Consider the following 288,358-nt stretch of genomic DNA (forward strand, 5'->3'; position numbering starts at 1 on the left):
ACTGTTAATACAAAATTACTGTTCTAAGTTACCAGCATGCTATCACTTTTTTAATTTGGTTTTGGATGGAAAAAATGAAACAAGCAATGAACAAACTCACAACTGAGCTCAAATGTGGGGAATACCAGTTTGCAGCTGGACTGCAAAGCAACTTTTGCTCTCCTTCAAGTGTTGAGGTCTTAAAACCAGTAAAATCAGATCCTACAAAAAGTTGTAATAATAGTAAAAATAGTAGCAATGATAATAATACAACAAAAAAACATTAATATTAATAATGATACGAGAGAAATGATAATAACAACAATAACAAATAATGAATAATAATAAAAAAATAGCTAAGCAAAAGAATGTATTCTATGTTTTATAAATTTTTACAGCAGTTTTGAAAACTCCAGAAGCTGGGCTTATAATGGAAATGCTGGCAGACCTGTAACTGTACTGGTGTGAATGGGGCTGCTATAATGAGAGACACTATTGCTTGGAACGAGGACAAGTATATTCTTCTCTGAGCTTCTACAGTCCCTACACCCCTGGAGTACCATTCCAGACAATGATGAACTGTGGTCTCAATTCCCTTATTAGCTGTAAGACCTAAAAATTATATGTGCAATTAAAAGGCAAAATGCTGATATTACTCATAAGCAGCACTTTGTACATTAGCAAGGTACAAAAGTCTGCTGACACTTTGCAACAGAGAGAGTCAGCAGGGCAGAAGATTAATAGAGCCTCATAAATTTGCAGGGTGAAAACAGTAGATGGGGCAGAATAAGCATGTTGTGTTAGAGATAAATAAAGGGCATGGTCATCATGACAAAACATTTAACAAGGAATACATTTCTTTCTTTTAGACAATTTGCTGGGCTAGCATTAGGCTGCTTTGTGTAACTACATATAATTGCCTCACATCAGTTCCAGCTAGTATTATAAAGACTTTCTAGCATTTCAGGCAGAATAGTGTCATGAAGAAACCTTTTAAAACAGAATGGGCTGTCTCGATTTTTCTTTTCCACAAAACATCCCTCCCATCTTTTTCTGGCCACAGGATTGTCCAAGGAACTGCCAGTTATTCCAGGTCTTTCTTACTGTTTCAAACTGTGGTGGGTTGAAATAATACCCCTGGCTAATTTGAAGAACTGCCCCCTAAAATAAAATTGCCAGACCAGGTCAGTTTGGGAAGGAAGCAAATGAAGCTGTATTTACAAGCTAATTAAAATCTAGAAATATGAAACGCAATGAATATTTACAAAATATACAATATTTATATATATTTATAAACAACACAAGGTCTTCCCTGGACAAAACCAGGAGGCTACCAAGAGCTGTTCCCTCTCCACCCCTTTCCCCCCTGTACAAGGGAAAAGAGAAAAAGAGAAGAGAAAAGTAGAGAGTAGTTTGCTAGTTACTTAGCCACAACAAGAATGCCACCAAGGTCAGCAACAGCCAAGCAGAAGCCACCAGCTAGTATCAGCTGGAGCGAGGGAACAAGAAAGAAAACCCACAAAAATAGTTTATACAACTAACTTTTTGTTAGTTATCAGACCAATGGGATTATTTAGAGCCTTATAATTATTTTTCTGTTGCATCCAATGGCAATTTGTTTACATTCTACCATTTTCTGTTCAAGATCTGTGGAAAATGGTCTCTTCCAACCTTGGTGATACTGTCATACTGTGGCATCAGCCTATAACGGCCACATGAACTAAGAGTCTTCTTGGGTTTTCACGTGCAAAATGAGAAAACAAGCAGCTCCTATTAATTAGAGTGCAGACTGTATTTCTCCTTGAGTCTCAGAAGGGCTCTTAATTTTATTTTGAGGAAACATCAGACTTAGAAATCTGTTACATAAATTTATCTTGAGCTGCCCTGCTTTCCTACACAGAAATAGAGGGATGGTGTTATTTTAGGAAACCATAAACTTTCAGAAATGAATTAAATAGGAATTAAAAAATGAACTATGAACCTAGTGTGAGTAGTCTGCAAACTCTGTTTTGTCAAAAATATCAGCTGTGCTCTGGTGTTGGCTCAAGCTGAAAGTGTTCAGAAGTATGTGGAATATCTGAAATATGATATTTTTGGTGCTTTTTGTTTTCAGATCGACTGAACTCCAGAGTTGAATATATGCATAATAATGAGATAACAACAAGGGAGAAGTGTTAGAAAAAGCAGATTAAAAATAAAAACATAGGCAAATATAATAATAAATAAAAATTGTGTTGCTGTGACGGGTGCATCCCCAAAGTGTTGGAGGGCTGGTGTTTGGAAGAGGAAGACGTGTGCAGCTGGTGTGACTGTGAACTTGCCTGTTTTTCTGCAACAGATATTATTCCCTGTCTAATAGGGAAGGAAAGCAAGTATCCCTCTGTCCTTTTGGTAGATTATTGTAAGTGGGTGACCTGGTTTTGCTGGGATGGAATCACAGGCCAGTCATGGGCTGAAGGCCATTAACAGTTCTCAGTAAGCCAGGACAGTTGGCTTAATCTGGATCACAGGTGTATCCCATACCATGAGCATGATGTTCAGTCTAAAGGATGAATTTTGCTAAGGGATGAATTTTGTTTGCTTGGGTTCCTCTTTATTGTGATCCTCTCTCCTCCTCTTGAGAACTGCATTCCTGGCTGTTTTGACTACTGGCACTGGACTGAGTTTAACTTTGTATATCTTGTATTGTCATTGATACCTATTGGATTATTTTATGAAATTTGTTTTAATTTCAAGATGTGAGTCTTCTTTTCCTGATTCTTTTCCTCTCTGCTGGGGAGGGGTCAACAGGTCATAGAGTAACTGCTAGAGTTTAGCATAGAGTGGTGTAATAATGGCAATTTAATCCTCACAGAGGGGAGCCTACTTGTAATCAGTAAGATAAGTTTGTTTAGATTTCATCTAAACAGTAGGATAGAGTAGAACTTGACCTCAGAAAAGCACATTGAGATTCTTAAGGGAATCTGCAGCCTCAGGAAGAATTTGCAAAACCCTCCCAAACAAGGAATATAATAAGTAGAGTTCATTGTAAAAAAAAAAACCAACCCAAAACCCCAAAAAGCCAACTAACCGCTTTTGGAAAGCTTAAAGAAATTAAAAGCTCTCTTTTAAAACAAGAGAGTTTGGCACATTTTTTTGGTTATTGTAAAAGAACTTTAGTTCCTTAGTGATGCTGTCTTTCTGAAGATTTTGAACAAGCAGCCAAAATATTCTAGAATTCCCCTTTTAGTGAGATTTTGCCTTAAGAGACATTTAATATTATGTGTCCCTCTACTAGAGCATTGTATTCTACTGCATTATCAGATTACATGTGTATTGAATTCACTGACACTGCCACCTGCTAAATGCACAGAGAGAGGAGAGCTTCTGTGACATGGTGATGTCTGTTTGGGATCACAGTATCACAGTATCACCAAGGTTGGAAGAGACTTCAAAGATCATCAAGTCCAACCTGTCACCACAGGCCTCATGACTAGACCATGGCACCAAGTGCCGCATCCAATCCCCTCTTGAACACCTCCAGGGATGCTGACTCCACCACCTCCCTGGGCAGCCCATTCCAATGACGAATGACTCGCTTAGTGAAGAACTTTCTCCTCACCTCCAGCCTAAACCTTCCCTGGCGCAGCTTGAGACTGTGTCCCCTTGTTCTGGTGCTGGTTGCCTGGCAGAAGAGACCAACCCCTTCCTGGTTACAACCACCTTTCAGGTAGTTGTAGAGAGCAATGAGGTCTCCCCTGAGCCTCCTCTTCTCCAGGCTAAACAACCTCAGCTCCCTCAGCCTCTCCTCATAGGACTTGTGCTCAAGGCCTCTCCCCAGCCGTGTTGCCCTTCTCTGGACACATTCAAGTGTCTCAATGTCCTTCCTAAACTGAGGGGCCCAGAACTGGACACAGTACTCAAGGTGTGGCCTAACAAATGCAGAGTACAGGGGCACAATGCCTTCCCTGCTCCTGCTGGCCACACTGTTCTTAATGTAGGCCAGGATGCCATTGGCCTTCTTGGCCACCTGGGCACACTGCTGGCTCATGTTTAGGCAGCTGTCAGTCAGCACCCCCAGGTCCCTCTCTGTTTGGCAGCTCTCCAGCCACTCTGACCCCAGCCTGTAGCTCTGCATGGGGTTGCTGTGGCCAAAGTGTAGCACCTGGCATTTGTTGAATGCCATCCCACTGGACTCCGCCCATCTGTCCAGTTGGTTGAGGTCCCTCTGCAGAGCCCTTTGACCCTCTAACTGACCAACATCTGCCTCCAACTTGGTGTCATCTGCAAATTTGTTGATGACTGTCTCAATCCCCTCATCCAGAACATCAATGAAGATATTAAAGAGGGTGGGTCCCAGCACTTATTCCTGGTCTGAGGCCTTTGATGTGATCTCTTGAAAAGAGGGAAAATAAGCAAAACGCTTGAAAGAAATTTTGAAATCACCAAAACAAAAAAAACCCCACCATTCTAGCCAGGAAACAAAAACAAAAGTCCCTGTTTGTAACTTTGCTTTGAACCTGTATTTACTATTTGCAAACAGTAAACAATTTAAATTATTTTTTAATATTTTTTTTTAAATTTATGAACTAAATAAGGCACCCGTGCTTGGGGCATTAATGCGCTGTAGATTTATTACCAGTGACATTAAAGAACAACTATAACCATTTACATTTTAAATAAGGTTGTTATGCTAAATATAATTAGTGCATACGTGGATCTACTTGTTCTAAATACTGCTGGCAAAAAGCCCCTCGAAAAAAATAATATGACGTTCCATTTGTAGACAACTGAAGGCTTTCTTTTCAGAGAGCAGATGCTATTCAGGCAAAAAGTCCAGCACTAGGTCTCCTGAGATGCTTCAACTGTAATTATTTTGATAAAGCAGGTGATTTTTTTTTTTTTTTTTTTGGAATTTTACAGCTAGGAAACATTGCTTGGAAACTTCCTGGCCTGGTAAGGCCCTCAGTCTAGTACCCACTATTGCTCTTCTATGTGGGTGGTGATAAAGCTGCAACGCATAGTCCAAGGGCAATAAAAAGACATTTCAGGGCCTGGCTGTGGTTGGTGAGGGAATCTGGAACAGAGGTCACTTTTTCATCCACTCCTGGTTGCAGGCAGTGACATTGCAAGAAATAGATGCACTCAGTGGCTCTGTGGCTGGTGTCACTGTCACAATTGTGGTTTATTTGATAATGGGATGGCTGATGTGGTACCAGGCGTGCTGGTGTCATATGGGACTTGCCTTTCCCAAAGGGGAAGAGAGTCTTTGTTCATGAGCTTATGAGGCTGTTCAGCAGAGCTTTAAACTAGGCTTGAACTGGGAGGTGGTTTGCCTGTGACAAGCTCTGGGATTAAAATGCCTGTGTTAGAATGACAGGGTGCTAGAGCACAAAAGAAGTCTTGAAGACATGAGGTAATAGAAACCAATAGGAAAAAAACACTAGTGGAATATCTCGAAGGAATTAAGCAGCATTCCTCTAATGGCTGACAGCCCAGCAGAAGTGTCTCTACACCAGTGCATGCAGCATGGGCAACAAACAGGAGGAGCTGGGACCTATTGTGCTGCTAGACATCCATGACCTGGTTGCCATTATTGAAACTTAGTGGGATGAATCTCATGCCTGAAATACAGCAATTGATGGTTGCAGGCTGTTCAGAAGGGACTGGTGAGGAAGAAGGGGCAGAGGTGCTGCCATCTAAATCAAGAAATGGATAAATTGTGGTGAGTTGCCTGAATAACAGCCATGAGCAGGTTGAAAGCTTATAGGTTAGAATTAAGAGTCCAAGGTGAAAAAAGGAACCTTGTGGCTGGTGTCAGCTACAGGCAACACAATGAAGTGGAGCCTATTGATGAAGAATGAGGACTACAGAATCACAGAATCAAACAGGTTGGAAGAGACCTCCAAGATCATGAAGTCAAACCAATCATCCAGCCTTTAATCTACTAGCGGGTTATGATCCCTAATGGTAAACGACTCAGTGATTTCCACTAGATACTCAAAGGCTGCCAAATCGGTTCCAAATAAATTAATAGCCAGTCTTCATCAGAAAAGGATTTTCTTTCCTGCGTTTCATGTTCTCTGTTGCAAATCATAGAATTGTTAGGGTTGGAAAGGACCTCAAGGATCATCTAATTCCAACACCCCTACCATGGGCCCTACTAGATCAGGTTGCTCAGAGCCACATCCAGCCTGGCCTTAAAAACCACCAGGCATAGGCTTTCTACCACCTCCCTGGGCAACCTGTTCCAGTGTCTCACCACCCTCATGGTGAAGAACTTCTTCCTAACATCCAATCTGAATCTACCCATTCCTATTTTTTTTCCATTCCATTCCAATAACTTGGCTGAATAAGTAAATGGGAAAAACATAAAGAATGTATACATTAAAAGATCTGAATATCTGCCCCCCCAGGTCTATTTTGAATTTCTCTCTTTTTTTTTTTTTTTTTTTTTTTTTTTTTTTTTTTATTTTCTTTTAAGAAGTAAGTGATTGCAGTTAGTAGGAAGCAACTTTTCTCAACCTGTGAATTTTAGCAAGTCATTAGGTAGTGATATTTGCATTACGGGTTTTCTAGAACATGCTGATTGAGAGTAGAGTAAATGTGAATAAAATTCAGGATATAGTTGTATTATGGCTGTACTAAGTAACTGTTTCCACAGCTCTCTTCTGTCTGATTGTCGTAGGGTTGGAAGGGTAAGGCCAAAAAGCCTCCTCCCTCCCCCCTGTAAAGTAAAGGGAAGGAAAATTGAAGGGAAAGGAAAAAAAACCTCACAGCTGAATTAGCAAAGCAGTGGAGCTGTATATTTACAAAGCAGGGAAACGCAGGGAAATATATACGAGATTTACAATATTTACAGTATATACAGAAATATACAACAAAGTAGCAGACAAATGAGAGTTCCCCCCTCTGCTGAGGGGGTTCCCCACCTCCACTTCTCCCCTCTCTCCCCCTTTCCCCAGAGGGGGTTAGAAAGAGAGAGAAAAGAGGAAAAAAGTTAGAAGCAGTTATGTGTTAATTGGAAAGCAGTTAATACAGGCCTTGCAGTTTATCAGTTTTGTCAAGGTCAAACCTTGGCCGAAAGCCCAGCACAGAGAGAGCTGCTGCTCGGCAGAGGAGCGGAAGAAAGACTGAAGATAAAAGTGCCGGAATGCCCAGGATACCCTCCTGCACTCCCAGTTCAGAAGGTGCTTCCTCCCACTCTACCAATGAAATTAGTTTAGATCCTTCTTTTCGGTTACCAACTTCCATCCACCATATTCCCTTTCTTAAAGGCACAGCCTCAACCAGTCACAGTGATTGTGGTTCTAAATAGCAAGCTATGGCTTTCTACAGCTGCATCCTTAAAAACGAATCAGGTGTGCAAAGCTGGTAGTTCTTGTTGATAAGAGCGCATGGACAAATCTTTTTTGAACAAACTCTTTTGTTTGTCTGTCTGTGGTGGGTTGAGAGAGAAGGCCTAGCTTTCTCTCCCCCACAAAGAGGAAAAAAAAGCACAACTAACTCAGCCGGAGAAGCGGAAGGAATGCTGTCTTTTACAAGCAATGTGGAAAATGCAAGATATGTACACAATATACAGTATTTACAATATATGTACAGAAATATGCAGCAAAGTAAAAAAAGCAAGAATACAGAAATGAAATTCCCTCCTCCGGACAGAGGAGGTTCCACCCCCTGTACCCCCTTCTCTCCCCCTACCTCCCTTTTTCCCAAAGAGGGTTAGAAAGAGAGAAAAAGGCAGTTATTAAGAAAGCAGAATCTTAGTAGACCTCATGCGAATTAGGTGCTTATCTGTTCAAGGTCGCTCTGGCAAGGAGCCCAGAAGCAGTCAAGCTGGAAATGAGAAGGAAAGGAGTGAACTGAGAAAAAACTCCAGCTGCACTAAAACTTAAATCTGCATTCTACCAATCTACCAATGAAATTAGTTTAGAATATCGATGTTTTCATTGTCTTCACCAAAACATTCAGCCAGAGTGTCCCAGCACTGTCCCTTTCTTAAGGGCACAGCCTCAAACGGCCACACTGTCCTACAAAACTGAAACCTAAATTTCCTTTAGGCCTGGTATCCAGGCCTAAAGCAGGCATAATGTATTGATGGCTAGAAATGAGAGAAAGAAAATGTATATCGAAGGTTAGGATTGAAAGTAAGAAAGATGGCAAAATACGTTTGTGAACATGGAGTTATTTATTTATCTTTTTATCATTTGCTTCTTAAGTTTTGCAGATGGTCAATGCAAAGAATTTTCACAATGGCAAAAGATAAAGAGCACAGGTCTGATTATGGTGATGAGCTTATTTCTAAGGGAAAGCAGCAACAAAAGTGCACTGGTGTTTCATGAGACTACTGGCTTTGGAGAGGGTGACAAAAATTAAACTCTGGCTGCTTGGGGATACTTTTGTCTATGTTTTCATCAAGGTGACCTGAGGTAGCAAACCTGGAATCAACATAACTTTTTAAAAATCAAAGTTTGATACAATTTCTCATGACTGTATGTGCTGTTTAAGATGGCAACACATATATGGGAATGAGTTTTTATTCTTTTGTGGGCTGTATGTTTAGTTCTACTGTTTAAATGGTTGAGAGTGGAGTGGACTTGGCCTAAACCATAGCAAATGAAAGGGTATCCGTGGCCAGTGAGGCACCCCTCCTCCTGCTCATTTCCTAGACCATCAGTTGGGTGCCAAGAGCTCTACCACACACAGGCCTAGCAGTACCAGTCATGTCTTTTATGTTGTCTAGGCAGGTGGCTTATAGCACTGAAGCTGTAAAATAAACATTATAAACCAATAAAAGACACTTGTACATCTATAAATGCCAGCAGGTAGCTCCAGGCATGAATACAAAAACCAGCAAAGTGCCAGGATTAGATGAGATGAAAGCCCTTATTGTCCGGTTCCTGGTTCCCAATTATGTTCCTTAAGACAGAGCATGTAAACAGCATGAGCAAGTACCTGCACCTTGTACAGGATGTGATCTCAGCATTCAGTAAAGGTTCTTCATGGCAGCTATATGAGTACTAAACTTTTTTGGTTTTTTTTGGCGAGACAACCCACTAACCTGATTAACTTGCAGTCTCTACCCAAGTTTGGGAGAGTGCGCTCACTGCCAGAACCCAAACTACAAACCCCAGAGTATGTATTTAATAGAGATCCATGCTCTGTGATGAAACTGTTGGTCCTGATTCACGATTCATCAAAATTAGACTGCTGTGTGGAACATACTGCCTCTTCGATCCAGTGTTATTCCTCTGGAACCTGCCAATTTGGAGACATTGTCATGACCACTATACTGAACTTGGTCATAGGCATTGGGATTTCCATCCTCATAGTTTGAGAAAGAGATTTGATTTCACTTCTTACAGGACCTTCTTTAGTCTATGCCTATGGGGGTGACCCAAAGCTCAATGAATCGGGGGAAGGAACCCACCTTTTTGTAAAACTACAGAAGCTGACATCTACTCATATACATGGCACCTTTTCAAAGTGACAGCCAGATGAGATTGTGTTTACTAGAGCTAGAAATTACTGGTAAGAGCCAGAGGCAAACCCCAGAAACTTCTGAATGCACTCAAAAAAAATAACAGCTTTCATAGTTTCTAATAAAGTTTTGAAAAGCAGGGAATGAATATCAAAAAGGAGCCAGCTATTCTTGCATGCAGAAAAGCTTGCAGAAAAGAGTGTATGATTTAAGACTGTAGAAGTAGCTAAAGCACCTCCCAACTGTGGGAAGAGGATAAGAAACCCACATCACAAGGAATCAACCCAGAGAATCTTTGTCACTAAGATTTTGGCTCTTCTAAAGTACGACTTGCTAATCTCCTTTGATGAAGTTGTTCTGCTTTGTAAAACTAATGAACTGTTTGTTAAAGCAGAGGCTTCAGTGTTGGTATCCCATATCCCAAATGAGTTCTGTAAATGCTGGGTTACAGAGTCAATTTCTCCCTCATGCTTTGGCTCGATTAATTTTTAATTATTTTTTAAACAAAACAAACCATTTTGCAACAAATGATCAAACTGAGTATCTGAAATACTTTCATACAAATTTTCACGTTGTTTTACTGATCCGAGTCATTTAGAGAACAAGTCTCATTTTTTGGTTGTTTTGGGGAGGATTCTAAGTAAAGAAACTCAAGTTTTTAATAAGCTTCTTTTAGAAGGGCATTTATACCTAGTGAAATGCTGCTAATAATATTTAGGCTTCAATCCTGCAAAGACTTGGCTCTTTGCCAAGACCTGAAGACATGAAACGGGGCTGGTGTGCAAGAAAGTCTGTCTGTTTTTTCCAATTATATCTGCAGATATAATGAAAGATATGACTTCTCATTACAAACTTTTCCTTGTCTAACTCTAGGCTTTGAAAGTAGTCTCCTTGGGTTTAATTACAGCATGTAAATTTGAGCACACATATTGCTCTTCACAGGATCAGGGCCTTACCAGTTATTAGGGCAGGTCAGTTACTAAGAATTGTTGTAATTCCTTAGCACAGCTCTGAAAATGGGTTGATCTACTGTGCTGTATTTTCATGTACAGATACCCCACATCTTGCAAGAAAAGGAAGTATTTTTCTTAGGTGGATTAATGGAGAGGCAAGGAAATGACGACCAGGCTCACACAGTACACAGTGGAGTATAGGTGCTGGATTCCCAGTCCTGAGCTCTATCCATTGTGGGTGGATGTTGCTTTTTCAGATGCATCCTCTGGTCTTCTGATCTTCACTTGGAAACATTGGCAGTTCTCAGAGCCAGCCTCAAACATAGGCTTTCAACAGCTGGCACTTCTCCAGGTTAGCACTCTTTTTCACACAACAGCTCTCATTTTTTAAGTATTGATGTGAAGAGTTAGCCTCTCTGGTGCCAGCTCAATTCTTAGTCAATTTCTGCTCTTGTATTTAAAGCTTTGATTATTGTCAAGTGCTATTGAGGGTTTCCGGTGAACCTGTAAAAATCCTCTTAATCAATGTGTTCCAGCTGTACATTGTTCACAGCTCTGATTAAATATATTACATGAGTACTGTATGAGTATGCAACTACCAATTCATTTTTCTCTGCATAGTGTATACCTGTAAGCATATTTTTACATCCATACTTGGAGATACACAACAAGCAAAGAATATATATAAATGCATGTTTATGACTTCACAGCACATCATCATATAGAAAAAGGAGTAATAGCACTTAACTCCTTGTGTTAAAATAGCCATAACCATTCTGTTTAGTCATCAGAATTAACTTGATTGTTCCATTTTATTTCTGCTGAATAATTGTCTATTAATAGGATGCATCCAAATAATATATCAGACCACTGGCCCAATTCCAGTGCTACTAGCAGCCATCATTTTGTGTTAGGATACATTCAAATCAGTTTGCAGACAGTCAATACTTTCTTTATATGATTTTAAATTGTGATAATTTCATTTTGGACTCGCTTGTAGATCTTGCAGTGCAGATCAATATATTTGACCATTATTTCTCATCAAAGCACTCTAATTCCTTTCTACCTTGGAGAGACTAAGATGAACAATTAGCAAAAGATAGTCCAGCTAATATTACATGTACTATTTTGAGGTTAAGGTTGTTCTATATTGAAGAGTTCAGACAGTTTAGGCCAGGAAGAGTGCAAAACCCCTGAAATTAGAGCTTCTAGTTTCTCAGTTGCACCTCAGGTAAATCCATTTGACCAAGTTTCTTTTATATTGTGGATGCTACTTTCACAGAAAGATAGGGAGGACATAATGTGTTTTATACTGGTATTTACTAGAATAATATGGCAGAATTTAAGTGCCTTGGAATCACAGAAGAATAATGTCAACTCTATTTATTCTCTGTGGATGTCTCCATTTTTATCTCCCTGTCTTCTTGTTTCCCTACTCTGTGTGGAAATGGATCAGAGACTGTTAGACTGGAACCTGCTGGAGGAGATCACCAGTAAAACTGATTGCTTTCAGCCATGCAAGGCTGATTGTGATATATCATCTACTGATAACATTTTAGGAAGCCCTCTGAAAATCTGACTTATAGCATCTCTCACAATTATTTAACAACACACAGAAAACATTCATACAGTATCATAGTATCAGTCAGGGTTGGAAGGGACCACAAGGATCATCTAGTTCCAACCCCCCTGCCATGGGCAGGGACACCCCACACTAGATCAGGCTGGACAGAGCCTCATCCAGCCTGGTCTTAAACACCTCCAGGGACAGGGCCTCCACCACCTCCCTGGACAACCCATTCCAAGGCTTCACCACTCTCATGGGGAAGAACTTCTTCCTCACGTCTAGCCTGAATCTCCCCACCCCCAGCTTCATTCCATTCCCTCTAGTCCTATCACTACCTGAGATCCTGAGAAGTCCCTCCCCAGCCTTCTTGTAGGCCCCCTTCAGATACTGGAAGGCCACAATTAGGTCACCTGGGAGCCTTCTCTTCTGCAGACTGAACAGCCCCAACTCCTTCAGTCTGTCCTCATAGGAGAGGTGCTCCAACCTTCTGATCATCCTCGTGGCCCTCCTCTGGACCCGTTCCAGCACCTCCACATCCCTCTTGTAATAGGGGCTCCAGAACTGGATGCATATTCAGAAGTGTATTTTGGTAACCAACCAAAATTCTATTAGAGATATTTTTTTGCTTTTACGTTTTGCTGCTACAATTATTATGGCTGTATAAAATAGTATATTTATAGTAAATGCACACATGTTAGAAATGCTTATTGTATTATTATTGTTTATTTTATAAACCATAAATTTAAATATATATTTTTGTATTACAGAAGATGTATTGTGGCCAATATAGTATAATGAGAATAGATTAAAAATACATTATGGAACCCTATTTGAGATTGTACAAGGCACATTTTTCCTGGGAGTTGATGGGTTGGAGATTTTAAGTATTTTCTGATTATTGGTCTTTATTGATAACAGGACTCAGTAGGATTTTTCACTGAATAAGGAGTACAGGACAGGGCCTTTTACAAACTGTGTAACTCACACTCTGCCACCACAGAAAATCTTTGCATAAAAATGGCTATATGAACTGTTGCATTTTGACGGCATAGTTGTGTGCATATGTAGGAAAGCACCATCTTCAGCTGAAGAATTTGCAGTTCATTACTTGGATGGTCATATTAGAGTGATGCAAAGTATCTCAATTTCACATTAGGCTGCTGTTATTGAACCATTATTTGGCATGATGTTAATAGCTTCCATTTTCTTAATAGCTTTTAGCAAACCAGCAAGCTCTTAGTGGCAATATTTCGTCCTTCAGTTTGCAGCCCTATGGTTTTTGCTGTCATCGTGAAAATATGAAAGATTAAATTTGAGAGGTATCCTTCTTGTTCTTTTAAATGTCTGTTTCTTCCTGCTGTTTGTTGTCCCTTCTTCCCTGTCTGTTGCTGTGCTGCCTGCAGGTGATTGTGTTCGGTACATCAGGGCAATCTGCTGCTGCGCTGCTGGTGCTAGTGCTTGCAGCTCTGGAGCAGGCTGTAAGGTACCACCATCCCCTTCCCATTTGAAGTCAAAAGGTTTGCACTGTCTTCACACCACAAGGCCTTCTATACCCAGCGGCACACTCATTTCAGCTGCCTCACAGGCCTATATATTGATTAGGTAAATTGTTCCTTGGGAGAACTTACATCACTTCACTGGTAGGATGACAGGCTTGCCTGTGACATTGACCTCTAAGATGCCTAGGTTCAGTTAACCAAATCCTACTATCAACACTTAAAATTTCACTGGAATTATCACTGAAATATCAATGAATCATAGAATCATAAAATCATAGAATGCATTGGGATCTAAGGGACCTTTAAAGGTCATCTAGTCCAAACTCTCTGCAAAAAGCAGAGCCATCTTTAACTAGATCAAGTTGCTCAGACTATTAGTAATTTTATGAAAAATGAAGATGTAGGCCTTACTCTATACTGAAAAAAAACCCCAAAACCCCAAAAGATCAAATTCCCCTTCTTCAAAGTAAAGGGCTCATGTGGGTTGATACTGTATTTATAAATTTTTATATTTAAGACATATAAAACTTCATTATGTATTATATTATATTATCCATGAGTCACACTTACCTAGAAAATTGTTTGTTCAATAGATCCATTTATGTGAGATTTATTCAGAACTAATTGATTTTTGATGCAAAGAAAAGTTCTCTAAAGATACCTGAGATACTGGGATTGGAGGATCTCTTTTTTCATATACCATATCAAAAAAGAAGGCATTCAGAATTTAAGACTGCCACAAGATCTTTGTTTGACTAAGCCTATCAACTGAAGACTCATGTATGCAAGATATAAAAACCAAAATGCTGGAAGAGCTGCACAATTTTCTTCATTACTCCCCAGTTTCCCCGTTTTATTATTCATCAGCAAGTTTGCAGATGACACCAAGTTAGGGGCAGATGTTAGTCAGTTAGAGGGTGGAAAGGCTCTGCAGAGGGACCTCGACCGACTGGACAGATGGGCAGAGTCCAATGGGATGGCATTCAACAAGTCCAAGCGCCGAGTGCTGGACTTTGGCTACGGCAATCCCATGCAGAGCTACAGGCTGGGGTCGGAGTGGCTGGAGAGCTCCCAAACAGAGAGGGACCTGGGGGTGCTGATCGACAGCCACCTGAATATGAGCCAGCAGTGTGGCCAGGTGGCCAAGAGGGCCAATGGCATCCTGGCCTGCATTAGGAATAGTGTGGCCAGCAGGAGCAGGGAAGTCATTGTGCCCCTGTACTCTGCTTTGGTTAGGCTGCACCTTGAGTACTGTGTCCAGTTCTGGGCCCCTCAGTTTAAGAAGGACATCAAAACACTTGAACGTGTCCAGAGAAGGGCAACAAGGCTGGTGAGAGGCCTTGAACACAAGCCCTATGAGGAGAGGCTGAGGGAGCTGGGATTGTTTAGCCTGGAGAAGAGGAGGCTCAGGGGTGACCTCATTGCCCTCTACAGCTACCTGAAAGGTGGTTGTGGCCGGGAAGGGGTTGGTCTCTTCTGCCAGGCAACCAGCACCAGAACAAGGGGACACAGTCTCAAGCTGCGCCAGAGAGGTTTAGACTCGAGGTGAGGAGGAAATTCTTCACCGAGCGAGTCGTTCGTCATTGGAACGGGTTGCCCAGGGAGGTGGTTGAGTCGTTGTCCCTGGAGGTGTTCAGGAGGGGATTGGACGTGGCGCTTGGTGCCATGGTCTAGTCATGAGGTCTGTGTTGATAGGTTGGACTCGATGATCCTCGAGGTCCTTTCCAACCTAAGTTATACTGTGATACTGTGATTTATATAAAAGGCAAGCTAAACATCCATTCCTCTTAAATATTGCCTTTAAGTCAAGTGCATCTTGGTGAAAATTCCACAGATATTGTTAAGCCAAGTTAATTAGGTCTGATAAAATTTTCTGATAATAATTTCTGGTCTAAAATTAAGTGTAAGGTTGATTATTAAATGAGAAATTCCCTGTTGAATTACAGTCTTCAACTCTCTCTTTCTTGAAGTCAGTCATATGTCCCTATACATACGCTAGTGCTACACAAAAGAGGCTGCAGTAAAAATTCAGATTAATCATGGTTTTTCAACAAGGTTGAAGAAGATATAATTATGTAGGAACACCCTCACCCCAGGTTCATTTATCATTGGTGTATGTCCAGGTGCTCTGTTTCATAACTGTACTATCAATGAACAACTGTTATTCATGCATATTTGCAGTAAATGTGTTTTGTATCTTGGCAAAAAAAGCTTGGGTTTTGGTTGTTTTGGGGTAGGTTTTTGTTGTTGTTCTTTGGGTTTGCTTGGTTGGTTTTTATTTTGGTTTTTGTTTGGTTTTAATATTCTGTGTAAAGTTTAGTTCTATATTTTTCTTTTTCTTTTATCTCTCTATTACCAGAATTTATATTCTGGGGGGCAGGGGGAAATTGGAATGTTAAATAGTTAGAACTGAGGACCCAAGAGATAAAGCAGTGGCTTTTACTTTGGTTAATTATTTTCCAATTAAAAAAAGGAAGGAAAATGTAAGTTACGTAGGAATAGGAACAGGACTTAATTTGTCATTATTTTATGAGTGAAGATCTTGGAATCAGATTAGAATAGAAAAAAAAAAAATCATCACCAGTTCTGGAATGACTGCATCCCAATGCCACTGAAACTAGGAGTGAATAGAATAGAATAGAATAGAATAGAATAGAATAGAATAGAATAGAATAGAATAGAATAGAATAGAATAGAATAGAATAGAATAGAATAGAATAGAATAGAATAGAATAGAATAGGACAAGGTTGGATGAGACCTTCAAGATCATCGTATCCAACCTATTATCCAACACCACCTAATCAACTAAACCATGCAGCCAAGCACCCTATCAAGTCTCCTCATAAACACTGCCAATGATGGTGACTCCACCACCTCCCTTGGCATCCCATTCCAATGGGCAATCACTCTCTCTGTGTAGAATTTCTTCCTAAACTCCAGCCTAAACCTCCCCTGGCGCAGCCTGAGACTGTGTCCTCTTGTTCTGGTGTTGGTTGCCTGGGAGAAGAGACCAACCTCCACCTGTCTACAACCTCCCTTAAGGTTGTTGTAGAGAGCAATAAGGTCTCCCCTGAGTCTCCTCTTCTCCAGGCTAAGCAACCCCAGCTCCCTCAGCCTCTCCTCATAGGGCTTGTGTTCCAAACCCCTCCCCAACTTTGTTGCCCTTCTCTGGACACGTTCCAGCAAGTCAACATCCTTCCTAAACTGAGGGGCCCAGTGTGTGTTAATTTTTTCTTTCCCTATATTTTAACCGCTCTTAAAGCAAAGACAAGTACTTAGGCACAGATCATCCTCAGGTGAAATTTGAATGCATGAGACATGGCGAGAATATTAAGATTTTTTTCAAGGTTACAGTTCCTGAAACTGCCTGCGTAGTTGTGGTATTTTCTCAGTAGAGTCTTGCAGTCTGTGTAGTCTCAAAGATGTATTAGCTTAATTCACTGAATAAAAATATTTTAAACAGGCTTTTTTCCCCCCTCCCTCCCTGTTAGCAATTCAGATTCAAAATCCCAAGGATCCCATTTTAACTTGCAGATTCCAGATTAAACATACATGTTTGTCTGCCCCAAAATTATCTTTACTTATAGAAGGAACAAGATTTATTTGTCTAGGAACACCAGAAATGAATAGTAATTTCTTTTTCATTTACTTTTCAAGCTAACATGGACCTGTTGTGGGATATAATCTTCAGCACAGTATTCTATTTTCTGTTACTTTCATTGTTAAGATTATCAATTGGAACTCAAAATATGTCCTTTAATATTTTGATTTTGCTTTCTACTTTAAGATAACAGTGGGAGATAAAGGAATTCTTTCTGCATTTAGGCAAGGACATCTAGCAGAGCATGAATTTCTTATGAAACTAAGAAATTTTTGCTATCTTCCACGGTTGTAGGTGCTGACTTTTTCTAGGCTGGGGTTGTGTTTCTTCAATTAAAATATCAGCGGAGTGAAATTTCAGAAGTGCTGCACTGGAGGTGCATGTTACACTTATCTGCCATTTCTACTTGTGCTTTAAAAAAAGCAATAGAAAATTGTGGTTAGAAAGATTGATTAATTCTCCCTCTTTCTTTTTGTTCTTTTTCTTTGGTCTTTTTTTCTTCGGTCTTTTTTTCTTCTTTTTTTTGTAAGAGGTAATTCCTGTACAATGACTTACCTGCTAAACACCATGGAGCTTAATCAGTTGAATTTCTGCAGAGCATCAAAATCCAGGACATAAGCTTTAAGGGCTGTACTAATCACCTTCATTTTTTAAGGCTGTTGCACCCTATGGCATGGGTTCACAGCGTGCTTTTTAAAACTCCTAATAATCTAAAATCCTAATACTTTGTACTGCTCCCTTTTTCCTGTGATCTTAGGTTGGGCACCCAAATACTGTGTGGCTGAATATTCAAATTGCAGTAGATCATCCAGATTGGCCACAACAACCCCATGCAGTGCTACAGGCTGGGGTCAGAGTGGCTGGAGAGCAGCCAGGCAGAGAGGGACCTGGGGTGCTGGTCGATGGTAGGCTGAACATGAGCCTGCAGTGTGCCCAGGCAGCCAGGAGGGCCAATGGCATCCTGGCCTGCATCAGGAACAGTGTGGCCAGCAGGAGCAGGGAGGTCATTCTGCCCCTGTACACTGCACTGGTTAGGCCATACCTTGAGTCCTCTGTCCAGTTCTGGGCCCCTTAGTTTAGGAAGGATGTTGACTTGCTGGAGTGTGTCCAGAGAAGGGCAACAAAGCTGGTGAAGGGTTTGAAATACAAGCCCTATGAGGAGAGACTGAGGGAGCTGGGGTTGCTCAGCCTGGGGAAGAGGAGACTCAGGGGAGACCTTATTGCTCTCTACAACAACCTGAAGGGAGGTTGTAGAAAGGTGGAGGATGGTCTCTTCTCCCAGGCAACCAGTACCAGAACAAGAGGACAGAGTTTCAAGCTGCACCAGGGGAGGTTTAGGCTGGATGTTAGGAAGACGTTCTATACAGAGAGAGTGATTGCCCATTGGAATGGGCTGCCAAGGGAGGTGGTGGAGTCACCGTCATTGGAGGTGTTCAGGAGGAGACTTGATAGGGTGCTTGGTTGCATGGTTTAGTTGATTAGGTGGTGTGGGATGATGGGTTGGACATGATGATCTTGATGGTCTCTTCCAACCTGGTCTATTCTATTCTAGTCTAGTCTAGTCTAGTCTATCCTTCGAAAACTGACTCTTAGCAGGTTCTTCTTACATAGTTCTCAAATCATTACAGCAACTTGCCATAGCTAGTTTTCTATCTCCTGAGAGCTGATGTATAGGAGAAAAGTGTATTATTGTAACGAGAACCATTTTCCTATATCCATGCCACCTGTGTTAACAGCAAGGATGAGCCCATTGGAATGGGCTGCCCGAGGAGGTGGTGGAGTCCTCATCACTGGAGGTGTTCAGGAGGAGACTTGATAGGGTGCTTGGTTGCATGGTTTAGTTGATTAGGTGGTGTGGGATGATGGGTAGGATGGAATGATCTTGAGGGTTTCTTCCAGCCTGGTCTATTCTATTCTATTCTATTCTATTCTATTCTATTCTATTCTATTCTATTCTATTCTATTCTATTCTAATATCTTTCACTTTATGAAAACATGGAAGGGTCAGTGCAAACCCCCCATGGCAGGGGGGTTGGAACTACATAACCTTTGTGGTCCCTTCCAACCCTGAATGATACTATGAAATGACTGCCCATATCAAGGCTCCCTGTTCTGTGCTTTGAAGACTGAGGTAAAAAAGTCATTGAGTGCTAGCCCCCCTCTTTCATTCCATAGAGGTTCCACATCTTCCCTAGTACTTCTTTTATCACTAACACCTATAGAAGCTTTTTTTGTTGCCCTTGATATTCCTGACCACATTTAATTCTATCTGGACTTTAACCTTCCCGATCTGATCTCTGGATACTCAGTTAATTTCTCTGTATTCCTCCCAGGATACCTGTCCTTGCTTCCACACTCTCTAGGCCTCCTTTTTGTGTCAGTGTCCCAAAGTGCCTTTTTCATTCATGCAGGCCACCTGATGTTTCTGCCTGCCTTCCTTTTTGTTGGGACACATTACTCCTGGGCTTAGAGGAGGTAATCCTTGAATATTAGCCAGCTTTCTTGGGTCTCTATCCACTCTAGGATTTTACCCCATGGTATTCCTCCTCGCAGATCTCTGAAGAGCCCAATGCCCGTTTCTCTGAAGTCCAGGGAAGTGAGCTGAATGCTCGCCTTCCTTGTAGCCCTAAAGATACTGAACTCCACCATTTTGTGGTCACCGCAGCCAGTGCTGCCTCTGAGTTTCGTATTTCTCCCCAGGCCCTGCTTGCTGATGAGAACAAAGTCCAACGTACCACCTCATTGGCTCATCAATCACATGGAGAAAGAAATTCAACACATTGCAGGAACACCTTGGATTGCTTGGGCTCAGCTGTGCTGTCCCTTCAACTGATTCTGGGATGGTCAAAGTGCCCCATGGGGACCATGTGGACACAAGGCCACTCCTGTTTGTCTGTAGAGGGGCTCATTTTATTGCTCTTCCTGATCAGGTAGCCTGTAGCAGACCCCAACTACAACATCACCTGTCCCCACTCTGCCATTAATTCTGACCCACAAGTCCTCCTCATCCATCCGCAGGTGGAGCTCCATGGTCTCCAGCTGGTCATTGTCCTCCATCCTACCACTCCAGTTATAACAACCATGCCACCATTTAAGTTGGGCCCCTGTTGAAACCAACATATTGGCTGGAATTACTTTGTGCTGTACTTCAGGTCCTCTCCTGATGGCCTACAATCTTTCTCCAGGCTTTAGCTATCTGTTGCTGGCCTCAAAGTAGCAGAACAGATTGAGAATCCCACTCCCCTGACACATTAAGTTTAAAGTTCTCTTCAGTAATTTGGCAAGCTTTTGGCTGAAGATGTTCTTCCCCTTCTCATAAAGCTGGACTCCATCCCCCCAGGAGACCAGGTTGTTCAAAGTGATTCCCATGGTCTAAGTAGTCTAAGCCCTGGCTGTGACATCACTCCTGTTTGATTTGACTGATTAGACTGACTCAATCAATCCTTTTAATTTTGACTGGGAAGATTGATGAAAACACCACCTGTGCAGTTCTTTGCTGCAACTCCCAGAGCCTTGTAGTCCTTCTTGATGGTCCTCAGATTATTCCTGGCTCTAGTAGTGGATAATAGTCAGTGGGATGTACAAGGTTTGGTAATCTCCAGGTGATGTCCCTGATGTGAGCCCCTGGTAAACAGCAAACTACTCTAGAGAGTGGGTCAGGTCAGCAAATGGGTGCCACCATGTTTCTCAGAAGAGAGTCACCTGCTACTAACCACAATTTGCTTTTATTCACTTGCTCCGGTTGTTATACAGGGAGCAGACAGGGCTACTTTTATCAGCTCCAGTCTCTTAGCAGATGCAACATGTGTCTCCCCTTCAGCCTGCAGAGCAGTAAAGCAGTTCTGAAAGGATACCTCAGGTTTTGAGGGAATTTGCTTCCTCCTGCTGATTCTTGCAGTTGTAAGCTTCCACTCCTCTGCATTGTTGGCTCCCCTCCTTTGTGTGTGTGCTGAGGGGGGCAGTGTTTGACTGTATGGCTGTGGTTTCTCTGTAGACTCTGCTTGGGTCAAGCAATCTAACTCCTTTTCTGTATTCCTGATGCCATACAGCCTTCTCACAACCTCCTGTAGCTCAGCAACGTGCTGCACACCTCCACCTGGGCACAAGTTTTGCAAGCAAGTTTACCACCTACCCCTGTTCCAGCCAAAATGCCTAGGCACTTTTCACAGCCTAAGGCTTGCATGGAAGCCTCTCTCATCTGCAGCTCCATTTGGGTGGATGCACAGGGTGGATAGTGCAGACTGGAGCTGCAATCTTTGCTCTTTTCAAGTACTCACCTGTAACAGAATGTATATTTTTATATATTCTACAATTTAATATTTTGAGCAGTGATATCTTCAAACACCACCATAACTTATTTACAAAGGATATTTACAGATTCTGTAATTTGATTGTGAGTGATACATTTCACTTATGAAGACAGTTAAATGATTTAAGCACAAATCTGAGACTTTCCAATTCGGTGATTCAAACAGGAAATAAAGGTGCTGTGATCTCCGGTTTCTCACAAGGGGAACTCTGTAGCAGATTAGCCAGGGACTTATGGTTTGCTCCTCTGTCTGGTATCTTCCCAGATGCTGTGACTATAATTCAAGTGTCTCTTGGCTTGGTGAGGTCAAGGAGCCTCTCTCCTCTTGTGCCTAGTTCACAGTCTGGAGCTTGCCATTGGCTTGGAGAAGTCTAGGGGGGCCTCTCTCTCTTGTGGTCTCTGTTGTCGGGCTGTAGCCTTTCCATGGTTCTTCTGGGATTCAGTTCTCTTGGAGCTTTTTCCCTCTCTGCCTTGGTCCAGATGAAAGGCCCAGGTATAGTTGGTCTGCTAGGGCAAGTTCCTCAGCTGCAACTCCAGCAGCATTTTGCTGCTGTTGCTGTCTAGGTGAGAACAAGCCAAGTTGCCTACCTTTTCAGCTGGCTTAAATACTGTCCAAAGACAATTAATGTCCTTTGGTAATAGAGAAACCTGATAGCTGAACCTATAGGATGGGGCATATCCAAACATGGCCAGGGGCACACACAGTTCACAGGTGTGTTACATGTTTACCTGGACCATCTGGACCCCAGGAAGTGTCCAGGTTCACATATTCGCAGATGCTTAGCCCATTGTCTGGGTTAGAGCATATTTTGGGGTTTGACCTTTCAGGATATCACCATTCTGTCTTGAAGGTTAAGTGGAATGAACAACCTTGACCTGCTCAGCTGGTCACAAACTGGTGCCCTCTTGCTAGGTTACGTGTCTTTTTTTGCGTGTGTTTGGTTTTGCTGGTCTCTACTCCTCCTATACTGGCCAGGCCAGTTCTGAAGCAGCTGCTTGTCCAAACTGAGCAAGGTTCAACACTCTCTATGTGCAACCTTCTGCACAAATGCTAAATGTTCAAGCTTTTGTTTTGCATTTTCAAAGTTTGTAATGCTGACTACAAATGTTTCATGATTGAACCACAGTGCTTGGCACATTGGGATTGTCTGCAAACTATTGTATCATAGTGTCATAGTATCAGTCAGGATTGGAAGGGACCACAAGGATCATCTAGTTCCAACCCCCCTAACATGGGCAGGGACACCCCACACTAGATCAGGCTGCCCAGAGCCTCATCCAGCCTGCTCTTAAACACCTCCAGGAACAGCACCCCAACCACCTCCCTGGACAACCCATTCCAGGGCCTCACCACTCTCACGGTGAAGAACTTCCTCCTCACATCCAGCCTGAATCTCCCCACCCCCAGTTTCATTCCATTCCCCCTAGTCCTATCACTACCTGAGATCCTGAGAAGTCCTTCCCCAACCCTCCTGTAGGCCCCCTTCAGATACTGGAAGGCCACAATTAGGTCACCTGGGAGCCTTCTCTTCTGCAGACTGAACACCCCCAACTCCTTCAGTCTGTCCTCATAGGAGAGGTGCTCCAGCCCTCTGATCATCCTCGTGGCCTTTCTCTGGACACGCTCCAGCACCTCCATATCCCTCTTGTAATAGGGGCTCCAGAACTGGAGGCAGTACTCCAGGTAGGGTCTCACCAGAGCTGAGTAGAGGGGGAGGATCACCTCCCTTGACCTGCTGGCCACACTTCTCCTGATGCAGCCCAGGACCTGATTGGCTTTCTGGGCTGCAAGTGCACATTGAGTTGTGTAAAAGTCTAAGATTTTTCATTTTCTTACTTTCAGTTCCAAATACAATGAATATATATTTAATCTGACTTTATATAATAAGCTCACGCAGACCATCATATTTACCTAGGAATGCCATATATCCTTGTACGGAATCTTCAGAGCAGGAAATAGATACCTTGCTGAAAAATAAGCTACAGTTTAGCTTGCCAGGTTTTATAAGAGATCACTGTGTTATGCAAAGAGGTTACACTAGATGATTATAAAAGTCCCTTGTGTACTTACAAATCTATAAGTCTAAAAATAGCAAGCAATATGCACATATATGTATGTAAATAATTTTCAATATTTTTTCCACTGTGGGAAGGAATAAAGAAACAATTACACAAAAGTGATACCTGTGATATGTAACAGATCACCAAGATACTGTGGCATTCATAAACTGTAGTGAGGATTGTGCCATATGTTCTCAGCATGGCAGTAATCAACGACTATTGTAATTATAAAACAGATAAAATGAAAAGAACAAATCAAAAGGTCTTTGAAATAACTAGTGCTTCTTTCTCATGTTAAAAGACAAATTTTATCTGAGGATATCATACAGGGTTGTTTTGTTGGGGGTTTTTTTTGTGTGCAATGAGCTTGGAACATACTATGGAAATATTTGTTGCAACAATTTCACTGTGGGGAAACTCCAGGATACAAGACTTGTGGACTAAGTTAGTATTGCAAATCCTGAGCTCCTGAAGGGAGACAGAAACCCAGACAGGAGTAGACCCTGAAATGAAGTTTTTCATGCCCCTATATGTGTATTTGAGATTTTGGATTCTTCAGCGCATTCACAGGAGAGATATTAGTAACAAAAATGATCTTCAGCATTCATTTTTGCTTCAGAATTTTCACACATGGATACATTATAGCTATTCTTGTAAATATAAATAATTTAGTATCTTTACCTTATCTATGGGTATTAACAGAACACAAGTTACTGTTTCCATCAGAGTATTTCCAGGGAAGATTTTCCCTTTTAAATTTCAGAGGTATGAAGTTGCTGTTGCTAGTGTTCAGTGACCTTGTGCAGCAGTGACCCTGATTTTTTGGAGAGTGCAATGGATTTTCCTAATAGTGGCATATGGAGCTCCCATGACACATTGTCTGGTAACTTGATACTGTGTAGAGGCACCAAAGAATGCTGAACCTACATCAAGAGCCTCAGAATAAGCAGGCTGGAAGTGAGGAACTGAGTACCTATCCTGTGAAACAAAACTTTGCCATTTACAGATGTGGTTGGACTGAGAGGCTCAAACCAGAGGAAGGGGCTGGGTGCAAAATGGTGTGATATTTTCCTAATAGATCCCCCCCCAAATAGGAAGCTTACCAATGTCTTTAGCTCTCCATTATAGCTGAAGTCAGACACTAGTACTACTATACCTATCTCCACTTTATTTGCTGAGACTACTAGTAGTAGTATTTTTTTTACCAGAAAGAATGTTGTCCTTAAAATAAATAACTTAATCCCTTACTAAACCTCAAAAGAAATGGCACAAGTGAAAATAAACTTTGAAAAGAATCTATTACAAGTAGTTTATAATCACTGTCAATGAGATTTCTAAAACTGAAGTAATAAATCTTTTCAGAAGTTCCTCAGTGGCTTAGGATCTTGGATGGTGCCTACAACATTGAGTTAGGAGCTGGGGTTCCTGTGCTTGAAGATGCTCAGGAGTTTCTCAAATTTAATGGCAGCCAGTCAGATACTGTGGATTTGACATAAAATCAATTGTGTTTGGGTCTCATAATCACGGGCAATACACTTTCCCAAATATTCATGTGAAGTAGCTAGGATGCGTAATCAAGTTTCTCTGTAAATGATTGTCTCATTCTTCATGTCTGTGATGGCAGGAGACACAGTCTAACCTAAAACTGGTGACTTCTGGAGGGCTGAATTTAGGTCAAGGTGAACACTACCCTGCCAGCATCTGTTCCTATGACTAAACCAATTCCGAAGCAGCACACTTAGCTCCCCCGGACTGACCAATAGTTACTGATATTTGCCTACAGACGAAACATATGTACCCTATGCCTATCACACTGTCTTAGAGGAAATTCCTAGGCTTTCTCCTCAATACATAATAGATCTATGTCTCACTTTGAGCTCCCCCAGATCCTGCACAACTTTCAGTTTATGGTTTGATGATTTTTCTCACTAAGACTTTCCCTCTGACTTTCAAGTTGTTAATCATTTTCTTTTTTAATGTGTATTCGCACTTAATTCTCTGATTTGTTCTACTTGTTTAGGCTTCTAAGTCTCTCTTTCTTGACCATTCAAAGAGTCTGGTGTTTTAGGTTGTTTTCTTTTGTTTCATTTCAAGCAATTTTGCTTCATTAAAGCAGAAGGTTGAATTTTTCAAAAGGATCAGCCTGACCTTAATTGCCATTCCTATTTCAAATAATGTATTAGATCAAAGATTGAGGTTCATCTTGCCTATCTTGTCTGTCCCCAAGTTACTCATGAAGGTCTATACTAATTGGATATACTCCTTTTATAATCAGTAAAGAAAGATGTGAACTTCTAGACAATCTAAAGATAGGTGGAATGAGTCATAAAACATTAAACACTATCTATCTTAAACACTTATTTCAGTCTGGAAAGACTGAGAATTGTTTCTCCATTGGTTATAGAAGCAGCCTAGAAACTCAGCTAGGATAACATGAATAGATTTGAAGTGGCTAAAATTAGATGAGATGAATCACACAACATATTTGAGATCTGATTGGAAATGTGCTGTGAAACCAACAATAGAAACTTTTCCTCAATAATTTTGTTTTCGTTCATTTAACTTTATATTATAGCTCTTCAAGTTGCAGGAGTCTTTGGTCTTACTCTATTACATTAAGAGGCACACAAATCACCTCATTTACTGAATAAATGCATGCCTCTGGAACTTTCTAGAGGACAATTATTAAGACTCTTTGTTATTGTTTAGACTCTTGACATCTGAAGAAATGAGTATAAACATTAGGCCAAATGGTAGAAAAATGGCTGAGTGCAACATTGTGCTTGAGTTTAGAGGATAGAATTCTAAATTATGACTTTAAGAGTAAAGAGATTTGGTTATTTTTCATTATGAAAGCCAATATCTGAGTACCCAGAAATTGGCAGGCTTCTTATGAGATGAGTTCTTAGAAGTTCCTGCTGAATTAAATGTGGATTTTAATGCATGTCCTGAAACATGCAGTTGTAAAATGTTGGATTAAAGTTTCAGAGTTTATCAGTTCAATGGAGTAAAATTGAATGATGTGTGTGGGCATGATAAGAACTTCAGCTACAAGCTGTGAATTCACCCCGTGTGAGAGTCTGACAATAAAGATGCATGTGTGCTGAGCGATCCCTCAATGTTTGTAAGTCACCAGATGGCCCTAGCTGGGGCAAAGCCAAACAAGTATGTGTTTCCCACAGGGAAAAGAACTAGTGGGGTGTCTGCATGAGGTACTCATAAGAGAAATGGAATATTAAGGGCAATTCTGGTTCCCCTTGTTTTAAGAAGGAAGCCAATCAGATACAGGTGCAAAGGAGTCTGTTAGTATTATCAGGGAAACAAAGAAGCCAAATATGAGCAAAGATTAGGATTTGGCTTTGGTGTATCAGGAGGAGTAGTGTGCATTGGAGTTTCTGAGACTGAACTTGGATGAAAATCACACATTAAATCAGGACACGGTCACAGCTTTTCATCACAAATGCTGGTGAGAAAGCGCCGTATATTTAAAATAGCAATCTGATCCATTTATCAAAGTGTTCATATCACTCAAGCATCTGTGCTGACTCAGGAAGTCTCTTCTTTTCCTACCTGTTTCCTACATCCCTCTCAACTGAGCTTACATATGTGTCAGCTGTTTACCCTGCTGGCCTTTTATGGTTAGCTTCCATGATTTTCTTCTCTGCCTTTCTTTTTTTGCTTGTTTGTTGCTGTTTGTTTTGTTTGCTTGTTTTTAGTTTTGTTTCCCTTAGTCTAACTTTAGTTTTGGAAAGCTGATCCTGTATGACTCGGGCCATATAGATGTATTTGAATTGTATAAACATTTTTGTAGACTTCTTAGTTTTATTATTTTTCCTTGTAGTTAATTTCCTTCATAACTAATAATGGTTTTAAACCCAAGTCTTAAAAATGGTGAGAAACACTTTCCATCCCAGAGAAAAGGCTAAACTGCAGTTTATGAAAAGTCTGAATAGTGGGGTGAAGACAGAAATCTACAGAAACTGTCTCAGCTAGGAGCTGTTAAAAGACTTTTTATCACCATGCATGCATATCTTTTGTTTCTAGAAAGTGCTACATTATATCCTAACAGAACAACCATTATTTGTCAAGAATTTAGATGAGGTATCAAATAACATGTGTTACATGACTGTGACCTCTAATTTGGATTAGTATAATTTTAGTGGTAATTAAACCGTGATAAATTAATGTAACTTGAAGAACTGAATTAGCTCTCTAGAAAATAGCTAATTTGTCTGTATTGAAAGATTTGTCATTGCATTTGCAATAATGGCTAACCCTCAAGGGTTGTTGAAGCTCTAGGGACAAATGCCACCTTTAGATGAGTGTTTCTCAGCAAAGCCTTTTCTCTCACCAAGACAAAACTGCTGTATTGCTGCATGTCTCTCTCTCTCCCAAATAATATTTTCAAGAATGTGAATGATATCAAATGAATGTATTAAATACTTTTTGGCAGACTAACAGCAGGCCGCTTGTTGACCTTTCACCTCATATTGATTTACCCCTCAGTCATTCTTTTTGGTGCTTTCTACTTTTCCTTCATGTCTTTTAGTTAGGAATAGAGACACTGTCATCCCTGCTGAAAAGCACATTATTTGTACTCAGCGGTAGTGAATGTCATGTGAGATATTTCATTCCCTTTCAGGACTTTGCTGGTTCAGTATTCTCCCATGGAACAGAAACTTCTCTCTGTTCCCCACAGACACATATACTCCTCAGTTCCTCCTTCCTCTGATAGAGAAGTTCCTAGGAGGATATCTTTAACCCAAAGAAACACAAAATTATGCTCCCAAGATGTTAAACATGCCAGAATGCTTCTTGACTTGATAGCAAGGATTTCCCCATCTAATCAGCTGGAAGGGCTCAGCATAAAAAGAAGCATCTTGCCATATTATCTAAATATCTTAATAGGATTTGCACTTAAGTGGGTCTCTGGAGAGGGCAGGTTCCTGATATGTGAGAGTGGTGGCAATGAGATCGCCCAGCCTCCAGTCCTCACAGACAGCCTCCCACAGAAGTGATGTGACCAACCTACCCTACGGCAGTGGGGATCCACACCTTTCCAGTGGAACACTGTCATGGGCTGGACCAGAGATAGAACCTTTTCCTTGCCTGTTCAAAGCACCAGAGAATCTGGGGATAAGAACACAAAGTCCTGTCTTACCTGTTAAATTAGCAGCCTCTCTGTTCTCTTCCTTGCAGTAGTAAGATTTATTAAACAAGTAAAAATAACTGTTGTGATAATAAAAAATCCTCCATAGTCACCCTACAAAAGCCCTTTGAAAATGTACTTTAGTTGGCTGCCCAACTCTGCCTTTTAACTGCTGGTATATGTAAAGTACGTACTGATCAAAGGGGACTTGTCTTTTTATCATCATTGCTAGCTCCAATGTCCTACTGGCATTCCGCTTTGGACAGTGATATTTTGAACAGATCAAACCAATCTCTGGTTTCATAACACAGGAAAAACTCCACTCTCAAACGTATTCAATTATATTCCTATCTGCTCTCTATCCTCAGATACACTCTGCAAAAACAATTGCCTGTCTAGAATGAGTGGCCTGTTTGCATAGTCAGGAGCGTGCAGGAAAGGTGTTGATGTACCGCTGAAGGAAAAGTTATGCATTGACCAGAATAGACAAAAATAAATGTAGAAGAAGGTGTTAAACTTTAAACATGATTTTATATGGATATCACAAAACTGAGGTGTATAAAGAAATTCAAATTGCAGTCCTTTTTTATTTGAAATGTACATATTGAGACCTGAGGTGATTTTGTTTTAAAGCTGTCATAATTATGCTTTGTTTGACAAACCCAAGCTGATTAAGATTTATAAACTTGAGAAATTTGGACTAACACATTTCTGAAAGCTCTCATTTATTAGAGAGGAGGAACACTGGAAACCCCGGAGTGAATGAATCCACCCTGCTGGCCATGCTTTCTTTTCAGAGAGCTAAAAGTCTTAAGGCTTGTATTATTTTACAAAATTGTGCCAAACAAACCAATTTAATAACAGTGTACTTGCACTTAGCAAATGCCCATCTGAGAGAGTGAATCCAGGTGGCTGTGTCTAGATTCATACTAGTATAATCAGAGTACAGCAGAATCTATGAACAAGCCCTAGGGGGTTTGTTGAGCTGGTGCTACAGCTGATATCTCAGGCCATTTTTTAATTAAGCCTGCTAATTATGCAGAATAATGATCTCTCCTTCCCATGCTTTTTTTTCTTTCTTTCTCTTTTTTTAGTTCATAATGCAAACTGCACGAGGCCAGTCTGAGCCCCCTATCTCATGACCCATCATAGATTGTGTCTCAGAGCCTGCTAATGTGTACAGAAATCATTACTTTCAAATTAGTGTTATAGTAATTACATTGTGATTTCCTTAAAAGCCAAAACAAAAACAAGAGAAAGAAAAATGATCAAGCAAGCAAAGGATGGTACATTGTGAAGGTAATTACTCAAGTCAGCTACGTCAAGTGGTGCAGGGCACGTTAGTTATTTTATTTTGCATGCCCTCTGATTTGCATCCAATTCATCAAAACACAGGAAATATTGCTTTTGTTTAAGCATTCTGTGGTGCTAGAGTGAGCCCTGTCCTACTGCCCTTCTCTGCTGGAAGACAAAAACCTCTGATTAATAATGACAGACACTTCCAGTGAAGCAGTTTTTAAAATAGCTCTCTTCCCTCAGTTGGAGCTGGTGTAATTTCAGGGTATTTTATTTCTCCATTCACAGAGTCAGTAAGAACAGGAAGAAATATCAAGTTACACAGCAGCCAAAGGGACAGATCTGTTTACTTCACAGAGCTAATTGATTATGCTGAGTTCACTCCAATACAGGAGCTGAATAGTTCTCATATGGATGAAATGATACTGTCTACTGAGGATATTAACCTTTTTAGCTTTCTGGATCAGTGTTGTTGTAAGGTCTTGCTTCAATGTACTATAAATTCTTTTTGCTAAAGAGGAATGCAACAAAAACAATTGTATTTTTATATATATGGCTAGATCTTCATACAGGAGTATTGATGTGTATATATATAGATAGATATCTATATCCAGAAAATGCTATTCAATATTAGTAGATGAATTACTTGGACCAAAAGGCTTAACGCAGTCTACAGAGTTAAAATTTCAGTATCGTGTATCCTGTAAACTTTAAAAGTAATAATTTAATAAGTAATATAATATACTTGTGAAAAAAAACCAAAAAGGACAAAATTATTTTTAATGCCAGTCTTATCTTAATTATTGGGAAGTTCGTAAGAAAGCTTAAGTTAATTTTCAGAGCAGTTTAATTGTCTTTAATTTTGCAATTAGAAAGAAATTACCTTTCAAATAAAAATACAGGAGATAAATTTAAAAATGGAGCAAGATCAAACTATTCCACCTCTTTTGAAATAAAGTATTTACATTTGTGCCCATTAAATCACTAGGATGAAAAGACCCCATCTGACTTCAGTCTTTAACGGTTCCAGTCTATGTTAGTCACTGAATTTCCTGCTGTAGGGGATAGAAGAACATGGGTGCCACCAAAGGCAATTCAATATAATATGTGGTCTGAATTGCCCTCTGACACAGGCCACAGTCTCAGGTGGGATAAATCTCTCTCAGAAGGTGCTGGTGTCTCTCAGTTTTCTAAGGGATGGCAGATAATTTAGCACTAAGATCCATGAGGCAGATGTATTCATAGTAAGAGTCAGAGCAGTATACTCTGAATTCACATCTTTCTGTATTGAGCTTTATTCCCATGTTGAGATGCTTTGAGCCTGACACAGAGCAATGAACAAATACTCATAGAGCATGTGGTTCATTTGGAATACTGATTCAGGCTGTTTGTTGTGATAATGAAAGTCAGGAAAGTGTATGAATGGGGAAAAGACACTTGTTTTGTTGTTTATTCCAGTTTTAAAGTTTTCAACAACTATAGCAGTTATTCCTGAAAGACACCTCAGAAAATTCCTATAATTGTGGAATTCCTCCTAGGCTTCTGAAAAGTGCAACCAGGGCATTGACTTTGTTTTTTATCTTTTTGTTTTTCTTCTCTTTTGTTTTTTTCCTCATCTGTCTTTACTTAGAGAATTATGTAATGCCATTCCAGTAATTATATATTTAAAGTTTATAATTTCATTTCTATGTACTCCTCTGTATGCACTTTTTTCCTGATTTTGCTTACAGAACTTCTGTTTTCCATCATTTAGACATGTAGTATAGATGAAAGTTTGAGATGCTTGTTATTTAGCCCTGTGATGTGCACCTTAATTAACTGTGTGTATTCTCAGTCAGACTTTCAGGCTGATATTCTCAGTGATCTAGCTTTACTGGCAGGACCAGGAGAAGAAGAATATAAAAAGGGAAAAAGTAACTGTGATGATAGCATCTGACATGCATAGAGTTTGACCTCCTCTTATGGGGTCCATTTGAAACCCAAGACTATTATCATACCACAGGAGTTAGTAACTCAGTATCACATTTTTACTGGCATTACTGCATGTCACATGTGTACTACATTGTGTTGTGATTATTCTCCCCTCCCTGCAGACAGAGCTACATGATGCTGCATGTTTATCCTTTGTCATTTTGCCACACTGTGCATATTTAATTGGGCACACTTCCATCTTTCATGGGTTCAAGTCATGTCTTATTTGTTATCTGCACTGGAAATTATGTCAGATTTGGGGCCAAATTCCTTGGGGAGAATGAGCATAAGCAGCCCTGTGTTCTTCCCCAGAGACTTTAGCTGTGTGACAAGAGGAGCTCTGAGATGTGAGTGAGTATGAGGAGCTGATTTCACTTGCTTAATCTTCTCAGCCTCAGGCAGGTTTCTCATCAAGAATATATCCTGGAGTTACTTTTGGCTAGTCTGCAAGCAGCTGCTTATAGGCAGACAGGGACTTTCTTCTTGACCCAACAAGAAACCATGCAAGTGCAATTGGTAGTGGTTAAGCTGTTCAAGGGCCAAGGCAAGCAGGCTGAAGGACTGAAGAAAAACAAAATCAGTTGTCTATGTACAGATTTCTGTCCCCTATTCCTCATCCAGCAACCTTGACTGCAAGAACTTTCTTTTTGCCCAGTGTCACTGATGATAGAGGCCAAAATCCAAATTTCTCAGACTGAGACAGAAGACTGGGGTTGCTAAAACTGTCTTCATGAAAATCTAGCCATAACTGGTAGAGATCAGTGCTATTAATATGTTTTAAGCTTTTATTTAATTCACAAATGAATGACCTAGCAGAATTAAATTGAACAACCATCTCAAGTTCAGAACTATCTGGAATGTCTTATGGCAGAATCAGTCTCCACAAAGCCTTGTAGCTGAATTTGTCTTGTTATCTGCCTTTGTCCTGGAGACTAATAACAGTAAATGTTTTGACATACTGTATCTGTCAAAGCAGTCAAATCCAGGGATTTTTCTATACGTGACAGATTAGTTCTTGTCTGGCATCCTGTTGTTCAAAAGTAAAACTCAGTAACCCTCAGTCTTCTGATTGCATAGCATCGGTATAGCTGCTTGAAAGGGGCCGGTGAAGTGAAAATTATAATGAGACTTAATAGTTGTGTAGGAAAATCAGTGTACTGCGTTGCAATAGGGTGCTGTACTCATTTAAATCTAACCAGAAGTACTCATTGGATGGCTGTCTTTTTCCTGTCTTCTGAAACATGCCATTAGTGAAATGTCACTTTGTGTTAAGATCATCAGTGGCCTTTGCTATGTACATTCTTCCATGTTGCTGCACAAAGATAGTGAAGCACACTGGAGTCTTAGCTCTAGAGATCGATTTCTCTTCATGTCTGATATTAACTTACATCACCAGGGCCAGGGTGGGTGTGAAAGAGGTGGGCAGAAATGGTGTTTATTCACTGAACCTTGAGGTAGAACTTTAGCAAATGCCTGAGCTGCTTTGAGTTGCTGAAATGACTGCAGTTTTGGTACCTTTTTAGGGTTTGCAATGATAAGAGCAGATCTCTAAGGAGTTGAATGTCTGAGTGATCTAAAACCAGGGCAGTCAAGCTGAAGAAGATGTGTGCACTAACCTGTTTGCACTGAATAGTCTCCATAAATAATTTACAACTATGACTGCTAGCTATTATTACAAAAATACTGGATTGCATTTTGACACATGCAGCCAGCTTGTAAGTCAATAGATACATTTCACCTAGAGCATGCAGACCACAGTTTCAGCCACCCATCCATATGTGTTTTACAACAATACAATCTACCATTCCAAAGCAAGACTGAGGAGACCTTTCAAAATACATTTAAAAAGTCATAACAGTGATCACACTGTTAGATCTTTCATTTTATTGGTGCATAATAGGGTTCTGTCCCTTCCCTGCCCACAGCTTTCACTTTTAAACACTTGTGATGATTTATTTAAGGGTCCTATGCTGTGGGCAGTGCTGTGGATTCGCTCAGAACCTACTGTTAGATTTCAGTATAAAAAAAAATGCATGTCTGACATTTCCTTTACTATATTTTCCTTTGAGACTTGTTCGAGTCACCAAGAAAGTGCTTCATTATAGCTTGATTTAACCAGAAATGGTGGCAGTGTGGTTTGCCTCAGTCCTAGACATAAACAGGGCAGGAGAAATAGCAAAAAAAGTACAGTTTCCTATAACAATAAAGTGAAATACGTAGCAGTGTAACAATTAGCCTAACAAAAATCTCCAATGCCTTAGGTGAGTAAACCTACTTAATTTGAACTTGGGTTTGTAAAGAAAACTGTCTTCCTTAGACCTTATTTTTAACAAGGGACATGTATTATACTTTATTACTTTTATGTATTACATGTATTTTATGTATTATACTTTATTACACCTGTACTCAGCACTGGTTAGGCCACCTCTCCAGTACTGTGTCCAGTTCTGGGCCCCCCAGTTTAAGAAGGACATCGAGACACTTGAACGTGTCCAGAGAAGGGCAACAAGGCTGGTGAGAGGCCTTGAACACAAGCCCTATGAGGAGAGGTGAAAGGAGCTGGGATTGTTTAGCTTGGAGAAGAAGAGGCTCAGGGGAGACCTTATTGCTCTCTACAACTACCTGAAGGGTGGTTGTAGCCAGGAAGGGGTTGGTCTCTTCTGCGAGGCACCCAGCACCAGAATAAGAGGACACAGTCTCAGGCTGTGCCAAGGGAAGTTTAGGCTCGAGGTGAGGAGAAAGTTCCTCACAGAGAGTGTGATTTCCCATTGGAATGTGCTGCCCAGGGAGGTGGTGGAGTCACCATCCCTGGAAGTGTTCAAAAGGGGATTGGACATGGCACTTGGTGCCTTGGTTTAATAGTCATGAGGTCTTGGGTGACAGGTTGGACTTGATAATCTTTGAGGTCTTTTCCAACCTTATTGATTCTATGATTCTAAAAATATCAAAACTGCAATTTTTAAAATATACTTTCATTTTAAATCAAGGTCACATGCACACATATTTGAAAAGTATTTTCATTATGGAAACTCAGGATAGAAATAAGAAAATATGAAAAAGAAGCCAACCTACTAAAATTCAAATCTTGGTGCAGCAACATTGCAACAGGAAATATGTTTTTCTCTGTAAAAGGCTAGAGAAGAATCAAAGACTGGGCTTTCTGAGACTGTTGTGATCACATATTGATTAGAACCTGAGTGAGAATAGTGATTATCTAAAGATTCAATCTGATAAGCTGGCTACTTGTGTTTGATACCACAGTCATTTATTCAGTTCCCAGTTCTCACACACCAGAAGTTTTCCATTAATTAAGAGCTTTTTATTTTTTTCCTTATTATCTCTCTATGCCTAACGTGTCATGCATGTAGTTATACATCAAAACAGAGCAGGAAGAGCCTGAGAGGGTGAGATGGAAGAAATAATAGTGGTGGGAAGAGAAAGCTAGATGAGATGCTCCCATTTTACTGTGTTTATGTGTTGAATACAGGAGTGATTATTCATACAACAAGTGGTCAAAAGATGCTAGACAGACTTAGCTGAGTACCAGCCACAATGAGTAGATTTTAAACAGTAGGTCACAAATTCATCAATTCAAGTTCTTCTCTTCATGCCAACCACCTCTGTTATTCCAAGCATACATCCATTATGGGTTAACTCTACCACTGATTTTGGTTCATTGCTTTGCTGGCTTCTGTTTAAACAGGTTAGGAAACAAATGCTTGAGGGACAAGATCCAGCTCTCAGACACCTAAATTAGGGTTTAAAATGTAGATGTCTATGTGTCTGTCTAGGTATCTAAGTTCTAACTGAACTCAATAGTAATTTATTTAACACAATTAATGGAGTTCGAGAACCTCTCCAGCTCATCCAAAGTAGATTTAAAGTTACATAAAATTGGCTAAACAGCTCAGTAAGGGTATTAAATCATCAAAATATAGATGTCTACTGCTTTTACAAATGCCATAGCACATCTCTCTTTGCCTCCAGATGACTTTCCAGATTATGTGTTTCTCATGTAGGTCCTGTTCAATATGTGCCAACTTCAGGTAGTTATTTCAGATACTCAAGTGCATCTAAAATAGTAATCGCAGAATCAAAGAATGTTAGGTGTTGGAAGGGATCTCTGGGAATCATCCAGTCCAACCTCTGTGCCAGAGCAGGATCACCTAGAGTTGGCCACACAGGAATGTGTGTTTTGTCACCCTCACAGTGAAAAAAAATTTCCTTATGTTCACCCAGAACCTCCTATGCTTGCACCCATTGCCTCTTGCTCTATCATTGGATATCACTGAATAGAGCCTGGTTTCATCCTCCTGACACTTGTTCTTCACATATTTATAAACATTAATGAAGTCACCTCTCAGTCTCATCTTCTCCAAGCTAAAGAGCCCCCAGCTTTCTCAATCTTTCTTCATAAAGGAGATGTTCCACTTCCTTAATCATCTTTGTGGCTCTGTGCTGGACTCTTTCAAGCAGTTCCCTGTCCTTGAACTGAGGGGCCCAGAACTACACAATATTCCAGATGTGGCCTCACCAGGGCAGAATAGAGAGGAAGGAGAACCCCTCTCAACCTACAAGCCACACCTCTTCTAATACACCCCAGAATGGCATTGGCCTTCTTGATCACAAGGGCACATTTCTGGCTCATGGTCATCTTCCTGTCCACCAGGACCCTCAGGTCCCTTGTCTCTGTGCTGCTCTCCAACAGGTCAGTCACCAACCTATACTGGTACATGGGGCTGTTCTCTCCCAGATGCAAGACTTTGCACTTGTCCTTGTTTCATTTCACTAAATTTCTCCCTGTCCAACTCTCCAGCCTGTCTAGGTCCCTCTGAATGTCAGCACAGCCTTCAGGTGTGTCAGCCACTCCTCCCAGTTTTGTGTCATCAGCACATGTTGCATCTGTATTTGAGCAGCTGAACTGAAATACCTGCACACATCCACCCCTACGTGTAAGCACTCACATTTTCATTGTCATTTGGTAAGATACATTGAACAATAAGTATCCTTTTCCTTAAAATTAACTTCACTTTCTTCTGGAAATTAACTTTTCCAGTCTATCACAGCCTGTAGACAGATACAGGCTAATATTTTAAGGTACCTAATGTAAATCTGGCAAAATGTTATTGCCATTAACTGGAGTCCCCCTTATCAAAGCTAAAAAATACCGGTGGTGTTTATTGACCTATATGTTGACAGTGTCCTCCTGTATTACAGCCCTCTGCTTTGTGCTGTCTCCCCTCTACTCAACTGCCCAAACTTAGAGAAGTTTGAGGCCTCTATACTGCCGCCAAAGTGATTCAAAAATTATGAAATGTTATCACAGACAGAGAAAGGGCAGATGTAATTGTACAGTATGTGCCCATGAGTTTTGTTGCCTTAGGGACCCAACAGATTTCTTGCTAGTTTGGGTCAACAGGAAAAGTTCCTTCCTAGTTCATAATGGAATGCTAATCCAACTCATGGTATCATGAAGCATGTTGTTCCATGGAATAATACCTAGCTGGGGGCAAGAGGTTTCTGAAAACTCTGTTCAGCCATGCTGGCTGTCTCAAAATACCTCCCTTTCTCCATGTACCTTAGCATAGCTTATAAAAGGATCTGTTCCATGATTTTGTCAGGGACAGTAGTGACAGGTTGGTAGTTCCCAGGGTCCTCCTTCTATCATTTTTAAAAATAGGTATAATGCTTCTCTTCTACCAGCCACCATGACTTCACCTGACTGCCAGGAGTTTTCAAATGTCATGGGCAGTGGCTTGGCAGCTACATCAGCCAATTCCCTTAGGATTCAGGTCTGCATCTCAACAGTTCCCATAGCCTTGCGTATGTTCAGGTTCCTCAGGTGGTCACAAATCTTGTCTTCACTTACTGTGGGAGGGGATTTGCCCCCTGGTTCCCATCATGTGGTTCATTCAGTTAGGGAGGTGTTAGGAGAGAGGTTGGCCTTGAAGACCAAGGCAAAAAAGTTGTTGAGAATCTAAGCCTTCTCCTTTTCAGGATGTGTAAATTTTCTTTAACTTTCCTTTTCTGGTTGACACACCTGTACAAGCCTTTCTCATTATTCTTCACATCCCCTGCCAAGTTCAGCTCCAGACGTGCCCTGGTCTTCCTGACCTCATTCCTACACAACCAGGCACCATCCCTATACTCCTCCCAAGATACCTGCCACTGCTTGAACTGCCTGTGCAATGTCTTCTTGCTTTTTGGGTTGAACAGGCGGTATTGAGTCAGCCATGCTGGTCTTTTCCCTTCCTTGTTTCATTTCTTGCACTCTTTGCTTCATTTCTTACACAATCCAATCATGCTTGTGTGCCTAAGTGACCATAAGACCATGTGGTGGTTTTAGGCTATGTGTTTAAAATTTAGTTGCATGTATGAAAAATATCTGAAGCCCTTAACCTTGCTCATGAACTCCAGGCCTGGTGCACTCTACTAGCTGCACAGAGGTGAGACTAAACTGTTATAATTCTTCTCAGCTGCTCAGCAGAGAGAAGTATAACAAGAACAGGATCTGCCACAGGAGATTACAATGTAAAGGTAGAATTTACTCTATCCTCTTGGTCATATAGAAACTTCCTTTCTTCGCTGGCATGTGGCAGCATTTTGTTATTCTTGCAAGTAAATGCATCTAAAAATTTCTTAAGAGTGTATGGAATTGTAAGGAAGAGTAATTTAAAGTAGCTAATACATTCTACTCCTAAACTTGGGTCACAAAAAACTCCCACACAATTATTGAATTGGAAAGGACCTTTAAAGGTCATCTAGTCCAAATACCCTTCAGTGAGCAGGGACATTTTTAAGTAGACCAGGTTGCTCATGTCTTTGTCTTTTCTTGAGATGAACAACTGTATTTGATAAATAACTGCAAAAAACCAAAGCATAAAGAACAGTAAATTGATGTGACCAAGGAACAAACATCTTTGTCTGTCTTAAAACTGTATTACTACCACCCACAACCTGGCCAGAGACTTAGAATGTTTGAATTTGAGTTACGTGAATCCTAAGAGTATCAGTTTTCAAAGCTGAAGAGGGAATTTTATAAGAGAAAAGCTTCAGGAACAAATGTTTTTACAATTTTATTATTTTCTTTAAAGCTGGATTTCTGAAGTAGCTCTGGTTGCCTATCAATTCCCAATCAAAACAATATTGCTTGGATTGAGTAAAATTGCACAGTGCTATGAAGAGATTCTTCAGTCTCTCATTTGCTTTTGGTTTTTGAGTCAGCTTTTTCAAGCCCAGACTTCAGCACGGGTAGGTTGGAAGAGGTTCAATAGTCTATAATAATCAGGAAATCATTCAGGTTCCTTGATTCGCTCTGAGTGGCATAACAAGGCTCTGTAGCTGGCAGAGATCCAACCTTAATTGGTATAAGAACAGATCACAGACAAGGCCGTGGTCATCCATAGGCATACATGATGGATAACTGCTAGTGCAGCATTTTCAGCCATCAGTCTTTAGAGGAAAAAGACTGTGATAGCTGAATAAAGCATGGCTTGCATCAGCAAAAATAACCACATAGTAAGAACAGAAAGAATGATTCAGTATCTGAGAGCTTTTTTTTCCTGGTTTCTGATTAACTTTACCATAGTTTAAACTCAGTCCAGTACATGAATAATAAAATGAATAAAACTATTTAAAATGCTTTATTTGAGATACTATGTGAAGGGAAAAAACTTCTTACTTTATATATTACTACTGATACATGATAGAGAACTTAATGATAAGGTTTCACTGTATTTCATAGAGAATATCTCCCCAAATCATTAGCCTTTATAAAATAATTTCTCTCCCAAAAGTCTTCTATTTTCATTTCTTTTTTTATTTATAGTCCTCATTTTAACTTCAATGTATGTGATCCCTGAGACTAAAACACAAAGGGATTTTTTTTTCCCTTTAAAGCTGTTTTTTGAGCTCTTCCATTTCCATCCATCAAAAAATACCACACTGACTGTTCTGTGGTTGACTTAGAAGACACAACGTAAGCGTGTGAATTCCAGTGCTTTGTCAGAGAGGAGTAGTTGCTAAAAGTTATAAGGAACAAACCCCTATTTTAAACTATATGCATCCTAATACCTTATTTTGGTTGCTCTGGCATAACCAAAATTTACATTAAAGTCTATTTTGTGCACCACAGATATACAAGAATAGATGCTTTGCTGTTTGAAGATGGCCATCCACTGATCACTTCTGCCAGGACACCATATATACCTCCATCAGTGACCAAAATAGTTTTCCTTTATTGTATCTTCATTACTACTATTATTCTTCAGTGAACTGACAACATCTCTTGGGAGATGTTATAGTATCTGCTTGTCAAGAAGTGGCAGGACACAAAGATAATTTTCATGTTATTACTGTCATGAGATACAGACACTGAGAAAGATACACAATAAAAAAGGTTAGCTAGAGAAGCTTTTTGTCCAGATTAGGGTCAGAGCTGCTTTCACTTTTATGCTACAAAAGCTTTGGTATATGGAACAGGAAAATCTTACATAGGTGTGATGGCATTTTATAGATTATTGTGCCTTTCCAGACCAAGTTTCTAAAACTCTTTGATCAAATGTAGTTTGTTGTTTGTTTGTGTGTCCTAAAATAGTTATTATTTGTTTGGTGTTTTAAAATTATTTATACAGGATCCTGTTTCTGTACTACTTCTAATAGCAGGACATGCATTCAAGTGAATGGTGTCAACTCTAAAGGCTGTATGTAGAGCAGACATGATTTTACAGAAGAAAATGCTTCCAGACCTGAAAAGCACATTGACCTGACCATTATTTGTGTAGTATACTCTCAAATCCTTGTCACTGTATGGTCATGTTCCATGTGTAAGAACTTTTGAGAACCTTAAGAGCATTCTGTTCAGCTCAGATCTGGGGTCCAGTTTGACCTGGTAGTTGAAGTGATTAAATGATTTACTCCTATGAAAGGAAAGATTGCTTTGTCCCCTCCTCCACCATCAGCCACAGGTTCTTCTCCTCTCCCTGTCTTTGATATTTGGCTTCAGTGTCAGTCAAATCAGGAGACTGACCCACTGTGTTGATCTTTAGGTGCGACCAGTTAACATTTTCACTCCTATCTCTGGAAATCCTTCCCTACGCTGACTGTTCCAGGAATCTAAGGTAAGGAGAAGATGTGATAAGATCAGATATAATGCCTGCATTATATACCCAAAAGATGAATGACTTTATTTCTGCCCTTTATAAACAACTGGAGTTATTACAAATTATTTTGATTACATACCTATCTTGGCAAAATCCTACTTTGGATTAAAAAGTCAAAGAGAAAACTAATGTTACATCCTGGTGGGCTGGGAATTGCTAGTATTGCCAACTACATGGAGGAGGTTTTCAAATAAACATTTTCTTACCAATTCTAAAAGAAAGCTGTGGTAAAACATTCCAAAAGAGAGGAAAGGTCTGTTTACAGATAGTTGGCATTATTAAAAGTATCTAACAGCAAAAAAAGAGGTAAGGGATATGAGAGTGGCATCTGGAGTATCTATAGGAAATAGTAACAGGGAATCTGATCAAGAGGGAGAGAACTAAGAAGGGTAAAACCCAAGGATTTACATTTCAGCCATCTTCTTGGTACTACTTCTCTTTAAGGGAATCAGACAGGGAAGAGTGGAAGAGCAATTCAAGAGCTTTCAACATGAATTTGTACATTGAGCATCCTATGGCTATGTAGGCAAGAAATGAAAGACTATGGTAGCTGGAGAGAAAGAAACAGAATACAAAACTGATTTTCAGCCTAGTTTCCGAAGAACAGTAGGTGAACACTCTGTCTTTCTGTGCTATCTAACATTTTTGGTGTATTTTAATCAAAGTTTAAATTGAAGACTGCTTTCTTGAATATCTGTCTCTCAAACTCAAGAATCAAATTCCTAAAGGAGCTGTCTTTTTTCCCTTTGATGCTTACAGAGCCTCTAGTTCTCAGATGTGAAGCTTATGAGAAACTTATGATGGGACATCCCAAAGAGACAAGCCCCAAAACATGCCCTAACCCAGACAATGGGCTAAACACCTGTGAATGTGAAAACATTTCCTGGGGTCCAGATGGTCCAGATAAATGTGTAGCATGTGTAATTAACCTTGTAACACACCTGTGAACTGTGTGTGCCCCTGGCCATGTTTGAATATTCCCCATTCTATAGGTTCAGCTATCAAGTTTCTCTTTTACCAATGGGCATTTAAATTGTCTTGGGACAGCATTTAAACCAGCCAAGAAGGTAGGCAATTTGTCTTGTTCTCACTCAGAAAGCAACAAGAGCCAAATGCTGCTGAAGTTGCAGCTGAAGAACCTGCCCTAGCAGGCAAATTACACCTGGGCTTTGCACCTGGACCAAGACAACCAACACTCCCAAAGCCCTGTGCCAGAGGCAGAAAGGGGAAAAGCCCTGAGAGAACCAAATTGCAGAAGAGCCATGGAAAGACTACAGCCCAGCAACAGAATGCACAAGAGAGAGAGGCCCCTTAGCCCTCTCTAAGCCAAGGAAAAGCTCCAGACTGTGAACTGGGTATGAGAGGAGAGAGGGCCCTTAGCCCTCTGTGAGCAAAGACCCATGTGAATTATAGTTACAGCATCTGGAAGATACTGGATAGAGGAGCAAGCCATGAGTCCCTGGCTGATCTGCTATAGAATCCCTCTTGTGGGAAAGTGCATATTGTGGCACCTTTCTTTCCAATTTAAATTACTGCATTGGAAAATCTTAGATTTGTGCTTAAATCATTTAACTGTCTTCATATTTGGAGTGTAATACCCACAACCCAGAACCTGTAAATATATTTGGTCAATAAGTTATGTTGGTGTCTGAAGATACCACTGCCAGAAAGAGTCAATATAAAATATATAAATATATATTTTATTACAGCAATGAGTTAAAAAGAGGGTGAAGAAGAAGAATTATGAGAGAAGATGAAGATGAGTTACAAAAAATAAGGAGGTTAAAATAGGAAAGGAAATTGGAATAATTTTGCCTGCTGCTGAAGTGAGAACAAGGACAAAGCAGTGTGAGAGATGACTGGGAACAGGGAAAATGTGGCATAACTCTGATAGTCTCTAAAAGGGTTAATATGACCTATGCAGAAGTGATAGATTTGTACAGTAGAGGTGACCTTTGGTGAGCATATGGCACAGTCCAAGGAGGTCTGCTTTGAAAGATGGTGAATCAGACAGAGAAAAAACCCCAATGCATTGATAAAGACTCCACATGGTATTGTGGTTTTTATCTATACCGATTCAGTAGCATGGGAGCAGGAGTGCAGGAAGTGAATATTAGGTAAGATGTATACTATGAGGAGTTTGCCTTGTGAAAATGAAAACACTTTGGTTACTTTCTTGAAAGAGACTGTAGAATTCCATAGAAAGCTGTATTCTTCTACAGAATTTTGCTGGACATTACATATGAACTATAAAAAAGCATAGTATTTTCTGTTGGTGTTTTCTATGTAAGAGTTTCTGTAGGATCCATTTAGTCTAATTCTAAATTCCATAGGGTTTTTCCATGAAAGACCACCAACACATCTTTAGTACAGACACACATGCAAACATTGCATTTTCTTCTGCCCTCAGCTGGGCTACTCTCTTAGGTCTGTTACGTGAAATGTTATTCTGTGTGTCACTTACTTATATTGTTTACTACATGATCTGTTATCAGCTTTCATGAAATGTAGCCTAGTTGCATGAACTTGCCAAATTCTGGCTCAAACTATAATATATATCATTATTTACTCCCCTCAGAAATGGATTTAAAATGGAAGAGTCAGGGGTATAATAAAATAAGTGACAGAAAGAAATGTATTCTTTTTAATGAGGAGATCAACAGCAAATTGCTTCTTAGATATCTTTGTCAGAATAACAGTTCTTTTTTCACCTCTTCTCTAAATAGACCTATCTGAGGCAGTGTCCCTGATACATAAGAAGATGTAAGTGAGGTTTATTCTATTGACTTTGTAAAACAATTCTTAATATTGCTTATAAAATTCTGCCAGAAAGTGCTCATTTTAATCATCAGTCAGCATTTTTATTATATTATAATCCTTAATTGATTGACGTTTAATCACAGTCTTTGTATTTTACTATCCCCTGTCTCATAAGAGGCAATTTTCTCTTTACTGTAGTTTAACAGCTGATGAAAAAGATTTAAGGAAACCTATAAACTTAAGATTGGTTAATGGTCTCTTATAAAAGAATATTACACTTCTAGGATCCATTGCACAGATGTGATACTCAATTGTAGAAATGTGCATGGGGTTTATTAAATTACAGCACAAATCTTCAGTCTTCTGAATTATTGTTCATGTTGGTATTGTTAGGCAAATGGGGAGACACATTATTGCTTCCAGTTGTTCGAATTACTGTGGTGTAATACAGTCAGAGACAGCTGGCACATTGCTCTAGGCAAATGCACAGCTAGAGCAGCTGCAGAGTTCTGGGCCCCAAGTGAAGGTCCAGCACCGCTGAGTCAGTACTGGGTGGCTCATCAAAAGATGTCCAAAAATTAAACAAAAAAGTTGTTTTTTCTTTGAGCTAGTGTGCTGAATTTTATGCAGCTAATTAGCATAGCCTTTTCTGTTTTGTATGGAAACCAGTGGGCAAGCAAAAGCAACAGCAAAACCATATATATTAGTTGTATTGCAGAGGGTAAACTGCGGATATTGTTGGCTTTATTTATGAAGGCACAGAAGAAGATGAGAAGTTCTCAGCTGTGGCATGGAGGGTTAATGCTCTCACACATTTTGAGTTCTACTGAAAGGTAGTTAAAAATTAATATACAAGTGTAGATTGCACCTGACCATGTGAGAGTGTTGTGTAAAAATCTAAGGTTTTATGATTTAGGTCATAGTTATTAGATTGTTAGATAATACACCCATTCTTTTTGGCTTTAAAGATCACAAGAAATCACTCAAATAACTAAAATCATCCTCTGAATTCTTGCATGGCCCAGCCCGCTGTATTTCATTCAACACATTCAAATTCCAGCCCAGTAACTTTGATTAAACATAACTTCCAGGAGGGCAATGAAGACTTCTATTATTCCATAATTTCACATGTCCCTTAGTAATTTCTTAAAATAGTTGCTGTTAAAAATATTAATATTATTCTACTTTGAACCGCTGTCAACTCCAACTTTTGTATCTCATTGTGGAATGGAAAGAGCTACAGGGAGCTTTGAGAGTTTTGTTCATCTTTAAGCTACTAACAGAAGTGATTTTTTTTTATATTTCTTTTTTTCTTCTGAGAGAGGAAACCCCTTAACTTTAAAGGCAGATAAGAAAACAACTGCTATCAGAGCCATTTAGAGTGCTGGAACAGAGGCAGCACCTTAGAGCCTTCAATTTTTAACCCAGAATATCTTCTACTAGAACACAAATGAGAGCTGGAAGAGGCCTAAGCCTTACCTGCGCTTCCTAAAACACCACGAGCATGCTTTAATTAATGAAGTTTTTGCTTTAATTTTAGCCCCTATCTGTTCCTGTAAGATAGTTATTATTAAAGGATTGTATAAATGCTCATATTATTAATTTTAAACGAGTGTGCGTCTTGTTAGCCATTTGGCTAATTTGCTGTTCTCCATAATTTCATTTAGAAGCACAAGATATTTGATTATTTTTCTGCTTAATTTGGATTATTATGTGAGCAGACATCTAGAGTGGCAGATTGGGAAGAAAAAGGAGCTTCCAACAAAATCTAGCCATGTCAGATAAGATATAGATGACAATGTGCACTCGAGAAGGGACAAAGAAATATTAGAAGCTCTATGAGAGCTCGATGTGCTCTTGCGTCCATTTAGGATCAAAATGTAAGTGAAGTGGTTGGATCCTCCACCAATTTCTGACAATCAGCATATAGCAAACTTGCTAATCCTGTTTGTCAGCTGCATCTGTCTGGGACACCACAACTTTTTGTCATGACTGATACTCTTGAGACTATTATCTGTACTTTGTATGCACCGAGAGCCTTTTGCTGCCAACTGGTTTACACTGTGTTATACTTTAAAGCCATATGAAGACCAAAGCTGGGAGAGCTTCAGAGACACCTAGCTTTCTGTGTAGGGCTCTTACTAAAAAAGAAGCTGTATCAGCACCCTGGAGTTTCCCAGACATCCACTGGCCTTTCTAGCTCAACATGTTTGCCAAGAATTGCCACTCTTCTAGAATCTGAAACTAGTTTGAATATTAATTAAATGGTGGGGTGTGTGGCAGGGTGCTGGTGTGCATTAGGGTTGTTATCTCTGGTCAGTGATTGATTCCACAATGAAGGGGTAATTGGGTAATTTCTGAGGGATCACTGGGATTCAAAAGCTTAATCTCCCTTTTTTGGCACAAAATAGATTTACACAGTTGTGTCTAAATGACACCTGTTTAATAGCATTATTTAACAGAGCTGAAGGTGTGTTTCCCACAATGATAAGAGGTTGAAAAGGAGTCTGTAGGATGTTACTTGGCTGAGTTCCTGATGGTATAAATATTTTCATTCTTCTGGGATTTTACTGTATTATTAATGATATGTGAGGGAATTTAGAGCCTTAAACAGGCATCTTTTTAATTCTTTTAAGCCAAATTAATTACTTGTGGGTACCCTTAGAAAACCAATTCAGCTCACTACACACTTACATGTTGCAAAAGCCTTTGATTGGTTCTCATTCAAAACTTTCCAAACTATACATTTTTTCCTTAAGTGGGGCACTCTCTTCTCTGTATTTCAGACTGTAAAGCCAAGGCAGGTATTGGGTCTTTTCGTATCTTCTAGGTCAATAGGTCATCAGATTATCATCACTTGGGATCATACAGTATTACCCCGTTGTTGGTGTTTTATATACTCAAGTCATGATTGCAGTGAATATCCATATCCATTTGCTGCAGAGCAAATGTGAGCAGCTCTAAAATGTTGCTGAAGCAAATCTGCAGCGCTCATTTGCGTGAATCTTCACAACCACCCCTTGTCCCTACGCTCTATTCCCTACCCTGCAACAAAACATTCAACTCTCTGTGAACAAAGATAAAGAGCCAGAGCAGTTCAGTTGGTGTTTGGCATGCGTGCTATTCAGCAGGTGTGTGCTAAATTGCATTAGACTTAACACTAGGAATCGGATCACTAATTGGGCGCCAATGTGAAGAATTTTTCTCATTTGGGACTTGAATTGCAACACTTACATCCCTTTAGGCAAGACGTCACAACCTTCCTATCCCAAAGCAACAGCGCTACCGCTTGAGCTAAAGGAGAATCTCCATCAGCTAACAGTAGTAACACTTACTGTAGATCCTGTTTCTATGCTGCAAGCCACAGTAAGGAAAAATCATTATAATCCCTTAGTGATTTATAATCATTGTGATTTTAGAGTTCTAATTTTTTCTTAACTTTTCATTCATTTTATTTCTGTTTAAGATAGCTTTTGGTTTTTTTCAAACATGCAAAAAGTACATTGGTCCTCAAAATTCAGCCAAAAAAGGTTTTAACTTTTCAGGGAGGCTGGAGAAATTAAGTATGTTCAATATTTTTCTCTCTCCTCATTTCTTAGCTCATTCCTACTAGTTCAAAATGAATTATTTTCTCACTGTCCTTCTTTTACAAGCCACAAAACACTCTAAAAGAAACCTAATGTTACATTTATTAAAAACTGAAAAACAGTAGTCTTTTTTCCCCTCTCTGAAAAACAGGGCCTGAGAGACCTAGGCATAGTAGATCCAAGTAGAAGTATTCAGCCCCTGATGTGATTCAGCTGCCTGGTGTGAAGAACACACAGCTCATCTGTTGCACCTCAGCTGTGAAAAGTAGATGGTTATAGATTTCTTCTGCCTGCTGAGAGTTAAAGAGCCTCAGATTCAAATCAGATAGAATCATAGAATGATAGGGATTGGAAGAGACCTCTGGAGATCAAATCCAACCCCTCCTGCTAAAGCAGGGTCACCAAGAGCAGAGGTGTTTCTCAAGTACTTCATGATCTGTGGACAACAGAAGTGCATACATGCATGTTATTAAACTTATCCATATTTCTGTTCAATCACAGTGCTAGACATAACATTTCACTTTTCACATAGGCTGCTGATATTGTTATAGATACTTCCATACAGTTAAAGGCAATTCATCGTGTGGAACTGCTTCCATACCCCTATACCACTTTCTCTAATATGACTTAATTCATATTAAATTAATGTCTTTTTTGCTAGGTAAGGGTTTTTTTTTCCCTCTCTTTAGATATTTCTGTAATATGAATTATAGGGTACTGTGCTTATGTTAGCCAGAATATAAGAGAGGCTTCAGCAGAAAAGTATTTATTTATTTAAGGAATTGAGCATATTCCTAATTTAAAATGTTCCAAGAGGATCTCAAGCATGAATGCAAGTGCTCTTGCATTCAACTCTAGGTTGAAAGCTTAGAAAGCAGCAGGGATAGATAATTTTATGATAATTGACGATTTCCTCATCAATTAAAATTTGCATTCAAAATATTTCCTTCTTTCCATCACTAGAAATTCTTCTTGCTCTTTAAACACCTCCAGATCTAATTCTTAAGTAGTCCTACTAGTCAGTACTAATAGTTGAAGTTATAGAATTATCCGATATAGAATGATTATGTTTCCATTTCCTTCTCTTTCCAATTCAAATGGACAGATAGAATTTAAATAATTTCCCAGGAAATAAGACACTGAGGAAAATGTAATCTGAAATGCTGTGGAATTATATAATTTGATAGTAAAAATTACAGAGATCAAAAAGAAGGGATTTTGGTCTATTAAGGGGAGTGGTTTAGTTAGCCCACTTCCTTCCTGGAAGGATTTTGGGGTAGGTGGGAGGGGGTTGAGGGTATTTTGGTCTCAGACAACTAGTTCCCTATGGTAGAAAACTCTTTTGTCAAAGGTGATTTTTTCATATTAATAGTTCTAACTACATTGCCCAGGATGAGTGCACAGAATGGGTGCATAGGACCAGAGCACAAGTCTCTTTCATAGCTAAACACAATTTCACCTGCCCCAGAGACTACTCCCCTTCTAATCTATTTCTACAGTTTCAGAGAATTTCAGGGGAGTTTACTTGTCACTTGCTGGCAGCCAAAACTTGACATCTGTTCCAGAGAAGAAAATCAGCAGATATTTGGCTACAATAATATATGGGTGGTAGTCTTCCCTACTAGTGACCGCAAAGTCCTTCACAGAAACTTCTCTAGCTCTGAATGCCCAGCCGCTCCTCCTTGCAACCCATTCATCATCAAACACTGTTGCACAAACAGAACATAGAGTCATTCTCTGAATACATCATTTATCCCACTCATTATTGATGAGCTAAAGGTTATCAATAACTCAAAGAAATACTATAAATCATTTGTCTTTTGTCAGGCTATTATATATTCTTTGTATGCTGTGTAGTTAAAAGTAACTTCTGAGTCTTACTAGCTGTGATTTAAACTTTTGTTATAGCAGAGTTACATGTAATGAAATGAAACAAAAGACTACAAACAATCCACCTCTGGTCTAGTCATGTCAGTCTTCAGAAAAAAAAATAGCTAAGCCCACAATGGCTTTTAGTTTTTAAAAAAATAAATAAATAAATTATGAACTCAAATTTTTGCCAGACTAATAAACAAAGATTACTTAATTACTCAATATATAGATGTCTATAGAAGACACCTACACAGAAGCACATCAATGGAAGGAAATACGCACCCCTAAATTGTGGTTTATCTGTGCTACAGTGAATGTCTGTATTAAGGGGAGGGAAATCTTATTACAGGATTATTCAAAGGACCCAGCCTGGGGTCTTGAGAGGTTCTGGCTTTTAGCAGTCCACATCTAGTGATAATAGAAGCCTTATATGGAAGGAAAGAGAAACCCCTCTCACAGCAGATACAACATGGAAAACCTGGACACGTCTTTACCTACGCATTGTTTGCTGCTGATAGTTGTACCTTATTAAAGTCTTTGAGGGCCTGTTTAAGTGTAAACACAGAGGTAATTCTACCCAAGATGAATCTGCGTGCTTTACCCTGCACATCTTTGCTGGACTAGGACCACAACTTGTATTTTTGGATGCTGACATGCTGAGTTGAAAATATTAACCACCTTAGACTTTTTGCTCTTTTGCCTCTTAATAGGGAAGAAAAGAAACATTTAAATCAAGGAGCAGATGCATGCAGTAAGGAGACACATGTTTTGCAGAGGTGGCACTGAGACAGAGTAAAATCCCACTGTGCTTGTCCTTTTTGTGGTACACGTGGAGAAGCAGTGTTAAATCAGTAGAGTGAGGAATAATTAATGCTAGTTTGTAGGGGATAACTAAAGCAATATCACTGCAATCTCAAATTGCACAGAAAACCAGCTGTGTAGTTGGGAGATAAATGAACATCTTGCTATGCTTTTCTGAAAGAAAGAAGCAGTTTTGACAACTCATCCTCAGTTTCAAATGTCACTAATTATTTAGAGGAGGGAATGTTTGTTTTTTATTGTCCAAGAAGAGCTGTTTTGCAAGGCTTGGATGATGCAAGCATTGTGAAAATGTGAATCGCACTTTAAAATACATTAAAACACCTTTTCCAAAACATCACTTCTCATATTTGTGCTAAGGTCTGCATTGCATGCATAATAATGGAGTTCCCTGAATTTCTCAAAAGAAATTGTTCATCATAATTTCTATTCCTGAAACTATTTTCTTTGTCTGTTTCTTCTATGTGTTTGAATACTTCCACAAGTATTTTTTGCCTAATGAATATCTTCTTGGATTTTGTCTCAGTCAAAGCCTTTCCTCCCAAACCAAACTGCCAACCGTCAAAAATGTTAAAATCATCAGTATTACACTAGTAATTCACTAGTGCTGTACCCCAGGAATCAGTTCTGGGCCCCATCCTGTTCAATATCTTTATTGATGATCTGGATGAGGGGATTGAGTCAGTCATCAGTGAATTTGCAGATGACACCAAGTCGGGAGCAGGTGTTAATCTGTTAGAGGGTAGGAGAGCTCTGCAGAGGGACCTTGAGAGGCTGGACACATGGGCAAAGTCCAATATGATGGCATTCAACAAGTCCAAGTGCTGGGTGCTGCACTTTGGCCACAACAACCCCATGCAGAGCTACAGGCTGGGGTTGGAGTGGCTGGAGAGCTGCCAAACAGAAAGGGACCTGGGGGTGCTGATTGACAGACAGCTGAACATGAGCCACCAGTGTGCCCAGGTGGCCAAGAAGGCCAATGGCATTCTGGCTTGCATCAAGAATAGTGTGGCCAGCAGGAGCAGGGAAGTCATTGTGCCCCTGTACTCAGCCCTGGTTAGGCCACACCTTGAGTCCTGTGCCCAGTTCTGGGCCCCTCAATTTAAGAAGGACATTGAGACTCTTGAATGTGTGCACAGAAGGACAACAAGGCTGGGAGAGGCCTTGAGCACAAGCCCTATGAGAAGAGGCTGAGGGAGCTGGAGTTGCTTAGTTTGGAGAAGAGGAGGCTCAGGGGAGACCTTAGTGCTTTTTACAACTACCTGAAGGTGGATTGTAGCCAGGAGGGGGTTGGTCTCTTCTCCCAGGCAACCAGCACCAGAACAAGAGGACACAGTCACAAACTGCACCAGGGGAAGTTTAGGCTGGAGGTGAGGAGAAAGTTCTTCACAGAGAGAGTTGTTAGCCATTGGAATGAGCTGCCCAGGGAGGTGGTGGAGTCACCGTCCCTAGAGGTGCTCAAGAGGGGATTGGACGTGGCACTTGGTGCCATGGTTTAGTAGTCATGAGGTGTTGGGTGACAGGTTGGACTTGATGATTTTTGAGGTCTTTTCCAACCTTATTGATTCTATGTTTCTTGATTCTACTCAAAAGTCATTATGTCATAAAAGAAAAGAAATTTTAACTTTTATTATTCAAAATGGTTTCTAACAAAGAGGAAGTGGTCAATGTAACCATACTCCGCCTAGATGAATATCCATTTCTCTTTGATATTTTCCCAGATACTGTACCTAGATGAATGTCCATTTATTGTCTCCCCCACACACACATTCATGGTGGTGTTTCTCACATTTCAAAACTTCATCATTAACAATTGCCATTGTTACTTAAAGCCTCACACACCCAGAACAGGATGTTAAGGCTTACAGCTGCAGTTTTGAAGATGATGAGTGTTTGTGTTGGACTATACTAGATAACTGGAGATCATCCTTATACAATGTAAACAAATGGAAACTAAAGTTGTTTTAACCAATGGTCTTGTGGTCAAGGAGAGATGGAATTATTACTAAGCACTGGATCTAAATATGGATTTATTTTCCTGGAGAGGCAAAGGAATAAGGAAGAGTGTTGGTAGATGATAATTTTTTGAGTGTGTGTGAACCTGTTCCTAACCTCTGATCATAATTAACTTGTCTTTCTCTACACATAACTCCAGATCTTCAGTCTGTAACAGAGGTGCAGAGGTCTGGGAAGGAAAGAACCAGGGACCTCAGAAACACCCTGAGCTTTTGTTTTCATTGCCTAAACCATACATCTAAGAAGGACCATCAGCATGGGAAATTATAGTCGTACTTGCAACAGGTTACAGCAGTGCTAATAGCATAGCTTTTCATTCAGTGTGTTAAAACATGTTATGATAACTGCCATTTTTTGTATTAATTGAAAAAGATATTGTAACTGTGGAGTACAAGGCACATGTTCAGGTCAAAATTAAGTATCCTTGCAAATAATTCTGTTGTGCAGACAGGGATTTGGTATTCCTTTATGGCTGACAGCATGCCACCAAATTATAGGTTCTTCACCTAAGTTTAGAACAGATCACCTAGTTTCATCTTAGAATAGTTTGACAGATCTGGTGATCATAGAGAAAAAATTATAATGTCTTAGGAGAAAAAGAAATCTTGTGCCCAGTTTAAAAACATATGGGCCAGAGATTCTTCATTAGAGAAGAACAGCTCACTTTTGAGGGAGACAGCCATATCTACACTTTCTGAAATAAAGTCTCATTGGTGACTGTCTGGCTGTACTGAGCAGAAAGTTAGGAAAATAGCAGGCAGGATGGTAGCCTCTCCTTCTAGTTTTCTGTTCTTCAAGGACATGTACTTGGAAACTCTGAGGCAGGGAGCCAGTTTTCCATTTCAGCTTTATGTGCTGCTCACTCACTGCACATACAGTTTTAAATGCAGGTCTCCACCTTGTCTGAAGGGCAGTAATTAAGTGGGGTTTTGGTTGCCCCAGGCAGCCAGATAATAGGAACTTTCCTGTCTTGATGAGTAGTCCCAGAGGATCTGTCCTTTTGGTACCTCCTGATTTGACTGCTGCAATGCACTTGATATGGGGCAGCTTTGAAAACTGCTCAGAAACACCAGCTTCTGTGGCAGGTGGTGATCTGCTTGCTAAGCCATGTACCACAGGCAGGGGATTTCTAGCTGGTTTTGGTCCCAGCATCAGCAATTGGTTAAGGATGTTCCTGATAATCATCAGATATGGATTTAAAGGAAGCAGTAAGAAGAGAAGAAAGTGTGCCTCTGTTGAGAGCTGATTTTCATCTGCTCTAGATGTGTGAGACTTTATTGGTAGCATGAGGATCATTGCTCAGCATAGTTTAACAATTTCTTCATTAGGTTAATGTATTATCTCCAGCTTTCCAGAAGAAAGTTGGTTGGCAACTGTACCTTTGCAATGAATAATTATTTTCTGTATTGATGGTTCTTGGTTTTTAATGATGTTAAATTCTGTTAATTGATCTGGAGATTATGATACTATATTAATTACACAGTACATACATGCATACAAAATAAAATTTCTAGTAAGAAAACTAATGGACAACACAGCTGAAAAAACTTGCCAGTTAATTTTATCTTAACTTTGTGAGGCATGGGCATCTTGCCCAAGCATCTGAAAACAAAAACAAGTGGTAAACCAGCAAATTTTTTAATGAATTATTCTGTGGCACCCTTAATCCTGTCTCCTGCTCACCAAGTTAGAGAGATATGGATTTGATAGGTGGAATGTTCAGTGGATAAGTAATTGGCTGGGTGGTTACATACAGAGGGTAGTGCTCAATGGCTTGAAGTCCAGACACAGACAAGTGGTGTCCTGCAGGGGTCCATACTGGGACCTGTACTGTTTAATATTTTTATTGATGACATAGACAGTGAGATTGAATGCACCATCAGCAAATTTGCAGATGACACCAATTTTGTGGTGTTGTCAATATGCCAGAAGGATGGGAAGTCATCCAGAGGGACCTGGACAAGCTGGAGAGGTGAGCCCAGGTAAACCTCATGAGGTTCAACAAGAGCAAGTGCAAGGTTCTGCACATGGGATAGAAGAATCCTCACCCTCAATACAGACTGGAGAAGGAGGTGATAGAAAGCAACCTTGTGGAAAAGGACTTGGGGGTGCCAATGGATGAGAAGCTGGACATGAGCAGAGAGCGTGTGCTTGCAGCCCAGAAGGCCAATCACATCCTGGGTTGCATCAAAAGATGCATTGCCAGACGATCCAGAGAGGTGATTCTACCACTTTGCTCTGATGAGACCTCACCTGGAGTACTCTGTACACGTCTGGAGCCCTCAATACAGGGAGGATATGGCCCTGATGGAGTGGGTCCAGAGGAAGGCCATGAAAATGATCAAGGCATTGGAACACCTCTGCTACAAAGTCAGGCTGAGGGAGCTGGGGTTGTTCAGCCTGGAAAAGAGGAGGCTCTGGGGAGAACTAATAGCAGCCTTCTAGTACCTGAAGGGGGCCTACAAGAAGGATGGAGACTGTTTACAAAGGCCTGTGGTGATAGGATGAGTGGCAATGGCTTAAAACTAGAGAAGAATAGATTTAGATTGGATGTTAGGAACAAATTCTTTACCATGAGGGTAGTGGAACAGCAAAACAGGTTGCATGGGAAGGTGGCTGGGGCCTCATCCCTGGAGATATTCAAGGTGAGGCTTGACAGGGCTCTGGGCAACCTGATCTAGTTGAGGATGCCCCTTGCTTATTGCAGAAGGGGTTTGACTAGATGACCTTCAGAGGTCCCTTCCAGCCCAGCCCATTCTATGATTCTATGAGAAGATCTCCATCCTTCTTATGCCATTAGAGTAGGGTGATGAGAAAAGAGAGACCTATCAACACTGACATGATTTTACATTTTACTAGATTAAGAATCTAGTTAATTTTCTGACAGTAAAGACAAAATATCTTCTATCTAGTCAGAGATTTGCCAATGAGCCCAGAGTTACACATCTGCATAGCTGATAATTAAATGTTGTCAACAGGGTTTGTAATGAATTTGGAGATGTTAACTGCAAGACATTTTCAATCCTGGCATTTATTCCTTGCAACACTTAAAAACTCTTTTTCACTGAAGCCTGAACAGTTTGCAGAAATTTTTGTTCAATGAGTTCAGTGGGGATGTTTCTCAGCAGCAGTCTGAATTTTGTACTGAAATAAAAGAAAAGGAGCCTGAGTTTTTCAAGGGACAGAGACAGGAAAGACTCAGTTCAGTTAATTACTCAGATTAATTTAGTTAATCTGGTTACTTATCTGTTTATTCCCCCTCTTTTTTAATTTTATTTTGTTGTGGATTTTTCTTTTTTAATAAAAAATGTCCAATTGCTTTCACTTCACAGTTTGAAACCTCAAGATTTATTCACAAAGCACAAGAGATGTTTTCCACATGGAGCTGCTTGAGGGATTATAGGAGGAAAAAATGGTACTTTACTCCAATTAAGCCAAGCAGAGCTGAAGATAAAGGACTTCTGAATATCTGATTTAGTGCCTCATACTTTTAAACAGTTTCTCTCAACGGGCTGTAGAGAAGGAAAAAACCACACTTTGCAAGGTATAAATATAATATTTTTTTGAACTGAGTGAATGAAGCAGAGGTCTGAAAGTACTTAACTCACTTGGGCTCTTACATTATCTAGGACTTCTTGTTCTCTTTTTTCTGAAGGGCTTATATGGTAGGCATTATGGCTTTGAAAAATTTCAGACTGATTTTTGCATATTTACAAGTTACATGTACCCTTCTCTATTTTAGATCCCTAAACAGAACAATTTTGTAAGATAATTTTGAATCCCTTAGGTCAATATCTGTACCTGATTATGAGTACTTCAATCTGATTTGAGATCTAAAGTAAATCATCTGTGTTTTCACCTGTTTTCAAGGTTAAGTTTTATTAATCTTTTTAGTTTTTTATTTGAGGGTATATGAAGAGTAGAAGTAAATTTCTTCTGTCTTTCAACACACCCTTCCATTACCAGTTGGTTAAATTTCAGCATTCATGCAATTTCCATCTGATGTGATGGATATATTAACTAAAATTTCAGCACTGAAATTAAAAATCAAACCATGTGGTTTTAGTAGAGCAATCTGGAAAAAAAATGGAGACAAAAATTCTAATTAATTTACTTCCCCACCCTCCTGAAAAATGCAAGAAAAGAAATCCATACTAGAAATTCTCAGAAATTGGTTTATTTGTTTAAGAGGATACTTTTGTTTCCCATGTTTCTAAACAAGAACTGGTGAAATGTGATTCAAATTTTCAGTATAAGGTCTTTCAGCATTCTTTCTTTGGTTAGCATCTATGATAGCCTGGTCTGCCTAGTATGTACAGATAACTAACAGCAGTACTAATGACCATGACCTGTGCTGCCTGCTACCTGAATAAAGAAACAGCAAAGCAGATGGTCCTCTAAAGCCTCTTCAATAACTTTCCTCTGTAGCAATAAACAGTGGTAGTCAATTACAATTTTTCCCCAGTGTTTGAAGGCACTTCAGTCCAAGACTTGGCTGGACTTGCTGAACTCAGCATAAGGAAGTCCTCCAATAGCACCTACACATGCTTTATTTTGAAGCCAGGGAGGCTGCACAGCAATACTGGGCCCCTTGCACCACCTTTTCTCTGTCCCCATGTGCATGAAACTCCCTTCCCATTTTCAGGCACATTTGGGTCCCCGCAGAAAGCTAAGAGCCAGTAAAAGGCTCAAAAGCTTCTTTTCTTGAAAAGAAGACACAATAATATCTGAAAATAAAAGTGCTGAGACTCAGAAAGGCATCTCTCTAACTCTTTTAATGGACTTAAAAAAAATATCTAGAGGAACAATCTAAACTTCAAACTTGCTGCAGGTTAACTGTGTGACAGCATTACTATGTTGTATTCTCACTCCTTCCAGAAGCACTGTAGTAAAGCATCCATGCTTATCAAATCACACAAGTGCAGTTATAGAGATCAAATGCATAGAGAAAATGAAGTAGCCATTCCCTGTACTAAGCTTCTCTTACATCGAAGTAATCCAATATTTCATTGAAAGGCAATTTAACAGTAAATTAAAAGATCCCTGTTCTGCAGGAAATAGACTGGGCCATTGAGCAGTCAGCTCAATCTACTTTTAAATAGCACTCTTCATGCAAAACTTCTGAAGATAAGTGCAGGAAGACATCAGGGAAACAGGTGAATGCAACTTACAGTGAGTTTTATGAATCAGCCCTGGTATTTTCTGGGCATACCTGAGACCTGATAAAGGTAACAGCTGTGTAGCCTTTAAGGGAGAGGTCACAGTTTAACAGGATAACATAGGCAGAGCAGATGGCATAGCAGCTCCCTCACAAAGTATTCCCATATTTGAAGTACATGAAATGGAACAAATTCTTAGCAAGTGGCTCTAAAGCTGCATCTAACCACTTAGAGAGTAGTTATGCAAAACTCCCATTGACTTCAGAGGTTCAGGATCAGATCCATAATGACTGAAAGATAGCACACTAACCTAAGTACTAGGAACTAAGGAAGCTAACACAACACATTGAAGAATTCACATTGCAGCCCAAATATCTGGTACTGCTAAAGCTGACTAAAGCCAACAAGTGACTTTCATGGCGTTGTGGAAAGGAACCACCCGAAAAGACAGAACGGTGATGAGCCCAAGCGGCAGATTTGATGGTCTGTAACCCGAGAAGACCGATAACATCTTCGTTTGCAAATAAAACTGCGTTTTGAAGCCAGCAGTGGAGCTGGCAGGCCTCAATCAATGTAGAGATTATGCCACCTTCTGGTCGTCACACAGACGACAGCTTCTTGGACATGCAGACCGATCCATTCATCAACAGTTTATTCAAAACTTGCTTTGTAGGCATGAAAAGGCTTGCTACAAGTGCCGTGCTCCTTCCTTTTTCCTTGTCATAAATGTCCTTTAGTGACTGCTTCCAACCAAACGCCTTATAGCACTGCAACATAGTGGGTAACAACAATTGTTATACTTTTTAGGAGGGAGGAAGAAATATGATTTTTGCTTTTAAGTTTATTTTTTTTAGCTCCACTGCTACATTGCTGGGCAGAGAGGAACCTCATGAGGTTCAACAAGGATAAATGTAGAGTCCTGTATCTGGGAAGGAATAATCAACTGCAGCAGTACAGGTTAGGGGGTGATCTGCTGGAGAGCAGCCCTGTGGAGAAGGAACTGGAAGTCCTGGTGGACAAGTTATCCATGGGGCAGCAATGTGCCCTTGTGGCCAAGAAGGCAAATGGGATCCTGGGGTGCATTAAGAGAATTGTGTCCAGCAGATTGAGGGATGTTCTCTTCCCCCTCTACCATGCCCTGGTGAGACTTCACCTGGAATATTTTGTCCAGTTTAAGGACAGGGTTCTACTCAAGAGAGTCCAATGGAGGATGATTAAGGGACTGGAACATGGCCTGATGAGGAGAGGCTGAGAGACTTGGGGCTTTTTAGTCTGAAGAGGAGAAGACTGAGAGGGGATTTAATAAATGTTTTTAAATATCTGAGGGCTGAGTGTCAAGAGGGAGAGGACAGGCTCTTCTCAGCTGCACCTTGTGATGGGACTAGTGGTAAAGGTCATAAACCACAGCATAGAATGCTCCAGCTCAACATGAAGAGGATTTTTTTCACTTTGAGGGTCACAGATCACTGGAACAGGCTGCCCAGAGAGGTTGTGGAGTCTTGTTCTCTGGAGACTTTCAAGACCCATCTGGATGCCTTCCTGTGTGGCTTGCGCTAGATTCTGTGGTCCTGCTGTGTGGCAGGGGGGCTGGACTTGATGATCTCTGGAGGTCCCTTCCAACACCTAACATCCTGTGATGCTGTGATATCTATTAAGTTCTTAAGTTTGGCATAACATCAGTTTCTTACATTCAGGTTCACTAAACTGGAGAAATTTGCCATGACTGTGTATGACATGGCAATCCTGCTTCACTAGTCTCCAGACAATTGCTAAACCGACAGTTCTCAAATTCCAATTTGAGTAGATTCTATCTTAGCTGCCAAAATTTCCATTACAATTCTCTAAGTCAGCTAATAATTACTGTTTGGTAGAAAGAAAGGGAAAGAACAGATTATGCCATTTTTTCCTAGAAATAAATGCACTTTATTTTGCCAAGGCAAATTACTTTAAAAAAAATCACACAGTTTGAATGATACGTTCTGCGAAGTAACTGAAATGCAGAGTGGAGTGTGGTACAAGTTTCCTCCCCAAACAGGAACTCTAAGGCTGAATTATGTGGAAAATTTCTTGGGGACAAATACTCCTTCCTCCAATTTCAGTCTGGTGCATTACATGACAGGAGAGATTCTTTCTGCCTCTTTTCAGATAGGAGCCAGATGAGACCTACAAGGGAAAGCCCTATGGATTGTCTTTTCTCTTGATCTCTCTTTTCCCACCCTGCCAGGCTCCTCTACCTATTCTTATGCTTATATCAACCAGTCAGTTTTAAAAAGATCCTCTGTCGGTTTTGATCACCTTTTCTGCTATCATTGCTGCTTTTTGAGATAACTTAGGACCCTCTAGGGAAACACTGTACCTGTGCACGTTACCACTAATTGACTTGCACATGGCTTTCTAGAACTGCTGCCTTCAGCCCTCTACTCTTGTGGGTAAGGACTGCGTGAATGGATTGTTATTATCTTTCCTCCTAACCAATACAGGCAGGAGATCTAAATAAAACTCAAATATTTAAATCCACTTGGGTAATTTGGATTGCATACTCTCAATGTAAGTTCCCAAAACACATCTTTACAGTACTTATTTCCCATTTATTTTCCATCCTTCTTCTTCGGACCTTAATAATGTAAGACAAACCGTTGGTCTGATTTGTACAGTTCTGAAACATAGTCATTGTTTTCAATTATTTTTCATGTTATAGTCTCTGATCATTTATTTTTTATGCTTAGTTATGCTAATTAGGTTAAAAGCCTCTAGTTGTAAGCAGTAATTTTTCTTTCACAGTGTTTTAAAGTTGTTCTATATAGGCTGTGACAATCCATGTGTTTATAAATTAACAGGATATAATATTCTAAAAGGTCTAGCCAGTGGAGAATAAAACAATAATGATAGGTGTTTTAAAAATTTCTTTTCACTAGGAAAAAAAATCCTGTAAGTACAGAATGGAATTTACATAACTGGCAATTAATGAATTATTTGAGTAGCGTAGCAAACTAAATACTGAAAACATGTTTAAATAACACATTTATCACTTTTATTAGACTTGAAAAATTGTTCCCCCTGAATTGTGTAGTCACATGAATGACTTTTTCAGCCATTGTTTCAGAAAATGCATTATAATTTTATCATAATTTAGGTACATTTTGTACACACACATTTTGTTTATTTGATTAGGTGGTGTTGGATGATGGGTTGGACGCGATGACCTTGAAGGTCTCTTTCAACCTGGTTATCCTATCCTATCCTATCCTATCCTATCCTATCCTATCCTATCCTATCCTATCCTATCCTATCCTATCCTATCCTACCCTATCCTATCCAAAAAGTATTTCCTGCTAAGGAAAACACTGAACCCAGCAGAGAAGATAGTACATTGTAAATGGTTAGATAACAAAGATGATTACATGTGAATGATGGTAACCTGCTGTTATGCATTTCTTGTGTGCATCCTTATCCAAGGCAGTGGGGTTTGCTGAGGTAACTGGAGATTGAGCATTCAAGATGAAGAAATATAATGAAAGTCAGAAGTTCACCGTGAATACAGATCTGTTATAGTTCTGAACACAGGATCAGGCTCTGCATACTTACCCTGAAACGCTTTATTTCCAGTTATCTGAGATCAAACAAAAGCTTGAGAGGTCTGTAGTTACCTTAAACCCACCAGTATTGTGTATTGTAGTGTGTCCATTTTTAAGAATTTGCAATCAGAATGAAATACAAAGAATTAAAAGGTAAACACTGGGATACAAAGGGTCAATTCTGCTCACCAGAGTGTGAAAGTGATGCCATTTAGTACAAGGTGAATAATTAGATCAGTGTTCAGTCAATCTCACATTCTTTGAACTGGTATTTTAATAGCAAAATGACTCTAACTACATCTTAAAAATAGCAGTGAAGTCCTTGTCTGCCAAAAGCAGACACAGGCATGGAAGAGATTGAATTAATTTTCACATTCATTTGGTTTCTCCTGTCCCCAAATTGCACACTCCCAGACACTGCATACCTCTCAGAGCAGCGCTTGCTACTGCAAGTTTTGTTTCCACTGCAACATCTCACCTTCTGTCTGGGGAACAGACTGCCCAGAGAATAGTGGAGTCTCTTTCTCTGGAGGTGTTCAAAACCTGCCTGGACATGCTCCTGTGCAAGCTGCTCTAGTGAACTTGCTTTAGCTAGTTAGCTGGACTAGATGATCCCCAGAGATCCCTCTTAAAGCTAAAGTATCTCTACATGGAGCTTACTGTGCCTGCTGAGTTAGAAGGTGGTGCACTTTTACTGGACCTGAGAGAAGGCTACCAAGTGATGTTCATGATGCTGCGAGCAGGCTGTCATCAATCTGCCTGAAAAGAAAGCTACGGGATGCAACTTTGAGCAAGGTGTAGGATTTCTTGTAAGGTAAAGGAGAAAATTTTCAGGAGGGAAAGGACTAATCAACTCTTGGCTGTTTGGGAGTTCCACGGTAGTTTCAGTTAGTCTTATATTTGTTACTCTTAAAAAACAAAGAGCAAATCCCTAGCATGACAAAATGTTTTATCATTAGCTTTCCACCATAAGTGAGCTCACACAGTGCAATGCCATACAAAGGTAAAGCATATCTATACTAATTATATTTGGTTTACCTCATCACTTTTTCTTAAAACTGCAAGATTTCACTTTTTTTCCATCTTTCCCCACACCCCCCCCCACATTAAAGAACCAAAATGCTCTATCATGATTTTCAGATTTCCAGGTGATCCATGACATTTGACAGAGCACTGCAAAGAAAGGCCAGAAAGCATGCAGGGATTAATAACACTTTTGCCAAGTGATTAATTTTGCAGGCCTGAAAACTTGGCATTTTGCATTCTGTCAAGATCAGAGCCATTTTTAAGCTGTTTAAGTTGTGGTTATTTTCTCACATCTATTTCCTTGAAAACTAATTGTAGATCTGAAGTTGCCAGTTTTAAATAATTCATAAAAACATAAATCCAGAGGAAAGTGGCAAAGGTATACAGGAAACCAATGAAGTACAAAGAAAAGGGTCAAGTCAGCTGTAGTTATCTGAGTGCTTCTCCTACTCCTGAAGTACTTAATTAGGCCTGTCTGACTGTTTGGCCTTGGGTTGATTTTTTCTTTCAAGAGAGCTGTTGACCTGACGGTGTATTAAAACACACTCAGCTGTAGCTTCAAAATGGTTACTGAAAACATTTGTAAATGCTATTGTTTCAGCAATAAGGGGGGAAAAAATGTAGCCTAGCTTGTGAAACTCATACATTTATAATTTTTTTTTCATATTATTGAATAGCCTTTTAGCTCTACCAATTACACAGATCATCAAGACAACATCATTTAATGTAGGCAACAAAATGCCCAGAAGATCCGTATCTGTGAAAACATGAGCTTCCACAAGTTTTGGAGGGTCTCCCAACCAGGCAATTAATTGAACTAATTCAGCTCAGCCTTTATAATGTTTATAGCTTCTGGAATTATTGCTGAGCTTACAGAAGCGTTTTAAAGATTACATCCTCAAAACTTCTAGATCAATTATTTTACAGTAGGAGTAGATCTCTTGTTTTAAAATGCCTCTTTGTGCTGATCTATCATTTTCCCTAATACAGGCTATTTTTGCAGAACTAATTAGTAACTTATGCCCTGGAGAAAATTCTGTCTGTTGGTTTGTCCTCTTCTTAGAAAAAAGAATTTTTACGCTTTTATTCACAGGATGAAACTCATATTCTGTGAAGATAAGACACTAAGAGGAAGAATTAAAAGGGAACAACAAAACAAAATGAAACAACAACAACAAACACTAAAAAAATCCCAAACACCACCGCTGCCCCCCTCAAAACCCCAAGAAAACAACAACCAAAAACCCCAGAGTGAACAGAGCAGCAGTTACAGCTGTTTTGAGAGAGGAAAGGGTTTTATCTTTTGCTTGTTTGCTAGTCCGAGGCTTCCCCACTAAGAGCTGTTCAAATGAGCATTCCTATGATTATTAACGCTGCCCTCCTCTTAATAATTTGGATGTGACTTCTCCCCTTTCCCCCTCAGCGTGGTACCAAGCAGACTCCTGTTTTATATTTTGTTGTTGAAAGGGAGGCTGTCAGGGTTGACATTCTGAAATATCCATCTGGCTCCTTAAATGCTATCATGTCTCTTTTGTTTTCCCAAGTCTCCGATGAGAAGATGTTTGTCACTTAATTGCTGCTGAGGATCACAGATGATGGTTTATAGGTTTAGGCAAATTGCAGGCAGCACTTTGTTAACAAACGGTAGAGCACAATGGTACTTCATAATTATCCTGTAGAGCTCAATTGGCCCTTAACGGCACCTGCATGTACAGCATCAGGGAGCCTTGTTTCAACACAAAAGCTCCTTCTTGTTAATTAACCTGTGTGCACTTGTTACAAATGAAACCTATTTGTTTCCACTTAATATATTTGCAGCTAGTTTAAATATTCATTTATTATTATGCTTGTTAAGTGAGGAGTGGAGAGGAATAGTTTGGATCACTTTCATTAGTATGCATTGAGTTTAAAAGAGGTAGCAAATAGACCAATATGTCAAGTGTGTTCCTTTGTGCTTTCCTTCTTCCTGCTCTGTAGGTCCCCAAATTAGGCTAACAAAGATCTATGGCTGATTGAAATAATACAGAAGGAAGGAGAAGTACAGGAGTTTCTGCAAAAAATATCAACATTTTCTCTGAAAGGGGCTTTGTAGCAAATGACAAATGCAATTCATTCTAGGTGAAAAATGCCTTTTTATTGCATATTTAAAACGAATATGCAAAAAGCTGTGAAATCAAATCGAATCCAGTGTATTTAAATGTTGTGCCTTTATTCATGCCGCTCCAGCAGAGACGCCTTTGAATCTTTAACCAAAGAATTTACTTCTATATTGTCTTTATGAGCAAAGCAACCTTTGCTCTTTAACTGATAGAAATCAGACTAAAATTATAGTGTGTTTATTAGAGACCACAAGCACCTATAAAGGGTCATTAATTCAACTGTATAAAGAAATTAATGAACAACCACTGTTGTTGTTACCTTGCATTTTAATGTAGATTATTTTAAATTATTTTAATCTTTATGCTGGGAAAACAAAATCTCTCTCTAACGTTGATTTTTGTTATTTGTTCCTTTTTGAGTAGCTTTGTGACCTGAAGATTTTCAGCATTTCTTTTTAACGTGAGTAGTCTTACAAATAGTATAGATTGCAGAGGAGATGTAGCTGAGGGACGAGGAAAAAGCTCTCAAGTTTTCTACTGCTTTTTTGCTTGAATTTTTGAAGATATTTCTAAAGTATATCACTGCAAGGGAATCTTACCCAATACAGCAGAATTCCTTATGAAAGGAAGTGTTCTTTGTCTCTTCATTAACCAGTGTCAATCCTGAATACTCCTATTTCCTTCTATATGATTTCCACCAGCAGCACAGATGATAGGATTGAGTTCAGAGAATTTGGCCCTTCACCCTTTGGTATTAGCAAACAAACTTACTAAAGATAGGTGGAGGAAGGAGAAGCAAAATTTAGGCTGCAGATGCACACTGAAAACTGCCAAAAATACACTTATATATTGATGTAAGATGCATTCTAACAGCTGTTAATCAATTCCTGTGATTCTTCTGCTTTAAAATTGGCCCAATAAATGCATTTGAGAATAGGTCAATACTGCCTCCTACATAGAGTAGTGTGTCTATTTGTTTCAATTTATCATGATCATATATTCTGACCATTTTGTTTAACATTTCAGCTTGCCAAGGAGAATTAATAATACAGAATAAATAGTGAGTTACGTGTATAACACATGCTTAGAAGACGTACTGGTCAATATGACTCAATAATACAAAAGTCAAATGGGGAAAGAAAAACTATGTGGTTAATTTGTATATATGTCTATGTATGTGTTTGTGTGCAGACATTTTATATGTGTGTCTATATTTTAAGGGAGAATTTAGTGCTTCTGTGACCTGTCAGCCTGAGAATCAAAGTGGTATAAATATTCTGTAGTCCCAGAATAAGTGTGATGGATTTTGTAGCACAGGAAGCTTCAGCATGTCATCCTTATGAAACATCTTGCTTTTTTTCATACTGAGAATATCTTAAAGAATTGTATGTTGCTATTCTCTTTCTTTAAGCACTGTTTCACTGCTGAGGCTTCCAATATGTAAGTGTAGAAATAGTCTCTATGATATATTTGTATCTTCTAGGCTATAAATAACGCTAAGTCAGCAGCCACCTTTGCTTATTACTGATTCACAGTGGATTTCAATAGCTATTTAGAACTGGAAGTGCATATCAGGTCAATGAACATCCACAACCTAATGAACTCTCATTAAAATATCTTTCATCTTCCAAGGCCCCATATCACTGCAAGGCTCCAGTTATTTACAGTTATTTACAAAGTTATTTGCAAAGCAGGTGAGATACTGAGCTGTTATTTTTGCCACTTCTCTTGTGATACCCTCATGCCTCCTGGCAATTCACACAGATATAAAAGCAAGGAAAAGCTCACTGCACCCAGCATATGTGGCACCAGTTTCTCTCAGGTTCAGAACAGAATCTGACAGAAGCAAAAAGAGTGCAACTTACAACAGTTCAAATGACAGCTATCACTACTATAGTGAGCTATACATTAGGCCCTTCTCGTCTCTCCCAAATGAATCCTACTAAAGAGGTTTCACAGCTCCTCTTTAGATATACTTGTGCAGTATCTAGACTAGATGACTGCCCTGCAGCCCTCCGCTTTTCACCTGTGAAAAAGCAGCAAATCCAGCTGTATTTGGCACCTGCAAGGTTGCTTTTCAAAACAGAGCATTATTTATTCATTGCAGAATACATGCCACTCGAAGAAAGAAGATAAAACAGAAGACCTATTTCTGAATCTTGCCTATTTGTTTGAGTTTTGTTAACTTCTCCACACACACACACACCCTCCCTGTCTGAGTGGACAGCCCCCCCCTAGCCTGGGGAGGCAGTTGATGCTTCCCCTGCAACACTCCCTGCAACATTTTCTTGTAACTGAATATGTCCCACACCACCGTTCTTTAGCCAGGGATTTATTTCTCTTCTAAACAATTTAATTTTCTATTCTCTGAGGCTTTGGTCAGGGAAAATACACCTGTTAACCTGACTGGACATAAGCAGGTGACTGTCTCACAGTTAATAGCTCCCTGTCACTTGGCAGTTCTCTGGAGATAGCTCATCTCTGTTGTGTTTTTTTTTTCCAGCGTAGTGTTTTCCCTAGCAGCTCCTTTGATTTAATTCTCTCTAGTCAAGTGGAATAATATCAAGCTAGAAAATGTAGGTACATACCGCATTCAGAGAAAATAATACTGCTATCTTCCTCATTAGCCTCAGAGGAGTTTATGACTCAGAAGATAAAAGAAGTGGGAAACACTTAGAATAAAGGCTATGTTCCAGAAAGAGATTGTAATGCAGGATTTTTGTTAAGTGAGGGACCTGCTATCCCCCACATAGTTCATTGATATGTATATCACTACTGACAGGGCAGACAGGTCTTATTTTTCATCTTCCTCTCACTTCTGTTCTGCACTCTGCACTCTTCCTCAAATGTCCATACCAAGGTACTCTCTACAGCCATAAGTAGTACTTTGCTCACTTTGATTTCTTGGTTTCACACCTTCAGCATGTGAGGCTGCTTCCACCGTGTTCACTGGTATAACCAATGACAAAACCTGTCTAGGTGTCTATTGCACCACAGCCAACCCCACTGTGCCCACAGTCTCATTCATGTGCTTCCTCAGTCCTCCCTTTCACATTAGGAAAGGTATATACTGCACTGCATGTTTTAAGCATTTCCCAGCATCTCTCCTGTAAAGGCTGCCCAGCTGCTATTCACTGAAGTGTCTCATGACAGTTGCAGATGCTGTGGTACTGAGTCATTGAGAGGCTGGAAAAGTGATAAGATTCTGCATGTATTGTTATGTGACAGTTTTTAAGTGACATACACAGCCCCTAGTCTCATTTGCTGCTGCATGAATCAGGTGTATAGCGCAGCCACCGAACTGCTCCATCACAAAGGCTAGAATGTGCCTGGACAGTGGGAAGTTCATTCCATCTTCTTGCATCACCGCATGGGAAAAGTACCCCTTCTTTTCCTTCTACCTACCCAATGAACACATACACAATCCTATCACTAAGATTTATATCTCTGTCTGATCCAAGTGGATTTCTGAGGAAAAATACTTTTTTCACTGCCCTACTCAAGTGTAAATCTTGGCTCTTAAAATCTGTATATATTGTGTTGGTATGAGGCTGCTCATATCTACACAATATATACAGAAAAAAAAGTGAGTGCTTCCACAACTGAATTCACTGGTGGTGAGTTCTCCCATAATATAGAAATAATTTTGGTCGTGTATAACTCAGAAATATAAAAGCTTGAAGTGAAATCCAGAGCTGTGTTGAGCTCAGAGTACCTGAACAACTTCAGTCTAAATTTGTATTGACAGTGTGACCAGAGGCATTTTAGTGGAGGCCACATTGCCCTGGCTGAGTAATCTGAAATGTGTAGAAGAGTAATATGTTTTCAGGAGCTAATAGACCTGCCCAATGAAGAGCCAATGTCAGCCTGAATTCACACCCTAAGATCATCTGTGCAGATTCAGACAACTGCATTATATCCTTTTCAAAAAGCAGTCTTTATCACAAAAAAGTTTTCACAGTGCAGTTTTCTTTTTCAGCGACTGTAAAACTCACTTTAAAGAGGACTTGGATGTAGTTCCCCTTCCATTGGCAGAGGTTCAAACCTACCGTTCCCATCCCTCAAGGGACACCCTAATCAATGAGCAACCATCTGTTCAGGGTAAGGGGGGAGGGCTTGCTCCATTTCCCTTACTGGTGTCCTCCCACTACACAGGAAGAAGATGTCATGACTAATTGGGCTCAGTAGTTAAATCACTCACCTGAGAGTGGAGGAGGTTCTCATTCCTACTCCTGATTCAAAGGTTTACTCTGCAGGAAGTAAAAAAAACCTAAAATATACTTTACATAAATAGGTTTTCATGCATTTAGGTACATTAATAGCTTTAAGCACAGTGAACTCTGGGTGGATAGCTACAGATAAGTATTAACTAAGTAGGTATATATATATATATATGTATGTATATATATATATATACACACACACACAAATATACATGCATACATATGAAATTAACGCCCTGAAATCCCTTTGCTATATTGAGAATAGAATCAGTAGGCAATACCATGATTAAAAAAAATCCTAGTAAAAATGATTTTTGGCTGAAAAGATTCTACTTGTATGTGTGTATGTTTTTTTTTGTTTTAAGTAGTTGTGTTTGCAAAGGAAAATAAAAAAGCCAAACACAGAAAATAAAAGGTCATATTGTGACTACTAGAAACTGAAACATGATAGTGATTTTCAATTGAGGAGACAAAAAGTCTAATATATTTTGGAAAAGTAAATGAAATAATACTTTGTAGGGAAAAGTATTCAAGGTATATTTTTGTTAGAAATAACATTCCTTATTCCACTTAATGTCAGGTATCTTACAGGAACTTGGGAAATGTGACATACTGAAAGCTGGGACACATTGTTCACTGCAAGAGACAGCTGCTGAGTTGACATTATGCCTAGAAAGTCCTGTAGATAGAACACTGGGAGCTGGATCAGCATAGGCTTTATGCCATGATATGTGGCTCTGGTGTATTATTTGGTAATGTCCTCCCAGAAAGACACTGGAGTTGAACTTCCTAATTTTTAAATAATTTTATGTATTTCAACCAAAGAAAATAGTTCTAGCTTTTCTAGGTTCTGTTGGTGATCATATACACCTCATTTCTATGTATTACCCTACCATAATGAGGTTTTGTTAACCCTTTGGACTACTGAGTGCCATGACTTTTTAGGTTCAGCTTGAACTGTCAGATGGTTGACTTAGCGCTAGTGAGCACTTCACAGCCACAAGTTCATTTTCCTCAGTTTGTTAAGTGGCTAATAGTAAAGGTTGACAAAATAATTGACACAAGGGAAGGAGAGAGCCACACTTCTATCAGCAGGCCCATGAGACCTGTACAAATGTCGTTTGCAAAAGAGAGAACAAATTAAACGATGCCAACAAGAAGATCTAGGGCCTGGTGGATGAAGAAAGAAAACTTCCCATGTAGATGCAAAACAGGCACTAAATGGGTTGCTTTCATGTTTGACAACAGGGCCATTATGTAACTCTTCATGAATTCAGAGTCTGACATTAAGATAATATTGTTAGACTAGACTAGGTAGTAACAAGCTAAACGTCTACTATTTATTTTGTGTCCATAGCTGTGACTCCCAATTTCATTTTCATACTGCAGTATATCAAGAACATTTTTTAAAGCAGACTATGGTGCATGCTTATAGTCGGTTGCCCAAAATAAACATTTATGGCTTCCCAAACAGAGAAGATATTTAGGAATATGCTGGTAGATGTAACTGCAAAATGAGCAGTGTTTTATTTTAAGAGCAAATGCAATCGACATGTTAACAAATCATTTGTTCTATCCACAGTCATCAAATCTCTGTTATGAATGGCCGAATTTAAGCTAAAGAATAAATTTAAACAGCAGCCCTTTTCTTGCTTGCAAGATTTATATACAGCAAATTGGACTGTATTGTGTCGGTTTAAGCGTTTAATGGAATTGAATGAAAGTCTTTTTTTGTGCATGTGCAGTTTCTCCCTTTTGCCATAATACAGATACTCTCTGTGCATAGGGTTTGCATCATTATGTAAGACATTTGCAAATATGTATGATGTGTTTGCCTATGGGAAAATCCTCCCTTCTAATGTATTCATGAAAGATGAATTAACAGTGCTTTAGGTATGATAAAGAGATTCATAGTGTAGTCTATTATAATGCTGATATTAAAAAGCAAGCTCATCATTTAATAAGAAAAATGTTAATCTTTTACAATCATGGCAATATGTTTTATTTCAAAGAATGTCTTCCTTCCACTACTGTCTTCTTATTAGTTATAATTTTAATTTATCATTTATATTGGGCTGTTATTTAGATAATAGTCAGGACATTGTACAAAGACAGCATCCCCACCAGAAAGATCTTTGTGTCTATTTTCTTTCTTGTTTTAAATATCTTCTCTTATTCTTCCTCCTTTCTCCATAGTATAGACCTCAAACATATCTCCTCCAGGATGCTGTGATGCTTCTGGATAATAAAAAAAACCACCTCCCTTCCAAAGCCTCGCTCCCTGTATCCATTCTTTCTCACATTATAGCTCAAATTTTCTCATTCACTTATTTGTAATTTCTTGTAATCTGCACCAATTTCCTGCACATAATCCCCTGGGTCATGTACAAGTCAGTGACAACATCCTCTGTGAAACTACCCTGCAGTTAAATACATTTTGTGGTTGGAACAGAAGGACTTTGCAGAAACCATTGGTATCCATAATAGTTTTGTCATTGGTAGATTTAGATTCCCACTTTATAGTTGAGATACTCAGATTCAGGGCCCTGTACAGATGTAGTCAGAGTAAAATGCTTCATCCGAAAGGCTTTTGAAACAGCCTGCAGAAGGACTTAAGGTTTCTTATTGCACACTGGGGCACTAGTTTGTGGATTATTACATATCCTGACCTGGGAGGTGTATATCCAGGCTTTCTTATTTCATAAGTTTCTGAAACGTGAAGAATTTTAACTTTTTTGGACTGAGATTCTGAATACTTCTGTTTTAAAGTGTGCTTTCTTCCTGCACTAATTTCACTTTTGACAGTTGTTTAAGAATATTCAGAAATCATGCTTCATAAGCACATTGGCCCCAAACACTCTTGTCAAAGAAAACTCAGAAAGAAACCACATAGGGTCATTCACTTCATTGCTTACTTCATTTTCCTATTTTCCTGTTCAGTACCTGTTCCTTCCTGTCTTCTACTGCTTCCTTTTTCTCAGCTGTCTGAGACACAAAGTATGTTGTCAATAACAGTTCTGGGTAATACAGAAAATCCTTAAAGTTCACCTTCTGGTTCCTCATCCTATCACCTTTTCTGATGGCCATACCCATGCGTTTTGGGGATTGCATGGCAGACCTTCCTCACTTGTAGGATACAGTGGTAATAATCTGAGAAACCTAATAGGTGAGCCTGACTTTCAAGGACACAAGCCAGCATACCTCCTGCTGAAGTATGTTTGTTTTGAGAATTATAGAACGTGTCAGGGTGGAAGACAACATCAAATGTCATCCTGTTCAACCCCTGGTGGCCTTCTATGCCAAAGTCACAACATTAATAGATGAAGGTTGAGTAACTGACATAATTTTCCTGGACCTGAGCAAAGCCTTTGACACTGTCCCACACCACATCCTGGTCTCCAAGCTAGTGCAGTATGGGTTTGATGGATGGATCATTGAGTGGATAAAGAATGGGCTTGGTGGTTGCACCCAAAGGGTGGCTGTCAATGGGTCCATGTCCAAGTGGAGGCCAGTGACAAGTGGAGTCCCTCAGGGACCAATACTGGGACCAGTCTTGTTTAACATCCCTGTTGGTGACATGGACAGTGGCATTGAGTGCACCCTCAGCAGGTTTGCTGATGACACTGAACTGTGTGGTGCAGCAGACATGCTGGAGGGAAGGGATCCATCCAGAGGGACCCTAACAGGCTGGAGAGGTGGGCCCATGATAATCTCATGAATTTCAACAAGACCAAATGCAAGGTCCTGCATCTGGATTGGGACAATCCCAAGCACTGATAAAGATTGGGCAGTGACTGGCTCAAGAGCAGCCCTGAAGAAAAGGACTTGAGAGTGCTGGTGGATGAGAAGCTCAATGTGAGTCAGCAGTGTGCACTTGCAGCCTAGAAAGCAAATCACATCCTGGGCTGCATCAAGAGAATTGTGGCCAGCAGGTTGAGGGAAGTGATTCTCCCCATCTGCTCCACTCTGGTGAGACACCACCTGGAGTACTGTGTCCAGTTCTGGAGCCCCTATTTCAGGAAGGATCTGAACATGCTGGAACATGTCCAGAGAAGGGCCACAAGGATGATTAGATGGTTGGAGCACATCTTCTATGAGGACAGACAGAGAGTGTTGGGGCTATGGTGACCTTATGGTGGCCTTCCAGTATCTGAAGGGGCCCTACAAGAAAGTTAGGGAGGGACTTTATAGGGTGTCAGGTAGTGAGAGCACTAGGGGCAATGGAGCAAAACTAGAAATAGGTAGATTCAGGTTGGATGTTAGAAAGAAGTTCTTCCCCATGAGGGTGGTGAGACACTGGAACAGGTTGCCCAGGGAGGTGTGGAAGCCGCATCCCTGGAGGTTTTTAAGGCCAGGCTGAATGTGGCTCTGAGCAACCTGATCTAGTGTGAGGGGTCCCTGCCCATGGCAGGGGGGTTGGAACTAGATGATCCTTGAGGTCCCTTCCAACCCTAACAATTCTGTGATTCTATAACCCCCTTGCAGTGAGCAGGGACATCTCCACCTAGGTGGACAAGGACCACCAATGCACAGAAGTCTTGAAACATGAGCAAATTCTTCCTCTTTCCAAACCACTGTCAGTTCTAGCACTTATCCAAATTAGGCTAATTATTTAATGTCCTCTTCATAAGAAAGAACACATTCTGAATCATAAGAACACATTCTGATTCATAAGAAAGAACACATTCTGAATCATATGAAAGAACACATGCTGGATCCTACGAAAGAACACATGCTGAATCCTACTCCCCACCTCCAGATATCAAGGGGGACTGTGGGAAGAAAAAAGATCCTGAGCAACATCTGTCCTTCTCAATAGCAGAAGTGAGGTGGTCAATGTCCACTTGAAGTCTGAGCAGCTCACTCTCCCCATTCACAGCAGCAATGCCTCAGAATCCCTACTCAATGCCCTTGGGTCTGAATCATCTCATTTTGTATGAGAATTTGTTCTTTAAGATGAGGAGCAGCAACTAGATTGTTAGAAGGGAATGGCCCAGAGAGAGTTCACCACTGGAGGAGCTGCCTTCCAGAAGGCAAGGGGCTACCACACCAGAACATCACACGAGAGGCAGTGGGCTAGCCAAGACAGACAATGGACCATCTTTCCTTCGAAAACAAGGTCAACTGGATATCCCAGCCTGGGTTTAGTTAAAAGTAAGAATGTTTTACATCTTTGTGTACACTGGAAGGATTTTTCACTTCACCTTTTGTCAAATATTGAAAGGAACCAGTTGGGACTGATGGACTTTCTGCCACAACCTAGTGTGGAAAATCTTTTTATGCTAGTGCAAGAAAGGTCTAAGGAGAGTAGAATGATACCAAGTCTTGATTGAAAGTCTGCACTAAAAAGATTTGCAGACTTAGCAAACAGCAAATGAAAGCAATGATCAGCATTTGTTTTACAGGAAAGGGCACTAATTCTCAGCTTCCTAATTTTTTAAGATAGGTTAGTAATAACTGAAATCTTAATAGAAATGTACAAATGTAAATTAGATGTAAATTTAGATGTAGACTGCATGTAAATGTATAGGCTATATAATATATATATATATATGTGTGGCCTGATTCATGTGTTTGAAATTCTTCTCATGCGGGAAACAAAATTTTTCCTCACATAGTGAAATTTACCTTGTAAAGTCAATATTTACCTTTAAAAAACGCTTTAAATATGATTTGGCATATAAACTGTAACTCCAGTGGGGCTCAGAGCTCACTGGACAGAACCACAAGGGGAAAACCCCACAGTTTCAGACACAAGCTTGCTATCACAGTTCCATAAATTTATCTGCTAAGTGAACTCGGTTTAGTATCTGCTTAACCAGTTACAAGAGCAATTACAACATCAATGTGCATCATCATTCTAAATGGATGCACAGATTTGACAAATACTTGCACAATCACTTCTGTACTTTGTCCTGAGCCTCTATAACATTAGGATCATGGGGTTTTTTGTTTAAGTGAGTGAATATTCACTGCCCTAAGTTAGATGGATTCATTTCAGTTATATATATATATATATATATATATATATATATATGTATGCATGCATGTGTGTGTGTATATATATATATACATACATATATATTCAAAATAAAGGAATTTGCAATCTTAAATGGTAAAATATTTACCATCTAAATTAATAAATCCCTCACTAAAAATAAATTCTGTGTGTTCTCTGTGTAGCATCAGAAACCATTCTTAATGGATTCTGTTTCAGTTTTGATTTTTTTTTTCCCCCAATGTCTATCCTATCCATTTTAAATTTCAAGCATAACAATGTTGCCCCCACTATTTGAACCAAGCAATTATTAAGGGATTTAAGTTTTCTGGTGAATGAAGCAGCCCAACTGCTTTTCATGACAAAGTTGGTAATTAGAAGGCCAATTTAATGGCGAATCAGGCAGAAATATTCAAACCATGACAAATGGCTTTAATAATACAGCTTGCAATGCTTGAACAGAAATAAATTTCACTTCTGAAACTCTCGCCTTTTTCTGCCTGCCTGGAAGATAAAACTGTCCAGGAGGTATTTTGTACCCTTTATTCAGTAAAGCTTTTACTAGAACTTAAGCAGGCCAAATAGCTTGCAAATGCAAAAACATCATTCAAATTCTTACATTGTTGGGTTTTTTTTTGTTGCCTTTTTTTTTCCCTTTTTCCTGAAGGTAGGCTGTGTTGAGAATTCTGTATAAGTCAAAGATTTATTTATTTTTTCATCCTGCTTAACCACTGCAATAGTGTTTTATTGTTTTATCTCTGACTTGAAGCATTAGCTGTAGCCTACATTGGCTTCAAAACTGAAAGCTAATTTCAGTGTTTGTCATAAGTTTGTTAAGACCACATGCATTCCACAGTTTGAAAAATTTCATTATTCTGTCCATGCTGGGGCTTCGTAATTGGATAGTAAGGATGTTCAAAGACTAATTTAGTGAATTGCACAATATTTTAAATGGAATTATGCAGGTTTATGGGGCCTCAGGGGATTGAGCTAGGAGCCTCTTGAGAAAATCTGTTTATCAGTAAATGATATTAGCAGCTTTCACCTAGCTTTTGTCTTCATTAAATTGCTGCTCTTCCAATTGAGGGTCACATCTGAGGACTGCTTTGATAATTTGTCATTATTGTCTTGTTTATTGGAGCATAGAGTTGATACAGCAAAGGTTGTGCAGTTTATATACAATGTGCAAAGAAGTTCTTCCCACAAGCCCTGCCAACAAACATGTCATGACTCAAGAAACTAACTTGTCCAGCATTCCAATAATATATGCTAAATCAGCGCACCCTTGTGTGCTAATTTCCTAATATTTTCTAATTGAATGTAACATGTAACGTTTTATACCCCAGGTTATATCAGGTTGCTTTCTTTCTTTCTGTCATTTTCCACCACTAGTGTGAAACACTTATTGGTGTAAAATGAAGTAAAATATTGTTTTCTGTTAGTATGTCCCTTTCCCAAACATACTCTTGATTTACCTTAGTGCAAATGTGTCCAGAGTTTGTCCCAATGTATTGAAATAATTTTTTTCCATAAAACAGGGTATGTAGCAAACTCAGTCTATATTTTAAAGAACCAAGGCCACATTTACATTACTATTTACAGTATTGAATTTCAGGAAAATGGTATTTTATTGGTTACATTTAGAGGAAGACTAGGTCTAAATATAGACAGCTTGTATCATCCAATTATTTCCTTCCATATTATCAGTACCACAGAAAAATGTGTATTTCTCTAACTGTAGGTAAGATGCACCGATACTTCCAAGACTATATAGATTGAGAAACTATTGACCACAGAATCACCGCATCACAGAATTACCAAGGTTGGAAGAGACCTCAAAAATCATCAAGTCCAACCCATCACCACAGACCTCATGACTAGACCATGGCACCAAGTGCCGTGTCCAGTCCCCTCTTGAACACCTGCCGGGATGATGACTCCACCACCTCCCTGGGCAGCCCATTCCAATGGCTAATGACTCTTTAGACACACTTTATTCAGGTCTTCTGTCTGTGAATTATGTGTCCTTTTCAACTTTATTTATGTGTAGGGATCATATACTTTTGTTATAGTTTGGAGGTGGAAGTTTAGCCTAGTGTCTTCTTAGTCATAAACAAAAATAGGGATTTTCTGGACATTGTTGAGTAAAAGGTAAATAAATTGCCATTGGATGCAGAAGAATAACAACTGATTTGTCTGCATCGTTCCATTGGCTTGCTGATTAGAATATAGTTTGCTGCCAAACTATGCTTTTCTTCTTCTCGCTGCTTCTCTTTGTGGCTTGTGTGACTTGCTCCCTTACCTCTTTCCTGACCTTCTGCTGGCTCAGTTTTGTGTCTGTGAGAAAATAGGAAGGGGAAAAAGGGGAGGAGGGGTTAATTTCAACCTAGCACAACTTTTGATAATATGTATGAATTAAGTTTATTTAAACCACTTGAGAAGTTCTGGACAGGTTAAACTGTTGGGCAAATGCTAATTGTATGAAGTTCAATAAGTCCAAGTACTGGGTCTTGCGCTTGGGTCTCAACAGCCCCATGGTAAGCTACAGACTTGGGCATGTGTGGTTGGAAGGCTGTGACTTTGGAAAGGGACCTGGGGGTATTGGTGGACAGTCAACTAAATATGAGTCAGCATATTTGGACAGCCAAGAAAGCAAATGGCATCCTGGCTTGTATTAGAAACAAGGTGGCCAGCAGGAGCAGGGAGGTGATCATCCCCCCATACTCAGCACTAGTGAGGCCACACCTTGATTACTGTGTTCAGTTCTGGGCCTGGTCACCTCAGTACGAGAGGGACCTTGAGGTGATGCAGCATCTTCAGAGATGGGCAAAGAGGCTGGTGAAGAGCCTGGAGCAGATGGCCTATGAGGAGAGTTTGAGGGAGCTGGGGTTGTTCAGTCTGGAGAAGAGGAGGCTGAGGGGTCATTGGTCTCTACAACTACCTGAAGGCATGTAGAAGAGCGGGACAGCCTCTTCTCCTTGATGACAAGCAACAGGTCAAGAAATGGTTTCAGGCTGTACCAGGGGAGATTTGGGCTGGATACTAGGAAATATTTCTTCACAGAGTGGGTTATCAACCATTGGAATGGTCTGCCCAGGGCAGTGGTGCAGTCATTGTCCCTGGAGGTATTTAAGCAGTATGCAGGCCTGGCACTTAGGCACATGGTTTAATGTTGACTCTTCAGTGCTGGGTCAAGTGTTGGACTGGATGAGCTTTGAGGTTTCTTGCAACTGGATATTTTCTCTGATTCTGTTTTGGTAACATTACTATATTTTTTATGCTTAAATTATGTTGCAGACTAACACAGGAGGGAGATAAAATTATTTTTGTATTCTATACCAGTTTGCCAAGAAAAACTGAAACTTCTGAACTAATGACTATTCATTTTTTTCTCCCAAATATTTAAATGTGGGACAAGATCTGGTTTGTTTGTTTGTTTGTTTCTAAGAACTTGTCATTATGAAAAAAATCTGAACCAAGTACATATTTTAATGGTTGGGGGGGAGGGTAGGTACAAAGAAAGTACATTCTGGACAAGCACTAATCCTTAATATTAGTTGCTTACAATTATCTTGTCTGGAACCCTTCTCATAGAAAAGCTTTCCTTCACAGGAAATTGTTCCTTGAAGTTGATTCCGATGTCAAAATAGATTTCCTTGTTTTATGGGATTTCAGTGTTTAAAGCAAGATACTTCAGTGTCAGTTCTATTTTGTTGTGAAGAGGATTCAGTTGTGAAAAGAAATTCAAGGCAAAACCTCTCTCTACTCATGATCAAAGTGGGCCTTCAGATTGAAAGATTAAACCAGACTGGTCTGGAGATATTACAAAAAAATCCTGTGAAAGTGCATACCTTCCTAGACAGAGCATCTCAGACTACCACTTCAGGCTATAGGTCACACTTATCATACTATAGTGGTTTGAGCCTTAACTGGGAGTTAAAAGCTCAAATGGGGAAAAGGCTGAGAATCTCTTCCCACTCCTCCCGTCCTCCCTCCAAACAGGGAGAGGGAAAAAAAACGGGTAAGCAGCAAATCCACTAAACAACAATCTGGAGTCAGCTTGGAAGTAGAGAGGCAAAGAATTTTTCTTTAAATTATATATATGACAATGACAGGGAAAATAAAAATTCACAAGGGCAAGGAACAAGAATGGATGGGAGTGGGACACAAAAGAATAATACAAAACCAGTCTTTCTCCGAGGAGGCACGGAGGCAGCAGGGAAAAGGATCAGGTCCAGCCGCGTGGCTGAGGAGCAGGAGGGCAGCTGCAGTAGCTCTCATCCAGCAGAGGCAGGAGCCAAAAGGAGATCCAACAGCTATGATGTCCTGCTTATTATACCCTGGCTGGGCAGGGAGAGGGGAGTGGAACAGACTCAGCTTTCCCGGGGGAAATGCCTTGCAGGGAAGGTAAAGTACCTGCAAGCCCTCCACCCTGCTTTGTTTTTTTGTTTTCAGAAAAGGGCGTTAACCCACCACACGTACACAAATGCATGATTCACCTTAGCCATAAACAGCTAACTCCCTCCCTCCCTCCCTTCCTTCCTTCCTTCCTTCCTTCCTTCCTTCCTTCCTTCCTTCCTTCCTTCCTTCCTTCCTTCCTTCCTTCCTTCCTTCCTTCCTTCCTTCCTTCCTTCCTTCCTTCCTTCCTTCCTTCCTTCCTTCCTTCCTTCCTTCCTTCCTTCCTTCCTTCCTTCCTTCCTTCCTTCCTTCCTTCCTTCCTTCCTTCCTTCCTCCCTCCCTCCCTTCCTCCCTTCCTCCCTTCCTTCCTCCCTTCCTTCCTCCCTTCCTCCCTTCCTTCCTCCCTCCCTCCCTCCCTCCCTTTCCTACATGACAGCTGCTTTCTTCCTTGAAACACCAGCATTTCATACCCTGAACAACTTCTCAAACTACCTCAATGCCTTTCTCCAGCTTAATTTATTTTACCTCTCAATCGGTTCCTTTTTACCTCCTCTTGACATTGCTCAGAAAACTAATAACTTCAGTTATGTGCAGCATTTAATAGAACCATAAAGATTAAGACTGCAGATAAAAGCCTGGGCCTGGATTACATCAATAGTTCAATGAATAATTTCAGTTGATCTGTATGTTCCTGTGCAGTTTTCTGTCTTTTTTACTGATCTTGCTTGATGTTTCCATGACATGTGCTCATGCTGATGCTGCTGCAGAACTAGTTTAAGTAATGGAGGAGGCTATTTAAACTTCAGTTCTATATCTCAGCTCTGAGGTGTATCTTACTTATTCTCAATGGGAAACCTCTTGTTATTAACAGCTCAGGATGTAGACAGGAAGAACATTATTGGTGTGAGATCCTAGGGATGTAATCTGGTGCAGATTCTGTAAAAATACTTATGAGAAAATGCAATGGTTCCATGATTCCTTTATTTGACTAATGTAAGACCAGTCCAGATGGTTCACTCTTGGGGATTTTCAGAGAGGTCTCTAACCAATGGCTACAAGAGGAACTGAAATTCATGCACTTCACTAAATAGTAGTTACAAAACATTTAGTAAAGGGCTAGTTGGTGCAGATCCTGTCCATTATTTATGTAGCTTTTTCTTTCCTCTGAGACCTGGAGAGCTTCTTCTCTCTTTATCTCTCTTGGTGAGGTATCAACTTTAGAAGGGTAACAAACAAAATGGGCCTCTGTTGCCCAGTGAATGTTTATGCATTATGCATCAAGAATCATCATATAAACAGCTGCAGACATGCAAGTAGCCTAGAGAAACCTAATCTTTTCTCGTCATTTTACTTTGATGTTGTTATCACTGGTGACAGATTTATACTGCCTCACATCTGAGCTCAGATTTACATTCATTTTAAATGTTTCTGAATCCTGCACACTTGGCTATACTGAGTAACACCTTCCGTGGAAGCTAAGAGCTGGTGAGGAGTTGAAAAGGTCACAGAACGTGTCTGGGCTGAGTGCCCCAACCATCACTTCACCTGAACGTTCCTCCAGTTCACTCTTAAATGGGAAAATCCAGCCAGCTACTGTTCCCCTAAAGGATTTATATAGACGATGGAGATTGGAGTCAATACAGCTGACCAATATGATCGAGTATTTTTTCTTTATTTTTCCAGTATTGTAGGACTATAGTGCAAGTATAGCACTGTAAAGTAAAGCAAAGAAGCAGAAGGGAAAGGAAAGGTAGAAGTGTGTATCAAGGGAACTTCTACAACTTATATAAACTCAGAGAGCCTCGTTGGCATAGCTTCATTGGTTCCCTATGAGTGACCACACTTCGCACTATTATAGATTCTTGGTCCAACTACTAATGACATGTGAGGTTTGTTGATGCAGGTGCATGTCCTGTTGTTCCAAGGTAACTTTCTGTGTTTATAGAATAGAATAGAATAGAATAGAATAGAATAGAATAGAATAGAATAGAATAGAATAGAATAGAATAGAATAGAATAGAATGAACCAGGTTGGAAGAGACCTTCAAGATCATCGCGTCCAACCTATCACCCAACACCACCTAATCAACTAACCCATGTAACCAAGCACCCTGTCAAGTCTCCTCCTGAACACCTCCAGTGATGGTAACTCCTCCACCTCCCCGGGCAGTCCATTCCAATGGGCAATCACTCTCTCTGTGTAAAACTTCCTCCTGACCTCCAGCCTGAACTTCCCCTGGCGCAGCCTGAGACTGTGTCCTCTTGTTCAGGTGCTGGCTGCCTGGGAGAAGAGACCAACCTCTGCCTGTTTACAACCCCCCTTCAGGTAGTTGTAGAGAGCAATAAGGTCACCCCTGAGTCTCCTCCTCTCCAGGCTAAGCAGCCCCAGCTCCCTCAGCCTCTCCTCATAGGGCTTGTGTTCCAAGCCCCTCACTAACTTCGTTGCCCTTCTCTGGACTCGTTCCAGCAAGTCAACATCCTTCCTAAACTGAGGGGCCCAGAACTGGACACAGCACTCAAGGTGTGGCCTAACCAGTGCAGTGTACAGGGGCAGAATGACCTCCCTGCTCCTGCTGGCCACACTGTTCTTAATGCAGGCCAGGATGCCATTGGCCCTCCTGGCCGCCTGGGCACACTGATGGCTCATGTTCATCCTACCATCAACCAGCACCCCCAGGTCCCTCTCTGCCTGGCTGCTCTCCAGCCACTCTGACCCCAGCCTGTAGCACTGCATGGGGTTGTTGTGGCCAATGTGCAGAACCCGGCACTTGGATGTGTTAAATCTCATGCCGTTGGACTCTGCCCATCTGTCCAGCCTGTCGAAGTCTCTCTGCAAAGCCTCTCTACCCTCTAGCAGATCAACTCCTGTCCCCAGCTTGGTGTCATCAGCAAATTTACTGATGATGGACTCAATGCCCTCATCCAGATCATCAATAAAGATGTTAAAGAGGATGGGGCCCAGCACCACCAGTGTCCCATTTTAGTGACATGCTGCAGGCACAGCACTGTTATGCTACACTGCTAGCTGGCTCTGCACTTATGCTGAGCATGGCTTACCACCATGTCAGGCTCTAGGCCTACACTGCCAGATTGCTCACACTGTTTGTCGCTGGCATTGCCACAGATTTATGCAATTCAGAATGAAGAGTAAGACAGTGGTCCCAAGTCTCCTCAATTGGTTCTTGGTATAGGTGCCTAACTCCAGGGAAGAATAGGGTTTCAAATGTTTCTTTCCCTTTCCTACTTACCCCTGGCTATTTCAGGCATTGAACTTTCCCCGTTTTTTTTCACTTACCAGTATGCTGCTGTTGTGAGTTCTAACCTTAGACACTGAGCATTTGTTAAAAAAAACCTTGCTTTTGTCAATATTATGGAGAAATCTGGCACAGGAAGAGCAGGCATGGCATCACTGAGCATCATGACATTGCAATCCTTTTCCAGATCCGCTCCTCAATGAACACATGGCATGACAGTGACTCCTACAGATTCAGAATGAATTAAATATTTATTATGGCAAGGGATATTTGCCATTTGTGACCTTTTAAATGACACCTCAAGCATGCCTATACCACAACAACAAATATGGTTGCAGGTACTACAGGAGCTCCCTGAACTGCCTTTGGGACATCTGGCTTTTGTGTCAGGAGTCATATAGTTCTGCCAGAAGGAAGTCCAGATGCACCCTGAGCAAATTACTAGCACTTAGGTTATTCTGAGCTCTGTGTTGCTGCAGTCATCACTGTAATGGCATCAGCCAAGGCATTGATACAAGTATAGCCACAAGGTGGGCGTGTATACTTTTGGTTACAATGCCAGCATAGCAAAGCTACCTGCCAGGGCCCCATTGATGCGACAGCAGCATCAGCAGCTGAGAGAGATAAAAACTTTACCGATGCTACAAACTTCTCCCTGGAGCTCAAGTGAAATGAATGTGTGGCTAAGACTGTATCTACATAAAGTTTTCATTCAGTGAAACTTAAGTGATTTTGTGGAACTAAAACATACAAAGGCTTACATCAGCCTCGTACCATCCTTGTGGTACTACCTTTGTGATACCATCTTCTCTGGAAATAAATTAATCTGATAGTAGTTTGGTAAGAGAGAAATAATGGTAGAAATAGTCCTCAATGGGTAATTCTTTATCCAAAATGAATTTTAAAGCAGATAAAATATTTAGACTACATAGCTAATACTTACATGGCCATAAAAGAGGGAAAGGAAATTTCACTTAGTGTTACATAGTGTTCTGAATAACAAGCTAGATCTCAGGCAAACCTGAAATGAAGCTTGTCTACTTTGTCTGCATCTTTTATGAGAGGATGCACTGTTTAGTTTGATACTACCTATGCCATCATGTCTTGTAATGATCAGTAATACATATCTGGGGCTTCAGTGCAAATAATGTTGTTATTTTATTGCAGCTAAGCTAAGCTATACATTATACATCTTCCATGTGTGAAAACCATCTTGACATGTGGAATAAATACATTCCCAGGAAATAAATAATAGACTATTTACAAATATTCAGAACACCTGAGTGTGAGGGGACATAGTTGTAGGTTAGAAAGGAATGTGCAGCTCCAACTATTGCTTTGAAAGAAAATAAAAATATTAAGGAAATTAAGTATGGAAGTGAGATTACCACTGAGGGCAGCTCAACCATTGTGAGTACAAGGACACACATTTGTTCTTCATGCTAATCTGCTCTGTGTTTATATATGTATTTTTCAGTTCTCAGGGGACATCAAAATGATAATGATTTCCTATTTTTGTAAACAAATGGAAATACAGCCTTCCATGACAGCTGTTACTTCAAAAATGATCTAAAATATTTATGCAAATTACAGCTTTAAATATCTTTTCTCTGAAGGTGTTTTCCCTTTTTGAGGAAGACTCTGACAATTAAAAATAAAAACACAAAAGCATCAGAACCATGCCTGTTATTGTTTAGTCCATAACAAAGACAGCTGTACATACCCTTATTTGGAGTCTGTTTAATCCAAGCAACCTTTCCTAGTAAAATTGGACAATTTATCACCCCGGAGCCTGCAGCAGTATGCACTACATGCAAATGATTAGTTTGCCACTTCGGCTGCCAGCTTTGATACACCTCTGAGAAACTTGTAGTCTGAATGAAAAGGTCAGTGTGGTGCTTAAACTAACTCTTGGGACCAGATGGCCCAGGGGTCTAGTAGTGGGCTACTGTGACTTCTGCCCATCTAATCAGTAGCTGAGACATGATAACATCCAGAAGTTGTTCCTCACAACAACTCAGAATGGTGTTCTGGTGCACTCTGACATAGAAAGTAGAAGATATGTTCTTAGGCATGTGAGATGTCCAGATGTCCAGCATCAGAGACATGCAAGGTGAATCTGCCTGTGACCTCCTGCAGCTGCCTATCTTTCCCTCCTGTAACTGTGTGGACTAGTGAGAAGAGCTATATCTCTAAGTTAGATGTTTAAAATTGGAAAGCATTAATAGGAGTTTCTGGTTGTGATTTCTGCACTTAATCTCACAAACCCAAGAAATTTTCTGGGTCTGAAGTCTCTTTTGAGTCCTGCAGCAAGTCTCTCCTGAGGCCCACCACTCAGGCTAACTGGGCAAGCTTGCACTTCCAACACTAGTTTTGTGAATACATAAGCAAAAGATTTCAATCTCCAAGGCTTTTGCAACTACAAAATTCAATTACACAATGCAAAACAGTGTATAAATAACAACAGTAATTTTTAGGATGCACCCAGCCTTATCTAAGTTGAATAAATTCTTCACAAGTCATTGTATGTTTAGAAGCACAAGAAAAAGTTCTAAGAAGGTTTTGCTCTGCGGGAATATGAAAAAAAAAAAAACCCAAACCCTGGAATAATAATTCTGACTGCCTTTGAGGGGTAACAGTGCAAAGTCTCCTTGAATCTGATAACAACAGTAGTTAGACTGTATAGAGATGGAAAGAAAACAAAGAAAAAAAGAATTTTGATCTCTAGCTTCTAAATAACCAGAAATGAAAACCAGTAGTAGCATAATTTGGCAGCAAATCAATAGTGGAAAGGGGAACCATACTTCATGCACAGCTGAGAGAGGCTTACAGTTAATAATAATGTAGTCCAATTAAAAACAAACAGAAAACCCAACAACAACAACAAAATGGCAAACAAACAAACACAGGAAGAGAAAATTTTTGTCTGTATCTTGTCATAAATACTCCACTCTAGATGAACCCCAAACTAGACATTTCTAAAGAGCTTTTATAAATGTGAGAGCCAGTAACAGGGTGCATTAGCAGAAAGTGATTTCAGACTTTTGAATGCATGGGGGATCATGGGATCAAGATCTGATTTCCACCCAAAGTTTATGTTTAGAAAAGCAAAGTCATTAGCACAATTGCTGAAGTCACAATGTAATTGTTTGAGAAACTTAACTACCTAACATACTTAAATGAAGCAGATCTCACTTGAAGGCTATTCCTTGATGTTACAGATGGGTTGAACTATTCTTATATAGTCTACATCTAAAGGGACATAGGCTGTTGTCACAAAAAGCCTGTGGTGAAACATCCTGAGTGCTTATCCAGTGTGCTATATCCAAGTCACTGCTTCACCAACAGCATAGAAAACTTGATCTTGGACATTCAGGTAGCTCTGCCGAGCTCCTAATATGTAGACACTACTCAGATGTTTTCTTGGGCTGTCTGCATCCTGCACCAGCTTCCTGCCTGTTCATCAGGGAGTGCTCTGAATTTCACAATACCTTTCTTACTGTGACCGTTTGAGGCTGTGCCTTTAAGAATGAGACAGTTCTGGGACACTATGGCTGAATGTTTTGGAATATTAACGAAAACAATCAGATATTCTAAACTAATTTCATTGGTGGATTGGTAAAAATGCAGTTTTAAGTTTAGGTGCAGCTGGGACTTTCCTCAGTTCGCTCCTTTCCTTTTCCCTTTCCAGCTCGTCTGCTTCTGGGCTCCCTGCCAGACTGACCTTGGACAGATAAGCAGCTAAGGCCTACTAATACTTTGCTTTAATTAATAACTGCTCTTTTTCTCTCTTTCTAACCCTCTTTGGGGAAAAAGGGGAGAGAAGGGGGTACGGGGGGAAACCCTCCTCCAGAGGAGGGAATTTCGTTCCTGTATTATTGTTTTTTTTTTACTTTGCTGTATATTTCTGTATATATGCTGTAAATACTGTAAATTGTGTACATATCCTTCCAAAATTGCTTGTGAATATAGCATTTTCCCTTTGCTTTTCTGGCTGGCTAACTGTGTTTTTTTTCTTCCTCTTTGTGGGGGAGAGAAGGCTAAGCCCTTCTCTCAAACCCACCACACTTACAGACACATGGAATTTCCTAGCTGCTCATTGCAAGCTGCTTTGCAGTTTTCAAGGGCACTTGTTTTTATTTTGGTATGTGTGTATGTGCTGCACACATTACTTAATTTTTTCTCATAAGTACTGTCTGGTTAATTCCTGGATAGTCAGCTGTTATCACAGATTTGAACTTAACCATAATATGATGATGCATTGAAAACTCTGTATGTATATTTAGTTGTGGGCTTTTTTTTTTTTTTTGTCATCTTTAACAACATTTATAACACATTTCCTTAGATCCAAAGTTTCTATGGGAGATATTGTATATAAAATACTTGATTCTGTTGTAGATCTTTCCATATTTAATTTCATTACAGCAGGAAATTTCCTTTGAATTCTGCTCTTTAGAAAAAGGAAGTTTTAGCCCCTTGAAGACCCAATAAATTACTAAAACAGGGCAATTTATGATCTTCCATGCATCTCTGCAAAGAAAATTCTCCCTCCAGGTAGACTCAGTCTGTCTAAGATTCAAAGATATTAGAGGCAATTTTATGAAAGGGATCATTAATTATAAGACATGAAATTTTAATAGGAGGCTTCTTTTTCCTGATATCTTCCATGAGCCAAGATCAAAGTAACTCCCATATGTTGACCTAGTAAGCATGTTAACTGAGAGGATCAGCTTCTCCCCCTGTCCTTTTTAACCTCAGATAAATCAGAGAAGCAATGTTTTAAGAGAATGTTCATTTTAGCATCACATATGTAATCATATGAGATAGGTAAATGCTGCTTCTTGCTCATGACAGAAGTGGTTTCCGCCAGTGATGGTTATGCATATTCGTCACAAAACAAAGGTTCCTGATGCCTTATCAAAGATGCTCAGGACTTGCATATTGCATGGTCAACTTGCCAAATGTACCTACCCTTTTATAACAGGGTTATATGAACCGTTTTCCTTACACATATACATAAGCCACAAACCATGTGCCAGCCATTAATTAACCCCATTGTGATAATCCAAATTTAGCTGCTTTTTCTGCGTGCTTGTGCTCAAATACATACTGTTTTCTTACATTAAGATCTAGTCCAGAAAGGATTTATATTGCTTTTCATCCATGATCTTTCCCCTTCATTATTGGCTGCTCCCTTCATTTTTATGCCAATCAGAAAATTTCATTAGTGATGATTCTATATTTTATTCCAGGTCATTGACAAAAATGTTGAATAGAACTAAACCCAAGGGAACGTCAATGGAAATGCACCCAGTCAACAACAGTTAGTCACTTACAGTTACTTCTGGAGAGCTATAGGTTAGCTGGCTGTTAATCTATTTAATTATTGCTATATAATACATTGTTGGAACTTCATGATCAAAATGTCAAGAGTCACCAAGTCAAATACCTCACAGGAATTTTAGTGTGTTATACTCATACAATTACTTTTAGTCACTAAGCCTCTAATCACATGACAGTGTCAAGACCAAATTTCCAGGAGCCTGTGTTGATTAGCATTAATTGTATTATTGTGTTTTAATTCTTGTTAATGAAGTTCTATATAATCTGTTACTTTGCACAGGACAATAATTCTTATCTTGGCCACTTACTTTCATTTTTCTTCTACGATTACTGAGCTTCAGAACAGTTTAGGAGCTGTTGAAAAGACAGGATGTATGGCCCAAGGAGCTCCTCTTTTAGAAACTTACTAAATTTCTTGCTGTTGATTTATTATTGATTAATTCTGGTATCTATGTTATAAATTAATTTCTTTTGGACTGGAAAGTGTTTCACCATATTCTGACCAGTCTGTATCTGTATCTATAAAAAGACTTTCTTATTGAAAGGTTCTGCCTTTTCTGTGTTAGTAGTCACATTATGCAGCACCAGGCACCTACATTTTTTAGGACTATGTTTAATTCTACTTGTCAAATAGTTCCATTGTTGGTTTTTTTTCCTTTATAAGTTTTTTTTCAGTTCCTTCATGTATATTTGGTTCATATCAACTTCTTTTTACTTGTGTTATATACATACAATCTCTACTTTGAAGCTCATATATCATGCAAACACCTAATCCTTTGATACTAGTAAACAGACATAAGATTATGGAGAAACAGTGGCTTATCCATATTTAAAATTGCAATTCATTTCTAGTGTACATGCCTGATTTTGGTCCTTGTCTTCAAATGTAAGTTAAATATATATGTATTTCATATATATAGCTGCTTCATAGTGCCATATGAGGTTTGCATCTGAGGTAGAATTTCCCACCAGATTTGAAGAAAATTAAACAAATGGTTAATAAATTATGAGGTCTTAAATGTGTGTGTCTTCATCAGAATAATAATACAAGAAGGCTAAGGTTTGATTTTTTACTGAGCAGGAAAAAAAAATGACAGAGGCAACATGTCTTGTAGGATGCATATGTGCAAGATCGAGACACAACACTGATGTCCGTCTCAGGAAATACTGATGCATCTCACTTTACACTGACAATTCACCAGGGCACAGAAGTTCTAACTTGCTGAGGTCTGTGTGAGGCTAAGGAAACAAAAACACTGAAGGCAGCACTTCAGGGATCTTTTTCTTTTGTAATGAATGAGTACCTGGAATGATGGTCTGAAGATGGGACTGGGCAGGCTGAGACACTTTATGGCTTTATGATGCCTGGATACCCAGCCATGTCCCAGCAATAAACTTTAGTCCCCAAAATCAATTTTACAGCCAAACCGTAAGCATGCTTAATGTCTCAGACACTTCTGTGGTTTCTGTAGGCTTTTCGGGATCACCGTCTACTTCTGGAATCAGGCACCCAAGTGTTTTGCTGAATTTATCTTCTGATGTCAGTAATAGTGTATCCCCAGCTGCACTCTGCACTGTGTCTGACAGAAAAGCTGCCAGCATTTGCTCAGCAGATACTTTTGCTGAGCTTGCTGTAGCTGGGGTCCTCCAGAGTATTGTACAGCTTTTTCCAAATATAATAATTAAGATTCCTTGGACCAGTAGGACAAGTTGATTGCCATTAGCAGTGCCTTTTTCTCCCTGATACCACATATGCACTAGTGTTTGGTTTTGATATTGTAAAAGTAAAGTACAACTGCATTTTCCTCCTCTTCTTTTTATCCTTACGCTCAGGTTGCCTCCAAACTTCTGGTACCTATCTCCTTTTCATAGTGTTAGATCTAACTACCTAAAATCAGGGAACAGACAGAATCACAGCATACAGAACTCCATGTTAAGAAATTGATTCAGAGAGCAAAGACTTCCTTCCTCCTTCAGTTCTATCATGTCAGCCAAAGGACAAATTAATTCACAGTGAAGGACATGATTCAAGCTACATTACATCCTGGTTTCCATGACTATCTACAATTCCTTTCTGTGAGCTGTGTTCTGGTCCAACCTTGTGTTAAATTTCCATCCTTTGGAAGTGAAGATGCAAATGAGGCTGCTGTAGACCTTTCATCTTCATCTTGATATACAGCAGTGTTACAGAGACAAGTATAACAAGAAGAATCCTTGAGAACCAAGTCTTATGTATAGCCCTTACCATAGGCATAACCTTACCTGAGCTTTAGATACTCTATGGTGTAAAATCCACCACCACAGAAGCAGCATCCTGTTGCCCCATTCTGTGTCTGCTTAAAGGACTCTAATTTCTAGATGACTTAATATGGTACCAATTTTTCGTACAGCTCACTAAACTGATTGTTGTTTTTCTTTGTCCATGTTATTAGCAACAAAGAGAGAATTCATTACCTGCTGGCTACTGTCAATCATCAGACAGATAAAATAATCTGTTCACACTTCTTGTTAAGTATGACACATGTTGAAAATATATGACAAAAATGTGGTGGTTTTGTTTTTTTTCTGGTTTTGTTCCAGAACAAAAATCTACCAGAAAATCCCCCAGTTCTTATTACTACATCTTCCTCATGACTCATTTGATTTTTTGAGCAACGAAACCTGAAGGGTCTTAAGAGTAAATCATACAAGAAGCAACTGAGGGACCTGGGGTTGTTTAGTCTGGAGAAAAGGAAGTTGAAGGGAGTCCTTGTTGTTCTCTCTAATTACCTGAAAGGAGGTTGCAGAGAGGTGAGTGTTGGTCTCTTCTTGCAAGTCACAACTGGTAGAACAAGAAGAAATGGCATCAAGTTATGCCAGGGAAGGTTTAGGTTAGACATTAGGAAAAACTTCTATACTCAAAGTGTTAAGAGAGACTGAAAAAGGCTGCCCAGGGAAGTGGCTGAATCATGATCCCTGGATGTATTTAAAATCTGTCTAAATATGGTGCTCAATGATATTATGTAGTAGTGGCCTTGGTAGAGTTAGATAATGGTTTGACTTGATAATCTTAAAAGTCTTTTCCAACCATAGTGATTCTACGATTCTGTGAACTTCCTATACTAATAAAATCCCGAAAGCCACACTTAACTAAGCAAAAGAGGAACAGACAAAGAGTAAATTTTGCTAGCTTGTCAGAATGATTTTTTGTTTCAGTAAGAACTGGGGACAGCATGATGGTGATAGCTATCAGGAAAGAAGACCAACCTGGCTGAATAAAGAGCTCTGGAATTCAGGCACAAAAGGAGATTTTATGGCATTTGAAAGAAGGGGCAGGCCTCTCATGAGAACTGCAAAGATGTACTGAGGTTATGGGGGAGAAAATTGGGAGAGCCAAAGCTCAACTAGAATTCAACCTGGGTACTGCAGTTGCATACAATAAAATGAGAGATTCTTTAAATACATTAAAAACAAAAGAAGGACTAGGGAGAATCTCCATACTTTATTTGACATAGAGGAAACATAGTGACAAAGGTTGAGGAGAAGGCTGCGGCGCTTAATGCTCTTTGCCTTGGTCTTCAGCAGTAGAACTCGTTGTTCCCTAGACACCCAGCCTCCTGAACTGGAATACCTGCTGGCCACAATTCTCCTGATGCAGCCCAGGATCTGATTGGCTTTCTGCGCTGCAAGTGCACATTGAGAGCTCATGTTGAGCTTCTCGTCCACCAGCACCCCCAAGTCTCTCTCCTCAGGGCTGCTTTCCAGCCAGTCACTGCCCAGCCTGGATTTGTGCCTGGGATTGCCTCGACCCAGATGCAGGACCCTACACTTGCTCTTATTGAACTTCATGAGGTTGGCTTGTGCCCACCTCTCCAGCCTGTCAAGGTCCCTCTGGATGGCCTCCCTTCCCTCCAGCGTGTCTGCTGCACCACACAGCTTGGTGTCATCAGCAAATTTGCTGAGGGTGCACTCAATGCCACTGTCCATGTCCCCCACAAAGATGTTGAACAAGACAGGTCCCAGGACTGATCCCTGAGGGACTCCGCTTGTCACTGGCCTCCACTGGGACATGGAGCCATTGACAGCCACTCTTTGGGTGTGGCCATCAAGCCAGTTCCTTATCCATCTAGTGGTCCACCCATCAAACCCATGTGTCACCAGTTTGGAGACCAGGATGTGGTGCGGGACAGTGTCGAAGGCTTTGCTCAGGTCCAGGTAAATGACATCAGTTGCTCGCCCCTCATCTATTAATTTTGTCACCTGCTCATTGAAGGCCACCAGGCTGGTCAGGCAGGATTTGCCCTTGGCAAAGCCATGCTGACTGTTCCAAATCACCTCTTCACTATTCTTCTGAGCCAATAGTGCCTCCAGGAGGATCTGCTCCATGATCTTTCCAGGCACAGAGGTGAGACTGACTGGCCTGTAGTTCCCTAGTTCCTCCTTCTTACCCTTTTTGAAAATGGGGGTAATGTTTCCCCTGTTCCAGTCTGTGGGGACTTCACCAGACTGCCATGACTTTTGAAATATAATAGAGAGGGGTTTAGCAACCTCATCTGCCAGTTCTCTCAGTACCCGTGGGTGTAACCCGTCGGGTCCCATGGACTTGAACACTTTCAGGTTCTTCAGGTGATCATGAACCTGATCTTCACTTACGATGGGCAGTTCTTCCTCCCTGTCCGATGCCATGAGGTGGGTGTTGGTCTCTTCTCCCAGGTAACTAATAATAGAACAAGTGTGAATAGCCTCAAGCTGCACCAGGGGAGGTTTAGGCTGGGCATTAGAAAAACAATTCTCACAGAAAGGGTTGTCAGGCATTGGAATGAACTGCTCATGGATCAAATCACCATCCCTGAGTGCATTTAAAAGCCATGTAGATGTGGTGCTTGGGGTTGTGGTTTAGCCTTGGACATGATAGAGTAGGGTTAATGTCTGGACTTGATAATCTTGAAGGTCTTTTCCAACCTAAATGACTCTATGACCATTGCAGAGAGCTTAATAGAGTTTTTCTTCATATACAGAAAATAATTTTTTAAAATGGATGGAATTAATACAATGCTAATAAATATAAGATTAACAGTATATAAACCTTAAATGATAACATAGGCAGTTACCTCACTTCCAAAGGAATTGTAGTTACTGCTTTGATACTTTTCTCATATGAATATGTCTCAAAGAGCAGAAAAACTAACATAGAAGAATTTTTTGTCTTACGCATAAAATATGAAGATGATTCCTCCAACACCACAATGGACTGAACAAAGGCTTAAATACAAGATTCAGGATCTTCTGACTTTTTCTAATGTGTGAGAAGAAAACGGAATCTAGGGCAGCCTAAGTACACAGTTCACAGAGAATTTACATAGCTGAATATTTTGCAGACATCTGCGCTGGAGTTTGTTGTTTGACCTTCCTTTCTTGTTCCTGGAAATTAAGAAGTGCTGCTACAAAGAAGATGATTATAGTCACCACTAAGAAGGCCTCTAAATGTAGGTGAGAGAAATCACATCCCAAACAAGTCTGCTCCTCTCCATTAAAGGTGAATATGGATGTCTCTGTGGCAGACATAGAATTAGCAGGCCTTTGTGTCACTCCTGTTCAAAGCAGAGTGATGATGACTTCTTAAGGAAACCAGATGCATGACCATATTTATTCCACGGGTCTATATCTCTGGCTTACAAGTAATTTTTAAATCCATTGACTGATTACTATGGTTGCTAGCTTCTAATTACTATGTTGCTAATTTCAACCTAATTTGGCAAGGAACAATGGTCTGAATAATGTTTGGATTATCAAGGAGTTCAATTTTTTTATTATTCTTTTTCTTTTTTTTGATTATATCTCTCCCTCCCCCTGCTCTGAAGAAAATATTTCCTAACTGAAACTCCTACAAATGAAACTGAGAGGTTGCCTGGAGGAAAACATGCTCACCCATTCTTCTAATTCTTATTTGGTATATCTCTTTAACATTTTAAAAGATATTCCCTCTCTCTGCTTTACCTTTTTCTGGCACATAGTCCAAATTATGCTTCTACAGTTCATAGGACAGAATCCATCCCACAAAATTTTAATGGTGTCTGGTTTAGTCATTTATTTATTTTTCATTTCCTCTCCATTTTTTTCCCTTGACTTGATACTCTGCATAGATGAATATCAACACTGACTGGAAAAACTGAATTGGGAAGTAGAGAGAAAACTTAGGAGGTTATGTAGAATATCTTGGAAGAGGTCAGGATTAATGGTCTTAAATTAATGAGATTCCAGTGAGACATCTGGGAAGCATTCCTAGCAGTAAAGTGGTAGATTAAGTTGCCTAGGGAGGTGGTAAGAGCTCCATCAATGGAAGTTTTTAAGAACAGGTTGAACAAACCTCTGCCAGGATTGGTGCACTTATAACTGATCCTGCCCTGAGGAGTCCATTAAATTTGTGTGAATTATGGTACCTGCTCACAGAAGTTATACTAACACCAACAGAGCATCATGATGCAAAAGATACACAGTAGAAGGTAATAGAGGTAATGGTACCGCACTGTTGAAGCTATGCCATGTTTCTCCTCCTTGACTTCAACTTGTCTCCTCTCTTTCCCCAACAAAACATGGGAATACATGGGCAGTCAACATGACTTTACCAAGGGGAAGTCATGTTTGGCCAACCTGATAGCCTTTTATGAGAGCAAAACCAGGTGGATAGATGATGGTAGAGTGGGGCATGTGGTTTACCTTGATTTCATTAAGGCATTTGACACTGTCTCCCACAGCATCCTTACATCTAAGCTGAGGCAGAGTGGTCTGGATGATCAGTTAGTGAGGTGGATTGAGAACTGGTTGAAAGGAAGAAGTCAGAGAACTGTGGACAGATCCTAGTTGGAGGCCCTTAACTAGTGGAATCCCTCAGGGGTCAGTTCTGGGATGAGTACTATTCAAGGTATTCATCAACAACCTGGATGGGGGTACAGAGTGCACTGTCAGCAAGTTTGCTGATGACACCAAACTGGGTGGAGTGGCTGAGAGACCAGAGTGTTGTGCTGCAATTCAGCGAGACTTAGACAGGTTGGAGAGCTGGGCAGGGAGAAATGTAAGGAAATTCAACAAGGGCAAGAGTAGAGTCTTGCACCTGGGAAAGAGCAACCCCATGTACCAGTATATGTTGAGGACTGACCTGCTGGAGATCAGTGAAAGTGAAAAGGACCTGAGGGTCCTAGTGGATGGAAGGTTGACCATGAGCCAGGAATATGCTCGTGTGGCCAAGAAGGTCAATGGTATCCTGGGTTGTATTAGAAGGGGATGTGGTCAGTAGGTCGAGAGAGGTTCTCCTCTCTCTCTACTCTGCCCTGATGAGGCCACATCTGGAATATTGTGTCCAGTTCTGGGCCCCTCAGTTCAAGAAGGACAGGGAGCTGCTTGAAAGAGTCCAGCACAGAGCCACAAAAATGATTAAGGGAGTGGAACATCTTCCTTATGAGGACAGACTGAGGGAGCTGGGGGTCTTCAACTTGTAGAAGAGGAGACTGAGGGGTGACCTCATTAATGTTTATAAATACATAAAGGGTGAGTGCCAAGAAGATGGAGCCAGGCAATCCCCAATGACAGGACAAGAGACAATGGGTGGAAGTTGAGGCATAGGAAATTCCATGGAAACAGGAGGAAGAATTATTTCACTGTGAGGGTGACAGAACACTGGAACAGGCTGCCCAGGGGGTTTGTGGAGTCTCCCTCTCTGGAGATACTCAAGACCTGTCTGGATGCAGTCTTGTGTGATCTGGTATAGGTGATCCTGCTCTGGTGGGGGGGATGGAATAGATGATCTTTTGGGGTCCCTTCTAGCCCCTAACATTTTGTGATTCTGTGATATATTGTGGCCTCTGATAGTGTGAGATCAGAGAGGAGAGATGTGCTCTGCAGAGGTAGAGAAGGGAATAGGACTTTTTCCTTTCCCACTATTCCTACTAGCTATACCTTAATTATGAGGCTTGGGAAAATGTATGTTTCTCAGACCTGGATGCATACTCCAGCCAAGTCTTTTACTCACTGTCAGGATGAAAGTCTTTTCCTTCCATGCCTCAGGAAACCTGAGCAGTAGGTGAACAAGACAGACTGAGACTCCCAACAAGTTCTTCTCTGAATGCAAAGGGTGCTAGGACCAAGGTACCCTTCAGTAAGATTCATTCTTCTTACTCTCTCCTTCCTGTCTGCTTTGCACTCCCTCAGGTTTTTGTCCTAATTCACTTTCTTTTCCTCTCCTTCTTCTTAGCTACCTCATTTACCAGTTACCACTTTTCCTGCCTCATTTTCCCTCTCTTTGAATATCTCCTTCTTATATCCAAACCTAGTTTGTTTCTTACTTGCATCTTTCCTCTCTCAGAACAAAATCCCCTCGTCCCAAATTAGGCTAGTTTAAGATAATTGAATTAGAGTAAGATCTATGTAAATATAGAGAACTGTGGAGGCTTACTGTTGTTTATTCCAGTAATTAGCAAAAAATCCCTGTGCCTTTGATTGAATTATAGACGTTTCATTGCCTGAATCATCTTCCCTTTGCAGTCCACCACAGCCCACCACACCATCCTGTGACAAAAATGACCAGATTTTGTGTTTGCTTGTGTCATTATTATAAAGCTGTTCTAGTTTTTTTTCCTGGTAAAGTATTTTTTACTCTCTCAGATTCAAATTAAGCAACATACTTAGGACAGCATTTATCACCTTTTATATAGAATAATTAGTTTAAAATCAAACCATGCATATCTCAACCAAAATCTTAGTTCTGCCAATATATTCTTTGCTAGAAAAGATCCTACTTCATTTTCCCTGTAAAGTATTTCATAAAATATGAGAGCAGTGACCCATAGGTATATATGTACATAGGGATGCATTTGTATAATGCTTGTTTAATAAATGTAACTCAGAGACTAATTAGGGGAAAGGAATAAAACTAAAGGTAAACTGATATTAAAAGAAAACACAACAAGGTGGTCAGTTATCACTGGAACTTTAAAATTTAGAGAAGAAGCAAATTAAATAGTGTGGACCCTGGGGAGACATGTTTAGCCATCGGTGGGGAGTAAGATGATGATGTCATGACTAGCAGAGGGAGGAAGACTCCTGTAAAGTTGGATGAGATCCAGTTCATGTTGTAGATTTATGCAGTTAATTTTGTCCCTTGACTACATTCAGATGAGCATTTCTCCCTAACATACACCAAGAAAATTGCTACATTATAGCTGTGCTAATGGTAATCAGCATGCTAATGAGCACCAGAAGGTCGTTACAGAAAAGGGAGGTTCAAAGATGTATAACCTAGAGGAGAAGATGAAGTAAATCTTTAGGGAATGCAAGTGTCTTGTTTGTAGGTCATAGATTATTTGTTTTGGTCATTGCAGAGCACAGGGAGTTTAATTTAAGGACAGAAAAAGATTAAGCTTTTTGAATTTTAGGAGCAGCATAACTTAATTAAATATATGCCTATGAAGTAGACAGCAAACAGCACTGGACTGTTTTTATTCTATTCTAATATGTTTCTTGATAGAGATTATACTGTGTTTGTCTTTCATTATATGAATCTAACACTTTTCATGCTTAATATAAAATTAGTATAAAACTGCACTTACAGCTTTTTGTATTTTGCTAATAAAGCAGAGTAAAAGACAAAAGGTAAAAGAGAAAGAAAATCAGAGCAAATGTCAAAAACCAAAGTGAACATTAAAAGGGAGTAAAATCAGAGGAAAATGAAAGCCTAGCAATGTGTAAGAGACACTACTCAGATAAAAGAAACATGCAAAACAGTACTTATAAAATTAGTAAAAAGCTGAATATAAGTTACACAAATATCAGAGGGATAAATATATTCTTATTTAATTCAAATGTCTATTTCTGTTTCAAAAGGTTAATGTGCTTCCTTTTACTCAGAAAAGAACTTCCATGTGTATTTAGATGATTTTCTCAGAGAGAAAGTGAGACTTAATATGTACTGCATATGTTTTAGGGGGAGCCCTCGGGGATGGGGTCACCCTACAGAAATAGTGAGAGGATAGGTTTATAGGAGAGGTAACACTTGTTATAATTTAGACATATCTGATTTGGCTGTAGATCTTTCTAAAATTCCAGCTTCCCAGCAGGAAAACTAGGAACACAAGTTTTAAAATCACATTTGCACTTAGGTGGTTGATCAGGGCACATCAAGCTTTTTTGAGACTCTAGGAGGTAGAACACTTTTGTGGTTCCTTTGTTGATGTGTCTTCGAGGGAACAAAAAAAGAGGCTGATCACAAAACAATCCTACCATGAGCTGTGAGGGAAACATCAACATGCTTAACTGTGACAGTTTAGGCTGTGCCTTTAAGAAAAGGATAGCTGCAGAATTCTCTAGCTGAATGTTTGGGTGTAAAAAGGAAAATTACTTTCATTGGTCAGATGTGAGATGTTCCATAGCAAATATCTCTCACATTATTTTCTCTCACTCACTCCAGCTTCAGTCTGTCTGACTTTTCATTTCTTGGCCAGAGTGCATGTAGCTGACCCTGGACTGAAACTGATAAGATAAGAGAAACTAACTTTCTTAACAACTGCTTTGAGCTAACGAATGTCCCTTAATATCCCTTTTTTCTCTCTTTCTCCTTTTTGGTCTAATTAACTAGAAGGGAAAAGGAAGGTGGAGAGAGGTGGGGGGAACCTGAGGTGGGATCATCCTTGGGAGGATCTGTGTTGTGTTCTTCCCTGTAAATTCTTGTATGACATTGTAAATACTGTATATTTTCGTATATATTCATTGCATTTCATTAATGCTTGTAAAATACAGCCTTCATTCACTTCTCTGACTGGGTTAGCTGTGCTTTATTGTCGGTACATGTGGGCTAAAGCATCACACCACTACATTAACAGAGGCATCAGTAAGCTGAACTGCATCACTTGGCTCTATTGAACATCTAGAAATGGACCAGCTCAGAAAGTCTGTATCTCTGATTCCAGTGGCTACATCTCATTTTAGACTAAACCACAAAAATGTTTTAATCCCTTCCAAGAGTCATGTGTGTTTTTAAAAATACTCTAAAATACTTTTAATCCATCTTCTAGAAATTAAGGCTGTTTTTAAGTCTGATGCTTCTTGTGGGCATCAGTTCCACCAGCTAAATGCTCATGTCAGCCCTACTACTTTTTGCTGCTTGAAAGATCTAATGCATTTATTTAGGCCTCCTTATATTAAGCAGAGAGGAACTGGCACTTCCAGAGTCCTTCCAGGGACTCATCCTAAAGTTACAAAGGACACAACATGGTTACTATCACAAGCAATTACATTTTAAATTCTCTACAGCCCTGTCACCTGCACCAGGTTAGTTAAGCAGGAGTTAAAGGAGACACAAAGCCTTTTGATATGGCACCTGGAGCCCAAGTGAACACCCCTAGGCATCCAATTACACACAGGCCACTGAACTGAGGTGCAGCTACTCAAGACAAGCTGTCTTCTAGAAACTTCTATCTCCCTCTTTCAACTGCAGAAGGTGTTTTGCAATAGGCTGCTTAAAATAAGAGGAAAAATATTGTAACTGCACATTGCTCATAAAAAAATAAACTTTCAGAATGCTTTGGCCTCTCATCTTGTAAGTGCCTTTCAAAGCTATGAGAAGGTTAGGTTTCCTACATATTTTCTGATACCAGTATGCTCTTCTCTTCCGTTCAGAAGTAATCAGAACAAAAATAGTGCAAAAAAGGATTGCTCAAAATACCTGCAGTATTGACTGTGGAAATATGTGTAATCTGTATGCGCAGAGAGAAGAAACAGCAATGGAATTAAGGGCAAAATCTGCAGAGAAACAGGCAAAATGCAAAGGAATGCAAACAAAAGGTGAGGGGAAAGCCATGTAACAAAGATCAGATATGGATTGATGGATATGATATGATCCCAAGAAGAGGCTGTGCTCAGAGCAATGGGCAAACAAAAAAAAGTTGAATAAAGTCAGGCTACTTGATTGAAGGATGGACAGTCAAATTATCTTGGGGAAAAAAGGGTTTAAATATATGTATGCCAAAGAGCTTACCAAGGACAGAAAAAGACTCAGCATATGGGTGAATTCAGTTGGTCTGCTGCTACTGTTTTAGTTCCCTTAGGGAATTAATGTTACTGCACCTACTTATTGACATATATGGCATGCTGTGGGAGAGCCAAGCCTGCTTGAGCTACAAGTGACGTGGTAATACATGACTCTGTTTCAGTACCAAATACATGACTGTTTCAGTACCTCCTCCTGCAGACTAAATGCTAAGTCTGAGATGATGGAAGTCTGTCACAGAGAACAGGTAAGACCTAGGATGGACTGAGACCAAATGACATCTTACAAATCTGAACCACAAATTATAATAATATGGATTTTTTAAATAGGTTGAATTGGTTGCATATTACTGACTATATGGAGTTACCAAGTATTGGTGCTCCAAACATGTCTCAGTGAAGCATCTACATTTATTCCATGATTCTATGATTCTGTGTTCTTTTCTGATGTTTTGAACAGAGCCAAACTTTAAAAAGGAATCTAAAAGAATTAAAGCATGGTGTTTGAAAGTGTCTTCCAGCCATCAGAAAAGTCAAGGGACTGAATTATTACTTTAACAACTTTCTTAAATCATTTTGCTTTTTTACCCATAGCATATCCCTAACAAAAAGGTGTAAAGCAGGAATGTTTCTGCTCCCTTGTACAGAGGGAGTATTGACTGAGTTGTTAGGGTTCACTTGCTTTGGGATATTAGACATGCTGTTAGGATTTGGCAGTTTTCCACAGATGGAGTTAAAACTAATACTACCTTTTTACAGCTGCCTTTTTGGAATATAAGCTAATCAGCTCCTGCACTGTTTAATCATACACTGGATGCCTCATTAAGACATCTTACAGAAAGGGAATCATTAAAGGGCATTATATTTGTGGCAAACAAAATGCTCTTCCATGAGTGATAATTGTGAATAATGCTCAAAGTAAATAGGAGCCTGAAAGAAAAAGAAGGTGTCCAACTTCTTTTCACAGGACTTTTTAATCCATTATGGATAACAAATTAGAAACATTAATAGAAATTTCAAAATTATGATCATTTTTTCCCACTAGTTCCTAAAGAGTAAGATAATAACTTTAAGTTAAGACCCTAAGTACTATTACTTAAACTGAAATTACATAGCTAGGAGAAATAATCTACAAAACAAAACCCCAACCTAAAAATCAGAGCCAGTCAAAAAAGCTGAAAGATACATTTTAAGTTTTAAGCCATAGAAAACTATTGAATTGCTGAAAAGTTATAAATCTTAATGGTATGTTAAAATGTTTGCTAGGAGACATATTTCTCTCCAGATTAGTCATATCAAAGTCACAATTTTGTCTCATGATATAGAGGGATGAAAATATTTAAAAACCCTTCAAGAATAGGTTGCTGCTGTACCCTGACAAAATATCAGTAACAGGATGAAATATCTGTATGTACAAGTTGTTTGTACAAGTTGTTTGTCTAGACAGTGTAAAATAGGTATTATGAGATACTGTCTAAAGTATTTCATGCTTCCTATAAAAACAGTGTTACGCATTGTAGTCTTCACTCAAAAAGATTGAATGGTCATGGTTTCCTCTATAGATATAAAGAGAAGGAAGCAGAAGATTAGTGTTTCTGATGGCAAAAAGTCTAGCAGAGCACTGTGCTTAGGAGAAAAGCACATTGCACAGAAATTATGTTAAACCACACAGAATTTACCTATTTTAAATTAGAGGTAGGACTCTGGGCTCAATTTACTTGTCAATACATTGATATTTCATGGTATTTGTGAGATCTGTGTTTTTAAGCTTCTGAACATACATTTCTTTCTGAAGTTTTTATTATATTAGCCTGGAGAAGAGGAGGCTCAGAGGAGACCTTATTGCTCTCTACAACTACCTGAAGGGAGGTTGTCGACAGGTGGGAGCCGGTCTCTTCTTCCAGGCAACCAGCACCACAACACGATGACACAGTCTCAAGCTGTGCCAGGGGATGTTTAGGTAGGATGTTAGGAAGAAATTCTTCATAGAGAGAGTTATTGCCCATTGGAGTGGGATGCCCGGGGAGGTGGTGGAGTCACCATCACTGGAGGTGTTTAGGAGGAGACTGAATGGGGTGCTTGGTGCCATGGTTTAGTTGATTAGGTGGTATTGGATGATGGGTTGGACACGATGATCTTGAAGGTCTCTTCCAACCTGGTCGGGTCTGGTCTATTCTATTCTATTCTATTCTATTCTATTCTATTCTATTCTATTCTATTCTATTCTATTCTATTCTTCCAGAGAAGGACACATCTTCTTTAGATTTAAGTCATATCTTTCGGCACTATTTGGAAGTGTGAGATGTTTTTATGGCATCTAAAATGTAGATGGATTTCTATGTGATGGTGTTGCAGAACCCCCCAGCTGGCCATGAGATAAGAAGGTGAATTGAGTTGCCATTATTCAAGACCCAAGTTGTTCACAGTCAGCAGGTGTTTGTGTTTAATGAAGACCCATGAAGCTGGCCTGCCAAAGAGCTGAAGGAGGGGGTCTGATGAAAAAAAGACTGTCTTATCATATTCTGCTCTGGCTAAAACTAATGAAGCAAGGCTCAAAGAGCATAAGTATCCAACTTCAAAGCAGCATTTGTGGGCCAGGGTACCCAAAAGAAGATATTTGCCTAATTAACTGCAATTTAAATATTAAAGTTGACATCCCTCAATATGCCAATGAGAGGAATCAAGTACATGCTAAACATATGTGACTATGCTATTTAATGCTCCTCCCAGATAACTTAAAGCATCACCTAGAAGGCAAGGACAGCCTGGACTGAGGTATAAAACCCATGACAGGGACATCCTGGTGCACTGCCTCTGGCATGAGGAAGTGCGAGTACCCTGACACTAGAATCAGGGTCAGTGAGGTGGGGTGTAGAGTGGACCAACACGAGCACCACCACCAGCTCCAGCAACATCTGAGCCTGGGGAAGAAGACAGATTTGAGGATGGCTGATGGGCTGTATTCCTTTTCCCTCACTGAAGATGGGGACATCTTTCTTGGTGAGAATTGTGCCTTCAATATATTGCTGAACTTTTGCTACATTACAGTTAGAGCCATTGCAAAGGCTTGCATCTCCAGCTGTGTCAGGTATTACCCAAGATTTATTAATCCTGCAACCATCTTTGCTAACATTTCTACTATATTAATGCTACAGTAAAGGTTTGCATCTCCAATTGTGTTGGACGTTACCAAGGATTTTTTAATCCGGTGATCATCTTGCAGTCAGCACATTTATCTCTGCCAATCCCAAATCTCTTGCATCTGCCACTTTAAAACAATTAAACCATTTGGTTGCTTTAACTTTCTGAGCTCTGTCAGAGCAAGTCCTTTTGAGGTACTGAAAAGAAGACACGAAACCGAATTTTGCCGAATAGTTCCAGCGACAGTCCCAGGCTCTGAGACAGGCAAATATAGTGGTCTTTTATCGTAACAACACAGATGGTAACTGATTTGAACCTCTATAATTTGGATCCAGCTGCTTAAATGAGAACACCCACAATGTGCCTTACCCAGCTTACTAGTTCTTGTGTGGTTATCCCATGCATCCTAGGTCAAATTTACCAGCTTCATGCAGGTAGGATGTTTCTGGCAGCAGCAGAACTATAGCACCTTAGAAAAGGTTTGAAAAAGTACCATTTGATGACTAAAACTCAGGAAAAAAAGGTGAAGATGTAAATTCTTTAGAAAATATGAGACTAAGTACTAGAAGTCATAAAGGTAGAGAGAAAGAATGTGTGCCCTATCTATTTGTCATCCGTTGTAATGCAAGAGCCAAAGAACAGTTAAATAGAGTTGATAGGGACAGATCTTGATCTGACAGGAGATGTTTTCAAGTACTGTATAACTGTTTAGAATGCAACACTGCTCAGAAGGGGATTGGATATCAAAAATGTTTGGGCTTTCTACAGTAATGGTAGAAAAAATCTGACAATATGAATTCTGGGTATCCAGGTGTTCTTCACTTACCAAATATGAGCTTGTAGAATTATATAATATTCTTCTCCTCATTTGGTCATCCTACCCGTGCCCCTTTACAGAGCTATCTGAGGTCAGCAGTTAACCATTTTATCATAGTCCTCAGGAAGGATTGTCTGTTGTACTTTAAATTGTTGCTTTAGTTTAAATGACTGTTATTCAGCAAGAGTTTTGCTCTTTCCAGCCATCCCAAAACAACTAGCTCATGTGTAGAGTTCTGAATGAATCCTGGAGGAACCATAATGTGTTGTGTTGTTCTTTATCATCACCTACAGGCCATCAAGCTGGGGGCAGCTCTACAACTTGCAGTACCCAGTGGGGGAGTTTATATTAGAAGCAGCTTAATCTACATTTGATACTATCACATTTGTTCCTTTATTGGCCATTCATACAGATATTGAGTATGAAAATAGATGAACATTTAGCCTCACAGAGTGTAGTACTAGCTGTAGTAAGCTGTCTGGTTTTGGTGTAATGTCTAAAAATAATGTGTGTGTATGCATATATATGTGTGGGTATCATTATATGTCACTAGAATCACAGAATGGTTTTGGTTGGAAAAAACCTCTAAGATCATTGAGTCCAACCACTGACTTAGCACCACCATGGCCCTCAAACCATGTCCCGAAGTGTCATGTCCACATATTTCTTGAACACTTCCAGAGACGATGACTCCACCACCTCCCTTGGTAGCCTATTAAAATGCCAGGTCACTCTTTCCATAAAGAAATTTTTCCTAATATCCAATCTAAACCTCCCCTGGTGGAATTTCAAGCCATTTCCTCTCATTCTATCACCTTATACTAGAGAAAAAAGATTGACTCTCACTACAACCTCCTTTCAGATAGTTGCAAGAGAGCAATGAAGTCTCCCCTCAGGCTCCTCTTCTCCAGACTAAACAATCCCAGTTCCCTCAGCTGCTCCTCGAAGGATATGTTCTCTAAACCTTTCACCAGCTTTATTGCCCTTCTCTAGATATGCTCCAGCAACCCAATGTCCTTCTTGTAGTGAATGGCCCAACACTGAACATAGTACTTGAATGTGGCCTCACCAGTGCTAAGGACATGACCACTTTCCTACTCCTGCTGATCACACTATATACTACTATGTGTTATCTTATATAGTAAATTTGATATAAATATAACAAATTGCCTGGTAACATTACATTATTATTGAACAAATATCTAGCTTCAGGAGAAATTCAGCAAATTGTGTAGTGAAACATTTCCTTGCCTTTTCTCATGTATCAGTGAATTTCCATGCAAGATTTAATTATTTTTGTAGGCATGAAGTATTGCATATACAGCTTAACCGTAGTCAGATTCCTAGCTTCATAGAAACTTGTCCTAGGAACAAATATATCCTAGTAGGATTTACGTCAGGAAAAGTGCCATTTCTTCCAATAAATATGATCTTTAAGTACAGCAAAACTTTTGTGCACTTTCTCTATAGATTGTGGAAGTATGAACTTAAAAGAGGAACACAAAATGATGGGCCCACTTCTCAGATTTTAACCTTCATTTACTTCTGTACTTTTTGTGGGTGTGGGGCTGACAGAAGGCAGTGCCTTAGCTGCTGGAGTCTCAAGCTGCACCAGGGGAAGTTTAGGCTCAAGGTGAGGAGAAAGGTCTTCACAGAGAGTGTTGTCAGCCATTGGAATGTGCTGCTCGGTGAGGTGGTGGAGTCGCCATCCCTGGGGGTGTTCAGGAGGGGATTGTATTGGATGTGGCGCTTGAAGCCATGGTTTAGTAGTCCTGAGGTCTTGCGTGACAGGTTGGACTTGATGATCTCTGAGGTCTTTTCCAACCTTATTGATTCTATTCTATGATTCTGTTTTCTGTCTTTCAATGAAAGTAATTCAGTTCATCAGTGAACCTTAATTCAGAGAAGCACTTATATCTGCGTGCAAGTCCTTTCCTGCTTCAGGCAAATACCTAACGTAAGAATTAAGACACTATGAGATATGGCTCAGAACGGTGATATAAGCTTTCCCCACCTAGTGAATGGTGCCAGGTTTTTCTCTTTTGTTTTCATTCTAGTCTTTTTCTTTAATAGAATTTAATTTTTTCTTTCTTTTTTCTTCTTTTTTTTTTATTTTATTTTTTTTAGATATCAAACCTCCCCAGTAATTCCAGGGACATCACAGACTTTATTTTTATATGAATACAAAGAGCATAATGTTCTAGTTTTCTGCAAATCCAAGAAAATAAAGTATAACCAGCAGCACTTTTCTCCTTTCCTATTCTTTTGTTGTGGGGAAGCTGTGTGCAATGCCCTTAGGTTTTGGTGTGGGGTTTTTGGGTTGTTGGGTTTTTTTTGTACACATACATAGATGTGGAGAGAAAATCAGCTACTTTTGCACAGGTTCAGGGATGGGTTAAATTAAAATGCTTAATTTGTTGATCTTTTCACACAGTATTTTTATACCACAAACCTCACCTCAGATCAGATATTTTAATATAATGTAATTCTGCAAATTATTGTTTTAGTCACAAAGAAACTCTATAGAAGGAAACATATTGGATGAAGTATTGCTCGTGGTGTAATTTTAATTCTGAAATATCTTGCTAAGAGGGCTTATTTAAATAGGTTCTCTGAGATGAATATTTAGAAAAAAATTCCTACAGGATGATTTATAGAAAAATTATATGAACAGAATGAAGGACAGAAGAATTTTATTAGAAAAGAGACTCATTTCCACAAAATATAAATTATACCTTTTAGAAAATATATTGAATTTTATTAATATTCTGCAGACAGCCTGCAGTGTTAATCTCCACCCCTACCTATAAGATTTTCATTATGAGGTACAAGGTGTATTTACCCTTTAACCAAATAATTTTTGAGTAGTTCAATGCAGCCTTGTCTGCAGTTTACACACCTTACAAAATATTTTCCTTTTGGACGCACAGCTTATTTTATGGCAGTATTCTACAGACAATCCTGAAAAATTTGCATATATATGAATGTATATATGCAGCTGCACTAATACATCTGCATCTATGTACATATATGTTATGTACATAACAGTAACCAATTTATATTTATTTCATATTTCCTTTAGATACTTCTAAAGTACAAACCTTACTGCTTCTACATTGTATATAGGATGTTGATCTTTACCACTCGTGTAAGCATCTTGTGACCCCAGTTCCTTAACCAGCTTGGCAGGCACTGAATTTATTTTGTCTCTCTGGGAGGTGATACAGAGAGAAACATCCACACACTTGAGTACTGTGCCCAGTTCTGGGCCCCTCAGTTTAGGAAGGATGTTGACTTGCTGGAATGTGTCCAGTGAAGGGCAACAAAGTTGGTGAGGGGTTTGGAACACAGGCCCTGTGAGGAGAGGCTGAGGGAGCTGGGGTTGCTTAGCCTGGAAAAGAGGAGGCTCAGGGGTGACCTTATTGCTCTCTACAACTACCTGAAGGGAGGTTGTAGACAGGCAGAGGTTGGTCTCTTCTCCCAGGCAACCAGAACAAGAGGACACAGTCTCAAGCTGCACCAGGGGAGGTTCAGACTGGGTGTTAGGAAGAAGTTCTGTACAGAGAGAGTGATTGGCCATTGGAATGTGCTGCCCGAGGAGGTGGTGGAGTCTCCATCATTGAAGGTGTTCAGGAGGAGACTGGATGGGGTGCTTGGTTGCATGGTTTAGTTGATTAGGTGGTGTTGGATAATAAGTTGGACGTGATGATCTCAACCTGGTTTATTCTATTTTATTCTATACTAATGTTTCATTAAGCAGAGAGATTTGGATAATCAATAATATGTTTACAAATATTTCCTACTGTTATTTTTTTTTCCACAGACCTACTTTCTCCTTTGAAGATCAAGAAATTCATTATAATTGGTTTTAGGGTGAATGAGGCTTCTCTCCATAGGAGTTCAGTCATTCCAGAAATATGAAGGTGGGCTATTGGCAAGAAACATGATCTGGGAGTAGTTTTTCTTAGAAACAGTCCTGTGATCCATAGAATTGTGAACTGCCGAAAGCAGTGACAAATCTACAGAAGTCAGGAGCCTTGGTTTTGTCTGTTTGTTTGTTTTTAACAGGTGATATAGCTTTCTTTTCAAAACTAAATACTTAAACCTCATCTTAATGATCAATCCCCTATTTTTTTTTTTTGACTAATTTTGCAACAATCCAGAGTTAAAAAAATAACAAATAAAAACTTAGCAGTGTATGAAAACTCGAATCAGGCCTTAAATGTATGACAAATTATTCAGTGTTGTCTAAATAATATATTTGACCTTGCCCAATAATTTTTTTCTCTGAAAAAAAAATATAAGAGATGTATTTAGAAAAGTGCTAAATATATCTCCATGATGCTGTACATCAACTATTTTACTACGTTCTTAAAACAACACATTTCATTATAATGTACATAATCAACCCATTACATCAATGCATTTACTTTGATTTTTCTGTACTTTACAACTGGCTTCCAGCTCACCAGAACTGCTTTATGCTTATTACATGGAAGAAATCTACTCAGTTTTGTATGTTGTTAGTCATAAATGCATGACTAAGTTAATATTACTCCTAGAAAGAGAATGCTTGAAATAAAACATGAATCATTTAATAGCACTGTTTACTGTACAATGGGGATCTGATTCTGGCCTCAGTGCCAAGCTTGAGTGAATCAGATTTACCCAAGGGATTTCTGCAGAAGAAAGAGCACTGCAGAGTTGTCCTTTCCTGGACCATGACCTGCCTGAAGATCTCAATTAGTCGTAGGACAGCAGGAGTTTATGTGGCTGTTGACCCGCATGTTCCGTGTGGTTTGCTTTGAAGCTGTTCATCAACACAGATCACCAGAAATATCAAACACAGTATGAAGCTTTTTATTCTAGTCCCCCTGGAAGCTACATTAAAGCTGCAATTTCTCTCTTTCCATATTGTCCCTGTATTGGAATCCCATGGCCATAGAGACAGTTCACAGCTAGGGAGGTGGATGGAGTGGTTCTCAGAAACAGGCTGATATGGTCCTCATATCTTGTCATCCTTGACATCTCAGTCTAACAATTCCTCCAACAAATATAATGGGTTCCTTTCCCTTTCTACAGTCACAGACCTAGTTTTCCCAACTCTTAAGCCTCGAGCTACGGTCTAACAATTACTGTAATCAGAGGCTGTTGCCCCTAAAATATGAAGGTGACTTTACATTTCTTGCAAAGGCTCATTTTTTGTTAGTGTAAAATTTTCCAGTGTCTGTGTTAAAATGTATTTGTAAGCAGCAAGTTAATTCAGGCTGAGCCCAGTATTTTTACCATTTTTAATCTTTTTCCCCTCCAGTGAAGATGTTAACAGTTTACTTAAGAACCTTTTACCAGTACAGCAAGCTCTACTAATCTACACTAAACAATGAAAGCAAGAGTTTTAAGCAGTTGCTTTGCAAAATTACTTTTTTTTTTTTTTAAGAGATAAGGTGACTGAAACAAGACTTGAAGCAAGACAGAGAGAACATTTGAAGGAAACTCCAAGGGCTGAAACAAAAGAAGGTAGGTAAACAGATTGGACAAGAGCTGGAGGCAGAGTAAATCTGGTAAATCAGGGAAAATAAGTGCAATTAATGGGAGACAAATTAGTGCAACTAAATGGACAGAGCATCTGATGAGGATCCTTGAGTCACAGAAGATCTGTACCTGACTGGGGAAATGACAGGTATAAGAAGTTGAAGAAGGGAGAACCAGACACCACTGACTGATGGAAGTCTAGGTAGAAGAGAGAGGGAGAGGGAGAGGGAGAGGGAGAGGGAGAGGGAGAGGGAGAGGGAGAGGGAGAGGGAGAGGGAGAGGGAGAGGGAGAGGGAGAGGGAGAGGGAGAGGGAGAGGGAGAGGGAGAGGGAGAGGGAGAGGGAGAGGGAGAGGGAGAGGGAGAGGGAGAGGGAGAGGGAGAGGGAGAGGAGAGGAGGGGAGGGGAGGGGAGAGGGAGAGGAGAGCTGATTATTCACAGATATAATCAAGTATCACTGTCCTTAGAAAGTCTGCCACAGTAAAAAGCTAAATGTTTTAAAACAGTGGATCCTAAGCATCTCAGATCACTAGACATGTTAATCAGATCTCCTTTGGAAAAATATTCCTCCCTTCAGAGAACAATTATAAATAAAAATTAACATATTTACAAAGTATGATACCATGTGTGAATGATCAACATAAGAAAGCCCACAAGAAAATGGGGAATTCTATCTTCAGAACCATGGATATGGCTTAAGGAGAAGGAAAGATAAACACCAAAAAGATCTTTATTAATGAAGCACTATTGCACTATTCACAGAAGGAGGCTGAGCTTCTTGGAAAAGGTAGTAAGTGATCACATCCTTAAGCTCTACTTAAAAAATAGGCACAAGAGGATTAAATAAAATAGTGCAGGCCAATAGCTCTCAGGTGTTTGCTAACTCTGTCAAGTTTTATTTCATGATATCCATATTAATGAAGATTTTTTTCCACTTAATCTTGCTTTATTGTAACCTATGGTAACATGACAAAACCCTGCTCATGCCTCTTAACTGCGTCATATCAGACAAGGCAAATAAAGAGAGGGAGACTTTGCCACCCCCAGCTTACTTCATGCTTGCCACAGAAAGGCAATATTCATAGATAAAGGGAAATCACAGAACTTACCCTTTGTAAATTAAATGCATGAATTTGTCTCTACAGTGCATGTTAAATTATGTTTGGATGTGCATGTGCCAAAGACAAGCAGGAAGCTAAAAAAGGAGGTGAAGAATGAAGCAAAAAGTAAAACTGAAAAAGTAGAGCACCAATACTCACTCATGAAAGTAAGCAATTGAATTGTTTTGGAAATTTGAATGTTGAACATAGGCAAGCCCTCATGCAGGGCTGACTTGCATAACTGACTTTTACTGGATTTGGCAGATATACAAACCAAGCGTGACAGCATTAGGCGTAGGAGTTTTACCAGGCTGAATCATTCTTCAGCAGTCACTCTGGTATACTGAACAGGGCACAAAAATGTGTTCCTCCAGACTTCGGTGAGCATGTCTCTTGAATTAGCCAGAGTTTATGTCTCTCAGGCATAGAAATGGAAGTTATTGATCTTGGCAAGCGAGGATACTCTCTGTGTTTCTTGCCAGACCCCCCCCAAAGTTATATGTAGGCTTTATGAGACAAAGTACCTTGAGTATTGGATGATAGCTTGGACTCGATGATCTTGAAGGTCTTGTCCAACCTGGTCTGGTCTATTCTATTCTATTCTATTCTATTGTATTCTATTCTATTCTATTCTATTCTATTCTATTCTATTCTATTCTATTCTATTCTATTCTATTCTACTCTACTCTACTCTATTCTACTCTACTCTACTCTGTTTTGTCAAAGACAGTAATTTAGTGCAATCTAATTTGAAAAATTTCTTTCCTATACTTCAGAACTAACTGACAGCTTTTTACTATGTTGCAGATATTTTTATTAAACTGCTCGTCCAGTTCTGGGCCCCTCAATTTAAGAAGGACTCTTGAACGTGTCCACAGAGGGGCAACGAGGCTGGTGAGAGGCCTTGAGCACAAGCCCTATGAGGTGAGGCTGAGGAAGGTGGGACTGTTTAGCCTGGAGAAGAGGAGGCTCAGGCGAGACCTTATTGCTGTATACAACTACCTGAAGGGAGGTTGCTGCCAGGAGGGGATTGGTCTCTTCTCCAAGGCAACCAGCACCAGAACAAGAGGACACAGTCTCAAGCTGCACCAGGGCAAATTTAGGCTGGAGGTGAAGAGAAAGTTCTTCTCAGAGAGAGTTGTTGGCCATTGGAATGTGCTGCCCAGGGAGGTGGTGGAGTCACCATCCCTGGAGTGGTTCACGAGGGGATTGGATGTGGCATTTGGTGTCATGGTTTAGTAGTCATGAGGTGTTGGGTGACAGGTTGTTCTTGACAATCTTTGAGGTCTTTTCCAACTTTATTGATTCTATGATTCTATGAAAATATTCAAGAGCTTCTTCATTAATAATGTCCATGTAGTCTAAATGACCTTTGACCTACTTCCTTCTTTTATTGTTGTATTTCCCAGTACTTTTATTTAGCTGCTCTTTTGCAAGGAAATTTAGGGCTTCAGTGATAATTTTCTTCTGTTCAGTTTTTAAATTAGGTGAGTTATAAGCTTGAAAGTGGATTGTAATTTTAAATTGTATGGCCTGTGGCTTGTTAGATTAAACCAGTGACAAAGATAGGCCAATTAGGTACTTGTTCTTTGGTTAGCTGGTATAAATAGTCTCATGTTAATTGTTAAAGTTCCTCTTGGAAGTTTTGCATATAAGAAATGATAAGCTATTCCATGCTTTAATACTAAACTTTCTAAATGCTTGGTGTATCCCTCACTGATAATAGATTCCTTATCTAGTGTGATAGAGAAAAATTACAGAGCAGGGGTCAGAGGGCATTTCTGAAGAAATCATATGATCTTCTCACTAAATTTGTTTTCCCCTGAATTACATAATTTGAACATGCATTTATAAGCTAAATCCATTGATTAAATATTTCAGAATATCTTTAGTATATCTATATGATCATGGGAACCATAATGCTGTCAAGGACCAATTTGACAAATATGTTGGAAAATTCAGTGTGGCTTTGCTAACATAAGGACAGTTTATAGGAGAAGTTTCATTGATATCTAGGTTATGACATTTCAAACTGAAATATAGTACATAGTTTATTGCTCTTACTGCCCTATTAAGAGTTGTGTGTTGAGTGTTTTATTGTAATTAGTCTTAACTTTTATTTCATCCTTATGCCTAAATTCCAGATACTGTTATATCTACTAAAGATGCAATCAAAACTTTCAATCAGCCTCTACAACATTTATGTTTGTACATGCCATGGCAAAATGGTGAAAGGTTGGACATGATGATCTCAAAGGTGTCTTCCAACCTGGTTAATTCTGTCCTATTCTAATCTATTCTATTCTATTCTATTCTATTCTATTCTATTCTATTCTATTCTATTCTATTCTAAAATGCTCTTTGCAAAACCCCAGTATAACCAACAAATTGATCTTTACTACTTCCCGTAGTTTTCCCCTACATTTAACAAATTATTGGACTTGTCAAATGCTAATCATGACATTTTATGTTTTTGCTTTTGGCCTCAGTGGAGTTTAAAACTGAGTAGTGACTTTTGAACTCTGTCCCCAACGCTCAATCTATTACTACATGTAGAAAGACCAAAGCATTGAGTTCTGGCAGTCACTCTTTGTACTAAGCCATTTACAGGGTGGAATAAAAGCAGCTAAACACAGTTTGTCCCTACTAGAGAGATGTGACCAGTTGCTCTTATTTGTACTACATCAGTACATGAATGGCATAACAAAACATTCCACATTGACAGATCTTGGAAATATTTAGTTTTAATGATAATGAAGTAAAGCAAAACAAGCAAACATAACTAGAATCTTGAAAATATTTTAAAATATTGCAATTCTTATTTTCTTTGTTTATGGCACCTGACATTCAGTTTATTCTCTCTTCCTTTGACATACACAGCAAGAAACAATTAGGGCATCATTCAATTGTCCAAATATGGAAACCTATTGCTAGTTTGCTCAGCCTAAAGAATCGAACCTTGAATCACCTGCATGGATGTAGTAAACCTGGTACACGACTTATGGCAAGCCCTGGCACTTGTGTCTCAGTCCAGAGAGGGAGAGAGACTCAGCTCTTTTGAACATTCCTGTGTTATGAATTAGAGGCACAAAAGAGGCCAAAATATTAACAGTGAGGCTTATTTATTAACAGAATAAAGTGGACAGAACAGAAGAAGGGAGAGAGAGAGGGAAAAAATAGAGAGAGAAGGAGAAAAGGGAGAGAGAAATGGAAAGGAATTATGTTACCACGGCCCCCACCCCCCCCAAGACAGTTTGGGTCTGTGGAGGAAGGGTGCTGCTGCTTTGGTGTGGAGGAGATATCATTGTTGGCTGTGCTGTCCTTCTCTGACCAGCCTCTTCAGCTCCATGAATTGCAGCAGGCAGAATTTAGGACATGGAGAGAGGCTTCCTCCTGGTCTACTTCTTCCAGGCTACATGGTGATGTCTCTGTCCTTTTCTCTGCTGGTATTTTCTTTGTTTTTTCTTCAGAGCAGCACTGCCCAGGTGTTTTCCTTCTCCTGAGCCAGTAGTTGCTCAGATCTTTTATATAGGTTTTTAGGTATGTGTCCAGGTGGTGAATTCATTGTCCTTTGCACCATCTTCCCTTTCCAGGATAGCTGATGGGTAGAGATGATCTTGTCTATGCACATTCCAGAGAGTTGTTATACACATCAGCTATTGTCTGGGCAAGCAGCAAAGGTGATTTTATCTTTGTTGAGACACATCAAGAGAGACTCTCACAACTTGGCAGGAGACAGCTTGGAGACAAAATAGAATATCCTGGGGTGCCTCCAGTGGAGTCCATCTTGAAACATATTTATTTAGACACTTATTTTCAAGCAGATGAGTTAGGTCTGAAGGGCAAGACTCCAGGTGAATTTAAGAGCTCTGCATTTAGGAGTTTTTGTCTGAGTGAATATGGATGAGCTAAGCATAGAGAATTTATCTATGCAATTGATAAAGTCTGAAGAGAGAATTCGCTAAGTAGAGATTGCTGCTTTAGGGTGGACTGAACCATTCTGCAGAGTCCTCTGTTCTGCTGGCATCATACAAGTAAGTGCTGTTGTCAGCTGAAATAACTCAGGTTGTGACCTTCAGATGTTAACCCAGAAAGTTACAAGTCTGCCAAACACCTGCCTCATAATTGCCTTGTCTGTAAACATCTGTGTTCAGGCAACTGAATCAAGCTCTGGATGTCCTTTTGACTACGACATGAGTTACTAGCTTGCAGGCAGATGGCTTGACATAGATGCATAAACTCAGGTATCTTGAACTAGAGCTGAATCCTGAGGCCTTGTGGCAAAAGACTGAATTCCTACAGTTATCAGATGTCAAAATTTCAATAATTCAGAAGACAAGGGTGCCTAATGAGTCTGAATGACATTGTTCTGTAGTATGGCTATGGCTCAGAGCTCACACTGGAGTTAGTAGCTATTGGTGATCCCAGTCTGCAAAAGAAAGAGTGTGTCCTTGCTCTACTTCACACAAATTACCTATGTCAAAGTTTCAGGATCGAACAAAATTTTTCTTCTTTCCTGCACCTATGTTGTGCACAGAAAAATAAGCAATCTCCTTTCAGCAGAGTTGCATTGAAAATAGATCTGAAGGAAATAGTCCAAATTATTTCAAAATACATAAAACATAAAACTCAGCTATATTTAACCTTCTTCATAGATGCAAACAGCTGAAGAAAAAAGAACCTGCTGAAGAAGAGTTAATGTCTAGAGAAGCCTTCTCAAGCAAATAAGTTTAAAGCCTTCAGATAAGGTACATAAAATTCAACCAACTCTTTTTTAATGTTTACCCATCAAAGCAATCAGAAACTTATACTACATTTTACAAATGTTGGTGTTTTCCTTTAATCCCAGATTCTTACAACCTTGTCTGGCTCAGTGACACTTCAAAATATATATATGTAAGAGTTACTTTTAAAACAAATACTGAAGAAATGAGGCTGGATGAGGACTCTTGGATCAGTGAGTCCTTTACTAGGTATCCATGACATCAAACAATCCTTTTTTTGCAACTTCTACCTATGCTTGTCTGTTCATGAATATGTTACTATTATCTATCTCTATGAGCTGTTTTAAGACTAAAATTCTGTACAAGCTATTTTCTGTCATAATGGTGATAATGGGACAAATGGGATAAGTGTGGATTGACTCTGGCTCATAATGGAGGGAGTTCAGCATAGCTGAGGTTAGAATTCTCGAGTTGGGAAGTAATATGGATCTCAAAGCAAGAAACACTGTTGTTCTTAAGATATGAAACAACTATAATGAAATCTGGGCCTGAGGATAAGGTGAAGGAATTGGCATTCTCCCTGGCCACCTCTTACTGGGACCTCACTTAAAGGAGTACGGGTAGAAACTTCGCTAATGCAATCAGGACTGGCATTCTTAACTCCTTTCTCATCTACTTTTTCTTTACTGAAATTATAGTAAACTTTTTTTGTTTTTTTTAATGTTATATTTTAATTTTTAAATTGTTTGTTAACTTCTGATGAAACCCAGAGTTAATACAAAGAAGACTCCATTCTTCCATCATTGTAACTCTGTGCAACACGTCATTTAGTCTGAACTTACTCTTTCCAGAAAACAAACGATCAAAGCAGTTCAGGCTACTGCAGACAAATTTTTACTTCCATTTTGTACAAAGATATTGCCAGTCTTTTGCCTTTATGGAAGAATACCACAACAGACACACCTAAGGATTGCCTTTTTTTCCATGGTCACATCAGCTTTGCAGCTCATACTTCCCTTAGATGAAATTAATCTCACAGGGCTATATCTAAGTACTCAGTCTAGGGCTCCTTTACGATCAATTTAGAGAAAAAGACACCAAGAAATCACTACCTTGCCAAATATCTATTTCAGGATGAAATGCACCATGCCATAAATGCACTGCCTATTTCTCCCAGTTGGCTGAAATGGCATAGATCTGTCTTTGGTCAAATGAATTCCTTTTCTTACAATCAGTGATAATGTCTTTCCCACCTCTGTTATACCTAACCAATAATCTACAGAAGAAATTCTCTCCATATGTCTTCAGTCTGTATGATTAAATTTAATTTGCTTTTTTTCTTCAGTTCTCAATGTCACTTCATTGTCCCTTTATGACACCTCAGTTCACCCTCTTTGAATATATCCCAGAAATTTATGCTAAAAGCAATCCATGCCCACAGAACTGTGTAAAAAATGAAATTGTTAAATAAGATCCTTCCAAATCAATCCTTAGAAAAATTAGGAATAACCTGAAAACAAAAGCTTCCATATCTGGGCAACTAAAGTTAAGAAGGTGTAGGTAAGTAATTTTCATGAGATAGTTATCTTTACCTCTGCTAGTTTTCACCACTATTTATGTTCTTTCTCCCAGCTGTATTTATTGCAGCTTCAGTCAGTCATCTTCATTACTTTCTCATGTTACATACCCTTGAAAGTGAAGTCATCTACATTTCACAAACCCGCTCTTTGGCCTGCATCCAAACTCTCCTAGTTCCTATCCTCTGGTCATGGAGTTTGGACTTACGCAACTCCATGTTGATATAAATGGTATGGAAGTCTACACCAGATCTTATCACTGTCAACTTCTTGCCTACCCTGTTGAGACAAATAGGCATTTCTTCATTTCTCTTTAAAAGTTCTCCCATTTTTAAGCATAAGTGAGAATTATTATACTGAATGACTAATCTAAATCTTTCCAATGTCTGCCTTAATTTTTAAGTTTTTCAGGTAATAATCCACTAATAAAGGATAGAAGTTGGAATTCCCTATCAGAAATTTAGGCCAAAATCAACATACCCAGGATTGAACTTTGAAAACTGAAAGCTTTAGTTAAATCAAGTGCCAGAACAAATTCAATCATCCTTAGCTGCAGTTCCCACAGCATCCTCCTTCAGAAACTCATGCCACGAGTCTTGGATAAGTGCACTCTGCACTGGATAAAAGAACAGCTGGATGGCTGGGCCCAAAGGGTGGTGGTGAATGGAATTAAGTATGGCTGGAACCCAGTCACTAGTGGTGTCCCCCAGGGTTCAGTACTGGGACGTGTCCTCTTTAATACCTTTTTGGATGATCTAGGTGAAGGTATTGAGTGCATCCTCAGTAAGTTTGCAGATGACACCAAGCTGGGTGGCTGTGTCAATCTGCTAGAGGGTAGGGAAGATTTGCAGTGGGATCTGGACAGGTTAGACCAATGGGCCAAGACTAATTTTATGAAGTTCAACAATGCCAAGTGCCAGGTCCTGCACTTGGGTCACAACAACCCCATGGTAAGCTACAAACTGGGGAATGTGTGGTTGGAAATCTACAAACTGAAGGGGAACCTGGGGATTGATAATTGACTGAGTATGGGTCAGCAGTGTGTCCAGGTGGCCAAGAAAGCCAGTGGTATTCTGGCTTGTATTAGAAACACTGTGCCCAGCAGGCACTGGTAAGGTCACACCTAGAATATTGTGTTCAGTTCTGGGGCCCTCACTCCAGGAAGGACATCGAAGTGCTGAAATGTGCCCAGAGAAAGGCAATGAGGCTCGCGAAGGGCCTGGAGCACAAGACCTACAAGGAGCATTGGAGGGAGCTGGGGTTTTTCAGTCTGGAGAAGACGAAGCTGAGGGGAGACCTCATCATTCTCTACAGCTACTTGAAGGGAAGTTGGAGTGAGGAGGGGACCAGCCTCTTTTCCTTGGTGACAAACAATAGTGCAAGACGAAATGGTTTCAAGCTGTGCCAGGGGAGGTTTAGGATGGATATTAGGAAACATTTCCTCATTGGAAAGGTTATCAAACATTGGAATGGTCTGCCCAGGACAGTGGTGCAGTCACCATCCCCAGGGATGTTCAGGCTAAGGGACATGACTTAGTGTTGACTCTCAGTACTGGGTTGAAGATTGGACTGGATGATCTTTGAGGTCACTTCCAATCAGATATATCTGTGATTCTGTGAAACCTTTATATCCAGGGAAATATAAATCCATGAAAATGACACTGACATAAACTGATGCTAAATTCTTTTGCAAAGTTTAACTTTGGATCAGTTATAGAATCTTTCTGTGACATTTCATTTTTCTTTCAATTGCTTTTGCTAAGAAAAAAAAACCATGATCGATATTTAACTTACACTTTATTAGTCGACACTCAAAAGTCATGTAAGAAAATTATATGGTCAATGTGTAGCAAGCCTTTTTTGTTATTTACTAAAAAAGCATTGATTAAGTTGTAATACTAGGTCCTGCATTATATTTTTTGGAAGTGTTTCTTACATCTGAAAATTATAAAGTGTAGTCACAAACTACAAGACATTTTGAATCAAGAATTAAATCATTGTCTTCTTGAGGAGAACATTGCTGTCAGATAAGTTAGTGCTGTACTCTTGGACTTGATTTTCTTTAATGCTGAAAATATTCTTCTGAAAAAAATGCATAAAGATCTGAAAAAATAAATGTCTGAATATCTCTGCTATGTAAGTCCAAAGATACAGAATATGAGCAGACTTTTCAACTGGCCTGAATTACGTTTGCGAGTTCCTCTGATTTATCCTTCCGTTGGCCCTTCTAGGAAAGTACTTTTTTTTTTCCCTTTTGCCCCCTGACTTCTATATTTCATTTCATGTGTCTATTGAGGCTATGAAAGATAAAGCTATCTGCTTTCTCCTGTAGTAAAGAACTATATGGAATCAGTTCACCTGTCTGTCACTCCTCATTAAATTCTTACCCTCTTCATTCACATTCTGATCTTTGCAAATGAACATTTGCTTAATAAATGTTCCCAAGACTAACAGTGCAGAGTGAAAATCCCACACAGCAGTAAATTATTAACTCAGTCACAGGGGGAGTGCCATATATGACTTTTCAGAATGAGTTATTATGTGGATCATCATGTAATTATGAATTTTTCAAGCCATGATAGAGGAAAATTGAATATTTAATATTTTATGGACATATTCTGCACTGAGGACATCTTTCAAAATTTTATGATAATTTTTGGAGTGAGCAAAGAGCAGAACAAAAGTTACAAAATAATTACAAAGTGGAATATTTAATCACCATGGACATTGTTGGCAATTTCTCAAATTGCATAATATAATCAAGGTCATGAACTTTTAATCACGATGTATTCAAACAGAAGAAAAAATATGTGCATTAAAATTAACCTACAAGTGTGTTTTGATTGTTCAAGAAATGAGAATATGAGGCTTCCTACATCATTGCACAATAGGTAGAATGATGCAAATATTCATGGCAAGACAATGGGCTGTCAAATGCTTCTGAACAGTCAAGCATTGCCCTTACATGGGGCATTTAAAAATACAGAAACATGAACATAAGCCTATGCTGCTTGATCCAGGAATGCTTGCTGGGAGCGGGGAACGTGATGGGGAGCAGCGCGGGTGCCTAAGCGTAGTCTCTGAGCACAGTTTTAAACATCCTGGGGTATTCACAGCATCTGCATAAGACTGGCAGAGAGAACACAAGACCTGTGGGAAACCAGTGCCCTTCTGAAGCAGCAGCTGGCTGCCAGGCAGGCTATCCTAAGGCATCTAAATGATATTAGGCACCTATCTGAAACCAAGGGGTGTTTTAAATAGCACTAAATTCCCACATAAGGGCAATAGACTCAATATTGGAAGGCAAGAATCACTAAGGAGAGGAAAATATTTACTTTTTGTTCTGATAAACCAAAATTTACACACACACACACACACACACACACACACAAGATTAAAAAAAAAAAAAAAAGGCTGTGTTTCCAAGGAGAGGAGAAATAAAATGATTTATCAAGCACTTGATAGTAAGCCAAATCAGATACTGGTTTTGTCACTTTGATAACCAATTAGCTTTGGGCAACTCTACCATAAACAAACAGACAAACAAACAAACTCAAGTAGTGCTCTTTTTCCTAACGGTCATTTGCACCTTGCAAGAAAACTTGTTGAAAAAAAAGGTAAGGGAAGTATGAGAGCTTGAGATGCCATACAGCAAAACAAGCTATGCTTAGTAGGTACCTATTAATGTGGAACTTCTTGTGGGCTCATGCATAATTTCTTAATTCTGTTAATTTCTTTAAATAATTTTGTCTACATCCATTGCTAAACAAAATCTTTATGCCACACATAAAATAATTCACAGTTAAAATGTGTCCACAGTTTCAAATTCCAAGGCACCAGCCTGACTTCTTGGCTCAGAAGCATAAGTCATGGAAGTTAAAAGGTTTGGACCAGAATTCACAGATTCACAGATTGCATTGGGTTGGAAGGGACCTTCAAAGATCATCTTGTCCAACTGTCCTGCAGTCAGTAGGGACAACTCCAATTAGATCAGGCTGTCTTGGGCTATATCAAGTCTGATCTTGAATGTTTCCAGGGACAGGGATTCAACCAGATCCCTGGGCAACCTGTTCCAGTATTTTACAACCCTTATCATAAAGAACTTCCTCCTTGCATCCAATCCAAATCTAATCTGCTCCAGTTTAAGACTACTGCCCCTTGTTCTATAGCTATAAACCCACCTAAATAGTCCTTCTCCAGCATTCTTGTAGGTCCCCTTCAGCTATTAAAATATAGCTATAATTCTTCCTACAGCCTTCTCTTCTGTAGGCTGAACAACCCCAATTCTTTCAGCCTGTCTTCATAGGAGAGGTGCTTCAGCCTTCTAGAGGATCATTTTTGTGGCCCTTCTCTGGACCTGCTTCAGCTGGTCCATGTCGTCCTTGTATTGGAGGCCCCAGAGCTGGAGACAGTACTCCAGGTGAGGTTTCACCAGAGCAGAGTAGAAAAGCAGAATCACCTCTCTCAATCACGCATCTTTTGATGCAGACCAGGATGCGATTTGTCTTCTGGGCTGCAAGTGCACATTGATGACTCATGTCCAGCTTCTCATCCACTAGTATCACGGAGTCCTTTTCTGCATGGCTGTTCTCAATTTCATCATCCCCAAGCCTGTACTAATAACAAGGATTCCCCCAACCTATTTGTGGGACCCTTTACTTTGCCTTATCGAACCTCATGAGATTCTCCTCAACCCACCACTCCAACCTGTCCAGGACCCTCTGGATGGCATCCCATCCTTTAGTCTTACCAACTGCACCACTCAGCTTGGGATCATCTGTAAACTTGCTGAAAGTGCACTTAATCCAGATGTCTGTATCATTGACAAGGATATTGAACAGCACTAGTTCTAATACAGACCCTTGAGGGACACCACTTGTCACCTGTCTCCATCTGGGCATTGAGCCATTAATCAATAACCTTTGTATGTGATCCTCCAAACAATTCCTTTTCCACTGGACAGTCCACCCATGAAATACATATCTCTCCAGTTTAGAGAGAAGGATATTGTAGGGAACTGTGTCAAAGGCTTTACAAAATTCCTGATAAATAACATCTGTTTGTCTTCCCTTGTCCACTGATGTAGTTACCCAATCCTAGAAAGCCACTAGGTTGATCAGGCAGGACTTGCCCCTCATGAAGTCATGCTGTCTGTCTCAAACCACTTCCCTGTCCTTCATGTGCCCCAGTATAGCTTCCAGCAGGATCTGTTCTGTGATATTCCCAGGCACAGAAATGAAGCTGACAGGTTGGTAATTTCCAGGGTCCTCTTTTTCATGTTTTTTAAAAATGGAGAATCTACATTGACAACGTGCCCAAATCTTAGTTGCAAAGGCCATTCTAAAAAATCATAGCAGAGATGAGGACTAGTAGGTATCATTCACATGCTCATGATGTCTAGGACACCAAAATACTGAAAAGAAATAATTTACTTTCTTTTACTGAAAATTCCCATATTGCCCTGATCTATGACTGTCTGCTTCCAAACAAAAATGTTTCATGCCCTTGCCAAGTAACTGGGTAAAGGCAGGTCCTGCAATGCATTGAGCTGAGAATAACTAATTAAAAAAAGGGTGTACTGTAGCATCTTATTTTGATGAAATTGTACATATCTCTTTTGGCTTGTGTGTGGAGTTGTATGTACATTTACAGACACTGTAAGACGTAATTTTCAATATGTCATACTACAGAGCATCTCCCTGACCATTGTTCTTTACTCTAAGGATCGCTCTGAAAAACATTCAGAGTGAGACACTTGTAAGTGCACTGAGTACTGTGTCCAGTTCTGGGCCCCTCAGTTTAGGAAGGATGTTGACTTGCTGGAACGAGTCCAGAGAAGGGCAACAAAGTTGGTGAGGGGTTTGGAACACAAGCCCTGTGAGGAGAGGCTGAGGGAGCTGGGGTTGCTTAGCCTGGAAAAGAGGAGGCTCAGGGGAGACCTTATTGCTCTCTACAACTACCTGAAGGGAGGTTGTAGGCAGGTGAGGGTTGGTCTCTTCTCCCAGGCAACCAGCACCAGAACAAGAGGACACAGTCTCAAGCTGCACCAGGGGAGGTTCAGACTGGATGTTAGGAAGAAGTTCTACACAGAGAGAGTGATTGACCATTGGAATGTGCTGCCCAGGGAGGTGGTGGAGTCACCATCGTTGGAGGTGTTTAGGAGGAGACTTGATATGGTGCTTGGTTGCATGATTTAGTTGATGAGGTGGTGTTGGATAATAGGTTGGATGCGATGATCTTGAAGGTCTCTTCCAACCTGGTCTGGTCTATTCTATTCTATTCTATTCTATTCTAGTCTAGTCTAGTCTAGTCTAGTCTAGTCTATTCTAGTCTATTCTATTCTATTCTATTCTAAAATGTGAATAATATTTTGAGTTTGGAAAGAGAATTTTAAGGTGTTTAGGTGAGAAAGAAAATATCTAGGAGTCAAGTATTGAAGGGCAAGTGTGTGATTCCAATGTACAAAAATAAGAACGGTATTTCTTCTTTGCAGGAACGTCATTGATAAATGACCTGGCTCAAAATCTGTGACGATGTCAATAATGAATAACAATTCCCATTCAGGTAATCACAGTTTTTCTGCTTGTAACTGGCAGTTTCAAATATAGGCAATACCTTTTGTCGTTTTCCAGTTTCAATCATGTTTGACTTACTACCTGCTATTGAAGAACTGCTCTCTACAAAAATAACTGACTGTTAGAGACAAGTGTACAAAAGGCTTAGGAATGAATGGCATGTAGAAGTGTGACAACTACTAACATTTTGAAATGGTACCTTTGATAAATGTTTATCAAAGAAGTTTTTTTTTCATGTCTTTGCTCATGAGCTTAAATAACTGGCATAAGGGTCAGGAAAGTATGCCATCTGTTTCTGTTAAGTAGTGCAAGAATTTCCTGCCTGTTCCAGTGACATTACCTGGGCATTTTTACATTCATGTGGATACACAAAACAAAAATTTTGGCACTCACCTCTGCAATTTGTTTGCTGAAGTGAGGTCTCAGGTTTTCTCTCTGTCAGTAATCACTGGCCATGACTGTTCATGGCATGGACATTTGGGAGGTGATAGTGACCTCCTGCAAAATGCTCACACTAAGTCCCCGAGTCAGTCTCAGATCACCAAAGAAAATTATCTATAATAGAGAGCAGTGTAGTGTACCATATAGAATACTATAGAAAAATGATGTTTTAAGTATGTAGGGCCTGACTGGAAGTCACTTACTAACAATAAAAAATGGATGCCCTAATTTTGCAAAGGCATAAAATCCGAAGGCTTTTTTTTTTAGTATTGAAAAACACTGTTCCCAATCACAGTGAATGGAACAAAGTCCTGACTGACAAGGGATTTGCATGATACCCCCTACTACATTAGTGTTTTCTTTGAATAGTAAACAAAAGCCATATTTAGCACTTCCATAGCACTTTATATGCTCAAAGGACTTCACTAACCATTACTGGCACGTCTAGATGCTTCTTATATGCAAATGAATGCAGATATGGGAGTAGGCATTAGGAGGCAGGATATTAGAATACATTAGCAAACGGACAATAGAAACCAGCTGGTTTGACTGACTGTGGAGGATCTGAGCAGGGAGTAGCGGACACCGTAATTCGCTGCTCAGAATTATGGAAATAATTGCGCTGATTGCCACCGTGGCTTAGAAACTCATCACTTAATTAACAATATAAATATTTTAAAAATTTAACATTTTATAAAACCACAATAAGAGCTTCCACTGTGAGAATGGAAAAGGATTAATTCACAGTTGGCTGGACCGATGGCACTCAACCTTCGTTCTCTTGCCTTACAGCAACACACTTGGTGAGAATTAATACAACACAATTCATGCCCTGTCATGTCTCATTACTTAATTACAAAATGTCTGTAGCATTTTGGACATTACTGAGCTTGTTTGATTGGCTGTGACTGATGTCATACCCACTTTAATATTAGCCAGTACATGCATGGAAAGGCCTGTCCCACTCCTCACAATTTTCCTTCTTTCTATTCATGAATTCTATTTCTGAACAGCAGTAATATACTCCAGGCGGTGCATTTCTTGGGAATTACTGCATTTCTCAAGTGGGTAAAGTCATTTGGCCTTGCAACACCTTCCTAGCCATGGTATAATTGCCCAGAAATGCACTATATCTTGAGTATTCTAATTCTTGCATACCACTGTTTCTTTTCCACTCAACCAAATAGACTCCAATAGGAAAAAAAGACATTGTCAGTTGCCTTTATTTTTGTTCAAATGAGTCTCTCAGATATATTTTAATGGCTTGGAGTGTCTCATGCACATATAATTGAAGAACATTAATTTACAAATATTAATCATTTAACATCTTGTATAAAATATAATGGCCACACTCTCACGTCCCTTGACAATTCCAGAACACTGTCTCCTACATCTCCAAGGTGGCAGCAGCATAAGATGGCACACTTGATTTAATAAGAGCATGGAGACACATACAGTAATATAATAGAAGGTTTGGACATTTTTAAGCAAGATGCTTCAGTAAATGTTTATGAAAACTTAAAGGAAATTGTTTTTGTAGAGCAATCTTTGAGTCTAATGATCGAATAAAGTACAAGGCATTCTGGTCAGTTTATGGTAAAATACTGAAGTCAAAACTTACTTTAAGAAGGGAAAATAATTTAGGCATCAAAAATAACCTCATAGATAAACAGGAAAAAGGTCTTACAAGACATTTCTAGTCTCTCCAATACAGAAGTGTGACATATACACCTACAAATCAGCAGAACTGGACTGAAATCTGAGTCAGCTTAATCTCATCCGAGATACTTGGGTTCACTTTTGAAGTTAAGATTCATCCTGCCATGAATACTTTGCACTCCTATAGTAATTTTCAACCAAGTACCTCTAATAACTCAATGAGCTTTAATGAATCAAGCCTTCTGGCAAAGTCCAAAAGGAAGGTCAATTTAGTAGAAACTAAATTATGGCAGTTTGCTAAGTTAGCACTTTTTTATACCTGTAATTACAAAATGAGAAACCACTCTCCTACCAGGGTCAGATATTCTTCCAGTAGTTCATCCTTACATTTTGTTTCCTCTGGAGGTGACATATCCCATTTCCTGAACTAGGACTTTAACAATGGTAATGTACTATTGCAGGATGACTGGGCAGTTAGAGACAATACTGTGCTTTATGGTACTTCATCCTGTCTTGGGCTTCCTGTGCATGCTACAGCCATACTCTCAAACTCAAACAGCTAGAAATGGTGACTTCGTCGCCACTAGAGCAAGCTGATAAATAAAATGAAGACCACAGCCAAAAGTGAACATATTTTAGCAGCTAGAAAGTGCACACATTTGTGCGATCTATGGCAAAGGGCTGTTAAAGCTCTGAAGACACTGTTCTTAAAATAACTGGGGCAAGAACAAGCTGAAGATTTTAATTTTGCATGATGTGTAATGTCAAGGTTATAAATAAATAATAAATTGGAGTTTCCCATGGTTCCTTTCTTTAGTTTTTGGTATACCTGCTGGAGACCATCATGGTCCTGGGAAAAACAAGGTGCAAGGCTAACCAAGTTTACAGCCCTACTTTGTAGAAAATAAAGCAAGTGGAGGTGAACTAGAACAGACAGCTGGGATATATTTTATGAGAATGAATTTTTCTTCAGAGTGACTATTTAAGACCTATGAAAATGTCAGTGACTTGAAAGTAAAGATGAAGATGGGTCCAAATCTCATCTTTAAATCTATTATATCTCTTAAAAGAGATAAATTTTATAAAGGAGGTCTGCATTATGTTTCAGAAGAATTGTGAATTTAGGAAGACTGAAATTTCACATCCTCCATGAGCATCTTCTTCAGCAGATAATGATTTTAGTGTCATTTATCAGAAAAACAGAAAGTCTTATTCCTAGGTGGTATCTCTTCTCCTCTCCTAGGTATTATCTTCAGCTTACATACTTGAATGCTTTGATATCTTTTGGGACCAGCTCCTGAGTGATGGGAGCATTAAGAGCACTACATCAAGTTCTACCCATCTCTGCCTGGGGGACAGTAATCCATGCCTCCTACCTGCATAATGCTTTCATCAGTACTCAACAGTTATTCTGAAGCTGAAAGCTCTTGATCTTCTTGTTAAGTTGTTTCACTTTTTATAATGCAAGCACTCCTTCACACAGAGAGGGAACTTGTACTGCCTTCTGCTCAAGTTTCCTAACTACTTGTCTAACACACATCTTCTTCTATTTCTGACACAACAGAAACCTTTGCAACAGATCAACCCACATCCCACAAGGCTGTCATAACTGTGAAGCTATGAGGGGAAAGGGGGGGGGGGGGGGAAATCCCTCCTCCTGTGCTTGTGTGGATGGGTAGAGACTTAGCTGGCTCTTTCTCCATTTCATGCAAGAAAGCTCTTGTGTTATGATTCCCAGAAAGGCTGAAAGAAGGGGACCAAAACAGCAAAACAGTGTGCAGGCTCAGGCAGATGCACACATCCAACAAGTGAAATGTCCATTTTCTGTGCTTTTAGGATCAGGTTTGAGTATCGCTGTTACCCATGCTTTTGCACACAGAATTTAGACACACAACAAGGCATGTGAATATCTCATTTTCTTTTGAGAATATGAACCTCACTGTACAGGGCATTAAACTGTAAAGCAGGTCGGGACATACTGGGTTTGATGTTGGGTAGGTAAATATTGCCTCACTATTTGATGTTGCACTCTTAGATCCCTGGAATTCAACAGGTACCCAGCAGCAATCGCACTCAGTCACTGACATACAGCTAAATCCTTGTCACAACTGTGCAGTACCTGGCTCTAGGATTGATTTACCTTTTCCTGAAACTCATCAAACAGGCTTTGAACACCATTATAATGGACATCTGGTTTCAAATAGAGGGAGTTTCTAGTAATTGCTATCAGTTAAACTCTGGAAATCCACCAAATAACAGTAAAAAGAAGTACAAACCAGATGTTTGTTTGTGACAGACTATTTTGCCACCAGTGAAGAAAGATTTGATAGATTAATATAATTATTTAAAATACCCTAAAACACCTGTAAATTTTCCAGCCTTCCTCTATGATACAAATTCATTTTCTTTAGAAGAATTTATGATGGGTACAAATTCCACCCCCCCCCCCCCCATTAACTTTGCCAGACCAGCTCAGTTAGAAGCAAGTGAAAGCTGTGTTTACAGGTAAAACTACACTCTACAATGGAATGCAACAAATATGTACAAATTATAGAATATATGCAGGTATTCACAATTAACAAACAACATGAAAACCCCCCTGGTCAAGAAGACCAGGAAAACTGTCTCTCTGCACTCTCCAACCCCAGTCCAACAGAGAGAGAAAGGAACAGAGAAAAGTAGCTGTTAGACTTAACCAAAACATTGCAGCCAAGTTCAAGCAGAAGCAGGTTAGCGTCCTCTCCAGAGCAAGAAAGTGAGAAGAGAAGAGACAAGAAGCTTCAGAATTGTTTTGGTACAACCAATCTTATGGCAGATCTCTCTCCAATGAAATTGTTTAGAATTATCTCTATTTTCCTTTTTTACACCCAGTAGTGATTTATTTACATTTTTCTACTTTTTCTGCTCAGGATCTGTGAAAAAAATTTAAAGGCATAGCCTAAAATTACCACAGAATTATACTTGTCACTCTTTGCTCTTGTTTATTAGCAAACTGATAATCTTTCACCTGAGAAAACAGGTGTGTCATCAGTGACTGATCACACAGCAGTATGAGTAAATAGCAACAAAATAATAGATTAAAATTGTTTTTTTTCAAGAAACTTTTAAAGATTCATTACTCAGAGTAAACACTTACAGAATTATAGATAGTTCTGAAAGCAATGGCAATGATCAAATATAATTTATCAAGTTAATTTTGTTACAAATATTTTATTTAGAAGTATTCACAAGAGCCTGGAATTCCAGAAGTGACTAGGTAGAGTGTATTACTATTGGTACTACTAAAGGCAAGAAAGAAAGAATAATGCACAGAATAAGACTGCAAAACCTATTTTATATCATATATGGTATTTTAAATCATGGATTGTCTCCATACTTTGTTACAGAATCACAGAATTAACCAGGTTGGAAAAGACCTCAGAGATCATCAAGTCCAACCTATCACCTAAAACCATCTAATCAACTAAACCATGGCACCAACTGCCTCATCCAGTCTCTTTTTAAACACTTACAGTGATGGTGACTCCACCCCATCCTTGGGCATCACATTTCAATGGCCAATCTCTCTTTCTAGGAAGAATTTCTTCCTCACATCCATTCCAAACCTCTCCTCCAGCTTAAGACTGTGTCCTCTGCTTCTGTCACTGGTTACCTGGGAGAAGACCTCATACACCTGCTTTTTTCAACAAGGAGTAAAAGTTTCAGTAGGTTATGAATTTTGAGGCATTCTCAACTTAATCATGTCATCAATTACTTTGTTCAGAAAGACCCAAGTAACTTCAAGAAATTACATAAATAAGGAATACTGCCATGTAAGTATTAAAATGTGATAGGTATTTTTTGCTGAGCAATGACAGTAGGGCCATGAGTGATATGAATTGGTAGGGAACACAATCCTTTTCTATTGAAGACATTTACTTTCCCTGTTAGCACGCCCATTTGCACTACCAACATAGTTTATGTTTACCAGAAGAGCTGTCATTCAGCTGACAGATGGCTCCAGTGGATGAATGTAAGGCAGCTCACTGAAATAGTTCAGTGATTCTCAAACTACTTTAACGATGTGTTCCAAATTCCCATCATTTTATGAGAAACTATAATTTATTTATTGGTGTCACATCTTATATTGCCCCATCACTCCAAACTGAGTACCTCCCAATATTATAAAGCATATACAGAAGATAAATTACTTCTGTCTCTCCTTCTTCTTTCCAGAATGCATTTAAGAATCATTTTATTTTACCATATACCTATATCTCTCTCTATTTGGGAAGAAACAGTAAATCCTGCTTCTCCCTCATAAGTTTTACCATATGTATACTTTATTTTATATATTAAAAAAATATAAATATAATTTTTAAAGATTCATATATCATATATATGTATACCACATACACATATTTGTTGATGGGTTGGACACAATGATCTTGAAGGTCTCTTCCAACCTATTCTATTCCATTCCACTCCATTCCATTCCATTCCATTCCATTCCATTCCATTCCATTCCATTCCATTCTACTCTACTCTACTCTACTCTACTCTACTCTACTCTACTCTACTCTACTCTATATAACTATTAAAAGTTGTGATGGAGAAACTAGATTTGCTCTTTCTTTACAAATACATAGATTTCATTTCCTGGAGAGATATAATGTGCTTTTCTAGCTGCATTACCTTCAATGTTTCCTTCCAGAGAAACCATTCTGAGAAAGAGGGTTGGGGGTGCCTATCTGGACTCTGTATACATGGCAGGGACTTTGAGAAGCCATACCTTGTGCTCAGTACCAGCATTGTATCTTGAGGCAAGGCACAGTGATGGACATTTTATTTCCAAAACACTGAATGTGGTCCAAAATCATCTCTTTGTTCTGGAGGCCTCCAAGTCCAAATGATTCCAGACATTAGGGAACTAATGCTTGCATTATTCTAAGCTCAAATTCTAACCTCATCAGGGTGATATAATTTTTCAATGCTGACATTTACTTGGAATATTTAGGCCAGATAAACCTAGACAGGAATTGCTCTGTACTTTTTTATCCCAAGCTCAGTCCTTCCCATAAGTGAAGAGAAGCTTGAAGTCTGAGATAAGATTTCAAAAATCCTTTCATAGCAAGAAGATGGTTATGATGCAGGCAGAGGGATTTCTGATATGGAAGAATCACATTGCTGGACTCCTCTTGGAGAGCCATCATCAATGTCCACCCACCCACAAAATTGTTACACAGAACACCTAGTTAGGGTCTCAGTCTAAAACCAATTCCAAGACTGTACACTTTGTCCTCTTTCACCCTCAGTCAGCTTTCCTGCGTTTCATCATGACCACATATGACCATGAGTGTGGGAACAGTGACTTTCTATTTGTGGACACTGACATTTTAAGGGACTAGATGTATCAGCTGAATGTTTACAAGTCCATGAAGCCTGATGGGATTCATCACTGAGATCTGAAGGGAGTAGCAGATGTTATGGCAAGACCCCTCTCTATCATCTGTTAAAGATCTCAGGACACTTTGGAGGTCCCTACTGATTGGAAGCTCACCAATGTTATCCCAATCTACAGTTCCTGAAAAACTCAGTTCTGAAAAAAAATTAGATTATATTATTGAAAGGGATTTAAAAAATAATGCAATCATCAAGCACAGGTCAACAAGGATTCACAAAGGAACAGTTCTGTGTAATATCCTCCTATGATAAGACCACCTGCCTAGTGCATGAAAGGAAGGCAGTGGACGTAGCTGTTCTGGATTTCAGTAAGGCTTTTGATACTATGACTCAGAATCCTTCTGGACAAGTTGTCTGGCTGTGGGATGAGTGGATTTACAAGTGTGCTAGATGAAGAACTGAATGAAGGGCAGAGCTCATTTTACTGTAGTGAATAGGGCTGTATCAGGCTGGTGACTGGTTAGCCAGCAATGCTCCTCGCAGTTCAGGTCTTGGGCCTGTTCTGTTCAAAATATTTACCAACAATCTGGAAGAAGGAGTTAAATACACCATTAACAAGTTTACTGATGATAACAAACTGGAAGATGCTGTTGACTTTCTCAAGGAACAAGAGGCCTTGCAGAGGATCTGAATAGATTGGAGCATTGGAAAATCATCAATGGCATGAGAATTAACAGGAACAAGTGCCAGATTCCACACATAGAACACTGTAATGATGGAAACAAGTATAAATTGTAGACCAGACCTGCAAAAACAAATGTGAGGATGCTGGTCAACAGCAGGCTCAATAGGAGTCAACACTGCGCCCTGGCAGCCGAGAGGGCAAACCGTATCCTGGGGTTCCTGAAACACAGTATAATCAACCAGTCAAAAGAAGTGATCCTGTTGTATTCAGTGTTGATGCAGGCTCACCTTGAGTACCATGTGCAGTTCTGGGGCCCACAATTTAAAAATTATATGAAGGTCCTCCTATGCTGCATCCATAGGAAGGCAGCAAAGCCAATGAAAGGGATGGAAGGAATGTCCTGTGAGAAGCAGTTAAGGATTTTGGGCTTTCCTCATTTGGAGAAGTCTGAAAGGCAACCTTACTGTTCTCTGAAGCTTGCAGAGGAAGTGGAGAGGAAGGTGTTGATTTCCTCTCCCTGGTATCCAGTGACAGGGTGTGTGTGAATGGTTCAAAGCTGAATCACAGGACATTGAGATTTGACATTAGGAAGCATTTCTTTACCAAGGGGGTGATCAAACACTGGAACAAGCTGCCTCTAGAGTTGGTCAATGCCTCAAGCCTGTCAGTGTTTCAGGTGTATATGGACAATGCCCTTAATAACATGTTTTAGGTTTTGGTCATTCCTAAAATGGACAGGCAGTTAGAGTAGATGATTGCTGTAGAATCCTTCCAGCAGGAACCAAACTATTCCATTCTAGGTTTTATAGAAAGACATGGTTATGCCATGCCAATAAAGGAAGAGTCACAGCCACAAGTGGATGACTTAGAAAAACCCTTAGGTCACTTCCAAAACTCCTTAGTATTGCAACTGGAGAATGGCACAGTGCACATAACAAATTCCAGGATGTCCAGACATTGGATTGGGCTGTATGGCTTGTGTCAGAGATCTATTTGCTGTCTACAGCTACCTGAAGGGAGGTTGTAGCCAGGTGGGGGTTAGTCTCTTCTCCCAGGCAACCAGCAACAAGAGGACACAGTCTCAAGCTGTGCCAGAGGAGGTTTAGGCTGGATGTTAGGAAGAAGTTCTTCATAGAAAGAGTGACTGGCCATTGGAATGGGTTACCCAGGGAGGTGGTGGAGTTACGATCACTGGAGGTGTTTAGGAAGAGACTGGATGGAGTGCTTGGTGCCATGGATTAGTTGATTAGATGGTGTTGGGTGATAGGTTGGACTTGATGATCTCAAAGGTCTCTTCCAATCTGGTTAATTCTAGTCTAGTCTAGTCTAGTCTAGTCTAGTCTATTAGCAGAACAGTGAAACATGCTGTGGCATCAAACACAAGACTAACATGGAACATGATATTGCAGGGTGAAGGAAATAGGATGATCGGAAGAATTTCATAGGATCAGAGCCAAAACCCCTGTTACCTTCTGAGGAGAGAGAGACATTTAGAGTTCATGGATGCATTTGCATGTAAATATGTTGGAACATTTTGCTTATTAAATGATTTATGTATCAGATGCTGATCAGGACATTTTTAAAAGGAACCTCCAGCATAATTTTGGTATGAAGTCTTTCAGAAAATAACAGTGATTTATTTAGTTTTTTTAATAAAATATCTGTTTCTGTTTCACCTTAACTATGTGAATTTAAGCCTAAATGCACTGAAATAATGGCTACCCAGTGAAACAGAAGTTCTTGTCAAAGAACAAAAAACAAAGCCCTACATTCATGTAGACAAAACTGAGCTAGAACAAAACTTCTTCACTATGCAGTGTACCATTGTCTACTTGTCCCTGGCAAAGAAAAAAGAGGAAAAAACCTCTTATGTTTAGTATTTTTGCATTAAAATATGTTTCACATTTCAGTCAAAGCTCTATGACTTTTATGCCTTCTTCCTGCGTACTCCATCAGCCAGAAAACTTATGACAATTTGGCAAATACAGACTTTTCACACCAAAGGAGGCATCAATTCCAACACTGAGTAGTTCAGAGAAATAAGAAGCTTTGCATGAACTCCTATCTGATATTTCTCCTATATAGCCCACTAGAACACAACTAACATCAATTGATACTGTACTAAGTGGGGTGGAGAAAAGCAGCTTGCCTAGTACTTCTCTTGTCAGAGAGAATATTAATCTCTAGTTGTATGAATAGTGTGAGGAAATTGTAGTCCTCTGTATGCTGTGAATCCAAGATTTGTTTTAAAGATGTCAATAAAATCTGGCCACTTAGATTAGCTGTCAAAGGAGTTTGACACTATGCAGCTTACAGTACAGGTAGTGACTGTGGTACAGGTGAGTTTAGACAGATAATATGTGCAGGCAGGAGAGTTTAGAAAGCATGGAACTTATTTGACCATACAGCTAACTCAAGCATCTCTTTAGGGATGTCTAACTGTTTAAGCATTTGCTTGTAGACTTGGGTCTAACTGTTAGACAATATGCCTAGATAAATCACAGACCTCAATATTATATAGCTCCAAATTAAAAGCCGCATCATTTAATACTGTTTAAAGTACATGATGGACAAGCAAGAGTTTTGTTCCTGCTACTCACCAGGGGTGCGACTTTGGGCAAGGAAACTTCCCTTGTCTCTGTATAGCTGCAGAGGGTATGACTTACCACAGAGACAATTCTTAAGTCAAAAAAGTATAATGAGAAATGAATTGTTCTTGTAAATCCCTATGGGACAATCAAACAAGGGGGATTACATAACTAAAACTAAAGCATTGATTTAAATAATAATTTTTTCCTTAAATATAATACCCTGCCATCAAATTTGCTGGGATGATTTTTACATGAATTTGTGCCTATACAGGCTGCAGTGGGACTATAGCTGGATTGCATCCCTTCTCTGAAGAGAATGTACACAAAATGTACTGTCACTGCACTTTATATTTTTATTAGAGACACATCTGTTAAACAACTGCAATCCATTTTTCTTTTGTTCTCAGATCAACACAAATTGCAACAAATTTGGTTTCCACTGACCGTTTATTTAAGAGAGATGCTTTTACTGATCTTGCCAGCACTAACGTTCACGGCAATGCTTGAATTATTCAGGCCCACTTTGCTTAAAAACCATACGTGAAGCTCTATAAATATATGGAGTTGTTAGGAACATATTGTAATACAGCTTGTCTGACTTGAAAACCTAACCCTACTAAATGAGATCATTAAGGACAAAATCAAGTATATAAATACAGCCTTGGTTTTTGCAGACATAAAGCTTTTCTGATGATGAGTATTTTTCCAAACCAGAATCTCCCTCGGCAGTACAGTTGTTGGGAATATTCTTGTCCTCATAAAAATTCTGTACCAAGGGACATGACTGAACACTAAAATGTACAGATTTTCTGGCAAGTAAATTAACTTACTTGTACGAAAGAAAAACTGTTTTTAAAAATCACCACATCACAGAATCCCCAGGGTTGGAAGAGACCTCAAAGATCATCAAGTCCTACCCATCACCACAAACCTCATGACTAAACCATGCAACCAAGTGCTACGTCCAATCCCCTCTTGAACACCTCCAGGGATGGTGACTCCACCACCTCCCTGGGCAGCCCATTCCAATGGTGGATGACTCTCTCAGTGAAGAACTCTCTCCTCACCTCAAGCCTAAACTCCCTCTGGCACTGCCTAAGACTGTGTCCTCTTGTTCTGGTGCTGGTTGCCTGGGAGAAGAGACCAACCCCTTCCTGGCTACAACCACCCTTCAGGTAGCTGTAGACAGCAGTAAAGTCCTCTTGGTTTGATTTTCCCCGTCAATGTTTACAGATTTATTTATTTATTTTGGTAGTCTAATCTCTGTCTGTAAGGCTAATTTAAAGATCCTTATGTGTGCATTTCTTTGTACTACAACCACAAATGTTTCAAACTACAGAAAAATAGCTATGTAGCAAATAAAATTAGGCAACAGTTTTTCTTATGGATATTTAGAATTATGCACCAGCTTGTAACTGATTGAGTGAGCATGAAGATCATCTGATGGTAAGACCCTTGCCCTTTGCTGCACAAACTGGTGGAGAGTCAGAAAAGATGCTATCAAGAAAGAGTTTGCAGAAATCCAAAGAGCTATACAGGTTACAGAGCCGTAGCTAGTGAAGACCAGGGAACACTGGTTAAAGTTAGCATAAACACATTCCTTGATTCAGTTAGTTACAAAGGGAAGGTGAAGCTTCTTGTCTTTTATAGTTCACCCTAAATAAATCTGCTGTAATTCCACCATAATTGCCTAACTCCATTTTCCATGAGGCTTCCCATTTGACCTGTGTGAAAGCCTATATTTTCATGGTATAGATCCAAAGAGCAAACTGGTTCCTGCACCCGCTGTTTAGCAAGAACTACAGGAACAGGTTTGTAGGGTGACACATCATCAAGACCTTGACATCCATGCTACGTATGTTACCTCAGACCCCTTTCAAAACTTTGGTTTAGTTTCATCCAAGAAGAACACAGTTCATGATATCCAAGACTTTTCTGCAGTGAATCTAAAAGTATGCTATGAAGGAGCAACTAGAATTTTTTTTTTCCATAAGTACAATAGAAGTCCAACCTAAAATAATAATATAGACACACCTCTCATCTGTCACAGGATGGGTGGCCATGCTGGTTGGACAGCATTGTCTGTACAGAGAAGTCGAGTCCTTTACTGAAGTCCTTTACAAGCCACATGATTCCTCATATGGATCTCACACCTGAAACGGTAAATTAATTCTGGAAATTTACTCTTTTTTTTTAGGGGGGAGGTGGTTGGGGAACTATGCAACAAAATATTTGCAGTCCTTGTAATGCTATTGTATCTTAACTATAACTTCAGGAGTTTATTGACTACTTCTGTTAATTTGTTCATACCAGCCGTGAGACACATACATATTCAATAACTCTCTGTATTTTAAGCATCTGCCCAAAGAAAAAAGTTAACCTTATCATTTGGCAATTTAGTAACAACTTGACAGTGATTAGTGAATATAGATTAATTATTTTCCATTAAAATCAGGTCTACATTTTTAGGTACTTTTCCCCTTTCTTCATGATAGAGAATAAAAGCCTTCTCCATAACTCATAAGCACCTTTTTTCATAACTCATGAGCACCTTCTGATTTCTGCTTTTTTAGTTGTTGTGTTTTGTTTTTTTTTTTAAATCATTAATAATTTTAAATATTATAGCAAAGCATTCACCAGCTTAACCTTCTAAATTAATACTTGATCTTTGACCTACTGTACCACATATTTTGTTAAATGATTGCATTATGTTCTCATTGAAAATTTTGCTCTTTTTCCTGCAAGATAGTTTTCCATTCTATCTGTTGTAGAAAGTTTAAATGTAGTTTCTATGCTTTACAAAGTATGAAAACATTAAGAGCAAAATGCATATTAAAATCTGCTGCAAGCTACATGCAATTTTTCAGTAATGTAAAATAATAATGTAAACATTTTTGTCACCAAAAGAAGGATATAATCTTTTGTTTTTAATGAATTTCCCAGACTTTGAGTGTAGTTTAATTCCTGCTGCTTGCAGGACTTCTTAATTTGGTCATTTACCAGCCTACATCTTCTAAAATGATGATGAAACATTCAGAAATTAATATGTAAGTGTCTGAGAGCATGAGGACATGCACCACCGGAGAACATTACCTTGAAATCCTATTTGGAAGCTCTGAAAAAGACAAACAAGTGCAGTGTTTGTAAAAGATATGTATGAAATTCATATATGGTAAATAAAATTACACACTGCTTTCACCAAACTCTGAGAGACTGAATGGCTGCCCTACATATATTTTAGGTGTCTGTGCTACTCCAAATAGCACCCATTCCACAGGGCAGTAGTGAAAAGGGAGTTGAGCAGTCAGAACAGAGAAGTAGGTCTTGAAAACTTTTTGTTCCCGCTTTTCTAATGACAGGAAATTCTCACTGATGAGAACTGAAATAGGAATCGCAGAACTGGTCTTCACCTTAATGTCACCCTCATCAGAAAACCAAACACCCTGTCTTCTCTTTTGTCAGGGAATGTTATTCATAGTCATTGACAGAACTGAAAGCCAGAAGCCTTATTAGACCTACAGACTGAAAAATTGACTTATTTTAATTTGTCTTAAAGCCCAGAGCTGTCAGCAAGTATCTCACTGTCTGAAGAGGTAGCCTTAGGACATCTTTTGTCTGGGCAGTTAGTAGAATGTGCCTGTAACAGGAAGAATGGACTTGTTCCTAAGGAGTGAACAGTATACTCCTCATCTTGAATTATATAAATCCCATTGTTTAAAACAATCTGGAGCTATACAATCTGGGTTAACATCCCTTGGTGAGACAAATTGCCCCTTACTGAACTAATAATAGAAATGTGGGAAGATAAGAGAGTTTCTAAAAATTTATTTGGAATAAAAATAAAAACTATGATTTTGAAAAGGTTTCCACTAGGTCCTTTGAGTTCCAGATGACATGTAGAGGTACCAAGTTCACTTCTGGATCTCAAATTCCTGAGGGTTTTTCAGGCTGCAAAGCATCTGACAACAATTTTCTACAATTATTTTCTGCAAAGCTTTGTTTAGAAGAGGTATGAGTTATATATTTCTTTCAACTCAGTTTTGAAAGTTCAGTAGCATGATCTGCTGAAACTTAAACTTTGAAGAACTACCTCAGTTGTCATATTTGAAGTTTGTCCCCTTCTAAGGAATGATTCTGACCATAATAATTGTCCTTATGTTTAACAGGATCTAAAATGATTTCATGAATCTTCATTTTGTGAAAGGATGCATACTGATTAATAAAAACATCTAATGTAGGTCACACACAGCCTGGGAATTTAGAGCATCTAAGCAAGGTGCTTCCATTCCTGTTGTGTTGCAAGACTGCTAGAGGTGCTTATGGAAAGTGTCCAAGAGACACCCATTTTTGTATCTTTTTGATTCATTATATATGCAGCCTGCACTCTGGATCCAGTTTGGAATATATCCAAGTTCCTGTCTCCCTCTGAAAATTAATTGCTCTCATAATACTCAGAAAACTGAACCATACTCGGTGTACTGCTTCTCTTTCACATGACTGACACACATTGGCAACACTTAGGAAAAGGCCCAAAGCTGCAGACCACAGATCAGCAAGGCCTGGGTGAGACAAAGAGATCAAGAACAGAGAAGGCTACTTGCAGCATCTGCCATGAACCCTTCCCATGGAAGCTGAGTTCTTATGCAATTAGGGCTATGGAAGAGAGAGACATCTGGAGGGAGCCTGATTCAGTCATCCGCTTCCTTGGTTGTAGTTGAGGGTCATATTTTTTTTATCTCAGTGCTGCTTATGTGTTTTACTGGATGGCATCTCAAAGCAAAAGGAGGATTTGTCCTCTAGCAGTAGAGTGCTGCTGCCTTTGGGCCACAAAGCCTTGAGATACACACCTGTGATTCAACTATTTCCTATGCTGACACCATTCTGTTGGGTAGTTTCATTACTAGTGTACCATAGTCCCTTGGGAAGCAGCCATCAGGGGCCAAGGAGTCCAGGAAGGCTGGACACTGTTCAAGAAGGAACTCTTAAAGGTGCAGGAACGGCCTGTCCCCATGTGCTGAAGCACAAGTGTGAGGGGAAGAAGGCCAGCCTGGCTAAATAGAGAGGTTTGGCTGCTGCTTAGGGAGAAAAGAAGAGTCTATGGTCATTGGAAGAAGGAGCGGGCCACTCAGGACTACAAGGTGAGCGTGAGACTATGCAGGGAGAAGATTAGAAGGGCCAAAGTCCAAATGGCGATTACTTCAGCTTCATCTGTTAAAGGTGGATGAAGGAAAGGCTGTGGATGTTATTTACCTGGACTTCTCCTGGAGAAACTGGCTACTTATGGCTTGTATGGGTGGACAGTTCACTGGGTTAAGAACTGGCTGGAGTCACACTCAAGGAGTCATGATGAATGGAGTCAAATCCAGTCGGTCACTGGTGGCGTAACCCAGGCATCAGTATTGGGGGCAGTTGTCTTTAATATCTTTATCAATGATCTGAAAGAGGGAATTGAGGGCACCCTCAATAAATTTGTAGATCACACTAAATTGGGTGGGAGTGTTGATCTGCTTGAAGTTTGGGAGGTTTTGTAAAGAGATCTGGACAGGCTGGATGGCTGGGCTGAGGTCAGTAGTATGAGGTTGTAACAAAACCAAGTGCTGGGTCCTGTACTTGGGTCACACCAACCACATGCAACATGACAGGCCTGGGGCAGAGTGGCTGGCAGAAAAAAGACCTGAGTGTGCTGGTTGACAGCCATCTGAACTAGAGCCATCAGTGTACTCAGGTGGCCAAGAAGGTCACCAACATCCTGGCCTGTATCAGGAATAGTGTGGCCTACAGGAGTAGGGAACTGATTGTGCCCCTCTGCTCAGCACTGGTGAGGCTGCACCTCACATAGTGTGTTTGGTTTTAGGTCCCTCATTACAAGAAGAACATTGAGTTTCTGGGCAACAGAGAAGGGCAACAGAGATGGTGAAGGGTCTAGAGAACAAGTCTTATGAGGAATGGTTAAGGGAACTGGGATTGTTTAGTCTGGAGAAGAGGCTTGGGACGCACTTCATTGCTCTTTGCAACTACCTGAAAGGAGGTTATAATTAGGTGGGGGTTGGTCTCTTCTCTCTAGTATTAAGTGATAGAACAAGAAGAGATGGCCTGAAAATGTGCCAGGGCAACTTTAGAGTGGATATCAGGAAAAAAAATCATTTATGGAAAGAGAGGTCAGGCATTGCAATAGGTTACCCAGGGAGGTGGTAGAGTCACCATAATTTCTTGAGATGTTCAAGAAACATGTGGACATGGCACTTTGGGATATGGTTTGAAGGCCATGGTGATGCTAGGTTGATGGTTGCACTCAATGATCTTAGAGGTCTTTTCCAGCCAAAACTATTCTGTGGTTTATAATATAGCCAGATATAAAATCTATGCATTCAATTATTCCATCCAAGTATTTTTTTTCAAAACCTACTAATCCATTACAGAATGTGCAGGAATATTTTGTTATGTGTGACAAAAGAGCTGGACAGACTTATGATTAGCATGGAAAGAGACTTTAGGATTTTATGCAAAAATTCTGAGTGTTCTCCATCTCAGAAAAACTGTGTTTACTCAAAATTAATTAAATAACCTCCACTATTTGAAGTGATTTATTTCACCACTACTCAAATGCAGTTCTAGACTTTGCTTTGAAAATTACAGTATGTGACAGTTTAGGCTGTGCCTTTAAGAAAGAATAGCTGCAGAATTCTCTAGCTGAATGTTTGGGTGTAAAAAGGAAAACAAAAGGAAGATGAGGGAGCTGGGGTTGCTTAGCCTGGAGAAGAGGAGGCTCAGGGGAGACCTTACTGCTCTCTACAACTACCTGAAGAGAGGCTGTAGGCAGGTGGGGGCTGGTCTCTTCTCCCAGGCAACCAGCACCAGAACAAGAGGACACAGTCTCAGGCTGCGCCAGAGGAGGTTCAGACTGGATGTTAGGAAGAACTTCTACACAGAGAGAGTGATTGGCCATTGGAATGTGCTGCCCAGGGAGGTGGTGGAGTCACCATCATTGGAGGTATTTAGGAGGAGACTTGATAGGGTGCTTGGTTGCATGGTTTGGTTGATTAGGTGGTGTTGGACATGATGATCTTGAAGGTCTCTTCCAACCTGGTCTATTCTATTCTATTCTATTCTATTCTATTCTATTCTATTCTATTCTATTCTATTCTATTCTATTCTATTCTATTCTATTCTATAATTCTACATTAATTACATTGGTAGATGAGTGAGATGTAGGTTTATGATCTTATGATCTGGCTGAGTTCATCTGTGCTTTTTGGTGGTGTGGTTGGGCTAAACCATCACACTACTATACAGTATTATGTTTCCCTAGAAATATTTAATGACAAATTTTGCAGTATAATGCAAGTTTTCAAAGGAGTTAACTTATCCATTACATCTTTAAAGAATCATAGATGTCTATGCAATAGTTTCCATTTTCTGGTGCAAGATAGATTCAGATATACTCCTTGATAAGCTGAAAGTGTGAGTTGATTCATACTTGCAAAATATTTGGCACATCTGACTAGATTCAAAGTGATAGTTCATTGTAAAACTGTAGATCTTGTCTGCAAACAGCATGTCTTGGGTGGAGTATAGTTTTGAAACAGTGTTAGCTCACACTATGACAACAATCCCACCTGGGACTGCCAACATGGAATAACTCCAGTAGTTAGATAGCTGAGACTCCTAGTGTTCTTCCTTGCTATCTAACATGACCTTGTAGTCTCTGATTCTGAATTCACAGGTTTCAAAACATAGAGACATCCTTCAGCACCATTAACTGACAGGAAATATTCCCTAGGCAATAATTGAAATCCTGTTTCCTTTACATCCCAGTCATAAATGCCTGAAGGGTAAGTGTTGGGAGGACAGAGCCAGGCTCTTCTCAGTGAAGTCCAATGACAGGACAAGGGGCAACAGGTGAAAGCTGCAGGATAGGAGATTCAACATAAACACAGGAAAAACTTTTTCACTGTGAGAGTGATGGAGCACTGGAACAGACTGCTCAGAGAGATTGCGGAGTCTCCTTCACACTCAAACCCCACCTGTATGTGTTCCTGTGTGACCTACTCTAGGTGATCCTGCTCTGGCAGGAGGGTTGGACTAGATGATCTTCTGAGATCCCTTCCAACCTCTAACATTCTGTGATTCTGTGATTCTGTTCAGTTTCCTCTTCCCCAGGCTAAAGAAAAACACCTCCCTCAGCCTTTCCTTATAATGAGTTGTTCCACTCCTTTAACCATCTTTGTGCATCCGCACTGGACTCTTTCAAGCAGTTCCCTGTCCTTCTTTAACTGAGGGGCCAAGAACTGGACACAATATTTCAGACGCGGCCTCACCAGGACAGAGTAGATGGGGAGGAGAATCCCTCTTGACCTACTAGCCACACCCCTTCTAGTACACTCCAGGATGCCACTGGCCTTTTTGGCTACAAGGGCACATTGTACATGTCACAAGGGCACATGGACATCCTGTTGTCCACCAGAACTCCCATGTCCTTTTCCCCAGAGCTGCTCTCCAACAGATCAGCCTGCAACTTCCCTTTCTCCTGAATTAGTATTTAAATTTCAATACACATTAATAAAATATCAATTCTGACATTTTTTTTAATGTATGTGTGTGCATGCACATCAACATGTATTATAGGAAAATATTATTATGAGATTAACTTTTTCAGCAATTTTGACATTTCTCACTTGTGTATTGCTTTCAACAACACAAAGTTTCCAAGTACTTCAACCTCCAGATAAAAGGTTATCTCACTTCTAAAAATATTGACACCATTGGGCTTTATGCAATACACCTCAGCAACCAGCAGATCTAGCCCTTCTTGAGACTGATCTTTCACAGCATACCAACAAGTCTATAGAGATGTCTTGATGCCATCATTTTTCGCTTTGCATTCTTATTTCTATAAAGAAAAAACTGATGCATGACAGGAATCCTGGATATAAAGACGTCGTGGGCAAAATCACAGGTTGTCTTCATTATGTTGACCTGTAATTCTTGAGGCATTCACCTCTTCCTTGTGTTCTCTCATGTAGCCCTTGGTTGGTTTGTTGGGTTTTTTGGTGTGTTTTTTTCCCAGGGATAAATAGCAGAGTAGATGGAGCTCTGATGTAAGAAAGTTGTTGTCTGTCAAAAATCATGTATTTGTCTCATCTGTGCAGCATACAGGGGCCATGGAGAAAAGTTGGTTTGAGTAGGGGGCTTTGACTTTGAGATTTTTCTACAAGAGAAAATCAGATACAAGGCAAATACAACTCCCTAGTAGTGGAGGAAAAAAAAATCAAAAATCTAGAGTAGAAGCACAGAACACTTCTATCAGTCTATTGCTATTTGGGAGTGTGGTGGATTGAGAGAAGGCCTAGCTCTCCCTTCCCCATAAAGAGAAAAAAAACCACAGCTAGCCCAGTCGGAGAAGTAAAGGGTATGCTATATTTACAAGCAATATAGAATGCAGGTTGTATATACACAATATATATATACAGTATTTACAATATATATACAGAAATATACAGCAAAGAAAAATACAGGAACAAAACTCCCTCCTCCAGACAGAGGAGGGTTCCCCCTCTGTGCCCCCCCTCTCTCCCCCTACCTCCCTTTTTTCCCAAAAAGGGTTAGAGAGAGAAAAGGCAGTTATTAAAGAAAAGAATTCTTATTAGGCCTCCAAGCACATGCAGGATTAGTGCTTATCTATTATCCAAGGTTGTTCTGGCTACTTGCTCAGAAGCAGACAGGCTGGAAAGGCAGAACAGAGCGAACTGACAAAAATTCCAACTGAACTAAAACTTAAAGTTGCATTCTACCAATCTGCCAATGAAATTCATTTAGAATATCATGTTTTCATTTTGATACCAAAACATTCAGCCAAAGAGTGTTCCAGCACTGTCCCTTTCTTAAAGACACAGGCTCAAACGGTCACAGGGAATACCCAAATGAATGTCTGAGAAGACTGCATGTCCTTCATGTCTTTGACCAAAGTCCATACAATGAGTTTGGATATAGGGAAATTACTTACCTCATTTAGGGGTCCCTTTAGTCTATCTTTTATCTGTATTCCATGATACTCTGAAAATATGCCATGAAATAAAAATGGTTTAGAAAGCAGAGACATGAGCAGGTGTTGTCCACACAGCTTCTATGAAATACAAACAACTGTATATGAACCCATAAATCTATACTCTGAGAATCACAGAATCACAGAATCACAGAATCACCAAGGTTGGATGAGACCTCAAAGATCATCAAGTCCAACCCATCACCACAGACCTCGGAGAGAAGGCTTCTTTTTCTAAGCCACATCCATGAAAATGTGGTTTTCCTTTACTTTCTAACTACTCTGGGTCTAGAGTTTGGAGGATTAGGCTGAAGTCTGCATCAAACTTAAAACATTAAAAAGTGAAATAAATTGGTCTCTTCCAAATGAATCCCAGATGATGGCAAGTGGAGGAAGATTTATGTATATGTTATATAAATATTTAATGATATGGCCAAAACCCTACTGTCACTTAGCAAAAAAGGCATTTATCATTGCTGTGAAATATGACTTTTTAGCCAATAACACTAAAATATGTTAATGACCACGAGTGAATTGTGTTGCTAGTCATTAAACATTTTCTGACTTCTGATTGGGTAAGTCACCTATGAGATCATAGTCCCACTAGCAGCCATAAATTAAGCTGAAACAGCTGAGTTAAAAGTCTGAAGAATTACATAAAAATAATAATTAATAATAATGTTTTTTACAATCTATAAAATTTACTATAGGCATGAAATAAAACAAAGGTATATCTTACACAGGAGTTTCAGAAAAGGTATTCTCTTGAGATTTTTTATGAAGGCAAAAAATGTTTTGTATAGATACGTGGGGACTTAGAACGTCACAAACACTCTGAGACTGAAGTCTGAAGAAAAGTCCCATAATCTGTTTGAAAAGTCTGGTTTTTGCTGAACTGGCCTTAGTCCCTGCAACATGTTGAACTGTTGATAAATGTTCTTTCCTTAAAGTGTTTGGTTTCAATGCATTTTCAGGTCCATTGAAATCTGTGAATAATAGATAAGCTTCTAAATGGGAAAAAACCAACATGGCTATTCAGTTAAATCCATGCTGTTAGTGTGGGCCTACAGTGGACTTCAAATTGCTACTTAGAGCTGAAATTCTTTCTAATAATTCAGCTGGTTCCACAAAAGCTAAATTATGCCAAAGTCTCATACTTGTGTACTGACTTTGTTTTATTGGGGTGTGTATTCAAACACCTGTCAAAGAAGAGAAAAGGAGTCTCATATTTCCCATCCTCTGAAACAGCAACGCAGAAACATCAAACCCAGCATGGCAATGCACCACTGGAGACAGCCAGATGATAACAGGTATTGTTTACATGCTGTGTGGCATTGAGTCCATCAGATCTGCTGAAAGCTTGCTGCACTCAGTGCAGATGAACACATTTCCTTCAGGATGCTGCATTCTTCTCACTCATTTTCATATCCTACATGACAGACAGCATCAGAAAATATGGCCAAGCAAAATCAAGTAATTCCTAGAGTACTACTAGAATTTCACAGGCTTGGATCGTCTCAGTCCTGAGCAGCAGTTTTTGTTATTTCCACAGTACAGATATTTGTCAAAAGAATTAACTATAAATGACACCTTAATATGCCATATGATTTTGTGGTCCCTCCTTCAGAAAGGTCTACTTTCTTCCATTGTTAACTTTGTAGCTCACTGCCATTCAAAGGACAGCTAAACTGGTAAGTTGTCTCAAACACTCAGGACATTAACAAATTCTAATTGGCTATGTAATAGGGGCAGACAGCATGTACAATGTTAAACCACTTCTGAACCACCTATTTTCTGTATGCAAATCAGACAGAAACAAATGTTTGGCCTCAGCTGGGTGAAATGTCCCATTTAGAATTCTTTTCCTCTTCTTTGTTCTTTGATGTTCTGCAAATGAGCTTTAGAACTCCGCTCTTCACACAATTCAATTTTACAGGCCCATTATCTGAGATATAATGTGGAGGTTAAATATATCAGGGCAGCCATTATGTGAAAATAATTAACAGTAATGAATAATGCACTAATTCCACTGATGAGAGATGGTTATATGTGTAATGAAGTGTTGGGGCAGCCCTGACAAATGAAATTAAAATATTTAAACACTGTTTTATGATATTACTTTGCTCATATAATTTCCTTTACCTACAATGAGCCACTTCGATTATCGTCATTATCTTGACAGCTCTGAAGGATGAAATAGTGCAGGTTAATGTGACAGCGATTAGTCAGCGACAAAATCCATCACATAAAGCAGAGCCGAGTGAGGGAGAAAGGTCTCTATACTTTCCTGTTTCAAACATGAGAAGAATGATACTATCAACATCACTTCAATATTAAATGGATAGAATTATCTTGTCATTCATTTACAGCCTCTGAAGAACTACTTATTTGTACCTGCAGAGGAAAGGTCAGCCTTTCTTAATCATCCATAAAAAATATGTTGATGGATTCCTTATATCAATAATGATGGCAGAAACAGAGACAGGAAACAAGCTAGGAAATTTAAAAGGAAAGCACTCTAAGACTTGTATTAAAATCTTTCCACAATTTGGCTTCACATGGTGATGTGATCTCTAAAAAAATAGACACTGTGAAACAAAGTGAGACCACTGGCACATATTTTGTAGAAATTTCTTCAACTGCTGTTTAAAGAGCAAAAGGAACTGCCTGCTGCACAGCTGCACCTCATCTGCTTGGGTTTTTTTGTTGTTGTTTTTTATGAAATGCCTATGAATACCCACCAAATCAAAAAATATTCACATCTAGATGCCAAAAATTAAGTTAGACTGAGGTCAGATTCAGCTTTATAGTCACCTTACTGTCAAAAGTACTGAGAACAGGTTTCCTACAGATACATCAGTAGACAGGCACACAAGGCTGCCTGAAATAAATTGTTTTATGGGTCAGGCAGCCAGGTAGAAAAACGTAGGCAGTTAGGTATTGACATCAAGGATCCTCAGAAGAAAAATAAGCAGGAAGAGATCCAGTCTAACTTGGAGAGAAGTGTAAAGGAGCATATGGAGGCCAGTCATTTCAACTGGCAGATCAGAGATATGCACATCCAGAGTACCAGAACACCCCAAACACCAACAGTTTTTCCTTTCCAAGGTTAGTAACAGGTTTGCAACACCAATGGTTAATGCATTCATTGGGGATGCTCTTTCACAACCCTTGTTCAGATAGAGAACAGGAAAATTTTGAATCCCTCAAATGAAACTTGAGATTTAATTTTTCATATGATCCTTTGTAGAAGCACAGAGAAACACCAGCTCTCACTCTCACCAGCATTTCCCTCAGGTGCAACCCACTCAGATTCAATTTCTTTCTGTAAAACACTTGGGCATCAGTTTTCTATTTGAGGGGAATTATACTGGCTTGGGAGGCAGGTGAACAAAGAAGGTGCAGCAAGATATGCAGAGGAATCTCTCATAAGGGTCTCAGAGACACCTGCCCCAAATCTGTTTAAACTAGTCATGGTTGTTTTAGCCATTGCAAAAATATTAGTGGTAGGAGCAATCAGGATCCTGTCTGACTAAATGACATCTGAATAGTGGATTTTCTTAGGAACTAGAATGACAACTTTAACAGGCATAATATTTTTACTGAGGTACAAGTCTGAATTTTGCCATCTGTCCTGAAAAATGCAAACTTGACTGAACAAAAATAAATATGTAAATATAGCAGAGACACCTTTCCTATTCATTATTATAATTGCAGTTGTTCTTAATGTATCATTGTTATTACTGCTTTTGTTACTAATAATGATCATCACCCTATGTTATAGTAGTTCACACCAAAAATAGTGAAAGGTGTCCTTTCACTTTCTAAGTGTGACCAGTGCTTTAAGCACTGAACAGATACGGACTAGTAGATAGTCCATGTGCTGAAAAGCTTGCAGTTTAAAAAGACAAGGCAGATAAAAGCTATGTGCACACCAGTTTTACTCCAGTGTTGTGAATAACACAGTGGCAGCAAATATCATATGCTAGCTCCACAATGCAGTGAGAGGGAGGTATTACACAGGAGTGCAGGATATGCCAATACTGCTCAGCATCACTGTCTATCTCTTAGGGCTGCAACTGTGTCTTGGAGGCAGAGCCCTTCACTAAGACAGTACAAAGATGGAGTGCCTCCAAAGAAGAACTTCACTTGGAACAGCAGAGTGGCAACCCCCTGTGCACAAAATGGCCTGAAAGATTAGGTGCACACTGCATAACAAATCCTGTTGCTTTAAATACAATGGAAACTTGCTTTTCTGTCATATTCAGATAAGAATCTGACTTTGAGCTACATTGAGAGGTGGAGGTGGTATTTTGTAATTGACCATTCTCCAGGGCAGTTTTTAGTGCCTTTACACAGAGCAATTGAACTGATACATAAAGCAGATCTAAAGGGTGAGCAAGTCAAAATTCCCTTCCCCCAGCTGCGGCTGATTAAAACAGAGCAAGCAAGAAGTTTGAAAACGGAGGGAGACAGGCAATAAAAGGAGAAATACATCAACAAGTTAAAAGGCTCATTTTCAATGTATATCTTTGTGCAAAGTATCAGCTCCATTGAAGTGAATGACAGTACATGAAGTACAGGCTGGTATAAATGGGGAGAACACAGTCCCTTGCCATGGAAGGCCAGTGACCCTACAGCACCATTGCTCACAGCATCCACATCTGTTTCTTTAAGGTTCAAGCTATGCTTTTGGGAAGCTAGTGTACACAAGCCCAGGATAAAATCTCTTGTTTGCAAACTCAAATCCATGCAAGAGATGCATAAGGGACCTTTTGAGCTGATACGCTTGTAAAGAACTCATTCAAATTTCAGTGGTTCTTTCATTTTGCTACTTTTAAAATGCGATTTACTTCATTTATCGGACAATGAAGTGCCTCTGTAATAAATCTAACATTAAAAAATCATTTCCAGCAAATTACTCCAATAAAATCAATGAAGGTCAGCCTCAGCTGTAGAAACAAATAAATTACCTGCTATTGATAGGGTAGGCAGACTTAATTGTCATTTAGAAAGGCTAAAAGGGATAAAGAAATCTAATAGAAGGAACACATTTATACAGAAAAAATGAGAAAATGGTGAAAGTTTTACCCTGACAGCTCTCATCCATAGGATTGACTTGGTCCCTGAGCAGCACAGGCAGCTGTTTTAACTCTCAGTAGGACACTGGTATGTGTTTTGTATCTGTCAATATTTACCTGTTTCTGTGTTACCTTGTGATCTTTTTACCTTTCATATATTGAAACCTTCAAATAGGATTTCTGGTAATAGGAAATGAAGAATTGATAGAATTGAACAATCCTTTCCTTAGACTTTTTTTTCAGCCAGGTTAAAAGCAGTTTGACCCAATTCAAGCTTTGCAGTACTTCCAAATATTAAAGAAATATACAGCTGGGCATTTGCTAGTGGGATTTGCCATTCTCTGATAACAAAAATGATGATTTTTCTAGTTATGATATTATTTTTAAAGCAACTTTCTATTTATTTATTTTAATAGCCCCAGCTGTTGCTGTGAGGAATCTAAAAATGGCATTAACCTGATGTGTTTCTACTGCAGCAGGACAGGCTTTCAATTTTCAGCATTTTTCTCTGAAGAGTGCTTCTTTTTTTTGTTAATGTTTACCTGTGCTTACACCTCCTAATGGGGGAAAACAAAGAACAAAATGTTAGCATGTCCATATGTACAGTGTTCATTTGTCCTTGAACTCTCATGGGAGGAAATTTAATTTAAGCTCCCTGAAAGTGTGAATCCTGGTCTGGACTGCAACACTATGTTCAGTGACATAACTGCATATAAGGGCTTGTTCAAGCAGGAAGACTTTAAACATTTCTGTGATAAATGCAAAATGCTCTAGTCATTTCCAAGATTTGGCAGAACTGAGCCTCTCCTCTCTTGGTCTGAATTCTCTGGTGACCTCAAGAGAGTAGGTGACCTTACAGGCATCAGCTCTGTGTATCAACATTTCTAACAGGACAAGAATTTCTACCATGGTTATGCTTTAAAAATAAAAGTAAAAAAAAAGCTGTAAAGTAAATTCAGTTTTGGGTAATAATTAGCTACAAGGGGGAAAGTTAAAAAGGAACAAATGCCAGACATACCCAAACACAATGAAAAGTAAATGCTTTTCTGACACAATAATAAGTAAAGGCTTTCCTGGTTGCAACTGTTTGGTCAAGAGACGAGTGCAGCAATATTAACATGTGGCTACTGCAATGTTGGCAGTAATAGATTTAAACCTGTATTTATTGTCAGATTAATGGAGCATGGAAATAGGACAGACATATCTTTGGTAGAGTGTACCCCCTGGAAACACTGTAAATTGTGGCCACATGAAGAACAGGCAATCTAGAAACTGTGGCAGAAAGAAGCTGAGGACACAGAGAGCATAGACAAATCCTTATGAAGGGGACACGGAATCACCCAGAATCACAGTATCACCAAGGTTGGAAGAGACCTCAAAGATCATCAAGTCCAACCTGTCACCACAGACCTCATGACTAAACCATGGCACCAAGTGCCATGTCCAATCCCCTCTTGAACACCTCTGGGGATGGTGACTCCACCACCTCCCAGGTTTTTGCACTACTGAGTCACCTGTTAAAGTCACGTACTACTGAAGCATGCATTGTCAGCTGCTGGCTGGAAGTCTAAAGTCTAGCAACTACCATTCTTTATTTCATTTTTGGAGTTACAAAACTGTTTCACTCACACTTAGATGCTTGCACGTCCATGCTCCACATGAATTCAATGACAATGTAAATGACTTTGTCTTGGGGAGTTCTGTCAATGCCTTCTCATTCTCTTCAGCAGCAAATCCTGGACCAATGATAAACAGACATCTGTTGCTTGCTTGTATTTCCCCTTTAAAAAAAAATATTATCAGACTAGAATTTCTTCCTTGCCTTCTAAACTTCAAACTAATTAAAATTTAGGATGTGCTAAAATAATACATTAGCATAGTACATGCTCTGCAGCTGATAAAATCTATGCTGTATGCTGCAGCAGAGGTATGAGGATGTTTAAATATTTCTCCCTGACCATTTTGACCATTTCATTTCTCCTGTAAAAAAATGTTACTGAACAGTTCTGCAGTCTTCTATGAGCTCTGCTATCACAGTGTCTGCAGTTCAAATGCTTTAGCTGTCATTCCTCTTTTGTTGAGTGTCTTACTTTCTCTTGGTTTTTAATATTTTTTTCTCCCAAATAACTCAGCAAGGTTTTTATCCAGCATGTTTGGGCCATTAGAAAGAATTATGCTCATCTGTGCTGGCTCCAGCCTTCAACTTTAGTTGGAACAGACATATAATGAACTCTCTACTTCATTTATTTCTGTATTCTCCACTGCTTTCTACAGTCTTTCTCAGGTAGTTGGAGGCTTCATACAGCAAAGTTACTTAAGACGAGCCAGTAAAATTTACATCTGAAATTGCTGCTCTAAACCATTAGGCTTGCAAAGGCCTGGGAGCTGCTGGGGTACCAGAGTCAACAGCATCTTCATAGGCTTAATCTGGAAGCCAGCAGTAACATTAGAGACTGACCTATTTGTTTGCTCTCCTACGACCCTGTTAAAGGACAAAATCGCTGCTACACCTAACAATACCTCTGTCACAACCTCCTAGACAGGACAATTCCTGTTTTATGAAGCCCTTTCCCTGCACACTTGCACTACAAACAGCTGCCTTTGTAAAGGAAGGGGATGAATAGCATTTGAAGGTGAAAGCAAGGGAGGATGGATATATGTGTTATCTCTAATTCCTTCCTTCACCCATATAAGCTCATGGAATAATTTATGCTTATGGTACCACTACAAATCATCTGGTCCAGACCCTCTCTCAGAGCAAGTTTCCACAGGTTACTTGTGGCTCCTTTCCAGAAAAGTTTTGAGTATCTCTGAGGATGGAAATGACACAACCTCAGAGTACAGAATTTCTTCCTTATTGTTAATGGGATTATTCATCTTTCACCTGACTCTGTCAAACAATACCTATATTGCAACCAGGGACTTACAAGCCTCAAAGAAAGAGATCAAAAAAGGATCAGGATCAAAACAGGAAACATAATCTGGATAAATACAGAGAACTATTAGAGTGTTAGCAAAGGCTCTCAACTTGTTGCCCTGAGGCAAGCCAAGGACAAAGCACTGGGACACCCCAAGGGAATCAAGGAGGATTCACCTAAGAGGGTGACATGGCCAGCACAGCCAAAGTGCCTCTATGCAAATGCACACAGGTTGGGCAACAAACAGGACAAATTAAGGGCCACTGTGGTGCCACAATGCTATGACATAGTGGCTATTACTGAAACTTGGTGGGATGATTCCCATGACTGGAACATAGGGATAAATGAGTACAAACTCTTAAGGAAGGACAGGCAGGGTAGGAGGGGAGGAGGTGTTGCTCTCTATATCAATGACCATCTGGAATCAGTGGAGATCCACCTGGGCAAGGATGATGAGCTGTTTGAGAGCATATGAGTCGAGATTAAAGGGAAGACGGGAAGGTGATGTTACTGTAGGGGTCTGCTACAGACCACCTGACCAGCAGAACCAAGTAGATGAGGACCTCCACAGGCACATAGAAGTGGCTTCACATTCAAATCCTGGTCCTTGTGAGGGATTTCAACCACCCTGACATGTGCTATAGGGATAACACAGCTAGACACCAGCACTTCAGGATGTTCCTGAAATGCACGGATGACAACTTCCTCCTCCAAATGGCAGAGGAACCAATGAGAAAAGGTGCTATGCTGGACATTGTTCTCACCATTAAGGACGGGTTGGTCACCAATGTGAGGTTCAGGGATAACCTTAGCTGCAGTGACCATGAAGCAATAGAATTTAATATCCTCAGGGCAACTAGGAGGACGTATCCCAAGCTTACAACCCTGGATTTTAGGAATGCAGACTTTGATCACTTCAGGGATCTGCTGGCCAAAATATTGTGGAACAAAGCCCTAGAGGGAAGAGGGGCCCAGGACAGCTGTTCAGTGTTCAAGAATCACAAGCTCTGTGCTCAGGAGCAAAGTATACCCACAAAGAGGAAAGCAGGAAAGAATGCTAGGAGACCTGCCTGGATGAGCAAGAAGCTCCTGGACATGTCACACAAAAAGAAACTCTACAAAGAGTGGAAGAGAGGACAGCTGCAATGGGGAGCATATAAGGAAGCTGCCTGAGCAGCAGGAGACCTGGTTAGAAAAGCTGAAGCTCAGTTAGAATTAAATCTAGCCAGGGAGATCAAGGGGAACTGCAAAAATTTCTATAGGTATATAAATGGTAAAAAGAATAATAGGGAAGGTGTGGGCCCCCTCAGAAAGGAAACAAGTGAACTGGTGACAAGTGACATGGAGAAGGCTGAGGTTCTCAATGACTTCTTTACCTCGGTCTTCACTGGCAAGGGCTCCAGCCACACTCCCAGAATAATGGAAGGTAATGGCAGGGACTGGAAGAAGGAATTGCCCATTGTGAGTGAAGATCAGGTTCATGACCATCTGAAGAACCTGAAAGTGTTCAAGTCCATGTGACCCAATGGGATACACCCACAGGTGCTGAGGGAACTGGCAGATGAGGTTGCTAGCCACTCTCCATCATATTCCAAAAGATCTGGCAGTCCAGGAAGGTCCCCACTGACTGGAAAAGGGGAAACATAACCCCCATTTTCAAAAAGGGAATGAGGGATGACCCAGGGAACCATAGGCCAGTCTCACCTCTGTGCCCAGTAAGATCATGGAGCAGATCCTCCTGGTGGCACTGCTAAGGCAGAAGAATAACAAAGAGGTCACTGGGCACAATCAGCACAGCTTTACCAAGGGCAAATCCTGCCTGAACAACTAAGTGGACTTCTGTAACAAGGTCACAACATCAATAGACAAGGGGAGACTAACTGACATCATTTACCTGGACCTGAGCAAAGCCTTCAACACTGTCTCACACCACATTCTGGTCTCCCAGTTGGTACAGTATTGGTTTGATGGATGGACCATTCAGTGGATAAAGAATTGGCTTGATGGCCACACCCAAAGAATGTCTGTCAGTGGGTCCATGTCCAAGTGGAGGCCAGTGACGAGTGGAGTTCCCTCAGGGATCAGTACTGGGACCAGTCTTGTTTAACATCGTTGCAGGCCACGTGGACAGTGGCATTGAGTGCACCTTCAGCGAGTTTGCTGATGACACCAAGCTGTGTGGTGCAGGAGACACACTGGAGGGAAGGGATGCATCCAGAGGGACCTTGATAGGCTGGAGAAGTGGGTTCAATAAGATGAAGTGCAAGGTCCTGCATCTGGGTTGGGGCAATCCCAAGCACTGATACAGGCTGGGCAGTGACTGGTTCAAGAGCAGCCCTGAAGAAAAGGACTTGGGGGTGCTGGTGGATGAGAAGCTCAACACGACCCAGCAGTGTGCACTTGCAGCCCAGAAAGCCAATCACATCCTGGGCTGCATCGAGAGAAAAATAGCCAGTAGGCTGAGGGAGGTGATTCTCCCCCTCTACTCCACCCCTATTACAAGGGGGATCTTGAGGTGCTGGAACATGTCCAGAGAAGGGCCACGAGGGTGATCAGAGGGCTGGAGTACCTCTCCTATGAGGACAAACTGAAAGAGTTGGGGTTGGCACTGAGGAGACCTTATTGTGGCATTCCAGTATCTGAAGGGGGCATACAAGAAAGCTGGTGAGGGACTTTTTAAGGTGTCAGGTAATGACAGGACTAGGGGGAATGGAACAAAACTAGAAATGGGTAGATTCAGATTGGATGTTAGAAAGAAGTTCTTCACCATGATGGGGGTGAGATGCTCGAACAGGTTGCTTCTGTCCACCATATTCCCTTTCTTAAGGGGACAACGTCAAACGGTCACAAAGCCTCATCCCTGGAGGTTTTTAAGGCCAGGCTGGTTGTGGCTCTGAGCAACCTGATCTAGTATGAGGGATTTGAACTAGATGATCCTTGAGGTCTCTTCCAATCCTAACAATTCTCTGATTCTATGTGTCAGTCAGAGATGACTGGTTCCTTACAGTACATTGATACAAGACGAATTGCATAGATTTGAAGTAAAGCTTCTAGTGACCTTCATTTGCAATATCATGTATTCTGGACACATTGCCTGCTCCTTTATCAAATACTCACCATGGTGCCCTAAATCATAAATATCTAGTCATATGGGATACAGTTTATCAATAGGAAATATTTTATGTGCATTTTAATTATGTTCAGAGACATGTAGGAAGGTCTAAGCTTGATTTCAGCTAAGCTAGGTAATTTTCTTTGAGATTCAAAGTAGGACACAGGTTTCTAAGATACTGTATATAAAGCACAACATCCTAAAGAGGTAGATTTAATAAGTAAGTTTATTCATATACATTTGTCATGGTTTCAGGCTCAGCTGCAGCTAAGTCCCCTGTGGCTCCTCATACAACTGCCCCCCCATCCCTGGCTTCCTTCCTGGTAGGATGGGAAGGAGAAAAGGAGAAATTGGAAGCAAGATGCAAAACCCCATGGGTTTAATACAAAGAACGAATGAACAACTGGGATAAAGCCAACAGCAGAAAGGAATATATAAGATGAATTATATAAAATGTGATGTGCCTGCCCAGCATAGCCCAACCTTGCCACCTGTGCCAAACCTGCTGCCAGACAACTGCCACTGATGCTCACAGCAGCCCCCATGGTTTATAAACCAGCCACAATATTTATACCCCACTGGCTGGTTTCCTCTAGCTGGGTGCTGTGGGCATGGCCTTTACCAGCTTCTTGTGAAGAAAATTAAGCCTATCCTAGCCAAACCCAGGACAACATTTCAGATATAATATGTTTAAATGTGTGTGTATATATACTGTGATACTGTGATATGCATATCAATGCCTATGAAATAGAACCAGTTTTCCTATTTTAATTTATGAGACACAACTGTGGAACAGGTACTGCTTCTGAACATAAGAAAATACTTTTTTTTTACTATGAGGATGGTCAAACACTGGCACATGTTCTCCAGAGATGTGAAGTCTTCATCTGTAGAGATTCTCATAACCCGAGTGGACATAGTCCTGGGTAGCCTGATCTAAGACACCCTGCTTGAGCAGAGGGTTTGGACTAGATGTTCTTGTGAGCTCCCTTCCAACCTAAATGATTGTTTCATTCTGTGATTCTTCAGCAGTGATTTCAAGGCCAGAGATTGGATCTGGCCAACAGAAATCAGAGAAATTGGTTGAGATTTCTTCCTAAGAGTTCTCCAGTATTACCTTTTACAAAAACAAATGATACTCATACACGACCTTATACATGACCTGAGCTTGGGCTCGGTTTAGGCTACTTATCCGAAAACTGGGGGCATTGAGGATTGAATTCATGCCAATGAACTATAACTGACCTTCAGTGGCAATTCAGTCAGTAGTATAAAAAAGGTATTTTCAGGTATTTATACATTAGACAAGTTCAAGTTTTCATTAAGAAAGATGTTGACTTGGTGAAACGTGTCCAGAGAAGGGCAACAAAGATGGTGAGGGGTTTGGAGCACATGCCATATGAAGAAAGGCTGAGGGAGCTGGGGTTGCTTAGCCTGGAGAAGAGGAGGCTCAGGGGAGACCTTATTGCTGTCTACAACTACCTGAAGGGAGTTGGTCTCTTCTCCCAGACAACCAGCACCAGAACAAGAGGACACAGTCTCAAGCTGCAGCAGGGGAGGTATAGGCTGGATGCTAGGAAGAAGTTCTTCACAGAAAGAGCGATTGGCCATTGGGCTGCCCAGGGAGGTGGTGGAGTCACCATCACTGGGGGTGTTTAGGAAGAGACTAGATGGGGTGCTTGGTGCCATGGTTTAGTTGATTAGATGGTGTTGGGTGATAGCTTGGACTCAATGATGTCAAAGGTCTTTTCCAACCTGGTTAAATTTCCATTCTATTCTATTCTATTCTATTCTATTCTATTCTATTCTATTACAGAGAGAGTGATTGCCCATTGGAATGGGCTGCCCGAGGAGGTGGTGGAGTCACCATCATTGGAGGTGTTCAGGAGGGGACTTGATGGGGTCCTTGGTGCCATGGTTTAATTGATTAGGTGGGTTGGATTGGTTGATAGGTTGGACACGATGATCTTGAAGGTCTCTTCCGGTCTGGTCTGGTCTATTCTATTCTATTCTATTCTATTCTATTCTATTCTATTCTATTCTATTCCATTCTATTCTTTGATGCTAGTATTTGAATAAAATTAATTACACTGTCTTATTTTCACATATGGGAAACCTACCGTCACTATCTCATATGTAGGTATCACTGTCATAGATATCTACATTTGGTCAGATAAATCCCATTAATGGACATACTTGACTTTTTGGTGCTTCCAGGATCTGAAAAACCTAAATAAAGGCAAGTAGAGCCCTAGTGACTAGTTCTGAAATTGCTGTGTTCAGCATCTTGAGATGATCTGTCCGCACATGGGAAACTGTTCTTCTTGAGTCAATGACTGGGAAGATACATGTGCCAAGCAAGCTCTGCAAAAGAGAATGGCAATAAAAAAATGAAAATGTGGCAACCAGACAGATACCCCACAGAATTCTGTCCCATTGCCCTATATATTTTCACAGGACTCTCTGCTATATATGAATCCAAAATTTGTTCTTCAATTGGCCACTGACACTTGAAATTAAGTCCAAATATGTATAAACATTCGAAGAATATTTAAGTTTTCACACAATGGGAAAGGAGAGGTAGAAACAATAGAGGCATCCTCCCACAGAGGAACAGGCAAAGACATGCGTACCTTAGGGTTTTGTGCTTGAGCAAGCATGAATGTATGTTTCAGACAAAGGTCTGCTCTGCAGCAGTGGTTATGAGACAATTCCCAAAGTGATTTCATGAGGGGGGCTGGGCACAGTGAGCAACCGAGGGTGCATTAGAGCTGTCATGCTATGAGGGACAGATAAAATATTATGATGAGAGTGTCATCCAGACAAAAGATTATTTTAGTAGAAAAGTGTGCAGTACACAAAGAGCAACTCAATGGAAAACAAGCTCATTAGTTCCACTATTGATGGAACAACTTGTTTTCTTTTATGTGTGGATGTTTGGAGCAAAGATTCTTTGATTTTACCCAAACTGTGTTCTATTAGAGCAGAAAGTTGTTCCTGCAGTGCAGCACTTCAGAAATAAGTTTACCCCATGGGCCCACCAAAAGCATTAAGTTCACGCCAAGGGGTCAAAAATACCAGCAGTGCAATAAAATTTGCTGTAGAATGAGGAATCTTGTGTGTATTGATTTGGGCACTCATTGACAATATCATTGTGTGATCAGTAAAAAAAGCAGACACCTCTAGGAACAGGCAAATGCTTTCCGCTTTCTAAATGTGAATAACCAGTACCACTAAACTCCTGTCATAGAATCATAGAACCATAGAATTGTTAGGGTTGGAAGGGACCTCAAGGATGATCTAGTTCAAATACCTCTGCCATGGCCAGGGACACCTCACACTAGATCAGGTTGCCCAGAGCTACATCCAGCCTGGCCTTAAAAACCTCCAGGAATGGGGCTTCAGGGATGGACCACCTCCCTGAGCAACCTGTTCAAGCATCTCACCCCCATCATGGTGAAGAACTTCTTCCTAACATCTAATCTGAATCTACCCATTTCTAGTTTTGTTCCATTCCCCCTAGTCCTATCATTACCTGACACCCTAAAAAGTCCCTCACCAGCTTTCTTGTAGGCCCCCTTCAGATATTGTAATGCCACCATAAGATCTCCTCAGAGCCTTCTCTTCTGCAGACTGAACATCCCCAAATCCCTCAGTCTGTCCTCATAGGAGAGGCACTCCAACCCTCTAATCATCCTCGTGGCCCTTCTCTGAACATGCTGCAGGAGGTCCAGATCCTTCCTGTCACCTCTAGCATAATCTCTCTGGACAGCCAGCTTATTGGCAGAGACTGTCCTCTAAATAGTATGCTTGTAAAAAGAAATTAACTACAGGGACTGTGACAGCAAAGCCAAAACACAGAGGATATCCACTCCTCTTCATGAAAGACTGGACTTTCCTCAGATTTTTCTCTGTAGCTGTTCTTTCTTGCTTTTCCAGAGGTGAATGACTATGGTGAGAGAAACTGACTGATTTTCCCCTTTTCAGAATAAAAGAAAATACATAAAAATATTTAATGAAATACAGATGCTACCATCCATATGAACAGAAGGGATGGTATCCTTTCCATGTGGCTATGCATGTCTAATAGTAGCTGTCTCCAAATAAATGTCTAAAGAAGTTATTCTAGGGCATTGCTCATCTGACCTAAGCCTGATGTCTACTTTAGGATGAAATGAATCTTAACCTGAAAGTGTCTTTTTTTCTATATTGAATAAACCTTTATTAGAATAAACCAAAACCAAACCAGGTTGGAAGAGACCTTCAAGATCATCGTGTCCAACCCATCAACCAATCCAACCCACCCAAACAGCTAACCCATGGCACCAAGCACCCCATCAAGTCTCCTTCTGAACACCTCCAATGATGGTGACTCCACCACCTCCCCGGGCAACCCATTCCATAGCGCAATCCCTCTTTCTGTATAGAAATTCTTCCTAACATCCAACCTGAACCTCCCCTGGCACAGCCTGAGACTGTGCCCTCTTGTTCTGGTACTGGGTGCCTGGGAGAAGAGACCATCATCCGCCTGTCTACAACCTCCCTTCAGGTAGTTGTAGAGAGTGATAAGGTCACCCCTGAGTCTCCTCTTCTCCAGGCTAAGCAACCCCAGCTCCCTCAGTCTCTCCTCACAGGGCTTGTGTTCCAAACCCCTCACCAACTTTGTTGCTCTTCTCTGGACTCGTTCATTCTTGTATTCTTTCCATTGGTACTAAGAAGGACTGTTCTGTTACAGATATCCATGGCTGGTTACATGAATACTGTCCAAGTTCTTTTGCCAAATTGTATTTGCTGTCTGCCTGCCTGACATTCACATTCTATTTCACCTATTAGCAGATAGTAAAAAATAAATAACAGTTGGAGAAGTAGTCATTAGTTACCATGCATATCAGTGCCATTTAGTATTTTCAGTTATTCTTTTCTGTAGGAGCTCTTAATGAAAATTTCCAATGTAGTTAGGTTAAATAACCAAGAAATAAGAATTAAACATCAAATACCATTTTTCTTTACAGTAGTGATGGAATAATATTAATAGAGAAAACAGGAAGAATTAAACAGATTTCCTGACAGTCATATTAAATGTGAAATATATTGTGTGCATGGCATTAATCAGGCAATTGGACATTTTCATAGAATCACAGAATTGCCTAGATCAGAAAAGATTTTTAAGAACACCAAGTCCAAACATTAGCCTAATGTTGACAAGCTCTCAACTAAACCATATCCATAAGCACTATGTCAACAGACTGAAATCTCTCTCGGAATAGGGACTCCACCACTGACCTCGACAAGCCATTCCAATGCCTGATAACCCTAATATCCAATCTAACTTCCTTTAGTGTAACTTTAGGCCATTTCCTCTTGTCTTATCACTTATTACTTGATTGAACTACCCTTATCCTATTACTTGCTATTTGGTTGAAGATTTTGAGTTCATTTCTTCTGTCTAAAGTTGAAAAATAACAGAATCACAAATTATACAGACAAGTAGCATCTCTGATCTTTCACATATTATACTTGTGTCAAAAAAAACAGACCCCAAACAATAAGATCTATTGCAAAATAGCAGTGCTGAGGTGAAAGAATTTCCAAAATCTGGAAGGAAATCAACAGACAAAGTCAGTGCACGAAGTCACAAGCAGTAGTCAGACTTAATAATCATGTCATATTCAGTAAAATAGGGTTGTATTTTCAATCCTACTGCTAGGGACAAACCTTCATGTAAGAGACAACATTTTAAAGTATATTTGACAATGGAAAAAGGGAACTGTAGAGACACCTAAAATATACCTTTTCTAAATCAATGCTGAAATCAATACAAAAGGAAAATCATTGTCTGACAGGTGCCTGGTTTTCATTTCACAGATTCCTCTCTTGCTCCTTTGCATTTTCAGTTTGCATTTTGCAGGAAAATACCATTTTTAGAATAGAATAGAATAGAATAGAATAGAATAGAATAGAATAGAATAGAATAGAACAGAACAGGTTGGAAGAGACCTTCACGATCATCGCATCCAACCCATCATCTAACACCACCTAATCAACTGAACCATGCAACCAAGCACCCTATCAAGTCTCCTCCTAAACACCTCCAATGATGGTGACTCCACTACCTCCCAAGGCAGCACATTTCAATGGGAAATCACTCTTTCTGAGAAGAATTAATTTGCTGCTTTACACCAAAGGTCTCAAGTTCCTACACTAATTCAAACAGTGATAAATCAGGTACAAATAGACTTGGATGAACAGTTCATTACAAAACAATGCATATCATGAATAGTAACTTGTTTGTTTGTTTAACCAATGCTGTCAAACATAACACAAATATATGTGGGTTGATCCAAGTTTTAATTTCTGCACTACTACTAAACCAGTACTGTGGATTTTTTTAGGAGTGATTGACAAATTAAGACTATGTCATTTCAGTACTCTAAACAAATCTATTTTACTCATGGGTTTGTTGGGGTTTTGGTTTGTTTGTTGGGGTGTTTTTTTGTGTTGGTTGGTTGGTGTTGTGGTTTTTTTTTTACAATAAGAAGTAAATATGAAAAGGGGGTTTTGCTTTTTGCAAAACTATAGGAGAAACTTTCATTTTATTCTAAAATTATTGTCCATGAAAGATTTATTTTAAAATGTCCCAAAAGGTGTTAGGCATGCAAGTTTAATTTTTACCATCCTTTAGCAGAGATCAACTTAATCATTCAAACATAAAAACACAGGTACAAATATGACAAACTAAATGCCTTCTGAATTTAGAAAATATGCATTATATTTATGTGGTGAGTGTGGTATTTAAGCAGCATATGGCATTCATGCAGCATATTATACAAATATAACAGGTGGTCTACATATTATTATAAACAGTTCAGGTGAGCAAACGTGTCAGTCTGGGATTTTTTTGGAGAAAATATGACAAATGCATTTTGGTAATGTTAAGATAACCACATACACAGCCAGGCAGCTCTAGAACAGGTATGTATCATTACAATACCACTTCTGATGATGATTAATTTGCATGGGTGGACCACTAGATGGATAAGGAACTGGCTTGATGGCCACACCCAAAGAGTGGCTGTCAATGGCTCCATGTCCCAGTGGAGGCCAGTGACAAGCGGAGTCCCTCAGGGATCAGTCCTGGGACCAGGCTTGTTCAACATCTTTGTGGGTGACATGGACAGTGGCATTGAGTGCACCCTCAGCAAGTTTGCTGATGACACCAAGCTGTGTGGTGCAGCAGACACGCTGGAGGGAAGGGAGACCATCCAGAGGGACCTTGACAGGCTACAGAGGTGGGCACAAGCCAACCTCATGAGGTTCAACAAGACCAAGTGCAGGGTCCTGCATCTGGGTGGAGGCAATCCCAGGCACAAATCCAGGCTGGGCAGTGACTGGCTGGAAAGCAGCCCTGAGGAGAGAGACTTGGGGGTGCTGGTGGACAAAAAGCTCAACATGAGCTCTCAATGTGCACTTGCAGCCCAGAAAGCCAATCAGATCCTGGGCTGCATCAGTAGAAGTGTGGCCAGCAGGTCAAGGGAGGTGATTCTCCCCCTCTACTCAGCCCTGGTGAGACCCCACCTGGAGTACTGCATCCAGTTCTGGAGCCCCTATTACAAAAGGGATATGGATGGGCTGGAACGTGTCCAGAGAAGGGCCATGAGGATGATCAGAGGGCTGGAGCACCTCTCCTGTGAGGACAGACTGAAGGAGTTGGGGCTGTTCAGTCTGGAGAGGAGAAGGCTCCGAGGTGACCTCATTGTGGCCTTCCAGTATCTGAAGGGGGCCTACAGGAAGGCTGGGGAAGGACTTCTTAGGATCTCAGGTAGTGATAGGACTAGGGGGAATGGAATGAAGCTGGAGGTGGGGAGATTCAGGCTTGATGTGAGGAGGAAGTTCTTCACCATGAGAGTGGTGAAGCCCTGGAATGGGTTGTCCAGGGAGGTGGTTGAGGCCCCATCCCTGGAGGTGTTTAAGCCCAGGCTGGATGAGGCTCTGTCCAGCCTGATCTAGTGTGGGGTGTCCCTGCCCACAGCAGGGTGGTTGGAACTAGATGATCCTTGTGGTGCCTTCCAACCCTGACCGATACTATGATACTATGAAATTTCCAAGACTATGATTGCATTTTTCCTGCAAACATTTACTTTTGTTGCCTTGACAGTATTACAGTTTGGTGCTAGGTTGAAACAAAACTGCAATCTTCTCTTCTGTAGTTTTCATGATTTTTCTGGAGGTCAGTCGCAGAGCTGTGATTTGTGCTCTGGAGACCTCTCACAGATCTGAGTTTTTCTCAACTGTCAAAAAGCTATGTGGACCTCTAATCTCAAGGAAACAATGGTGGTGTACTGATTTAGCAGGTATTCAATAGTATAATAAGCTATGTGTTCCAACAGACTTATGGATAGAAATACAGTTATCCTTCACAGGCCAAAAAAAAAGAGTTAAGTGAATATAATATATTCACTTCTTCTTCTCTGATTGGCAAATATACTTAAGACTTTCATATCTGAAATTTTTTATCACAATTGAATATTATGCTTTAATTACATTTTACACCCTTCTCAGAAAAGATATCCTCTCAAATTCCCACTGTTCACACTTCCATTAGGCTTATAATATAACTCAGGACTTTAAAATTAAAAATTAAAACCTTTCTTAAAAGTAATTAATAAGCTTGTTGCAGCCAAAAGCTCCATTAGACATGAGACATGTATGAAGAATTAGATGGCAGTCAAGGTAAGATGAAGCAGAGAGTATTATGGATCCCTAACCAATAGGTACATGTAAATGATCTACACCACTGCTCTTAGTATTGTTGTATGTAATTCGTTACAGGAGAGTCAGGTAAATTCACCACAAAATAAAAGACAAGTTAGGTGAACAGGGCAGCTGTGACAAAGGCTTCACAATAGTTGGAATAAAACAATAGCCTGACACATAATTAGTGAAGATGGATATAAATAGACCATGGTGTGTACCCCAAGTACAGTCTTCTAAATAGGTACATTTTATTGCATTTTGCTGTCCCACAGGGGTCCCTCTAGAGCAAAAATTTGGAGCTGATTTCATAAGTAAATGTGACTGTCTTGGAACACTCTTAAATCTGTTTTCAGTATCTTAAACACCATGAACTCACAAGCACTACATACCCTATCCTAGGATTACCTTGATTAAGGGACAAAACGTTAAAAGCGAATTACTATGGAAGTATGAAACAATTTGCCCTTAATGTTTCAGTCATATCTGTAAAAAATATGACTTAAATCTAGTTTTATTAATAATACATATTTTAATTAAACGGCTAGAGGTGCATCTAGCACGAAAAATTGAATCTTCACTGGATTTCACATACTTGTATGATTCATGGGCAGTAAATATGCAAAGCTTTATGCCCATAAGGCAATCAAACTGCAAAGCTGATATGCATGTTTTATCTGAAAGAATGAAATCTACTAAGGCTTAGAAATAAAAATAATAATAATAATAACAACAACAATAAATGCTCCAAAATGAATCTACTTTTGCAGACCTAATGCATTTCTAGATACAATTCTCTTTTTTTTCTCTTTTTTTTTTGGTCAGCTGCATGATGTTGAAAACATAATTATTGTTGCTTCCATTAATTTCATTACACAAGGTTTGCCTGTGTGGGTACATATATACACACACATAATATCACAGCTTCAGCAATAAAACCATAGGATAAAAATTATCATGCTGCAGTAGCATAGCATGAAATGCTTTCATTGCAAACTGTTTGGGGATTGAACAGTTCTGCCATATGGCGATCTCATAACAAAGCCTCTGCTCATTTACACCAAGATGGTTTTAAAAAAGCCTTACTCTTCATGCTTAGTTTGCTTTATCTTTTCTTTGACTAACACCCCATACTTCATCAAACATTCAGCTCAGTTATAGCTAATGACAACTTTGTAGTGCACATCACCAACACCTCTCACCTGGTGGAATCAAAACACAAAAGCAAACATCAAGTAATTACAATCTACAGCAGTTCTCTGAGGTTACTCTATGGTGGCAAATTGCCGTCTCTTGAGTGGAGCACAGCAACTGCTCATAACACCCTGCAACAGCACAATGCAATCAATTGATGCATGTTAAGGATACCAAACTTTGCTGAAAGTATAAGTAGGATGAAACCACATTGAAAATTTTGTTTTTAGTGTTGGAAACACTTTTCTAAAGACAGAACTATAATTTTCATCATCACTGCAGTGATCAGTCATTAAAGAATACCATCTCACAATATCCTTGGAAGAAAAATACCTCAGTCACACTCCCATTTCAGAGACAGAAAACTGATGAAACAAAAAACTTCAGGTCCAAATTTTCCCTGATATTAAGTGGTCAGTCAGAGAGGCAAAAGTACTGGAATTTATTATTTTATTATGCTGAAGCCTTTGTATCTTGTTCTTTGATAGGCCCAAAGCATATCGTTGTATTAGCTGTGAGTTTTCAGTCCTTACCAAACTCTTAGATTTATCTATATCTACATCTACATCTACATCTATATAAACCACATGTTTAGTGAGTACTTACAAAATGTTTGGGCACCACAGTGATGGGAAAGGTTTTGTTTTTCTGAACAAGGATTCCTCCTACAATCCCTGAGATTTCTGTAGACAACATTTTTGTTGCAAAAAGTTTCTGGAATCCCACTCTCTGTCTGAAAAATAATAATAATAACATAGGGATTAACTCTGACCTATAGGCACTTATCAGCTTTTACACTTGTTGATATTGCACTAATGATTTGGACCACTCTGCTCCAAATGTGAGAAGCTTAAATGGAAATATGAAGAAGACCGTTGCATGAAAAAGTGAGAAGGCTAAAATAATCAAGAAGAAATACTGAAGAGAAGGATGCATCAGTCCTGAAAAATTCATGCTTCATTCTAAGGTGAAGAGAGAAATCTGTTTCTATTCCTTATTTATAATCCTGAGCTCTCAATTTGGCTGAGACACAAAATAGGTCATTTTTGTAAGAAAATCAAGGTGAAATGATACCAGCCTGTGCTGTTACTCAGGGATAGTTAACTCCATATTATTCCTCTGATTAGAGACAGTAATTTTAATCCAAATTTTCCCCCTTTCCAAATGGAGAACTCTATGCACCAGTATGGTATAATTTTAGGTATTTCCTCTCAATTTTTCTCAACATTTCACCTCTTCAAATTGTTCTACCCTGAATTTCTTTATGTAGATATATATATCTAAAAGTGCAATGGACTAGAGAGTAGATAACAGGTTACGTAGTTGAATGTTTGAACCAGCTATGAAATTTATAGAACTAAAAATGTGCATCACCTGCATGAAGGCTGCATTTAAAAGAGGTATCTGGAAAATAATTAATGGAGTGGACAACAAGACGGAACTGACTATATAAATGGATCTTTAGCCAGCATCATTGGCACCTCAGGTCTTTTTATCTTCCTTTTAAAGACACATAAACTTTATTAGAATAAACTTTATTAGAATAAACAAAACCAGGTTGGAAGAGACCTTCAAGATCATCGTGTCCAGCCCATCAACCAATCCAACCCACCCAAACAGCTAACCCATGGCACCAAGCACCCCATCAAGTCTCCTCCTGAACACCCTCAATGACGGCGACTCCACCACCTCCCCGGGCAACCCATTCCATAGCACAATCACTCTTTCTGTATAGAACTTCTTCCTAACATCCAACCTGAACCTCCCCTGGCACAGCCTGAGACTGTGTCCTCTTGTTCTGGTACTGGGTGCCTGGGAGAAGAGACCATCATCCGCCTGTCTACAACCTCCCTTCAGGTAGTTGTAGAGAGTGATAAGGTCACCCCTGAGTCTCCTCTTCTCCAGGCTAAGCAACCCCAGCTCCCTCAGCCTCTCCTCTTAGGGCTTGTGTTCCAAACCCCTCACCAACTTTGTTGCTCTTCTCTGGACTCATTCCAGCAAGTCAACATCCTTCCTAAACTGAGGGGCCCAGAACTGGACACAGGACTCGAGGTGTGGCCTAACCAGTGCAGTGTACAGGGGCAGAATGACCTCCCTGCTCCTGCTGGCCACACTGTTCTTGATGCAGGCCAGGATGCCATTGGCCCTCCTGGCTGCCTGGGCACACTGCAGGCTCATGTTCAGCCTACCATCAACCAGCACCCCCAGGTCCCTCTCTGCCTGGCTGCTCTCCAGCCACTCTGACCCCAGCCTGTAGCACTGCATGGGGTTGTTGTGGCCAATGTGCAGAACCCGGCACCTGGATGCGTTAAATCTCATGCTGTTGGATTCTGCCCATCTGTCCAGCCTGTTGAGGTCCCTCTGCAGAGCCTCTCTACCCTCCGGCAGATCAACTCTTGCCCCCAGCTTGGTGTAGAATAGAATAGAATGGAAACATAGAATGGTTTGGGTTGGAAGAGACCTCCAAAGGTCATCTAGTCCAACCTCCATGCAGTGAGCAGGGACATCCTCCATTAGAATAGCCACTCCTGCAGTGAGTAAGGCAACACAGAAGTGCCTGTACAGAGCAGTGGCTCTCACACACACGTGCCACCAGTAATCTACACAGCAGAGGCCACCCAGCCTGGGTTGGGTCTAAACCACCCCTCACAGACAGAGGGCTGACAACAGCCACAGAGGCATTTGTATGGGACCACAACCGTACACATCTTTCGCTTACTGTGAGTGAGAAAGCATGCACACAGGGCTGTCTGCATCCAGCCACACCAGAGGGTGACAGGGCATTTCAGTGCAGCAGGTTCCTGTATCAGAGTCCTAGAGGTCCTGTGAGAGACCATGCCAACCAGCCTAGAATGGTGTGAACAGCATTCTAAGCATCTTCTAGAGTCTAAACAAAAAGCTTTCAGACAGGTCAAAAGCAGAAGTCAAACTTCTAGAAACTCATTCCACTCAGAAAATATCCAACACTGGAGTTTAAGAGTCTGCTGGAATGGTTTTGTACCGTGAACTGTTAGAAACTACCACATACAGTCTTCAGCTCAAAGACAAATCTCTGCTGAACAAACACTGACCTTTGAATTGCTGTTGTAAAACATTTTACGAAGCCACATGGCCTCAACAATTATGTTTGCAAAGTACTTGAGGCAGGAGACAAGGAGAATCCTTGTATGCTTCAGGGCTTAATCTTGGAACATAGTGAAGCCCTAGAGCCCACAAATCAAATTTCAAGGAGAGGGAATGTTGCCTAATTCCATTTAACAAGAAACTCTACTGTATTCTTTACCATTTCTCCTTAATCTGGACCAGTCCAAAGACTTCAGTGATTCCATCTGAATCTCTGTTGCCACTTGGGGTAAAGCAATGCTGTTTGTTCAAGCTGAATTCCTCCATCTGTCATGATGACTTTGAGCTGAATAAAAGGGAAGTTTGACTTTAAGTCTTTGAGCTCATCTCTTCCAATTCACTGAAAAATGTGTGTATTATGTCACTAAGGTGCCAGATGCCAGATGTCAGTACAGTGCAGAAGGTTGAGTCCTGCAGATACATTTAGTCTGAAGAGAGAGCACCATCTTCCAGCCCATCAAAGACCCTCTGGCCTTTCTCCCTTAGTTTCACCACCCAGACTTCAGACACATTCAAATGTGGTAAGATACTCACCTAAAATATGTTAAGTACCAAATACATAATTAATCTGATCATTTTTCAGGTAAATAGCAACATCTATAACTTCCACACCAAAAATGTTACCTGAAACTTAACAGCTTAACTGTGAGGCATGAGCTGCCAGGGAAAGTGAAGAGAGGAGAAGTTTGAACACTCACCTTGTGCATGTACTGAGCTATTTCAGTTTCATTCTACATTGTGACCAACAGACAGCAGCCCAGAGTACTTACTGGTATGATTTCCCAAGCAGTTTGGCTCAAGCTGTACTCAAGCTGTTCTTCCTGATTCTCAGGAGACCAGTAAAACAAACTTAAAGGCTATGACATGATGTTTTCTTTGGGATGGTTGAAAGGTGAATTTACCTAAATTATGTTTAGCTATGTATCAGTTAACACAAAGAGTAACTCTACTTTCAGCCAGTATTAATTTAGTCACTGATGCCACTAATGTGGCATTATTGTGCTTTTATTTACATCAGAACAAAATGAATGCTGCATATATTTTTGCTTTTAGTGTGATGCCACAAGCCATATGAATGAAAATTGCAACACAAGTATTTTAGTGTGTCAATAATTTTTCTTATATATCTGATTCACTTTGATCATACATTGGCTTGATTTCCAAATAACTCAGTAGAAGGCACTCTAAAGCATGAATTTGATTATATTAATACATATTTTTATAAACTCAAGGAAGTAACAAAATAAACCAATGCCAAGGCGTAACATTAAGAGACAGTATTGAGAGATAGGAGAAATCATTAATAAATTGAAGAGATGATAAAAGGACACAGACTTCATTATTTTTTAAATTGGTTTTGTTATAACGTTTCATGGAGATAGCAGATAGTGTTTTCCCAAAGGAAGAAGAAATACTGCTATAAAAATCAAGTTCATGAAGAAAGAAGGGAGGAATTTAAATATGTAGGCTATGGTTTCCAAAAGCGCTGAACTTTGGCTTGAACTCTCTTTGAAGTGAAATCAACTGTGAAACTGCTATTGACTTCCACAGGAGCAAAGTCATGCTTCCACTGCACATTGTCAGAAATACCACCTGTGAAATCTGAAATACAGTTAGGTCTCAACAAGTCACATCCAGTAGATCTGACATGGAAGATAATGAGGAAAATTCTTTTTGATGCTTGCAGACAAAAAACAGATGGAAATAAAAGACCAGCATTTGTGATTAAGAAGGGATTCACAAAGCATAACACCCCGAAATATATTGAGCCATGACTGAATTGTTGCCTGGGGACACAAAGAATATAATCAGTGTTTTTCAATGCCTGCTAGGGATAAGCAGCCCTTTTCCATTCAACAAAGTACAGGGGAGAAGATGGAGGGACATAAGTATGTCTGAGTTCCTTGTTTGTATTGCCTTCAAAGAGATCTGCTGCTCCACATGGACTGCAGAAAGCAGCAGAGGAGTGGAGTGGAGAAGTAGCTATAGACTACTGATTGGCTTCAGGAATAATCTTAGGTTTTCTTTCTAGAACTTTTGTTTCAAGGTGAAGCAATATTCATAATTACCAAATCAATACAAAGTACAATTTTCTAGAAGTACTGTAGAGTTGAGTTTTGGGTTTTGTTTGTAATGGATGTGGACTTTTCTTGGTTTGGTTTTGGGTTTTCGTTGTTTGTGGTTGGGTTTTTTGTTTGGTTTGTTTTGCTGGTTTTGTTTTTCGTTGTTTTGGTTTTGCTTATGGGGTTTTTTTTGGGGGGGGAGGTTGTTGTTGTTGTTTTGTTTGGTTTTGGGTTTTGTTGTTTTCCTGATCAAAGAACTACCAGTAGAAGCATAGGAGGTTGGGAGCATGGACTGTCAAGAGCCTTTTACAATACTCCCTGTGTATGCATCTACTGACACAGAACAGAGGACCATGAAGTGATTTTGGTCAGTGGATCTCTAGCCACACTGATTAATTTAACTTACTCCCTGGGTTTGTTGTGAACTCTTCTAGCTAATTCTCTCCACAATAAAACTATAGGTGGTCTGGTGGACAGATGACCTCAGAAAAAGCCTCCAAGGGACAGTATGCACAAGGCTTTACTTTCTCCCAAACAGTCCTCCAGCATTACCTTAAATATTGTGGTGTATTGAAATTATCCCCCAACATAAAATTGCCAGACCAGCTCAGGTGAAAGCAAATGAAGCTGTATTTACAAGCAAAACTACAATATGAATTATGAAATGAAATTAATATGTACAAAATATACAATATTTACATATGTTTATTTATAAACAACACAAGAACAAGGGGGCTACTAATAGCTTCCTCATCCCTACCCCATTCCCCGTTGTACACAGGACAAAAGAAAGAAGAGCAAAGAGTTGCTGTTAGTACTTAACCACAGCAAGAACACATTCAAGACAGCAGAAGTAGTAGCTAGTATCTGCTAGAGTGAAGGAAGTGAAAAGAGGGAAAGTTAACGTACCCAACTAACTCTGTGTTAGTTATTAGACCAATGGGATTATTTAGACCTTACCATTATTTTCCTTTTTACATCCAATGATAAATTTTACATTCTATCACTTTCTGTTCAGGATCTGTGGAAAAATTCCTAGGCACAGCCTAAAGCTGCCACAAACATTTCACAATTCCACATGGTTTCATACCCTTCAGCAGTTCCAGGACCTGGGGGTGCTGATCGACAGCCACCTGAATATGAGCCAGCAGTGTGCCCAGGTGGCCAAGAGGGCCAATGGCATCCTGGTCTGCATTAGGAATAGTGTGGCCAGCAGGAGCAGGGAAGTCATTGTGCCCCTGTACTCTGCATTGGTTAGGCCACACCTTGAGTACTGTGTCCAGTTCTGGGCCCCTCAGTTTAGGAAGGACATTGAAGCACTTGAACGTGTCCAGAGAAGGGCAACAAGGCTGGTGAGAGGCCTTGAACACAAGCCCTATGAGGAGAGGCTGAGGGAGCTGGGATTGTTCAGCCTGGAGAAGAGGAGGCTCACGGGAGACCTCAATGCCCTCTACAACTACCTGAGGGGTGGTTGTGGCTGGGAAGGGGTTGGTTTCTTCTCCCAGACAACCAGCACCAGAACAAGGGGACGCAGTCTCAAGCTGCGCCAGGGGAGGTTTAGACTCGAGGTGAGGAGGAAGTTCTTCACTGAGCGAGTCATTCGTCATTGGAATGGGCTGCCCAGGGAGGTGGTTGAGTCACCACCCTGGAGGCGTTCAAGAGGAGATTGGACGTGGCACTTGGTGCCATGGTCTAGTCATGGGGTCTGTGTTGATAGGTTGGACTCGATGATCCTCGAGGTCCTTTCCAACCTAAGTTATACTGTGATACTGTGATACTGTGATATGTAGTTTCACACTTTTTCTGAAACTTTTAACTGAACACCTCTTACCTCCCAAACCCACCACCACTACACAGAAACAAGTTATCTCTGCAAGTGGGAGTCCCATGGACATCACACAAGTCTGAAGAAGATCCAGAGAAAACCACTATGTGGTTCATCTTAGTTCCAGGGGCATCTGGCTCTCAGCAGTGCAACACAAATCAGTCTGTGTTATCAAGCTGTAGCTTACCCAGGCTGCAATTCACTAACAGGTAGCAATGGCTAAAATTAATTCCAACATTGTGAGTTAATGCATTTATAGACCAATAGCCATGACATAAAGAAAGACTGGATGAATTGTATCCAATCCATTCCTGACAATCATTAGTTCAGTTTGCTCTTAAAGGTGTTAGTGATAAGAGTTTTCAGAAATTCCCCAAGTAGCATATGCTAGTCAACAACTTCTTTGGTCCTTCATTACTTTCTTGCCATTTCCCCACCATCAAGCCCAACCAGAGGCATAAAATGATTGTATGATCTTGAGAGTACTCCTCAAAGTATTCCAGCTTTTAAAGGACATCTCAGGATGCAAATATTATGCAAGTCATAAAGCACCTTGATTTTCCTAAACAAGTAAGCCCAAAGGAGCTTAAACTGTCTGTAATGGTTTGAGCCTTAACAGGAGTTTAAGAGCTCACATGGTAGCAAAAGAAAAAATGATAATTCCTCCCCCTGCCCCCGAAGAGACTGGAGGTAAATCTGCCAAAAAATAATCTGGAGTTGGTTTGGAAGTAGGAGAAGTAATTTTTTTAAATATATATATATATATATATATATATCAGTAACAGGGAGGATTTACAAGGGTAAAGAATAAGGATGAATAGGAAAATACATAAAACTAAATTTGAATGGCCTTATATCTCCCTTGATGTATGTAGATTTCAGTCCTTTGGAGGAAGCGTGGATGTGGCAGGGAGAAGACCAGGCCGGACCACATGGCAGAAACAGGAGGCTAGCAGCAGCTGTTGATCATTTTGAACAGGTGAAGCAGGAGTAGAAAAGGGCTGCAGGGTCTTCCTTTTTATAGAGTTACTGAACAGGAAGGGGGAGTGGAATAGACCACCTTCAACCCAGGGGACCCCTCCTCCTGGGAGGGGGAAATCAAGTCCCTCTCTGTTCACCTGGATCAGGTTTCTTTTGTCCCTTGGGGAAGCAGGGCTCTTGCAGCCCTCCCGCAGGATAGGTGTAACCCAGCACACTGTCAAATATCTGTTTTCAAATATCACCTCATCTGACACCTCAGTCACACATCGTAGGAACAAAGGAACTGGCTTTCTAAGGAGTTACTCAGGAATTTTCTCTAATGCTTGCACAAAACCAGTGTTTGTATTCCCATCATTACTAGAAAGGGTTAGGCGAGGTCATAGCTGCTCTCCAGAGATGATGTTTCATCTGTCTTTTAAAGGAATTATTTAAGGACTTTGGGGTGATTAGAAACTCAAGCTCTTCATCAGGTTGCCTAAAGTTTGGTGTAATGAATTCAACATGTTATTCTTTACCAGAAGTACATGTAGCAAAATAGATGCTTTTGTTCTGTTAGTGCAGGAGTTAGCACACCAGAGCCCTGCTGCTGCATCAGTAAGTATGCCAACGTGAGTGAATAAAAGACTGAAATAGCAGAGCATGAGGATTTTATTAAAAAAAAAACAAAACCAAAAAGAGGCAAAACAACCTGCAACACATTTGCATTCAATGTGTTTCTCAAAAGTGTCATGTGTCTCAAATGTGTCATGTCCTATTACAACCAGTTACAGCAACCTAATGTGGCCAACAGACTCCAAACAGAGCTGAGAATAAAATCCGATCTGAAGTCAAAGTAAGATGATGCACCAGAATAAGGTGATGAATGAAGAAGACTGTGTGCTGTACTGCTGGAGTTTTGGACTACCATGATTTTCAGCAACAGAAGTAAGGTACATACTCAGCAAAACTAAAGATTTTTCCTAGCACACATGTAAAACAATGTATTGAAGAAGCTTAGAACTGTGTAAATTCTTCAAAATAAATTTAATGTTAATATAGTATGGGGAAACAGGAAAGTCTGTTTAAACTGATGTGCACAAAGATATCTGAGGGGACACACTGGAGGGAGGAAAAACTATGCCTGTCATGAAATTTCTTCCACTTCCCTGTAGTATAGGATTTGTATCACTACTTAAAATCTATTTATTGACATCTAAGCCAATTATATAGGATTCTGTTCCAGTTTGTGAAGGAAAATGAGCACCTCTGGGGTTTGGCTCATGCTGTCCATCTTAGAAACCTAAAGTTAGGTGATGTTAATTTCACCTTACAGATTAGTCCTATGCCACTACAACTAATATATTTATTTTTCTTCTAAATGGTTTAGAAGTGGATTCAGATTTATATGAGTTCATAGTGAAACTCAAAACTGGGCTGTACATCTACCACTGCTTCTTGTAACACTCTTTTCTCCTTGTAGTTTCCTGCAGAAAAAGAAAAGTACTCAATCACGTGAATATGGAGAACAATTACTCTTATTCTAAGGATCTGATCTTCAATCTGGTAAAAACTAAATGAATAAAATACTACTTTTAAAAGATTCTTCAGGCATTGTGTCACCACCTTTTTGCTTTAGGAAGATTACATAGTGTGGCCTCAGGGAACTGCATCCTTTTCAATGGCACTGAACCCCTAGCTGTTCTGGAACTACCTAACATCCTTCAGCAACTGAGGTGAGCAGCCCTTAGGATGAGAGTGAAGCTAGCCCAAGGTCACCATCCACCACAAAATGGGGCAATGTGGACATCATTGGAGATGGTCACCAGCAAAACTTTTTCCTGTAGGTCGGCTCTTATTGTTCTGCATCTCTTCTAATGGAAGCATAGCCTCTAAGAACCTAAACAATCAAAGTCCTGGTCTTTTCAAAGTAAATGAAGATGACTGATTTCAAGAGGAATGCAGAAGTTTGCAAGTTTTCAGGACTTATTCAGTGTTTCTCTACAGCAGAAATCAGAAAGCCACATTTGCTGTTTCCACAGTTTTAACTGTGAACTAGGGCATATTCTAGCTATTTTTCTCCATTTGGTTTGGGGCCTCAGTTGAAACTCACATAGGAGAGAAGATTCAATACCCACGAGAGAAGAATCCTGTATGCCTGATAGTGGGGAACAGAAATGCTGAGCTGTTGGCAGCAATAAGTAAATGAGATAATTGAAAATATCATATATGCACTGTGCATTGGTGCTTCTTATCGTTCTTATCTCACCAGGAGTGGAGATAGTTACACTGATTCATGAGTGGTGGCATCATGCCACAAATTCACATCTCACAGAAGTAAAAACAAATCAATAATCCTTCTGTAGGAACTAGAAGAGCACTGCCCACAATCAAATTTACTCCAAGTTTACAGATAGCTTATTAACTACCCAAATCAAGTGCATACTTTAAATAATGCATGGCAATGTGATCAAGATGAGAAGGTTGGTGAAATGATGCCATTTGTTTGCTTCATACAAAAATTGGGTTCCATCAACTTAATGCCTTTTCCCCTCCATCTAAATTTAATATGTTTAATTTCAGAGTGAGTTTTGATCAATGTGTCCAAATGACTTTTAAATGCTTAGATAAGGTTTTATCAGTCTTCATTTTTCTCATTGGAGCCTGGGTAATGTGTTCAGTGATATATAAAAGCTGTCGCTCATTCCTGGTTTTAAAAGAAAGAAAGAAAGAAAGAAAGTAGAAAAAAATAAAAAGAAAGAAAAAGAAAGGCTTTATTTAAATTGTCTGCTCTTTGGAGATTTAAAAAGTGCCCTAAATGTAATACAACATAAACACTCTTTCCTTGTTTCACTTATGACTACTTACTAGATTAATCCTCCTACCCATCAGTGCGGTGTTTTCCACTTGATTATGCACTTTTCTTATTGAATAGTCCTTTGTTTCTCAACAGATAGTTTAGATTTTTAATATTGTTAGTGTTGAGAGATAAACGCTTTGGTACATATTGGAGAGTAATAAATTGTGTTGAACATTGATAAACTAACGCAATTACTAGCAAGGTCACAGAGTCAGCTAATTTAGAAATATCAGTACTTGGATTTTGAGTTGTCCCCTGGAGAACTGCAGCCACTTTATTAAAGCAGGAGGGTGAGGAGAAAATGGTACATTAGGATTGATCTTTTGATCTAATTGTGGACCTCTGCCATTCCTTGTTTGACCAAAAGTGCTTAGCAAGCAAGAGGAAGCACAGTTCAACTAATTGAGGAACATCCCTTAAAAGGCAAAAGTATTGTGGGAAAAAGAAACAAATTGCAATTTGTACGGTTTTATGGTGTTAGTTATCAATGAAAAGGTGTAAATACTGTACAATTAATCTTTGCTTTTCACATGGGAATTTTTGAGGCTTGCAGACATATTGCAATCATATTTCCAATATGCACAAGCAACTAAATTTCTTATACTGCTGATATTCCAATTAAGCTGTATTAAAAAGAGTCAATTTGCTATGTAGTGACTTACTTATTTTTATTGAATTAGCATAAAAAAATCTGCAATAGTATTCAGTCTCTAGACAAATACTTGTACTGTCAAACATGATATCAGAATTACTGTGGTATGCTGCTATTGCACAAGAAAAAGGTGAAAATTCCACCTGCTTCAGAGAGCTAAAAGGAGGCCTAGACTCAAATACTTTCATTTACCTTTGTTTTGACCTCTCTTTATTATACCCTACTGGTATCATCGGGTTGATACTACTTTTAAACCTATGTGTTAATTAATGGGCAGGTATGCCAGAACTAAGGGTAAGAACAATGGGCTTATTGGTACCATTATCTCTATGGAACTGTTGTAATTTGATTCTAGACAGTAACTGTTGGCTGCCTAACTCAAAGGAGCAGAGAAAATTCCTTATTAAAGAACACATGACCACTCCACCAAAAGAGTTTTACCATCATAGGTAGTGAATAATCATCATACTAGTTTGTATATTTTTGTTGGCATTTTCTAGCTCGCCTTCTAGCTCTCCTTCCCCTTCCTTCTTCCCTCTCTTTCCCCCTCTCTGCCCTTCCACTCTTCCCCTCTTCCTAAGTCATTTCAGCATGAACAGCTGCAGGCATGAAACACTCATAACAAAGCTAAAACCTGCAGGAGGAAAATATTTCAGATGTATTTCAGTTCAGAGATTTGGGGCTTTATTTCTTTTTCATGTTGACATTATTTCATGGACAGTTGGAGACACTGGGATGCAGCTGCAGATCTTCATATCTACACTTAGACACATTTAGGTATCTACAAGACATTCATTCAATGAGAGTTTGGTATCTGAGCTCTTACTGTGGTCAGTTGGGACCAAGCCACAGTCAGTCTGGAAAGCTGTTCATGAAGATGAACATTAACTATTTCATTGCCCATATGTAGACATTTAGTGCAGTCTGAAAGTACCTAAAGCCATGACAGCATGGAGCTACACAACATTTGCCTTGCTTCTCAGCCTTGTAGCATATACCTTTGCAGTCTGAGAATTCAATTTCCGTGCCTGTGTTGGTATGAAATAAGGTAATCACTGACTCAGTATTTCTGAAATGCCAGGAAAGCATTTAGATATAATTCAATAGAAAAAGAAATATAAATACAAATTAAACTCCAAAGAGTATCAGGGTTCTGTTATGTACGAAGTACCAAAATCGCTTTGGGCTGCTTAGGTTTTGTGTGATCCTGATGTGAAATGAAATTAGATTTCAAAAATTTGAATTTCCTGAGGATTTTTTTTCCCTTTTTGTGATCATTCAGTGGCTTCATTAGAGAGGTGATAACCAGTTATCCTTTCTGATCACCCTTAAACTTCAGAATCTTTGTTGTCCCTATATTGGTGAATTCAGTTTTAGGTTTATCAGGTTTTCAGCTTCAAAAAAACATAACCCTTAGTTTAAAACATTCCTAATTTTTAAAGTAGGATTTTGTATTGCAGGTCTTAAGAAAATCTCTGACTCTGCCTCTCTTACTGCCACAGGCTTGTACAGAGGTGTGAGCCACGAGGGTTCAATACGCATTCACAGGGAAAATGCATCTCCTTTCAGCTCCCATGAGAAACACTTTTGTCCTTATGAAATCTACAGAAAAGTCCCAATTTACATTTGTTAATTAGAAAGCTTTATTCTAAATAGACTAATTAATTATAGTCACATTTACATTTTAAATTTAAGTGATTATTTTAGAAGATTTTGTAGACTTCTAATTACAAGTGTTGTTATTCTCATTAGGATTTCAAGTGCTGTCCCAAATGAAAATGGCAATTGATCTATTAAGCCCCACAGAGTCATCTAGTTTAACTAGTTCTGTGTACTGCCTAACACACACAAGCAGATTGCTGCTGTGTGACCCAGTGCCTGCTGATGCTAAATAACTGTGAAAGAACACCTCTTCCTGACAGAATCCAAACAGACCACCTAAGTTCCTGCAAAAGTGAAATGCAGGTTGCCCAGGAGGCAAAAAAAGAACTTGCTTGTCTCACTGCTCAGATCAATTGGGAGTAAAGAGATCACAATATAAGAAAGGACTTTGCACTGAAGATAAGGGATATGAAAACTGTATCACATTATTTAGAGGCTTCTGTAGAAATTACGATTTACATAATCAAGCTGCCAACAGGAGCACATCAGTAAGTGATAGTTCTTAGTAAGGAATTAGAACAAGGTCAAAATCGGGAAAGATTATGTAGCATTAAATAAAGTTCACTGGAAACCTTTTGGCTTCATATTACTCTTCAAGTACTTACTCCTGAAACGGAATTCAGTTGGTGTAAATATAAACATTATAGTTGTTGTAATAATAATAATAATAATAATAATACTAATAATAATAATAATAATAATAATAATAATAATAATAATAATATGCACTGACACACTTCAATAACACTTTAGATTACTTACTTTTACAATCTAAGTGACCTGTTACCTATTTGCTGGCTGAGTATGTGAAAATATCATTCACATCCTTTTAAAACGCTGAGTCAAAACTCAGAAACAAAAGTTTTGCAGAGAGAGGATGCATTTATCCTGTTTTCCAACAGTTTGACTGAAGGATCCAAAAGAATGAGAGAACCTGTCAGCCTAATTCTTGAGATGCCTGCACAGAAGATTGTGTGCCTCAGCTCCTCCCCGGTGAATGACTAATTAACCATCGGAACAGAACTGCACCTGCAGGAGAGATTCTGATCCCCCCCATCACAGTATTTTACAACTTGGTTAATGAGGCCAGGTCATCAGGAATCCTCAGGGAATCTCATCTCCTGCTGGCAGTACTGTTTCTGACCAAGAGGCAGCTGAGAGCAAAGACCTTCTTTAAAAACTGCTTCAGTTTGAGGAAAACTACTGCAGCAAAAAGGTTCCTCTGGCCAGTGAAAATAGAGTATGTGTAAAGTTGATACAGTACCAAGCCAAAACAACATTTTAAATTCCTCTTCTTTTTTTTTTTTTTTTTTTCCCTGTCAAACCCAAGAAGCAAAGTTCCATACAGCTCTAACAGCATTGAGACTGCTCCACATACCACACTCTCCTGCAGCTTTTTGCCTGCTGCTGTGCCTTTGAAGATTGGTTCATAGCATGGAGGAGATACTCATAAAATAATGCTGAAAATGCAGAAATGCCTTACTTCCCTTGAGGCAGAAGGAGAAGGCACAGAAAGTGCTTCTCCACAGAAGAGATTTGACCCCAGAGCCAAGGACATGGGGATGATTAGCCTCCTCATTCCTGAACCTTCAGTGTAGATCTACCTGAAAAGGCCATTGTGAATGTATCTTCATGTCAGAATTAACACCAGTGCTACTGTTCTTTTGATGCCTGTTTCACAATTAATCTCTGTAGCTTGACTATCAGCTAATGTAGCTGATCTCCTCTGATTCTGGACAGCTCAGGTGGACTTTGTAATGCATCTATAGCCCGGAGAACTCTAAATTCAGACTTGTGAGGGATCTGATCTCCCTGTCCAGAATACGCTCTTGATCTCACTGTCCTTTTTTTCCCAAGTCGGTTGGAGTTTTGTACATAATATTGCATTAGGAACAATTTTTCTAATTTTAAGAATGCATAAAATACTCATGAAGAGTGATTAGGAACCTAAAAATAGCAGTCTGATATTTCAAGTGCTCAAGATGGGAATTTTGGCTATCAGATATGACCTAAGACTTACCATAGTAGCATGCTGAGGTCAACAAATATACCCTGCACACATAAGTAAGGTACTGAACACCTATATTTAGGCAACTAAATCCCATCCCAAGTGTCACAAATCCCTGTCATGATCTGCATTTGTACATAAACACATTTTCTGGATGTGTTGCAACCAAAGGTGTTAGGCACCGCAGCAAACAATAAATCATAATATTATTTTTTGCTGCACTGGCCAAAGATGCACAACGGAAGTTGTTATAAACTCAAACCCTATCAGTATTCACACCCAGAAAATCAGAGAGAAGGGGGGGAAAAACCTACAACACAAAACTTAACCATTAGGCTATTCTTTCAAAACATTCATTTGTAATGGAAAACTAATTACCAGCATCCATGCAAGATATTTCATCTTCGTCCTGAGTTTTATTTACTGTTTAATGAAGTTCATTTTCTGTTTTCCTTCATCAGGCAAATGATGAGGTACAGCAAATGACACCAGCAAATTACAAAATAATCCCTGCAAGTTATACAAGGAGACAGAGAATCCATTTCACATGATCAGAAAGTACAAAGTGGTAATAAGAGCAGGTTTGATGGAGGTTATGTCTCACAGCTCTTTAGGTCAGATAATAATGTGCTATGTCATTAAGCTGTGGTATCACTTTCCTGACTATTGTAATTGATGGTTCATGATATGGATATACTATAAAGCAAGTAGTATGTTTTGAAATCCCCATCTATAAAACTGAGATGTGTTTTCTGTAAGCTCTGCATTTCTCTTTGCTCTTCCTTAGGCTATTTCTTTGCCTTTCGGAGTCATGAATAATAAACACAAGCACCTTTCTTTGACAGTTCAAAGTAATCTAGCAAATTACACACATTTGCTTGCATATACATCAACACTTACATACATAATAGTGTGCACATGCATGGTATTATTTTTAGTGTTCAACACAGATACATGCACACACATAGTATCATACACACACACTCAAAGAGTGCAAAGGAATGAAATAAAGTGCATAGGACTGTTTAAATTATTTTGAAAGTCTTGTCTTTTGTGCTTATAAGCTTTACTGGTACAGCTGAAGAGAAGAGGACCCAGGAACAGAGGGACAGGGTCACTCTGCTCAAACTGCCCACACTGATTGTCACCAGCATCCCAGATTAGCTTTCAACTACTCAAATTACTTTTCTTCCAGCCACAAACTGTGGGGAATAGTTTACTCTAGAAATCAACCTCAAAAGGCAACTGGGACAAGGCTGGATCTGTTTGATTCCCTTTGTTTTCCCACCACAGTATCTTAGCAGGCTTTGCACTTTCAAAATGTATCCCACTTACCCTCAGTTTGGTTCTCCTCTCTTTCCTTTTGTCTGTAGGCCGCAAAACAGCCTTCACAGTAACTCCAGTGCTCTATACTGAAAATACATCAATACATAAACAAAAAATCTGGTTTATGCCCAAGGGGTATTCTGTGGAGCCAAGGGAAAATACATGGCTATAGAACATGGACATGTCCAGTCTGCTCTGGAGGCTGCTAGAAGTGTGGGTGATACTCACCTCTGACATCTAATTCTTAATGTGAGTGATATCCAGGTCATGCCAACTGGCTCGAGGGCTAGAGATAAGTTCTTTCTTTTACAGAAATGCAGATAAAGCACAGAAATATGTCCAGATCACTCTTTATTGAACGTGTGTCAAAACAGTCCCGTTCACATCACTACACGAGCAGTATACTCAGCAAAACCAGAAAATGTAATAGATCTGACGCATTCAGACTTGGCTTTCTGTACATTTCTTACATATGCAAAATTCAGCCTCTCTGAGCTGACAGTCACCTTAAATATATGTCTGCCATAAGTTTGGGAAGAGGTGTGTGCCACGCATTTTCACACAAGGCCACAGAATTTTTACTCCAAACTGACCATCCGTCTTTATCAACAGCTATGTGTTTTGGACCCTTATTGGGTGTTGGCTCTGGATACATCTTCTGTGATGTCCTGTCTATGATCTGCAGAATGAAGATACTGATTGACCTTAGAAATTCAGACTAAGTTATTGCAGAGTCTCTGCTGCAGATTTCAGCAAGAGATGACTAAATGATGTATTACTTAGTTTGGTACCTTAGGCCAAATCTGCTTTATGAACACTTTAGCAGTGCACAATACTAGGATCTACCTGTGAACAGTTGGCCTGTGAATATTAACAGCGTTTTGCAGTCTCTCAATAAGAAAGTTAATTATTTTAAACCAGAAGAAGGGCAGTTTCACTGCTTCTGTTACCATGGAGGAGTTTTGCCAACAGAACTGTAACATTCTTTGGCTTTCCAGCAAAAGACTACCATGAGTGTACTAGAATAGGAAGTTCACAAAGAAAAGCACAGGTTTCTGATAAAGTTATAACCTCAGCCTACAAATTATCTTGATCAGCATAACCAAATACTTGTTTCAAGTATTTTGAAGGTACTTCTCAACACACAGGATCACTAGCTAGGATTTTCAGCCTGTGAAGCTGAGACTTCTAAATGTTTGTGAAGTGCTATTATAGTTCCTGTTATAAAATGCCAGTGGCAACACCTTTTCTGTGTATTTATAGACAACTTCAACAACAACAAAACCCACCAAACTGAAAAACCAAAAAGAGGCAAAAAAAACCCCAACAAACAAACAAAAAATCCTAAAACTAACTTTACGAGAGTAACTGATCTAGATAGATGTTACAGATGGTCATATATTTACAGGTATATGTGTGTTCATATCCTATTAAATGTTTCTGGTTATATTTATTAGCCAGTTATTGGACACTTAAAATCCAACCTTTAAAAATATTCACTTTAATAATTAGAGTGAACATAGGAGGCTATAGAAATTGCACAGAACTGATGCATTTCAAAGAGGAGAAACTGTAAGTGACACTAACTCTTTATCAGTTCATTCCAAGTCAGTTAATTAAACCTGGAATTATTTAAATAAGGTGGCAGTCAAAGGAAAAGGTCAGTGTTCCCAACATTTCAATAGATCTTACTCATCTCTGGAGTTTAATTAACTCATTTTAAACAGAATGGTCAAAAGTATGCTAAAACTCATAATTCCTTCCCTGTTTTTTAAATGTGAGTGAAGGAAATTCTGTCCACCCTCACTAAACCCACAGACTTATTCACCTGGAATGCAAAGTAGATGAAGTGGTGCCTCACTAGTTCATGGGTAACATATAACGTGGCTGCAGAGTCCCCACAGCAGTGGGTATGACAATCTCTAGGCCAGGAAAACATCTGCACAGCATTTTAGTTAAGCACTGGGGCTAAAGGAACTGGTGGTCTGCTCTCACTCTTATATTTTGGGGTCATGAAAACTTATTTTACCAGCTAGAGATACATTTTCGTCACTGATTACCTCCCTCTCTCTCTCATCTGCCCACACTCCATCTCATCAGACCTGCTGAAGAATTCAATCTTTTGATGTGTGAAATTGCTGGAATTCTCATGTTGACACAAAGGGCTTGATTCAGAGATTGGAAGAAGCAAGCTGAAAGACAGCATGGGTCCAGAGAGAGTGTGGGAAAACTCTAGGAGAAAAAGCCTACAGTGAAGGCTTTTTGGATACCGTTAACCAAAATAAATGTAAAGTTATAAACTGTGGTTTGATCTTCCTTTCTATGTAGAAAATTGGATGAACAGAATTGCATTAAAAAATCTCAGGACTCTAAGATAAGTCACCTCTTTACAATAGCAACTGGAAAGACTCTGAATCTTTGGCTGGTTAGTCAAACAAACTCCTCCAACAACAACAACAAAAACACACACAAAACCCCACACACGAATGTCAGAAATGGCTCCAGTGCATGTGCGTGCATATAACAAACCAAGGAGTAATACTAAGATGCAAAAGCTTGTCAGGGCACCAGCTACATCACGGTAACGTTTTGTGTTTGTACACTTACTCAACAGTAAGCACAGCTCAGTGAGCTAAAGGTACAGCACCTCACTGCTTAGTTATACAAGTGTTGAGGGTTAATGCTTAGCTGGTGGACAGATGGTAGTCACCTGACCCCAGAGGGTGTCACCAGACCACAGCTGGGAAGTACAGGATCGGGTTTACCGCCCCTACCCCACTTTCCTGCCTCTATTTAAGGGGGAGCAGTTCCAGTACAGGTGTTTCATGCTGCCTGCCTTTGCACCTTGGCCTGAGAGAGCTGCCACCATGTGATTTCATAGTTTCATAGTATCATTCAGGGTTGGAAGGGACCACAAGGATCATCTAGTTCCAACCCCCCTGCCATGGGCAGGGACATCCCACACTAGATCAGGCTGGCCAGAGCCTCATGCAGCCTGCTCTTAAACACCCCTAGGGACGGGGCCTCGACCACCTCCCTGGGCAACCCATTCCAGTGCTTCACCACTCTCATGGTGAAGAACCTCCTCCTCACATCTAGCCTGAATCTCCCCACCTCCAGCTTCATTCCATTCCCCCTAGTCCTATCAATACCTGATATCCTAAGAAGTCCTTCCCCAGCCTTCCTGTAGGCCCCCTTCAGATACTGGAAGGCCACAATTAGGTCACCTCGGAGCCTTCTCCTCTCCAGACTGAACAGCCCCAACTCCTTCAGTCTGTCCTTGTAGAAGAGGTGCTCCAGCCCTCTGATCATCCTTGTGGCCCTTCTCTGGACATGTTCCAGCACCTCCACATCCCTCTTGTAATAGGGGCTCCAGAACTGGACACAGTACTCCAGGTGGGGTCTCACCAGGGCTGAGTAGAGGGGGAGGATCACCTCCCTTGACCTGCTGGCCACACTTCTACTGATGCAGCCCAGGATCTGATTGGCTTTGCGGGCTGCAAGTACACATTGAGAGCTCATGTTGAGCTTTTTGTCCACCAGCACCCCCAAGTCTCTCTCCTCAGGGCTGCTTTCCAGCCAGTTACTGCCCAGCCTGTATTTGTGCCTGGGATTGCCTCGACCCAGATGCAGGACCCTGCACTTGCTCTTATTGAACTTCATGAGGTTGGCTTGTGCCCACCTCTCCAGCCTGTCAAGGTCCCTCTGGATGGCCTCCCTTCCCTCCAGCGTGTCTGCTGCACCACACAGCTTGGTGTCATCAGCAAACTTGCTGAGGGTGCACTCAATGCCACTGTCCATGTCACCCACAAAGATGTTGAACAAGACAGGTCCCAGGACTGATCCCTGAGGGACTCCGCTTGTCACTGGCCTCCACTGGGACATGGAGCCATTGACAGCAACTCTTTGGGTGTGGCCATCAAGCCAGTTCCTTATCCATCTAGTGGTCCACCCATCAAACCCATTTGACCTAATCTCAATGTGTTGAGGCCTATCTTCAAAAAAATCCACCATCATCTGGGGCAAATCCATGGCTGTCCGTGATTGGGTTTTATATATATCCTCACTTATTTTCTCTGTATATTCCTTCTTCCTTAATACCTGTTAATTCTTGTTTAACTTACCTTTTTGTCTTTCAAGTTCGTATCAGTTGCTTTGTCTACCCCTTTTCTTTCCCCTCCCTATTTTTCCCCTATGGGGGAGGAGGGAAGGGAAAGAGAAGGGTAATCCAAAATTTGTTCTGGGAGGTTTTGCCTTGAGCACCTCACTGTTTATTTATACCAGTCAAAGAATGAACATAGCCCATGCACCTCGGGAAGTCAGAGGTGCTACAGTCACACTAAGACGCATACTCTCAAAACTGTTGCAGTGGTGCAGTAAGAATACTAAAGACACACACTGCTGCTTTCTCTGAGGAGGATCTGTCAGTTCAAAGAAACAGGAAATGGAGAGCTTATGTAAAACACCAAAGTTGTGGAGGAAGACATGATGGGAGGTCAATATCCAAGACACTGTAACTCATTATTGGCCTGATCGTAAGCATTTCATAGAATAGAATCATAGAATTGACAAGGTTGGAAAAGACCAGAACAAGAGGACACAGTCTCAAGCTCTGCCAGGGGAAGTTTAGGCTCAAGGTGAGGAGAAAGTTCTTCACTGAGAGAGACGTTCACCGTTGGAATGGGCTGCCCAGGGAGGTGGTGGAGTCACCATCTCTGGAGGTGTTCAAAAGGGGATTGGACGTGGCACTTGGTGCCATGGTTTAGTCACGAGGTCTGTGGTGACAGGTTGCATTTGATGATCTTTGAGGTCTCTTCCAACCCTGGTGATTCTGTGATTCTGTGAGAAGTGTTCCAAGCCCTTTCATCTCTTATGGCTGGTAATTTATACTTTTTTTTTCCCTTTGAATTTTCCCTTTGCTTTCTCTTCAAAGCTTGTTCTTAATCTTATTACTCTTTTAATTAACCTTGGAACAGAGTAATTTTATCCAGACAACTTTGTATTTCCTGGTGCTTCTTGCCTTTATGTCTTAGCAAATTGTATTCAGTTTCATTAGTAACCCAAACCTTATGCTTCACTTCAGTTTACCATAAAAATTGCAGCTGCAGTTTCCTTGAGCGTCTCAGAAAATATGCAGCCACCTCTATAAAGCTATGAAGCACTGTATGTCAGAGAGACATTAAATGAATAAATGAAAAGTAAAAATTAAGCTGGTGAAAAGAAACTACTTTTAATTTCTGGGAACACAGAAGAAAAAACTCAGTTGGTTGTTCTTTGTCATTTTTAATTTTGTGAGCCTTTTAGAACATTTTACCATGACCTGAGGACAAACAAAAGAAGTTGCCTGAATTTTTTCCATCACAAAATTTGAACAACACAAATTGTTTTCTATTTCTATCAACAGTGTTAAAATGCATGAGTATATTTACATGTTGGTTTAGTTTATAAATTTACTGGCCAGAAATACGATAAAATAGGAATATTATTTATTAAATATCAAAACTTGCTTTCCCCAGCCAATTTTATTCAGGTTCATTTGCCTGGTCAATGATAGGTTGATTACACACAGTAGAATGCTAATAAACAGTAAAGTAACAGTCTAGAACAATCACAACTTGGAATACAGAGGTACAAATTGGAATCTCCCTATGCATGCGAAACCAAACAGCAATACTGCCTTGAGTGGTGTAGACAAATCACCTCGAGTTCACAACGGAGCTAACCAAGGGATTAACAAGCTATAAACCTCAGAAATAACCAGGTGAAATAGTGTAATTACTCACGAACCTCTGAGCTGCTAGCTACCAAAACCTTTGCTGAACAAAGAGGTGTTTGAGTTTGTAGTTATAGTCCAAAGGGCAGTATCCAAAAATCAGAGGAAATGAGAGAGCAGGGTACTGTAGTGGAGGCCAAACTCCAGAACTATGTCGCTGAAACAAAAGAAGCTAATTGCCCTTCAGAAAAAGCAAGTAGGGTGCTTGTCGCCACCTTGAATCTCATTAACGAATGGGGAAGAGAGATAAGAAAATAATGAGCATGCAAGCTCATGTGTAACAAGCGTAACAAGTGTAACAAGTAAAAAGTACGGGAGGTCTTCCCCTATAAATTCCCTTTTTGAAAATTGAACGGCCCAATGGCACATGAGCCATTCAAATCCTGCCAATCGATTCAAAACGTTTATGTGGCAAGTAAACTGCACATGCCTTCTCTCATGGCGTCTGGCACATGCAGTCGCCTCTCTGAAACGTGAGGCTTGGGGATTGGGTTCAGCTTCCACTCCCCTCCAGGCAGCCTTAGCAGTGCCTGCCTATTAGGCTCCTCAACCTCAATCCAGACCCTGTAACAGAGAGGGAGGAGAAAGTGGCAGTGGCTCAAAACAGACTTAGCTGTCTTGTTAATGCCTCTTCCAGGACACATCACAGTATCACAGTATCACAGTATAACTTAGGTTGGAAAGGACCTCGAGAATCATCGAGTCCAACCTATCAACACAGACCCCATGACTAGAACAAGGCACCAAGTGCCACGTCCAATCTTCTCTTGAATGCCTCCAGGGACAGTGACCCCACCACCTCCCCGAGCAGCCCATTCCAATGACGAACGACTCGCTCGGTGAAGAACTTTCTTCTCACCTCGAGTCTAAACCTCCCCTGGTGCAGCTTGAGACTGTGTCCCCTTGTTCTGGTGCTGGTTGCCTGGGAGAAGAGACCAACCCCTTCCTGGCGACAACCACCTTTCAGGTAGTTGTAGAGGGCAATGAGGTCACCCCTGAGCCTCCTCTTCTCCATGTTCAGTGTTATCTCAAGCATCACTTGAAAAATCAAATTGCCTTCAGGCATTTATGAAGACAACCATCTTCTCAGTTTTTTATGTCTAACTATGTTGTATCTAGAACACTTCAAAACTGATTTAAAATTAGAAGCAGAGGTTTTCTGGGCATACACTGGTAAGACCCTTCACGTTCATGGTGATAATAATTAAATGGAAACGATGCACAGTTGTAAGGTTTAAGGGCATCTGAACACTTTCAGCTTATATGGGAATCAAGCAGCATTCCAATTTCCTACACCACACAGGATGAACAGGTAGGAATGAAATGTTAGAAGTATAGCTCTACAAACTATATTCATGAGAGAAATCCTTATCACTGTAAATTTCTCTACAGAGAATATAAGCTCATACTCTAATATGCTACTTATAGAAGTATTATAGAATCAGAATCTCTTCAGCCAAATCTAAGCACAGATACCAAAAAGTCAGAGGTTGAGACATGTAGATGTTCCTTATACACTAATCACATGTACTTACAGAAAAGGCTCAGCTCAGAGCTCTGAGCAAGCAGACTTCAATCAGAGGATCATAGGATGCTAGACATTGGAAGAGACCTTTGAAGATCTTCAAGTTCAATACCCCTGCCAGAGCAGGACCATAGCATCTAGCACAGGTCGCACAGGAACACATCTAGATGGGACTTGAAAATCTCTGGAGAAGGAGACTCCACAACCTCTCTGGACAGCCCATTCCAGTGCTCTGTGACCCTCAGAATGAAGAAGTTCCTCCTCATGTTGAGGTGGAACCTCCTGTGCTGTAGTTTATATCTATCACCTCTAGTCCTACCACAAAGTGCAATGAAGAGGCTGTTCCCTCCCTCTTGACATTCAGCCCTCAGATATTTACAAACATTTGTGAAATCCTCTCTGTCTTCTCTTCTCCAGACTAAAAAGCCCCAGGGCTCTCAGCCTCTCCTCAGAGGGCATATGTTCCAGTCCCTTTATCTCAGCTGGTGACTTTATCTCAGCTGTTGAGTGCTAATTCATCTGTTCCCAACATTTCAAAAGCTGTCCCAGAGGAGAACTGAAAACTGTTCTTTGTTCCATTTCTTAAGAAAACAGAATCCATTACTTCACACTGATCTAATTATGGTACAGAAAAAGTTAACAATTTTGGCTTCACCCTTGGTCTTTTCTTCCCAGAAGTGTGCTGAGAGCCCACATGCACATTACATAGCCTTGGTTAGGGCATTTAATAATATAGGTAAGAGGTGAATGAAGGAACACATCTACGCTCAGAATATAAATTCTCGGCTTCATTGCCTGCTCCCCAAAACCAACTTTCTGATGTCTTTTCTAGTAAATTAAGATTCCACTGTGAAAATAAAATAAGTAAAGACATCATGGGAGAAATATTACATTTACTAGGTGGTAGCAAGCTTCATTCAAAACCAAAAGCCTCACAAAACAAAACAGCTTTTCTTGCCGGGGTATGAGCTGGCATACCTTTGCCTTAATATGCATTTTATCTCATAGGAGACAGGTCTGAGCTGAAATAAAAAGGCTAGATAGACCTGAGCTCTAAGCCACTTTGATGCATATTATCCTAGTTAAATACTCATATTTGCAAGTAACAGAAAATCTACTTGCAACAATGTGTGCAATCGTTTGATCATTTCCTTCCTGTTCCTCCTCTTTCCACCATTTGCTTTGAGAGAGATTCAAAACTGATAAAGCAGGATCAATTTTAAGAAAAAAGGTCTGAGATTTACATTAGGGGAAGAATTTGTGCAAGGAATTTATTACACTGAAAATGCAAGGTCTATAATTTCATAATGGTTAAAATGTAAACAGATTATATGCTCAAATTATGTTATGTTTGTTGTATTTTTTCATTTGTGTAAAATTAATGCCAAACTAGGCCCTCTTGAGACTCTTGCAAGGGTTGTCTCTGAGTACTTCTGCTGAAATCAATCTAAAAATACTTAGCATTGTGTAAATCCTGTAATAGGAGCATGCATCTTTGTTAGATCTTGCCAATATTAAAGAGATTTACAAAATTCCAGTGTGTTTGGTATAGTATATTCCTCCTGAATATCACGATCTTGATTAAATTATTTGCAGATCAAAAAATTAACCTGCCCAGTAAATAAAATGAGATAGTTTATTCTGCAGGTCTGTGACTGCAGCCAGATTTCTATGGATACATTAAAGAGTATCACAGTATCACAGTATCACAGTATCACTTAGGTTGGAAAGGACCTCGAGGATCATCAGGTCCAACCTATCAACACAGACCCCATGACTAGACCATGGCACCAAGTGCCACGTCCAATCTCCTCTTGAACACCTCCAGGGTTGATGACTCAACCACCTCCCTGGGCAACCCATTCCAATGACGAATGACTCGCTCGGTGAAGAACTTCCTCCTCACCTCAAGTCTAAACCTCCCCTGGTATCACTGTTTCATGGTATCACAGTATGTTAGAGGTTGGAAGGGACCTCAAGAGATCATCAGGTCCAACCCCCCCTGCCAAAGCAGGATCACTTAGGGTAGTCCACACAGGAATGCATCTAGGTGGGTCTTGAAAGTCTCCAGAGAACAAGACTTCACAGCCTCCCTGGGCAGCGTGTTCCAGTGCTCTGTCACCCTGTTTAGAAGGATGTACATTTGTTTGTGTGTGTATTTATTTATATTTATATGTGTATAAATATATTTAAAAACTGAAACTAAAGTGCTTCCTTCTCTGGGAAAAAAAAAAAAAAAAGGCTCTCTTTTTAGATATTTCAGAAATGGTTGCTTTAACACATTTCCAATGCATTTTCATTAATATTTTATTCCACCATCTTACAAACCCACTTCAAGTCACAAACAATAACAAGCACAGTTAGACTGCCTACAAATGTAGCCTCTTTTCAGTGACTTCCAAATACATGGGGATTTAGTTCAATAAGGCAGTGCACCTGAATGACAAAAGAACTCAAGGTAACCAAACTGAAAAGCACAACAGCTGAAGGGTTCTGAGCAGACAAAGTGCTTGTGTATTCTGGCACCAGCCTGTATCTAGCTAGACCAAAAGCAACACTTTGTATTCAACTTTTGTTTCACAAAAGTAGGACACTGAACTCTTCCCGATTGCATATTTCATCTGAGATTTAAGAAGGATTCATTCTAACTGGTCTGCCCATCTCTCTGACTCATTTTTGCTCCTTACTATTTTATGGTGTATGCATCTTTTCATCTCTTGCACCTCTTACCAATGTTACTCTCCCACTGATTTCAGCTCCACATAGGAGGCTAGCTCCAATTTTGATTCAGGAATACTTAGTATCTTTGTATTCCTAACAGAATATCCTCAAAAACATCTTCAAGAAGATAATTTATACCACTCCATGATTGAGTTTGCCATGTGAAAAGGACACCAAATACCCTGTTATGCAGTGAAGAAATCTACCTTTTTTTGAAGTGCCTTTCCATTTTAGTCTATCATTTAGTTCAAGATTGTGAGTACTTAGAACATCACAGAATTATAGAATAGTTAGGGTTGGAAGGGACCTGCAAAGGTCATCTAGTCCAAGCCCCACACAGTGAGTAGGGACATCCTTTGCTATCTAAGACAGTCACAAAAAAAGAAACACCATAACATGACAAAAGCCTATATGATGACTTTCCACACGATTCTTTCTATTTATTGTGTTACTTAATATCACAGTAAATAAAATTACAACAATATAATAATTATTAGAATAAACCTTTATTAGAATAAACCAAACCAGGTTGGAAGAGACCTTCAAGATCATCGTGTCCAACCCATCAACCAATCCAACCCACCCAAACAGCTAACACATGGCACCTAGCACCCCATCAAGTCTCCTTCTGAACACCTTCAATGATGGCGACTCCACCACCTCCCCGGGCAACCCATTCCATAGCGCAATCACTCTTTCTGTATAGAACTTCTTCCTAACATCCAACCTGAACCTCCCCTGGCGCAGCCTGAGACTGTGTCCTCTTGTTCTGGTACTGGGTGCCTGGGAGAAGAGACCATCATCCGCCTGTCTACAACCTCCCTTCAGGTAGTTGTAGAGAGTGATAAGGTCACCCCTGAGTCTCCTCTTCTCCAGGCTAAGCAACCCCAGCTCCCTCATTCTCTCTTTATAGGGCTTGTGTTCCAAACCCCTCACCAACTTTGTTGCTCTTATCTGGACTCGTTCCAGCAAGTCAACATCCTTCCTGAACTGAGGGGCCCAGAACTGGACACAGGACTCGAGGTGTGGCCTAACCAGTGCAGTATACAGGGGCAGAATGACCTCCCTGTTCCTGCTGGCCACACTGTTCCTGATGCAGGCCAGGATGCCATTGGCCCTCTTGGCTGCCTGGGCACACTGCAGGCTCATGTTCAGCCTACCACCGACCAGTACCCCCAGGTCCCTCTCTGCCTGGCTGCTCTCCAGCCACTCTGACCCCAGCCTGTAGCTCTGCATGGGGTTGTTGTGGCCAATGTGCAGAACCCGGCATTTGGATGTGTTAAATCTCATGCCGTTGGATTCTGCCCATCTGTCCAGCCTGTCAAGGTCCCTCTGCAGAGCCTCTCTACCCTCCAGCAGATCAACTCTTGCCCCCAGCTTGGTGTCGTCAGCAAATTTACTGATGATGGACTCAATGCCCTCATCCAGATCATCAATAAAGATGTTAAAGAGCACATATAATTATAAGTCAGTTCACAGAAGAGCTACACACCACTCCTCCACTGAAAATACTTTTAATCCTTTTGCAAACAGAGCTATTACTTAGACTGTTAAGTCCTTATGTCACCCCTGATATATTCCACTTACATGTTTACAGCAGTCGATGCTTTCTAGCCAAAGCAGAAAAAAGGGCAAAACCAAAAGGGCAGCCAGTGATGCAGTATGTCATAGGTTGAGTTTCAATCTGCTGCTGTTATTCAAAACATCCTGCCTCATGAGAGCTTCAAAATGAAAGCGCTGGCTTGAACAATGTATTATGGGGCTTGAAGTTCAGACTGTATCATGGGAAGCTTCCTGTTCCTCCTGCTTTGGGTTCCAAGATTTTGAGTGCTGCCTCTCTTCCGCTGAGATGGTAGTAGAACAGGAGGTGTAGCTCTCTGGCTTGGTTTTTTAGCTCATTTGCTTCTGCTTGCTGCTGCTTTCGGCTGTGCTTTTTATGAAAAACAAAACAAAGCAAAATAAAACCACAAACAAAAAACCCCAAACAAAAAAACCTTTGTATTATGATTATCTGATTTGCCCAGTAAACTCTTACTGGGAGAAGGAAAGGAGAGAACTGAGAGAAAATTCCAGCTGCCCTAAAACTTAAAACTGCGTTCTACCAATCCACCAATGAAATTAGTTTAGAATATCTGATTGTTTTTGTTATTATTCCAAAACATTCAGCCAGAGTGTCCCAGCACTGTGCCTTTTCTTAAAGGCACAGCCTCAAATGGTCACACTCATTCTTTTTTCTTTTCTCCTTTTTCTTTTTCTTTTTTCTTTTATCTTTTCTTTTTTCTTTTTTCCTTTTTTTTGTTTTTTTTTTGTGTTTTTTTTTTTTGCCTCAGCCCAGAGGTATTTTTTTGTGTTGTTTCTCCCTCTCTTCTGTGTTGGGGTAGGCAGATAGGTTAACCTGTTGGTTTTGCTTTAAACCATTACGCAATATTAAAGATTTAGTGTTGGAACAGTTCTAGTTACATATAGTTCATTGTGTGGGCTTTTTGAACACTTTCACTAATATTTTGCTTTTATGTGTGAAAATACATCATTTTGTTGCCACAAATATTAGAAATATTAGAAGACTTTCCCCTCTGAACCATTAATTAATGCATCTCTGTTGAAATATGGCTATTCCCAGCTATATGTGTTAATAAAATCATAACCAGATCAAACATTATAATCATTACCTTTTTGGTCTTTTGTTTGTTTCACTGTCAATAACTGTGGAAATAGTGACTCCTCTCTACACCTTGTGGTATGTAAGACAGAGAGAAGTTACTTTCATTGCTTTACACTATTGGGTTTGCCTCAGTCCCTATTTCAAACTTCATGGTGACAAAAAAACATCTTTGGTGGATATTGTTGCAATTTGCTATAAGCGCTTCTCCTGGAAGCCTGAAGCTGCTGAATTCTACAACCATTGTATCTACAATGGCTAGAGACATGAGGAAAGGAAAGGTTTATAGGAAAGAAGTGACTGCAGCCTGTGGAGAGTCCAAGCTGGACCAGAGGAAAAGTGTTGGATGGAAGGACTGTTGGTGAGAAGCTGCTACATACTGACTACAACCTTCCTAGATTCCCATCATCTGCTACACAAGGTGGTTAGAGGAGTCAAGAGTGAAGGAGTGAATTTGAGAATAGGAAAGAGAATAGAAAAGGTGTTAGCTTATTGTTTTTTCTCTTTTATTTCCCTCTACTTGAACATTTCATTTTGCAACAACTTAATTATCCCCAACAGTTTGTTTTGCCCACAACAGTAACTTGGAAGTGATCTATTTTTCAATGCAATCCACCAGGTTTCTCATCTTGTGTTCTCCATGTCCCACAGAGGAGGTACAATAAATGAGCACCCAGATGGGATTTTGGCTATTAGCCAAGGTTAACCCACTACAAACATGTCTGAAAGAAAAAGAAGGTGAATTCTGTAGAAAAGACAACATGCTAATAAGGAACAAAAATAGCCATCTCCTGTGTTCCCAGGTGTACGTATCACTGAAGTGTATTTCAGACCTGACAGAAAGCTTCTGTCATGAACACCCTGCCTTTATTTTTTATCCCTGATATTACTGTTTGTGGGAACCCAAAAAGGGAATCATAACAGAATGTTTAGATGGCCTTCATGTCTGTGAGGCCCTGGAGCTGACAAGAGATGTACCTCCTAACAGGTGAGAAAAGATGGGAGTGAAAAATAACAAAGTGTTGCATCTTTGAAACGGATGGGAAGGCAACTGGAGAGAAGGGCACCTCTTTAAAAAAAAAAAAAAAAAAAAAGAAAGATAAATCAGTTGGGCTTAACAAGGCAAGCTGTGGGAAAGTGGAGCTGTAACATTCACATATGTCTCAATTAATAGCCACTGGCTCCGTGGGTCTGGGCCATTTTGCCTCCCCTGTGGCAGTGGTCACTGCCTCACAACTGCTCTTGGTTGTATTTCTGCTCTCTGTGTTGAGAACAGCAGGTCTGGGATCCACATATCGCTTGATGTGCTCCGGAAAACCCACACTGATAAAGTGGTAGTATCTGAGTTATTTTGAAAATATCTCAGTTTTCCCTTTTCCAATGTGCCACAGCAGAAATAAACTCAAAAGTAAAGGAGATTTCGAAGTGTATGTGTGTAAATATGTATCACAGTATCACAGTATAACTAAGGTTGGAAGAGACCTCAAAGATCATCAAGTCCAACCTATCAACACAGACCCCATGACTAGAACATAGCACCAAGTGCCACGTCCAATCTCCTCTTGAACGCCTCCAGGGACAGTGACTCAACCACCTCCCTGGGCAACCCATTCCAAGGACGAACGACTTGCTCGGTGAATAACTTTCTCCTCACCTCAAGTCTAAACCTCCCCTGGCGCAGCTTGAGACTGTGTCCCCTTGTTCTGGTGCTGGTTGCCTGGGAGAAGAGAGCAACCCCCTCCCAGCTACAAGCACCTTTCAGGTAGTTGTAGAGGGCAATAAGGTCACCCCTGAGCCTCCTCTTCTCCAGGCTAAACAATCCCAGCTCCCTCAGCCTCTCCTCATAGGGCTTGTGTTCAAGGCCTCTCACCAGCCTTGTTGCCCTTCTCTGGACATGTTCAAGTGTCTCGATGTCCTTTTTAAACTGAGGGGCCCAGAATTGGACACAGTACTCAAGGTGTGGCCTAACCAGTGCTGAGTACAGGGGCACAATGACTTCCCTGCTCCTACTGGCCACACTATTCCTAATGCAGACCAGGATGCCATTGGCCCTCTTGGCCACCTGGGCACACTGCTGGCTCATATTCAGGTGACTGTCGATCAGTACCCCCAGGTCCCTCTCTGTTTGGGAGCTCTCCAGGCACTCTGACCCCAGCCTGTAGCTCTGCATGGGATGTGTATGTCAAGGTATATTCACAAGTGTATATGTGTGTGTGTGTGTGTGCACATAGAGAGAGAGAGACCAAGAGGTCTTTTTGCCTTTCCAGTAGTAAAAGTTAAGTTTACACAGGTAGCCATAGATCTTTGTGCATCTGTGTGTCTCTAGGCACACTGCCTAGAAAGGTGTTCAGAGTATCAGGATTCATGTTCACTGGCACACCAAGGGCACCCAATAAGAAACACCAAAGAAAACTAATATGTTACAATAATTTTCATAGATTCACAGAATACCAGGGTGGAAGGGACCTCAAGGATCATCTAGTCCAAACTTTCAGGTAAGAATATAGTTTAATGAGATGGCCCAGCACCCTGTCAAGCTGGCCCTTGAAACTGTTTAATGTAGGGGAATCCACCACCACACTTGGGAGTTTATTCCAATGTCTTATTGTTCAAACGGTGACAATTTTTTTCTGGCATCCAGTGTGAATCTTCCCAGTAGCAACTTGTACCCATTAGCCTTTATTTTTACCATGGGACTCTTTGTAATATCTGGGTTTGTGATACCTGTGTGATACTGATGTTGCAGATTCGGCTATGGCTCTTGAGTTACAAAACTGAGTTCCCACGCCTGAAATGGCCTCTTCCACTTTGAAAGTCATATGGTGCTTCCTTGTAAGAGTCCAAATTTTAAGCAGTCACTCAGAATGGGATGGCAAGTTGACATTTATCCTGCAATAATTAACTACTTAGAATGAGAAGTTTTCTTAAGAACTAGTTGTTGCAGGAAGCTTAGGATAGCAGGTTTAATCCTGTTTAATGTGAATTACACATACAAACATAGATGTACCGAATGTCTTTTAAATATAAAATGAGCACCCATTGAAAAATAAAATCAATTACAGTTTCAAACCATTCAAGTAATTGAATTCCAATATCTGTGTTCTTAATAGCAGTGTAGTTTTTCTCTCAGTCCCTCTCTCAGATTACTGGTCTTATACTTTAATCAGAAAAAACAATCTTAATATTTAAATGAAATTTGTAGATATATAAATTAATCACTAATTTATTTTAGTGAGCTCTCAGTGGTTTTTATCAGTTGTAAGCAGAATGCACATTTCTTTGTATTCTAGTATCGTCACATCTTCCAACCTCAAGCGGTCACTTCTATTCTATTCTATTCTATTCTATTCTATTCTATTCTATTCTATTCTATTCTATTCTATTCTATTCCATTCTGCAAGGCTGAAAACTGCTTAACAAATAATTTTCATTAGCTTTTAAAGACAAGTTGGTTTTGCACTGTTGTTTGCTGCCATAGAATATTGTGCTCATTTTCTATGAGGGAGATATTCAAAATCTCTCTTGCCTAATAAGGTAAAAGTTATAGAAAAAACCCCCACACATTTGAGATTTTGTAATTAAGTACTCAATTTGAGCACACTTACAAATGCCAGAGACAATGATTCTTTGAAGTTTATCGTTCATAGTAATCTTTTCATACTACAAAAAAAGGGCAATTAATACTGTGACCAAACAAAATTAGAACCATAAATCAGATCAGCCCTTTGCTTAGTTTTTCACCAAACAGCCAGCACAATAAATCACTCTGCATGGCCTATACATTATGCTTACTGCTTTTCCTGTATGTACAACAGTGTGCCCTAAAATGTTATTTGATATACACAAAGTAAATCAATGAATATTGTAGGAAACAAAAAGACATGGTTTTTAAAAATATGTATTTTCAATGCAGTGCTGTTTTCAAAGGATGTTTGGTTGGAAATATGAACTGACTGTAGCTGCACTAAGAAAATGGAGCAAATTTCAGAAATACCATGCTTCTACACACATGATTACTGGCTGCTATCCTAAGTGACAGAGCCACCCTCACATTTTGAAATGTGAAGATTAAATGCTGCGATTCCTTTAGGTATGCCTGAAATCACACATCTACATTTCTCTTTGATGTTTTGCATATGTGATATGCTCCTGTCTGTCTCTGGTCTCCTGGAGATTGTCCGCAGTGGAACTGGTCCATGACTGTATTCCCCCTCTTCCATTTTGCAAGTCTTTCACAAATTACCAGCGTGCTTACATTTCCCCCAGCCTTGCAACAAACTCCCTCATGGTTTGGCTCACACTTTTTGCCAAAGTGCTGTGAACCTGTGTGTGCATTTTTTTCATGGCATGGTCTAGAGACAGTAGGAATGTGAGTCAGCCTGACTCACTATGATCAGAAAAAAACAGAGATGCTAGGCAGTACTCGAAGTGTTATTGCAGTCAAAAGCAAAGAAAACATGTTTTCTATTCTCTACACTTCTACAAGTGAGCAAACTATCAAGACCTCAAATTTGACTGCCAATAAAGAGAGTTGATAAACGTGAGTCTTTTAACCATCCCAAGGTAATAATAATGGATAAACAAATGAATAAAGAAATAAGAACTGGTCCTTGATGCATTGTTGATTAGATCCCTCATTCTGTCACTCCATTTCTATGCTTTTTATGTTATCTATTTGGTATCTCTAAATAGTTGGAAACAATAATAGTCTAAGTACAATCTAAGTACAAACTGGGATGATGAGTACCTTGGTCGTCTTGATTAACATTCCTGCCTTTTGAAGCTGCGACATAAAAATTGTTTAACACAGAATATTTTTAATTTATAAGTACTGATTTTTATGTGAAAATACTTTTTCCTTTTTTTCCCCCTGAAATAAACACTATTCTTAGGAACAGTGATTCAGATATTACTTTTGTTGGATAGCTAGAAAGGTGGAGCCTGAGACCATAACGTAGCTAAGTACTTGCAGGCGAAGCTAATATTAGTGATATTAGATATAATTCACCATTAGGTATCAATCACTATTAATAACTGTGACAAATTGTTTATCTAGATCACAAGAGATTATCAGTCTGCATTTGTTAAAGCAGAGGCATACATGTGATTTTGCATATCTTAGCCCAAGGTCTTTGGATTAGAGAGGACTCCGTCTCATATGCTTTTCACAAACTTTTCCTCCTGTTTCCATGGAACTTCCTATGCCTCAACTTCCACCTGTTGCCCCTTGTTCTGTCATTGGGCACCATCAAGAAGAGCCTGACTCCATCCTCTTGGTACCCTTTACATATTTATAAACATTAATGAGGTCACCCTTTAGACTCCTCCAAGCTGAAGAGCCCCAACTCTCTTAGTCTCTCCTCATAACAGAGATGTTCCACTCCCTTAATCATTTTTTGTAGCTCTGTGCTGGACTCTTTCAAGCAGCTCCCTGTCCTTCTTGAACTGAGTGGCCCAGAACTGGACTCAATATTCCAGATGTGGCCTCACCAGGGCAGTGTAGAGGGGGAAGAGAACCTTTCTCGACCTACTGACCACAACCCTTCTAATACCATTGGCCTTTTTGGCAATAAGAGCACATTGCTGGCTCATGGTCAACCTCCCATCCACTAGGACCCCCCATGTCCTTTTCCCTTTCACTGCTCTCCAGTAAGTAGATCAGTCCCCAACCTATACTGATACGTGGGGTTGTTCTTTCCCAGGTGCAAGACTCTACCCTTGCCCTTGTAGAATTTCATTACATTTTCCCCTGCCCAGCTCTCCAGCCTAAGTCTCACTGAAACAGAACATATTCTCACCAGAACATATTCTTCTTCTGTCTCACAGTAGCATTGCATAAACCAATCACTCAAAGGCTGCATGAGTGTAGAGGGCAGCTGTTCTCTGGTATTCCTTGCTGAAAGTGGAAAAACTGAACCTATACACAAGCAATTTCCTTTATTGTATTATTTTAACCTTTTAATGCATAGTATAAATGTGTATTTTGTAAATCACCTTGTAAAACAACTTAGATTTGTTGATACATACTGATTCATCCAAAGAGCTTTCTATAGTCCCTTAGTATCCTTGTGACCATAATGATATTCAGTCCATTTGATATTTAAGTTATTCCTTTCTAAAGAGATATTTTTGGTTACTGTAACTTCTTCAGGAGACAAATTTTCAAGTTTCTGATTTTAGGTCTTATGTCCTAAACTCACTGCCATGACTGAGATATTTGCTCCAGTATTGCTCTATACACAAAGAAGTTCATTTAGCAGGGATGTCAATCCTGCTCCTTTCTCTACTGTAAAATTTTGCTTTAAAAACCAGTTTATATGCAGTTAATTTGTTCATATAGTACAGTATTTAACAATATTATACACAGAGAGCTTAATAATGTGTGAGGTATGAAAATGAACAAATCACAAAGTAAAAATATATCAGACTCAGTGACCTTGTGCATTTCTTTTAGGTGTATAATGTACTAGATGGGTTGGGCATAGAACTGTCTGAATAAGGAAAGGATTCTTTAGCTTTATTTTGATTTTTTCATGTATTTGTATAAGGCAAAACACTACTATTACACATACACAAGGAAAAAATCCCAACAACACCACCGCCATGTATTTGAATATTGTTAGAGAAATAATTTTTAAAACATGAAATCTTGTTGTCTAATATTACCTAGATTCTGAGATATTTGACTTTTTATCTCTCCGTCAGCCAACATGAGCAAAAATAGTGGCCTAAAGGCTTAGATGTTCCAGTGGTTACTCCAGCACAATCTAATCTGTGACCTCTATCCCTCTGGTTTTTATAATGTCCTTATAAAAACATAGTACATTTAAGTATGCTTAAAGTGCTACTGGCTATAATTAAAGTTCTGTCAGCCTTTCCATTATAAATCCCTCTTTTCAAGGTTTAATATCTCAGCGGTTTCAATTCCCACTGGGCTACACTTGATACAGAAGCTGTCAGCATGAATGCAAATCCCTCCTACCTTCAAAAATATTTTCAATTCATAAAGTTGCTGGCCTTTTTGAGTCCTATAGTCTGTATAAGTGTTTCTGATTAGTTTCCCCTCCCAAAGTCTCTGACACTTGTATCATCTCATTATATATAAATCAAGAAATAAATGTTGTAGCTTTGAAGTGCAGCAGCACGCTGATAGAATTCCCCTTTTTCACCATGTTCTTAGGATATACATTGAGTGCATCTTCTACCCATGTTGAAAACTGCTGACTCCAAGTTAGATCCTCAGAATCATTGAGACTGCATCTGCTAGGATGTGGAAAGCAAAAGTTTATTAATTTAGCCATAAAATAGTATACCTCATATCTACCTTTTCCATCTCTTTTTCTTAATTCTGGATTACATTTGCTAAGCCTTTGATAAGAAGGAAAAGAAGTCTTAAATTAGCAGATACTCTGTTTAATGGATTTCTCAGTTTGGAGATAAATCTAGAGCTGCTTGATATCACTCTTCCTAACTGCCTTCAACTTTACTAATACAAGTGGTATTTCCAGATAGGAAGAAAAATGGTCATTCTTGGTCTGCAATATCAGGAAAAGATATCTCAAAAGCTGAAGTGACTCATGAAGACTACCTTGGAACTGACCTAAACCAGAAAGAAAATAATTGTCAACAGTGTGATGACCTTGAAATTTTATTTATGTCCACATTTCAAGCTGCTATGGAATATTGGCACTAGTTAGGCCACATCTTGAGTACTGTATCCAGTTCTGGGCCCCTCAATTTAAGAAGGACATCAAGACTCTTGAATGTGTCCAGAGAAGGGCAACAAGGCTGATGAGAGGCCTTGAGCACAAGCTCTATGAGGAGAGACTGAGGGAGCTGGGGTTGTTTAGCCTGGAGGAGAGGAGGCTCAGGGGAGACCTTATTGCTGTCTACAACTACCTGAAAGGTGGTTGTATCCAGGTGGGGGTTACTCTCTTCTCCCAGGCAACTAGCACCAGAACAAGAGGACACAGTCTCAAGCTGTGCCAGGGGAAGTTTAGACTGGAGGTGAGGAGAAAGTTCTTCACAGAAAAAATTGTTGGCCATTGGAATGGGCTGCCCAGGGAGGTGGTGGAGTCACTGTCACTGGAGGTGTTCAAAAAGGGATTGGCTGTGGCAATTGGTGCTATGGTTTAGTAGTCATGAGGTCTGTGGTGACAGGTTGGACTTGATGATCTTTGAGGTCTTTTCCAACCTTATTGATTCTATGATTACTGAAAAACATTGAACCATAGAATCACAGAATCAACCAGGTTGGAAAAGACCTCAGAGATCATCAAATCCAACCTATTACCTAATACCTTCCTTATTTCATAGAAATTAAATGTGTTCATTCTCTTTTAGGTTCACTCTTCTACATAGACTCTCAAACAATTGATGCTTCAATCAAAAAAATATTGCACAAGGACTACTTGTTCTCTTCCACTCTGAATATCATATTCCTGAAAAAGAGCTCTGCTTTGCCCTCTCTCCTTCTCCCTTTTAGGTTTATGACTAAAGACATCAAATACATTTATATTTTTTTCTGAAGGGCCAAGGATTCCAGAAAGTCTGGCCACTGAGAAGCAATTCTAAAGGCAATGAACAAGCCATCCCCATGTGCCAAAAGATGAGTCAGTTGGGAAGAAGGCTATCCTGGATAAGTAGAGAGGTTTGGTTTCTGTTTAGGGAGAAAAGGAGAGTCTAAGGTTTTTGGAAGAAAGGGCAGGCCACTAGAAGGACTACCAAGCTGTAATGAGGTTACAACACAGGGAGAAAATCAGAAGATACAAAGGCCAGCTGGAAATTAATTTGGCTTTATCTGTTAAAGAGAACAGGAAATCTTTCTACAAATATGCTAGGAACAAAAGGAGGACCAAAGAGAATCTCTGTTCATTGTTGGATTCGGGGGAGAAATGTCATAGTCAAGGATGAGGAAGGAGCTGAGACACTCAATATTTTCTTTGCCTCAGTCTCTAGTAGTAAGACCAGTTCTTCCCTTGATAACCATACACTTGATCTGGAAGACAGAAATGAGAAGCAGAATGAAACCCCCATAATGCAAGATGACCTGCTGCACCACTTAGACATCTACAAATCTATGGGCATGGCTGACACACACACAAGAGTACTGACAGAGCTGGTGAAAGTGCTCACCAAGCCACTTCCCATCCAGCAGCCCTGGCTAATGGGAGTGGTCACAGTTGAATGGAGATTGGCCAAAGTGATGCCTGTCTACATGAAGGGCCAGAAGAAGGACCTGGGGAACTACAGATGTGTCAGTCTGACATCAGTGCCAAGCAAGGCCATGGAGCACGTTATCCTGAGTGTCACTGTGCAGCATGTGCAGAGTACCAGGTGATCATGCCCAGTCAGCATGAGTTCATGAAGGCAAGACCTGCCTGATCTCCTTCTATGAAAATTTGATCTGCTTAGGGCGTGAAGGGAAGGTTAATGAATGTTGTTTATTTGGACTTTAATAATAATAATAATAATAATAATAATAATAATAATAATAATAATAATAATAATAATAATAATAATAATAAAACAGGTTGGAAGAGACCTTCAAGATCATCGTGTCCAACCCATCAACCAATCCAACCCACCTAAACAACTAACCCATGGCACCAAGCACCCCATCAAGTCTCCTCCTGAACACCTTCAATGATGGTGACTCCACCACCTCCTCGGGCAGCCCATTCCAATGGGCAATCACTCTCTCTGTATAGAACTTCTTCATAACACCCAACCTGAACCTCCCCTGGCACAGCCTGAGACGGTGTCCTCTTGTTCTGGTACTGGGTGCCTGGGAGAAGAGACCATCATCCACCTGTCTACAACTTCCCTTCAGATATTTGTAGAGAGCAATAAGGTCACCCCTGAGTCTCCTCCTCTCCAGGCTAAGCAACCCCAGCTCCCTCAGCCTCTCCTCATAGGGCTTGTGTTCCAAACCCCTCACCAACTTTGTTGCCCTTCGCTGGACACACTCCAGCAAGTCAACATCTTTCCTAAACTGAAGGGCCCAGAACTGGACACAGGACTCGAGGTGTGGCCTAACCAGTGCAGTATACAGGGGCAGAATGACCTCCCTGCTCCTGCTGGCCACACTGTTCTTAATGCAGGCCAGGATGCCATTGGCCCTCTTGGCCACCTGGGCACGCTGCAGCCTCATGTTCAGCCTACCATCGACCAGTAGCCCCAGATCCCTCTCTACCTGGCTGCTCTCTAGCCACTCTGACCCCAGCCTGTAGCACTGCATGGGGTTGTTGTGGCCAATGTGCAGAACCCGGCACTTGGATGTGCTAAATCTCATGCCGTTGGATTCTGCCCATCTGTCCAGCCTGTCAAGGTCCCTCTGCAGAGCCTCTCTACCCTCCAGCAGATCAACTCTTGCCCCCAGCTTGGTGTCGTCTGCAAATTTACTGATGATAGACTCAATGCCCTCATCCAGATCATCAATAAAGATGTTAAAGAGGATGGGGCCCAGCACTGATCCTTGGGGCACACCACTAGTGACTGGCTGCCAGCTGGATGTGGCACCATTCACCACCACTCTCTGGGCTTGGCCATCCAGCTAGTTCCTAACCCAATGCAGTGTGCTCCTGTCCAAGCCATGGGCTGACAGCTTGGCCAGGAGTTTGCTATGGGGGATGGTGTCAAAGGCCTTGCTGAGGTCCAGGTAGACTACATCCACAGGCATCCCCACATCCACCAGGCAGGTTACCTGATCGTAGAAGGAGATCAGGTTGGTCAGGCAGGACCTGCCCTTCCTAAATCCATGCTGGCTGAGCCTGATCCCTTGGCCATCCTCTAAGTGCTGTGTGATTGCACTCAAGATGAGCTGTTCCATGATCTTGCCTGGCACTGAGGTCAGGGTGACAGGCCTATAATTCCCTGGCTCATCCAACCGGCCCTTCTTGTGGATGGGCAACACACTGTCCAGCTTCCAGTCCTCTGGGACCTCTCCAGTGAGCCAGGACTAATGAAAAATTATGGTGAGTGGCTTAGCCAGCTCATCTGCACGTCTCTCAGCACCCTAGGATGGATCCCATCTGGTCCCATGGACTTGTGGGGATCCAAGCAGCTGAGGAGAGCTCCAACCACCTCCTCATGGAACATAGAGAAACTATGCAGCTCCCTGGCTCCTTCTGCAATTGACGAGTCTTAGGAAAGCATTTGACGGCATGTCCCTGGAGAAACTGGCTACTGGTGGCTTGAATGGGTGGATGTTTCAATAGGTTCTAAACTGGCTGGATGGCTGAGCCCGAAGAGTGGTGGTGAATGGAGTTGAATACAGTTGGTGGTTGGTATTTGGGCCACTGCTGTTTAATATCTTTATGAATGATCTAGACCAGGCAATTGACTGCTCCCTCAGTAGGTTTGTAGATGACTCCAAACTGAGTGAGTCTACTCATCTGCTTGAAGGTAGGGAGACTCTGCAGAGAGATCTGAACAGGCTGGATTGATGGGCTGAGGTAATTTGCATGATGTTCAACAAGGCCAGGTAGTGGATCCTGCTCTTGGTGCACGCCTACACATTTGGTGCAAATCTACAGGCTTGGGGAAGAGTGGCTTGAGAACTTCCTGGCAGAAAAGAACCTCAGGGTGCTGGTTGACAGCCATCTGAACATGAGCCAGAAGTGTGCTCAGGTAGCCAAAGTGTCCACAGCATCCAGACCTGTACCAGAAATAGTGTGGCCAGTAGGAATAGGGAAGTGATTGTGTCCATGTACTTGGTACTGGTGATGTACTTGCTTGAGTACTATGCTCAGTTTTGGGCTCCTTACTACAAGAAGGACATAATGGTGCTGGAGCATGCCCAGAGAAGGGCAGTGAAGCTGGTGAAGGGTAGCCTGAGGGGGGACCTTGTTGCCCTCTACAATTACCTGAAAGAAGGTTGTAGTGATGTAGGTGTTGATCTCTTCTGCCTCAAGTTTCACCAGAGGAGGTTTACATTGGATATTAGGAAAATTTTCTTTACTGAAAGGGTGGTCAGGCATTGTAACAGGCTGCCAAGGGAAGAGAGGAAGTCACCATCACCAGAGGTGTTAAAAAATTGTGTAGTCATGACACTTCAGGACATGGTTTAAAGGCCAGTGTAGTATTAGGTCAAGGTTGGACTCTACGATCTTAGAGGTCTTTTTCAAGCAAAACAATTCTATGATTCTAAAAGTGTGTATCACAACAGCAATATGATCTGCTATGGGATTAATATTTTTCACTCACAGATTTAAGATAACTATGTTCACAAGGAGTAATCAAAAAACTGCAAGACTTCTCTACAGCATCTGTTATTGTATTTATGAACAGAGCTGATAAACCAAGAGAAACAAAGGTTTGTAATCTGCCCAAACTGATCCTAGATGTATTGAAAGATTCCAGCTGCCTCCAGTGGACTGTGAACCATACTCACAATGGGCTGGGGAGATACTTTATGTTTCTCTCAACAGACCTCTGGCTTTCTGAAACTAATGGGATATTTTACTGATTTGCATGCTTACAAATTGCTCTACACTTAACAATAAATGTCACTATAAAAAAGTGTGCCGTATGCAAGATATGAGGAGTACTGACAGCTCTCAAGGACCATCTCCTTTGCAATTTCACCTTTGCCTGCAAGAAGACACTTTATTTGCTTTCTCTCCTGTGCTAGCTTCACGTTGCTGATCAATGAGAAGATCAAGGTATAAAAAGTTCCTAGAGTTTCCTCTAGAAAGTGGAGGACATATAATGACATCCATGAAGGAGAGAATGTATCTAGGTTGAAAGCAGATAAGAAGATTCGGGGAAGATGACCAGATAAGAGGGGAAGACAGAAAGATTAGGCAGGAATAGAGGGGGAAGTATCCAGGAGAACCTGGAATCAGCAGGCAGCTGACAAGACCTACTTTTGGTGTGTCAGGCCTAGAATATTTTAAGTATCAAATAATAGTGAAAGTCACCATTGTTGACAAATCATCTTTGGCACACTCTTGCTTGTTAATAGAAGGCTTGTAAAACATGGGATCAATAAAATGAATAATTTTATGACTGCACAAATAGTTGGACAAGTACTGCTGCATAGACAATAAGCCAATAAGTAGGGGAGAAGAGCAAATAGAATGAGTATATCATAGAATAGTTTGGGTTGCAATGGACCCTTAAAGGTCATCTAGTCTAAGCCCCCTGCAATAAGCAGCAACACCTTTAAGTAAATCAGATTGCTCAAATAGAGGAAATTGCAAACTTTTAAAAAGGCAAATAGATTGGCCATGGAAACTCCTTGCTACTAGAGAAATCTTGGAAGAGGATTGCACCTTCAGGGACATCCTGATAAGAGTGTGAATTCAGGAAACACGCTGATTCTCAGGCAACACTGAAGGGCAGAATGATCAACCTTAAATGTAAGTCATTACTTTAACTACACTGGAAACGAGGAATAAATTCTAGTCCTATAGGCCTAGAAAGAAAGAGAGGTGGTTGTTGCCTTCTAGAAATCACATTTCTAGTACATCATGTTGGTACATTTCAAAACATCTTTTGGTTAGGTTCAGCTGAACTTGAAAGATGACAGCTTGCCTTCAAATATAGCCTACATTATCTTTTTACTTATTACTCTACTTGTCACTGGTCAGCCTGCAGAGAGCTAATGTAGGAGGCTTACAGCACAACCTCCTGCTTCTGGAAAGGCACTGGGTCTTGCAACAAGCCCCTTTCCAACAGAGCAAGTTGCAGTGAGTCATCCTGTGGCTCAGGAATCACACAGACAGCTCTCCACTCACAGTGTTATTAGGAAACAAGTCACTTTAATATGTTCCAAACCAGCCCCATCAGCTTTCATGTTATATTTCAGATGGGCTGCAATGAAGTAAGGAAACAATTTCTGTACCCTCAAAAACTTACAATTTTAAAGGCCTCCTGCAATAAATGATAGAATTCTGTTATCACCCAGCAAATAAAACTAAATACAGCTCTTCATATGTTCTTGATCATTGTTCTTCAGTATTTTGAGCACTCTATTAAGTTGCTCAAAACAGTCAACATGGACTTCATTTTTTGCACAGACAGAACACAGAAAGATGGTCACAAACCCCACTGTTCTAAAATCCATGGCACCTGGATGTCTTCCACTGTAACAGTCAGGAGAAGAAGCAATGAGTGCAAAGAGAAACAGTGAAAAGGCAAAGGGAATAAAAAAGCAACACAGAATAAAAAGAGCCAGAGAAAAATAATGGTTAAAGGATCAAGAGCGGTAAAGTAGACTGAGGACATGAAGAAAGGTGCAGGGACCATTTCTGACAAGAAGTTGCACAAGGAGTGAAAAGAAAACTGGAAGATGCAGCAAACCTTGTTGATAAAAACAAAACTCATTATACTTCTTGCTCATGCCATCAGCAATTCTCACCATGGTGCCATGTGAACTAACAACCTCCTTTACAACTGCTCATTAAAATGGAAACTACTTTCTCATTCTTCAAGACAGGGCACTAGGATAAATGGTAACTATCTTAACTGTTATCTTACTCATGTGCTATAAGCTGCCTAAGTGAAAAAAAGAAACTTACCTACTAAATGGTGTACTTTCCCCCTGAACAGTAGGGTGGGTTTTTTTTGACTTAGGGGATTGCTCTCTGGAAATCTGTGAGCAAGCAGGCTGTATTCAGAGCCAGTGTCCTTCTTCATAGTCCTCTGTGGAGCTCAAATGCTAAAGGCTTCTTTAACATGTTGCACATTTTTTCTCATTTTATTTAAATTTAAATATGCAATTTGCAACTCTGGGTTTATGTTTCAAATATATATCATACAATTAATTATTCCTAAATCCTTTTTTGAATTCTTCTAGTTTGCACATCAAATGTTTCTCTTCTTGGGGACAAAAAAAAAAAAAAAAAAAAAAAAAAGAAGAAGAATCCTTGAATTTTGTTCCAATAAAAACAAAAGAATCCTTAATATTGACTGCTCATACCTTCACACATTTCAAAGTACCACCTTCCTTTGCAGTGTCTGAACAGCCTTCCTTTAGGATTTTGCTTTTTAAAATGTTAATGACTTTCTCCTCCTAGGAGATGACTCTTTCTGGGCAAGTTTGTCAATCAGCATTATATTTGTATAGATACAGTATTAAACATTATACATTTACATGGCAAATACAAACCATATCAATCAGTCAGTCTAGAGAGTTCTCAGTTATCTGTGGCTGTACTTTTCATGGCCTGAGGGAGTAATATGAAAGAGATCTGCAGATATTTATTCAAATGCAAATCTGAATTTCACATCACCCTTACTTGTGACCCATTTGTTTTTGCTTTCCTTGAATGTTAAAACACTCAAGCAATTGTATCCACCAAAAGCTAGACAGAGCCATGTCTGACCTAATTCAGCACTGACCACAATCTCTCTTCAAGTAGGCAGGAGGTCTAAGTGATCTTCCAACCAACATTTTTATGATTTCATGATTCGGTGATTCTGAGGCAATTTCCACACAGACAGGCATGGGTTTCCACATCCACAAAGCTGAATACTAATCTCTATGCTACATTCTTTCTCTGGAAGGCCACAATAAGGTCTCCTCAGAGCCTTCTCTTCTCCAGATTGAATAGCCCATCTCACTCAGTCTGTCCACATAGGAGAGGTGCTCTGGCCCTCTAATCATCCTCGTGGCCCTTCTCTGGACACAGAACTACAGAATCACCAAGGTTGGAAGAGACCTCAAAGATCATCAAGTCCAACCTGTCACCACAGACCTCATGACTAAACCATGGCACCAAGTGCCACGTCCAATCCCCTCTTGAACACTTCCAGGGATGGTGACTCCACCACCTCCCTGGGCAGCCCATTTCAATGGTCAACAACTCGCTCTGTGAGGAACTTTCTCCTCACCTCCAGCCTAAACTTCCCCTGGTGCAGCTTGAGACTGTGTGCTCTTTTTCTGTCACAGGTTGCCTGGAAGAAGAGACCAAGACCCTCCGGGCTACAACCACCCTTCAGGTAGTTGTAGGGAGCAATAAGGTCTCCCCTGAACCTCCTCTTCTCTAGGCTAAACAATCCCAGCTCCCTCAGCCTCTCCTCATAGGGTTTGTGCTCAAGGCCTCTCACCAGCCTTGTTGCCCTACACATTCTAGCACCTCCAGATCCTTCCTGTAATAGGGGCTCCAGAACAGTATGCCTTGGGGAGGTCTCACCAGAATGGAGTTATCATGCTTGAGAGAAGAGCAAAATGAATTCCTGCATCATAAGAGAGGGAAACATTGATCTCCATTACTATGTGGAAATTTGATGAAAGAGTAAATTTTCACAGAGCCAACAACAACAAAATATTTATTTGATAAAATAAAGCCAACTCAAGGCATTATATTACAATGAGTTTCACTGGACTGGAAGGAGGTTCTTAATAGGCCTTCCTAAACATCCACAACTAAACTTATTTAACATTTCGATGGTTAATTCAGGCAAAACAACATAGCTGTGTGGAAATGACATTTGCCAGTGACATGAAGTTGCATCACACATCTGTCCAAAGGAATGTTGCAGCATTTTAAAGAAACAGGTAAAGGACTCTGGACACTGCAGTAAAGAAAATGGTTTAAAAATTAATTGTACAAAGTGCAAAGTGATGCACTAAGCGATGAATACCAAGAACTGCTTTTACACCTATAGTCTTGATAGCTGGAAATGGCAGAAGGGAGACCTGTTTGTAGCAATGGCACACATTATGACTGCTCCCTGTAATGAATCTGCTACCTATGATGCATCAAAATCAAGTATTTCTAATTTTTCTCAGTTGTTTGTTTTGTTGCTTTCTTTTTTTTGGTTTATGTATGTGTGGTTTTTGCTTGTTTGGTTGTTTGTTGTTTGGGTTGGATTTGGGTTGAGTTTTGGGGCTTCTTTTGTCTTGGTTGGGTTTTTGGGGGCTTGTTTGGTTTCTTTTGTTGTTTTGGTTGTTATTGGTTTTTTTTTTGTAGCTTTGGAGTTTCAGCTCACATGACAAAATGACTGTGAGCAGGGTTGCACTGCTTGAAAACAGACAAATAATATCATGTTAGCCACTGTGGCATATCTCACTTGGCCTTCACCATGGCACACTGAGAAGATTTTCTGGATGACCTGGGTCTAATACATGAGGTCAGTGTGGGTGTGTCTCCAATGCCATACAGCGAGTCAAACTTCACTACTGGCTGTGTGTTTATGGAATAGAATAGAATAGAATTAACCAGGTTGGAAGAGACTTTCAAGATCATGAAGTCCAACATATCACCCAATACCATCTATTCAACTAAGTGCCCTATCAAGTCTCTTCCCAAACACCTCCAGTGATGGTGACTCCACCACCTCCCTGGGCAGCACATTCCAAAGGCCAGTCACTCTTTCTGTGAAAAACTTCTTCCTAACATCCAGCCTAAACCTGCCCTGGCACAGCTTGAGACTGTGTCCTCTTGTTCTGGTGCTGGTTGCCTGGGAGAAGAGACCAATCCCCACCTGGCTACAACCACCCTTCAGGCAGTTTTAGACAGCAATAAGGTCTCCCCTGAACCTCCTCTTCTCCAGGCTAAGCAACCGCAGCTCCCTCAGCCTCTCCTCATAGAGCTTGTGCTCGAAACCCCTCCCCAGCTTTGTTGCCCTTCTCTGGAGTCATGCAGGAGTGGAAATACCATCTAGAGAGACATATTATAAGTGCTTAGTAAGTAGTGCAGCCCAAAACGAAGAAATAGTTAGAGTGAAACTGTGCTGAGAGCCCAATATTATTATTAAGGCTTTTTAGTTTGGATTATCTGTAGACTGGTCCAGGGCCTGAATGCTCATTAGCAACTGAAACAGACTAGGTATACACCTGGAGTAGGTCTTTCAGACATATTCCAGTCTGAAAAGAACTTCCTTTCATGGACATTCTCTTTCAGATGTGTTTCAGTCTAAAAAGAAGTCCAATTCATGCATGCTCATTTCAGTGATCATATTTCCATTTCTGTGATGGAAGCAGAAATATGGAAAGTGAGAGGCTGAAGAAAGATTTGTTTCAGAGGGATGTTCCTGTGACCAGCTAAAATATTACTTTATGTAGGCCCACAATCCAGCTCAAGCACCAAAAAAGTTGTAGTAGCAATAGCCAGAGGCTTTCTGTCTGCTAATTTATCCCTTCCCTCCAGAGGAAAAAGAAGGTGAAAATTAAAAAGAAGAGCTTGTCCTTACTATGTTGAATTAACAAAAATGAATCTTTTCATTAAAGGAATAAGTTTTCAATGAAGCATTATTTTTCTAGTATATATATTAAAAAAAAAGGGTCTCTTCAACCAGCTTTACCTATTTGCTATATTGTCCTTCTCTGCAGCACTGGAACTGAATTGTTCCTGGTAACACAGCACTGAACTTCCACAGGGCAATAGTCCAATCCTCTCTGATAAATGCTGTTCTGCACTGTGGTATATAGCTAAATTCTCTCTGCTCTTAATTAGCTGCACATATCTCATTAACGAGCTTTAAATCAAAGCCAGTCAGAAAGTGGCTACTGTCTCCTCTTGCAGGAGGGAATATTTCCTCCCTGTTACCCTTAGAGAATCACTAAACAATCAGCAAAGGAGATTTCAGAATAATGTGTCTCCTTGTCCCCTAAAGCTATGCAAATGATCTTTTTTATAACACTTTTCAATCTAATTGACACTTGTAATAAAATTCTGCCTGTACTGATCAATCTTACCTTAGAGTCATCCCACACCATCCCTTTAAGTAGTGCCCTTCAATTAAAACTTCCACAAGACTGTGAGGACTGTAATAATCCACTTGTAGGGAGTGGGAGTTACTTGTTGCTCTGAGGATTTCATTAAAGATGTTTAAGACTAGATATTTTAGGGCAAAGGCTTTGTGAAGGGACCTTTGTGAACTTATGAATTCCTCATGCTGTTTAATTATGTCCAGGAGTCCACTGCACAAACTCACTGAAAATCATCTCATGGTTTCAAAGAGAACATAGGGTGGTTTTTTGCTCTTTTCTGTAACAACAAGTTCCAGCTCTTTTTATCCAGAGCATTCAGCCATTACACATCAAAATAATGGCAGAAACCACACACTGTCAATAAGTGAAATACTGTTTTAAGCAAATAACCCAAATCACATCATTCTAGATTGATCTCATCGCTTGAAAATGCCAATTAAATATTCTGTGCAAGATGAATCACCACCAGCCACATCCATTTTTGAGAAAACCAATGAAGTACTTGGTAGAGCACTAGAAAGCCCTTCAGGCAGCCAAAACAAACTTTACAAGAGAGACAAAGCACTCATTTTTATGCACAAACAAGGTACCCACAGAAAAGATATAACCATTCTTCAGAATGGTTGAATAGCTGTCTTTATCATAAAGCATTTTATATGTCAAATGGACAGTTCTGCACACCTTTGGCCTTGATCTATGTGATCTCTTCCTACAGGGAAACTAAGGGGGTTTAAACCTCTTGCAACTTTTATAACAATAATACCTTATGTGGCCGGTTGACGTTGCCCCCTTAAGAAAGGGAATATGGTGGACGGAAGTTGGTAAACGGAAGGAATAGTCTAAACTAATTTCATTGGTAAAGTGGGAGGAAGCACCTTCTGAACTGGGACAGCAGGAGAGTATACTGGGTTTTTCCAGCACCTTATCTTCAGTCTTGCTTCCGCCTTTCCACGGTGCAGCAGCTCTCTGTCTGTGCTGGGCTTTCTGCCAAGGCTTCGGCCTTGAAGTCCAGATACCAGGCCTGTATTAACTCCTTTCCAATTAACACAAACTGCTTCTAACATTTTTTTTTTCCTCTCTCTTCTTTCTCTTTCTATCCCATTCTGGGGAAAGGAGGGGAGAGAGGGGAGAGCGGAGGTGGGGGACCCCTCTGCCGAGGGGGGATTACTCTCATTTCTGCGTTACTCTGTTGTATATCTTTGTATATATTGTAGATATTGTAAATTTGTAAATATTCCCCTGCATACCCTACATTGCTTTGTAAATATAGCTCCACTGCCTTGCTAATTCAGCTTGTGAGTTTTTTTTTTCCTTTCCCTTCAAGTTTCTTTCCCTTTACTTTACAAGGGGGAAGGGAGGAGGCTTCTTGGCCTTACCCTTCCACCCACCACACCTTAATAATAATAATAATAATACCTTCAAGATCATCATGTCCAACCCATCAACCAATCCAACCCACCTAAACAACTAAACCATGGCACCAAGCACCCCATCAAGTCTCCTCCTGAACACCTCCAATGATGGTGACTCCACCACCTCCCCGGGCAGCCCATTCCAATGGGCAGTTACTCTCTCTGTATAGAACTTCTTCCTAACATCCAACCTAAACCTCCCATGGTGCAGCCTGAGACTCTGTGCTCTTGTTCTGGTACTGGCTGCCTGGGAGAAGAAACCAACATCCACCTGTCTACAACTTCCCTTCAGGTAGCTGTAGAGAGCAAAAAGGTCACCCCTGAGTCTCCTCCTCTAAAGGCTAAGCAATCCCAGCTCAGCAGAACTAAATGAAAAATGAGGATTTATGTTTATATTAACAACTTACCTTGTATTTAAGATGGTTTTTAGACTTTTTATATGTTGTTGGGAAAATTTGCACATTTTTATTAAAGAAAAGGGAAATAAAAGCTTAGTGTCTCAGTTTCTGTGAGAATTAGGGGGGGAAAAAGTAGTACATGGCTGTCTATAATAAATCCTACACATCAAGGAATTGTTGTATTTTATTAACTACAAAAAGCAAATTTGGGGACTGTATCTATAAAGATGGTGTTACCTGCATGAGAATTTTAAGAACTGCAGTTTGCACTATTTAACTCTTTGCAGATACATTTTTTGGTAACACTGAAATATTTTCATTTCCTCTTTCAACTTCAAACTGTTAATAAAACATCTTAGAGGTAACCTCTGTGATTCATATTACAAATGTTTATTAGCACTAAAAGCCACCTCTTTGTAATACAGCTTGAATGCTTAAATTACAAATTCTTCCAAAACAAATTGGTAATACATTCCTGTGTGGTTTTAGTAGGATTTGTGCTGCTAATACATTGCAGAATGAGGGAAAATTCATTGCCTTATCATCACAGATTATTCATAGACAAAAGATGAGGAAAAGGCAGAGGTATTTAACACCTTCTTTGACCCAATTTTTAATAGCAGGCTAGGTTGTCTTCTAGACAACTGGCCTCCTGAGCTGGCAGATGGAGGCAGGGAGCAGTATAGCTCCCCTGTAATCCAGGAGGAAGTAGTTAAGAGACCTTCTTAGCTATTTGGATCCCCACAAGTCCATGGGACCGGATGGGATCCATCCTAGAGTGCAGAGAGAGCTGTCAGATGAGCTGGCCAAGACACTCTCCATCATTTTTCAACAGTCCTGGCTCACTGGAGAGGTCCCAGATGACGGAAAGCTGGTCAACATGATGCCCATCCACAAGAAGGGTGAGTAGGAGGAACCAGGGAATTACAAACCTGTCAGCCTGACCTCAGTGCCAAGCAAGATTATGGAACAGGTCATCTTGAGTGCAATCACACAGCACTTACAGGATGACCAAGGGATCAGGCCCAGCCAGCATGGATTTAGGAAGGGCAGGTCCTGCCTGACCAACCTGATCTCCTTCTATGATCAGGTGACCCACCTGGTGGATGTGGGGAAGGCTGTGGATGTAGTTTACCTGGACTTCAGCAAGGCTGTTGACACCATCTACCACAGCAAACACCTGAACAAACTGTCAGCCCATGGCTTGGACAGCAGCACTCTACTCTGGGTTAGGAACTAGCTGGAGAGTGGAGCCCAGAGACTGGTGGTGAATGGTGCCACATCCAGCCGGAAGCCAGGAACTAGTGGTGTCCCCCAAGGATCAATGCTGGGCACCACCCTGTTCAATATCTTTATTGATTATCTGGATGAGGGAATTGAGTCCATCATCAGTAAATTTGTGGTTGACATCAAGCTGGGGGCAGGTATTGATCTGTTAGAGGGTAGGAGAGCTCTGCAGAGGGACCTTGACAGGCTGGACAGATGGACGGAGTCCAACATGATGTCATTCAACAAGTCCAAGTGCCAGGTGCTGCACTTTGGTCACAGCAACCCCATGCAGCGCTACAGGCTGGGGTCAGAGTGGCTGGAGAGCAGCCACGCAGAAAGGGACCTGGGGGTACTGGTTGATAGTAGGCTGAACATGAGCCAGGAGTGTGACCAGGTGACTAAGAAGGCCAATGGCCTCCTGGCCTGTATCAGGAACAGTGTGGCCAGCAGGAGCAGGGAAGTCATTGTGCCCCTGTACTCAGCCCTGGTTAGGCTACTCCTTGTGTCCATTTCTGGGCCCCTCAGTTTCGGAAAGATGTTGACTTGCTGGAACATGTCCAGAGAAGGTCAACAAAGTTGGTGAGGGGTCTGGAGCACAAGCCCCATGAGGAGAGGCTGAGGGAGCTGGGGTTGCTTAGCCTGGAGAAGAGGAGGCTCAGGGGAGACCTTCTTGCTCTCTACAACTACCTGAAGGGAGGTTGAAGCCAGATGGGGGTGGGTCTCTTCTCCCAGGTAACCAGCAACATAACAAGAGGACAGAGTGTCAAGCTGTGCCAGGGGAGGTTTAAGCTGGATGTTAGGAAGAAGTTTGTCACAGAAAGAGTGACTGGCCATTGGAATGGGCTGCCCAGGGTGGTGGTGGAGTCCCTGTCACTGGAGGTGTTTAAGAAGAGACTGGATGAGGCACTTAGTGTCATGGTTTAGTTGGTTAGATGGTTTTGGTTGATAGGTTGGACGTGATGGTCTCAAAGAGATGAGACGTGGAGTCCTTTGTCAGACCATAAATGCCATGATTCAACAGGGTATCACAAAAATTCACTAAGTCTGTCTGACAAATACAAACAATAAAAAGCAGAAGAAGATTATTATTTAAGTAGCCAATAATAATAATAATAACAATTTAAAAATAACCTCTTTTTTTTTCCTTTTTTTTTAATTTTCTTTCCTTCAGGGTCAGCATTGTTCTACTCACGGAGTTGATTTGGTCAAAACTACTCATTTTCAAAATGGTACCAATTTGCAGAGTAATCAATGCTGTAATTCACAACCTATGCTTAAGTTTATATGAATCATCTGGAATATTTTAATCAGAAGCTTTTGTTTCCTGTGAAAAATTAACGGTATTCGTTTTTTAGAAATTTTAGAAAGAACCTGGCCTGCATCAAGAACAGTGTGGCCAGCAGGAGCAGGGAAGTTATTGTGCCCCTGTACTCTGCACTGGTTAGGTCACACCTTGAGTCCTGTGTCCAGCCCTGAGCCCCTCAGTTTAAGAAGGACATCGAGACACTTAGAATAGAATAGAATAAACCAGGTTGGAAGAGACCTTCAAGATCATCATGCCCAACCTATCATCCAACACCACCTAATCAACTAACCCATGCAACCAAGCACCCTGTCAAGTCTCCTCCTGAACACCTCCAGTGATGGTGATTCCACCACCTCCCCAGGCAGTCCATTCCAATGGGCAATCACTCTCTCTGTGTAAAACTTCCTCCTGACCTCCAGCCTGAACTTCCCCTGGTGCAGCCTGAGACTTGAGCGTGTCCAGAGAAGGGCAACGAGGCTGGGGAGAGGCCTTGAGCACAAGCCCTATGAGGAGAGGCTGAGGGAGCTGGGATTGTTTAGCCTGGAGAAGAGGAGGCTCAGGGGAGACCCTATTACTGTCTACAACTACATGAAGGAAGGTTGTATGCAGGTGGGGGCTGGTCTCTCTTCTCTCTAGCAATCAGCACCAGAACGAGAGGACACAGTCTCAAGCTGTTCCTGGGGAAGGTTAGGCTGGAGGTGAGGAGAAAGTTCTTCATAGAGAGAGTCATTTGTCATTGGAATGGGCTGCCTAGGGAGGTGGTGGAGTCACCATCCCTGAAGGTGTTCAAGAGGGGATTGGACGTGGCACTTGGTGCCACAGTCTAGTCATGAGGTCTGTGGTGACAGGTTGGACTTGATGATCTTTGAGGTCTCTTCCAACCTTGGTGATTCTGTGATTCTGTGAAAATGAAGGAGCTACATTGCAGAGGTCTATGAGACAGACCTTTGGGACAGTAGACATAACTTGTGATTGACCAAAACCATCCATTGAATTCAACGTAAAAACCCACTTTCATCTTTGATGTATTTCAAACTTGGCACTTCTTTCTCTCTTTCCTTATGCTAAAATTCAATGAGCTTGTTTGAAAAAAAATCCAAAATTTGGGGAGGAAAGTAATAAAATATCCTCCACAAACTCCATTTTCTATCCCTTGTTTGGTTGCTTGGTGGGTTTTTTTTCCCTTTCTCCCATTGTGAATATTGTCATAGGTGTATAAGGCATAGCACAAAGGAAGAGATGTCATGATTTGTGTTTCAGTAGAGCTGTGGGAAGCAATGACCCTCAGATAAAGTGGTTTTGCATCCCTTTCAGAAATTCAGCTGCATCTCTGAGACATATGGATAGTATCTGTAAGTCAGTTTGCAACATCACAGACTGGTAGGAGTTGGAAGGGACCTCTGGAGTCCCTGCAGGTTCAGTTAGAGCAGGTCGCACAGGATTTGGTCCAGGTGGGGGTTGAATATCTCCAGAGAAGGAGATTCAGAGGAGGAGATTTATTCAGTGTAACCAAAAGAGGAGAGACTTGTGTGTTTTGGCATCTCTTTCTGTTATCTATAGAGGGGCCTAGAATGTCTGGCTCAGATGTTGTCATCTGTGTTTGAGATATCTAAAATTAGGTTAAGGGAATCATATCCTGTGAGTCTTAGAAAGTATTTGATTGGCTTGTCCCACACACTTCTCCAGTCCTCAACAGTTTCTTGCCATTTTCACCACCTACATTAGTGACATCTCCTAAAAGCATCTCCTTGCTAACTAACAGCAGTTTGATTCCCCTGGGGCTAGCAATAATTTAAAATATATTTATCCACTTAGGAAGACACAGATCAAAGAGCAGCAGGGTAAGAAGAAGGAAAAAGCAACAGCCACGACTTGAGGGGATTCTTAAGTTTCAAAACAGAAAAGGTTGCTTTTATACTTTTGTTGTTGTTGCTGTTTTTACATTATACATTTTTTCTAGCATTTCCACAAGTATGCTGATAGAACAAATGAATGCATTCTGTATGAAAGAAAAAATGTCTGTGACACTTTGAAAGGCACAGGATTCCTCTGTTCCAAGATCTCTCTATGGACACTGGCCAGAAGTGATGGGAATTCCTAGACTCCAAGTGCATACCACTTACATTAATTATTGAAATAAACTTCATATCAGGTTCAGCATTTTAAAATATATCTATTTACACAGAAGAAGAAAGAAGTAGGATGCCTCCGATGCTTCTGCCATCTGCTCCTTTGAAAAGAAACCTTGTATCCTTGTCTCTTGGCATAGATAATTTCATGTTTACAGAGCTGCAAAAGCAGCTCCAAAAGCCTGTGTTAAACTGAGAACTTTGGTATCATAAAACAATGTCTCCCTGTTTTATATTCCATTTTACAGTTCAAAAGTCCTCACCATGTATGTTCATTCTGGAAGGTCAGGGTCCCAAACTGCTTAAGGTGAAGCAGACATTCAAAACATGCCCTCCTTTTTTCCCTCCTCTGCTCACACAACATGCCATCTAAGGCAGCTGACATCTTAAAGTGATTGCCTGTGCTATATATGAAACAGTTATTGAATGAAAGTAAAACAAAACACCACTAGTTTTGGTGTTCCAGCAGCTCCCCACTCACCATGCAAAGCTTTCAAATTCCTTTGCTTTCCAGTAGGTAGTTGTTACACTGGCTCACCTCTAAAGGTAGTTGTTACATATCTAGAATTCTGGTGTCTCTCCTGCTGTTAGGAAACTGAATGATTCTCTTTCTGTGGCATTTTCTACCCCATTTAAATCACAGGCTGGCACCTTAAAATCCAAAAGAAGGTCCAAACCCACAGTATTTGTATAAAATCTGCAATCAAGTTATCACCATGAAACTTGATAGTTGCTTCCCACATGCTTGTGCTCAAAACCAATTTGAAATAAAGTATTGAGAGTTTCACACAGTGTTCATCAGAATATAATTTTCAGTGAGCTCAAAACCAGAATACACTACCAGCTGGCTCTTCTCCCAGTAGTTGATTGATTCTGAGATATGAGAGGGAAAACTGGGGTATGCAAGATGGAGGGCTGGAGAATGTGTCAGGAAGTCTGTGAGGACTCTCACCTCCAATATAAATGCCTGTGAGCTATTGACTTTCTATGCCCATTATATATATGCCAAGCTTTTTCTGTTTGTCCTTTGATTGGTAAACTTTAGTCTTTCCAAGATCTTCCATAATGTTGCCTGTTCTTTCAAAGCTGACTTGTGATTTATGTATTGAAGACTATGATATCATTTACCAATGACCCCAAAACCCCTTTTGATTCCCTTTCATCTCACAGACTATTCAAATACAATTCTTTATACCCTGCTACAAACTCTGCATGGTTTCAGGAAGGGACCAGTGCAGCAGGGTGTTCCTTTCTCTGCAAATAAGTAGTGTCCTTTGTCCCTCTTGTTCTTGCATTCTCTGGTCATTATGTGATTAACATTTTGCATTATGTGATCAATATTTACAACAACCTGACAATAACTTAGGTCAGTTCAAAATAGTATGGTTTCTTTATTTGTTGTGTACTTCTCACCAGAAAAGATCAGCAGTGCTTGTGAAGAACATGAATTGATTGCAAATCAACTTGGGAGTAACTGTGAACTAATTAGCACAGGGTATTTTAACATAAATTGGATGGATGAAAAAACCTATTCAATTAAACACCTGTTTGTTGAATGAGGTTTGTCCTGCTTGATTAATGAGCCTGCAAAGTTAAATAACCACCCAGGTAAATGCTCCTTTATCTACTGAACTCTTCCTCACTGACTGTTGAGATGCAAACAAGGTGTACAAATTTGTAGTTTTAAAGAAATATTCTCTTGTGATTTGGCATTAAGTAAAAGCCACATGTTAAATGCTTGGCAATGCCTTTCTGTGGTCACTTTCATTTCTGATTGGGTGATGGACAGAATGGACAGACAGCTAAATGGAAAAAGATATGGAGAGATTGGTCGCAAAGTGGAGCCACCAGCTGATGCAGAGTGCACTGCTGGAGTTCTTTTGGTGAAAATGGGACAAAATCAGCTTCAGAGTGAAGACTGAAAGGCCTTTCTTTGCCACAGTACACAACATTCTACACTTTTAAAACTGAAAGAGGCTACTATTATTATGTGATATAATTTCACTGAAAACACAGATTTAAATCCTTTATTCATTGAACCCTATGTGGAGTCCCTGGCTCTTGTGAGGGGTAGCACATCCGTTATGAATTCATCCAGTTCTGATTTTCAAAACAGGGAGAAAGATACTAGAAGAAAACTCTCTGTTTTGCTACTGACATCTACTTTCCAAGCAAATCTACGGTAATGTTACATTTAATCAAGAGAAGACATATAAACAAAGGACCTGGGGAGTTACTAGTGACAGGTATTCATGAACCTAAACAAGGGAAAAGACAAATGAAATCAAATGCCTATTGTCAGTGAAAGAGTAATACCGATAAAAGAAAATTAAACATTCAGTTTGAAATCAATTCTGCTGAGCCAGAACTAGCAATGGCTGCAATGCCAATGAGTTTTAAGGCTCATGCATATTTTATTTGTTGATTTGATTTCTGACCTGAAGCATTACATTCTGGGAGGACTTTCCAAAGATTATCTTCTAAAGCCACTGGTCATCTGTTGCATTTTCTTTGCAAAAATAGCCTAAAGTGCTGTGATTCTCTTCCCCTACAAAACAGGATTCCAAAAGATGCTTGATCATCAAAATATTTCTAGGATATAGCAATAACATCTCTGAGTATTGTAAATGGAGACATTTTTTCCCACCAGTTTAAAATTATTATAGAATAGAATAGAATAGAATAGAATAGAATAGAATAGAATAGAATAGAATAGAATAGAATAGAATAGAATAGAATAGACCAGGTTGGAAAACATCTTTGAGATCATCAAGTCCAACCTATCATCCAACACTATCTAATCAACTAAACCATGGCACCAAGCACCCCATCAAGTCTCCTCCTGAACACCTCCAATGATGGTGATTCCACCACCTCCTTGGGCAGCCCATTCCAATGGCAAATCACTCTCTCTGTGAAGAACTTCCTCCTCACCTCGAGTCTAAACCTCCTCTGGTGCAGCTTGAGACTGTGTCCTCTTGTTCTGGTGCTGGCTGCCTGGGAGAAGAGACCAGCCCCCACCTGTCTACAACCTCCCTTCAGGTAGTGGTAGAGAGCAAGAAGGTCTCCCTTGAGCCTCCTCTTCTCCAGGCTAAGCAACCCCAGCTCCCTCAGTCTTTCCTCATAGGGCTTGTGCTTGAGGCCCCTCCCCAGCTTTGTTGCCCTTGAATATTTTAGAATAAACCTTTATTAGAATAAACCAAACCAGGTTGGAAGAGACCTTCAAGATCATCGTGTCCAACCCATCAACCAATCCAACCCACCCAAACAGCTAACCCATGGCACCAAGCATCCCATCAAGTCTCCTTCCGAACACCTTCAATGACGGCGACTCCACCACCTCCCCGGGCAACCCATTCCATAGCGCAATCACTCTTTCTGTATAGAACTTCTTCCTAACATCCAACCTGAACCTCCCCTGGTGCAGCCTGAGACTGTGTCCTCTTGTTCTGGTACTGGGTGCCTGGGAGAAGAGACCATCATCCGCCTGTCTACAACCTCCCTTCAGGTAGGTTTGATCTTCGTCATACCTGTGCTACCTGATATCGATTGATTTATACAGATGAAAATTAACAAAAAATTACAAGGCATTTCCTGTAACATGTAGAGTTTTTCAAACTTCCCCAGAAATTAGGATCTGGTCTAGGAATGTGCTAGCAAGAGTTTGAACTTTAAGTCTCAGGAAAGGAATTGAAGATGATTAGCACCTCTTCTGAAGGAATCATCATAGAATCACAGAGTGACCTTAAAGACCATCTAGTTCAAAGCCTCATGCTACAGGCAGGGCACCTTTCACTAGATCAGGTTGCTCAAAGCCCAATGCAACCTGTTACAGTGCCTCACCACCCTCAAAACAAAGGATTTCTTACCCATATCTAATCTGTTCTCTTCCAGTTTAGAACCTTGTCCTGTCAGTCACTCCCTATAGAGGGTCTGTCCTCATCTTTCCTGTAGACTCCTTTTAAGTACTGAAGGGCTAAAAGCCTTTGCTTTTCTAGGATGAAGAACCCAAATTCTCTCAGCCTGTCCTCATATAAAAGGTGCTTCAGTCCTCTGATCACCTTTATGGGGTCCTCCTCTGGACCCACTCCAGCAAGTCCATGTCTTTCTTACTCTGGAGGCCCCAGAGGTGAATGCAGTACTCTGGGTGAGCTCTCACCAGAGCAGAATAAACATGGAAAACCACCTCCCCAGGTGTGCTGATAACACTATTGGCTTTCTGGGCTGAAGTCACAACAAACTCCTCCCTAGTACTGCAACAGTAGCAAAGAAAACTACTTTGTCCTCCATTTAATTTAAGATGTAGCATGAGAACTGGTCAATGAAATTTTGCTGGCAGTCAGAGTATTACAAGTAGTCAAATGACACTGTAACACACAGAAATGTACAGATCATGATGGATTTTTTTACCAACAAAAACAGATTCTTTTTGTTTCCTTCATGGCTTACTTCAGCAACCATTTCTTTGCAAGTATAACTAGGTAACTAATGTTTACATTTATTTTTTAAGGGAAAAAAATGACAACCTATTAGGACTTCTGAAACAGAAATAGCCAAATTTATTACCAAATGAGAGTTTGAGTTAGGTATTTTGCTAAATATAGCTCAATTTGAAGGTTTTCTCACTGTTGGCAGTTGACATCTCTTCTGTGTGAGTGTGGATGCCATAAGGTCAAGCTCGACTCTCTCTCATGGTTACTGTGGTTTGGGAAACTTTTGCTATACGCAAACTCTTTGTCGTCACAGAGTACAACAATAAAGCAAATAGCTACTCAATGAACATGATACAGCTAAGTAGTACAAGTGATGGAAGAGTAGCAATGAAGATGCTAAATATTGACAGCAATTGGGTTGGAACCTGTTGGATCTAGTCAAGGTTATGTTACTGTCTCAATGAGACATGCTAGGCAATTCATCCATACGTTCTTTCACAAGTCACCCAGCATAAGGAATGATGATTAGCTGACTCAGAAATCTGAGTCAGAAACATGACGGTTGAGTGGTCTTTGAGCAGTGTTTCAATTGCCTTGTAAAGACAAGAAAGGGAAGGAAATTTAATCTCGATAGAATGCTAGACGGGAATTTCTGCTTGATTGTAGAGACAGGCTTTGGAAGACTGTCTTCAAATCAGAAGGAGAATCAGCAAATTGTCAGCACAGGTGACATTAGGGTTGACTATGATGGGACATTTGGCAGATTTAAAGGTCTGATTTTTATTTCATGTGGCAATGACAGCTGCAGAAATGTTGTGTGTATACTACAGGAGGCAAAGGATAGGACCTGTTCCTTCAGTTGCTCAGAGAAGCAAGACTTCAGAGGTCCTGAAGTTCCCAGTCTAGTGCATGTGAAAATGTAGGTGAAAGCTACACAAGAACTTATTTCTGATGCCCAGTGAAGTATTATATTAATTTAGAAGGCTGTAAATCGCTGAATTTTCTTTACTGACCGTACCAGACTGTAGGTACTCTTTTGGAGGGCACTACTACTGTGTAACTAATGTGCAGATGCAGTTTATGGGAGTGAAATGAAGGCAGTGACCTTCCTGTGAGAATGAGGAAAATCTTTCTATGTGTACTAGTAGTTCCCTCAGTCTAGCAGGCAGTACTTTCAAGTTCTTCCTATGGAGAGACTAAGAAACCTTCTCAAAACCTCTACTGTTGAATCTCTACACTTGTCACTTCAGAGAACCTACAGCCTGCTGAAATAGGATGGCTTGCATGTCTCAAGCTGAAAGAAAGTGTCTACTGTATAGCATTGCATGAATTATTTCCTTTTGTGATTGCATTTTTAATACAAAAATGCTATTGTGCTTTCATTCTCTTTGAAGTTTTGGGGAGAAACAAATTTCAGAACAATTCCTTTAGATCAAAGAAGCCAAAACTATTTTGAGCGCATGCAGTTCAGTTTCATCAAAACCAGTAGCATTTAATCTACTGACCATATGTGCAAAGTGAGATTAAATGGTGGTGTGAAGTGTTTCTTTTTACTGCTGTGGCCGGTTGACGTTGCCCTCTTAAGAAAGGGAACATGGTGGACGGAAGTTGGTAAACGGAAGGAATAGTCTAAACTAATTTCATTGGACGAGTGGGAGGAAGCACCTTTCTGAAGTGGGAGTGAAGTGGACATTTCCAGCACTTCTCAGTCAGTCTTGCTTCTGTCTTTGCTTCGTGCAGCAGCTTTGCCTGTGCTGGGCTTTCTGCCAACGCCTCGGCCTTGAAAACCAGATAACAGGCCTGTATACTAACTCCCTTCCAATTAACACGAACTGCTTCTAACTTTTTTTTTCCTCTCTTTCCTTTCTCTTTCTATCCCATTCTGGGGAAAGGGGGGGAGAGAGGGGAGAGCGGAGGTGGGGGACCCCTCTGCCGAGGGGGTCACTCTCATTTCTGTGTTACTCTGTTGTATATCTTTGTATAGATTGTAGATATTGTAAATTTGTAAATATCTCCCTGCAAACCCTACATCGCTTTGTAAATATAGCTCCACTGCTTTGCTAATTCAGCTTACGAGTTTTTTTTTTTCCTTTCCCTTCAATTTTTTTTTCCCTTTTACTTTACAAAGGGGGAAGGGAGGAGGCTTCTTGGCCTTGCCCTTCCACCCACCACATTTTTTTTATTGGCGCCCAACGTGGGGCAGATAATTAGTTTAATTTATTACTTGATTGATTTAGTGTTTTCTAGCTGAATTAGCAAACATGAAGGTATTGTGGTTTGTGGAGCGATTGTTCTTTTCAATTTTTGGGGCTCTGATTTACAGATATTGTTTGGGTTTGATTTTGGATTACCTGGGTAAATATTTGGTGCGGACAATTTATATGTGGGTTATGTATAGAGTTAAATTATGGTATGGAAAATGTATTAATTTCCTATGGCCAGTGAGATACAGGAATGTTACCTCCACCACTCTCCCAATTGAGATAAAGAGTTTTAAGATTCCGCCTGAGGAGACAGTAACTTTAGGTGATGCCTGGGATCCAAAGATGATTTATGTGATGTGTATAATTCTGCTGCTGGTGATAACTAATGTGTTTTCTCTGTATTCCTTGTGTCGAGAGAAAAAGGTGTCCAGGGCGTGTTTTGTTATTAAAACTAGATCAAAAAGAAAACGCCGTGGCTCTCGATCAGTCCCAGAGTCATCTAGTGACGAGGACTGTGGAGAACCGGTGTCAGTCAAAAAGAAGGCTAAAAAGTTAATTGGTAAGGCAGCTCTAAATGACTTTGCTGATTCCAGCAAGCAGCCAAGGGCATCGGCCGGTATCAACATGGCACCTACTCCTTCTCCCACTCCTTCTCCTTCTTCTTCTTCTCCGTCAGCCATTAATGGAGCAACGTCACTTCCACCCACTCCCTCGGTGGGACCGGAAGTCACTGCCCCAGCAGCTGATTTATCTCAGGACCTGTCAGCTTCCATTAAGGTGGCTGTAAATTCAAACACAGCTCCAGTTAAGGTGGCTCCTTTAAAGACTAGAGCTGGAAAGGGCAAAGATGGAGAAGAAGAGGAGGAGACTGATCCTGGTGAGGGGCCCTCTACTCTAAAAGATCCTGCTCAGGAGGAAGAGAAGGTTTGTTTTAAAGATCTAGCTAACCTAGTGAGATCAAAGCAGGATAGAGATGAAGCTAGGAAAGCAGCTGGCAAAGGTGGTTCTCAGCTTAAAGAGATCCTTAGGAGGATGACAGCAGGATTTTACGGGCAAAGAATTCAGGGAGATGAAGATGAAGATGATATTACAGACTGTTCGTCACCACGGGAGGAATTGCGAAATGTCCGTAAAGATTTCACCAGGGCAGATAAGGAGCCAGTTCTAGCTTGGCTTAGTAGATGTTATGATACAGGTGCTTCAGCTCTAACAGTTGGAGACAAGTCAGCAGCTCAGTTAGGAACTCTCTCAAGGGATAATGGAATAGATAGACATCTAGGCGAAGCTCTCGGTAAGGTTAATCTGTGGATACGCCTTTTAATAGCGGTTGCCCTGAGATACCCTTCCCGAGATGATCTTCCCTGGAATCCTAAACCCTGGACTACCATAGATGAGGGAATTAAGCGCTTGAGAGAATTTGCTGTTAGAGAGCTACTCTATGGTGAACATGAAACTCTGAATCCTGATGACGTTCCTGTGGGTATTGGTCTTGCTAAAAAGATCATCAAACTTGCTCCTTCCAATTATGCAAACATTCTGGCAAGCAGAATTGTGTCAAGAAGTTATGGTGGAGCTTCTCCCACGGTTGGCCAGTTCAGTGATCAAATGAGACAATTGGAGGATAGCATGACACGTGGTTCTTTGGTTTCGGCCATTAAAACGATGTCTGGTGATATTCAGAATTGCATAAGAGAGTTAAAAGATTCCATATACCAATTGGCACAGAAGGATAATTTCAATTCTTCCTCCAGGTGGGTACAAGTTTCATCTGTGAGGAATACACGTCCTCCAAGGAGGTCATTCCAAAACAGGACATTCCAAAACAGGTCATTCCAAAACAGACCACCAAGGCAATCACGTAGAACTATTTGGATAACTCTGCGTGATCAGTTTGGTAAGAACATGAACCGCTGGGATGGCCAACCAACTTCTAATCTTTTCAGGAGACTGAGGGAATTGCAAAGTGGCAGAACCCGAGGTAGCAATACCAGAAGGGTAGCTGTTACTTCCACAGTTCCCCAGAACGACTCTTATGGCTCCAACAGTGGCTCCAGTTATAACATGCAAAGTTATAACCCTGCACAATATGTGCAATGCACATGTGCACATGTTCCCCATAACTACGGGTGCCCTGCCTCCCGCCAGGGGGAGGAGAGGGATAACAGAGATAATAGAATCTATTGGGATGTGTACATCCAGTGGCCTGGCACTTCACAATTTCAGAAGTACAGGGCCTTGGTTGACACAGGAGCTCAGTGCACCATAATACCATCAAATTATCAGGGATCAGAGTCTATAACTATTCTGGGAGTCACTGGTGGATCTCAAGAGTTAAGTAAGGTAGAGGTTAATATAAGTTTAACTGGTAAACAATGGAGGAAGCATACAGTTGTGACCGGACCTGATGCACCTTGTATTTTGGGAATTGATTTTCTGAGAGAAGGGCGTTTCAAAGACCCTAGAGGCTACAAATAGGCTTTTGGAGTAGCTTCAATAGAAATTGACGGACAAAAATTGAAGCTATCTGCCAGACCTGAACTTTCTGATGAATCTGCAGTTGTGGGACAACATAAGATACAGGACATTAAATTGCCGGTTGCTTCTCAGACTGTGCATCACAGACAATACAGAACCAACCGTGACTCTTTGTTGCCCATTCAGAATCTGATTCGTCAGTTGGAAAGTCAGAAAGTCGTCAGCAAAACTCATTCACCTTTCAACAGTCCAGTGTGGCCTGTGCGGAAGCAGAATGGAGACTGGCGTCTGACGGTAGACTACCGAGCCCTGAATGAAGTAACACCACCTATGAGTGCAGCAGTACCAGACATGATGGAGCTACAGTATGAGCTGGAATCCAAAGAGGCCAAATGGTATGCTACCATAGACATTGCTAATGCATTTTTCTCTATTCCCATAGCAGAGGAATGCAGGCCTCAGTTTGCTTTCACCTGGAGAGGAATCCAGTACACTTTCAACAGGCTGCCAATGGGCTGGGTCCACAGCTCAAGCATCTGTCATGCAGTGATCCACGATGCTCTGGAGAAAGGCAGTGCTCCAGAACACATCCAGTTCATCGATGATATCATCGTCTGGGGTAAAACTGCTGAGGAAGTCTTCAAGAAAGGTAACAAAATCATTGACATTCTTCTGGATGCAGGTTTTGCCATCAAGCGAGACAAGGTGAAAGGACCTACCACAGAGATTCAGTTTCTGGGAGTGCGGTGGCAGGATGGACGCCGACACATTCCAGTGGATGTGGTAAATAGAGTCTCTACCATGGCAAGTCCCACCAACAAGCAAGAGACCCTACGTTTCTTGGGGATAGTGGGATTTTGGAGACTGCACATTCCTGGATACAGTCAGATTGTGAAACCTCTGTATGATGTAACTCGAAAGAGAAACCATTTCCACTGGGGACCTGAACAACAAGCAGCCTTTGACCAGATAAAGCAAGAAGTGATTCAAGCAATGGGTCTGGGACCTGTCCGAGATGGTCCAGACATTAAGAACATTTTGTACACGGCTGCAAGTGACAATGGTCCAACCTGGTGCTTGTGGCAAAAAGCTCCAGGTGAGACACGTGGACGACCTCTTGGTTTCTGGAGTCGAGGTTACAGAGGTTCAGAGGCTAACTATACTCCAACAGAGAAAGAAATTTTAGCTGCCTATAAAGGAGTAAAAGCATCTTCTGAAGTGATTGGAACTGAATCACAACTTCTCTTAGCTCCCAGATTACCAGTTTTGAATTGGATGTTCAAAGGCAAAGGATCCACACCACATCATGCCACAGACTCAACCTGGTCCAAGTGGATGGCTCTGATAACACAGAGAGCTCGAATGGGAAATCTTGAAAGACCTGGTCTAGTGGAGGTGATCTCAAGTTGGCCTGAAGGTATCAACTGTGCCAAACCTCCAGAGGAGAAAGTAACTCGTGCTGAGGAAGCTCCTCCTTACAATGACCTTTCTGATGATGAAAAGAAATATGCTTTGTTCACAGACGGTTCCTGTCGTCTTGTTGGAAACAAGCGAAGGTGGAAGTCTGCAGTGTGGAGTCCAACACGCCGAGTTGCAGAGGCGAAAGATGGAGAAGGAGAATCCAGTCAGTTTGCAGAGGTAAAAGCTGTCCAGCTAGCTCTCGACGTAGCTGAACGTGAGAGATGGCCAAAGCTTTATCTCTACACCGACTCATGGATGGTAGCCAATGCTCTATGGGGTTGGCTAAAGAACTGGACGAAGAGTGGTTGGCAGAGGAAAGGAAAACCCATTTGGGCAGCCAACCTGTGGCAGGACATTGCTGATCGAATCGAGAGAATTCCAGTGAAAGTGAGACACATCGATGCTCACATTCCTAAGAGCAAAGCTACTGAGGAACAGCAACACAACCATCAGGCAGATCTAGCTGCAAGAGTTTCTCAGGTAGACATGGACTCTAATCTTGATCTCGACTGGAAACACCGAGGTGAGATATTCTTAGCTCAGTGGGCTCACGATTCGTCAGGACATCAAGGCAGAGATGCAACATACCAATGGGCTCGTGACAGATCCATAGACATTTCCATGGATGCTATCACGCAAGTCATCCATGACTGTGACATTTGTGCTGCTATTAAGCAGGCAAAACGTCTTAAGCCCTTGTGGTATGGTGACAGATGGTCCAAGTACAAGTATGGTGAAGCTTGGCAGATTGACTACATCACTCTACCACGTTCTCGTTCTGGTAAGCAGTACGTGCTTACTATGGTAGAGGCAAACACTGGATGGTTGGAAACTTATCCAGTTCCGCATGCAACTGCACGCAACACCATTCTCGGTCTGGAGAGACAGATCCTGTGGAGACACGGAACTCCAGAGAGGATTGAGTCAGACAATGGAACTCATTTCAAGAACAACCTTGTAAAGAACTGGGCAAAAGAGCACGGTATTGAGTGGATATTCCACATTCCCTACTATGCACCAGCTTCAGGGAAGATTGAACGCTACAATGGTTTGTTGAAGACCACTCTCAAAGCCATGGGAGGTGGATCTTTGAAAAACTGGGAGAAACATTTAGCACAAGCAACCTGGCTGGTAAATAGTAGAGGTTCAGTGAACCGAGCTGGACCTGCACATTCAGATTTGCTACGGAAAGTAGAAGGTGATAGAGTTCCTGTTGTTAGAGAAAAGAATCTGTTAGGTAAAACTGTTTGGGTATTTTCACCCTCAAGAGAGGCTAAACCTGTCCGAGGGGTGGTTTCAGCTGAAGGTCCGGGTCACACTTATTGGGTAATGCAAGAGAATGGTGAAATTCAGTGTATTCCACAAAGAAATTTAACTTTAGCTGAAAGAGGTTAATTTCAAACTGTTGTATAGCTACATCGCGTCCAAAGGAAGAATCAACGAGGAGTCTACGGTGCACGAACCCTGAGATCCCTGAGAGCCCTGAGTCAACTAAGAGACCCTGAGAATCCCTGTTTCCCTTTTCTTCGCTTCATCGGTGAAGAAATGAACTGTTTTCCATTTTTCTCATTTTCTGATTTTCTTGGACTTTTGAATCATCTACATCTGAGCATAGCCGGAATGGACTATGAACTTTACTCACGAACTGTAAATATCGTTTTGGATTGGATGGACAGTGTGAACAGCCAATGAAATTGTTTAGAAGGGGTGGACTGTGGCCGGTTGACGTTGCCCCCTTAAGAAAGGGAACATGGTGGACGGAAGTTGGTAAACGGAAGGAATAGTCTAAACTAATTTCATTGGACGAGTGGGAGGAAGCACCTTTCTGAAGTGGGAGTGAAGTGGACATTTCCAGCACTTCTCAGTCAGTCTTGCTTCCGTCTTTGCTTCGTGCAGCAGCTTTGCCTGTGCTGGGCTTTCTGCCAACGCCTCGGCCTTGAAAACCAGATAACAGGCCTGTATACTAACTCCCTTCCAATTAACACGAACTGCTTCTAACTTTTTTTTTCCTCTCTTTCCTTTCTCTTTCTATCCCATTCTGGGGAAAGGGGGGGAGAGAGGGGAGAGCGGAGGTGGGGGACCCCTCTGCCGAGGGGGTCACTCTCATTTCTGTGTTACTCTGTTGTATATCTTTGTATAGATTGTAGATATTGTAAATTTGTAAATATCTCCCTGCAAACCCTACATCGCTTTGTAAATATAGCTCCACTGCTTTGCTAATTCAGCTTACGAGTTTTTTTTTCCTTTCCCTTCAATTTTTTTTTCCCTTTTACTTTACAAAGGGGGAAGGGAGGAGGCTTCTTGGCCTTGCCCTTCCACCCACCACAACTGCATAGCCATTAAGAGATGATACAAAGACTTTGGGTTGCCAGATCCTTTCAGAGAAGAATTGTGCAAAGCTGGCTGCTCACAGAGACTTCTACTTCCTTTTTCCTCTGTATAAATCCATCATCTTGCCACAGATCATTTTAAATAAATAATGACATTCCTTTATACTATCATGTTAGTCACTATTCTAGCACTTTCAATTGCACAAAGTTTGTATTAATCAATACAACACTACATATTAACTCTAACTGCAGTAACAACCCACAATATGCCACAAGCAGTTTGATATCTGAAGGTATCTGGACTGAAAGTACTATTCCCTACCTGCAGTTACAGAAATGGCTTTCTTTACCCACCAGAGAAAAACAGGTTTCTTCTTCTCTTAAAAAGACATATAACCATGTAAAATTGATCTTTGTGCTTTGGCAAACATTCATTCTTGCAGAATATATCTTGTAGTGTCAGTTCTAAGTGATATGGATATGTTTACTTTTCTCTTGATTTCTTCCTGTAAAGTTTTTCAGGATACATACATGTAAAAAATGTCAGGTTTAATACAGTGTGGTTTTGATATCTATCACCACAACTTTGCAAGAGCACCACCCATTAACCTAAATATCGCATACAGGTTTACATACTTTTCTTGCATATCCCATCGAAAGGCATGACTGGTTTTTGTGGTGAGTATGTGGCAAGCTCCATTTTGCCATCACTCTTACGTGTAACTTTTTGTCTCATGCATTTATTGCATTATCATTAGCCTGAAGGATAAACCTTTTAGACCATAAATTCAAAGAATGGCTTAGGTTGGAAGGGACATTAGAGATCGTATATTCCAACCTGCCTGCCATGGACAGGGATGTGTTTCAACTAGACTCAGCTGCTCCAGGCCTCATCCAACCTGACTTTGAACACCCCCCAAGAGGACACATCCACAAATTCCCTGGGCAGCCTGTTCCAGAGTCTCACCACCCTCGTAATGAAGAGCTTCTTCCTAAGATGGAATCTAAACATAGTGTTGCTCAGCTTAACACAATTCCTTCTTTTCCTATTGCTAGACACCCTTACAAAAAGCCACTTTCCAGCCTGTAAGATCCTTTCAGGTATTGAAAAACAGATATAAGGTCTTCCCTGGAGTCTTCTCTATGCTGAACAACCTCAGCTCCCTCAGCCTATCCTCATAGCAGAGGTGTTCCAGCCCTTGGATCATCTTTGTGGCCCTTCCCTAAATTCACACCAGCAGCTCTATGTCCTTCTTATGATGGGGACACCAGAAATAGATGCAGTGTTTGAGGTGGAGTCTCAAAAGAGCAGAGTGAAGAGGAAGAATCACCTCTTTTGATCTAATGGCCACACTCACTTTGATGCAGCCTAGAATATGATTTTCCTTCTGGGCTGCATGAGCAGTGCCAAACTCATGTGGAGCATCTCATCAATCAGTACAGCCAAGTCTCTTTCTTTAGAGCTACTCTCAACCCACTCTGCACCCAGCTTGTATCTGTGTCTGGGATTGGCCTGACCCAGATGTAAGACCTTGCACTTTGTTTCCTAATGGATTTTATAGAGGATGTATTTGATATTGTCATTACATAGATCCTATTACAGAGATGAAAACTTCCAAGCCATAAAATGTGGAGTATTTCATGACCTAGGAGTGAAGGTCACCTGGGCTGATGTGGCTACTATTCTAGCACAAGGCTACTATTCTTGTCACAAGGACCATCAGACAATATCCTGATAGTCTTACCCACAGGTGGTGAAAAGGCACAAACTATTTCTGAAGCACAGGACCAACAGAAAAAGTCCTTAAAGTCAACCCATACTTGATGTTTTGCTGCTTGGAGTGAAATGAGGTCTTTCAGAACTTGCTGCAGTTATAATGGACCCATGTCAAGAAAGGGCAACCTCTCTTGGCACAGTGCCTACATTCTGTGGTTTTAGTTTCTCCTTTCTATCCACACAGGGCTCCTGCATTTCCTCCAGCAGCAAGTTGAAAGCTATTACATACAGGCTCATTTTTAAAATATGAGCTGAACAAAATCATCTCCGTGTACTATTTTCCAGCTGCTAAGACTCAGGGATGGTGCCTTGCGTGAGAGTCACAGTCCCTGTGATTGAAATTCAACCCAAAAAAATCCTCCTTTGACACTTTGCTGTAGTAGAAATATGCTGAGACCCAATGTGGTTCTGTCTTAATATCTCTGCAAGCTATCCCAGGCAAGTACTTTAGCTAGTGCATGAAAAGGCCAGCTAAACTGGGGAAATGGTCAGAAGACTGTGGACTTTTGGATTCTCCATTGCAAACGGAAGATGTGTGGACAGAAGAAGCTTGTGGCACTAGTCATGTGAATTGGGCACAGAGGAAAAACCTTGGGAAGGTACATGAGGGCATCATTGCCTTCCTGAGTGACCTGATCCCGTTTCTTGTAGTGAAGCAATACCTCCCCGCTGCCACCCTGCAGTGGCAAGATGACCCCTCTTCCAAATCATGTGTTTGTGCACCTTTTCCTCCGTGACATAAAAAATCCCCAAGAAACTATTATTAGTGGAAGGGAAGACACAACCAAAAGGATTCCAGAAATTTTAAAGGTATGAAACAGTTCTCGCTGAGCTACAGCAGGTCAAGGGAGGTGATTCTCCCCCTCTACTCAGCCCTGGTGAGACCCCACCGGGAGTACTGTGTCCAGGTCTGGAGCCCCTATTACAAGAGGGATATGGACATGCTGGAACGTGTCCAGAGAAGGGCCACGAGGATGAGCAGAGGGCTGGAGCACCTCTCCTGTGAGGACTGGCTGAAGGAGTGTCCTAAATTCTATCCAGAAAGTGAGATCTTGGAGCTATGATAGTTTCTTATTCCATTTATTTATTTATTTTAAAAAATCTTCTAAACAGTGTGCTGCAGTAGCAAAGAAAGGCAACAGGATGCTGGTTTGCATCAACAAGGGCATTACCAGAAGAGATAAAGAAGTCATTGTCCTACTCTACTCAACGTGAAGGTGGTTGTAGCCAGGAAGGGGTTGGTCTCTTCTCCCAGGCAACGAGCACCAGAACAAGGGGACACAGTCTCAAGCTGCACCAGGGGAAGTTTAGGCTGGAGGTGAGGAGAAAGTACTTCACCGAAAGAGTCATTCGTCATTGGAATGGGCTGCCCGGGGAGGTGGTGGGGTCACCATCCCTCGAGGTGTTCAAGAGGAGACTGAACGTGACACTTGGTGCCAGGGTCTAGTCGTGGGCCTGTGGTGACAGGTTGGACTCGATGATCCTTGAGGTCTCTTCCAACCTTGGCAATACTGAGATACTGAGTTGGGGCTGGTCAGTCTGCAGAAGAGAAGGCTCCAAGGTGACCTCATTGTGGCCTTCCAGTATCTGAAGGGGGCCTACAAGAAGGCTGGGGAGGGGCTTCTCAGGATCTCAGGTAGTGATAGGACTAGGGGGAATGGAATGAAGCTGGTGGTGGGGAGATTCAGGGTGGATATGAAGAGGAAGTTCTTCACCATGAGAATGGCGAAGCACTGGAATGGGTTGTCCAGGGAGGTGGTTGAGGCCCTGTCCCTGGAGGTGTTTAAGAGCAGGCTGGATGAGGCTCTGGCCAGCCTGCTCTAGTGTGGGGTGTCCCTGCCCATGTCAGGGGGGTTGGAACTAGATGATCCTTGTGGTCCCTTCTGACCCTGACTGACACTATGATACAGGGCAATATATTGTAACAGCACTCTGGAGGAAAAGACAAGCAGTGTAAAAGAGGTGACATCCTTTCTTTCTACAGACACTGATGAATTTCTTCATGGTTTCAAGTGAAAGGTGAGAAAGTGGTGCAGGACTTTCTTTTTCAAACAACCTAATTGGTGGTGATATTTTAAACAATAGGCTTCAGGTGCAAACTCCAAGAGCCTGAAAGCATCACTCAGCCCGCAACAGTCTTTTAATCTCATGACAAAGAGGATCCTTTGGTTGCCTCCAGCCATTAATCAGATATTTTGAAATTTTGCCTCTTACACATCTCTATCCCAAGAGCAAAATTAACTTACACCTCTTTCTCACAGAGATAAAACAGCAGAAAATGTGAAAGATGAGTGATGCTGTGCTAAGGGAATAAGGCAAAGGAAATGTTAAAAACTGATAGCTTATTCCCAAAGAAACAACGCAAGCTCAGCCAAGCAGAAAAATGTGCAAATACTACTCTTAATTCACTCTGGACAATTTGTCATTTATAATATTTTCTTTAGAGTTTGTGAAATCAAAAAACTTGATGGGTAAACTGCTGCTATTTCTCTTGTGTAGCTGTTTACCCAGAGAGACTAATGGGAACATGGTTAGGGGGTTGTAGAGAGCTATTTAAAAATGATCTCGCACCCTAGAAGTTAACGCTGAGGTGTTTGTGGTAGCGGTTTCTTCTCATTTGTGCATTTCATTCTTTTTAAAGGTCAAATATATGACACTTAAATCTCAGAATTTCCTTTTTCTTATATTTTTTTTCCCTTTGCATAATACTGCTTTAATGCTACTTTATTTATAATACATGGAGTACCGAGAAATCTGTACACACATGTATGTGTAGGATTAGGAGGTTGGAGGGCAATTTACTAAAATGATGAAGCGACATAGACTCTTTAAGACTCACTGACTTTCATGGGAGCTATATTAAAAACCAGTCTCCACAAGAAAATTGATGAATGGAAGGGGGTGCTTTTGTGAAGTAATGAAACTGTTCACATCAGTGTTAACAAATATATGACCAGAAGTTTAAGAATAAGTTTCCTTATTTCTGGCTTTGCAAAACACCAGCAAAAAAAAAAGTGTAGTTCAATATATAACATAGCTCCGTGTCAATTTGTCAAATAGACAATTAGAAAAATGAGGCAGTCAGTAAATAAATTAAGGGAGAAGTCTTCATTTCAGTGTTTTTTAGGATTAAATGATTTGTTTTCTTAAACCCAAGCCTTTTCGGTCAAAGATCTTTTCAAGTCTATCTGAGAGGAAATTTCTTGGATTTGCTTTTTGTAGCCTGAAGAAAAATAACAGGGGAGTTTTCTTTTGTTGAATCTCTTTTCTTTTTTTCTGCTTATGTGGCAGACCAAAAAAGCTGTCATTCACATTTATGTCACTAATTTTGATATGATTTCATATTTTAAAATATTCTTCTTTTTTTTTTTTTCCAGTAGTTACACATCCTACATGGAAATTAATCACTGCAGCAACAGTTATTCCATGTAATTATAGATGTCTGTATCCTCACCAAAAATGACCCCTCAGGCACGTGAAAATTAAGTGTGGGCTTAAGTTTCATTACATACTTCTTAAAGTCTCATTGTCAGTTTGGAAGTAAAATGAAGAACTGGAACAGATCTAAATCCTAACTACAATACCAAATTTCTTTCCGTAGGCAAATCACTTGATTACCTCTCTGAGCCTTAATCAAGTAGATGTAAACTCTGGCCTGATGAGCTGAAATTATTTATTTTTTAATTGTTGCATCACTGCACTTGAAGATGAGACTTAGGCTCCTTGATGATGTTGGTGTCGTGGCAAAATCATAGCAGCAGTACAAAATAATCCAATATATTTCAGTGGATAATTGTTCATAGAGGAAAATAATCTTCAAGAAAAACCTACAATTTCCAATCACACTTTTTATGGGATTACTTCTGCAAGAGCTCTGATGTTCTATTTATTTTGGTGAACTTTTCCTACAATCAGTGTTTTCAGTCTGCCATAGAGAGCGTAGCCCTCCAAAAGGAACTGACCTTCAGTGAATTCTCAAAGGTTAATGAGTAAAATAGAAGCCTTCTCTCAAAATGCTCTTCCGTCATATGTTTCAGTTTCAGAATAGAATAGAATAGAATAGAATAGAATAGAATAGAATAGAATAGAATAGAATAGAATAGAATAGACCAGGTTGGAAAAGACCTTTGAGATCATCGAGTCCAACCTACAACCCAACACCTCTAATCAACTAAACCATGGCACCAAGCACCCCGTCAAGTCTCTTCCTAAACACCTCCAATGATGGTGATTCCACCACCTCCTTGGGCAGCCCATTCCAATGGGCAATCACTCTTTTTATGAAGAACTTCTTCCTCATATGCAGCCTATACCTCCCCTGGCACAACTTGAGACTCTGTCCTCTTGTTCTGGTGCTGGTGGCCTGGGAGAAGAGACCAACACCCACCTGGCTACAACCTCCCTTCAGGTAGTTGTAGAGAGCAATAAGGTCACCCCTGAGTCTCCTCTTCTCCAGGCTAAGCAACCCCAGCTCCCTCAGTCTCTCTTCATAAGGATTGTGTTCCAAACCCCTCCCCATCTTTGTTGCCCTTCTCTGGACACGTTCCAGCAACTCAACATCTTTCCTAAACTGAGGGGCCCAGAACTGAACACAGAACCCAAGGAGTGGCCTAACCAGGGCTGAGTACAGGGGCACAATGACTTCCCTGCTCCTGCTGGCCACACTGTTCCTGATGCAGGCCAGGGTGCTATTGGCCTTCTTAGCCACATGGGCACACTGCAGGCTCATGTTCAGCCTGCTATCAACCAGTACCCCCCAGGTCCCTTTCTGCCTGGCCACTCTCCAGCCACTCTGACCCCAGCCTCTAGTACTGCATGGGGTTGTTGTGGCCAAGATGTAGAACTCTGCACTTAGATATGTTAAATCTCATGCTATTAGACTCTGCCCATCTGTCCAGCCTGTCAAGGTCCCTCTGCAGAGCTCTCCAACCCTCTAACAGATCAACTCCTGCCCCCAACTTGGTGTCATCTGCAAACTTACTGATGATGGCTTCAATTCCGTCGTCCAGGTCATCAATAAAGATATTAATGAGCATGGGGCCCAGCACTGATCCCGGAGGGACACCACTACTGACTGGCTGCCAGCTGCATGTGGCACCATTCACCACCACTCTCTGGGCTCGGCCTTCGAAATATATTCACAGTATTCCAAGTATATTCACAAGATATTGCAGTTGCCACAGATACTAACAAGGAGTTCCACAGTTCTTCCCCCATACCTACAAAATGCAGTGTTTTACTCTACTAGTTCTGGTTTGAGTTGTTTCTTTCCTTTTGTTTCAGCAGAAGCCAAGAAGTTATGCAGAGATGGCCATTCACCAGAGAGCACTTTACCAGAACATAGCCCTTTCAGTGTGACCGTTTGAGGCTGTCCCCTTAAGAAAGGGAATATGGTGGTCGTATGTTTGTAAACGAAAAGACGGATCTGAACTAATTTCATTGGTAGATTGGGGGGAAGCACCTTTTGAACTGGGAGTGCAGCAGAGTGTCCTGGGCATTCCTGCACTTTTCTAGTCAGTCTTACTTTTCCCCCTTTGCAGCTCACAGCGTTCTGGGCTTTTGGCCAAGGCTTGACCTTGAAACTGATAAACTGCAAGGCCTGTATTAACTGCTTTCCAATTAACACATAACTGCTTCTAATTTTTTTTCTCTCTCTTTCTAATCCTCTCTGGGGAAAGGGGGAGGGAAGAGGGAGCAGAGGTGGGGAAACCCCTCAGCAGAGGGGGGAACTCTCATTTCTGTGCTACTTTATTGTATATTTTTGCATATATTGTAAATATTGTAAATTCTGTATATTCCCCTGCATATCCTATATTGCTTTGTAAATATACAGCACCCACTGCTTTGCTAATTCAGCTGTGAGGTTTTTTTCCCTTTCACTTTTCTGGGGGAGGAGGCCTTTCCCTTCCAACCCTCGACATTCAGTCATGCATTCTTTATTCAAAGCATCCTAAAAAAATAAGGAGTCTTTGCATACTGCTCTGTGCTCATCTGCATGTGCTACCTAATGTCTTACGGTCTGAGTACATGGCAAAATTTTTCTTTTTTGAGAAGGATTTTTTGTCCATCTATTATCCATGGATAATTTTTTTATCTGTTAGAAGCAAGGGCAAGTTTAATGTGCATTTTAGAACTAACAATCCCATCTGGAATAACATTATAAATTTCTTTCAGCAGACTTTTTGCAGTCACTGTTGACCTGTTCATACACTTGTTAGAAGATGTATAAAGTAGTATTTGTTAAACCCTTACTCACGCTTTTTGCAGGCCATCTTGTGGACTAGTGTTAAGTTAATAAGAAGTAGATAGGAAAGGGCCCTAGAGAGTTCTTCCTGTCTGTTATACTGTTGCAGTACAGTATCAGCTCTGTTCACAGCACTCCTAATCATTTTTTCTCTAATATGCTCTGTAATGACAAATAATAAGCATGAATCTGGATATATATATAATCCAACATAGATAACTTCAGTGCATTTCTTTATTTCCTGGTCACATGAACATGAAAAAAAGGTGAGTATTTTTTCCTCTTTGAGAATAAAATTTATGTGCCGTGTCCCCACTTGAACTACTGTTCTTTAAACTAAACAGTCCCAATTACAAAAGTGAAAATCTTTCTAAACCTCTCATTATTCTTGAAGCTCTCACTGGAGTTCTTGCTTTAGCCCACATCTGCCTTGAAATACAGTACCCAAGAACAGTTTATAGTAGAGACCTTGTCAAGGATGTCAAGACTGGGACATACTCATGCATCTTGAAAACTTTGCTCCTATTGATATATCACAAGATATATCATGTTTATTTTGTGATCCATTATAAATCCTTGTGTATAACTATTTTCCTATACCTTGTATAGAATGTTACTGTCTCAGTCCAGAGACTTCATTCTTTTTGAATATTCCCTTATTATGAAATTAGAGGCACAAACAAGGCCAAAATATCAACAGCAAGGCTATTTATTACAGAATAAAGTGGATAGAAGAGAAGAAGGGAGAGAGAGAGAAGAGGAAAGGAATTACCTTACCACACCCACACATCCCCAAGACAGTTTGTATCCAGGGAAGGGTGCTGCCACTTTGGCTTGTAGGAGATGTCATCCTTTTTGGCTTGGGCTGTCCTCCTTGGAGGAGGGGAGGGAGAGATCCCAAAGTAAAAGTCCTTCTCTGAACAGCCTCTTCAACTCCATGAGTTGTAGCAGGCAGAAATTAGGACACAGGGAGAGGGTTTGTCCTGGTCTGCTGCCTCCAGGCTACATGGTGATGTCTTTTTCTTCTGTGTCTGTCCTTTTCTTTCCTTGTATTTTTTCCCTTTGAGCAGGCATCACTCAGGTCTTTTAGAAAGTTTTTTAGTCACAGGGCTTTTTTTTTTTTGTATGTGTCCAGGTATTGGTCCCAGGGAATCTTCCTGTGTATTCCTTGCCTGCTTACAGGGGTTCAGCAGAGGGGGTGGCCTCTGCCTCCTCCTTCACCTTTTACCTGCCCATACATACAATACACATCAGAAACTAATCCATCCTTTTCACCATCCTCCCTTTCTGGGGTAGCTGACAGGTAGAGATGGTCTTGTCTGTGCACATTCCAGAGAATTGTTATCCAGTGGTGCTGTCTGGGAGCAAAGGTGATTTTGTCTTTGTTGATTCATATCAAGAGGGACAAGATTTAGTCTCTTACAGTTACTCTTATTCATCAAAATCATTCTGACTACCTACCTAGGACTAAAAGGACTAAAAGTCCTTTCCTGCAACAGTCACACAGAGTTGTGTATACTGGGCTACCTGCAGATACAATCTTTAATGTCCCTTGACAAGTGCATTTACAGCACTGGGAGTCCATGCGGTTATGTTAAGCCATCACAACACTGTCTTCTTACTGTTCTAACTGCTAGCTTTGATATACATCTTGTGAGGAGCTCAATTTGATGGCACATCACTCTTTGCTTTTAAACACATTTTCAAAGGGTCTATTTTCACTGCAGCATCCTGGAAGAGACATGCATCAGAGCTGTTGCAAAGGCTTGTCATAAGTATGGTCACTGTGAGGAAAGTCAGACTATTGCTTAATGTTAGCTGCGTTAAAAGGGAATGCTGGATGAGCAAGGCTGCTGCTGAGCTTGTCCCTGCTCTCTTTGTCTTTGATCTGATTCAGAAGCATCAACTAAACCTCTCTGGTAATCTGGAAAACAGTGAACGTAGTTCACCGTGTTTCAGAGGGCAGTATGCAAAGAGCGGTGGATCCTGCCTCTGTTCACTTCACACCAGCTTGAACAGGGATATGTAGGTTTGGCAAAGCAGCTCCAGTAAAGAAAACATTGATTTCCCCACTGTTCTTATTTCAGTTTCACTTCTGCATCACAGAGGAGTAAAGTGGGTCCTGATAAGACCAAGGAGAGCAAAACAAAATCTTGAGCAAATACAGATATGGAGTCTGCAAAGTTTTTAAAGCTACAATGAAAAATTTTCTGTAGGTCAATCAGAGAAAAATTTCATGTTCCTGGATAGTCAAAAAGGTGAAAATCTGTAAAATTCCACTATTAAAAATAATTGTTTTGATTCTGAACATTTAACGAGTTTTAAAGTTAAAATAAAAGTGAATTTTTTTAAACTTGCTGCAGGTCAAGCTGAGAGAAAAGCTTTGTGTTCCTGGATAGCCATAAAGTTGAAAAAATGTAAAATTCTGTTAAAAACAAAAAAAAAAGGTTTCCATTCTGAACATATTGCAAGTTTTAAAATACAAACAAAAGTAAATTTTAGAGGGAAGAATTGTTTTAAGTGCACAGAACAGAACCATTTTATGCTTTTAGAAACTGAGAAGAGTTTCTATCAACTAAAATCAGTTAAAATGAGACACACCACAAAAAAAAAAGACCCGTCTCCAAATTGCCCTTCATCTCCCTCACCCAAACTGCCCATCATAAAACTTCACTCACACCTTATAAAGAAGATCCAGGTCTGGAGCCCCTATTACAAGAGGGATATGAACGTGCTGCAGTGTGTCCAGAGAAGGGCCATGAGGATGATCAGAGGGCTGGAGCACCTCTGAGGACAGACTGAAGGAGTTGGGGCTGTTCAGTCTGGAGAAGAGAAGGCTCCGAGGTGACCTCATTGTGGCCTTCCAGTATCTGAAGGGAGCCTACAAGAAGGCTGGAGAGGGACTCCTCAGGATCTCAGGTAGTGATAGGACTAGGGGGAATGGAATGAAGCTGGAGGTGGGGAGATTCAGGCTGGAGGTGAGGAGGAGGTTCTTCACCATGAGAATGGTGAAGCACTGGAATGGGTTATCCAGGGAGGTGGTTGAGGCCCCATCCCTGGAGGTGTTTAAGAGCAGGCTGGATGAGGCTCTGGCCAGCCTGACCTAGTGTGGGGTGTCCCTGCCCATGGCAGGGGGGTTGGAACTAGATGATCCTTGTGGTCCCTTCCAACCCTGACTGATACTATGATACTGTGATGAAAGCAGGTCTGAGGAGTTAAACACAGTAAGAAGTAGAGATCCTTAGCAAATGGAAAGGAGACTGATGCTTCAACTTTTACTCCCCAAATAAGACAGAATGTACAGTCCTTTGGGAAAATGACTAATGCAGAAGGAGCAAAAGACTCCCTTTCCTGGAATAACAAAAATACACATATATTTTAATTTCTGCTCTGGCTTTCATAATGCAACTACATGCTTTTGACTCTGTGATGCTGTCAGCAAAAATTAATTTTAAAAGTAGCACACATGAGTGACTTCAGCCTTTGCCTTAATTTAGTTTTTCACTAAGAGCCGAGATAAGACGTAGCGACACCGAAGAAGGATGGACGTCTGTACACGATATTGTATGAGACGACAGTCCTAAATTAATCATGTTCTATCTGGAATTTGCAATTCTGTCTGAGATGCTCAAGACAATATAAAAAATTTAGTGGTAACAGTGAAAGTACGCAGGAGGTTGTGAGGCAGAAAGCTTCAGAGGGCACTTTAAATGTGAAAGATGCATTACAGTTTCTCACACATGAACAAGATAGCATGCCTTACTAAAACTATAATAAATAAGGAGTGTATTCTGCCAGATGCAGCTGTGAAGGGAGTGCTCTCCCAGTCAGATGTACTGAGTGTGATTGACAGTCCCTTAGCTTTGCTGTGATATGACTAAATATGAAAATGAACAGCCTTGGAACGGTGTTTGCATTAGGAACAGCACACCATTCTGTTACTCTCAGAAGCCCAGCAAATGTATCAGAAGTTTTGGTACACATACCGGAGGAGTCAATCGGTTCCTTAGTCACAATCTCACTTCTCATATTTGCTTTCCTGTTCCTCCTCTGTTTTTCCTTCCCCTCTCCCTCTCCCTCTCCCTCTCCCTCTCCCTCTCCCTCTCCCTCTCCCTCTCCCTCTCCCTCTCCCTCTCCCTCTCCCTCTCCCTCTCCCTCTCCCTCTCCCTCTCCCTCTCCCTCTCCCTCTCCCTCTCCCTCTCCCTCTCCCTCTCCCTCTCCCTCTCCCTCTCCCTCTCCCTCTCCCTCCTCTCCCTCTCCCTCTCCCTCTCCCTCTCCCTCTCCCTCTCCCTCTCCCTCTCCCTCTCTCTTTCCCTTTCTTCATTGCAATGCCTCAGTTCTTGCTCCTGCTACAAACATCAGGTGAATGGAGATGTAAGATTTCTTATTAGTGGTTCACTGCTGTCCGCTGTAACTTGAAAAAAATCGGTGCATGCCTGGCTGCAGCAGCAACAGGAGGGTGTAGTGGATATACAGATTCCCATTGATAGGGTACAAGCCTACAAAGCTCACTCCTGCAACAGGGACCCTCTCCCTCCAGAAAGTAAAATGTAAAAGAAAAGCTTCCCTTAGGAAATAAATAACTGGTGAGTTGCCTTTGGTTTACAAACTCACCTGCCACAGTCAGTGGATTACGACCAGGGGTTGAAAGATGCTCTGGGAGTTTCCACAGCAAAGGCACTTCAGGGTAGCCCCATAGTCACTCTGTTTCTCAGAAAAGAAAAGATTGTTACTGACTTGATCAAGATTAATGAACAAAAGGCTGAATAAATTCCTCCTTTCACATCTGAGCACACTATTGATTGTTTAGAGCTAGGGCTTCTGCTGAGGGTCTGTATAGGCTTTTGACTGTAGGGAGGGACCCTTCTCTCACCACACTGGTGTCTTTACATTGGGGATGTAAGTATTGGAAGCATAAAAGAGTGGAAAATTACATAGGACAACATAGTACAGATAAACATAAGGTGAGTGGAGTGCTCACAGAAGCTGGATGGAGAGAGCTGGTGGTCTTTGTTGCCACGACATTGGGAATAATGGAGAGACAAGGCAGAGGCCCACCATTTTTTTCACAGATACCACCTGCAACACTATTGACCAGAATATTTAAACCAAAACCAAGAAATATCTGGTGCAACACATAAAGGAACAACTGTTTGACCACCAGAAATGATGGTTTGACTGCGGTCCCACTGATGCACTTTGCACAATATTAGATAATGTCGTATAAACATTACAGATTTACAGATTGCATCAGGTTGGGAGGTACCCTCAAAGGCCAATTTATCCCACCTTCCTGCAGTCAGTAGAGACACCTCCAACAAGATCAGGCGGTCCACAACCACATCAAGTCTAATCTTGAATGCCTCCAGGGGCAGTGCCTCAACCACAGCCCTGGGCAGCCTGTGCCAGTATCTTGCCACTCTCATTGTAAAGAACTTCCTCCAAATGTCTGAGATAAATCTAGCCTGCTCCAGTTTAAAATCATTGCCTCTTTTCCTATTGCTACAAGGTCTTCTAATCAGTCCTTCTCCAGCCTCCCTGTAGGCCCCCTTCAAATACTGAAATGTAGCTATAAGGTCTCCTCAGAGCCTTCTCTTCACCAGGCTGAACAGCCCAAAATCTTTCAGCCTTTCTTCATAGGAGTGGTGCTCAGCCCTCTGATCAACTCTGTGGCCCTCCTCTGGACCCACTCCAGCAGGTTGATGTACTTTTTGGGCTGGGGTCCCAAGGGATGGGCACAGCACATTGTTTCATTACAATTGACTCATAATTTCCCAAATTAAATTTATGCCCAAAATTGAATTTAACTAATGGAATTCATCTAATTATAGAATATGTGAGGAATGTATGTTCTTCTGAAAAATGTAATAATTTGTAGCAAAGATTGATAAAACTTCCAAAATGTCTCACTAGATAGATTTTCGTTGCAGTGTTTACAAAGTAACTAATAAATCATGGACATTCTTTAAAAGTCTTTCTTTTCTCCCAGTATGCACATCATAAGTGTCATAAAGATAATCTTGCCTACTAGTTTCTCACTGTCCCAAAAGGGAACAGTTTCTTTGAAAAATCAAACACGTTCTTGGCTTGTAAGCTGTTTTTTTCTGTCTCAATAGCTTTGACTCCCTTAAATTTTTGTAAACATTCATTTGGTTTGTAGTATATTAGTAACACTTCATAAGTTTTAAGGTTGGGACAGACACAGCAGGTCCTAGTTTATCCAGTTCATAGAATCATAGAAACATGGAATGGTTTGGGTTGGAAGGGACCTACAAAGGTCAGCTAGTGCACCACCACACTACCTGCACCCCTCCCCCCCTCCCCCCCCCCAATGACCAGAGCACTAAATCAGGTTGCTCAGAGCCTTGCCATGCCTAACCTTGAATATCTCCAAGGATGGGGCCTCAACTACCTTCCTGGGCAACTTGTTCTAGTGTTCCACTATCGTTATGGTAAAGAACTTGTTCCTAACATCCAATCTAAACCTGCTCTCCTCTAGTTTAAAACCATTGCCCCTTGTCCTACCACCACAGGTCTTTGTAAACAGTCTCTCTTCATCCTTCCTATAGGCCTCCTTCAGGTACTCGAAGGCTGCTATTAGGTCTTCCTTGAGCCTCCTCTTTTCCAGGCTGAACAGCCCCAGCTCTCAGTATGTCTTCGTAGCAGAAGTGCTCCACCCCCCTGATCATTCCCATGTGTGGGCTAAAGCACCACACCTCTACAACTTACTAAACTACCAAATATCTCTTTTCTATGTGGACATATTAAAAAAGAGTAAACAAGGATCTGGGCAAGCTGTCTTATTATAAAATTAAAAACAAAAAGATGAGGCTAGCCCCATTGTCAGGCAATTAGGCAATCAGCACTAGAACAAGAAGATACAGTCTCAAGCTGCACCAGGGGAAGTTTAGGATGGAGGTGAGGAGAAAGTTCTTCACAGAGAGAGGTTAGCCTTTGGAATGTGCTGTGCAGGGAGGTGGTGGAGTCACCATCCCTGGAGGTGTTCAAGAGGGGATTGGACATGGCACTTGAAGCCACAGTTTAGTAGTCATGAGGTGTTGGGTGACAGGTTGGACTTGATGATCTTTGAGGTCTTTTCCAACCTTATTGATTCTATGATTCTATGAGGGTTGTTCTTGAAAACACTCTGTTGGAAAATAACTTTCCAATACCATCATCACTGATGCACAACAGTGGTAAAGTGGTAAAGTTATCTTTAACCACGGGGGTGGCTGGTACAGAACCCAGCAGGCAATTTAGTGCAGTGGCTGATAGCTAAAAGAGATATTTAATGTAAAAATTAATTTAAAGCAAAAATATTCTGGATTAAAATGTTAAATCTTTTGGAGAACAATTTTTAAACAAAACTTTAGTTTGACTCATCAACACATTTCTTTGTAAATTGAGAAGATTTGGGGTTGTTTTTTTCTACACAGGTAAATACCACTTTGTAAGTGGTTCAATTTTTTTTAATCAGTTCTGCATTTTGGTGTTTAGGGAGCTGGGGATTCTTAGCCTGGAGACAAGGAGGCTCAGGGGAGACCTTGTTGCTCTCTACAACTACCTGAAGGGAGGTTGTAGACAGGCAGGGGCTGGTCTCTTCTCCCAGGCAACCAGCACCAGAACAAGAGGACACAGTCTCAGGCTGCACCAGGTGAGATTTAGACTGGATGTCAGGATGAAATTCTTCATAGAGAGATTTATTGGCCATTGGAATGGGCTGCCCGGGGAGGTGGTGCAGTCACCATCATTGGAAGTGTTTAGGAGGAGACTTGATGGGCCCTTGGTTGCATGGTTTAGTTGATTAGATGGTGTTCGATGATGGGTTGGACACGATGATCTTGAAGGTCTCTTCCAACTTGCTCTATTCTATTCTATTCTATTCTATTCTATTCTATTCTATTCTATTCTATTCTATTCTATTCTATTCTATTCTATTCTATTCTATTCCATTCCATTCCATTCCATTCCATTCCATTCCATTCCTTCTTTAAATGAACAATGATGCAACATGCAAACTCCAGCACTGAAGAAAGTCTTTTTAAAATTGAGATCTTCTTCGCATAAATAGAGTGGGAATATTTTAAATTAAATACTGAAAAGCATCTATATATCATCTGAGCTACAAAAGTATCTCTGGTGGGCATATGCAACATGAAATATGGCTTATTGTGCATGGACATCAGTTGATTTTCAAAAATACAGAGTAAGCATTCCCAGCAACTGATCTTAATACAAATTTACTTACTAAGTGGTACTAGTTTTCTGTGCCATGGAAGGTTCAGGCTGGGTGTTAGGAAGAAATTCTTCATAGAAAGAGTGATTGCCCATTGGAATGGGCTGCCCAGGGAGGTGGTGGAGTCACCATCATTGGAGCTGTTTAGGAGGAGACTTGATAGGGTGCTTGGTTGCATGGTTTAGTTGATTAGGTGGTGTTGGATGATAGGTTGGATGCGATGATGTTGAAGATCTCTTCCAACCTGGTCTATTCTATTCTATTCTATTCTAGTTCTCTTCTTTGACTAGGACAGAAAATGCTCCAAGTGGAGAAGGAAATTATTAATGATATTTTCATCTGTGTGATGCTGTACAAATCCATGATGGGTTAGCACAATGCATTCAACTTTAGGGAAAAAAATAAAAAACAAACCCAACATATTTTTATTTTGTATTTCATAAAGTTTTGGAGAAGATCTCAACTTCTCTGGTCTTTCAGAAGACTGAGATAAACTATGCATACTCACAATTTTTTAACTGATACTCTATGAAAATAACAAGTTATTTTTCTTGCCTTCACTAGGATTTTAAGTCATAGTACTTATAACATATTTGTTAAGTGGGCTGCCCTGGGAGGTAGTGGAGTCACCATCACTGGAGGTGTTTAGGAAGAGACTGGATGGGGTGCTTGGTGCCATGGTTTAGTTGATTAGATGGTGTTGGATGATAGGTTGGACTTGATGATCTCAAAGGTCTCTTCCAATCTGGTTAATTCTAATTCTAATTCTAATTCTAATTCTAATTCTAATTCTAATTCTAATTCTAATTCTAATTCTAATTTTTGGGTTAGTGCACATTTAAACTGAGTTTCTGTCTCTTTCCTGGCATGAAAGCATCAGCAAGAAGTCATACACATCCACCACATTTGCTGTCCTCCCAGTGAAACATCTTTCTAAGTAAGCAGTCCACATACCTGACCCCAAAAAAATTGTATTGAGTAAAAATTATATTGACTTTTTAGTTTGGCTGTTGTTCATGTATTATGGCCACTTACACTGCAAATTACATTTTATATAACTTGGAAAACTTCACCAATAGCCAAAATGTCTTTAAGTAAAGGTGAAAAAAATGTAAGCCTTTGAAACATGAACTCGAGTAGGGAAAAAAAACAAACAAATAAACACCTTTCTTGATGGTTTCAGTATTGGAGGAATACAAAATTTCTGCTACTGTATTGAACTGTGAAGCTATTGTGGATAGAGTGGATAAGGAGGAAGCTGTTGTGTCATTAAAAGCATTGACCAGAGCTTTGCCTAGAATGTGAGAAGATTGCGCCTGGGGATGGTGTATTTAAATATGAAAGAGTCTAAAAACTTTATTTTCTCTCCCTTCCAAAGATTTCCAATAAAAATAATTAACTGAGCCAATTCTCACCCATAAAGAGGATATCAAACAGCTCTGGTGACATGGATATCCAGTATTCCATCAGGAAATTCAGACTTTATCTTGCAGGTCCTTGCATCACATAATGATCCTGCTTTCTCACCTATTGTGACCATTTGAGGCTGTCCCCTTAAGAAAGGGAATATGGTAATCGGATGTTTGTAAACAAAAAGAAGGATCTAAACTAATTTCACTGGTAGATTGGGAGGAACTGGTAGAACTGGGAGTGCAGCAGAGTTTCCTGGGAATTCCTGCACTTTTCCAGTCAGTTTTCTGTCTTCCCCTCCTTTAGCAGCAGCAGCTCGCTGTTTCTGGGTTTGACCTTGAAACTGATAAACTGCAAGGCTTGTATTAACTGCTTTCCAATTAACACATAACTGCTTCTAACTTTTTCCTCTTTTCTCTCTTTTCTAACCTGCTCTGGGGAAAGGGGGAGAGAGGGGGGAGCAGAGGTGGGGAACCCCCTCAGCAGAGGGGGGAACTCTCATTTCTGTGCTACTTTGTTGTATATTTCTGTATATACTGTAAATATTGTAAATCTTGTATATATTTCCCTGCGTTTCCCTGCTTTGTAAATATACAGCACCCATTGCTTTGCTAATTCAGCTGTGAGTTTTTTTCCCTTTCCCTTCAATTTTCTTTCCCTTTACTTTACAGCGGGGAGGGAGGAGGCTTTTTGGCCTTACCCTTCCAACCCTACGACACCTGTGCCTGACTAGAAGAATGACACTGGAGGTGATCATGTGATACTTGCATAAAAATATTGTTCCAGAGAAATTGCTGCAATACTCCTTCCCAGTCTGGTGTCTCAGAGAGCCCTGCTCTTCTGCAGGTGCAATGAAGAGACATCAGCTCCCTCAAAGTGCCTTTCCCTCTTCACATACATTCCAACTTCTGTCGTTTCATGCCCAGGATTTTCCCTCTTGTTGCAATTCCCAAATCATACTGTTTTTTCTGCTTTATTTTTTAATGTTACTCTGCTCTTTCTGCTCTACTCATTCTTGCTTTCCCTTCCTGCTTTCATCAAATTGCACAATTTTGCCAACCATGTCCCACTGCTTGTACTGTGCCACCAATTTCTTCTTCCCTAGAAACACCTCCCACATTTTTACATTCTGTTTATGGTCAGTTACTCTCAGCATCCCAGGTGTAGTGCTGCAGGCTCAGTACTGTCTTCACCAAAGCAGCTTCTTCTCCATATTGTTTTGTTTTCTTTGTTATCTTTCCCTTCTTTACTCCTAAACAAAACGTGTGGTCCTGGTTTTGCTGTCACAGAAGTACAGGCCAGACATCCGGTGCTGACCATCAGCAGTTCTGAGTTGAGTTGGCTCATAAGTATATCCCATATACAGAATACAGAATTAACCAGGTTGGAAAAGACCTTCGAGATCATCAAGTCCAACCTATCACCCAACACCATCTAATCAACTAAACCATGGCACTAAGTGCCTCATCCAGTCTTATTTTAAACACTTCCAGTGAACTTCTGGAATAGCTGGCCACTCGTGGCTTGGACAGATTCACTCTGAACTGGGTCAAGAACTGGCTGGAGGACCAGGCCCAGAGAGTAGTGGTGAATGGATGTAGTCTACCTGGACTTCAGCAAGGTCTTTGACACTGTCCCCCACAGCAAACTCCTGGCCAAGCTGTCAGCTTGTGGCTTGGACACCAGCACTCCGCACTGAGTTAGGAGCTGGCTGGAGGGCTCTGGCCAGAGAGTGGTGGTGAATAGTGCCACATCCAGCTGGCAGCCAGTCACTAGTGGTGTCCCCCAAGGATCAGTTCTGGGCCCCATCCTATTCAATATCTTTATTAATGATCTAGATGAGGGAATTGAGTCCATCATCAGTAAATTTGCTGATGACACCAAGTTGGGAGCAGGTATTGATCTGTTAGAGGGTAGAAAGGCTCTCCAGAGGGACCTTGACATGAAAATAACATAGACATGTTTTATTTAAGTCACTTCCTGGTGTTTTACTGTCGACATGAAAAGTGTGTATTACAGTATTGGTTAAAACATGGCAACAGCTCTTTCATTGCTGCCCAGAAGTCCTTCCACCAGTCTGATTTTTAGCAGATAATATTTTAGTTTGAATCTGGCCTACAGAGTAAATGTTTTATCTGAGAGCTAGAGCAAAAGTGGAACAGCCATGTTGACATAAGGATATATCCCAGACTGCGTCACCCGGGAGCAGAGGTTTCTTGAGAAGAATATTCAACTGAAGTTGTTTGTAGAGCACATCAAATCATGCCTTGTTCTTGTGATGGCAATAGCAAACCCTTCTTGTGTCGGTTCCCATTAAGACTAAAGCAGCATAACCTTTCCCTTACTGTGAGTGGCACAGATGATAGAAACTGTACTTTTTAATTAGGAAATATCAAACATGCAGGCATAAGTCTGAGCAGGAGCTCTGCTCATGGTTTTTTCATTTAGGCTGCTGTCCTTCATTTCTATTTGCATATCCTCTCTAGCCTTGAGTTGGCTCTTTAAGCTGACCCTTTGAGTTGGCTATTTGAGTTGGATATTTGAGTTGGTTCTTTGAGATGACAGGAACAAAAGCTTAAATTAAACCAAGTTTTTTTCCATTAAATAAAAGTGTAAGAACTCAATTTTATACCAAATACATCAAACTAACCTGATTGTAGGAGCTTAGGAGAAAAACAGGAACATGAAAAGGCAGATATGCAGAGAGAGTTTTTGTCCTTTTTTTTTTATGGTTACCTATTGATTTGGGCATGCATCCAGAGTGTGAGAGGTCTGGACAGCAGACCCTTCTAACATTAATATTTAATAGTCATATAAAAGAAAATAGCATCTTAAGAGAAACTAAGAACCCGGTACCACTGCATACTCAAGACAGTCCCCACAGCAACAGGAGACTGATAGTCAAATATCACAGAGAAAAGTTAGTTGAAGATAGGGCTCCTATATCCTGGCATGTCCTAAATGTCAGGTTACTAAGTAAAGGAGGAAAATCTTTTCTGCCAATACATCCTCCTAAAGTTCAGCTTCTCTCCTCTCTTTTACCATCTTCTCTATATTTAAATGGTAGGATTGATCTGCAGTTACAGAACTTTACAATAAGGGCTTTTTCAAATTGGTATCCTCCCCTATCTCTTCAAGGAGCAGACATTTAAGAAAACTTAGACAAACAGCAGAGTAAGGGGAACTCTTCAGGAAGTACTGCTTTACCTGCAGCAAAGCAATACCCATGGGGAGATTCGTCTGCATCAGCAGGGAGGTTGGACTTGATCTCAGAGTTCTGTTCCAGCATCAATAATTCTGTGATTCTGTGATCTCAAAAGGTTCTGTCCAACCCCAAGGGGGTTATGGGGTTCTGTGGAAAGTGGACTGGAAAGCAGTCCAAAAATTAGGAATATGGAGGACAGGAGGCTACTCTTCCAAAAATATGTCCTTTTGTTGGAACAAAAGCTCAGAGGAGTGAACCCTTCTCTTTGGCTGGTTCAACTTTGAACTTACGAATCTGTAGAAATTTTGATCCCTCAAATACTCCGTATTCGTGCCTGCTTGATTTTAAGCACAAGAAATACAGCTGAAATTGGGCTACTGATGTGCCTGGAGCTCAGATTACAGAAATCTTCGCAGAGCTGGGCATGTTTACTCACTGTGCCTTTTAGGTAAGCCAGTATGTAGCAGTGGTATCAACTGACAGGACATGGGGCACTGGAAACAACAAAGGCTGCAAGTAATAAGAAAATGCTTTTCTAATTGGCTGCAATACTGTTTAAATTTTCTAATAATAACATTCACACACATCACAAATAAACCCTAGGTGAATGTTCCAATAGAAATATTTATTCGGTACGCTGGACAGATTACATTTACAGAGTTGTATTGCACAGCAGGGAAATCACTAAGGATGGAGTGACAGGGTGATGGCCTTATAGCTGTCCGGTCCCTTTCACAGCAAAGCTCTCAGGCACATGGGTATTGATGTCCATGGAGCAGCTCAAGCTCAGTATTATGGATGTGTATTGCTGGACTGGGTTATGGAGCAGAGAAGAAACCAAGCCACCTTTAGGAAGATATTTATAGGAACCAGGTGGAGTGTGACATGCCCAAGTTCAAGTGAAAGAGGAAGACTGATTGCTTGCTTCTTTGTCCTTAACATTATTCTCTTATATTACTGGTAGGACTGTCAGAGAGCTTATTTTTCAAAGTTATTAACAGTTGCATTCTGCATCAGCATAAATGTGCTCTGTCAAGAGAAATAGACTCACAACAATTAATTCATTTTTTAATTAAGAGATTTTATACTATTTGCTACCCTAAGCCATGCAGCTGCTAGTGTTTACTGCATCCCTCTGTGTATGTGTGTTTGGCCCTTACTTCTGTCAAAACGCTCTCCTCTGAGTATTTCTTTTTTTTGCCTGTCTGTGCAGGGATGCATGAGGGAACAAGATGAAACCTGACTAATATTGTTTGGTAATACGGTTGTTTGCAGTTTATTTGTTCTCTGGTGGATTTTATTATAGCTGCTGAATTTTTACTCATTATTTTAATGGTGGTTATTTTGCAGATTTCTTTCACCCTGTATATTTTATTGAAACCTTATTCACAATACCACAGTGATTTGAATATGCTCTTCATGTTGCAAAATTTAATTAGATACTAACTAAGTAAGTGGTCCATTAAAATATTATTCAGACTGTTCAGGGAAATATTTTGGTAAACATTTTCTTTGGAACTTGGCTTTTTTGTATGGGAAATGGAAAAAGACAAATGAATGTTGCTGTTTATTTTGTCTCTCAGCATGCAAAGGGTGAGATAGTGTGCATCTGAATTACATCTCCATTTGCAGCTGGGGAAAGGACCTTGCCATTAGAGGAATCATAGCATCCATTTATTATGCAGTTCAGGTCTAGATTGGCTATACTGTAGTCCATCAAAAAGTATGTTAGGGGAAAGATGCTCATAATGTAGCAGGGAGCTCCACTGTTTGAATGATGATGATGATGCACTGCAGTTGCTGAAGCCATATAATACACATTGCTGGAAAACATCCTGAAAAAGATTCAAGCTGGAAATAAAGATATACATTGTGTGTATTTAAGTATAGCTCCATTCACTAACAAGAGAGGCTTTAATTATACATGAGTTTTCACAAACAAGTTAGTTCAGAGAGTGTTCAATTCACAAAGGTCTCTTTCTCTGTACTCTGGGCTCTCCGTTCTAAGCAGTTTTGCAGCTACTGAAACAGCTGCACAATTTTTGATTTGGTCATGGATACTTTTAATGCGCACATAAAACGACGAGGAGAGGGAGGGAACATCTCTCTGCCAGATTCATGTAGAAGAGTGAGCCAGCTTGGTATCTGAAGAACACAGAAAGGATCTGTGCTGACCTCATGGAGCTGTAAATTGGACCTCCTTAAATCATATGCACAGCTTTGAATGCAAGCAGTTTGCCAAGTGACAGCACATCCTTTGTTGGTGAGAGAGGGAGGCTTAAGTACAGGGGTGAGCAGGAAGAGAAAAGATCAGCTCTTAGAAGGAAAGGACAGCATGTGAAGTAAAGGGACTAGAAGAAATGTCAGAAATTCAAGGGATGGCCATTTCTCCTTCAGTTCACTATAATGAAACCTTTTTAGCTAGAGTCCTCTGGTCAGAGGCTGCTGCTCAACTGACAGATAAACTACTTGGTTTAGTACTACAAGGCTTCTTTTTGTGTTCAAGAATTCCCTGGTGTGAAGCATCACTTGCTGTCTGCTGAGGTGTGGCCATAGGGAAATGTAGTCAACATTTCAGTCGTACTGTTCATGCAGAGAGAGCATGGAAACATTTATATCCAGGAAGAATATTTAAACCAATGAATCATAGAATCCATAAGGTTTGAAAAGACCTCAAAGACCATCAAGTCCAACCTGTCACCCAAGACCTCATGACTACTAAACCATGGCACCAAGTGCCACGTCCAATCCTGTCTTGAACACCTCCAGGGACAGTGACTCAACCATCTCCCTGGGCAGCACATTCCAACGACTAACAATTCTCTCTGTGAAGAACTTTCTCCTCACCTCAAGCCTAAACTTCCCTTGGTGCAGTTTGAGACTGCCTCCTCTTATTCTGGTGCTGATTGCCTGGGAGAAGAGACCAATCCCCACCTGGCTACAACCTCACTTCAGGTAGTTGTAGACAGCAATAAGGTCTCCCCTGAGCCTCCTCTCCTCCAGCACCCTCAGCCTCTCTTCACAGGGCTTTTGCTCGAGGCCTCTCCCCAGCCTCATTGCCCTTCTCTGGACACATTCAAGAGTCTCAATGTCCTTCTTAAATTGAAGGGCCCAGAACTGGATACAGAACTCAAGGTGTGGCCTAACCAGGGCTGAGTACAGGGGCACAATGACCTCCCTGCTCCTGCTGGACACACTGTTCCTGATACAGACCATGATGCCATTGGCCTTCTTGGCCACCTGGGCACACTGCTGGCTCATGTTCAGCTGGCTGTCAATCAGTAGCCCCAGGTCCCTTTCTGCCTGGATGCTCTCCAGCCACTCTGACCCCTGCCTGTAGCACTGCATGGGGTTGTTGTGGCCAAAGTGCAGCACTTGGACTTGTTGAATGTTAGACTCTGCCCATCTGTTCAACCTGTCAAGGTCCCTCTGCAGAGCCCTTCTATCCTCTAACAGATCAACACCTGCTCCCAACTTGGTGCCATCTGCAAATTTACTGATGATGGACTCAATTCCCTCATCCAGATAATCAATGAAAATATTGAATAGGATGGGGCCCAGCACTGATCCTTGGGGGACACCACTAGTGACTGGCTGCCAGCTGGATGTGGCACCATTCACCACCACTCTCTGGCCAGAGCCCTCCAGCCAGCTCCTAACTCAGTGCGGAGTGCTGGTGTCCAAGCCACAAGCTGACAGCTTGGCCAGGAGTTTGCTATGGGGGACAGTGTTAAAGGCCTTGTTGAAGTCCAGGTAGACTACATCCACAGCCTTCCCCACTTCCACCAGACGAGTCACCTGATCATAGAAGGAGATCAGGTTGGTCAGGGAAGACCTGCCCTTCCTAAATCCATGTTGGCTGGGCCTGATCCCTTGGCCATCCTTCAGGTTAACAGTGATTGCCCCCAAGATGATCTGCTCTGTAATTTTACCTGGCACTGAGGTCATTCTGACAGGCCTGGAATTTGCAGGTTCCTCCATCTGTCCCTTCTTGTGGATGAGCATCACATTGGCCAGTTTCCAGTCATCTGGGACCTCTACAGTAATCCAGGACTGTTGGTAAATGATAAATAGTGGCTTGGCCAGCTCATCTGCCAGCACTCTCAGCACTCTAGCATGGATACCCTCTGGTTCCATGGACTTGAGAGTATCCAAGTGTCTCAGCAAGTCCCTAACTACTTCCTCATGGATTTCAGAGGCACTAGACTGCTCCCTGACCCCATCTACCTGTTCAGGAGGCCAGTTATCCCGAAGTCCTCCTGCCTTACTGTTGAAAATTGAGGCAATGGATATGCCCTGGATAAAGGGAATGCCATGGATAAAGGGAATGCCATGAATAAAGGGAAAATTGAAGTAGGAGGAGAATACCTCCAAACTGGAAGTCCTCTGCCAGCATCTAGTTCCAACCCCTCTGCCATGGGCAGGGGCACATCTCACTAGACCAGGTAGTTCAAAGCCTCATCCAGCCTGATTTTAAATGCTTCTGGGGATGAAGTGTCCACCGCTTCCCTGGGCAACCTATTCCAGTATTTTCCCACCCTCAGAGTAAAGAACTTCTTCCTAATGTCTAATATAAATCTACCTTGCTCTAGTTTAAAACCATTGCTCCTAGGCCTTTGTAAAGCATGTGTGATGCTGTGGGTGATGCCTGACATGCCTGCATGTGCTTCATCAATAGCTCAGACACAGCTATCAGATATCCCTTCCATAGCTCAGACACAACTATCAGATATTCCTTCCTTTCTTCTCCTTTCTGCTTCACTCTTCCTCACTGCCTGGCACAGTTCCCCATTGAAGATAATGTATCTGGTGTTTCTGGTTCTAGTGCAGCAGACAGAAGTTACTCTGCCAAACTTGCTTGTTACTCAGCTGTATAACAAAAGTGCCTTCTTCCTTTGATGTATGGGTCAAGTCAACAAGGTTTCAGGAAAGGAAGTGAAGATAGGTTCAAATGAGAATTCAAGGATCTTTCAGTCACACCTGGCCTCCTTCATTAAGTAATTTGGTCAAGTGCACTTCTGGGGGAAAAAAATCCGAGTGTGACACTGCTTGTAAATATTCCTTTACACTTTACCACAAAATGGTGATTGAGCCCTAAAGGCATATTTTCATGGAAGTCTAAATGAGACAATTGCTAACACAGGTTGGCACAAGACTCTTCTGCATAAGGAACTGCTACACAAATTAGGTATGCTTCTATTGAGTCACCTGGCTCATCATACCAGAGTAACATGGGATCCTATCATTAAATGTAATTCCAGCAAGGTCACTATGTCTTTATAGTTGCTTCTCAGAATTAATTTCAGTGCTTCTACTCTATCAGTGATTTCTGTTAAATTCTCTTCCAGTATTTCTTGTGAGGTATCAAGCTATTGTAGGAACATTGAAACCAAGGGATTGATCTGGATACTAATAGAAAATGTAGGTCTTCGTATTAAAACTTACACGGAGTTATAGGAAAGGTCTTAGAGGGAAGACACACAAATCCATTTGCAGAGTTGCTATGCCCTGGAATGGGTTGTCCAGGGAGGTGGTTGAGGCCCCGTCCCTGGAGGTGTTTAAGAGCAGGCTGGATGAGGCTCTGGCCAGTCTGATGTAGTGTGGGGTGTCCCTGCCCATGGCAGGGGGGTTGGAACTAGATGATCCTTGTGGTCCCTGCCAACCCTGACTGATACTATGATACTATGATACTATGCTACAAAGGCGTTTTCTTCTAATGACTTTTAATATCAGAAGGTAGAGACATAGAAAACTTTTCCTTAAATGAATAGATCAGTAGATTTCTGTGAAGTTGGGGAAGGTTGTGATGTTGGCATGCAGCCATTTTAGGTTATGGAATAGATGAATGGGCTTTGCAAGGTCTTAGTAGTGACACTGTCTGTGTATAGACTTTAACATACTGCCACTTAGTGATGGTAAGGCAGTATGGCAAGAGAAGCTGCACTTGGCTTCCATGAAGGAGTAGACATCTGCCATATATCCCCTTGTTTATTTTCACGCTATCAAGTGTGCTGGGGATGTCGGGAGTTTGGTTTTGACTGGATTTAGTTTGGATTTTACACAAATAGTTTGATAATCCTTTGTTTCCAGTCATCAGAAGTTATAAGGCTTGATTGGTTGAAGCACTGGTTGTGCCTCTTAAATGAAAGGCTTTTGCTTGTACTTTTACAAATTGCCTTCATTGTTGGAGAACTCTCTCTCATGCTTTACCTGCAGACCAGCTTGTAGAAATAGGACAGAACTGAATTCTTAAATTTTATTTTGATAACACCTAATTCTCAAGCTACATTTCCTGTTTGAGTGTTCCAACAGAACAAATATTCCTTGTAGGAAACACTGTGACTGATCTAAGACTTCCTATTTTTGTTCTTGTCCTTACCAAGAGATTAAATTACTCATTTTGGTTTAGTCACCCAAAACCCTTACTGTAGGTTTTATTTGTGTTCTGAAAATTTAAGTCTGATAAGGACTTCCTGATACTTCAATCCAGTTAAGTGTTACCAGGAGTGACTGAGTAGCACACGTTGTCTACATAATGAATTTGAACCACACCTCAAAACTGTTCCTTTGGGGATTTACCCCTTTTTCTTTTTCTTTTTCTTTTTCTTTTTCTTTTTCTTTTTCTTTTTCTTTTTCTTTTTCTTTTTCTTTTTCTTTTTCTTTTTCTTTTTCTTTTTTTTTCTTTTTCTTTTTTCTTTTTCTTTTTCTTTTTTTCTTTTTCTTTTTTTTCCCTTTCTCTTTTTCTTTCCCTTTCTCTTTCTCTTTCTCTTTCTCTTTCTCTTTCTCTTTCTCTTTCTCTTTCTCTTTCTCTTTCTCTTCTCTCTCTTTCTCTTTCTCTTTCTTTCTCTTTCTCTTTCTCTTTCTCTTTCTCTTTCTCTTTCTCTTTCTCTTTCTCTTTCTCTTTCTCTTTCTCTTTCTCTTTCTCTTTCTCTTTCTCTTTCTCTTTCTCTTTCTCTTTCTCTTTCTCTCTCTTGATTTTTCTTTTCCTTTTCCTTTTCCTTTTCCTTTTCCTTTTCCTTTTCCTTTTCCTCTTCCTTTTCCTTTTCCTTTGCCTTTTCCTTTTCCTTTTCCTTTTCCTTTATCTTTTTCTTCTTTTTCTTCTTTTTCTTTTTCTTTTCCTTTTCCTTTTCCTTTTCCTTTTCCTTTTCCTTTTCCTTTTCCTTTTCCTTTTCCTTTTTTCCTTTTCCTTTTCCTTTTCCTTTTCCTTTTCCATTTTCTTTTTCTTTTTCTTTCTTTTTTTTTTTTTTTTTTCATGTGGGAAACCTCTCTTGCTGCTCTAATCAACAGAAGAAACTCATGTACATTTATTGTCAGTGAAACTTATTTCATGACATGGCTGAAGCTTAGCTCTTTTTAATTCCAGAAGTCATCCTGATATGCTCGTAGAAGGCAGTCTCACTCTGTTTTGGCCCCTGCTTTGATTTCTTAATTATTTTTTTCTGAATATGATCTTAGACCTTGTTTTAGCTCTTCTTATGATAGAAAAATGGTATCACTTAGAAGCAAATCGATTTGGAAGGAGATTCCTGCTACTTCTGCAAGTTACATTTATGTTGTCTTGCTAGTGAACAGAATGAAATGGGTATCAAGGTTTTAGGAAACTTCTTTTTAGGTCTTTGATTACTTTTAGAAGCAACAGTAGTTTAAAGATCTGTTCTCCTAGTGATTACTTTGTACTTTCCCACCACTTGCAGCAATAACTGCAAAAGCAAGTGGAGGGATGTGAGGCTTTAACCCATATTTTATGGGTCACAAATGGGCTCTAAAACCACTGCAGTCTTACAATTTCATCTAGAGATAATTATTAGATAATGCCAGTAGTAAATTATTTGCTGCTCATATACTTCCTAATATTCACTCTCCACAGGTAATTATTCCACCATTTTAAAGAGAAAGTACATTTTAAACTATTTGCTGGTACTTTTAGGAACTGTGCAGACAATGAGCAAAGTATTGCCCCTGCACTGCTCGCTCAGAATAGCTACATCCTTGCATGTGCAGGGCTTGAATCAGGTATGGCACTGTCACTCCAGACCAAAGACCAATACTCCTGGAGTTACTGACCTGCCTGGAGTTGCTTCCCTGATGGATTTTGGCAGAGTTGCTCTGTGTTCACACAGGTGGAAGAGGCCAGAACCTGCCTTTTGTTTGCTTGGTTTTGTTATGTTGTTGTTTGCTTTGGTTTGGATTGTGGTTTTGTGGTGTTGGGGTTTGGTTTGGGTTTATTTGGGGTTTTCTGGAGGGTTTTGGGTTGGGTTTTCTTTGTTGTGGTGGTTTTGGTTTGGTTCAGTTTGGGTTTGGTTTTGGTGATTTTGATATTTTTTGTATCATGTTCTAAATGCACCTATATATTTCCATTAAATGCATGGGAAGATTTTTGTTTTCAGAAAACCTGTTTCAGTGCAGTTGTCTAGACTCCTTCTCACTACGATAAGAATTCATATGACTTTTCCATCTTAAAGTAGATCTCAAAGGCTGAAAGAGAGGCCATGAAACTATTTTGACAGGGCAGCCATAAAGGGTTTAAACTTCCTGCTTCCAGAGTAATATTGCAAAAATCAGAAGGATTATCCATTTCATGGGTTTTGGAAACGTAACTTGCTTGCTAATGACTGGCATTAATCATTTTGCTGCAGAAAAATCAACCATAGCATTGCCAATAACATACATTCAGAGTACACTATATTTCTATTAGGAAGGGCAGGTCCTGCCTGACCAACCTGATCTCCTTCTATGATCAGGTGACCCTCCTGGTGGATGTGGGGATGCCTGTGGATGTAGTCTACCTGGACTTCAGCAAGGCCTTTGACACCGTCCCCCATAGCAAACTCCTGGCCAAGCTGTCAGCCCATGGCTTGGACAGGAGCACTCTGAGCTGGGTTAGGAACTGGCTGGAGGGCCGAGCCCAGAGAGTGGTGGTGAATGGTGTCACATCCAGCTGGCAGCCAGGCACTAGTGGAGTCCCCCAGGGATCAGTGCTGGGCCCCATCCTCTTTAACATCTTTATTGATGATCTGGATGAGGGCATTGAGTCCATCATCAGTAAATTTGCTGACGACACCAAGCTGGGGACAGGAGTTGATCTGCTGGAGGGTAGAGAGGCTCTGCAGAGAGACCTCGACAGGCTGGACAGATGGGTAGAGTCCAACGGCATGAGATTTAACACATCCAAGTGCCGGGTTCTGCACATTGGCCACAACAACCCCATGAAGAGCTGCAGGCTGGGGTCAGAGTGGCTGGAGAGCAGCCAGGCAGAGAGGGACCTGGGGGTTCTGGTTGATGGTAGGCTGAACATGAGCCTACAGTGTGCCCAGGCGGCCAGGAGGGCCAATGGCATCCTGGTCTGCATTAAGAACAGTGTGGCCATCAGGAGCAGGGAGGTCATTCTGCCCCTGTACACTGCACTGGTTAGGCCACACCTCGAGTACTGTGTCCAGTTCTGGGCCCCTCAGTTTAGGAGGGACGTTGACTTGCTGGAACGAGTCCAGAGAAGGGCAACGAAGTTGGTGAGGGGTTTGGAACACAAGCCCCATGAGGAGAGGCTGAGGGAGCTGGGGCTGCTTAGCCTGGAGAGGAGGAGACTCAGGGGTGTCCTTATTGCTCTCTACAGCTACCTGAAGGGGGGTTGTAAACAGGCAGAGGTTGGTCTCTTCTCCCAGGCAGCCAGCACCAGAACAAGAGGACACAGTCTCAGGCTGTGCCAGGGGAAGTTCAGGCTGGAGGTCAGGAGGAAGTTTTACACAGAGAGTGATTGCCCATTGGAATGGACTGCCCGGGGAGGTGGTGGAGTCCCCATCCCTGGAGGTGTTCAGGAGGAGATTTGACAGGGTGCTTGGTTTCATGGGTTAGTTGATTAGGTGGTGTTGGATGATAGGTTGGATGTGATGATCTTGAAGGTCTCTTCCAACCTGGTCTATTCTTTTCTTTTCTTTTCTTTTCTTTTCTTTTCTTTTCTTTTCTTTTCTTTTCTTTTCTTTTCTTTTCTTTTCTTTTCTTTTCTTTTCTTTTCTTTTCTTTTCTTTTCTTTTCTTTTCTTTTCTTTTCTATTCTATTCTATTCTATTCTATATTCTCTTTGCTTCTCCATTCCATAGACCTCAAATGCATCTTTTTGGCCACCTACATTCTTTCCACATTACCATAGACCTGACTGCCTCCCACTAAACAGTTTTTTTGACAATCAAGTAATTTTAATGCTAAATTTAATGGTAAATCAATTTAGTCCAAAACAGGCTTTACCTCCAAGAAACCAATGGTGGATACAAATATGCCAATAATAATTTCACCACTAATGTGTTGTGCTGAAAGTGCCATATGAAGTTGGTTTTGCCACTGACAATCACTCACAACTGATCACAAAAATGCCAGGGTATCCTTAACTGAAGCATTCAGTACCTCTGTGAATGAAGGTCTTCTGCAGAAGTGATACAGTGTCTTATCACTTTTAGTAAAGACATCTGCATTCCACTTCTAGGCAATTTTAATTATTTTTGCAAATACATCTACTAGGTGATGCCTCACATGCTTTTTGTAGTGGGATCTGGAACCTCTCCAAATCAGAAAAATCCTTTGAAAATTCTCTTACATAGTGTAAAACCTCAAAAGGAGAAAAACAAGCAACCAGACAAACCAAAACACAAACCAAAAACCTAGCAAACCAACCAACAAAGAAGAAAAAAAAGACAGAAAACAAAACAACAAGAAAAAACAAACAAACAAAAACCCAATAACAATAATAATAATAATAATAATAATAATAATAATAATAATAATAATAGTAACAATTAAAAAACACTCACTACTTGCAACAGTTGTCGAGTTGCACTAATAGAACTATACTCTGTCTTCAAAAGTGGGACTTAGAGATTTCCCCTATAATGAAACCACAGAAACAGTTCCCTGTTCAGTGCGCTGGGAGTGCACTTTTCATGACTGGAAACTTGAAATACAGTAAATAAGTATCAAATCCAAGAGAGCTGTGTATCAGTATCATCTCCTTGGTTTGAATTCCCCCTTTTTCACAGGACTCAGGGCTCAAGTAGATGTCCCTTTCCAAGACTGCTGGGACAGACAGAGGGGTCTTGTCAGAGATTTGCACAGAAGCTCAAAAGGCACACTGGTATGGTATCTGTTTTAGCTAATGCTATCAGAATCTTTCATAAGTTCTTAAGTCATCCCAAATTTTTTAAAGGACTTGTCATTGTCTCTCAAGCAGATAAAAGCTTCACTACATTTCAGACTACTGATGCTGACTTCTTCATGAGTGGGGTTATGTTAAACACCACTAAAAACTGATAAAGAATCAAATCACTGCCTAATTTACAAAGTAACAGTCAAGTGACAACACATTAAAAGGCTGATCAGCCTTCAAAATTATTGCAGTGTGCTTATTTTTTGGGGGGTTGGTTTTCTTTTATAGATCACTTTTACTCTTTGAAATGTCAAATGCAGTGATCCATCTGAGCTGCAAATGTGGAGGAACATGCACAGGAATGTCATTCTCTTGGAGAAGAGCTGAAAGCAGTTGCATGTGGATTCATTTCATAACTTATACCTATTCTACATAAAATTCATGAAGAACAATGAAACCAGCCAGCCTCCATCCTGCTACTTAAGCAGTTTAACTTTTGAGAAGGATACTTGCCTTTTCAGCTAATGTGCCACGCAGGCATACAGGAAAGCTAGGGACATTGTACCCACCTCTGTTGTTATTGAAACTCATTGAATCTACAGTCCCTCATCACACATTTCTGAGAGAACTCTGAAGTCATGTATGGTGATAGTTTTAAAGCAAGTGCTTAAAGCTCATCTCTTCAAGTCATACTCAGATTTCACAAAAGAGCTGAGCTTCTGCAATTAGGCTTCTCTATCAAAGGAGCATACATGGTCACCCATTCGGTGTACAGAGGCAGCTAGGACACTAGTGAATTTTGGGTATATGCAGCCCAGTTTATGGTCTCTTCATTGCAATGGTGTTATGTGAGTTTCCACTGGGCTTGCAATTTCTTGAAATGAATTTCTTGAATGACCCTGGCTGCTACTAGTTTTATTGCAGAGGCTCTTGCTGTACAGTATTAATTAGCTGAGCATGTTGGTCCTAAGTCAGTCCTGAGTAGTGCATGGCAAAAAAATGAATTAAAATTATACTGGAGTATGAATGTGGAAGAGTGTGGAACATCTGGAGAAGGCTGTGAAAATGTTTCTCTCTGTCACTGCAAATTCTGAGTGCCAAAAAAAGAAGGAAAATATTTGGTTTATTTATGAATAATTTGATTATTTTAAAAAATACTTTCCTGTTGCCGTGGTCAAAAGTGATAAACTCACACTTGACACGGCCTGTGTGCTGGTTTTGGCTAAGAATGAGTTAATTTTCTTCGTAGTAGATAGCATAGGGCTATGTATTGAATTTGTTCTGAAAACAGTCTTGATAATTCAGAGATGTTGTAGCTATTGATAAGCAATACTTACACAGTTGCTGGCACCAAGTGGCTCAGTTGGTAGTGCATCAGACCCTTAATGGGAAGGTTGTGAGTTCAAAGCCTGCAGTGGGCAGTAGTGTCCTCCTTATTCTAGTCATGAGGTCTGGGGTGACAGGTTGGACTTGATGATCTTTGAGGTCCCTTCTAACCTTAGGAATACTGAATACAGTCAAAGCCTTTTGTGCTTTGACCCCACCAGCAAGTAGGCTGGAAAGGAGAAGAGGCACAAGGAGTTGAGGAGTTGGGAGGGGACACAGATGGACAGGTGACCCCAACTGTCTAAAGGGATATTCCATAGCATATGAAGTCATGTTAAAAAATAAAAGTTGGGGGAAGAAGAAGCAAGGTGGGGGAGATGTTCACAGTAATGGCATTTGTCTTCAAAAGTAACTGTTACATGTGACAGAGCCCTGCTATCCTGGAGATGGCTGAACACCTACCTGCTGATGGGAAGTGTTTAATGAATTACTTGTTTTGCTTTACTTGTGCATGTGGCTTTTGCATTGCCTATTCAGCTGTCTTTATTTCACTCTAACCATTCTGATTCTCTCCCCTACTCTGCCATGAGGGAGTGAATGAGCAGCTGTGTGGTGCTCAGTTGCTGGTTGGGATTAAACCACTTCAGCCTGGTGTGTGGTGAATACTATATATATGACTTCATCTAAATTGTAAGAGTGGGGTGGCAATTATTTTCCACAGTTGAATGTCTTGGTGCACTGTGGTTTCATTGAATAAAGTGGTGTAGAAATAATTCATGACAATGTCAACTATTTTATTTAATGGAAAGCCAGATCCTTTTTATCTCTGGTATTTCATTTAAACAGCTTGCTATTATAGATCATTTAGGGAATTTTAAAATTATGTCATACAAAATGCAACTTGTTTCTTTCAAACTAATCTGAAGAGCTACATTTCTGAGCAGTCACACAGAGAACAGGTAGGGAATTCATTTTAAGAAACAGTTACTAAAACCCACACGTGCAAGACTAGAATGATGTATTCAGAATGAGTGATACAGAATTCCACCTTGTCAGATCTGAAAATGGGCATCTGCCATCACTAAAACTTGTTATTCACACAAAATCATGGAATCACCAAGCTTGGAAGAGACCTCAAAGATTACCAAGTCCAACCTGTCACCAGAGACCTCGTGACTAAACCATGGCACCAAGTGCCACGTCCAATCCCCTCTTGAACACCTCCAGGGATCGTGACTCTACCACCTCCCTGGGCAGCCCATTCCAATGGTGAAGGACTCTCTCAGTGAAGGACTTTCTCCTCACCTCGATCCTAAACTTCCCTTGGCGTGACTTCAGACTGTGTCCTCTTGTTCTGGTGCTCGTTAAACATGGTTAGTAAATTGAATGCTTGTGATATTGTCAACACTAGACAGAAATCTTACATTTAGACTTGTACGAGCAAAGAACTCAAGAATCTGTTTAAATCTTGGTAAAATCAATAGAGGTTAAAACCCATGTATTACATTAAAGATATGCTAACACACCTTCCTGAGTGCGTGTGGACTTGAATGCACGTGGGTATCAATGTGAATGTCATTTCAATTATTTTTTCAAGAGTTGTAATTACATTATAAAACAACAGACTTAGTGGATGTGTAGTTTTGGTCCCAATGTGCAATCGTCAATAAAAGTTTACCAGAAGCAATTGTCTCAAGAGACTGTAAAGTGAAATAGTTTTGGAGGCATCTCCAAATAAAACTCTGTAATTAGCAACCATTAAATCAAGTGTCTAAAATAAAAGATTCATTAGCACTAGGTTTAAATAAAACAACAAAAAATAAAAAGCACCAATAATTTTCTTTCTAAATTCAAGGTTTAAATTGATTGCTGCTTTGCACTCAAATTTGAGCTGCTGTCTTTTCCTCTCTTTCTAGCTATGGATGTGCAGCACAAACCCTAGAAGGAGAGGCTGAGAGAGCTGGGGTTGCTTATCCTGGAGAAAAGGAAGCTCGGGGATACCTTATTGTTGTCTACAACTACCTGAAGGGAGGTTACAGCCAGGTGGGGGTTGGTCTCTTCTCCCAGGCAACCAGCACCAGAACAAGAGGACAGTCTCAAGCTGCACCAGGGGAGGTTTAGGCTGGATGTTAGAAGGAAGGTCTTCATAGAAAGAGTAATTTGCCATTGGAATGGGCTGCCCAGGGAGGGGTGGAGTCACCATCACTGGAGGTGTTTAGGAGGAGGCTGGATGGGGTGCTTGGTGCCATGGTTTAGTTGATTAGATAGTGTTGGATGATAGGTTGGACTTGATCTCATAGGTCTTTTCCAATCTGGTTAATCCTATCCTATCCTATCCTATCCTATCCTATCCTATCCTATCCTATCCTATCCTATCCTATCCTATCCTATCCTATCCTATCCTATCCTATCCTATCCTATCCTATCCTATCGTGTTTGTACTTTCCAGCACTAATAAATATTCATATTGTTTTGTTCTGCCAACTCCTGATACCAGCGATTTCACCATCATGGATTGGATAGCTGTTTTTCAGTGAGATCTGTTACATAAACAGGCAGAAGCATGTGGTGGGTTTTGTTTTGGTTTTTGCTTTGATTTTTTGGGGGGGTTGTTTGGGTTTTTTATATGTTTGGGGTTGGGGGGTTGGTTGGGTTTTTTTTGTGGTTTTGGGTTTTTTTTTGAGGGGGGGTGTTAGGGAGCTGTTGGGGTTTTGTTTGTTCTTTTCCCTCCCTAATGCTCCTCATGAGTGGAGACACTGGAACTAAACACACTGTAACCAGTTGCTACACAACAGCATTTAAGATACGGAATGTTGTCTCTGGCTTGAATACACATCCACTGTGTATGTGACAGGTATGTGTGTTTCAAAGTGGTTAAAACATGGCACTGAAAAACTGTGTTCTGTATATTTCATAGCTCCCAAAAACTTCTCCCTTTGTCATATTTAATGCATGCAGTCTTCCATGCAAGCTCGGCCCATGCAGACCCATGCCAAATCTATGTCTCATCTGTCTTAATTGTTACATCCTTGCTTTCAGCAGTTTCTATGAAGTGCAACTATTCGGTTTTCAATCTACTCATTGCTGCCTCTAAACTGATCCTTCATCACAATGTGACCTGGTATACACTCAAGTGCCATGCAGAAACCCAACTGTCACCATAGCACAGAACAACCTTGGAGGTACTTTTGCTCTGTCAGAAGAGCAACACTTCTGCTATAAAATAAAACATATTTTCTATAAAATCACAGGAGTGTCTAAAATAACTTTGCTACTACACCTCTATTCTTTATTATTCCACCTCAGCTCTTCTGCAGAAGAAACCTCAAACTGAATAGCCTATAGTAATCCTGTTTGGTTATTCAATCATAGAAACAATATGGCTGGAAAAGACCTCAAAGGTCATCAAGTCCTACTTGTCACCCAAGAGCTCGTGAATACTAAACCATGGCACTAAGTGCCATGTCCAGTCCCCTCTTGAACACCTCTAGGGATGGCGACTCCACCACCTCCCTATTGTTACAATTCTTTTTCCTGCACTTGTTCTTACAGAGGTTTATCATGCTAAAGCAAAGCATCAATCATTAATAATTTTTTTTAAAGGCCATGAATTAATATTTTAAAAATAACTACATCAGTTATAATTTTAAGTAGCCCAGCTTCTGTCCACATCTTTATACATGTTTTCCCTTTGTAAATATAACTCCAAATAAATTAACCAATAGTTGATGTTGGATGATGTGTTGGACACAATGATCTTGAAGGTCTCTTCCAACCTGGTCTATTCCATTCCATTCCATTCCATTCCATTCCATTCCATTCCATTCCATTCCATTCCTTTCCATTCCATTCCATTCCATTCCATTCCACTCCACTCCACTCCACTCCACTCCATTCCATTCCATTCCATTCTATTCTATTCTATTCTATTCTATTCTATTCTATTCTATTCTATTCTATTCTATTCTATTCTATTCTATTCTATTCTATTCTATTCTATTCTAATGTTCCTGTTCTAAGTGCTGAGACAATTTCACACTGTTGAATTAAATCCATAGATGTGTAATACTGTCTCTAAGGTGGTATTAGCTGTTGGCTTTAACAGATTTCATTTCTAGGTATATGGCAAAAAAAGTGCGCTTACATATACATACACAGATTATTTTTGCTTTCATTTTACTCAAGCAGGCCTTAATTTTGAAAGAATCAGGCTGTCATGCATTTCAATATTTAAATAAAAAGCTTGTCTGTTTTCCAGGTGCAGGAATGTCATTGTTTTTTATAAATCCTCCCAACTGTGAAATCAGAAGCATTGACTCTTCAACAGAAGAATTAAGACTTAACTTTTTCATATGAGGATATGCTAGAGAGTGTATAATTTTTAAATGAGGAAATGGACATAGCATGTAGTAGATGTCAGCAACTGGCAGACTCAGATGTCAGCCTGCTTGAACACTTAAATTTCCCTTGTTTTGAGCCTGTTGGACAATTTTGTCTCCTACCTGTTCTTTTCAATACCAGAATGAAAACTCAGAACTTAATAGGAGAATTAAAAAGGAAGCAAGGGACTAGATTTGTCATTTGCCTTTACAAAATCTGATGTACAGTGTTTTGGTCTGTGAATTTCCATGGCACTGTTTCATTATTCTTTCTCAGCCATGAATATATTTAGTAGTTGACTTACAACTACTGTTCCCTCATCATAAGCAAGCAATCAAGTTAAAGCAACGATTGTCAGGTATTTTGAGTGCACAGATCATTATGAGATGCCTTTTCTTGCAATGACTGCCCCAATCAAACTTGCTTCCTTCTTGCAACTCTAAATCATGTCAGGAGCAGTGATGGTGCAAAATCTGTAATGTTTTTTCAACTAGAAGTTAGATATTTTCTGAAATGATGGAAACAGAGAAGGGACTCGGACTGAAGATTGCTCGTAGCTCAGTTTAAAGTCAATCAACCATGTAACACAGTTCTATTGGAAACTAAGCTTCATTAGTTCTGGTGCTCATGGTACCACTTGTTTTTAATTAAATTACTAAATGAGAAATTACGTGCAGAGACTGCACTGGTACTGTAATTGCTTTCAGTGATGAAATTCAAATTTCAAGCCGGGAGCTTCTGTAATACAAATGGATCCTTTATCTAGCCGTAATGTAGAACTGCAGGTTGTTAAAAACAAGGTAATAGCTTTATTCACCATAAAAGGGCTGTTCTAACATGACCTGTGACCTTTTCAAATAAGTATGCATTTAAACATACACTTACACCAGAAACTAGAGCTAAAATGGTATAACGACAGCTGTCAGTTTTCTTGTTATAACAAAAGTATATAGGACAAAAGTATCCATTTGAACAGATCCAGAGTTTCCAAAAGTAGTAAAGAGTGGTGTGAACCAACCTATCCCCACCTCTACATTAATACTAGCTGTAGAACTACCAGATGTAGTTTCTGCATCACGTATAGCAATTTAAGGTTCAGTTACAATGCAGCATTTAGAGGAGTTACAGGAAAGAGACACATCCTGACCTTTTAAATCCTCAGTGCAGAACAGGCAGAGAGGCAGGTTACTCCTAAATTCCAGGCTCAGGAGTTGAATACCTTGTGTGCAAGAGTGAAGCATGAGTATGGATGTTCACTTAACAGAGGGACACAGAAAGCCTTGAATCTGTGCTGTGTTCAGCAATGGCTAAAACACTGGTGAGGTGTCAACAGTATTTTGGTCACACATCTAAAACACAGTGCCAAAAGAGCAGCTAGAAAGAAAAGTAACTTTCTTCCTTAATGAAATCAAACAGGCTAGACCTGTGATTTGATTCTTCAAGTTTACAAAGCACTGATATCCTGAACCATATATCTGTGGAGTAAGGCTATAAGTTGGAGTACCTGGAGTAATAATTCACTTTCAATTGCAATGGATGATGCTGAAACTGAAAAAGCATCTGCCTTCAAGTTTCCCAATTATATTTATTTTGCAACACAGAATAAAAAAAAAGGGGTGCCACCAGTATTAGAGGAAATACATAAAAGTAAGGAATTTAATGTATACATGCATTTGTTCTTGTGCTTACTGAGAATACATCTCCATCCTCAGCAACGCTTGGAACAGGGCACCTGGGGCTGTGGCAGGTTCATCTCCATGGGGCTTCCAGATTCAACCACCCTGCACCTACCTACCAGAAATATTGAATATTTCTGGATTAACTTTGATCTAGATAGAGAAGCATAGAAACAGTGACCTTTGTTTAGTTTGTTCATGTTGAAGTGTGCCCCTATTTTATTTCTTTACAAAAGCCTGCTCCTCTGGGATGTCTATATTTGTAATTTAGTTTTAAAACATATCTGGCAACTTACTTTATTAGAACCCAAGAATTTCTTTCTTCGTGTTGGTAAAATTCATCCATGTTCAGCAGTACCAACTGACAGACAGGCAAGAAATGCCTCTGACATGTCTATAGCACAGTCATAGCACTGCCTTCAACTGCATGTGAAAGGAAAGCTGTTGAAATAAGCTGTGTATAGCATGTACAGATCCAACTTATTTTATTATTTGTATTAACCTCAGTTCATTTTCATTTTATGTATTTTGATTTTTTTAAATTATACAATATATTTTATTTATTATTCCTCCACCTTGCACCCCTAAAAGGCTCCAGCGGCTTCCATTTCTACCATTCGATGATTTGCAGTACTTCAAAGTGACCATTGGGTGCCTCTCCTTTTTAGCATCTAATTACACTTTGCAAGGGCTTGATTACCAAAATGCATTAAACAATAATTAGATAAGGGTAATTTACATCCAAACAATAAAGTTGAAAAGAACAATATAACTGGTAATTGGCCTTGACCAAGGTAAATAATGTCCTCTTTTTTTATTTACATTTGGTTTTCCCCATAAACTGCCTACTGGGTTGTACAGAAGTAAGAGGCTAGCAAAAATCTGAATCCCCATCCATCAGTATTAATCTCACACTTTACTGAGGCCCCATCCATTCATCTTTCCGACACAAATTAGAAATTCAAGAGTTTTAACAAATGAGCCTGCAAATGTAAACTTATTAGGCCATATATTTTTACTACACACTGTGCAGTGCCCTCCACAAAGCTGTCCCTTCAGAGAGTGTTTTCTTATTTTGTGTTATTGATGGCAGCTAACTAATCACATTTTTAATGTTGTCTTTGGGGAGGGCTGTTTGAGTGAATGTGCAAACTAAACTACCCAGAATAAATCCACCTTATTAAATGCTTGAAATTATGTGTCTTTTACGATAAAGAAACTCTCGAGTATTGTTACATTTGCTAACCTTCTTTTTGCAGAAATCAAAAGACTGGGATTAATTAAAATAATACATCAAAACAGGTTTGCACAGAATGTGTCTGTGCGTGAGAGAAAGGCCAAGAAAAATTGGTTAATTGGTCTCTTCATCCCCACTCTCTTTCCCTCCATTGAAATATCTCTAAAAATTGCTTTTAAACTAACCTTCTTTAGCTAAATGCTGTAATTATTTGTGCTCTCAGAGAATTTACTAGTGAATGGATCACAATGCAAACCTCAGGACACAACCCTCCTCCTTCACTTGCGACAAGTTTGTCAGCAGGGAGACTCAACAAAGCATTTCAGATTTTACAAAATCAAGTTATTTTGCTGGTAACTAATTCCTGAAAGTTTGTTAAGTAATACATTTAGATTTGGGTGTTTGTTTGTTTTTTAAGTCACAGCTGTTTTTATCAATCTATGTATTTAAATGTATATCATTTAAGAGAACTCTAAGAGAAAAAGGGACTGACCTGAATGGCATAGGCTATTCTATATGATCAGGTTTAAAAGCTTTTAATACACACAGATAAACATCTTTGACCAATGATATCCGTGTTGTTTTATCTCATCATTCTTAGTGTTTAACAAAATGATGTAATTACCTCAAGGATCTTTATTACTTTGCTAAAAGGCAGGTTAAATCATTTTAACCAATGATCAGTAGAAATGCTAATTGCTCTTTTATTGCTCCCTTCCCAGCAGCAAATACAAGCACGAGTGCTATCTGGATCCTTATCTTTAAAAATCAAGCATATTATCTGTTTCCAAGATTTGACCAGTGATGGTGGTTTGGTTTGATCGAGAGCTTTAGGACCGTTTAATGCCGTGCATTTCATTAGTGACTCCTGCAGAAAAGGCAGAGAACATTTTCTGGCTTTCAGATAGGTAGAAAAGGGAAAAAAAATGAAGACTAACAATTTCGTGCTTTTTAAAAAGAATTTTTAAAAGGAAAATGTTATTTTTAAAAATACTTCCCCATATAAAGGGTGGTATTTTTACAGGGCAAGACTAGGGATGAAGTTCAGCTTACTTTGCATATCTAGCAGTACAGATGTCTAATTCTGCCCCAGTCATCTTTCAAAATCAGCTTTCATTTGTTGCAATCATCTATAGCACTGGCTCCTTGAAAATGAAAAGTAAGCACCAGGTGGCCAAGAAGGCAAATGGCATCCTGGCCTGCCTCAAGAATAGTGTGGCCAACAGGAGCAGGGAAGTCATTGTGCCCCTGTACTCTGCACTGATTAGACCACACCTTGAATCCTGTGTCCAGTTCTGGGCCCCTCAGTTTAAGAAGGACATCAAGACATTTGAACATGTCCAGAGAAGGGCAACAAGGCTGGTGAGAGGTCTTGAGCACAAGCCCTATGAGGAGAGGCTGAGGGAGCTGGGATTGTTTAGCCTGGAGAAGAGGAGGCTCAGGGGAGACCTTATTGCTGTCTACAACTACCTGAAGGGTGGTTGTAGCCAGGAGGGAGTTGGTCTCTTCTCCCAGGCAACCAGCACCAGAACAAGGGGACACAGTCTCAGGCTGTGCCAGGGGAGGTTTAGACTCGAGGTGAGGACAAAGTTCTTCACCGAGAGAGTCATTCGTCATTGGAACGGCTTGCCCAGGGAGGTGGTGGATTCACTGTCCCTGGAGGTGTTCAGGAGGGGATTGGATGTGGCACTTGGTGCCATGGTCTAGTCATGAGGTCCTGCGGTGACAGGTTGCACTTGATGATCTCTGAGGTCTCTTCCAACCTTGGTGATACTGTGATACTGTGATTTCTTGCTATCAGTCCAAAGGAAAAGAGCTTTAGAGCACAGGATGTGAGTAACCCTTGTGAAAGCTATAGAAATCTTGTTCCAGGTGTCTCTGTTCTTGCTACAATATTGTTGTTAGTGCAATGGACCAGTTAGTCACAGTTTTGATTTTCTTAATTAGACTTCAAATTCTACAGTACTTGGGAATTAATAAATTACTTGGATTCTTTAGTATCAACCATCCATTAAATATAATATTAAATATTATATTAAATATTATATTAAATGTATTAAATATTAAATATATTATATCAAATATTATATTAAATATTTTAGAGCTGTTGTCCTAAGCAATCTGCTTATTAGAGGACTCAGTTTTTTAGCTAATTACTTGAAATTCTGTTCAATTTTTTTTAACTACTAATACATACCAGAGGAGAGTCCTGTAGATGCTACTACAGTAATGAAATTATCTAGCAGAATTTCAGAGCAATGAATATTCTGCCATTTCAATACAATGTATATCCTATAAATAGCACTCTAATGCACATGAAATTACAAATACTGTTATGTTGTCGAAACCCTATGGTTTGTGCTATAGAGGAGGTCAGGCAAGATGATCATAATAGTCCCATTTGGCCTTACGATCTATGAATTTCCAAGACTTATAGGCACAGTCTAAGTGTACCCTCAGCATGAGTTGCCTTGTTATTTAGCAGAAAGGGGGGAAAAGTAACCTTGTTCATGCTTACACTGTAATGCAGTAGGTCAACACACATTTTACCCATATGGTAAATAACTTTTCTATACAAAAAGAACAGGCAATTTAACATATGTCTGTCTTTGCATATACTCACAAACCACTGAGACGTGTACGTGTAACCTGCTAATCCCTTCTGTATGTGCCTTTTTTGCATTTAGCTACAGTCAAGACCTAAGCTCATGGGAAGGGGGTCAGCTTTCTATAATAAAATATATAGGAAATGATAGAGCAGTTGCCTCTCTCACATGCTGATGAAGTTACTTGCAATCCAAAGCAAAACAAAAAGCAAGTTAATGGAAGTTTGTTTATTCTAACATTCAACCTAAGAGACTGAACTGAAGAGAAACCTTTATTTACCCAAGCAGACCTGGGAAAATGAGAAAATCCCCATGAATTACATGAGGGTACTTACTGAAGCAGGGGAGATTGTTTTTAATCAAACATCAATAGTTATCTAGTTGAAGGATAAATGGAAAGTGTACATTTTATTACAGCCAAGGGAATATGGCAAAACATTTTCCATTAGTACTTGTTCAAAATTTTAAATGTGTTTCCTGCCCTCAGTCTGTTGCGTTTCTCTGACTTGTCAAGCAACACATTTTATGGATAACTACATGGAAGGATATAGGACCTGAAGAAATTTTGCAGTATGGTTTCTGAAATTATAGATCAGGCATTCACATCAAGAACCAAGTTTGGAGAACTGCATGCTCACATTTACCTAGGGGACAGATAAACTTAATTAAGAAAGTTTAGAATATAGTGACCCTTTGGAAAACACCCATCTCAGAAGTATTTTGGCTACAAAAACTTACCCTGAGAGGTAGTATTTGGTTTTCTCGCTGCTGTAGCTCTTCTATTCTCTTTTACTTGCACTGCTTCAGAATAAGCCTACCAAGACACCAATAAGCAGTTTAGAGACAGCTAAAGCAGGTAAAACAAGAGATGAGTACTCTTGGTAGAGGGTTTTTATTAAAACATTTCAATATTTAACAATAAAATTTCCATGTTCAAACAAGTTACATTAGAAACAATACAAGGAATTTGTCTTGTTTTCATGTTAAAATATGATAAAAAGCAGACAGAATCTTGTCCACAAGCATAGTCCTTCCTGAGGCCAATGTGGCGCACAAGCATAAATATTGAATTCAGTTCTACCAGCTTTAAAATATCTCTGAGATTTCCAAATCAAATCTTTACATGATAAAAAGAGATAATAGTTTATCAATAGATACTAACCCCACTGCTGAAGAGCAGAATAATTAAGATTTTTTTATTCTCTTTATATGAAGACAATGGGGTTTGAAAATGGCACTTGTTTTCCCAAGTAGATAGGAAGGAGATTATTTTGATTACAAAGACATCTTAGGACATTTCAGCTATCTGGATGTATTTTGCAAGTGGGAGAAGCTAGGAGGGAATATTAGATTGCTATGAAACATCTTACTGAAGACTACTCAGATGTTATTAAAGATGCAACACATTCTGGAAATCCTCAAGCCATCCTTTTAGTCTGGAACATGAGATGCCAATTCACTTGACTTTCAGAATCAAACCTGCTGGCAGTGTAGTTACCATTCCTCAAATACAAATAGTTTTTGTTAGATAACTCATTTCTTGAATTTCTGTTGCTTCTCAGTTTGATGCTGTGGGCCTGACATGGTAGTAGATGGTCTCTTCCAAACATGTCTGAACCTCTCTTTCCCAAATACTTTCTTTTGCATATATGATTTGTGTATTTAGCATAATTATAGGCAAACTTGAGAAAAGGGCAGGAAAGGTCAGCTTTAGAGAGCTGATAATGAGGAAAAAGGTAAAGTAGTATCATGTGAAGGAAGCATGTGAAAAATAAAGATCTGATTGCAGTCTAATGATCACAAACAAGCAAAATGTATTGAGCACTGAGTACAAGTTATTTCTCTACAAGCAATTTCAACGACAGTGGAATTCAGTCATAAAAATCAGGAAAAGAGCAAAATTTAATAGAGAATTAAAGGACAAAGATCTCCAAGGCACTGAGCTGTGAATGTTAATATCTTAAATTGCTGCAGTTAAATACATTACATTTTGTCAAAGCCCTTTTACAGTTCAGCCCTTTAGCTTAGTAAAATGAAGGCTGTGACAACACAACAGCTATTCGTGAACATATCAAGGAAGTAAGCACCATGAATGGACAAAAGCTCTTTAAAACAAAGGACAGCTAACCATAGTTAACCTGGATGTATGTAAGTTTAGGCTACAAATTACATAATAATTAGGGGAAAAAAGGAAAAAAAAAATACAAAATCAAAAGGCCTTTTTTTAGGTACAGCCTTGCCAGAGAAACAGATTACAGTATCAAGACGTTGATATACCTTGAACAGTTTATGAAAGGGATTATGCCATATTATTACCACTGCTGTCAGTGAACTTCACCTTCAGGCCGATTCAGGGACTTTTGCCCCTTCACTAACCAAATGAAAAGAAATTTAAAAGAATTTAAAGCAAAATGTTTTCAACTTTAACAGTATTTCAGTCATACCTGCTGACAAAATTATTTTCTTCATTAAAAAAAAAATAAATAAATCATGAGGACAGGAAAATATCAGTTGTTTGTATATGTCTAAAGACAAGCTTTTCTTAGCAGGTTGCTTTCAGAAGCTTCTAAAGATTTGCAGAGATTCGTATCCACTATGTCCACGTTATCATCCACCTTCTTAAAAAATGATAGCTATGGACATTCAGAGTACAACCAGTCCAAAAGGGGGGGATGATTTGGATATGTAGATTTATTTTGCTTTTCATTTTTGCATAGATCATGATCTAGCTGTTGTCTCCTTTCCCCTCACAAAAAGGCAACATGACATTCAACTGGTTTAATTGGTAACCTTTTGCAAGCACTATAAAAACTGATGCGTACATGATAGAGATAAGTCAAGAGAAGGTGATCTGAAACAGGATGACAGCAGTTTAAAGTTTATTTGGAAAGCTAAGCCAAAAACTTTGAATTTTGAAAAGTCACAGCAAATTGGATACTGAGCTTTCAATGCCAGCTCAAAAATGAGTCAATCTCAAACGAATAGAGCATCTCTGTAATAAGGCTGCCCCAAATTTCCCCCAAATAAGACTGTATTCATATTTACTATTCCCTCCTGAGAAGGAAATGCTAGTCTTCATTTTGAAATAATACATGGTCCTCATATTTATAACCAAAAGCAAAGAAATTTCCAGGGTTTACAGGAGGACAAGATAAAATCGCAAAATGCAAAGGCATATAGCAGTAATAGACTGCAAAATCAATTTAAGAAGTGCAACTGCAGTTGTCTTTCCCAGGTTTTTAATTATGTGTTTGTTTGCCATGGTGGCCTAATTTAGTCAAGTAGATGAGCCAACATTAAAAGCTGGTAGGAGAGGTAAGTAATCCCCAGGGTGGGCTGCTTGTGTAGAGAGTTTAAAAGCTACATGTACAGAAGCAGAAGCCAAGGCAAATTTGAGAAGGGGGTCCACATGATAAACAGTGAAAAGCCAGCAAATCAAATTTTTCACAATTAGTTGAACAACAACTGTGACAGGTTCAGCGCTTAGCATTTTCATTTGTGTGCTCAAATTTGGTTATCCGTCCTCTTTTATGCAAATGTGATGTGACAGGAGAAGCTGGGAGCACTCAAGCAGGCCGATCACTCACAACAGGAGCTAGGTCTGTACAGCTGAGAGGCCTGGATTAAATGGACTGAGTGCTGATGGATAAATGACATAAGCCAGGTTGAAAGCCTCACAAAGTGATTTAGAACTTCCACAAGATGAAGCCCAGAACATAAATTGTACTTTATCTTCAAATGTAAAAATAGAGGGGAGAAAAACATCAGCTTCTGCTAGTAAATAACCATGGTTATAATCTGACTAAATCCAACATGCTTGCTGCCCACCAAAATACCAAAGTTGGGAAAACTACCTCTAGTAATTGCTTATGCACCATCTTGTAACTATACAAGTCACCGTGGTGGTTTTGTGCCTGCATGGGAGACCCACAAAGCTGATTAGGCAATTAAAATGTTCAGTCCACTTTGACAAATGGGAATGTGGCTGATGAAATGCATGTATGGGCATAGAAAATGTTTCCACAATGTATGTGTATGTAATTTGGCAACAAAAATTATCTGGTCAGAAAGTTCCATCCTGCTGCAGAAGGCATAATAATTAAGGTGAGGAATTGTTCTAGAAAGCATACTTGCACACAAAGGGCTAAAGGACAAATGATCTGTGCATAGCTCCTTCTTTGTCAGTTAAGAGGAAATTGCAATTCTATAGGCAAATTTGCCTGGAAAAGTGTCACAGCTTGCCTCTTTGATTGTGCCATAGCATTATCACTAGATTAGCTTTTAAGATGGTTGATAATATTAGTGGATAGTTCAAGAGACCTCTGAATCTTACTGGTGATATGAAAGTTTGGATATAATTGCCTATGTGCATTTCAGCTTTGATATTTTTACTTTTTAATAAGGTTTCTTCTAACACTGTATCTCACAAGACCATCCTGTGTTTTACACTTATTAAATACAATGGTTGCTCTAGACCATAAATTTTTGATTGGTATCAGTTTGTATATTAGCAAAAATACTAGGATTATTTTTTTTATGTGACCTTTTTGTGTCTTTCAGCTAGTGATATTTGTCACTAGAGAGAATGGATCCCTTGCAGAACAGTGGTGTTAATTTTTATGGTCTTTCCAAAGAACCTATCTTCCTCAAGGCCCCTCTGTCTATCAGTTGAACTAGATCCCATTACCTACTGCTGTTGAACAAAGCTTGGTATTTAAAGACACTGCACAGCTTAGACAACATCTGAATTAGCACAACAAACAGGTCTAGCATGTATCATAGGCACTGGACCTTTATCATTGGTACTATCGAATTGTTAGGCCTTAGCACTACAGAGAACTGGATCAGCTATCCCAAGCCAGAGAACATTCCCTGCAGAGAATGTGGATGTGATTGTCCCACTTTGAAGCCTTAAACTGTTTATGAGAGTTGTCCACGGCAGTTTGCCTCAGCATCAGAAAACAGTCCCACCCATGTTTAATTTACTAATGTTTTTGTAGACTAAGAGGTTGAGAACCAATATTCAGACAGGGAACAAGACACTGAAATAACCCATGTCTCCAGTGAGTTCTGCTAAAAGCAAAAGCTACAAAGACATGCTGAAATGTGATAGTGCCAGATAGGCAAGCAGACCAAACCACAGCATAACTACAAGACAACAAGGCATTTGGAAGCCACCATTATCTACCACCTTGCAAACTCTTCAGTACAGGTAGCAGCAGTCAATGTTGCAAGAACATCAATGGGCTTTTGTGACAGTTTTAGGCTATGCCTTTAAAAGTTAGCTGCAGGTTTTCAAGCAGAAGAGTGAAGAAGTATAAACAAATCCACAGTTGGGTGTAAAAAGGAAAACAAGATTGTTCTAAACTAATTTCATTGGTCAGATGTGTGGGATGTAGTCTGACAGTCTCACATTCTTCTTCATTCCCCTCTCTTCTGGCTGTTGAGACTGCTTTTTCTGCTCTGCTCAGCTAGGAGGACTTTATCAGCCTAACCTTGAGATAAGTGCACAAACTCTCTAACATCTCTTTCTCTTTTCTTCCAATTAAAGAGGAAAGGGGGGAGGAGGTTAGGGGGGAAACGGGGCAGTTTCCCCCATTCAGGGGGGTTTCCATGCTGTTTTCTCCCTGTAAATACCTGTATAATACCGTAAATACTGTGTATTTGTACACATTCATCGCATTCCATTGTAGAGTGTAGTTTCGCTTGTAAATAGAGCTTCCATTTGCTTTCCCTGAATGAGTGAGCCGAGTGTTTGCTAACGCTGGTGGGCCAAACTACCACAGCTTTTCCCATTATTCATTTAAAAAACTGGGATAGGAGTGCAAGTTGTAAGCAATCATTTGTTCTTTGTCCCATAAAAATTTGGTGTGAAATTCAGAAGAGCCTGAGATACTCACATCATTGAAAATGTCATTTATATCTTCGCAAACACTATCACAGAATTTATGTTGAGGGTTCCTAACACATTATCCCCATAACCACTAAATTATGCTAGACAGTGGCTAGAGAAGATTACTCATTTTTTGTTTGGACACGTGGAAGAAAACAAACTTGAGTTCTTCAAATGGCGATGTGTATTTTTTGCAACTGACAATACATGTGCTATTTGGGTATGTTTTGACATTTGTTTGTGTGCTAGTGTCACCTTTGAGAACTGTGAACCATGGAGACAGAAGCACTGCTCATTGTGATGTTTGGATTCTAACAAAGATGTAAAAGTACAGTTTGTCTTTCCTTCCATTTTCATTTTTAATGTTTCTGATTACCCAATTTCAGAAAGCAGTCATCAAAGCATGCACAACCTCTCTCAGGCAAGACAGTACTTCATAGGGCTCCCAACACTTCAGATGTTCATTTTGGTACCAAATCTATTCAGTAAAAGAAGGGCAAGACCGATTCACTAATTCTTTAGACAGCTCTAAGGAGGTACTGAAATGCTTTCCACTGCAAAAGTACCAGGGTTAAACAGTTTAAATACCAGGAAAGATTCACACAGTATCACAGTATCACCTAGGTTGGAAAGGACCTCGAGGATCATCGAGTCCAACCTGACACCGCAGACCCCATGACTAGACCAAAACCCCATGACTAGACCAAGACCCCATGACTAGACTAGATTAGTTGCTTAAGCTAACTACCTAACTTGGACAAACAGGTTGGAATACACAAACACTGTTTGGATGGGCTGCCTGGGAGGTAGTGGAGTCACCATCTGTCGAGGTGTTCAAGTCACCATCTGTCGAGGTGTTCAAGAGGAGACTGGACGTGGCACTTGGTGCCATGGTCTAGTCATGAGGTCTGTGGTGACAGGTTGGACTCGATGATCCTCGAGGTCTCTTCCAACCTTGGCTATACTGTGATACTGTGAGTGGTGGGGTAGTTTTAGGCTATGTTGTTAAAATTTTGTTACAGATTTTGAGTAGAAAAGTAAAAGAATGTAAATAAGTCACTATTGGGTGTAAAAGGGAAAACTAGAGATGATTCCATTGGAAAGAAATACCTGCTATAAAACTGGCTGTACTAAAACAATCTTTCTTCTGATCTCTTCTCGGTTCATGTCATATTCTGAAGAGAGACTAATCTGCTTCTGCTTGACCTTGGTTGCATTGTTTTGGTGAAGTCTAACTGCTACTTACTTAATTCTCTGCTCCTTTCTCCCTTTTGGACCGGGGGTGGGGGGAGGGCGCAGAGAGACAGCTCTCCTGGTCTCATCTCTGACCAGGGGGATTCTCGTGTTGTTTGTTAATTGTAAATATTTGTAAATACTGTATATGTTGTACATATACATTACACTCCATTGTAGATCATAGTTTTGCCTGTAAATACACCTTCCATTTGCTTCCAACTGAGGTGGTCTGGCAAAGTTAATGTTGAGGGGGGTGGAAATCTCAACCCACCACAAATGGAAAAGTAGTCTTTCAAACAGCAAGTAATTGACAACATACTCCCTAAAGATTCAAATAAGGAATACTGAATTCTGTGATTCCTAAACCATCCAGAAGGAATCATTAAACTGAGGTTTCACTAAACTGTTAGGTATCTTGGATGATGCTTTAATCTTTCAGATGGAAGCCTCTGTGAAGGCATGAGCCAGCATTTCCTTGCCCCATTCCATGAATTAAGCAGTATTTCCCAAATCTTTTATAGCAAGTCTTTTCTTTTCTACAACAAACTAGGCTACCTAAGGGTATAGCAGACAGTGGCTAGGAAAGGAAGCATGCACATAACCAATTGTTTGGCCTTAAAGACCTTGAAACCTCAGCATATCCTTCTAGCTGTTTAATACTGGCAGTTTATTTCGTCAACACCCAACAGACTTCAACAAAACCAGCCTTGATACTGTCTAATATAATTGCAAGTCCTATAGAGTGCATGGCACATTCCTACACTTATTCTGCTTTCTTCTCACCTCCCTGGTTCCCTGATGCCAGGCCCTAAATGACTTCAGAAATGTCCATGTTCGCTTCCAAAGGGAAGGGAATAATGTTTAAATCCAATAGCTTGTCTGCACAGATCCATTAGAGGCAATGATCTCTTCCTGCTTCAACCTAGCCTCAGGGCTGTTTCACCCAGCTGGCAAACTTGAGTTCTCCTAGGAAGTGGAAGTGCAGGCACTGTGTCGTTGCTGCTCAGTGGTGATGAGGGGAAAGCATTCTCCTAAGTAGGCTGCTGCTACTGCATTAGCACTGGACCAACGCGAGTCACACAGCCTTTGACACAAAACTACTACACTCACAATAAGCCAAAGATCCGAAAGGTCTCATAAAATTCTTCCAAGGCTTCTCAAACCTTCTTTGGCGATGATTCATGACTCAGACGAGACTGCCTTTCCCTCCCATCCCCACCCTATCAAAACCACTGAGGGATACTTCAAAGGCAACTACAGCTCCCACAGTGAAGTCCCTGTTTACAAAGCTAATTAAGCCTTTGTACTGGCTTCTAAATGGGTACAAGGGGTCAGCTCAGATGCAGGGCCATGCAGCTTTCAATTTAGCAGGTCACTGCTGAACCACAGCATGCCTTGGATTTCTGAGGAACATGTGCAAGTGAGATGCTTCTGTTCTCAACTGTTCTTCTGATCTTCTGTGGAAACACTTCAGCTGCCACATTCTGCTAACTAAATGCTTAGTGAAATGTTTTGTCCTGGTTCCTGTAAATCAGAGAAAAGCCAAGAGTTGAAGACATACATGTAACTGAACAGCACAGTGCTGCTGGAGATTTCAATGGAAAGACCCCAAGTTCAACCAAACCTGTGGGGTGAAAAGCTCCACTGATCCTAGCTTCCCTCTCCTGCCCCAGCATCCCCCACCACTAACATCTCTTCAGCCATGCAGTGAAGTAGATTAGGAAGATAATTCAGATGGACTACCCCATTCTTAACAGTATAACCCAGTTACTCTATTACTGTATCATCACGCAAATCCCTGCTGTGTAAATCATCAGGGTTGCACAAAAGTGAGCCATGGTCTTTAATGCTGGCATGGAACAAGACTGTTTATGAAAACATTTTGCACAACTTAGTTCTGGCCATCAAAGAGTTACTACTGCTATCTAGAAAATGAGTTCTTTAAAAACACTGTAAGTTCGGTAGTAGGCAGAAATTATTTCACAGAAAGATTCAAAAGCCAAGGCAGCTCAGTGTTTGTGAATTCAGGGTGACTCCAGAGAGCAATTCATAAGCCTCTAAATTAATATTTTTAAGGAGGTCATAAAATGTGAACTTTAGTAACTGCTACAGCCAATCAAGCTGCCATCAGTCCTGCCTTAGACTACTAAAATATTAGTAATTACCTACTCAAATTACTTTAAAAGTTTAACAAAAGCTTACCTACAGATAACATCATAGCATGATATACTGGTGTCTTGAAAACTGCAGTGCAGTGAATGTTACTGGTTAATATTGTTATTACTTTGGATCCCAGTTTCCATAACTTATTCCCCTAACACAAAGCTACTTCTTCAGTGTTTTCCTGGCAAGCTGTCTTCAAAAAATTCAATATATAATAAATTTGCAGAGAAGAGCCAGTACAAGAGCAAACACACCAGTATTTTCAGTACAGGAAACATTGCAGTAAATAAGAATAGGAAAGAAATAGCACTTACTTTAAACACACTTGAAAGGATATTTAGAGATAAGTCAACACAGAAATATAAGAAATAGTATATGTTAAATTATATTAACACTAAAGTTATAAAAACATAAATTTAGTGAACAAATAGTGTTGGAAGTTCAACAATACAACATTGCAACTATAGACAACATTAATTTGTTAAATGTTATTAGGGTCCAATGGTGACTTACATGCCTTTAATTTTTCACTACATACTGACAGGGGGGAAAAAAGGTGCTGCTTCATCCTGCTATATGTCTGTTATCTTTACATAATTTGTAACAGAAAAATAATTTTGTAATTGGGGTCAGCTGTAGCCTTCTGACTACAGCTTTGTACATTAGCCATCTCTCAGCTTCTTCTGCTGTAACAGCTACTGCTACTTCTCCTTGCACTTTAAGCTCATATTTTTCAGTAACAGAACACTCATAAATATGGCTACATCACAGTAATACATCTAAATACACTAAGTATAAGATGCTGCTTCTGGGAACAAAGCAGTACCAATTCTAAAAAAAAATAAATCAGCAAATGCCTTTTTTCAGAGTCTAAAAGGTAAACCAGTTGATGACATCTTACCACAGCAAAAAACCCTGCAACACGTGTAGCTTGTAGGACCCCCAGTGTTCAGATCCCTGAATATTTGAAACAAGTATTAACCAATTATTGGCTTAGTACTTTAAAACTAGACAGACTTTCCTCCCACCCTGTGAAAGATACTAAATAAGTGCTCCTGGATATAGCAGCAAAAGAAGTTTTCTCTTCTCCCTGTAAAAAGGTGGAACCCATTTAAAATGTGTTACAGTAGATAAGAAGTGATCCTTCCATAACCAGGCTCATTCAATCAGTGGAACAGTTCATGGAAAAAAAGTATTGCAGCATGAGCAGATAACATTTTCCCTTCACTGTAACAATTCGTTTGGCAGGTGTCAAGGTTTCAATTACTCAGGTATAGGAAGCCCATCTTTGTGAACACCTCTACTGCACCATCCTATACTGCAGCAAATATCTCTATACCTGCTCACTTGCTGTTTACTGAATATTTCTGTTCTTTACTCCTTTTTTTTCCCCGCCTTTACTTTTTTTGTCTTATACAAGAAGCATGGAACAGCCTATGGTGGAATGAGAAAAATTAAGATTGTAGAACTCTGCAAATACAAAAATAGCATCCTACCAGTCTTCTCTGTTTTCTAAGGGAAACTATTACTGTAGGGAATATAAATGGAAAACATGATTTAAAATTTTATCAAAACACATATGAACGCAGCATGTCTCTTGTATTCACTACCAAACTGGTGGACACAGCACATAATTCTAAACATTATCTTACACCTTTCTTGAGAACAGCAGTGACTGAATGCTAATAATCCGTAAGATTTGAATGCAAACAGATCATTCTCACAACCTTTTCAGCAAGAATTTTTCCTCTCACAATCACTTCTGGTGAGTAAGGTTTCCATCTTTAAGTGAACTCATAGATACTGAGCATTTGACTATGTATATACACAGGTGATAACAACTTGCATCTTGCAAGAGCCCAATAGATTGCCACATCGTTGAATTTGTGACTTAGGAGGAGCATGATAGAATTCATGATACCTCAGTGGTTTCTGGTATCATTCTAATAACTGTAAGGGAAAAGAAAACAACACAGATTAAGTCACATCTGCGTCCTGCATGTTGCTGGCCTAAACGTGCTTTGCATGCATGGATGTTGCACAGAGTTCCAAGTGTAGAGATAAAAGGGTGACCAGCAACTTGCTGGGCAAGACAGCAACAGACAGTGTATCAGTAGTACCAGGGTGGTAGACAAGTATTCTGTATCATAGTTGAGAAATTGTTTCAAGGAGTTATACTGCACCTGCTGGTGGAGCTAGAGTAGCAATCCTTTGATGTATTTAACCTAAGTATTTAACATAAAGCAAAGATAAACGGCTAGTGTTGGAATTCCTCCACATCGTGTTAGGCTAGCATTTTCTTTTGTAGTTTGTATAAAAATGTAGTATCTTCCAGTTTTGCTCCTCCCACCCTCCTCCTTCCAGCAAAAAGTTTTACCTTACAATTCATTGCATATCCCTAAAACCAGAGCATAAACAGACGCTTTAAAGATTTTTATGAAAAGTTTTCACAAACAGGATGTAGCTATCCAAAGTTTTCTACTACTTTAACTGCAGTTTATCAACTCCCAGAGCAGAAAAGGAGATGGATAGATGCCTGCTGCAACACAGAACTGTTCCTCTGTTTTATTCAGTTTTAAACACCTGGAGTCATGTTTTATCATTGGTACCTAAATCCAAAGAGAGGTACTTTGTTTCAGTTCACACAAATAGAATTTCTGCTGACATAGTAGAGATCTATACAGGTTTCTGCAAGAAATGCAAATATTAGTATGAGAATTGAAACAAGAAAAAAATATTACAGAAGTGTTGAAATGAAAGCAAATTACCTTCAGTTATGGTTTTTCACTTGTGTAGCCATAGTGCCCTCTAGCAGTCGAAAGAAAAATTACAGGACTTAGTCAGAAAAAAAATAATCCACCAAGTCAGACACACAGAAAGCACAGTTTGCAAATGTGAGGAAGAACATTTCTTCATGTTAAAAATAAGCCACTTTAATGGAAAGGACAGTTTTCTCAGCTTTTATGCTGCAGAGTCCTGCAGAGCTAGGAATCTCTATAAAAGGAGACTTCTTGTACCCTACAGGCATTTCTGCACTTCTGTAGATCTCACCTACACTGTATGTGCATTAGCAACATGCGAAAGATGTTGTCAGAAGGATATAGATTTGTCAAGCATATATCAACATACATTTTTGTGAAGTCTTTGTTTTCTCTACAAGGACGAGAAATTTTGGCACAAGCATCTTTAATGCACCAAAATCTGTGCCAAAGAATTACAACTTTTAAAACCCAAGGAACTTTTTTCATTTCCCTAGAGAGCAAATTATTGTATAGCGAGGAGAGTTAGTGTGCCTTAGAGCTGAGACATTTTCTGTCGACCTGCAGATTGTTAGGCAAAAATTTTGGAGAAGTTAGTGTTTCCTTTTTCATTTGCATTTAAGAGAACACTAAAGCTTAAGAAGCTGTTCTTTAACAAGTGGGAATTAGTCATCTGCACTGTTCAAGTCTTGAGGCCTGTAAATAACATCACTGATTTCAAATAACCTTCATAGCTTGTCAGGAGAAGTTGTAAATATCAGTTAGCTGCCTTCCCCCTCCCCTCCACTCCTATCCTTCCTTTTACAGAATACAGAACATTAGTGATTGGAAGGGATCTTGAAAGATCATCTAGTCCAACCCCCCTGCCAGAGCAGGATCACCTATAGTAGGTCACACAGGAATGCATCCAGGTGGGTTTTGAATGTCTCCAGAAAAGGAGACTCCACAACCTCTCTAGGCAGCCCATTCCAGTCACCTTCACAGTGAAGAAGTTTTCTCTTATGTTCATGTGGAACCCCCTGTGCTCCAGCTTGTGCTCACTGTTCCTTGTCCTATCATTGGGCATCTCTGAGAAGCACCTGGCTCCATCCTCCTAACACTCACCCTTCACATATTCATAAACAATTAGAAGGATATGCAAGATGATCTAAGTCGATCTGAATTTTAAAAGAAAATATTTACCCGAATTACTACCCCAAAATCTTAGGTGAACCTGCAAGAAGAGTAGTAAAATAACACAGAAGACGGTTTTACCCTCCCTACATCCAAAAGTTCAAAATAATGTCTGTCTACTGTAGATGTTTCTCAGAATAAATTTTGAAGAATACATGCCTCAATTTTCTTCTTTCTCCCAGTTGCTGACAGAAATACTGA

This window comes from Melanerpes formicivorus, unplaced genomic scaffold (assembly GCF_026170545.1).
Source record: "Melanerpes formicivorus ecotype bairdi unplaced genomic scaffold, bMelFor1.0.p_v2 SCAF_1, whole genome shotgun sequence".
Classification (NCBI taxonomy): Eukaryota; Metazoa; Chordata; class Aves; order Piciformes; family Picidae; genus Melanerpes; species Melanerpes formicivorus.